The sequence below is a fragment of the Mesocricetus auratus genome, unplaced genomic scaffold (genome assembly GCF_017639785.1).
Source record: "Mesocricetus auratus isolate SY011 unplaced genomic scaffold, BCM_Maur_2.0 Super-Scaffold_100003, whole genome shotgun sequence".
Taxonomy (NCBI): Eukaryota; Metazoa; Chordata; class Mammalia; order Rodentia; family Cricetidae; genus Mesocricetus; species Mesocricetus auratus.
The window spans coordinates 7,144,703-7,383,290 of NW_024429188.1; the positions used below are offsets into that span (position 1 = coordinate 7,144,703).

The window sequence follows — 238,588 nt, forward strand, 5'->3', positions numbered from 1 at the left end:
GAAATTCTGCATTGAGACAATCACAGGAAAATGAAGCCCAAGGCTTTGGTACCATTGATTATCTCCCTTGAGGCACTTAACCTTATAAGATTTAAACACCACACATTTATTTCTCACAAATTAGACACTAGAACCGCATTTAGAGGGCCAGTCAAATTCTGTTGATCATATTTTCCTGGGTATGTCTTTTTTATATGTTTGTATTTAAATTAGAAACATGCTTGGTACACATGTTAATCCCAGCTCCCTTCTCCCACCTTCCTCCCTTTTCCCTCCACCAGCCCCCCTCCAGCCCTCCCAACCTCCCACCCAATCCCCACACCATTCCCCAGGGAGGGAAAGGCCCTCCATGGGGGGAATCTCCAGAGTCTGTCATTTCATCCAGGACAGGACCTAGGCCATCCCCCATGTGTCCAGGCTGAGAGAGCATCTCTCCATGTGAAATGGGCTCCCAAAGTTCATTCGTAAGCCTTGGTAATCCCTGGTCTATTATCCAAGGCCCCAGAGATTTGTGAGGCCTCCTCACTGACAGTACATTCATGGAGTCTAGGTCAGTCCCCTGTTGGCCTCTCAGCCATCATTCTGGGGTTCAAGAGCACCCCTTCTCTGGTCAGATGTCTTTGTGGGTTTCACCATCATGGTCTTGACCCCTTTTCTCATCATTCCTCCCGCTCTGCAAATTGGTTCCAGGAGTTCAGTTCAGTGTTTAGCTGTGGATGTCTTCATCTGCTTCCATCAGCCACTGGATAAAGGCTCTAGGATGGTATATAAGGTAGTCATCAATCTTATCATCAGGGAGGGGCTATTAAGGTAGTCTCTCTGATATTGCTTAGTTTGCCCATTGGCGTTATCCTTGTAGATCTCTGGAAATCTCCCGGTTATGTCTTTATGTGGTCCTTGGTTTGGGATCATCAACAACACAGAGAGGGAATTTTAACTTTATTAAAAAATTATACAGTCTATTTTGATCTTATTTCCCCTGCCCCAACTCCTCTCATATCTCCAAATCCCTACACACTCAGCTTCATAGTTCTTCTCTAGAGAGATTTTATATGAGGTGAAGGGAGGTGCTGTATCTGCCTGCTGTCAAGGAGGCAGGATGTGCCAGTGATAGGTTAGGTTGTAGTCCACTGTCCCCCTTCCTTTTTCCTGAATTCAGCTAATCCTAAGTGGGAAACAAGATAGCTCAGCAGGTGAAGACTCTTGCCACCAACCCAGAGGTCCTGAAATCTATGCCTGGGTCACACTTGGTGGAAAGACCAGACTCCCAAAATTCTCCTCTGACCTCCATACATGTGCCATGGCATGAGTGCCCACACATGCATAAACACACAATATAATATGTGATATATTCTTAAAAACAGCAAAAGTGTTGTTATTAATAATGGCAATTATCAACCTGAACTTTTAAAGGACGTGTTAAATGTGGTTATCAAAGGAAACAACAGACTTAAAACAGATGAAAGAGATCTCTTTAATTAAATGGAGAGAATGACACAAACAAGGATAATGACAGGGAAATGGAAAGATCCCACATTCCAATCAGCAGTGTCTCAGAGGAAATGAGACAAGTGATGAAAACAATATTCAGTGAAATTTCAGATAATATTACGTTGTTGTGTCAGATTTACTGATTGACCTGTATTCCTGAATCAGTTCCTTAAGAAGTTCTAGAAATTCTGATGACCAGTAGTTTGAAAAAGATATCCTGCTGGGCCATGTTAGTAAATTCTGGCTTAATCAAGAATCAACTTTCTTTCTTTTTCCAGAGCAATGAAGTGAAGAAAGAATTTAAAAGGCCGACACTCAGGGTGTGAATTTATCTGGGATCAGGAAGTTCAGTTCCACCTAAATGCCAAGACAGATGCTAGCCTAAGCTAAAACCCCGTGGCCATAAATTAGTTACAAGAGAACAATTTTAAAAGAAAATATGTTTATGTGCATAGTGAAATCTCTGCTTTCTGATCATATTTATTAATGACTTATTCTACACTATTACAAGAAGAAACCAACCACTAATCCCACATTAGGTAGAAGAGGAGGCCCTGAGACCCCACCTTAGCTGAGATCTATTGGCAGATGTTCTCTTTTAGGTCATCTGCACTTCAGTGGATAGTCTTACATCCATGGAAGAAATGACTAGACTCAGTGCACTAGAAATGAAAGAAAACCACTATCGCCTGGCCAGAAAATATTTTCAACAAAATCAAGGAAGATTTCTCCATCCTAAGGAGATCCCCCATGAAATTCTAAGAAACATACAGAAGAATATCAAATAGACTAGACCAGACTCATATATGGATTTTAGACATGGATCAGGAGAGTGCCAGTCTGCACTTCCAATGACAGAGAGTCTGGGAAACAGGAAAGAACAAAAAAAGATATGCATGGTACCCAAGAGAAGAGAAATGAGGCAAGATCTTCTGAACAGATGGGGAACAAGGCGAGGGGTAGGGGGAGAGGGAGCTAGGAAATAGAGAGGGGGGGAAGAGGAAGAGAGAGTAGGTCATGGGGGAACAGGAAGGTTGACTGGTGGGGTAGGATAGGGGGAAGAGAGAATCATAGGTTAGAAGACAGATCAGGCACCATTGTGACCTCTAGTGATCTAAAGGGATGACACCAATTGGCAAGCTAAGCATTAGTGTAGAGACCACCTCGAATGCCCATTCCTGATAATGAACTTGATGTCTATAACCATCCTGGAGACTTCATCCAGTGACTGATGGAAGCAGAGGCAAACACCCACAGTTAAACACTGAAGTGAACCCAAAGAACCCAGTGACAGAGAGAGAGGAGCGATGAGCAAATTGGCAAAGAATGGGCTGGCAAAACCAGCAAAGACAGCTGATCCAAACAGGGAGAGCTCTTGGACCCCAGACTGACAGTGGGGAGGCCAGCATGGGACTGATCCATACCCCCTGAATGTGAGAGTCAGTGAGGAGGCCTGAGCAACCTATGGGGTCCTGAGAAGTGGATTGGTGTTTATCCCTCGAATACTAACAGACATCTTGTGTCCATAACACAAAGAGGGATGCTCTCTCAGCCTGGACTCTTAGGGGAGTGCTTGGACCCTGCCCTGAGTGAAATGACAGACTCTAGATATCCTCTATGTGGAAGGAATTGGCAATAGGGTTGGAGGATGGGGGGGATGGTGGAGGGGCACGGGAGGAGAGGAGGGAGAGGGAACTGGGATTGACATGTAAAACAAGCTATTTAAAATTAAAATAAAAAATAAGAAAGCAAAAAAAAGAAAGAAATGAAAGAAAAAACAGCATATAAAGTCAGGAGGGAAATATGGAGACTTTGCAAGAAATTGGAGAGGGGGCAACGGAGAATGGATATGATCAAAATATATTGTATACTTACTTGAAATGTTTAAGGAATACCAAAGTGAATAAATTATTAAATAAATACATAACCATGAAAATCAAACGGCTTGATTTGTGACTACGTATGAAAGAACTACATGAGAACCTATGATCTTGCATCCAAAGTTAAATATTATAATGAGAGGGGAGATTGAAACGCATATGATACAGGAAAATGGGGCAGGGGGAAGATTAGAACCAAAATTTAAACAGGAATGCAAGTTGAAGGTGAGAGAAAATGAGTGCTAACGACTGAGTTAACTACAACTAAAGATACGGGATGAAACTGCATGAAATCCCACTGCTATGTTTTTTTAATTTCAAGACAGAGTTTCTCGTGTAGCTTTGGTGCCTGTCCTGGAACTATCCCTTGTGTTCCAGGCTGGACTTGAATTCACAGATTAAAGACAAGGGTCACCAACACCCGGCTTTTACTTTCTTCTTACTTCGTGTCTGTCTCTGTACGTAGGTGACAGGCCCCATTCTTTTTTTCTCCTTTACCTTTCCTCCTCGCTTTAAACCCTTCTGTTCATTCTCCCTGCCTACCAGCCCCACCTGTCCTTTCTCCAGATTAGCTATTGGCCATTCAGCTCTTTATTACATCAAGCAGGTGTTTTAGACAGGCAAACTAACACAGCTTCACAGAGTTGAACAAATGCAACATAAAACAATGCATCATGTCTTAACATGATTGAACAAGTGTTCCACAGCATAAACTAATATAACACATCTTAAAGGAATATTCTACAACACGGAGATACCTGCTTGGATGACCAGTGATGCTTCTTAAAGATAAAGGTTGATAAAAGAAAATTTCAGGTCATTACGAGGCTGGTGAGAGAGGCTATAAAGCAACCAAACTAACACAGCCTCTTGCCCTTGCTTTTGGCTACCTACCAAAACATAAATAGATAACAAGAAGTTAATGATGAAGACAACACAGACTTTGACTGCAAGATCCAAAAACCAATCAATAACTGACCTAAAACTTCCCTCCCTACTAAATAGCTTCCATAGTGCTGGAAGTCTGTGCAGGCTGCTGGGGGAGATAACACATTATATTTTCCATCACTGGACTCTGCAGGTTGCAATACTGAACTTCCAGGCAAGAAGTGCCCATTGGGGCAATCATAGTGGTAACCATCTGCTCTCTTGATAGGAACTGAGGTCTGATGTGGAGGAGTGTATACATGCCAGTTAGTAGACATATGATCAAAACCCATGGGTAAGGAAATCACAGGCTCCAGGGGAGAATCTTTTGGTGATGTTGACAAGTGGTCATGTTGTCAAACTGTCTTCCAGATATTTATATTTATTTCAATGCATTGCTTCTAATCCCAGTCTTGGATAGAGAATCTTCTTATTGCACTGTGTCACAGTTAATATAGATAATGTTCAAAATCTGAGAATAAAAACTGTGAATCCTCAACCACAGATAGGACCCACATAGCATCCTCCTCCTCAAAGTACAGGGGATACGGTAGAAGACAGGACAGAAATAATGGAGCCAGAAGATGGAGAAGAGTGATGTGAAAGAAAGTGCCCTGGGTATGACATGAGATGTTTGCACACAAGAGCTCAAGGCACACAAGAAAGACCTGCAAACGATCATGCAGGTTGAAACTTTCAGCATGAGGGTGCTCACAGGGCCCCAAAACCTGCTGAGGACCTATTAGCAGTTGATGGCTGCTGTGAGAGGGAGAGTCAGCTTTCTTTAGGAGTATGGATAATGATGTAGGAATACGTACAAAATGGTTGTCCTGTAAAGTGAAAAAGAACATCACTTGAGAATGCAAATCTGTTAGTTCTCGTATTTACCCTTATTGTTGACATTGTGTGTTCAAAACCTGCTCTTGGGAGGCTGGGATTTGTGTGAGAAAGGATTCAGGAAGACAGCCTGGCCAGAAGCAAAGCCCATACAATGCCAGATCCTTAGGAAAATACTTTCAATGGCAAAGTCCATTTGATGCCTAGCCCTAGTTATTCCCCCACAGAATAAGAAAGATGTTTTAATTGTTGTTGTAGTCGTTTTATAGGAGCCCCACAGTTGAAGGACTGGAAATCTGTTAGAGACATTCCCCTCAAATTCCCACTCCGTCATGTTTCCAATTTGTTAAGGAGCCCTTGTTCCTTTCCCCTTCTCTGGGGGATCATGTCTGTCATTCTTAGGGTACTGTTTGTTTCCTAGCCTCTCTGGATGTGTGTATTGTAGCCTGGTAATCCTTTGCCCTATGTCTAATATCCACATATGAGAGAGTACATGGCATGCTTTTCTTTTTGTGACTGGGTTACCTCACTCAGGATGGTTTCTTCTAGTGCCATTCATTTGCCTGCAAATTTCAGGATTCCATTGTTTTTTTCTGCTGAATAGTACTCCATTGTGTAGATGTACCACATTTCTCTATCCACTCTTCGGTTGAGGGGCATCTAGGTTGATTCCAAGTTCTGGCTATCACAAATAATGCTGCTATGAGCATAGTGGAACAGACAACCTCGTTGTACGAATGGGCATCTTTTGGATATATGCCTAAGATTGGAGTTGCTGGGTCTTGTGGTAGGTTTATTCCCATTTTTCTGAGGAATCTCCATACTGAGTTCCTAAGTGGCTGTACAATTTAACACTCCCACACGCAACCAAGGAAAGAAGCCCACATACCCACGTCACACTTCAAAAACACAAACATCATCAAAAAGCAAGGCAAGATGCTGTTCTTGCCAACCAACTACATCTATAGAAATATTCTCCAATGAGAATTACCTAGATGAACTCCATGACACAGACTTTAAACTCATAAACTTAATCAAAGATTTCAAGGAATTTAAAGAAAGCATGACCAAGCATCTCAGTGACTATAGAGAGAATAAATGAAGGTGGAACCCCCAAATAGTAATCAAATTAGAAAACTCTGGGGGAAGCCATGCCAGTAGAATGGGTCAAGTAGATGCTAGAATATCAAGACTTGAAGATAAAGTAGAGGAATTAGACCACTCAAGAAAAGGATATGAAAAAAGAAATTAAACACATAAACATGTAGAAACCATCGGATACCCTGAAAAGACGAAATCTTCAAATTGTATATGTGGAAGAAAAAGAATAATCCCGGGTTAATGGTATAGGCCAGATCTTCAACTGGTTCATAACAGAAAACTTCCCCAAATTAAGGAAAGACTCATCCGTACTGATACAAAAAGCACACAGAACATTAACCAAACAGGAACAGAAAAAGAAAATCCCCATATTACAGTTTGTGGTGATGCATTATGATAAAAATATCTCTTATATTCTAAGAGACTAGAACTTCTGCTGGACCTCACACCCAAAGTTAATAATACATCTTGAGGTCACCTAAGACTTAAGACTTCTGTTCTGTTGTGTACTCAAACTGTTTGTTTAACTTGCCTTTGAGACCAATGTAACAACCAACCTTATTTGCCTTGGATTTCCTATGTAATCATTTTTTACAATCTAAGGCAACGTATAGCTCCGATCTTTTATGTACTAACTTTTCTATGCACCTGAACTCGATAATTCATGTGTACCATTTACTGAAAGCAGCAAATACAAAAGTTGAAAACAACTTCCTAAAATCTACCACAAAGGTTGAAAGTCACCATTTGTGGATATTGGCTGGTAAACAATGATGTTTGTTATCTGGATCAGCTGGGATTAGTTGGAGCCAGTGACTTAATCCCTTGTTAAACTGTTAAAGATTTCTGTAAAGTATTCCATTCCTTCCTGCCCCTTCTGTGCTATTGAATATAGAGCGAAACCCCTTGTTAGGGACAGACACACATAAACAGAAGACACAGACAGAATTCACAAGACAGCCCTCTTCAATATTCTTTCCTTATTCTATACAACTATTTTGTGTTTTAACTATTGTAAGGATTGTACACATCCATGATTAATTCTGAGCTATCAAAAATGTATTGGTGTCAGATTAAGGAAAGCAATGAAAGCACTTCTCCCTGGAATCCTTAAGAGTGAGACCAGATTTGAATTCTCTACTTCATGTTCTTTGTCTTCCATCTCCTGTCTGTGAGTCTGCATCTGTGACATGTGAAGCAACCTTGTTTCTAATTTAAATTAAAAAAAAAAACAGAGCTGTTCTGGCGGCAGCATCAGGTACAACAGGCCAGCGTCTGGGCCTGTGTTCCAGTGCCTGGGGATCGCCTGGGAACTGAGCAGAGCTTCCAATCCCGGAGGGAGCCAAGCACCCCAGACTCCAGGACTTCTCTCCCACCAACCAGACCAGGAAACCAGAGGAGCCAGGGAGTTCAGGGAAGCAGCTGTTCCAGCAGCATCAGGTACAACAGGATCCAGCAAAGGGTCCAGGGGACCAGGTGGGAGGCTAAGCGCCCCAGATTCCTGTTCTTCTTCTCCACCCATGGGACCAGAGCCAGGACAAGGAATAGAAGAACCACCAGATTATTGGATTTGGTAGCACTCACCAAAAGGGAACTCTGGTCCCCTAACCACCAGACCAGTAAGGGGCTCTTTCTGCACCCACTAGAAGAAGAGATGGGAAAAAGACAATACAAAAACACAGTCAGCAACAGAAAAACAAATATGATACCACCAGATTCTAGAGACTCCACACCAGCAAGACTTCAACATTCCAATGCGAATGAAGCAGAATAGAACGACCCTAAAACCACTTTCATGAAAATGATAGAGGCCCTAAAATAGTATATAGGAAAATCCCTCAAAGAAATGGAAGAAAAAACAAACCAAAAAATGCAAGAAATGGAAGAAGAAACAAACCAAAAAAGGCAGGAAATGGAAGAAAAAACAAATCAAAAAATGCAAGAAATGAAAGAAAAAACAAACCAAAAAATACAAGAAATGGAAGAAAGAACAAACCAAAAAATTCATAAAAGGCAACAAATGGATGAAAAGATTAACTGAAAATTGCAAGAAACAATTCAAACACTGCAAGAGTTGAAAACTGAAATAGAGACAATAAAAAAACACAATCTGAAGAAAGGCAGGAAATAGAAAAGCTGGGCAAATGGTCAGGTACAAACGACACAAGCATTACCATCAGAATAGAAGAGAAGGAAGAGAGAATCTCAAGTGTTGAAGATATGGCAGAGTGTGAACATGCAAATTAACAAAATCAGAAATGAAAAGGGAGACATAACAACCCACAGTGAGGAAATCCAGAGAATCATCAGGTTGTATTTTGAAAAGCTATAGTCCACAAAATTTGAAAATTTAAAGGAAATGGGCAATTTTCTGGACAGATATCACTTACCAAAATTAAATCATGAACAGATAAGCAATTTAAATAGACCTATAACACCTAAGGAAATAGAAGCAGACATCAAAAGTCTCCCAACCAAAAAAAAAGCCCAGGGCCAGATTGCCTCAATGCGAAATTTTACCAGAAATTCAAAGAACAGCTTAACCCAATTCTTCTCAAAGTATTCCACACAATAGAAGCAGAAGGGTCTTTGCCAAATTCTTTTTATGAGGCTTCAATAACATTGATATCCATGACACACAAAGACACAACTAAGAAAGAGAACCTCAGACCATTATCCCTCATGAACATTGATGCAAGAATACTCGATAAAATACTGGCAAATAGGATCCAAGAACACATCAGAAAACTCATTGACCAAGATCATGTAGGCTCAATTCCAGGGATGCATGGATGTAATCCACCATATAAACAAGCTGAGGAACAGAAATCACATGATCATCTCACTAGATGCTGAAAAAGCCTTTGACAAAATCCGATATCCCTTCATGATAAAGCTCTTGGAGAGATCTGGGATAACAGGGACATATTTAAACATAATAAAAGCTATATACAGCAAACCAACAGCCAACATCAAACTAAATGGAGAGAAACTCAAGGCAATTCCTCTAAGATCAGGAACAAGGCAAAGCTGTCCCCTCTCCTCATACCTCTTCAATATAGTACTCAAAGTTCTAGCTAGAGCAATAAGACAACAAAAGTATATCAAGGGGATACAAATTGGAAAGCAATAGCGGAGAGACTACTTTAATAGCCCCTCCCTAATGATAAGGTTGATGATTGCCTTATATGCCATCCTAGAACCTTCATCCAGTGACCGATGGAAGCAGAGGCAGATACCCACAGCTAAACACTGAACTGAACTCCTGGAACCCAGTGACAGAGATGGAGGTATGATGAGAAAATGCATCAAGACCATGCTGGTGAAACCCACAAAGACAGCTGACTGGACAAGGGGAGCTCTTGAACACCAGACTGATGGCTGAGAGGCCAACAGGAGACTGATCCAGACTCCATGAATGTAGTGTCACTGAGGAGGCCTCAGAAGTCTCTGGGGTCTTGGGTAGTAGATCAGTGTTTACCATGGCATACGAATGAACTTTGGGAGCCCATTCCACATGGAGGGATGCTCTCTCAACCTGGACACATGGGGAAGGGCCTAGGTCCTGCCCTGGATGAAATGACAGACTCTGGAGATCCCCCCAAGGAGGGCCTCACCCTCCCTGGGGAATGATGTGGGGATTGGATGGGGGTTTGGGGGAGGGTGGTGGAGTGACAAGGGAGGAGGGGTGGGAGAGGGAGCTGGGACTGACATGTGAAGCATGCATTCATGTTTCGAAGACATCATTTATTTTAATAAAAATTAAAATAAATAAAAAGATTTGACTGCCTAATAAATGGAACTAGAAGAAATCATCATGAGTGAAGTAACCCAGTCACAAAAAGAAAAACATGGCATGTACTCACTCATATATGGAATTTAGACTATTAAAGAATTATCAGCCTATAATCCACACCACCATAGAATTTAGGAAACAAGGAGAACCTTAAGAGAGGCATGCATGGTTCCCCTAAGAAGGTGAAAGGGACAAGATCTCCTAAGCTAATTGGGATCATGGGGGAGAGGAAAGGGAGTTAGAAGAAAGAGAAGGGGAGAAGAGGAGGAGAGAGGAGGACATGAGAGAGCAGAAAGATAAAGTCAGGGAAAGAATAGAGGTGAACAAGAAAAGAGATATCATAATAGAGGGAGACATTTTAGGGTTAAAGAGAAATCTGGCACTAGGGAAATGTCCAGAGATCTACAAGGTAAACATGGATCGATCCACATTCTTCTACATGCCAGCCTCCAGTTATGGAAGCACCATTTGTTGAAGATGCTTTCTTTATTCCATTGTATATTTTTGGCTTCTTTGTCAAAGATCAGATGTTCATACGTGTATGGGTTAATATCCGGGTTTTCAATTCGATTCCATTGGTCTACCTGTCTATTTTTGTGCCAATACCAAGCTGTTTTCAGGACTATAGCTCTATAATAGAGCTTGAGGTCAGGGATTGTGATGCCTCCTGAAGTTCCTTTATTGTATAGGGTTGTTTTGGCTATCCTGGGCCTTTTGTTTTTCCATATAAAGTTGATTAATGTTCTTTCAAGGTCTGTGAAGAATTGTGCTGGGATTTTAATGGGGATAGCATTGAATCTGTAGATTGCTTTTGGCAGGATTGCCATTTTTACTACATTGACCCTACCTATCCAAGAGCATGGGAGATCTTTCCATTTTCTGAGGGCTTCTTTAATTTCTTTTTTTAAAGATTCAAAGTTCTTGCGATACAGGTCTTTCACTTGTTTGGTTAGCATTACCCCAAGGTATTTTATGTTGCTTGTGGCAATTGTAAAGGGTGATGTTTCTCTGATTTCTTTCTCAGCCCTTTTATCATCTGTATATAGTAGGGCTACTGATTTTCTTGAGTTGATCTTGTAGCCTGCCACTTTGCTGAAGGTGTTAATCAGCTGTAAGAGTTCCTGGTAGAGTTTTTTGGGTCATTGATGTAAACTATCATATCATCTGACCTCTTCCTTCCCAATTTGTATCCCCTTGATCCCCATTTGCTGTCATATGTCACTGGCTAGAACTTCAAGTACCATGTTGAAAAAGTTTGGAGAGAATGGACAGCCTTGTTTTGTTCCTGATTTTAGATGAATTGCATTTAGTTTCTGTCCATTTAGTTTGATGTTGGCTGTTGGTTTACTGTATATAGCTTTTATTATGTTTAAGTACGTCCCTGTTATCCCAGATCTCTCCAAGACCTTTATCATGAAAGGGTGTTGGATTTTGTCAAAGGCCTTTTCAGCATCTAGTGAGATGATCATGTGATTTTTGTTTTTCAGCTTGTTTATATGGTGGATTACGTTGATGGATTTTCGTATGTTGAACCATCCCTGCATCCCTGGGATGAAACCTACTTGATCGTGGTGAATGATTGTTTTGATGTGTTCTTGGATCCGATTTGCCAGTATTTTATTGAGTATTTTTGCATCAATGTTCATGAGGGATATTGTTCTGAAGTTCTCTTTCTTAGTTGTGTCTTTGTGTGGCTTGGGGATCAAGGTTATTGAAGCCTTATAGAAAGAGTTTGGCAAAGACCCTTCTGCTTCTATCGTGTGGAATACTTTGAGAAGAATTGGTATAAGCTGTTCTTTGAATTTCTGGTAGAGTTCTGCACTGAGGCCATCTGGACCTGGACTTTTTTTGGTTGGGAGAATTTTGATGACTGCTTCTATTTCCATAGGGGTTATAGATCTATTTAAATTGCTTATCTGTTCTTGATTTAGTTTTGTCAAGTGATAGTTATCCAGGAAGACGTCCATTTCCTTTAAATTTTCGAATTTTGTGGAGTACAGGTTTTCAAAGTATGACCTGATGATTCTCTGGATTTCCTCAGAGTATGTTATGTCCCCCTTTTCATTTATGATTTTGTTAATTTGCATGTTCACTCTCTGCTGTTTGGTAAGTTTGGATAAAGGTTTGTCTATCTTGTTGATTTTCTCAAAGAACCAACTCTTCGTTGCATTGATTCTTTGTATTGTTTTCCTGGTTTCTACTTTATTGATTTCAGCCCTCAATTTGATTATTTCCTGGCGTCTACTCCTCCTGGGGGAGTTTGCTTCTTTGTGTTCTAGAGCTTTCAGCTGTGCTGTTAATTCTCTAGTATAACTATTCTCCAGTTTCTTCATGTGGGCACTTAGTGCTATGAACTTCCCCCATAGCACTGCTTTCAAAGTGTCCCATAGGTTTGGGTATGTTGTGTCTTCATTCTCATTGAATTCTAGGAAGTCTTTAATTTCTTTTTTATTTCTTCTTTGACCCAGGAATGGTGCAGTTGTGCATTATTCAATTTCCACGAGTTTGTAGGTTTTCTGCAATTTGTGTTGTTGTTGAATTCTAATTTTAAAGCATGGTGGTCTGATAAGATGCATGGAGTTATTCCAATTTTTTGATGCTGCTGAGGTTGGATATGTTGCCAAGTATGTGGTCGATTTTTGAGAAGGTTCCATGTGGTGGTGAGAAGAAGGTATATTCTTTTTATGTGGATGAAATGTTCTATAGATGTCTGTTAATCCCAGTTGGTTCATTACTTCTATTAGACCCTTAGCTTCTTTGTTGAGTTTCTGTCTGGTATTCCTGTCTAGTGGTGAGAGTGGTGTGTTGAAATCTCCCACTATAACTATGTGGGGCTTTATATGTGATTTAAGTTTTAGTAATGTTGCTTTTACGAATGTGTATGCCTTTGTATTGGGGGCATAGATGTTCAGGATAGACACTTCATCTTGGTGGATTTCACCTGTGATGAGTATGTAATGACCTCCTTCATCTCTTTTGATTGATTTTATTTTAAAGTCTAGTTTGTTAGATATTAGGATTGCTACCCCTGCTTGTTTCTTGGATCCATTTGATTGGAAATTTTTCCCAACCTTTAACTCTCAGGTAATGTCTGTCTTTGAGGGTGAGGTGTGTTTCTTGTATGCAGCAGAAGGAAGGGTTCTGTCTTCGAATCCATTCTGCTAGCCTGTGTCTTTTTATGGGTGAGTTAAAGCCATTAATGTTGAGAGATATTTGACCATTGATTTCTCATCCTTCTTAGATTTGCAATGGTTGTTGGTGGTGGAATTATGTGTGGAATTTCACCCCTTTGTTCTTTTGGCTGTTGGTAGAGAAGGATTCTCTAATTCCTATGTTTTTCTGGTTGTAGTTAGCTTCCTTGGGTTGGAGTTTTCCTTCCAAAACTTTCTGGAGGGCTGGGTTAGTGGATACGTATTGCTTGAATCTAGTTTTGACATGGGATATCTTGTTTTCTCCATCTATAGTGATTGAGAGCTTTGCCAGTTATAGTAGTCTGGGCTGGCATCCATGGTCTATTAGTGTTGGTAGAATATCTATCCAGGACCTTCTGGCTTTCAGAGTTTCCATGGAGAAGTCAGGTGTAATTCTGATAGGTCTGCTTTATATGTTACTTGGCCTTTTTCCTTAGCTGCTCTTAATATTCTTTCTTCTGTATATTTGGAGTCTTTATTATTATGTGGCGAGGGGACTTTTTTGTGATCCACTCTATTTGGTGTTCTGTAAGCTTCTTGTACCTTCATTGGCATGTCTTTCTTAAGGTTGGGAAAGTTTTCTTCTATGATTTTGTTGAAGATGTTTTCTGCCCCTTTGAGGTGGTTTTCTTATACTTCTTCTATACCTATTATTCTTAGGTTTGGTCTATTCATGGTATCCCATATTTCCTGGATGTTTTGTGTTAAGGATTTGTTGGACTTAAGATTTTCTTTGGCTGATGAATCTATTTCTCCTAGCGTATCTTCAACACTTGAGATTCTCTCTTCCATCTCTTCTATTCTGTTGGTAATGCTTGTGTCGGTAGTACCTGACCATTTGCCCAGCTTTTCTATTTCCTGCCTTTCTTCAGATTGTGTTTTTTTATTTTCTCTATTTCAGTTTTCAACTCTTGCAGTGTTTGCATTGTTTCTTGCAATTTTTGGTTTATCTTTTCATCCATTTGTTGCCTTTTATGAATTTTTTGGTTTGTTCTTTCTTCCATTTCTTGCATTTTTTGGTTTGCTTTTTCTTTCATTTCTTGCATTTTTTGCTTTGTTTTTTTTCTTCCATTTCTTGCATTTCTTGCTTTGTTTCTTCTTCAATTTCCTGCCATTTTGGTATGTTTCTTCTTCAATTTCCTGCCTTTTTTGGTATGTTTCTTCTTACATTTCCTGCGTTTTTTGGTATGTTTCTTCTTCCATTTCCTGCCTTTTTTTTGGTTTGTTTTTTCTTTCATTTCTTGCATTTTTTGATTTGTTTTTTCTTCCATTTCTTGCATTTTTTGGTTTGTTTTTTCTTTCACTTCTTGCATTTTTTTGGATTGTTGTTTCTTCCATTTCTTTGAGGGATTTTCCTATATCCTATTTTAGAGCCTCTATCATTTTCATGAAAGTAGTTTTAAGGTCATTCTCTTCTGCTTCGTTTGCATGGGAATGTTGGAGTCTTGCTGGTGTGGAGTCTCTAGAATCTGGTGGTGTCATATTTGTTTTTCTGTTGCTGAGTGTGTTTTAGTATTGTCTCTTTCCCATCTCTTCTTCTAGTGGGTGCAGAAAGAGCCCCTTACTGGTCTGGTGGTTAGGGGACCAGAGTTCCCTTTTGGTGAGTGCTAGCAAGTCCAATAATCTGGTAGTTCTTCTATTCCTTGTCCTGGTTCTGGTCCCGTGGGTGGAGAAGAAAAACAGCAATCTGGGGTGCTTAGCCTCCCACCTGGTCCCCTGGACCCTTTGCTGGATCCTGTTGTACCTGATCCTGCTGCCGCCTGAACAGCTGCTCCCCTGGTCTCCCTGGCTCCTCTGCTTTCCTGGTCTCATTGGTAGGAGAGAAGTCCTGGTGTCTGGGGAGCTTGGCTCCCACCGGGATTGGAAGCTCTGTGCAGTTCCCAGGTGATCCCCAGGCACTGGAACACAGGCCCAGAAACAGGGCCTGTTTTACCTGATCCTGCCGGTACAGCTCTGTTTTCTGCCCCTTTGAGGTTGATTTCTTCACCTATTATTTTTAGTTTTGGTCTTTTCATGGTGTCCCATATTTCCTGGATATTTTGTGTTAGGGATTTGTTGAACTTCATATTTTCTTTTGTCACAAGAAGTCAAGATGTAACGCCATGGGGTAGGAAGCCCGGGAACCTCTCCGTATAAGGATATGTTACTTGGGAAAAGAGGTTTTGTTTATGTTTCTACAGAAAATGAAAAGCTGAGGATTCCTTCCTGGCTTCTGTGGTCTGATGAACCAAGACACCCGAAGCAGTGGACCAGGTGTTCCAACAACTGAAACAGCTTCTATTTCCAGCCTTCATTCAGATTGTGTTTTTTTAATTGTCTCTATTTCAGCTTTCAACACTTGTACTTTTTGAATTGTTTCTTGTAATTTTTGCTTTCTCTTTTCCTCTCTTATTTGTTGAAGTTTTTGGTTTATCTTTTCTTCCATTTTTTGAATTTTTTGGATTGTTTTTTCCTCCATTTCTTGCAATTCTTGCAGTTTTGGAATTGTTTTTTCCTCCTCCATTTCTCGTATTTTCTGGTCTGTTTTTTTCTTCCATGTATTTAAGGGATTTTTCTCATATCTTTTTTGAGGGTGTCTATCATTCTCATGAATTTGTTTTTAAGGTCTTTCTCATCAGCTTCTTTTGCAATGGACTGTTCAGGTCTTGTGGGTGGAGATTCTCTAGTTTCTGGTGGTGTCATATTGGTTTTTCTGTTGGTGGGTGTGTTATTGTATTGTTTCCTTCCCATCATTTCTTCCTGTGGGTGCAGAAGGAGTCTCTTCCTCCCCTGGTGTGTATGTGATCACGGTTCCTTTCCAGTGGGTGGGAGCAGGTCCACTACACTGGTAGCTTTCCTCTTGCATGAAGAGAGGCCATCCTAGCATCCGGACCTTAGCAAACTCTGGGTAGGCTGGACCCTCGCCTCACCTGTCCGGTGGGTGGAGACTGGGACTTGGAAGCTGGCAGTCTCTTGGCAGGCTGAATCCTGTCGGGCTGGGATCTGGATCCGCTTTGTGCAGTCATCAGGTCTCCGGTGTTTCTGCTCAGGCCACTGGAAGTTTATATGTTTGTTTTTTTAATGTGGGCTCTTGGGACCAAACTCAGGTCTTCTTGCTTACAAGTCAATCAGTCTACTAAGACACCACCCTAGCCCAAGCAAAATTTTCATGTTGTAGTGTTTAAGAACACTGGCTGCTCTTCTAAAGATCCTGACTTCAATTCCCAGCAAATACCTGATGGCTCACAGCCATCTATAACAAGGTCTGCTGCCCTCTTCTGGCCTGCACGGACACATGCAGGCAGAATATTTATTACTAATAAATAAATCTTTTTTTTAAGGGAAAAAAAGAGGTTGCCTGATGTTGTTCTTTTGATTCAGTTACTCGCAGGTAGAGTAGATGGAACAGGAAACCAGGCTTTAGTCACAGGTACATGAAAACACGAACTGCGAGACTCAACAAACCCATGTGGAGTTTATTGGAGGAAGGGGTGAAGGGACAAAGGGAGGAGAAGCAGAGAAGAGGGAGAGAGAGAGAGAGAGTGAGAGAGAGAGAGAGAGAGAGCCAGAGAGAGAGAGAGAGAGAGAGAGAGAGAGAGAGAACTTGTGGAGGTGTGGAGGTGCTCACTTAAAAGGGGAAGCTTGCAAGTGTGTACTAAGTCTGTACACAGCCCCATAACAGAAGACATAGCCACGAAACACAGGGCCCTTTGAGCTGCCTAAGTTTCTGCCTGAAAGCTGATATGTTTGTCCCACTCATTGTCAGGGGGCGGGACAACATAATGCTGGTTCCAATCCTGAGTCTTAGAGGAGGCTCTACACTTGCACTTTTGGACAGTCCTGAAACTCTTAATGACTATGGGGACTTCTGACGTTGGACTGGATGCATCTTGCATTTAGAGATGACTATGAGTATATGAGGAACAAAAGACAGGAGGTTGCCACCTAAAAACAACGTTTGGGTGTCAAATGAACAGATGATGACTTTGTGATGATTAATATTGTCAGCTTGGCAGTGTATAGAATTAGGAGACAGAACTTTTGGCAGGTCTATGAAGAATTTTCTAGAGCAGGTTAACTGAAGTAGAAGGACATGCCCTAGATGTGGGCAGCACCATTCCATGGGCTTGGGTTCCAAAATGAACAAAAAGAGAAAGATAAAAAAAAATTGAAATAGCAGTGATAGGAGGTCATGGCCTGTTGGTGTCCCCATAGAATAATCTGGGGAAAGCTGAAAAGTAGCTATCCTAAGAGTAACAGACACTCTGCAGCTGGACAAAAGGCCATTCCCAGGGCAGCAGCAGCATTAGAAGAAGGGTAGGGGAACTCCTCCCCTTGGCACTGAGTGCCTGGAACTAGGCAACTAACGAAGAAAAACAAGATGCCATTTCAAAAAGACTTTTGCTGTGTCGGCAGCTCGGCAGCCCAAGGCGTTCTGTGAAGGACACTCTTGAGATTCAGACCAAGAGTCATGGGACTGTGGAAAAGAAACATTGATTCAAACCCATACAGTATTCACTTGGTGGGAATTAGAGGCAATGGAAGTATTGCACAGAGTTCAATCAGTTCATGGAACACTGGGAAAATCTGCACGGGGTAATGTCACCATTTGCCACTAGGACCATGGTAGCACTTGTGGAGGTGTCACCATCATCTGAAATTTTGCCTGTAGAGCACTGCTCATAGGCCAGGACAGCATTTAATTCAGTCATCCAAAGCAAGCTTCAAAGAAGAAAATGGGACTGACCATTGCAAAGGAGCTCAGAACAGTAAGACAGGATTCCAGGGGCCAGGAAAGGAACACAAGAGAATACAGATAGAATCCAGTAATCAGGCCAATCAGTCCTGTGTGTCCACATAGCTCTCTGCCTGGCATATATCCAAAAGATGCCCATTCATACAACAAGGACGTCTGTTCCACTATGTTCATAGCAGAATTATTTGTAATAGCCAGAACTTGGAAGCAGACTAGATGCCCCTCAACCAAAGAGTGGATAGAGAAAATGTGGTACATTTACACAATGGAGTACTATTCAGCAGAAAAAACAATGGAATCCTGAGATTTGCAGGCAAATGGATGGCACTAGAAGAAATCCTCCTGAGTGAGGTAACCCGTTCACAAAAAGAGAAACATGGCATGTACTCTCTCATATATGGATTTTAGACACAGATCTGGGGAGTGGCAGCCTACAATCCAATGGCCAGAAAGTATGGGAAACAGAACCTTCATTCAGTGGCTGATGGAAGCTGAGGCAGAATCCCACAGCTAAGCACTGAGCTGAACTCAAGTAAGCCAGTGACAGAGAGGGAGGACTGATGAGCAAAGGGGTTAAGACTGGGCTGGTTTAACCGCCAGAAACAGCTGACCTGACAAGGGTTAGCTCTTGAATCCCAGACTGATGCCTGGGAATCCAGCATGGGACTGATCAAGACCCCCTGAATGTGGGTGTCAGTGAGGAGGCCTAGGTAATATATTGAGCCTTGGGTAGTAGAACAGTATTTATCCCGGGTATACAAATGGACTTTGGGCTCCCATCCAACAATGAGAGATGCACTCTCACCCTGAACTCTTGGGGGAGGGTCTAGGCCCTGCCCTGGATGAAATGACAGACTATGGACACCCCCATGGAGGGCCTCACCCTCCCTGGGGAAATGAGGGGATATGGGGGGGGTTGGTGGGAGGGCACGGGTGTAGAGGAGGGAAAGGGAGAGGGACCTGGAATTGACATGTGAAGCAACCTTGATTCTAATTTAAATTTAAAAATAAAATATGAAAAATAGTGTAGTAAAAGCTGCAAGAGAGAAATACCAGTGTGGGAGGGGGGCGAGGGGGTAAAATTCCAGGAGCCAGATGGGTCAAGGACATTATGAGAACAAGGGCAACAGAATCAACTAAGCAGTGCTCATAGAAGTTCACAGAAAACATAGACCCTATACAGGTCTGAGCCAGGTCCTCTGCATATACATTATGGTTGTGTAGCTTGGTGTTCTTGTGGGACTTCTAGCAGTGGGAGTAGAATGGATGCCTGTGCTTGGTATCCTTTTATTCCTCCTGGGTTGCCAATCCAGCCATGATATGAGGGTTTGTGTGCTGTTTATTGTGTCTTGTTAGGCTATGTTTGGTGGATATTCCTGGAAGGTTTGATACTTTTTAAGAGAAACAGGAGGAGTTGATCTGGGGGAGGCAGATGAGCGGGGACTTGGAATAGTGGAGGGAAGGGAAGCGAAACGGCTGTCCAGATGTAATGAGGAAGAGGAGAGAGAGAGAGAGAGAGAGAGAGAGAGAGAGAGAGAGAGAGAGAGAGAGAGAGAGAGAGAGAGAGAGAGAGAGAAATACCACATGATGCAGAGGCAGGCTCATAAGAGCAATGGCTGATTTCTCAATACAAATGTAAGAGCCAGTAGGAATTGGAATCAAGTAATGAAGAACCACAACTGCCAATCCTGACTACCATTCCCAGTAAAACTATCTGGCATAATTGAAGGTATGGGAAGGGGAAAGAAAGATTTACCAGGATAAAAATAGGCTTAAAGAATTTATGACCACTAAGCCATTTCTACAGAATATAGTGGAAACAATTATGTGAACTGAGAGGAATAATGACTCCAAGAGTCTACAGAGGAATAAACGAGGGCTGGTGAGGTGGTCTAGTCACTGAGTGCACTTGCTAAGCCTGATGACCTGAGTTTGATCTGCATAACCCCCACGGTAGAAGAAGATAACAGGCTGCAATAATCCTCTGACCTCCACATACTGGGCTGTGTACAAAAATAAAAGAGTAGCTAGAGAGATGACTCAGTGGTTGAGTACTTACTGTTCTTCCAGAGGACCTGAGTTCCCAGAACTGGTAGTTCATAATTACCAGAGAGCAGAGTGGATTTAAAAACAAATAAAAGAGCTGGGTGGTGGTAGTACACACCTTTAATCCCAGCACTCAGGAGACAGAGGCAGGCAAATCTCTGAGTTTGAGGACAGCCTGGTCTGCAGAGTGAGTTCCAGGACATCTAGGGATATGCAGAGAGAAACCCTGTCTCAAAAAAGACAATAATAGTAATAATAATAATAATAATAAATAAGTTAATTAGTTAACTAATCAATTACATAAAAGAAAGTAGACACATTTTGTTAGGTGTTGTGACACATACCTATCGTTCCAGCAATTTCAAGGCAGGGCAGGAGGATCACAAGTTGCTACTGGTCTGAGCTACTCAGACCTTGTCTCAGAAGACACAAAAAGCAAGAACAAATAGACACATTCTACTGAGAATTTCCTTATCCCATCACTCAGTCTTCTCTATTTCTTCCACCTAACTTCCTTTTGCTCTGACTTATCAGAAGAACTGTGCCCCCTCCAGTCAAAGACTACACCCTCTACTTGTGCATCTTTTAACTCCCAACCCTCTTGATTCTGCCTCTTAGATTCAGGGATTGTAAGTGTGTGCTGCTATGCTAAGTTTCCAGGTCTATTTCTTAACAGTCTTCTCTCATTTACATACCAATCCCAGTTCCCACTCCCTCCCCTCCTCCTGCTCTCCCCACCTTCTCCCAACCCCAACCTCTATGCACTCCTCAGAGAGGATAAGGCTTCCCATGGGGAGTCAGTGAAGTCTGGTACATCACTTTGAGGCAGGACCAAAGCCCTCCTCCTTATATCTAAGCTGAGTAAGGTATCTCTCCATAGCGAATGGGCTCCAAAAAGCCAATTCAAGCACTAGGGATTAATCCTTGTCTCACTGCTAGTGGTCCCAAAGACTGCCCAAGCCACACAACTGTTCACTCACATTCAGAGGACCTATTTGGTCCTATGCAGGTCCCCCACCTAACGACCCCCATCAGTCCAGAGTCAGTGAGTTCCCACTAGCTCAGGTCAGCTGTTTCTGTGGGTATCCGTGAACCCAGAGAAGCTAGGTAACAAGGAAAATCTTAAGAGAGACATACATGGATCCCTCTTGGGAGGGGAAATAGACAAGCTCTCCTGAGAAAATCGGGAGGGGGAGAAGGGAGAGCAGAAGGGGAGGGGGAGAAGAGGAGGGGGAGAAGAACACAAGGGAACTGGATGGTGGAGATGGGGGAGGAACAGAGAGGGAGAGTAAGAAAGCCATGTCTATTTGCTAACCATTGAAGGACTTAGTTCCTTCAGTACTCTAATGTTGCCAGTTTCTTGTCTCTAGGGTCACCAGCACATCCTCTATTATCTCCCACCTTGAAGATGCAACCTTTAATCCCAGCACTCAGGGGGCAGAGGCAGAACTGATCTCTGTGAGTTCTAGGCCAGCTTGGTTCACAGAGAGTTCCAGGACAGCCTCCAAAACTACACACACACACACACACACACACACACACACACACACACACACACACACACACACACACACACACACACACAAATCAATCAATCGATCAAGCAATCAAACAAACAAACAAGAAATAATAACCAAGTTGGGCTAATGGTGCAAACCTGTAATCCCAGTATTTGGGAGGTAGAGGCAGGAGGATCAGGAGTTCATCCTCCGCTACTTATCGAGTGTGAAACCGGTTTGGGCAACATGAACAACCCTGTCTCAAGAAATAAAATAAAATGAAGAACCTTCTCTGAACTGTGTGAGCCCTTGTCTCTACCGCCTACTTTCACAGTCAAACTCTTCCAACTACAAGGTACATTGTTTTTTGTTTTTCCAAGACAGGGTTTCTGTGTATAACAGTCCTGTCTGTCCTAGAACTCACTTCTATGCTGAAATCTGTTTTTCTTTTTAAGGTTTATTTATTTTGGATTTATTATATGTGAGTGGCTATCTGTGCAGTGACTACGTGGCTGGTGCTCTGGGAGGTCAGCAGAGTGCAGCAGATCCTCTGGAACTGGAGTTACAGGCAGTTGTTCTTGGGTCCTTTGCATGAGGAGCAAGTACTGAGCCATCCCTCCAGCCCTTTTGTCTGTTTTGTTTTGGTTTGAGACAGGGTTTATGAAGTCCTGGTTGGCCTGGAATTCACCGTGTACACCAGGCTGGCCTCAAACTCACAGATATCCACCATACATAGCCTCATCTTCTTTATTTTGGTTAGCCTTCCATTCTTTGCTTGTCTTCCCCTTTTTCCTTTATTCCTTTCTTTCTTTTCCACAGTGCCTCATGTGGATCAGGTTGCCCTGAAATCCACTCTATAGTAACGTAGCCTTAGCTGTCTTGCCTCTGCCTCTGCCATATGAGTGCTGAAATTCCAGGCACTCAGCTCACCTTTTAAAAATATTTTTACATTTTATTTATTTAGTGATGTGTGTGTCTGTACATGTGCACACACATACATGCCATAGCACGTGTGTGGCAGTGAGAGAATAGTTGGTGGTAGCTATTTTATTTTCCTTCATTGCATGGGACCCCAGGATTGAACTCAGGTAGTTAGTCTTGGCAGCAAGTGACTTAACTCACTGAGCTATCTGGTCAGGCCCATGTACGTATGTATGTAGTATGTATGTATGTATGCACGCATTATACTTGCATATATGTATATATGTGTGTATATATATAATTGAAAATTTTCATACAACACATTCTGATCACAGTCTCCCCTCCCCCAGCTCCACCACCCTTTCCTCCTCGCCCACCCAACTCTTCTTTCTTTCTTTCTCTCTGTATAGAAAACAAACAGGCAAAAAAAAACAGAATTAGAAAACAAAAAAACAACAAAGAAAGAACAAAGGAAACACATTCAGACACAACCCCAGACAAAAACAAAACTGATAAAACACAAAACAGAAACCATAATATACAAGCAAAAGGTCAGAAAGACAAAAAAAAAATGTCCAAACAAAGCAATATGAGAAAAAAGACTACAAAAATACCATTGAATTCAGTTTTTTGTTGGCTAACTACTGTTGGGTGTGGAGTCTGCCCTTAAGTGTGATTTATCTACTCAGTCATTTTTTAGCAGGTTTCAATTGGAGATACTGTGTCTATTTCTCCTCTAAGCACTGAAGCCCCATCTGCAGGCCCGGAGCATGTTGCCCCAGTTTCTGTCAATTCAGATGTGTATCAGTCCTGCTGTGTTTCGAAGGCCTTGTCTCTTTGATGTCCTCCATCTCTTCTACCTTTTTCAATCTTTTTTCCTCCTGTGGAGTTCTGAAGAGAGAGTATTGGTGAAGACATTCCACTTAAGACTGAGTATTCCAAGCTAGGTGTGGAGGCACACGCCTTTAATCCCAGCACTTGGGAGGCAGAGGCAGGCAGGTCTCTGTGAGTTTGAGGCCAGCCTGGTCTACAGAGTGAGTTCCAGGACTGCCAAGGCTACTCAGAGACTCACACGCCTACTTTAAGGGAGCCTTCCTGACTCAGCATAAGTGGCAAAATCTGCAAGGCTCTTTTAAGAGGCCCTGCTAGAAATCGAATGGTGTGTGTGAGCAGCTGGCAGTGGCAGCTGCCACATCTCCAAGCCAGAAGCATGCTGCTCGATGGAAGCATAAACCAAGGCAATCTCTGATTTCAAGGTCAGCCTGGTGTACAGTGTGAGCTCAAGGGCAGCCAAAGTTACACAGAGAAACGCTGTCTCAAAAAGTGAAAAATAAATAAATAAATAAATGAATAGGGTTGTTTTTTAATTGTTTGCCTGCTGAGGAAATAGCAACAACTTCTAAAAGAAATGCAGCTGGATTAATCCAATTTATATATTTTAAAAATGCCTTCATTTCAAAATTTAAATATAAGGACATGTTACTTTGGAAAAGAGATTTTTTTATCATTTTTTATTTTAATTTTAAATAGCTTGTTTTACATGTCAATCCCAGTTCCCTCTCCCTCCCCTCCTCCCACACTCCCCTTCCCCCCTCCCTCCCACCCTATTGCTAAATCCTTCCACATAGGGGATATCTAGTGTCTGTCATTTTACTCTTGGTAGGGTCCAGGCACTCGCCTAAGAGTCCAGGCTGAGAGAGCATCCCTCTTTGTGCTATAGGCACACGAAGACTGTTTGTATACCAGGGATAGACACTGATCCACAGCTCAGGGACCCATAGGTTGCCCAGGCCTTCTAGCTGACACTCACATTTGGGGGGTCCAGATCAGTCCCATGCTGGCCTCCCCGCTGTCGGTCTGGGGTCCAACAGCTCTCCCCTGTTCAGATCAGCTGTCTCTGCTGGTTTTGCCAGCCCATTCTTTGCCAATTTGCTCATCACTCCTCTCTCTCTGTCACTGGGTTCCTTGGGTACAGTTCAGTGATTAATTGTGTGTTTGCCTCTGCTTCCATCAGTCACAGGATGAAGGCTCCCGGATGGTTATAGACATCAAGTTCATTATCAGGAATGGGTATTTGAGGTGGTCCCTCCACTATTGCTTAGCTTGCCAATTGGTGTTATCCCTTTAGATCATTCAAGGTCACTCTGGTGCCTGATCTGTCTTCGATCCTATGATTCCCTCTTCCCCCTATCCTACCCCACCCCCTCAACTTCCTGTTTCCCCATGACCAACTCTCTTCCTCTTCACCCCCTCTCTTCTTCCCAGGTCCCACTCTCCCCCACCCCTCGCCATGTTCCCCATCCATTCAGAGGATCTTATCTCCATCCTATTCTCTTGGGTACTATGCATATATGCATATCTTTTAGGTTCTTTCCTGTTTCCCAGACTCTCTATCTGTGGAAGTGCAGACAGGCACTATCCTGATCCAGGTCTAAAATCCATATATGAGTGAGTACATACCATGTTTGTCTTTTTGCGACTGGGTTACATCACTCAGGATGGTTTCTTCCAGTGCTATCCATTTCCCTGCGAATTTCAAGATTCCATTGTTTTTTTTCTGCTGAGTAATACTCCATTGTGTAAATGTACCACATTTTCTCTATCCACTCTTCAGTTGAGGGGCATCTAGGTTGCTTCCAGGTTCTGACTATTACAAATAATGCTGCTATGAACATAGTGGAGCAGATGTCCTTGTTGTATGAACCTGCCTCATTTAGATAAATGCCTAAGAATGGAATTGCTAGGTCTAGTGGTAGATTAATTCCCATTTTCCTGAGGAATCTCCATACTGATTTCCAAAGAGGCTGTATGAGACAGCACTCCCACCAGCAGTGGAGGAGTGTTCCTCTCTCTCCACATCCTCTCCAGCATAAATTGTCTTCGGTGTTTTTGATTCTAGCCATTCTGACAGGAGTAAGATGGTATCTCAGAGTTGTTTTGATTTGCATTTCCCTGATGGCTAAGGATGTTGAGCACTTTCTTAAGTGTCTCTTGGCCATTTTAGCCTCCTCTACTGAGAATTCTCTATTTAGCTCTGTACCCCACCTTTTAAGTGGATCCTTTGGTGTTTTGGAGACTTGTTTCTTGAGTTCTTTGTAAATTTTGGAGATTAGCCCTCTGTCAGATGTAGGGTTAGTGAAAATCTTTTCCCATTCTGTGGCCTGCCTTTTTGTCTTTTTGTCTGTGTCCTTTGCCTTACAGAAGCTTTTTAGTTTCAGGAGGTCCCATTTGTTAATTGTCAATCTCAGTGCCTGTGCCACTGGTGTTATGTTTAGGAAGTGGTCTCCTGTACCAACTCGTTGAAGAGTATCTCCCACTTTCTCTTCTAAAAGTTTCAGTGTGGCTGGATTTATGTTAAGATCTTTGATCCATTTGGACTTAAGTTTTGTACAAGGCGATAAACATGGATCTATCTGCAGTCTTCTGCATACCAGTACCCAGTTATGCCAGCACCATTTGTTGAAGATGCTTTCTTTTTTCCATTGTATAGTTTTAGCTTCTTTGTCAAAAATCAAGTGTCCATAGGTGTGTGGGTTAAAATCAGGGTTTTCAGTTCAGTTCCATTGGTCTACCTGCCTATTTTTGTGCCAATACCAAGCTGTTTTCAGGACTATAGCTCTATAATAGAGCTTGAAGTCAGGTATGGTGATGCCTCCTGAAGTTCCTTTATTGTATAGGGAAGTTTTGGCTATCCTGGGCCTTTTGTTTTTCCATATAAAGTTGATTAATGTTCTTTCCAGGTCCTTGAAGAATTGTGATGGAATTTTGACAGGGATTGCATTGAATCTATAGACTGCTTTTGGCAAGATTGCCATTTATATTATGTTGATCCTACCAATCCAAGAGCATGGGCGATCTTTCCATTTTCTGGTATCTTCTTTGATTTCTTTCTTTAAAGACACAAAGTTCTTGATATACAGGTCTTTCACTTTCTGGTTTAACATTATCCCCAGATATTTCATGCTGTTTTTGGCTTTTGTAAAAGGTGATGTTTCTCTGATTTCTGGCCCTATTATATACAGATGGAAAAAAGATTTTATTATCTGTGTTTCCACAGATAATGAAAAGTTGTGGATTCCTTCCAGACTAACGTGAAGCAAGACCTCTTGAAGCAGTGACCCAGGAGTTCCAACATTCAAAGCAGCTGGGACAATACAGCCTTGCTGACCACTGTAAAGGGAGGCTTTTTCTTTGAGAGAAGCCTCCCCGCCAGCCTGGCTCTAGAGCCGCATCAGTCCCAAATAAACACACAGGAGGCTATATTAATTATGAAGTTGTTGGCCTTGCTTGTTTCTTACTGGCTAGCTCTGACTTAAGTAATTACCCCATAATTGTTCATCTAAGTATGTCTCTTACCGGAGAAGCTTCCGGGCTTCCTAACCCATGGCGTTACATCTCGACCCTCCTGTGTTTCTCCTTCCCAGAGTCCTCCTGGACTCCTAGTCCCACCTATCTAGATTCCTATTGGCCCAACAGTGCTTTATTGACAAATAACAGGACTTCCCACATCAGACCACTACAGCCAGGATTTCTGGGTCTTGTTAGGATTCCCAAGACAGCATCCCCAAACAGCAGAAAGCAGTTTGGAGAAAATGACACCCACATTCCCAAATATTGTTTATAAATGTTTGTTTCATTTAAATTTGGTTGGTTAGAAATGGTAATGATCACAGTCAATCTCTTTTTAAAGGAAAAAAAGGGGAATATGATATAGAAATGAATAGTTTGCATTGGTATGGATTTGGGTTTATTGATACAAATTTAAAATCAATTTTGTGATATGATATTTCTCCTCTTTAGGTATTGTGCTTATATAGCTCTTTTAAAAATGTAATGTATAATTAAATACAGATTATATAGTCACCTATAATAGTCAGAACTTACAATTAGGTTAGTTAGGTTTTCTGGATATACAGAGATGTATTTGAGATGGATAGATAGTCTTCAAACCTTTCAAAGACCTACAGAATATGGCAGGTAAAATGGTTTAAGGTTTTTCTTGGCAGTGAGACACAATTGCTCCTGGCAACACCAATTACATCTGACAGGAAGGTAGGCATTGAAGAAACTCATTATGGAGTTTGCTTTCATTATGGCGAGACAAGACTAGCCATTTGGGCAAGAAACTGCTCTTGCCTGAACTGTTTGACTGTTGCTGTATTAACTGGACATGCAGGACCCACAGGACCCACAGGACCCACAGGACCCACAGGAAAGTGACTGCAGAACACAGAGAAATGACTGACAAATTGCCAATGCAGGCAGGCAGTTTAAAATTTACTGCTTTGCTTAGAAGACTGCCAGACACATTGGGGCCTGTGGGCTGAAGCTGGATGACCCAATGTTACAGAGGAACTTTGAATGACTGTCTAGTCAGCAAGATGTCTCTGTCAGCTCTAGAGTTTATATATTATCCTTCTGAGGTCTTTGATTGAGTTGAAGACAGATAGCTATGGTTATAGTTTTCCTTAGGATAAAAGATAAGCTACATATGAGACTTTAGACTCACAAAGATAGGAGAGATGATGGAAAATATTGCTAAATGTTAATGGACTAAATATTGTAACTATAGTTCTTACTTGATAACTGTTTTGTTATATGTGTAATTTTACTATGTTAAAGTTAAAACCCTTCTTTTTATTTAGACAGAAAGGAGGAGATGATGGGGGATGTTCTTCTGTATATATGTCTGTCTTATTGGTTGATGAATAAAACACTGATTAGCCAGGGAGGATGACAGGTAGGACTAGGATATGAGGAGGATTCTTGGAAGTATAGGCAGAGAGGAGTCATCTTGAGATCCCAGGCAGTGATGTAGCTAGGCAGAAACTGCCACTATCTAACCATAGAGGTCTGGAGATCTGTACAGACAGGCAGGAAGTGATGTACCTGGGCAGAATCAGTATATAAACAGGGACAAACAGGAAATTGCTCTCTTCTCTTCTCTGTGGAGATTCTGAACGGACACCTTGTAGACTCCAATGGAGTAAGAGGCCCCAACCTTTTCTCTGGTAAGAGAAGACCACGTGGAAATACTTAGATTATTAGAAATGGGTTAACAATTTAGACAGAGCTAGCCAATAAGAAGCCATAACTAATGGCCAACAGTATTTATAATTAATATATGTCTCGTGTGTTTCCTTGGGGCAGAGAAATGCTGCCAGGACCTGCTAGGCCAGAAACATTCGCCTTACAAATATATGTTTAGACAGCATGGCTCTGATATAGATATCAGATATAAGTAAGCTAAAACATAACTGACACTGGAAATCCAGTGGCCTATGAGTCAGTACAAAATGGTTGATCCTGGTGACCCCAAAAGCTAACATTTATGTATTTTGCTATATAAATAGTTTTATCAGAGGATAATTATGTGTAATTTTAAACAAATATGGCATTGATGTCAAAAGCCTGAATCTTTGTCTTCACTGGCCAATCTGTGTGTTTGTAGGCCTGTGCACCTAACTTCATATGGTCTATGTGTTGGTCTCTCTCTGTTCTTCTAACCCAAATCCCAACGTGAAGTATAAATATCTAGTGCTTGATGGGTGACAATTATGTTTCCCTATTGTCATTTGTACCTGAAGGAGATGCCAGATAAAAAGAGATCATTTTCTGTTGTTACTCTTGGGTACTGGGGGGAAAGCATGCATGGTAGAGTAGAAAATATAAGCAAGCATGGGTGACAGGGACCCAAGGAGGGAAAGAGCATTTAGGTCATGGGCTTTTAAATATGGATGCACATGGGAATCCCCTGGGGAGATTTAAATAGTGCTCTTACTCAGCCTTCACTACCAGGGATTCCAGTTTATCCGGGCGTTGGACTTCAAGCTCTCCAGATGATTCTGATATTTAGCTAGCTCTGTGAAAAACTGAATGAGAAATACTAAACAAGTTATACAAAGTCCCAGGTGACTTGTCATTGTATTCATTGAAATCTCCACCAGGGTTACACCAGTTTTGTCCAGAGCCCTTGTAGAAAGCAGATCCTGAATAGGCAGTCATACATAGAGTGGGGCTTGTGATTTTACATTCACAGCAAGCATCAAAGGGATACTACTGCTGCTGGACTGCGTGTAATACTTTAAGTAAGGAGGATCCCCCAATCTAATTGATGGAGAGACCAAGGCCTAGGGAACGTGGATGATTTAGCAAATTTTTGTGGCTAATTTGGAATCAGGACCTAATTGTCTTCTTCCCAGTGAATATTTCATATCATATGCCTTTCATATATGAGAATTCAACTATGTAAACCATCTATAAAAGCAGAGCATTAACAGATTAGACAAAAGCAGTCAGGATCTAGTGACTTGAAAAATAGTATAAGAGACTCCCCCACTAAAAAGCTGTATAGGATATTGCCCAACAGAACTGATAGTGAGACCGTATTTCTGAGGACATTTTGATCACAGTACATAGAGAAATAAAGCATATATTGACTTGAAAACTTTTTCCTATTGACTAGCTTTCATAGTGTTGGAAGGTACTGTGTAGGCTGCTTAGGGAGAAAAATCAACAGTCTTACCCAGATAAGTAACTCTTGTACCTAAAATAATAACTGACCTGGCAAGGTATGCAACAACGACATGAATGTTGCAAGGCTTACCCCCACAATTTTCTGATTGGATTTGAGGCCTGATCCATAGGAAATTACTCATGCCTGGGACTGTAAATCTATTAATGAACCAACATCTGAGGAATTAAAAAACAGACAAATAAGAAATAACCTATGGCTATGATTTTGATAAACAGATCTGGTATCAGGCTTAGAACCTTCTAAATACTTGTCTGGATAATGATGAATTACTGCAGCTCTCAACCCTCAGCAGAGAAGCTTTTTTTTCAGTGAACAGTAGTTAATACAGAGCCTCACAACTGTTCAAATGCAGAGAGTAAACAACTGTGGAGTGCTCAGTCCTAAATGAGATATCTATATTACACTCTGTGATGGTTTGAGTGAAAAATGTCTCCCATAGGCTCAGGTGTTTGAATATCTAGTCTTCAGTTGGTGGCACTGTTTGGAGAGGTTATGATGGGGGTTATCCTTGTGGATGAAGTACATCTGTGTGTTGGCATTTGAGAGTTTTAAAGTCTTCCCCAACTTGCAATTTGCTCTCTGATTTGTGTTTGCTCTGAAAAATGTGATCTCTCCGCTAGCTTCCTGATCCTGTCACCATGTCTGCCACTTGCTACCATGCCCAACTGTTATTTTAGACTCATTCCTCTGATATCATAAGCCAAAATGAACTCCGTCTTCCTTAAGTTACCTTCAATCATGATGTTTTATCACAGCAACAGAAAAGTAACTAGACACCAGGAGTGAATTGTGGCTGTGAACCTGACCATGTTTTCTAGAGGCATTCAGAAGTCTTTGAAACTTTGGACTGGAAAAGTGGCTGAACTCTGCAATCAAGGCTTAATGGGCCATCCTTGTAGGAGCCTTTAGTACAGCAGTACTGGCAGCCCAGTGGACCATAGAAGCCCAGCTCAAGGTTTTAGAGACAGAATCAAGGACTTTACTAGCATCTATCCTTGTCTGAATAACTTGCCGGAAATTAGATTTAAAAATGTAACAGACTAATTTCTTTGGTGGGAAAAATTTCAAGACAACATGATATTGAATCGCTGGCATAGTTTTTTATTTAATTTTTATCATTTTTTAAATTTTGGAAACCATCTTTGGCATAGTTGTTGATGATAATACTTATACAGGTCTGAAATGAAGGGAAAGAAGGTGAGACAGAAAGAAATGTAAAATGCACAGTTTGGAGAGACAAAGTATTAATAATCTCAATGTTACAGCCAAGGCATCTGTTGAAAGAAAGGCTACAATTGCTATGGAGATTACAGCCACTAAAGAGAGGCCTGCTCTGCACTGGATCAAAGAAATGGTTGCTTTCAGGACAGGACCCATCCCAGCTAAGTCTGATGGCTAGGTTTATGTCTACTTGACACAACTAGAGTCATCTGAAAGGAGGGGATCTCAATTGAGAAATTGCCTCCATAAGAGTATAAGGCATTTTCTTAATTAGTGATTAGTGGGAGAGGGTCCAGCCCATTAGGAGAGTTGTGCCCAAGTTGCAAAGTCCCCAGAGACCACCAGGAAGACAGACCCACTAAATTGAAAAAGCAAGGTTTTAATTGTTCATCCACCCATGACAGGGTCTGGCTAACTGTCGCAGTAGCCTCAAGGGGGGAGTGAAGTTCCCTGTCTACTGTTAGGTTTTAAAGGCAGAAGTTACAGGATTACTTCAGTAGGTACAGGTTGGCTTCTGATTGGTTGACATTTGGGGACAATTAGGAGAATTTCTCAAAGTCATATTTTGGCATGAAATACCTGTGTACCAATTATTCTTAATGGTCAGTGCTGAGAGGGAACATTCTGTGGTTTCTATGGCATTGTCTTGTTACTTGCAGGTGGCCTGTTGTACATAGATACCAATAGTTTTCAGAACTATAGCCTGGAGACTACAGGGGAGTTTTGGTCTCCTCTGGAGTTTCTTTTGTGGCCAAATAGTTCCCAGGAACCAAGCATCTAAGAGCCTTGGGGGGTCAGTTTCTTTGTGTTAATTTTTGGCCCCTAGACTCCGGGAGGCAAGAGGATCTGGAGTTTCCTTGTGTCAGAGGACTATGTGTCTTATCTTTAGCCTGTCATGGTTACTACAGCAGGGGCTGAGGGAGGGTCTGGTGTGGGGACTGCTAATAATCTAGATAGTGATCCCAATTGACCTAGATAGTTAACTAAGGAGGGTAGACAAATCCTTCTGCTGTTATGGTCCAGCTTCAACAGTTCAAACAAACTTTAGAAAATAAAAAAGGGGAGTAATGTCCCCAGTCCCCACATGAATCATCAAATAATACAATCCTCATTAAAAAAATTTTTTTAAATGTGAATGCCAGTGAGCACTCTGCTTCAGACAGATTCTGTCATGATGGAACTTGAGCAACTATTGCTCAGGTCAAATGGAGACATCCATGCACTAGACAGTGGAGAAGACCCTAATTTGGGGTCGAGGGCATGTTTGTGTTTTCTTGCAGGAAAAGAATAAAGCTTTGGCAGCTGTCAGAAGATTTGGTGAGATGCATGGAGCAGAGAAAAACTTGACCTGAGACCGTGGGAGCCTACCTAAGCCAATTTGAGTGAGATCTCCTAAATCAGTGTTCCTGACTCTTGATGTCATCGAATCTACAGCCTGAGAAAGAAAGAAAACAGTTGGTTCGAGATTTCCAGTTTCTCAACAGGCCTGCTGCATCAACCTCCCGGACCCGTGACTTTTCATCGAGAAGCCAACAGAGAACTGGAAAGACTAACTGTCTGTGCTTGACACACCTTGAAACAACAGAATTCATTTTGACAGTTTTTCCCTTTGGGGGAAAAAGGACCCATTTAAAACATTTGGACATTGGTATTGACTGTGATGAGTGGCAAAAGCCCCTTTTCAGTATTTGAACAGGACATGGTCACTTGAAATATCAGCCTTGGTGGTTCCTGTTTCTGGAATCACGCCTATTGCCAGTGTATTTTTCTGGAGAAATGCAACTTGTCCTAATGCGACAAAAAGGAGACTGGCTCAAGCCGCATATTCAGCTGAGGCTGCTGACGTTAAATCAACAAACTGCATCACCACAGGAACAAATAGGTGCTCTGTGGATAGTGCAACAAGCCTCTTGTGCATATTTTTTATCATGCTACATGTGTAGCATCAATGACTGAACCTAATGTATCTGTGCAAATGCCTCTGGAACAAGGCACGTTTGAACTCGGCATAAAGCCAGAATGCCTACCGCCACTGCCACCATTTCCAGGACCCCCATTGACATAGCGCCTCTCCATCACCGTACCCATCACCAGATCTGGGCAATAACATTCTACCGGCCTTCCTCTGTTACAAGGGTAACCCGCATGTGATTTACATTTACAATTTGATGGTCAAAACAGTGATAAAGTTTGCAATCGTTCTAAGATCTGCTCAGGAAAGCATTTAGAAAGTGCACTTGCACAGATACATTGGGCACAATCATTGATGAGTCATGTGGGGACTGGGGACATTACTCCCCTTTTGTATTTTCTAAATTTTTTTGAACTGTTGAAGCTGGACCATAACAGTAGAAGGATATGTCTACCCTCCTTGGCTAACTATCTAGGTGAATTGGGATCACTACCTAGATTATTTGTAGATGCCCTTTAAAAAGGACATATCCATTAAATATTTCCCAAAAACTGAAAATCACTCAACGATTGTAAACTATACTGTGTCCCAAATAACTTTTGAAAATTATTTGAAGTCTGTGAGCAGTCTTTCCCAATCTAACCTGTAGAGCTCTCACTAGCTGACAAGGCCTCATTTGTATCTTAACTTTTCTGTTAAAACATTAACAGACTGGCTGGATGTTCCTTTTGGCTATATATAAAGCATTCTAGGTAGCTTTTTAACTATTTTTGAAGGGATTTAAGTATCCTTTTAATCATATAAGCAGTTCATACTCACGCATTCACAATCACATTTCATACATAACGGTGTGGCCACACCATACATTCAGAACATACATGCATCTTTAGGTCATCCTTTTTCCCTAGGTCATGATTAGTCTGTTGAAATGAAACTTCCTTAATTAAAATCTATGTAAAAGAACAACTCCAGCCAATCCTTGAACTAAAAAGGTTAAAAAGTCCTATATGCCCCCTCATAATTCCACCATTTGAGCTAAAGTCATGGGGTACAGCTGTATCTACTCCTTGTAACTCTGTAGATGCAAGGTGGAGAGGCCAGGCTTTTGGCCAAAAGGTTTTAGAGATGACTCACAAAATCGACCTTAAATGCAAACAAAATTTTCCATTCCATATACCTTTGTCTTTTTCATTTTCTTTACTTAATACCAGTACCTCTTTACTGTTACCAAATTTTTTTTGATTCACCCATTTTTTTTCCAGACAGGGTTTCTCTGTATTATTTGGAGGCTGTCCTAGAACTCGCTCTGTAGACCAGGCTGGCCTTGAACTCAAGAGATCTGCCTGCCTGTGTCTCCCAAGTACTGGGATTAAAGGCGTGTGCCGCCAACACCTGGCTATTCACCGAGACAAAAGTTATAATCCGATGTTAAAGACCTGTGTGACTAATTATGTTTCATTTACAACAAAGCCCAATGTATATTCTGAGTATAGCCATAAATGCAACTTAATCTTTCAGATGTACTATAAGTTGTATCATTTCATTCTGTTTTGTTAGCCCATGTCAGCATACTGAAAAGTGACAGTGTGGCAAAGGATCCTCCTCGGGGTGGTGTTTTAATTGTCATAAAAATGTCATGGATAAAGGGATCTGTTGAGCCCTTATGGTTTCTCAGAAACTAGGGACATCAAAAAGAGTTATTTTTGAAATAAAGTTTTGTCACAATTACCTCCATAATGTTCTTTTTAAAGTAAGCTGGCAAATACAAAGCTACAAATTATCCTCATTCTGAGAAATCATCTTCTGAAAGCTTTCACAGGGTAGGATCTCCTCCTGGTCGCTGTCTCAGGAAACAATAATGTCCTTCATAGCCATGTGTTTGTCTCTATACAGTTTGAATGGATACGGCTCTTTACTGGCTGCCCCATTTTTGGGTCCTGACATCACTATTACAATACTTTTTGTCTTCCAGGCTTGGGGAAGATGATAGCTTACTACTGAAGATCATTTCCAACATCTTCTTTATGGAGTATAATAATCTGAGATGACATCTGTGGTCTCAGAGTCTGCAGCACATTTGTCCAGGCCCTTCTGGTTTTTAGAGTCACCATTGAGAAGTCAGGTATAATTTTAATAGGTATGTCTTTATATGTTATTTGGTCTTTTCCCCTTACAACTTAGTATCCTTTCTTTGTTCTGTACGTTTAGTATTAGGTGGTGAGGGGATTTTCTTTAGTAGTACAATCTATTTGTTATTCTGTATACTTCTTGTAGCTTTATCAGCATCTCCTTCTATAGGTTAGGAAATCTTTGATTTTTTTAAAATATACTTTCTGGACCTTTGAGCTGGGTATCTTCTCCTTCCTCTATTCCTATTATTATTATGTTTGATCTTTTCATAGGGCCCTTTATTTCTTGGGCATTTTGTCAGGAAATTTTTAGATTTAATATTTTTGTTTTCTTCTATCGTATGGTCAATGCCTGAGATTCTCTCTTCCATTTCTTGTATTTTGTTGGCGAAGTTTGCCTCTGTAGTTTTGCTCTAATTCCTAAGATTTTCATTTCCACAATTCCAACAGGTTTTTTATAGGTCTATTTACAACTCCAGGTCTTTAACAGTTTTATTTATTGCCTAACACTGTATTTTCCTGAATTTCCTTAAGGATTTTATGCATTACCTCTTTAAGGACTTCTATCAAATTCATGAAGGCTGTTTTTAAAGTCTTTTTTCCTTTTTAAAAAATAATTTACTTATTTTTATTTTATTTTATTGGTGTTTTGCTTGCATGTGTGTCTGTGTGATGGTGTCAGAACCCAGCAACTGGAGTTACAGATAGATGTGAGCTACTGTGTGGTTGCTGGGAACTTAACCTTGATTCTCTGGAAGAGTAGCTAGTGCTCTTAACTGCTGAGTCATCTCTCCAGCCCCCAAGTCTTTTTCTTGCGTGTCAAGACTTATAGTGGTAGGATTCCTGGCTCTAGTGTAGACATATTGCCTTGGCTATTATTGATTGTGTTTTTATGCTGGCGTCTCAGCAGGTGGGTTTGAGAATATTGCAGTTCTAGGTTCTGATATCTGGTCGTGTCTTTATTGAGTGGGTGTTGGTTTTTCATTGGTTTCTGTCTCCTCTCTAGATTTTCAGAGAGTGTAGATGGCTGTGTGTTGCCTATTTTCCTGACCAGCTCAGCAGGTGTGTTCCCTGCTGGTGTTGGAGATGGGGCAACTTAGATGAGTTGAGAGAAAGAAGGTTGGAGGAGAATGTAGCAGGCTTTCTTTTGAGCCACCAACCAGCTCCCAAACCATGACATGGATACTTACTATTAGTTATGAATGCTCAGCCTCATCTTATGCTTGTTCCACTAGATCTTATATCTTAATTTAAACTGTTTCTCTTCATCTACATTTTGTCTTGGGGATTTTTACATTTCTTTCATTATGTATGTTTTACACTACGTGTATCTAGATCGACCAGGGCATCTCCCTCTCTTTTTCCTTAGTTCTCTCTTCTTCTCTATCAAGCCTAGATTCCTCCTCCTATTTATTCTCTTTGCCCACCAGCACCATATCTATGCCTCTACTGCCTAGCTATTGGTCATTCGGTTTTTTATTAGACAAAGCAGGTGCCTTCAGCAAGCATGGTGAAACAGCAACACATCTTTACATCTTTAAAAAATGCAACATAAAAATGTAACAGACCTTTACTTAGTTAAAGTAATGTTTCACAACCAGAGAAGGTCTTTGTGATTCCTTCGGGATAGGACAGAGAGAAAATGAAAACTACAGCAGGTTTCCTGCTACAGATATGGGTATGAGACTGAAGGACTAGATCTCAGGAACATAGGAGAGGTGTGTGTCTACATTGACACTACTTGTTGCCCCAGAATGATCAGCTTTTGGGTTAGCAGGCAGTGCCAGCTGGAGTTAGGGTCTGCAACAAAGCAACAAAGTTGGCAGAGGGATGTTACAAGGGCATGGTCTGTGGGATACAAGGAGATGTGGGCATGGGGGAGCAGAAGCTGCAGCTGGTGTCCTGTTGCACTGCTAAGGATGATACTCTGAACTCTGTTTCAAATCCTTCTTTCTAACTTGATTTTTTTTCAATAGTGTGAGGCTATGCTAGGTAATAAAGAGTGGGAAAGTATTTACCAAGTGCAAATGTAGGCTGATAAATAATCTAATTTGAAGCCTTCCCCCTTACTCAATCTACGAAACATGAAAATCTTAAAAACAAAATGTGGATTTCGGCTGCTTTTTCTTAGACACCAAACAGGTGAAAATGGAGTGAGCATAATGCCCACTTTTCGTGAACTCTAACAGGATGTCTGTTCTGATTCTGTGCTAAAGAATGAGAAACAAAACCACATTCCCCAAACTTCTCTTACTTACTTCTGATTGTATGGTTGGGGAATAGTTCACTGGGGAAAAATTGTATCAATAGTGAGATTTTTTTCACGGAGCAATTTTTGATGTTCTGTAGGTGATTCATTTGCCAATGAGTTTTAACTGTGATCAAACCACTTTTGGAAATATTTTCAGAATGATAATAGAATGCTCCCTAAGGGAAAAGGGAAAGACAAACCAGATTGATCCTCTAAGTATTGGTGACACAGGGAAGAGTTTGGAGAAGGGGGCTTCCTGCCACATCTTCCTCTGCAATGAGAATTGACTACAGGAAAGAAAAGTTGTTTGGGAAGTAACTCTTGAAGAAGCTCACCAAGAGCCTCCTGTCTCCTGACAGACTCTCTTCCTTTACAATTACAGTGTACAACCCCTCCCCCCCCCCCCCCCCCCGCCGCGCGAGGTATCAAGGTGGTGCATTCTGACTTCTCAAGTACATCCTGGTATCTCTGGAAGCCCACCCCTCAACCCTGTGCCCAGTGGCCAGAGACATCAGAGGTGGTGCTCTGTGATGCTGGAAAGGTTCATAATGGCTGGCGAGGTTGTGCTGACCACTCAGGGCTGAAGGGTGTGGCCCTGCATTGTTTGGCAGCCTAGATCAGTGGGGTGCAGAGAGCTGTGGGTCAGACCTCTCTCTGATGGTCTCCATTATGGATGTTAGTAAGGAGACAGTGGAGACTAATAAAGATTTAGAACCTTCAACATCACAAGAACAGCAAAGGAATGCGGTGATTTCCAGTCAGGCTTCTCCCTGCGCACCTGGCACAGCTGCAGATCAGCCGATTTCGGCAAGACGTGGAAATGTGAGACCACTAGAGCAAAGTATCCTTTCTTCTTCATTTAGCAGTTTCCCTTCCCTGGGACTCTTGTCTCTCTGTGGCCTGGCATGGATTTCCTCCTCAGCCCACAACTTTTCCTCACAGCGTCCGGTTCATCATTGTGCTGTCTTTGCAGGTTCAAAGGTTTTATAAGCGGCAAAGAAGACACCGGCGGCACTGGGTGCCAAAGAAAAGACTCATTGAGAGGTATTTGAAAAAAGTTGTGAAAGGTGGGCGAATGCCTTCTGAGGGAAACCATCAGCTTAACTTGGAGCTGAGCAAGAATGATCCTCAACAAGAAGGGTCCTCACCAAGCACCAGAGAATCTACTGGGGACATGACCAGCCCCGAGACTCAGCATGAGCAAGACCTCTCTTCTGAGAGATCTTGATGCTTGGTCACGGCCAGTCATGGACAGTGGCAAGTCCACTGACAGTTACCACAGAATCCTCCTGTGTTACCGCAAATAAAAGCAAACAAACGTGAGCAGATGAGTTTCCTGTGGTCTGTGGTGGGTTCTTGGGAGAAAGGGTGGTAGATGGACTGGTTAGAGAGGGGCATTGGTTTGTACAGGTCTGGAAGCCTGACAACTGGTCTACCTACAGCCTGGTGATGACGGATATGCACTGTTAGCAACCTTGCAGAAGTTCAATTTGTTCCTGATGCTTTATTTCATGAGACAGGATGTGGGGGTAGAAAGGGCTGGTGTGTCCTTGTGCATTTGGAAGGGGCACAGGTTGGTGGGAATGGTTTATAGTGTGCAGGTATGAGATGCTACATGGTGAGAGGTATGGGGACAGCAGTACCAGCCTCCACTGAACATCCTGGATGCCAGCCTCCTCAGTGTTTGTTACATCTCCCTTTGTGACATAATCTACTTACAGGATTCAAGAGAGTCCAAGATATCACCTTACTGAAAAAAGAAAGTAACACCCCAATAAAAAGGTGATTTCAAAACATAATAAATACAAAATTGATTAGCCTAATCCTTATCAGATTTGGTGTTTGGAAGGGCAGTGTATGTTGTCTGCTTGTAGTGCAGGTCATAAAGCTGGGGGCTTGGTCTACAGGGAGTTTTAAAAGTACTCACCTGCCCTAAAAAATCCTTACTTTGAGTGTTTCCCAAAGTTTCTTATCTTTGGTAGGCAGTCAAAAGCAAGGGCAAGAGGCTGTGTTAGTTTGGTTGCTTTAAGGTCTCTGTCACCAGCCTCACAAGGAAGTAGTTGGTGATTGGCACCTAAATTTTCTTTTATTAACCATTATATTTGAGAAGCAGCACTGATCATCCAGGCAGGGTATCTCTGTGTTGTGGATTTTTCCTTTATGCTGTGGAACATTTGTTTAATAATGCAAAGCTGTGATACATTTTTTTTTGGTTTTTCCCGAGATGGTTTCTCTGTGTAGTTTTGGCTGTCCTGGAACTCGCTCTTGTAGACCAGAGTGGTCTCAAACTCACAGAGATGTACTTGCCTCTATCTCTCTAGTGCTGGGATTAAAGGCATGCACCACCACTGCAGGATGTAATGCATTCTTTTATGTTGCATTTGCTCAACTCCGTGATGCTGTGTTACTTTACCTGTCTAAAATACATGATTGCTGTAATAAAGAGCTGAGTGGCCAATAGCAAATCAGGAGAAAGTCCAGGTGGGGCAGGTAGCCAGATAGAATAAACAGAAGGATTAAAAGAGAAAAGGAAAGGTAAAGAAGGGGGCCTACCACCTAGCTACACAGACAGACACGAAAAAGAAAAGTAAAGGCCAGGTGGTGGTGACCCTTATCTTTAATCACTGAATTTGGGAGGTAAAATCAAGTGAATTTCTGTGAGTTCGCATCCAGTCTGGTCTACAAGTGCTAGTTCCAGTACAGTCAGAACTACACAGAGAAACCCTGTCTTGAAAGAATAAAAGGGACAGGGTGTTCAAAACTCTCCCACTCTGTACACATCGTCCAGATGTGGGTCTCTGACCTTGTTCTCATTTACTGCAAGAGGAACCTTCTCTAGTGGTGACTGAGTGAGGCACCGATCTGTGAAAATAGCAGAATGTCATTAGGAGTCATTTTGTTGTTTCTTCAAAAGAACAAACTCTTCCTTTCCTAAGTGGTCCTCCCTCTAAATGCTTGTAGTTAAATAAGTACTAAGTTTGCTCATCATATATCATAATGACAATGTCATGACAATCATAGAACACAGGATGATCTTTTTGTAATGTTACATCACTCTTAAGCTCTATCTTTCTTGCAGTGTAGTCAGGGGTCTGACTTTACTTGAGGGGGATGGAACTGAGGTTTCTGGGAGCAGTTCTGGCACTTTTTAAATATTTACAGCTTGATCTTTCTTGTTTCCCCGGTAAAAATTCATCCCTAAGTACTTCAGCTTTATTACATAAATGTTGGTATTCTATGTTTTAAAAATTCATTTCAGTGTGTTTTCCAATTTCCTTTTGATTTTTTTCTTTGATTTTCATTTCCAAAAAATGGAGCACATAAGTTTACACAGACTCATGGATTTCACAAGTTTCTTTCTCTTACTAATTTCATTTTGCTTTGTATTCTTTCAAATTTATTCTTTTGCCATCTGGGGATGAAACTCCAGGAACCCAGCATGCTAGACAAGGTAGGTAGAACCATGGTCAGCCTTCAGTCCTCTAAAACCTATTGTGGTCTGCCATACGGACTACTATATGGCATATTTTTGAGACTGTTCTTGTGAACTTCAGGAAAAGGTCTAATATGTGCTAAGTGTGGTGTTGCATGATTACCCGAGGATTTAGGAGGGTGAGGTTAGGAGTGTCAGCATGCAATTCCAGTCATGGCTCCACAGTGTAAACTGAAGTTCCTAGAGAAAAGAAAAACTACATCTGTATAGAAGGTTCTAAGTCCAAATGACTGACCCTTGTGATTATGGAGACATACAATGTTACAGGGGAGAGACAAATCACCTTGAGATACTAACCACTCCTGTCTTCCCTTGTGTCTGAACCAAAAGTCTTGTGACTATCAAAATCTTTAAAATACATTCTTAGCAGACAGTGAGCATCCAAAAATCCAAAGGTAAGAATGTTGTCAGGCTGATCAGTGGTGACACACACCGTTAATCCCAGCACTTGGGAGGCAATGGTAGGCCAATCACTGTGAGTTCAAGGCCAGCCTGGTCTTCAGAGCGAGTTCCAGGACAGCCAATGCTGGTACACAGAGAAACCTTGTCTGAAAAACAACAACAACAAAAGAATATCATCAGATAGTATCTGAGACATATGCAGAGTTTCCTTCAACCCATTATCTGTGGTCCCTATCAAAGGATTTGACTTATCCTTTGTTCTATTTCACAAAATGTCACTTAAGCACTTCCACAAAAAATGTCTTTCTGGGCAACCTGAATCATGGTCGTGGTCATGCATATTTGATACAAGAATGAACTGTCTTTTGTTGCCTTTGAGGTGAGAGTTGTGTCTTTGTGTTGATAACAGCAAGCCCCTGGAAGAAGAAGAGGGGAGCAGCAGAGAAGAAGAAGAGAAGATGGAGAAAAACTCAGGAAGTACAACCATCTTCCACATGCCTGAGACGTGACCTGATTTCTATTGTGGAACTTACTTGATGAAAGGAGAGAATCACTCACACACACACACACACACACATACACACACACACACACCCCACAAATAGATAAATGAAAAATATGTTTGTGTAATGGAGAGGTGGCTCAGTGGTTAGGAACACTACCTGGTCTTCCAGAACTCCTGAGTTCAATTCCCAGCAACCACATGATGGCTCAAAACCATCTGTAATGAGCTCTGGCACCCTTTGCTGGTCTGCAGGCATACAGGCAGACAGAACACTATACATAATATGTAAATAAAATCGTTTTTAAAAAGAAAAATATGTGTATGTGTGTGTGTGTGTTGTGCTATTAAAATGTGCATTCTAGTTCTCTGACTGGGAGCAGCTCTATCACCTCAGCCTCTCTCCTCTGAAAACATGCCTGCTCCAAGTTAATCCCTACCAGCTTCGTAGTGAGCGGCACCTCTTAGCTACTGCACCCTCTGCTACCTTCAGTGGCACTGAACTGATCAGAGACCATGACAAATGAGAACCTTGGCAGCTTGGCAGTCCTGCATCCCTTGACCGCATTTGTCTGTAGCCGAGGCCTCCAAACCAAAGCAATCCCAAAGGACATCCATACAGCCAAGTCCAATGGGGCTGGGATATCGGTATAGCCAACTGGCAATGTGTCAGCCCCCAAAGGACTTGGCTCTGGGACTTGAAATGGTTCTGTGTTTGAGAGCTTTATCATTGGTTATGCTGGGACCCCTCTCCTGAAACAGCAGCTGTTGTGTTACCAACTGGGGTTTTGATTGGGTTTGTTTTCTCTGTCACTTAAAGAAGTAAAAAGAGGAAGAATCTCAAGCTCGATAGTCAAGAGCTGGGAAATTCTCAAACGCAGCAGGCCAAACCAGCCTGGTGAAGAAAAACCTTTATTAGGTGTGGCAAAGCACACACATCCAGCAAGCACACAGAGCAAAACAGATGGGGGGGGGGGGAAACAAAGCCCAGCTTCTCTTTGTTGGCTTGTGGTTCTTTACGTCTTTGAGGGGTCTTCCTCCCCTAATTTAGGGATGGCCAGCTTGAAGAAAGACATGATGGGTGATTGGCCCACAACTGTGGTGTAACAGGTCCTGATCTGGCCTTGACTTGGTTGAGCAGGCCATCAGCAGGGATCTTACTGGCAGGAGGAAAGCCTACAAGGCTTTTAAGTTGCCAGGCTTTTATCTCAGGTTAGGGGAGTGAGAAGGAAGCCAGTTCTGTTGGAAGGTGCAGAAGCAAGCTTCTATCTTGCTTACATCTTTATTACCTCTTCATGACATCTTTCCTTGTCTGTCTGCCTGCCAGGAAATCCATCTGACTCCTAGTTCCTCAGTTCTGTGATGCTGGGCTTTGCCCTCTCAGAAGCTATGGTGGCACTCTTCTGCCCTCTGGTTCCGTTTCTCATCTCTTTGCCTTGCAAAGCAAACGTAGCCATACCCTCTTCTACTTCCTACGTCAACCTTGCATGTCTCCGCTGTCCTGTGTGTTGTGAAGAACCAGCCTGCCTCAATCTTAGGCTTTTTTTTGCCTTTGGCTTTTAGAGATAGGATCTCTCTGTGTAGCTCTGGCTGTCCTGGAACTCACTCTGTAGACCACACTAGCTTTAAACTCATCAAGATCCGTGCCTCTGCCTCCTGAGTGCTGAGGTTAAAGGTGTGTGCCACCACCACCGGGCTCCATTTTAGGTTTAAAAGCCGTCTTATAGTAAAGGCAAACTAGGTTCATTCCTGTTTATGATTAAACCTGTTTCTCAAGGATTGGACTACCCCCCCATCTGTAACCTTAACTACACATAGCTCTGTACTGCCTGTTCCAGGAAGCCGCAACCATGCCTTTGTTTCAAAAAGTTGTTTATAACCATCTTGCAATCCTACCTTTGTTTCAAAAGGTGGTTATGATTACCTGTACTTATGACTACTTTATGACCACCCTGCAATCATGGATGTTTCAGGAGGTGGTTATGACTAACTTGTTATGCTTATGTTCTGCTCCTGTAATCCACCTACTTTTCCCCCTTTGGAAATACCCTACCCTCGAACTATAAAAACTTTTGTCTTCTTCACATCCAGTGCTGACCTCTTAAACCCCACTTTAGGGGGATTCAGCCCGTGTGCACGAATAGAAAAGCTTGTTTCAATTAATTTCTTGCTTTAATTAATTTGGCCATGATGATTTAGGCCAATGGTCTGTCTTCTCCCATCTTTGGGATTAACAGCTCCTTCGCCTGTACTTTCCCAGGAAGTCTGGGGAACGTAGTTGTTTCAGGATTTGAGAAAAAAGACAAAATTGTATTACTAAGACACAAATGTGTATTTTGCTGTAGTTGGCAGTAGTGTTCCATACAGGTGTTATGATGCTGTTTTAAATTTTAACAATTACATTTATTTATTGTGCGTGAGCACACGTGCCCGTTCATGCCAGAAGGACGTTGAGGTGAAAGGGGAAACTGCAGGAATTGGTTGTATGTTCCCATCATGTGGGGCTTAGGGATCGAACCCAGGCCATCAGGCATAGGGGCCTTTATCCATTGAGCCTCTTAGGGCCCCTCAGCTGTAGGTTCTTTCTCTCCCTCTCCTTCCTCTCCCCGTTTCTCCCTCCCTCTTTCTTTCAGCTCCGCTCCCTAAGTTCCCTGCTCCAGGTTGAACTTTAATTATTAGGATTTACTGCAGTAAGAGGCATCATCTACCACTGACACAATTTTCGACTCTTCTGGTCTTGCCACCAGGTCAGCAGACAACGAATCTGCATTCTGAGAATCGGTTTTTGGCTCATTTGGCCTGACGAAGTGGGCCATGCCATTAGGCTTCCTGGGAGCCAAGTGATCTGAAGGGATGATGGCGGGGCACAGCGGAAGACATGTGAACGCTCTTCGGAGCAGCTGTCCGCCAGAACTTGGAATCAACCTAGACGCCCCTCACCCAGAGTGGATAGAGAAAATGTGGTACATTTACACAATGGAGTACTATTCAGCAGAAAAAACAATGAAATCCTGAGATTTGCAGGCAAATGGATGGCACTAGAAGAAACCATCCTGATCAAGGTAACCCAGTCAGAAAAAGAGAAACATGGCATGTACTCTCTCATATATGGATTTTAGACATAGATCTGGGGAGTACCAGCCTACAATCCCATGGCCAGAGAGTCTGGGAAACAAAAACTTCATTCGGTGGCTGATGGAAGAAGAGGCAGACTCCCACGACTAAGCACTGAAGTGGACTCAAGAAATCCAGTGACAGAGAGGGAGGACTAATGACCAAAGGGATTAAGACTGGGCTGATTTAACCCCCAGAAACAGCTGAACTGATAAGGGTGAGCTCCTGAAACCCAGACTGATGCCTAGGAATCCAGCATGGGACTGATCAAGACCCCCTGAATGTGGGTGTCAGGAGGCCTAGTTAATATATTGAGCTTTGGGCAGTAGATCAGTATTTATCCCGGGTATATAAATGGACTTTGAACTCCCATCCAACAATGAGAGATGCACTCTCTTGGGGGAGGGTCTAGGCCCTTCCCTAGATGAAATGACAGACTATGGACACCCCAATTGATGGCCTCACCCTCCCTGGGGAAATGAGAATGCATTGGGATGTTTGCTGGGAGGGCGTGGAGGGGGGAGGGAAAGGGAGAGGGACCTAGGATTGACATGTGAAGCAACCTTGTTTCTAATTTAAATTGTAAAATAAAAATTAAAAAACAACTCTGAGATACCATCTTACTCCTGTCAGAATGGCTAAAATCAAAAACACCGAAGACAATTTATGCTGGAGAGGATGTGGAGAGAGGGGAACACTCCTTCACTGCTGGTGGGAGTGCCAACTCGTACAGCCACTTTGGAAATCAGTATGGAGATTCCTCATGAAAATGGGAATCAATCTACCACTAGACCCAGCAATTCCACTCTTAGGCATATATCCAAATGAGGCAAATTCATACAACAAGGGCATCTGCTCCATTATGTTCATAGCAGCATTATTTGTAATAGCCAGAACCTGGAAGCAACCTAGATGCCCCTCAACTGAAGAGTGGATAGAGAAAATGTGGTACATTTACACAATGGAGTATTACTCAGCAGAAAAAAGAAACAATGGAATCTTGAAATTCGAAGGTAAATGGATAGCACTGGAAGAAACCATCCTTAGTGAGATACCCCAGTCACAAAAAGATAAACATGGTATGTACTCACTCATATATGGATTTTAGACATGGATCAGGATAGTGCCAGTCTGCACTTCCACTGACAGAGAGTCTGGGAAACAGGAAAGAACCTAAAATATATGCATGGTACCCAAGAGAAGAGAAATTAGGCTTTGACAGGATATGGGATAATGAACCTATTGTAAACTAACATTTGAAGGAACATAATTTGTCATACTATTTGCTATTGGGAAATATATGGAGCCTTGGAGACAAAGCCATGTAAATAAAATGTTGGCAAGCCTAAGAACAGTGAAGACAGACAGGTACTTGATTCCTCCCCACTAGAAATCGACCTAGGTGAGAACTCCGTAAGAATGAAGAGAAGCCAGGGCTTAAAAGTTCCTGGTATTCCTAACTATTGGCTCTTATCCATAATGGTATCCATGATCCCAAGTTCTAGCTCTAAGAACTTTATATGAGGCTTGAATCAAAGATTAATGCTCATTGTGGTACGTCTGTTTTTTTAATTATTGGAAGAACTTTCTGGAATAATCATATCAATTGTAGCAATCTGTTACAGCCTGATATATGAAGTTAGAAGATCAAGTTTATGATGAGAGTTTGCGTCAAAAAATTCTGATCACATCTTAAATATATCCCACAAACCCTTAGTAAGCTACTGTATTTTTAATGTTTTGAACATGGCCTTCCAGTAACTTGGACAATAACAGCATTAGTAATACTTCACAGGGTCTTATGTAGCCCAGGCTGGTCTCAAACTTGCTATATACCCAAGGAAAACCTTGAATTCCTGATCTTTCTGCATCTACCAGCCAAGTGTTGGGAGAAATGTGCTATTAAGTATTTGTTTTGTTTGTTTTGGTTTCTGTTTCCCAAGTTCTGGGATTAAAAGCTTGTACCACCACACCTGACTCAAGTGTTTGTTTTTGAGACATGGTCTCATTCTGTAACCCAGGCTGGTCTGAAACTCAATACTTGACCAGGCAGGCCTTGAACATGCAACAATTTTGCCACCATCACCCATGTAGTTGGATGACAGGTGTGAGCCACTAAACATGGTTATTTGGTGTTTTTTTCAGAGAGACAGACAGACAGACAGACACACACACACACACACACACACACACACACACACACAAACAGAGGAAGTTTACAGAATGAAACAGAAGACTGAAGAACGTGGTTTTTTAGGTTGCCGTGGTTGGATCAAGGCACACTAGCTATTGTTCACTTCCTATGTACTCAAGAGATGATGTGTGTACCAGTAGCATTAGGATCACCTGGGAGCTTTAGCAGGACTAAAGGCTCTCAGGGCCCACTGACTCAGAAACTATGCTATAGTGAGATTCCAAGGTAATTTGTATGCTCATTAGAATTTGAAGATATACTTACTACCTTAATCTAAACTGGCTTGGAGGATGAGCCCATCTTTGGCTAGAGGGCAGGGTACCACAGCTGACAGTCCTGACAGATTATATCCAATAAGAAGAAATTATCATGTATATATCCTAAATAAGGTCTGGGTGTGTAGATCAGTGGTAAGGCAACCACCTATCATGCACAAGGCTCTGGATTCTATCCCCAGCACCTGAGAATAAGACAATCTTCCACCAGAGATGGTGGTTTGCATACAATCCTGGAACTTAAGGGGTAGAGGCAGGAGGATCTCAGTTTCAGGCTGGTCTGTGGTAGATAGTAGAAACTTTCTTAAAAACAAATTTCCCCAAACATGATTCTGTTGTCAAAAGAATAGTGAATGAATGCTGAGTGACCAAGAACCACATAAATGATCTCACCCTTGTTCTTCTTTGGGTGAATGCGGTTTGGGAGATATTTTTTTCTGAATGAAAAATTAAGAACAGCAACAACAATACCCCTGTGTATTCATCCAATATGGACTCTCCCCATATTGTTGGAGACAAGTCTTTTCCTCAAGACAAGGTATTTCAGGATTGAAAGATAATGCCGCTCTACTCTAGGAGTGTACCCTAGAGAATGGGAAGAGCGAGCGTTTATGGCAGGTAAACACCTTCCAGTGCTACAGAACCGATGAGAAAAGCGGTATACTAAGAAAGGTGGCCAGCTAGGCCAGCAGCAGTGGATGGAAGCTGACTAGTGGCCAATCGCGACACGCTGTGGCAATGGCATACAATGGCAGTCGTGGCAGTAGACTATCCCTCAGTCCCCAGCCCTTTGTATCTGGGCAGCCTCCTTTTGTGGAGTGTATAGATTACTGGATGCATTAGAGGAAGGAAAAATCCAAGAGCATGGTAATGGACAGCTGGTTAATCTGGTGAATAAAAGTCCAAACCTGTTTCTGGTTTCCATTTAACTGGAGAAATGTGAAACCATGAATACATCATCTTCAAAAGTTGAGGAACTGTTCCTCTGCCTACATATTCATGTAATTTTTAGTTCTCTTTCCCCAACCAGAATACATGAAGAGTATAGGAAACCAGTTCAACTAATTTCTGTCTGCCATCTCATAACCTAGCTCATGGTAGATGTTTAAAACAATGTTTTGATTTTGTTTGCTTGATTTTTTTTTTAATTTTATGTTATGTTGTATGGGTTTTTTGCCTGCGTGAGTGTAGCCCAGACCGGCCTGGAACTGGTGGCAATATTCTTCATGAGGCACCACCAGTTCAAAAATACATGTTAAATGAATGTGATAGGTGCTTCAATATTCTAAGAAATAACATAAGCCATCGGTAAACATGCAATCCAAAAGTAGCCAAAGCACAGTGTAATGTGTCCTTTCACTTCGTTAATGCAATAGCAGATCGTTTCCACTGGGGGCTTCCTTGAGCTGCCACCAACACAGCCCAGCGCTGTTTCCCTGCTTCTGCCCCTTTTCATGATCCTCTCCCTCATGCAACAATGTTTTCTTTTTTCAATGCCATTTTCCTAAACCCCATGGACTTCCTGTAATGCCACTATCACCATTCCTAACTCTCACTAACCGGATCCAGTGGTCCTGCAAGGGTAAGAGCCTCCAAAGTGACCTCTATTTTCCTTTTCTCTCCTTCCAACATTTAGTATACTGGTCTACTCAAGGCGTTATCTTCATTTTAGAAACACAGTATCCTATAGCTCAGGCTGGCCTGGAATTCTCTATGTAGCCCAGGCCGGCCTCAAACTCCTGCTGCTCTTGCTTCTGATTCCCCAAAGATGTGGTTAAAGGTGTGTGCCACTATACCTAGCAAGGGTTTATTTCTTTATTTTCATTCAGAGTACTGTTGGTTTCCCCATATCCACGAGTATTGAGAATTTGGTTAACTGTATATCTAAAACACCCATTTTGAGGTGGGAGAGATAAGAAAAGGGAAGGTGAGGGGTAAGCTGGGATATGCTCAGATGACACTTTGTCTCAAAGCACCAGAACCAAACGAAAAAGGAAAATCAGTGCTGGAGACACGTACAATGTAGTTAAGAGACCCAGTGATTGCTTTACTCCAGCCTTGGAAACAGGGAGGCTAACCGCAGATCTCTATCTCTCCCTCTGCTCCTCTAAATGCAACCCACCCCCAGTCTCTTCTCCTGCTCTGCTGCAGAACACCTGCTGCAGCCTCCCTTCCCCCCACCCTGTCTCCAGGGGATCACACATATTTTCCCTCTCCAAACTCCTCACCTCCAATAATTGCTTTGTCCCAGCCCCCAACTCCAGCAGGCACTGCCCCAGGCTATGTCAGGGTGGGAAGCAGATCTTCACCTTTCCCTCCATTCCTCCAAGTCCATCCCCCAGTCTCATCCCCAGCTCTCTAGCAGACCTTCTGCTGTGGCCTCTTCATTCTCCACCACCATTCCCAGGTGACGAAGCAGATCCTAGTGGAACATCCTGCTTTGCTCCCTCCTGTGAACCCCCAACCCCCTCCCCAGGACATCCCCATTCCTAAATGTCAGCTTCAAATACCCAGAAACATGTTTCACCTGGAACCACCAGTGGCCATACCTATTAGGACCCCAATGAATTGCTTGTTAGGCAACACACAGCAACCTACACTCTCCTAAGAGCCTCAGGGAAAAAAAACAGAAACCAGTGAACAAAACACCCATCCAACAAAGAAAGACCAGATATCAACACCTAAATTTGTATTCTGCCCAATCCTGGATTTCTAGACACCAGTGTAAAAACAATCAATCACAGCCAATATAATAACATGTCACCGTACCACAGCAGGCCCTGAATATTCCAACACAGCTGAAGCACAAGAAAAAAAACTTAAAACAGACTTTATGAATAGGATAGAGGTCCTTAAAGAGGAAATGAACAAATCCCTTAAAGAGATCTATGAAAACACAGACAGTGGAAGGAAATTAATAAAAATGTTCATGACCTAAAAATGGAAATAGAATCAATAAAGAAAAGCCAAACTGAGGGAAATCGGGAAATAAAAATTTAGGAACTTGATCAGGAATGGTAGAGGCAAGCTTCATCAACAGAATATAAGACATGGAAGAGAGAATCATAGGCATTGAAGACATTATAGAAGAAATGGATACTTTGGTCAAAGAAAATATTTTATGCCAAAAATTCCTGGCATAAAACACCCAGGAAATCTAGGACATGATGAAAAGACTAAATCTAAGAATAATAGAATAGAGGAAGGAGAAGAATCCCAGGTCAAAGGCCCAGAAAATAATTTCAATAAAATCATAGAAGAAAATTTTTGTAACCTAAAAAAGATGAAGGGGAGGGGAGAGGAGAACATGTGGTATCAGGAAGGTTGAGTTGGGGGAAGGACAGAAGAGAGCAAGGAAAGAGATAATTTGATAGAGGGAGCCATTATGGGGTAATGAGAAACCTGGCACTAGGGAAATTCCCAAGAATCCACAACAAGGATGATCCCAACTAAGAATCTATGCAATAGTGGAGAGGCTTCCTTAAATTCCCTTCCCCTATAATGAGATTGATGACTACATTAACTGCCATCCTAGAGTCTTCATCCAGTAACTGACAGAAACAGAAACGGAGATCCACAGCTAAGCACTGAGCCAAACTCCTGGACTCCAGTTGTAGAGAGGGAGGAGTGATGAGCAAAGGGGTCAAGACCATGTTGAGTCAAGACCTGAGCAAGTGGGAGCTCATAGACCCCAGACTGACAGCTGGGGAACCAGTATAGGACTGAACTAGGCTCCCTGAACATGGATACCAGTTGGGGGGCTTGGGCAGTCTATGGGCCACTGGCAGTGGAACCAGAATTTATCCCTGGTGCATGAACTGGCTTTTTGGAGCTCATTCCCTCTGGAGGGATACTCTCTCAGCCTAGATACAGGGTGGAGGGCCTTGGTTCTACCCCAAATGATGTGACAGACTTTGATGATCACCCATGAGAGCTCTCATCCTCTCTGAGGAGTGGATGGGGGTGGGATGGGTAGATGGTGGGGGTAATGGGAGGACAGGAGGTAGAGGGAACTGGGATTAGTATGTAAAATAAGATTGTTTTTAATTTAAATTTTTAAGAAATTTAAGAAGATGCCTGTCAATGTACAAGACGCATACAGTACACCAAATAAACTGAATGAGAAAAGAAAATCCCCACACGACATAACGATCAAAATACTAGCCAGGCAATGCTGGCTAATGCCTGTAAACTCAGAAACTGGGAGGCAGAGACAGGCAGATCTTTGTGAGTTCAAGGCCAACCTGGTCTACAGAGCAAGTTCCAGGACAGCCTCCAAAGCTACAGAGAAACCCTGTCTTGAAAAACCTTTTAAAAAAAACCCACTGCTCACTGATATTTCTCAACATCAAGGGTCTCGATTTTCCAATAAAAAGACAAAAATTACCAGAATGAATGGGGAAACAGGATCCATCCTTCTGCTTGATCCAAGAAACTCCTTAACTTTAAGGATGGATATCACCTCAGGATAAAAGGATGGAAAAAATATTCCAAGCAAATAGACCTGAGAAACAACATAGTGTAGTCATTCTCTTTCTTTCTTTCTTTCTTTCTTTCTTTCTTTCTTTCTTTCTTTCTTCCTTCCTTCCTTCCTTTCTTTCTTTCTTTTTGTGTTCAAGCCATTTTCATATCTGACAAAATAGACTTCAAATCAAAAGTATTTAGAAGAGATAGGGTAAAACAGTACATACTCAAAGGAAAAAAACCATCAAGATGACATTGCAATTCTTTTTGTTGTTGTTGTTGTTGTTTTTCAAGTCACGGTTTCTCTGTATTGCTTTGGAGCCTATCCTGGAACTTGTTCTGTGGACCAGGCTGGCCTCGAACTCACAGAGATCCACCTGCCTCTGCCTCCCGAGTGCTGGGATTAAAGGCATACACCACCAATGCCAGACTTGACATTTCAATTCTTAACATTGATGCCCTAGCTGGGCGGTAGTAGTATATGCCTTTAATCCCAGTATTTGGAAGGCAGAGGCAAGTGGATCTCTACGATCCAGGACAGCCTGTTCTACAGAGCTAGTTCTGGGACAGCCAGAGCTGTTACACAGAGAAACCCTGTCTTGAACAACCAAAATAAACAAATAAACAAATAAATAACATTGATGTCCCAAACACAAGGGCTCACAAGTTGTAAAAGAAACACAACTACAGCTTCAACCACACACTGACCTTCTTACAGTGATAGTGGGAGACTTCCATACTCCAGTCTCACTAATGGAAAGGTCATCCACGCAAGAAATAAACAGAGAAATGCTGGAGCTAACTGATGTTATAAATCAAATAGACCTAAGGGATATTTACAGAATATTCCACCCAAATACAAAAGAAAATACCTTCTTCCCAGAACCTCATGGAATGTTCTTCAAAAATGACAATATAATTAGACATAAAGCAAGACTCAACAGCTAGAACTTGGAAGCAACCTAGATGCCCCTCAACCGAAGAGTGAATAGAGAAAATGTGGTACATTTACACAATGGAGTACTATTCAGCAGAAAAAAAAAACAATGGAATCCTGAGATTTGCAGGCAAATGGATGACACTAGAAGAAACCATCCTGAGTGAGGTAACCCAGTCACAAAAAGAGAAACATGGCATGTACTCTCTCATATATGGATTTTAGACATAGATCTGGGGAGTGCCAGCCTACAATCCCATGGCCAGAGAGTCTGGGAAACAGAACCTTCACTCAGTGGTTGATGGAAGAAGAGGCAGACTCCCACGGCTAAGCACTGAGCTGAACTCAAGAAATCCAGTGACAGAGAGGGAGGACTGATGACCAAAGGGATTAAGACTGGGTTGGTTTAACCCTCAGAAACAGCTGACCTGACAAGGGTTAGCTCTTGAATCCCAGGCATCAGCCTGGGAATCCAGCATGGGACTGATCAAGACCCCCTGAATGTGGGTGTCAGTGAGGAGGCCTAGGTAATCTATTGAGCCTTGGGCAGTTGATCAGTATTTATCCCGAGTATACAAATGGACTTGGGACTCCCATCCAACAATGTGAGATGCACTCTCACCCTGAACTCTTGGGGGAGGGTCTAGGCCCTGCTCTGGATGAAATGACAGACTATGGACACCCCCATGGAGGACCTCACCCTCCCTGGGGAAATGAGGGGATATTGAGGGGGAGGGCACGGGAGAAGGGAAGGGAAAGGGAGAGGGACCTGGAACTGACTTGTGAAGCAACCTTGTTTCTAATTTAAATTTAAATTTAAAAATAAATAATAAAAAAGGAAAAAAATTAGACATAAAGCAAGACTCAACAGGTACAAGAAAATTGAAATAATACCTTGCATTCTATAATATGCATTAACAAAAATAACAAAAAGCTAACAATGGGGGAGAGCGAGGCCCATCTGGCCATCTCTTGTTATCAAATGGAGTCTCCAGTACTAGGATTGGTTACATCCGAATTGTTAGCCAAAGCAGTCCCATGGGTACCTCCAAACCACCCAGGCTGTCTCCAAGACAATAGCTTGCTCTTCACAAACTGACAGCAAGGCCCCATTGCTGGAGATAACACTTACACAACTCATTGAACATGGAGATATTCAGCTAGTGTCTACAAGGAGCCTTCACTGCTATATGCTAGAATCTTTGGTATGGGAAGGTACTCCACATGCTATCAAAAAAAATATAATCACTAAACCCACCACAAACATTTTTATCTGCAATGGGGGCACAAAGCTTGTGAGAGTAACCAACAAATACCTGATTTGACTTAAAGCCCGCTCCACAAGATGGAACCCATACCTGACACTGCTTGGGTGACCAAGAAGTGGAGACTAGTTAGCCCAGAGGCCTAGGGTCAAACCAAATAATACTGTTCTTTAAAACATGTAGTGATAAAATGACTCCTAATGATATTCTGCCATACTCATAGATCTGTGCCTTATTCAGTCATTATTAGAAAAGCTTCCTCCTGTAACAGATAAGAACAAATACAGAGACCCACAGTCAGATATTATGCAGAGAGTGACAGACCTTGGAACACTTAGTCCTAAATGATATATCGCCATCAAATCCCATCCCTCAGAACTCAGGTAACCCAGAGGAAGAGGAGGTAGAAAGAGTGGTGGTAGGCACATGACTCTAATCTCAGCGCTCAAGAAGAGTCAGGCAGATCTTTGTGAGATCCAGGCCAGCCTAGTCTACAAACTGAGTTCCAAGACAGCCAGAACAACACAAAGAAACCTCTTGTCTTGAAATACAAAAAAAAGTGTAAGAGCCAGAGGGGATGGATGACACTGTTAGGCGAAGTTCGTGAGACCCCCCAAAAAGGCCACTATGAAGTCAACACACTGATGCAAATGCATAACTTTTAATGTTAAGTTACGAGCCTCAGCAGGGACCCTGTCCAGCAAACTGGCACAGCAGCTGCAGGAAAAGGGTGCTTGGCCTCAATTTCAAGAGGTTTATAAAAGAAAAAAAATGCAGGCAGGTCGGCACATGCCTTTGCTGTTGAGGATTGGATAAGAGTAGGTGACCTTTGGATTCTTTGACATGGGGGCTAGGGGAATTTCAAAATTTTTGCCAACAGTTGCCCACAAGGATAGTTATGGCAAGAAGATGTTATTTACCAAAATTAGTCATTGCCTGACCACCTGGATGGAGTCACTTTATCCGGGGTGGACACAGTTTGGGTGCTCCTTGGAACTGTTTATGGCTCCTTGGCTGGAGCTGAATCAGCCTTGTGCCATGCAGGGAATTTCTCAAGGTGGCTTTTGCTCTTACAGACACCACGAGAACAAAGGCCTCAAAATCAACCCGAGCAAGACTAATGTAAACTCACAGAGACTGGAGCAAACACAGGGCCTGTACCAGGTCCTCTGTGTATTTATTGTGGTTTCTAGTTTAGTGTTTTTCTTGTTTGGTTTTTCGAGACAGGGTTTCTCTGTATTGCTTTGGAGGCTGTCCTGGAACTCGCTCTATATACCAGGCTGGCCTCAAACTCACAGTGATCTGCCTGCCTCTGCCTCCTGAGTACTGGCATTAAAGGCGTGTGTCACCAACACCTAGCCTTGGTTTGGTTTTTGAGTCAGGGTTTCTCTGTGTAACCTTTGCTGTCCCAAAACTGGCTTTGTAGACCACGCTAGCTTCAAACTCAGTGATCTGCCTCCGGAGTACAGAGATTAAAGCTGTATGACACCACTTCCTGACCCAGTTTAATATTTTTAATGGGACCACTGAGTTTGTGAACTAATGGGTAATGGATCTCTGATTCTTGTGCCTTCTCTAGGGCTCTTTTCCTTCTGTTAGTTTGGAATGCCCAAAGCTGATGTGATAATTTTGTCATGTATATATATATGGGTCACTTCATAAAATGGACCCATACCTGACACTGTCAATGAGGCCAATAAACTGAGAATAGATAGATAATTGGTTCTAGGGGAAAACTTACTACAATTATTCTACTAAATGAACATAGGAATGTTGCTAATGACATATTGCTATACCCATAGACCAGTCAACTCTTATCAAAGAAGATTTCTCTTGCAATATTTGATAATTAACACAAAGACCAGCCAGGTGGTGGTGATGCATGCCTTTAATCCCAGAACTCTGGTGGCAGAGGCAGGCCTGTGTCTACATAGTGAGTTCCAGTATAGCCAGGGCTACACAGAAAAATTGTCTCTTGAAAAACAAACAAAAAATCACAAAGACCAACAGCTAGACAACATAAAGAGTGAGACTGTATGAATGATACAGCTCTAAGTCTTTCTCAAAGTTCTCCCCTTAAGGTTTAGGGATCTATGCAGAAAAAAGAAGTGGAGGGGGTAATATGATTGAAATATATTTTATGAAAAAGGTTTTAATTGAAAATAAAATATTGCCATATATAATTTTTAAAAATACAACTAATTATTATATATATATATAACAGGCTACTAAGTCAACATTTAAAAATTTTTAGTTGTAAATTGCATGGGAAAGTTTACAAAATTAGAAAACTTTGTATTTAAAAATAGAATATGCCAGGGGATGGAGAGATGGCTCAGTAGATAAGAGCACTGGTAGTTGTTCCAGAGGACCTGGGTTCAATTCCCAGCACCTGCATGGCAGCTGACAACTGTCTATAACTCCAGTTCCTTAGGAACCTGATACATTCTCACCAATGCACATGAAACATTTAAGAAAATTATTTTTTTAAATATAGAATAACTTGGCTGGTGATGGCCCATGCATTTAATCCCAGCACTTGGGAGGTAGAGACAATTGAATCTCTGTGAATTCAAGGCCAGACTGGTCTATAGAGCAAGTTACAGGCTAGGCTCCAAAACTACAGAGAAACCATGTCTCAAAACTTTTTTTAAAAATTAAAAACAAATAAATAAAAATAGAATATATAAAATAATATCAGCCAGCCACAAACTTTTAATTCCTGCTCTTGAGAGGCAGAAGCTGGTGGATCTCTGTGAGTTCCTAAACAGCCAGGAGTATTACAAAGAGAAACCCTGTCTCAAAAACCAAAACAGATAAACAAATAGACAAATAAATAAATAATATCAAAATGACTCTTATGTAGAAAATGGGCTGGAGCTGAGCAGTGGTGGTATACACACATTTAATGCCAGCATTCTGGAGACAGAGGCAGGCAGATCTCTGTGAGTTCAAGGCCAGCATGGTCTACAAAGTGAGTTCCAAGAGAGGATCCAAGCTACACAGAGAAAACCGGTCTCAAAAAACCATAAAACAAAAAAGAAAAAAAGAAAATGGGCTGGAAATATATGCACCAAAATTGTACTATGACTTGTTTGTAGTAGTACTTTATGTTCCTTTTCTATTTATGTATATCAGTATTTTTCAAATTTTCTATAATAAAACATTGATTTTTTAAATATAAAAAATCTGTATATTGGTGATGTATACAGATGATAAATGGGTTGAGAAAGAAATCAGGGAAACATCAATCTTCACAAGAGCCACAAACAACATAAAATACCTTGGAATAACTCTAACCAAACAAACGAAATACCTGTACGACAAGAACTTTAAATCTTTGAAGACAGAAATTGAAGAAGGCATCAGAAAATGGAAGATCTCCCCTGCTCTTGGATAGGTAGGATTAACATAGTAAAAATGGAAATATTACCAAAAGCAATCTACAGATTCAATGCAACCCCCATCAAAATTCCAGTACAATTCTTCACAGACCTTGAAAGAGCAATACTCAACTTCATATGGAAAAACAAAAAACCAAGGATGACCAAAACAACCCAGTGCACTAAAGGAACTTTTGGAGGCATCACCATCCCTGACTTCAAGATCTACTATAGAGTTAAAATAATGAAAACAGCTTGGTGTTGGCACAAAAACAGACAGGTAGACCAATGGAATCAAATTGAAGACTCTGATATTAACCCACACACCTATGAACACCTGGGTTTTTGACAAAGAAGCCAAAACTATAAAATGAAAAAAAGAAAGCATCTTCAACAAATGGTGCTGGCATAACTGGATGCCGACATGTAGAAGACTGCAGATAGATCCACATCTATTGCCATGCACAAAACTCAAGTTCAAATGGATCAAAAACCTCAACATAAAACCAAACATACTGAACCTCATAGAAGAGAAACTGGAAGTAGCCTTGAATGCACTTGCACAAGAGATCACTTTCTAAATAGAACACCAGTAGTGCAGACACTGAGATCAACAATTAATAAATGGGACCTGAAACTGAGATGCTTCTGCAAAGCAAAGGACACAGTCAACAAGACAAAACAGCATCCTACAAAATGGGTAAAGATCTTCACCAGCCCCACATATGACAGAGGACTGATCTCCAAAATACACAAATAACTCAAGAAACTAGACACCAAAATACAAAATAATCCAATAAAAATGGGGTACAGATCTAAACAGAGAACTGTCAACAGAGGGATCAGAAATGGCAGAAAGACACTCAATGGAATGTTCAACATCCTTAGCCATCAGGGAAATACAAATCAAAACAACTCTGAGATTCCATCTTATATGTGTCAGAATGGCCAATATCAAACACACTGATGACAACTTACTTATGCTGGAGAAGATGTGAAGAAAGGGGAACACTCCTCCATTGCTGGTGGGAGTGCAAACTTGTCCAGCTGCTTTGGAAATCAGTATGGCAGTCTCTCAGAAAATTTGGAATCAATCTACCACAAGACCTAGCAATACCAATTTTGGGCATATACCCAAAGGATGCACACTCACACCACAAGGACATCTGTTCAACTATGTTCAAAGCAAATTTATTCTGACTAGCCAGAACATGAAAACAACCTAGATACCCCTCAACCAAAAATGGATGAAGAAAATGTGGTACGGGGCTGGAGAGATGGCTCAGTGGTTAAGAACACTAGTTGGTCTTCCAGAGCTCCTGAGTTCAATTGTCAGCAACCACATGGTGGCTCTACAACCATCTGTAATGAGATCTGGTGCCCTCTTCTGGCCTGTAGGGGTACATGCAGAAAGAATATTGTATACATAAAATAAATAAATAAATCTTAAAAAAAAGAAAAAAGTCAGCCAGGCGGTGGTGGCACACGCCTTTAATCCCAGCACTCGGGAGGCAGAGGCAGTCGGATCTCTGTGAGTTCAAGGCCAGGCTGGTCTACAGAGCAAGTTCCAGGATAGTCTCCAAAACTGATAGAGAGAAACCTGTCTCAAAAAACCAAAAAAAAAGAAGAAAGAAAGAAAGAAAAAGAAAAAGAAAATCTACATAATGGAGTACTACTCGGCCATATAAAACAATGACATCTTGAAATTTGCAGGCAAATGGACAGAACTAGAAAAAAAACATCCTGAGTGAGGTAACCCAGACCCATAAAGACAAATATAATATATACTCACTCATAAGTGGATATTAGACTTGAAGCAAAGGACAACCAGCTTATAGTTCACAACCCTGTCGAAGCTAGGTAACAAAGAGGAGCCTAAGACACATGGATCTGCCTAGGAAAGGGAAAAAGACAAAATCTCCTGAGTAAATTGGGAGCATGGGGGGCATGGGGAGGATTGAAGGGAAGAAGGGAGGAGGGATAGGGAGTGGGGAAAATGTAGAGCTCAATAAAAACAAGTTAACAAATGAATACAGCATCCACATTATATTAGTAATCTTAGAAATGGTTGACTGCGATTTTGTTTTGCTTTGTTTTCTACACAGGATCTCACTATGTAGCCCTGGCTGTTCTGGAGCTCACTCTGTAGAACAGGCTGTCCTTCAAATTTAGAGGTCATTTTGCCTGCCTCTGCTTCCTGAGTACTGGGATTAAAGGCATGGACCACCACTGCTTGGCAATTCATTGATATTTTTTAAATTAATTTTTTACATTCCAATCCCAGCTCTTCCTCCATCCTCTCTTCCCACTCTTCCCGCCTTCCCCCATCCTACCTCCCATCTGCTCCTCAGAGAGGGTAAAGCCTCCTCTAGGATGTCAACTAAGTGTGTCGCATCACCTCATTGAGTCAGGACTAAGGCGCTACTTCCTCCCACCCCCCACTCCCATTGCTAGATTGAGCAAGGTATCTCTCCATAGAAAATGAACTGTACAAAATCAGTTTATGCCTTATAATTAGATCTTGGTCCCACTGCCAGTGGCCTCATATATGGCCCAAGCCATACCATTGCCTCGTGTATTCACCAGGCCTAGTTCAGTCCTATGCCAGTTTCCCAGTTGGCAGTGTAGAGTCAGTGATCGCTCACTAGTTTGGGTCAGTTGATTCTGTGGCTTTCCCCATAATGGTCTTGACTCCTTTGTTCATATTTTTGCTCCTCCCTCATTTTGATTGTACTCCAGAAGCTTGGCCCAATAGTTAGTTGGGCATTTCTGCATCTGCTTCCATCTGTTTCTGGAAGAGGGGTCTAGCTTCTCTGGGGTTGATTGAGACTTTTTGAAACAAGGTTTCACATTGGCCTGGAACTCACTAAGTAGCCCAGTGTGATGTCAAACCGTTGGCAGTTCTCTTGGGATGACATATATAATCCACCACACTTGGCTCATCTAAAATTTTTGTTGTTGTTGTTGTTTTGTTTTGTTTTTCGAGACAGGGTTTCTCTGTGGCTTTGGAGGCTGTCCTGGAACTAGCTCTTGTAGACCAGGCTGGTCTCAAACTCACAGAGATCCTCCTGCCTCTCTGCCTCCCGAGTGATGGGATTAAAGGCGTGTGCCGCCACCACCTGGCTTCATCTAGATTTTTGAAAGTGAAGGAGATGGGGCCTGAGACTAAAACATAGCAGTAGAGTTCTTGTCTAACAGACTTAAGGTCCTGGATTTGATCCTCAGGGCCACAATACAGGCAAATTTTATGCTGTATGTATCTTGTCACGGTTAAAAAATGTGTTAAAAGCAGGTCTGGTCTACAGAGCCACTTCTTGTCCCTGCCATATGGGACCTCGTTTGCACTTCTCTTCCCTTTTTCCTGTTTTCCTAGCATATCATCTCTGGAGCTTGATAAGACACTGTTTTCTCTGCCTGGAATTTTCCTCCCACCATTTGCTTAATGTTCAATGTACCTTTCACGCGACCAACTTTCCCTGACACTAAAGAGCTGCTTGGAACCAGCTGTCCTTGCTGAAGCTTACCTTGCACTTTTTCTTTCCAATGTTTGTCACAGTTAAATACTTGTAGAATTGATTAAAGCTTGTATCTTCAACTAGAATGTCACTTCTACAAAGACAGATTCTCTGCTCTGTTTACGACTGCAGGCCTTATCCTAAAGCAGTTAGATAATAAATATTTGCTCATTGTCTGAATCAGTGACCTGCTTTGCTGATTCAAGGGTTTCAGGACTCCAGGGCTGGACATGCAGCTCAGTTAATGGACTGTTTATCTAGTATGAGCAAAGCTTTGGGTTCCATCTCTGGCACTGATGTAAAAAGGGTCTTCATGCCTAAGACCTATTAACCTCAGCCCAGAAAGTCAACTTTGAAAGCATGGTGAGAGCACGCTTGTAATCCTGAGGCTGGGGCAGGATTGCAAATTGCAAGTCAGCCTGAGACACATACTGAGACTGTCTAAAATTTAAACAAAACAACACACAAAACTAGTCTACCTCAGAGCTAGGTGATAAGCAAACTCTAAACTCAAATATACCACCAAACCAAAAAGTGCTGCTTAATTAATTTATAGAGTGGCTTTATGGTTGATTAAAGAAACAGTCAAGAGAGATGGAACATTTTAAGTGATATTTGATCATAAAATAAAACACAGAGCTTTTCTCCCTTCTCCCTCCTCCTTTCTCTTCTCCCCTTTGTTGTCCTCTACTTATTTCCCTTCTTCTCTCCCTCCCTTCTCTCCTTCCCTCCCTTCTTGTTTCTTTCTTTCAAAGAGACTAACCACGGAGGCCAGATCCTCCTTAGACTCATGGCCCTCCCTCAGCCTTCTGAGTGCTAGGCTTAGTCCTATGCAATTTCTCCAAGCTCTAGAGAACACTTCTTAGTAATCTGAATATTCCTGTTTCTGACCCTGCATTTGCTGATGCCCTTACTCTGAGTAGCAGGCAACTAGCTAGATAGCTACTGAATGACTTTCAAGTGCTTTGTAGCCCCCATATGTGAGGCCAGCAGAGGAAGTAATGGAGCTGTAAGAATAGAGTGGTCAACTTAAAACTCTTTCCTCCATTCTTGTATTTTTTTGTTGGCTTGTTTTTGAGACAGGGTCTCACTATGTATCCCTGGCTGACCTGGTGCTCCATATGTAGACCAGGATGGCCCCAAATTCATTGAGATCTGCCACCTCTGTTTCCAGAGTATTGGCATTAAAGGTGGTCACCACCCTTCCTGGCCCCATTCTTGTATCTTTGTTCCTGATTCAAAGATGCCTTCAGATTATAAACCGGTTTCTCTCAACACATCAGAGAAGAAAGCAGGTATTATCTTGTCTATTTAGAATTTTTTCCGACTGGGCTGGGACTCACTCAGTCATCTAAGGCTGATCTGAGACACATTTCTGCCTCAGCCTATCTAGTGCTGTCCAGAAATACATATACAATGGAATAGCAACTCATTAATTAGATAAGATGCAAGATATGTCCAAGTAGCTGGGCATGGTACAGCACATCTATCATTCCACTACTTGGGAGGCTGAGGCATTAGAATAACCATGAGGCTGAGCTACAAAATGAGATTCTTTCTCAAAAAATAAATAAAAGTAATTTCCAATGTCACTCTATTCAGGTAAATAATAGAAATGTAATATCTTACTCAAGAAGTCTTTAGTAATGGGACTTCAGAGTTTGTTTAATCTTTTCCACATCACTATCCATGAATCTTGGTGCTGTGACTTTGTGATGACAGCATCTTGACTTGTTTCTTTTTTTGGGACAATGTATCATACAGCCCAAGATGGCCTTAAAGTTGCTGTGCAGCTGAGGATGACCTTGAATTTCTGATCCTTCCACTTCTATCTCTTGAGGTCTGGGATTACAGCCATCACACCCGGCTAAAACCAACTATCAAGAGAACACAGGACATGGTGGCTCACACCAGTACTTGGGAGGCAGAGGTCAAGGCCAGCCTGATCTACAGAGTGTGTTCCAATAACGGCTGAGTCTGCACAGAGAAACACTGTCTCAAGAAAAGGAAAGAGAAACTCAGACAAATGTGGTAGTTTACCCTTTTAATCTCTGGACTACAGTTTTAAAAAAAGGAACGAGGGACTGGAGAGGTGACTCAGCAGTTAAGAACCTTTTTTCCCCCAGAAGACTTGGGTTCTGGGTGGCTCACAACCATCTGTGACTCCAATTCCAGAGGATCAGACACCCTCTTCTTACAACTGTAGGCCCAGGAATGTACATGGTGGACATACACACATGCAAACAAAACATTCATACAAATAAAACAAGTCGTCGTCCCCCCCCCGCCCCAGACAGTGTTTCTCTGTAGCTTTGGAGCCTGTCCTGGAGCTCACTCTGCTAGGAGCAAAGGCATGCACTGTCACTGCCCAGCTGCACATAAAATACATTTTTATAAAAGAAAAGGGAGAAGGAAAGAACAGAAACGGGGGGGGGAGCGTGTTTTGAGGTACAGGAGTTTTTTTTTTAAACTTCTCAAAAATGAAGAAAGTTCAACATCATAGTGGGGCGTTGGTGGTGGACGCCTTTAATCCCAGCACCTGGGAGGCAGAGGCAGGCAGATCTCTGTGAGTTCAAGGCCAGCCTGGTCTACAGAGTGAGTTCCAGGACAGACTCCAAAGCCACAGAGAAACCCTGTCTCAAAAAACAAAACGAACAAACAAAAAAGTTCAACATCATTAGCTATCAAAAAATGCAGGCTAAAACTACATTGATGAAGGAGGGCCTAGACCCTGCACTGGATGACATGACGGACTCTGGAGATCCACCATGGAGGGCCTCACTCTACCTGGGGATCAGAGTGGAGATTGGGTGGAGGACTTGGGGGCCTGGTAGGGAGGGATGGGGAGGAGAGGAGGGAGAGGGAGCTGATATTGACATGTGAAACTAACTTGTTTTTAATTTAAATTAAAAAAGGAAAAAAACTACATTGAGATTCCTTTTTATCCTACTCAGGATAGCTATCATCAAGAGAACAAATGCTGATGAGGCTGTGGAGAAACAGAAGACTTCATAGATTGTTGGTAGATAGTCCCTCAAAAAGTTACAGATGGAACTATCATATGAAAAATCCATGAAAACTCCAAGTCAACACACTCCATGGAGTTACTTGCACTTCAATGTTTCACAATAGCCGAGATATGGAGACAGCCTAGATGCCTGCCCACAGATGATAAAGAAAATGTGGACCGGGGAGATGCCCCAGCTTGTAAAAGCCCTGCTGTCAAGATTGGTGACCTAAACACTGCAAGGGGTGAAAACTGAAATGGAGACATTAAAAAAACACATCTGAAGAAAGGCAGAAAATAGAAAAGCTGGACAAACAGTCAGGCACTACCAATACAAGCATTACCAACAGAATAGAAGAGATGGAAGAGAGAATCTCAAGTGTTGAAGATACACTAGGAGAAATGGATTTATCAACCAAAGAAAACTTTAAATCCAAAAAATCCTTAACACAAAATATCCAGGAAATATGGGACACCATGAAAAGACCAAACCTAAGAATAATAGGTATAGAAGAAGGAGAAGAAATCCACCTCAAAGGGGCAGAAGGCATATTCAACAAAATCATAGAAGAAAACTTTCCCAACCTTAAGAAAGACATGCCAATGAAGGTACAAGAAGCCTACAGAACACCAAATAGAGTGGACCACAAAAAAAATTCCCTCGCCACATAATAAGCAAGACCCCAAACATACAGAATAAAGAAAGAATATTAAGAGCAGCTAAGGAAAAAGGTCAAGTAACATATAAAGGCAGACCTATCAGAATTACACCTGATTTCTCCATGGAAACTCTGAAAGCCAGAAGGTCCTGGATAGATATTCTACCTACACTAAGAGACCATGGATGCCAGCCCAGACTACTATACCCGGCAAAGCTCTCAATCACTATAGATGGAGAAAACAAGATATTCCATGACAAAACTAGATTCAAGCAATATGTGTCCACTAACCCAGCCCTACAGAAAATTTTGGAAGGAAAACTCCAACCCAAGGAAGCTAACTACAACCAGAAAAACATAAGCATTAGAGAATCCCTCTCTACCAACAGCCAAAAGAACAAAGGGGTGAAATCCCACACATAATTCCAACAACAACAACCACCGCAAATCGAAGAAGGATGAGCAATCAATGGTCATTAATATCCCTCAATATTAATGGCCTTAACTCACCCATAAAAAGACACAGACTAGCAGAATGGATTCGAAGACAGAACCCTTCCTTCTGCTGCATACAAGAAACACACCTCACCCTCAAAGACAGACATTACCTGAGAGTTAAAGGTTGGGAAAAATTTTTTCAATCAAATGGACCCAAGAAACAAGCAGGGGGTAGCAATCCTAATATCTAACAAACTAGACTTTAAAATAAAATCAATCAAAAGAAATGAAGGAGGTCATTACATACTCATCACAGGTGAAACCCACCAAGATGAAGTGTCTATCCTGAACATCTATGCCCCAAATACAAAGGCATCCACATTCGTTAAAGAAACATTATTAGAACTTAAATCTCATCTAAAGCCCCACACAGTTATAGCGGGAGATTTCAACACACCACTCTCACCACTAGACAGGAATACCAGACAGAAACTCAACAAAGAAGCAAAGGGTCTAATAGAAGTAATGACCCAACTGGGATTAACAGATATCTATACAACATTTCATCCACATAAAAAAGAATATACCTTCTTCTCACCACCACATGGAACCTTCTCAAAAATCGACCACATACTTGGCAACATATCAAACCTCAGCAGCTACAAAAAAATTGGAATAACTCCATGCATCTTATCAGACCACCATGCCTTAAAATTAGAATTCAACAACAACACAAATTGCAGAAAACCTACAAACTCATGGAAATTGAATAATGCTCAACTGCACCATCCTTGGGTCAAAGAGGAAATAAAAAAAGAAATTAAAGACTTCCTCGAATTCAATGAGAATGAAGAAACAACATACCCAAACCTATGGGACACTTTGAAAGCAGTGCTACGGGGGAAGTTCATAGCACTAAGTGCTCACATGAAGAAACAGGAGAAGAGTTATACCAGAGAACTAACATCACAGCTAAAAGCTCTAGAACACAAAGAAGCAAAGTCCCCCAGGAGGAGTAGACGCCAGGAAATAATCAAATTGAGGGCTGAAATCAACAAAGTAGAAACCAGGAAAACAATACAAAGAATCAATGCAACGAAGAGTTGGTTCTTTGAGAAAATCAACAAGATAGACAAACCTTTGTCCAAACTTACCAAACAGCAGAGAGTGAACACGCAAATTAACAAAATCAGAAATGAAAAGGGGGACATAACAACAGACTCTGAGGAAATCCAGAGAATCATTAGGTCATACTTTGAAAACCTGTACTCCACAAAATTCGAAAATTGAAAGGAAATGGATGACTTCCTGGACAGCTATCATTTGCCAAAACTAAATCAAGAAAAGATAAGCAATTTAAATAGACCTATAACCCCTATGGAAATAGAAGCTGTCATCAAAAGTCTCCCAACCAAAAAAAGTCCAGGTCCAGATGGCCTCAGTGCAGAATTCTACCACAAATTCAAAGAACAGCTTATACCAATTCTTCTCAAAGTGTTCCACACAATAGAAGCAGAAGGGTCTTTGCCAAACTCTTTCTATGAGGCTTCAATAACCTTGATCCCCAAGCCACACAAAGATACAACCATGAAAGAGAAATTCAGACCAATATCCCTCATGAACATTGATGCAAAAATACTCAATAAAATACTGGCAAATCGGATCCAAGAACACATCAAAACAATCATTCACCACGATCAAGTAGGTTTCATCCCAGGGATGCAGGGATGGTTCAACATACGAAAATCCATCAACGTAATCCACCATATAAACAAGCTGAAAAACAAAAATCACATGATCATCTCACTAGATGCTGAAAAAGCCTTTGACAAAATCGAACACCCCTTCATGATAAAGGTCTTGGAGACATCGGGGATAACAGGGACATACTTAAATATAATAAAAGCCATATACAGTAAACCAACAGCCAACATCAAACTAAATGGACAGAAACTCAACGCAATTCCTCTAAAATCAGGAACAAAACAAGGCTGTCCACTCTCTCCATACCTTTTCAACATGGTACTTGAAGTTCTAGCTATAGCCATACGACAACAAAGGGGGATCAAGGGGATACAAATTGGGAAGGAAGAGGTCAAACTTTCACTGTTTGCAGACGATATGATAGTTTACATCAATGACCCAAAGAACTCTACCAGGGAACTCTTTCAGCTGATTAACACCTTCAGCAAAGTGGCAGGTTACAAGATCAACTCAAGAAAGTCAGTAGCCCTACTATATACAGATGATAAAAGGGCTGAAAGAGAAATCAGAGAAACATCACCCTTTACAATTGCCACAAACAACATAAAATACCTTGGGGTAACGCTAACCAAACAAGGGAAAGACCTGTATCGTAAGAACTTTGAATCGTTAAGGAAAGAAAGAAATTAAAGAAGCCCTCAGAAAATGGAAAGATCTCCCATGCTCTTGGATAGGTAGGATCAATGTAGTAAAAATGGCAATCCTGCCAAAAGCAATCTACAGATTCAATGCAATCCCCATTAAAATCCCAGCACAATTCTTCACAGACCTTGAAAGAACAATAATCAATTTTGTATGGAAAAACAAAAGACCCAGGATAGCCAAAACAACCCTGTTCAACAAGGCAACGTCCGGAGGCATCACTATCCCTGACCTCAAGCTCTATTATAGAGCTATAGTCCTGAAAACAGCTTGGTATCGGCACAAAAATAGACAGGCAGACCAATGGAATCGAATTGAAAATCCGGGTATTAACCCACACACGTACAAACATCTGATCTTTGACAAAGAAGCTAAAAATATACAATGGAATAAAGAAAGCATCTTCAACAAATGGTGCTGGCATAATTGGAGACTGGCATGTAGAAAAATGCGGATCGATCCATGTTTATCGCCATGCACAAAACTTAAGTCCAAATGGATCAAAGACCTCAACATAAATCCAGCCACACTGAACCTCTTAGAAGAGAAAGTGGGTGGTACCCTTGAAAGAATTGGTACAGGAGACAGCTTCCTGACCATAACACCAGTAGCACAGACAGTGAGATCAACAATTAATAAATGGGACCTACTGAAACTGAGAAGCTTCTGTAAGGCAAAGGACACAGTCAGCAAGACAAAAAGGCAGCCCACAGAATGGGAAAAAATATTCACTAATCCCACATCTGACAGAGGGTTGATCTCCAAAATTTACAGAGAACTCAAGAAGCAAGTCTCCAAAACACCAAAGGACCCTATTAAAAAGTGGGCTGCAGAACTAAATAGAGAGCTTTCAATAGAGGAGTCTAAAATGGCTGAGAGGCACTTGAGAAAGTGCTCAACATCCTTATCCATCCGGGAAATGCAAATCAAAGCAATTCTGAGATACCATCTCACTCCTGTCAGAATGGCTAAAATCAAAAACACCAATGACAATTTATGCTGGAGAGGATGTGGTGAAAGGGGGACACTCCTCCATTGCTGGTGGGAGTGCCAACTGGTTCAGCCACTTTGGAAATCAGTGTGGAGATTCCTCAGAAAAATGGGAATAAACCTACCACAAGACCCAGCAACTCCACTCTTAGGCATATATCCAAAAGATACCCATTCATACAACAAAGATGTCTGTTCCACTATGTTCATAGCAGCTTTATTTGTAATAGCCAGAACTTGGAAGCAACCTAGATGTCCCTCACCCGAAGAGTGGATAGAGAAAATGTGGTACATCTACACAATGGAGTACTATTCAGCAGAAAAACATAATGGAATCATGAGATTCGCAGGCAAATGGATGACACTAGAAGAAACCATCCTGAGTGAGGTAACCCAGTCACAAAAAGAGAAACATGGCATGTACTCTCTCATATATGGATTTTAGACATAGATCTGGGGAGTGCCAGCCTACAATCCTATTGCCAGAGAGTCTGGGAAACAGAAACTTCATTTATTGGCTGGTTAAGTACTGAGCTGAACTCAAGAAAGCCAGTATCAGAGAGGGAGGACTGATGATCAAAGGGATTAAGACTGGGCTGGTTGAACCCCCAGAAACAGCTGACCAGACAAAGGTTAACTCTTGAATCCCAGGCATCAGCCTGGGAATCCAGCATGGGACTGATCAAGACCCCCTGAATCTGGATGTCAGTGAGGAGGCCTAGGTAATCTATTGAGCCTTGGACAGCAGATCAGTACCGATCCCAAGTATACACACGGTCTCTGGACTCCCATAGAACAATGTGAGGAAAAAAAAAAAAGAATATACCTTCTTCTCACCACCACATGGAACCTTCTCAAAAATCGACCACATACTTGGCAACATATCAAACCTCAGCAACTTCAAAAAAATTGGAATAACTCCATGCATCTCATCAGACCACCATGCTTTAAAATTAGAATTCAACAACAACACAAATTGCAGAAAACCTACAAACTCGTGGAAATTGAATAATGCACAACTGCACCATTCCTGGGTCAAAGAAGAAATAAAAAAGAAATTAAAGACTTCCTAGAATTCAATGAGAATGAAGACACAACATACCCAAACCTGTGGGACACTTTGAAAGCAGTGCTACGGGGGAAGTTCATAGCACTAAGTGCTCACATGAAGAAACAGGAGAAGAGTTATACCAGAGAACTAACATCACAGATGAAAACTCTAGAACACAAAGAAGCAAAGTCCCCCAGGAGGAGTAGACGCCAGGAAATAATCAAATTGAGGGCTGAAATCAATAAAGTAGAAACCAGGAGAACAATATAAAGAATCAATGCAACGAAGAGTTGGTTCTTTGAGAAAATCAACAAGATAGACAAACCTTTGTCCAAACTTACCAAACAGCAGAGAGTGAACACGCAAATTAACAAAATCAGAAATGAAAAGGGGGACATAACAACAGACTCTGAGGAAATCCAGAGAATCATTAGGTCATACTTTGAAAACCTGTACTCCACAAAATTCGAAAATTGAAAGGAAATGGATGACTTCCTGGACAGCTATCATTTGCCAAAACTAAATCAAGAACAGATAAGCTATTTAAATAGACCTATAACCCCTATGGAAATAGAAGCTGTCATCAAAAGTCTCCCAACCAAAAAAAGTCCAGGTCCAGATGGCCTCAGTGCAGAATTCTACCACAAATTCAAAGAACAGCTTATACCAATTCTTCTCAAAGTGTTCCACACAATAGAAGCAGAAGGGTCTTTGCCAAACTCTTTCTATGAGGCCTCAATAACCTTGATCCCCAAGCCACACAAAGATACAACTAAGAAAGAGAACTTCAGACCAATATCCCTCATGAACATTGATGCAAAAATACTCAATAAAATACTGGCAAATCGGATCCAAGAACACATCAAAACAATCATTCACCACGATCAAGTAGGTTTCATCCCAGGGATGCAGGGATGGTTCAACATACGAAAATCCATCAACGTAATCCACCATATAAACAAGCTGAAAAACAAAAATCACATGATCATCTCACTAGATGCTGAAAAAGCCTTTGACAAAATCCAACACCCCTTCATGATAAAGGTCTTGGAGACATCGGGGATAACAGGGACATACTTAAACATAATAAAAGCTATATACAGTAAACCAACAGCCAACATCAAACTAAATGGACAGAAACTCAACGCAATTCCTCTAAAATCAGGAACAAAACAAGGCTGTCCACTCTCTCCATACCTTTTCAACATGGTACTTGAAGTTCTAGCTATTGCCATACGACAACAAAGGGGGATCAAGGGGATACAAATTGGGAAGGAAGAGGTCAAACTTTCACTGTTTGCAGACGATATGATAGTTTACATCAATGACCCAAAGAACTCTACCAGGGAACTCTTACAGCTGATTAATACCTTCAGCAAAGTGGCAGGCTACAAGATCAACTCAAGAAAATCAGTAGCCCTACTATATACAGATGATAAAAGGGCTGAAAGAGAAATCAGAGAAACATCACCCTTTACAATTGCCACAAACAACATAAAATACCTTGGGGTAATGCTAACCAAACAAGGGAAAGACCTGTATCGTAAGAACTTTGAATCGTTAAGGAAAGAAAGAAATTAAAGAAGCCCTCAGAAAATGGAAAGATCTCCCATGCTCTTGGATAGGTAGGATCAATGTAGTAAAAATGGCAATCCTGCCAAAAGCAATCTACAGATTCAATGCAATCCCCATTAAAATCCCAGCACACTTCTTCACAGACCTTGAAAGAACAATAATCAATTTTGTATGGAAAAACAAAAGACCCAGGATAGCCAAAACAACCCTGTTCAACAAGGCAACGTCTGGAGTCATCACCATCCCTGACCTCAAGCTCTATTACAGAGCTATAGTCCTGAAAACAGCTTGGTACTGGCACAAAAATAGACAGGTAGACCAATGGAATCGAATTGAAAACCCGGGTATTAACCCACACACGTACAAACATCTGATCTTTGACAAAGAAGCTAAAAATATACAATGGAATAAAGAAAGCATCTTCAACAAATGGTGCTGGCATAATTGGATACTGGCATGTAGAAGAATGCGGATCGATCCATGTTTATCGCCATGCACAAAACTTAAGTCCAAATGGATCAAAGACCTCAACATAAATCCAGCCACACTGAACCTCTTAGAAGAGAAAGTGGGTGGTACCCTTGAACGAATTGGTACAGGAGACAGCTTCCTGACCATAACACCAGTAGCACAGACAGTGAGATCAACAATTAATAAATGGGACCTACTGAAACTGAGAAGCTTCTGTAAGGCAAAGGACACAGTCAGCAAGACAAAAAGGCAGCCCACAGAATGGGAAAAATATTCACTAATCCCACATCTGACAGAGGGTTGATCTCCAAAATTTACAGAGAACTCAAGAAGCAAGTCTCCAAAACACCAAAGGACCCTATTAAAAAGTGGGCTGCAGAACTAAATAGAGAGCTTTCAATAGAGGAGTCTAAAATGGCTGAGAGGCACTTGAGAAAGTGCTCAACATCCTTATCCATCCGGGAAATGCAAATCAAAGCAATTCTGAGATACCATCTCACTCCTGTCAGAATGGCTAAAATCAAAAACACCAATGACAATTTATGCTGGAGAGGATGTGGTGAAAGGGGGACACTCCTCCATTGCTGGTGGGAGTGCCAACTGGTTCAGCCACTTTGGAAATCAGTGTGGAGATTCCTCAGAAAAATGGGAATAAACCTACCACAAGACCCAGCAACTCCACTCTTAGGCATATATCCAAAAGATACCCATTCATACAACAAAGATGTCTGTTCCACTATGTTCATAGCAGCTTTATTTGTAATAGCCAGAACTTGGAAGCAACCTAGATGTCCCTCACCCGAAGAGTGGATAGAGAAAATGTGGTACATCTACACAATGGAGTACTATTCAGCAGAAAAACATAATGGAATCATGAGATTCGCAGGCAAATGGATGACACTAGAAGAAACCATCCTGAGTGAGGTAACCCAGTCACAAAAAGAGAAACATGGCATGTACTCTCTCATATATGGATTTTAGACATAGATCTGGGGAGTGCCAGCCTACAATCCTATTGCCAGAGAGTCTGGGAAACAGAAACTTCATTTATTGGCTGGTTAAGTACTGAGCTGAACTCAAGAAAGCCAGTATCAGAGAGGGAGGACTGATGATCAAAGGGATTAAGACTGGGCTGGTTGAACCCCCAGAAACAGCTGACCTGACAAAGGTTAACTCTTGAATCCCAGGCATCAGCCTGGGAATCCAGCATGGGACTGATCAAGACCCCCTGAATCTGGGTGTCAGTGAGGAGGCCTAGGGAATCTATTGAGCCTTGGGCAGCAGATCAGTACCCATCCCAAGTATACACACGGACTTTGGACTCCCATAGAACAATGTGAGGTGCACTCTGACCCTGAACTCTTGGGGAAGGGTCTAGGCCCTGCACTATATGAAATGACAGACTATGGACACCCCCATGGAGGGCCTCACCCTCCCTGGGGGAATGAGGGGATAACGGGGGGGAGTGGGTTGGGGGGAGGGTACGGGAGGAGGGGAGGGAAAGGGAGAGGGACCTGGAACTGACTTGTGAAGCAACCTTGTTTCTTACCTAAATTTAAACTGGAAAATAAAATATATAAAAAAAAAAAAGATTGGTGACCTGACATAGTTTCCCAGGAGCCACACAATGCAAAGAGGACTAACTTCTACAATGTGTGTCCTTTGACCTCTACATCTGTGCCTTGGGCTAGTGTTTAAGTGTGCACATCAGCTCACGAGAAAAAATAATTTAAAAAGATGAGGTCTATCTATCTCTATATACATGTGAGTTTTAGTTATCCATACAGAATAATAAAAGTATGAAATTAGCAAGAAATGGATGGTATCAGAAGTCATTATGTAAGCTAAATAAGACAGGCTCAGAACGACAAACTACATATTTCTGTCATATGCAGAGTCTGTATTCGTGTGTACATACATGTATACAAAGATGATGTGAAAATAGAAAGGGAACTATGAGGGAGAAAGGCTCTAAAGAGAAGGGTGAGGGGTAAACAAGAAAGTAATATGCCGGGCAGTGGTGTGGCACACCTTTAATCCTCGAATTCAGGAGGCAGAAGCAGGTGGATTTCTGTGAGTTCAAGGCCAGCCTGGTCTAAAGAGTGAGTTTCAGGACAGCCTCCAAACTTGTTACACAGAGAAACACTGTCTGGAAAATCCCCAAAAAACAAAAACAAAAACAAAGAAAGAAAGTAATGGAGGGAAGAAAGAAAAACACATTTTCTTTCATTTGAGGAACATTCGTAGGCTGGGTGGTGGTGGCACACGCCTTTAATCCCAGCACTCGGGAAGCAGAGGCAGGTAGATCTCTGTGAGTTCGAGGCCAGCTTGGTCTACAAGAGCTAGTTCCAGGACTGGCTCCAAAACAATACAGAGAAACCCTGTCTCGAAAACCCTAAAAAAAGAGCATGTGTGTCTGTGTGTGTTCATGTATATGCCATGAAGGATGTAGCAGGACTATCTGGAGGAAGATGAGGAGCAGTGAGAGGTGGGGAGGAAGGATAGGAGAGGGTAATTGCGGTGAACATGAACAGAGAATGGTGATACTCGCCTATGAGGATATTATAATGAAACTCATTATATTGTATTTGAACTAAAAAGCTAATTTGAAAAAGGAGAGAAAAGTCTTGGAAAAGAAAATGAGTAAAAAAATTAGTGTTTTTTGGAAGGGGTTATAGGTCTATATTAGGCATGAGAAAGGTTTAAAATATGACCACAAAACAAAATCAATGTACCGAATTCTGGCGTTTCCATATAGATGAAGCAAGACTTTGGAAAGTTAATGTGATGAGGTATTGCATGGTAACAACAGTGGGGAGTTTACAACAACTGGTAGTAGTGCAGCAGCACTGGCATAGACGCTAACTGAAATGGACATGATTACCCTTAGAAAACTCCAGAAAATATAGTATATAGACACTGTATTTACTGTCATGTAACCTCAGGACAACATCCTCAAATATTTCTTTCTCTTTTTCATGTGTGTGGGTGCATGTGTCGGAGTGCATGTAGAAGCCCAAGGTCAATGTTGGGAACCATCCTTATGGCCCTTCCACCTTAGCTATTGAGGAAGAGTCTCTCAGTCAAACCCAGAGCTCACCAATAAGGCTAGTAGTCTCTAGGCTGCTTGCTCTGGGAATTCCTTGTCTCTATCTTCCAAGGTTAGAATCACGTGGCAGCCCACCTGGTATTTATTTGGGTTTCTGGAGATCTGAACTCCAATTTTTTTATGTAGCGACCACTTTAACTACCAAGCCATCTCTGCAGCCCATCTCCATATACTTAATTTATTTTATTTGATTATATTATGTATATAAGGGCTTGCCTGTAAGTATGTATGTGTACCATATGCATGCCTGGAGCTCACAAAGGCCAGAAGATGGTGTCAGATTTCCTGGAGATGGAGTTTACAGAGGGCTATGAGCTGCCACGTGGGTGCTGAGAATCAAACCCAGGTCCTTTGGAAGAGCATTTAATGCTCTTAACTGCTAATGCATCTCTTCAGCCCCTCCAAATAGTTTTAGAAGAATGAGAGAGAGGAAGAGAAGTCACAGGCTAAAAAGAAGTTGATCTCATTGGCCCAAAGGGTATTAGGGTGTCCCTAGGGTTTCTAGACTACATATAGAGACCTACTGGCTTAACCAATTAAGACTGAGTTCTTGGTCACATAAGAAATGAGTAACCCTGAAACAAAAGCAGGGCCCCAAAAGTGTAGGGAAGAAGGAGAAACCTGACAAGGGCTGCTACAGTGTGGCCAGAGAAAATTTCCCCAAAGCAAACACTTCATGGTTAGTGTCTTAGTCAAGGTTTCTGTTGCTGTGACCAAAAAGTAAGTCGGGGAGGAAAGGGTTTATTTGGCCTACACTTTAGCATTGCTGTTCATCACGGAAGGAAGTCAGGACAGGAACTCAAACAGGGCAGGATCCCTGAGGCAGGAGCTGATGCAGAGGCCATGGAGGAGAGATGCTTACTGCCTTGCTTCCCTTGGCTTGCCAGCCTGCTTCCTCATAGGACTCAGGACCAGCAAATCAGGGATGTCACCAACCACCATTAGCTGGGCCCTCCCACATTGATTACTAATTGAGAAAATGCCTTACAGCTGGATCTCAAGGTGGTATCTCCTCAGCTGAGACTCCTTCCTCTAATGACTCTATAGCTTGTGTCAAGTTGACACACAAAACCAGCTAGGACAAGGAAGAGGGAGAAATAAGTCTGGAGAAGAAAAAAACAACAAACAACATAGCCACACTTCCCAGCTTCTGTTCCCTCCCCGCAAGGCTAAACACACCAGTCCCTTGGCACTATGCTTCCTTCAGATTTGTTCCTAGCCATGCTGAATCTGCAGGCATTTGTCCCCTTCCCATTATATATTGGTCTTATTCCATCAGTGTTTTCCTTACAATAGCCACAGAGAAACATCACTGAATATTTGTGAAGATCAAATACCCCCTTGGCTTTTATTTACTTACTTTCATCTTTAGATCAGTTGGATTTATTTCCAAAAGAACATATTAATCTCTACCCATTCCGCTAACTGAAAGTCTCTGCAAGATTCTCCAAGGAGTCATAGGAAAAATGATCCACTGCTATATTGATTATTCATTAGAATTACATTTGTTTGTGGAGTAAATTGGTTTTAAAAGCCTTTTCTGTTTTCATTTTCTTATCAGATGCTTGATTCAAGGCAAACCAAGGGCTTAATTGATGTGTGTTTTTTTACAAGAGTTTTAGTTCCTAGAAAGGCAGACCAAGCTCTCAGACAAACATTATTTGCATGTGGAGCCAGGAAAGAGAGCAAGTGTGGAGCCAGTGACGGGGCTTGGCAGTTAAAGGTGCTGCTTGTCAAGCCTGATGAGCTGAGTTTGATTCCCAGGAACAAACATGGTAGAAGGAGAGAAACAATCCCACAAGTTAATTAATCTCTGACCTCCACACATTTGCTATGGCATGTACATGCCTCTCCTGTGACACATAATAAAAAATAAGACAAGATCTGTTTGTGGTCCTTTTACTACGATCCCCACTATTTGAGAGGAAGAGGCAGGAAGATTGCTTCAAATTCAAGGCTAGTAAGGACTACAGAGTGAGAATGTCTCAAAAAAAACAATAAATAAGACTTGAAAGCAGATGAAGGGCGTTGGTGGCACACATCTTTAATCTGAGCATTCAGGAGGCAGAGACAGGGAGATCTCTGTGAGTTCAAGGCCAGCCTGGTCTACAGAGCAAGTTCCAGGACAGGCTCCAAAGCTGAACAGAGAAACACAAAAATAAAAATAAAAACACTTGAAAACAGAAAGAGAAGCACTTGGGAAGAGGAAGGTAGCTAGAGGGAATAACAACAGGGATGGAAAGAAGTAAAGGGAGGGCAGAAAATATCAAAATGCTGAGCCGGGTGTTGGTGGCGAACGCCTTTAATCCCAGCACTCGGGAGGCAGAGGCAGGTGGATCTCTGTAAGTTCGAGACCAGCCTGGACTACCAAGCGAGTTCCAGGACAGCCTCCAAAGCCACAGAGAAACCCTGTCTCGAAAAAAAACAAAACAAAACAAAAAAAAGATCAAAATGCTGCTGAGCAGTGGTGGTGCACACCTTTAATCCCAACACTTGGGAGGCAGAGGCAGTTGGATCTCTGTGAGTTCAAGGCCAGCCTGGTCTATAGAGTGAGTTCCAGCACATCCAGGGCAACACAGAGAAACCCTGTCTCAAAAAAAAAAAAAAAAAACAAAAGAAAGCAAAACAAAAAGCTCAAGATGCTTCTATATGTTTATGAGAATGTCATAATAAAACCCATCCTGTTAGCCAGGCGGTGGTGGTACACACCTTTAATCCCAGCACTTGGTAGGCAGAGGAAGGTGGATCTCTGTGAGTTCTAGGCCAGCCTGGTCTACAAAAGCTAATTTCAGGACAGCCTCCAAAGCCACAAACCAAAACCAAACCAAACAAAAACAAAAACAAAAAAACCCCCATCCTGTTATACAATGACTATTCACTAACAACGAAAAGTGTAGTGCTGCTAGCGCAAGGCCCCTGTTTCTGCTACTTCTTGACCCTGCCTGAGGGTCTAGAGGTGGGAGGCCTCAGCATCGACTGCATGCCTGTGAGAGTGTTCCACTCTTACTGTGTGGATGGACACAACACTTAAGAGAGTTATGTGGTAGAAAGATAGTGTAATGGTTAGGGTAAGAATGGCCGACACAGGTTCATAGATTTGAATACCTGGTCAATAGGGAGTGGCACTATTTGAAAGGATTAGGAGGTGTGGCCTTGCTGGAGGAAGCTGTCACTAGAAGGCGGCTTTGAGGTTAAAAAAAAAACAAGGCCATTCCAAGCCCAGAGGCTCTACCTTTCTGCTGCCTGTGGATCCAGATGTAGAACTCTCGGCTCTTTCTCTAGCACCATGGCTGACTGTGTACCACCATGCTTCCTGCCATGGTGATAATGAACTAAACCTTATGGTAGCTGTTTGCATCAATAGAACGCTAAGATAGGTAGATACACTCAATGCATTGAAGGGAAGAAAAATAGAAAATAAGGGAATCGGAAATCCAAATTACCAAATTGCTACAAAGAAGGCAACACGGGAAGACCAAGAAAGGAGAAAAAGAGAAAGACAAGGACAGTCCTAGGAAAAAAAGGAAAGAACAAAAAATTAGGGGAATCAGAAAACCAGAGGGACCATTTGATCTAAACTGCTGGGGGAAAATTACCTAAGTACAAATCAGCTAAACTTTTTGAGACAGTGTTTCCCTACCTAGCCTATGCTGACTTTTCATCCTCCTGTCTCCAACCTCCTCAACTCTGGAATTACAAGTGTGCTGTGATATTCACAGAAGCCTCTATTTCTCTCATACCAAAGTATTACTAGTGGGGCAGTGGTGGCACATACCTTTAGTCCCAGCACTCTGGAGGCAGAGGAAGGTGGATCTCTGTGAGTTCAGGGCCAGCTTGGTCTACAGAACAAGTTCCAGGACAGTCAAGGCTACACAGAGAAAGCCTGTCTCAAAACACACACACACACACACACACACACACACACACACACACACACACACACACACACACGGAGTACTAAGGTACTGCCCTGTTCCTTTTTTGTAAGACATGGCTTTGATTTGCAGGTTAGGCTGTAGCTCACTATGTAGCCCAAGGCAGCCTTAAACTATGATTCTCTTTCCTCTCAGTCTCCCAAGTGCTGAGATTGCAGTTGTGTGCTATCATGCCTGGATTTTATTACTTAAAGATTTGTTTATTTATTTTATGTGTCTGAGTGTTCTGCCTGTATGTATGTCTGTGTACCACTTGTGTGTCTGATCCTGTGGAGGCCAGACACAGGATCCATTTGATCCCCTGGAACTGGAGTTACTGATGGTTGTGAGCCACCATGTTGGTGCTGGGAATTAGACCTGGTTTCTCTGGAGGGGCACCAGCACTCTAAAGAGCTGAGCCATCTTCCCAAACTCCACATCCTTGTTTTATATTAGTATACATATTCTGTGTGGGCTTCTTTGTGTATGTATGTTCACATGCATGTGTGTGTGTGTGTGTGTGTGTGTGTGTGTGTGTGTGTGTGTGTGTGTTTAGGCCAGAATACAATCTTGGGTGCCATTCCTCAGTCACTGTCCACTTGTTTTTGAGAGTGTCCCTCATTAGCCTTGAATTTACCAAGTAGGCCGAACTGGCTGGCCTTGGAGTGTCAGGGATACAACTGGTTTTGCCTTCCCAGCACTGGAATTAAAGCACATGACACCACACTCAGCTTTAAAAATCCAATTCAGGTCCTCACACTTGCAAGACAAGTACTTTACTGACTAGCTTTCCCAGGTTTTCCTTTATATCCACGACTTCATTCTATTTTCTCCAGAAACTTCCCCCTTTCTCTTTGTAGGGTTTCACTCTGTAGTCCACACTAACCTACGACTAACCATGTAGCTAATGCAGGCCTAAAACATGTGGCAATTGACCTGCTTCATCATGCCAATGGCTAGGATTACAGGCACATCCCACCATGCCTGGTTCTGAAACTTTTCATTGAGGGGGATAAGTAAGTAGGCAGATGAAAGACAGACAGACAGACAGACAGACTGACAGGCAGGCAGGCAGGCAGGCAGACAGGCAGACAGCTGATGGGTGGATGAATAATTTTTTTCAGTGCTGAACACTGAACCTAGGACCTTGCACACCCTAGGCAAACATTTTACTCTTAAGTAATTCCAGTGCCTTTCTTTGCAGGGAATATTACTTCATACAAATCTCACAAACGGGAAATGATTCCCCTAAAACCCTTCAGTGAACTCAGGGAAGAACTATGCTTAGAGTGGAGGTCTGCTGAGGGCCAGATAAATGCCAGATCCACTCTAGGGATTAATATCTTCATTTTCACATTTCACAGAGAGCCACAGCTGCTCCCGTAATCCTTTGGGAGGGAAGCTGACATCTTCCCTGGGAGACAAAGGTGATGGCTTCTCTCTTCGAGGAGAAGGACCTCATCCTCTGATTTACAGAGTAATGTCCTCTCTTTGAGAGTTGTTGTTGGTTGGGATGAGTTGGAGTCCATGTATTTGGTGGGTGTTAGAGCTGCTTTTTAGATGAGCATTAATACCCCAGCCTCCCAGTGCAAACAATGCCTTCACCTTTCCCCTTTTCATGTTTACCTTTCCTCCATCCAGCTGGTACCCTGATGCTGCAACAGTCACCTGCAATCATTTTGATCAAGACTGTAGATAGCTCTGTAGTTTTCTCACTGAACAGGTACATCTGGCTAGAGGGCTAGCAGGTCCTGGAGCCAGGAGGGGCTGCAATCCAGCTTGTGCTCTGTTATTATGCTACGAGTCTGAGGGCTTGCGTCTATATGGAAAAGGGGCATTTTACCCTTAGGACAATGGCACCTTCTCCAGGACAACTGCTATAGGGCTATGTTCATTCTGGAGAGGTTTCAAAGTTTTTATTCTATTTATTTTCTTGTGGTTTTCTTTCTTTCTTTTTTTCTTTTTCTTTTTCTTTTCTTTTCTTTTCTTTTTTTTGAGCTAGGGTTTCTCTGTGTATCCCTGGCTGGCCTGGAACTCACTATGTAAATCAGTCTGGCCTCGAACTCACAGAGATCTGCCTGCCTCTGGGAAGTGCTGGGATTAAAGGCCTGCTGCTAGCACTATGCCTGATCTCCTTTTCAAGGCTGCACCATAACAGCTGAACAACAAGCAAGTAGCTGTCTTCTTTCTGTTCTTGTTTCTACCCTTGTCCTTTGTCTATTTTTGAAGTCCCCAAAGGAGTCTAGTAAACTAATTTTAATCACATCCCACCTTTAAGACGAGCTATGTGGCACACACCTATAATTCCAACATTCTGGGGCTAGGGTTGGAGAATGGTAAATTGGAGGCTAGCTCAAGGCCATCTTAGACTAAGTCGTGAAAACCTGACTCAAAAACAGTCGTCCTGTTCCAGGTATGGTGCCATATGCCTGTAATTCTAGTACTTGAAGTCTGGGAGAGACTTATGCAGAGTTTGAGGACAACCTGGGATGCCAGAGACTACCAAGGCAAAAGAAACTCTTACTATCAGTTCAATTGGTAGCCTAGTGGCAGTGTGCTTTGATGGATCAGTTTAGATGCCTTCAATGGGCACAAAAATAGTCCTGTGTCTCCCCACTCACCAAAATGCTGGTTAAGGCTATAGCTGGGTGTACAAGTGTTTACTTAGTTTATGTGAGGACCTGAGTTTAATCTCTACCCCCAAGAAAAATTCCTTCTACTTACTAGTTTACAAAGCCTTACCTCATTCTGGATTCCTAACCCCTATTATACTTATCTTCTACTTTTCATCCAATCTGCCTCAGTTAGTTTTGGGTTTGTTTGTTTGTTTGTTTGGTTGGTTGGTTGGTTGGTTGGTTTTGTTTTGTTTTATTTGTGACACTGGGTATAGAACTCCTTAGCTGCACCCTCAGTCTCAGATTTTGTTTTTTTCTGATTTTTTCCCTCTGTTTTGCTTCTTTCTGATTCTTAAACACACCAAACCCATTTCACCTCTAGCTGCTTGTACTTGTTTTCTCTTTTGCCCAGACTTGTTTTGCTCCAAATATCCACATATCTCTCAGATCTCGGCTCAAATACCACGTCTTTAAAGAGGTCTTGCCTAACCACTGCATTTAATGCTGTGTTCCACATTCCACCCCAAGCCCTACTCTATTACATTTTCATGTTTGATTTTCCTCTTATAACTTATTACTATCTGAAGTTGCTTATAATTTCTGTTTTGCCATATGGAATGGAAATTAATGAAAGTCAAGAGCATGTATGACCACTTTCTCATCAATGTATAACCAGCATCTAAAATATTGACTATTCCAAAAAGGAGTAAGCTTTTGTGAATGAATGTTGTTGAATGGATGAATCTGTGACTTTTGTCTGATAACTACAATTCAGTCTGAGTTAGAAGGTCCCACATAATGACATCACATCCCTTATAAAACAAAGCTGATACTAGGATTTGAAATAGCCTCCCTTCTATGACTCCCACATAAGAATCTAGAACATGAGTTCCTTTAATTGTTTCTCTCCTTTTTAATGACTTATTTACGTTACATGTGTGAATGCTTTGCCCTCATACGTATGTTGTCCATCACATGCACGTGCCTGTTGGACCTCTTGGAACTGGAGTTATGAGAATAGCTGTGAGCCACCATGTGAGTGCTAGAATTGAACTAGGGCCCTCTGCAAGAGCAACACATTTTCTTTTTTCTTTTTGGTTTTTCGAGACAGGGTTTCTCTGTATTGTTTTAGAGGCTGTCCTGGAACTCACTCTGTAGATCAGGCTGGTCTCGAACTCACAGAGATCCACCTGCCTCTGCCTCCCGAGTGCTGGCATTAAAGGCATGTGCAACCAACGCCCACCTGAGCAACCAGTTTTCTTGAGTGTTCAGCCATCTCTCCAGGGAATAGAAAAGGAAAAAAGATATATGGTGCCATGACAATTGCAGAATGAGTGCAGTCTTGCTTTTAAAGTCGCCTCCATCATTGCATTGCTCAGATGGGATTCAAGGTCCTAAATTGAGTCCAATACCACACAACAGTTGTAAAGCCAAAGCTCTGACCCCTTCAGCTTTTGTAATGGGATCCAGTAGTGGAAAGTTGGTATTAGGAATCCCCTTTCACCAAGACTGTACACAGTGGAAATTAAGTGCAGAAAACAGCTGTAATGTTTTTGGGTGATGAAGAGGGAGCCTTAGTCTGAAGCAGTCATTGAAAAATTTCATGAGAGTCGGGCGGTGGTGGCGCACGCCTTTAATCCCAGCACTCGGGAGGCAGAGGCAGGCAGATCTCTGTGAGTTCGAGGCTGGGCTGGACCAATAGCCTCCAAAACAATACAGAGAAACCCTGTCTCAAAAACACCCCCCCAAAAAAAAGAGAAAGGGAAAAACATACTTTATGGGAAAAAGAAGTATATTAAATAATATATCAATCAAAGTAGAGAACTGTTCTTGTTACAGTCTCTTGGTATCCAAACTCCTCCTTCTCTTGAATATAATAAAATAAATCTCCAAACAATAATTTGGACCCTTGTGGCCTTCTGTCAATCTTGACAATATAACTACCCCTCTCTAATCTGTAGTACCACTTGCTGTGAATAACAACCTTCCTTGTTTTGCAAAGCTGTGTGAGTGCTTACCTTCAACTCTTTGGAAAAGAGGCTAAGAACCTGGAAATACCAAGCGCAAATGACTAGTTACACCCAGATTAATTCTCATTCTCTTTCTCTCTTCCTTCTGCCTTCTCACTCTCTCCTCTTCTTCTTTCTTTTAAGATTTTCTTCTCTTATTGCAATACTGGGGATGGGACTCGGTACTAAGCAGGTGTTCTACCAGAGAGCTGTAATCCCAAAATTTCCCTAAGTAAAATAACTATTCATTTGTGTGTGTGTGTGTGTGCTGTTGTTGTTGCTGTGCCCAAGTTGAAAAGATCCTCAAAGACCACCAGTGAGACAGACACACTGAACTGTAAAAGCAAAGTTTATTATTTCACCCAACCATGACAGGAACCTCATCTAGCTGACTGACAAAGCAGTCACCAGAGGAAGCGAAGATCCCTGTCTAGTGCTAGGTTTTAAAGACAAAAGTTACAGGATTACATCAGTAGGTATAGGTTGGTTCCTGATTGGTTGACATTTGGGAACAATTAAGAGAATTTCTCAAAGTCATATTTTGGCATGAAATACCTGTGTACCAATTAGTCTCAATGGTCAATGCTGAGAGGGAACATTCTGTGGTTTCTATAACTTTGTCTTGTTACTCGGTGGTGGCCTGTTGTTCATAGATACCAATAGTTTTCAGAACTGTATCCTGGAGATTACAGGGGAGTTTTTGGTCTCCCCCTGGAGTTTCTTTTGTGGACAAACAGTTCCCAGGAACCAAGTATCTAGGAGGCTGGGGCAGTGTCTGGAATCTGCAGAGAATCTGCAGTTTCCTTGTGTCAGAGGCCTACGTGTCTGTTCTGTAGCCTGCCATGGCTGCTAAAGCAGGGGGCTGAGTGAGGGTTTGACCCCTTCGTGTGTGGGGGGGGGGGTGTGGGTGTATGAGAGAGAGAGAGAGAGAGAGAGAGAGAGAGAGAGAGAGAGAGAAATAATGTGTGCCATGGTGGGCATGTGGAGGTCAGATGACAACAGAACGGCTCTGTGGAGTTGGTTCTCTCCTTCCCCCTTTATGCATGGTATTTTGGGGACTGAACTCAGGTTGCCAGGCTTTTGTGACAAGTGGCTTCACCAACTGAGGCATCTTGTTGGCTCCCAAGATTTCTTAGTGTAGACAGCGAGAATGGCATATTTTGCAGAGGGAGCAAGGGGTTGAGAGAATTTGGTGATAGATTTGATGTAGAGTGTAAAGGAAACAGGGGTACTTTCTTGGTTTAAATATGAAATAGTCCCTTTAGGCTTGTAGACTAAGAGTTTGTTTGCCAGCTAATGGGTTTTGGGGAATTGATTTGGTACTGGGCGTCAATTAATATTAAGTAAAATAATGAATTGATGGTATTATGGAGATGGTGAGAAGTAGGAGGTGGGCTCTTGTGGGAGGAATTAGGTTATTAGGGCTACACCCTGTTCTCTACTCCATCTTCTGTCATGTTCCTGCCATCATAATGTTCTGTCTCACTGTGGGGCCAGAATCATCTGAGTCAAGGACTGTGAACTGGAAACTTTGAAATAATGAACTAAAATCACGTTTCTCACCTCAACACGATGGCTTACACCTGTAATCTTATCATGTAGGAACCTGAAACAAGAGGCCGCTCAAGAATTTAAAGCCAACCAGGGACACATAGTGAGTTCCGGGCCAGCCTGTGTTAGAGACCCTACCTCAAAGAGAAATAAATACCAGGTGCTGGAGAGATGGCTTAGTGGTTAGGAGCACTGACTGCTCTTCCAGAGGTCCTGAGTTCAATTCCCAGCAACCATGGTGGCTTACAACCATCTGTAATGAAATCTGGTTCCCTTTTCTGGTCTGATGGCAACATGCAGGTAGAACACTGTATGCATAGTAAATAAATACATCTTTAAAAAAAAAAAAGGTAAGCATTGCCAGGTGTTGGTGGCGCACACCTCTAATCCCAGCACTCAGGAGGCAGAGGCAGGTGGATTTCTGTGAGTTTGAGACCAACCTGGTCTATAGAGCAAGTTCTAGGACAACCTCCAAAGCCACAGAGAAACCCTGTCTCAAAAAATCAAAGTGAGACTAAGGCAGAATCTCAAGTTCCAGGTCGGCTTGGGCTACAGCATGAGTTTCAGGGACCAGCTTAGACTATGAAGTGAGACCTGACCTAAAAATATGGGGGAGGGGATTGGGATTGTAGCTCTAGAGTGCTTGTTTATCATGTTCATTCACCAGCGCTAAAGAAAAGAAAGGGAGAAATAAATGATAAACAAGCAAATAATTAAATAGAAAATTCAACAGAGGGTAGGAAGAAATTTTTGGAGATACGATATAGGTTTATGACATAGACTGTGGGGACCATTTTATGAGTATATACATAGTTCCTAACTCAGCAAGTTGCAAACATTAAATGCACACACTTTCTGGTATGTCTATAATATCTTCATGAATTAGTTTAGGTCAGCCCTGAAAACACACATATGAATCATATTATACAGTCAGTCTGACCAGATTATATTTAGGAATACACACACACACACACACACACACACATACACACACACACACACAACAATTAGTGAAAACAGAGGCCTTGAATTTGACTTCTTTCTTTTTGATTTTAGAGACAGTTTTTTTTTGCCTGTGTGTGTGTGTGTGTGTGTGTGTGTGTGTGTGTGTGTGTGTGTGTGTGTATAGCCCTGACTGTCCGGAAACTCCCTTTGTAGACTAGGCTGGTCTCGAACACACAAAGATCCTCCCGCCTCTGCCTTCCAAGTGCTGAGAGTAAAGGCGTGTGCCCTCACCACCCATTGAGGCCATGAATTTAAAAGAGGGCAAGGAAGAGTATGTGGGTGGTTTGAAGAGAGGAAAGGGAAAGGAGAAATATAATATAATTACATTAGAATCTCAAAAATAAAAAATAACTTAAAAATAAAAGAAAACATTCCTAGAAATTAGACTTTGTGGCACAAACCTGTAATTCCCACACTTGAGAGGTAGAGGCAGGAGAATCAAGAGTTCATGACCAGGTTTAGCTACATAGAAAGTTGAAGGCCGGCTCAGGCTACAGGAGACCTTGTTATTTGTTTTATTTTTCAATATAAGATTCCCAGGAATTGGCAATAGGGTGGGAGGATGAGGGGGATGGTGGGGAGAGTGCGGGAGGAGGGGAAGGAGAGGGAACTGGGATTGACATGTAAAACAAGCTATTTAAATTAAAACAAACAAACAAAAAAAAAAAGATTCCCAGAAATTCAAAGACTGAAACTGAATTTCAACCTATCTAAATGTCAGTTAGCAAATTCAGAATGGGCAAAACCATGAAATTTTATACATACACATTATATAATAGAGGCCACGGTGATTTAAAGGGCCAGAGACACGGCAACATTAGCTGCTAAAGTGTCCCTCTCCCCTTTTTTCTCTTTGTTTTTTGATTTGTTTGTATTTCTAGCTGTTAGGTTTAATGTGATATCAGGGGTTCAGTGAAAGGCGAATTTATCTGGAATACAGAGGGCAAAGAGACAAAATTAGAAACATTCTGATTCAAGTGTCTGCACAGACATGGCAAACAATTTTTTTGGTTATTGTTTTGAGAGGGTCTTCTGTAGTCCAGTCTGTCCTTGAACTTTTGAGGTAGCCCAGGATGACCTTGAATTCCTGACTCTCCTGACTCCACCTTCCAAGGGCTAGGATTACAGACATGGGCCACCATACTGGGCTAAGCCATGCATTTTCAGAGAAAAGCTCCAAGGTCCTTTCTGAGATGAGTGAACTGATGCCAAATAATTGATTCAAGGCAGTATAACCATTAAACAGAAGGACCAGAACTTGAATTCTTCTATTCTGATTTAACACCGCTGTGCTTTCCTAGCATTGAGGAAGCCGCAATAATCAATCTATGATTCAGGGGCTTTGTGTGGAGAATGCCTAGAGTTTACATCCTGAACCTTCCTGCTAAGGGATCTTGGAAAAATTGCTCCATCTCTCTGAGTCGTTCTTCCTTAGTAGAATAATGTTAATAACACGGTATCGACTCTTCATAGGACTGCAACGGCAATCAAACACAGTAGTACAAGGGAAATACTTTGCACTTGGTAATCCAACATAGCAGCTCATAATAGCATAGTATCATAATAAAGTCTGGGTTTAGCATCCTCAACCACTGTGCCCAGACAAGTTACAAAATCTATTCCTTGGGCCCTGAATTTTCACATCTCTAAGGTCTTTCTCAATTTTTTTTTTACCAACACCTACCTTCCAGTCTGTGTTTACCTATTGACTTTATTCACTCTTTAAACACTTCTGTGAACACTGATTTCCTATAGGCTGATTGAGGTCACAAAGATTTTCCTTCTAATTGACCCCACATCTACCTAAAGTTATTCTTTCTTTGCATTTTATTTGGATACAGGTCTTGGTAAATTGTCCAGGTTGTCCTTGAATTCTCTCAGTAGCCCAGGTAGGCCTTGAACTTGTCATCCTTTTGCCTCCACATTCTGAATAGTGTCATCAGGCTTGGCCTAGATTTATTTATTTATTTATTTATTTATTTATTTATTGTTTCTTACGACATTGTTTCACTCTGTAGCCCATATTGGCCTAGAATCAGCTGTGTAGCCCAGACTAGCTTTTAAAGTAAGACATAATTGGGTATAGTGGGACACACCTATAATCCTAGGACTCAGGAGCCTGAAGTAGAAGGATCTTGATTTCTGCAATGAATTAAAACAAAACAAAATGCTAACTTCTTCAGTCATATGAATGTTTTAGGTAGTCTTTGACTGGGAGGTATTGGCAACTTGAAAACCTCTGGAAGAAAATACAGGGACCAGTTCTGAAGGCACACACCTTTAATCCCAGCACTCCAGAGACAGGCAGATTTCTGAGTCTGATGCCTGCCTGGCCTACATAGTGAGTTCCAGGACAACTGGACATACATATATAATGAATGTAGTGGTCTACACGGGGTTTGTAATCTCAACACTAGGACAAACTTTTTGTTGTGGAAATTAGGAGCATTTTTGCATGTGAAGAAAGCAATAAAATTCATTGTCTTTTAATAGCAGGGAAAAATACAGGAAGAAGAAAAATTTGATGTATTCCTAAGAAGATCAAGACAAGGACTATAATTCAAGGAAAAAAGGGAGGGGACCCTCCATTTTAAACTGTGTTTTTATTTTAATCCTGGATCACTCAGGAAACTATGCCGGCTAAAACTGGAATTTATTAAGAAGATTATACTGTACCTGCAGTTCACATCAAGTAATTTTCATCATTTTGTGTCTATATACTTAATTAGTTTCTAATGTTGTCTTTTCTAATTCAGTCTAAAATCTCATGAACTTCTGCATAAAACAAACATAGTGGTGGGGGGTTTAATGGTAATGGTAAGGGGTTGATGATTGTGGGGGGTTGATGATTGTGGGGAGTTGGTGGTGGTGGGGGTTGATGGTGGTGGGGTTGATGATGGTGGTGGGGGTTGATGGTGGTGGGGGTTGATGGTAAGGGGTTGATGATGGTGGTAAGGGGTTGATGATGGTGGTAAGGGGTTGATGATGGTGGTGGGGGTTGATGGTGGTGGGTGTTGATGGTGGGGGTTGATGATGGTGGTGGGGGTTGATGATGGTGGGGGTTGATGCTGGTGGGGTTTGATGGTGGGGGTTGATGATGGTGGGGGTTGATGCTGGTGGGGTTTGATGGTGGGGGTTGATGGTGGTGGGGGTTGATGGTGGTGGGGATTGATGGTGGTGGGGGTTGATGGTGGTGGGGGTTGATGGTGGTGGGGGTTGATGGTGGTGGGGGTTGATGATGGTGGTGGTGCAGGTCTGTGGTCCCAGGCTCAGGAGGCTGAGAAAGGTAGATAGCTGTGAATTGTAGCCCAAGTTCTTCTCTCAAAAAATATTTAACAAATTAATTACAGGTGCTTCTGTAGGGTCTAAATCCAGGCCTAGACTCAGTTCTATTCTTGGGACTCTTAATTCTTTCTAGGATCTTATGCCATGCCAAACCTTGGGGGAAATGTTGAAGATAACCATTTGCTTCCACATTATCACTCAGGAACAGAGTTCATTTGGCATCTTTAGATTGGCAAGCTCTCTGTGGGTTCTGTGGCACACTTTGTACACAGAAATCTCTTCTAATATTTGTAGCCTTAGGCCTAACATTCTTGTCTGGCTGGTGAATTAAGTGCTGTCTCCCCTTTTAGGCTCTCACCAAGAGCCTACGGGAAGCAAGACTCAGGTCCCAGCTGACTGACTTCTCACTCACTTCATTCTACAACCCAAGGGATATTTTTTCCTTCAAGCCCAAGTCTCCTCAACGTGCTTGGAAAAGAGAAATTAAAATACTTTACGAGCCAATTTGTTTGTTTGTTTTGAGACAGTGTTTCTCTGTGTCACCCTGGCCTTCCTGGAACTTGCTCTGTAGACAGATTCATCTAGCTCTGCCTCCTGAGTGCTGGGATTAAAGGCATGCACCACCACTGCCCGGTGCTAATTTGTTTTTTATCTTGGCCATGTATTGCCTAGAAAGCAATGAAGCAAAACTTCTGGAAAGGAAAAAATCTTTTAGGATTTTATCATTTATTACTATCATTATTATATTTATGGTAATATAATATCTGGAGGGAGGCAAAGTTTTTTTTGAGGCACAGTTTTCCCTGTGTGTAGCTTTGGAGCCTGTCCTGGAACTAGCTCTTGTAGACCAGTCTGGTCTCGAACTCACAGAGATCTATCTGCCTGCCTCTGCTTCCCGAGTGCTGGGACTAAAGATATGTGCCACCGTTGCCCGAAAGGCAAAGATTTTCAAAATAGGGCCTAAGAAATGCTAAGGAAAAAAAGAAAAAACTGATGAACTGGGCTCCATTTAGATAAGGAACTTCTTTTTTTCAAAAGACATGATTAAGCAGTTGAGGGCCTCTGAGATGATTCAGTGGATAAAGGCACCTGCTGCCAAGCCTGTCCTACTGAGTCTGATCCTAATAACCCACATGGTAGAAGGAGGGAATTGACTCTCATAAAGTGTCCTCTGACCTCCACCCATACACTCACACATGCACGCATTTTTTTTTTTTTGGTTTTTTTTTTGAGACAGGGTTTCTCTGTATTGTGTTGGAGGCTGTCCTGGAACTCGCTCTGTAGACCAGACTGGCCTCGAACTCACAGAGATCTGCCTGCCTCTGCCTCCCGAGTGCTGGGATTAAAGGCGTGCACCACCACTGCCTGGCGCACACAAATTTTATTCAATAAAAATGTCATTTTAGACTGGGTGGTGGCACATGTCTTAAATCCAAGCATTAATAAGGCAGAGGCAGGCAGATCTCTATGAGTTCAAGGCCAGTCTGGTCTAAGAGTGAGTTCCAGAACAACCAGAGATACATAGTGAAACCCTGTCTTGAAACCTGCCCCCCCAAAAAAAGTCATTTTAAGGAAAGGATTTTAAGAAGTCAACAAGATGCTTCATACTTGTAGTCTTAGCACTCAGGGGGTAGACAGGAAGATCTCAAAACCATGTCAGTCTGGGCTATGTAGTGAGTTTGAAGGACCCTTGCCTGGGTTATAGAGCAAGATGTTATCACAAAGAAAAAATTGCCTACATTGCTATTTGAATATAATGCTTCAATAAAAAATATTCCTATTGGCTGGGCAGATGGCTCAGTGAATCTGATGTTTGCTTCATAAGTGTGGTGACAGGATTTCAGATCCTCAGAGTCTATATAAGTGCTTGATGAGCATGGCAGCATCCTAGCCCTTTGGAGATGGGAGCAGGAGGATCAGGAGTTCAAGATCATTCTTGGTTACATAGCAATCTGAGGGCAGTCTGGGACACATGAGTCCCTATGGTAAAAATACCCAAATTATTTTCATGGCAGCTAGAAGTGTAGCTCAGTAATAGAGTATTTGCCTACCATGTATATCGTCCTGAGTTTGAGCCCTAGAAATGCAACAAATCACATCCAGTAGCTTTTTTTTTTTTTGGTTTTTCGAGATAGGGTTTCTCTGTGTAGCTTTGGAGACTGTCCTGGAACTAGCTCTATAGACCAGGCTGGCTTTGAACTCACAGAGATCCGCCTGCCTCTGCCTCCCAAGTGTTGGGATTAAAGGCGCGCACCACCAAGGCCCGGCCACATCCAGTAACTTAAAACATTAAATATTTATTACAATAAAAATTTGGATAGGTCACTGTGCGTGGTGGCACATGCCTTTAATTCCAGCACTCTAGAGGCGGAGGCAGGTGGATCTCTGTGAGTTTGAGGCCAGCCTGGTCTACAAAGCGAATTCCAGGACAGCCAGGGTTGTTATACAGAGAAATTCTGTCTCAAAAAAAAAGATTTTTGGATAGGTCCAAACATGTCTTTGCTGGATATTTCTGTGTCAGGATACCTCCCAGGACTACAGTCAAGGAATCAGTCAAGGGAATGATGCCATGTGAAATCTCTGTGGAAGATGACACAATGTGCAACAGGTGACAGTGATGCTTTGTGAATGCTTTAGAAGGTGGATGCCTTCATTCATTAGCTTCATTCATTAGCAACCCCTAACCTGGAACAGCTTAAATGCCTTTCAATGGAGGGATAAACAAACTGTGGTATGTTCACACAGTAGACTAGAAAAGGATCGGATAAGGGGATTTTAACTGCACTCTGTGTGTTTCAACTTAATGAAGTTCTGTAACAGACAAAAGGAACTGCTACTCTATGGTGAAAAACAGTCCCAACAGTGGACAGTTGTAATGATAGAGAACAATCAACTGAGAGGAGGTTTGGAGGAGTTTTCTGACTGGAGTTAACTTTTTTACTTTTTATGTTTATTTATCTTGCATGTAGGAGTGTTTTTCCTGCATGCGCATCTATGCTGCACGTGTATTCCGGGTCCCTTCAGAGGTCAGAAGAGGACATCAGATGCCCTGGAACCAGAGTTATGGCTGACTGTCAATCACTATGTGGGTAACTAGAAGAGAACCCAGCATTCTTAACCACTGAGGCAGCTCTCTGGATATGGTACTGGTTTTGACACCATGTGTCCATAAGTAGTTCATCTTGAACTGTCAGAATGACAGTTACTTCAGAGGAGGAATGGAGGAAAAAGGGAAATGGACATAAGGCCATAAAACTGTAGTTTTACTACCCTCTTTGTTTCTTTTCTTTCGTCTTTTTTTTTTGCTCATCTTTTATTTATTCGTTTGTTTGTTTGCACATTTGTCTGTGTGAGGGTGTCAGTATCCTGGAACTGGAGTCACAGACAATTGTGAGTTGCCATGTGGGTGCTGGGAATTGATCCCAGGTCTTCTGGAAAAGCAGCCAGTGCTCTTAAGTGCTGAGCCATCTCTTCTCTTTATTGTCTATCTGTCTGTCCGTCCGTCTGTCCATCCATCCATCCATCCATCGTTCTATTAGGCTCTGGTTGTCCTGGCACTCATTGTGTAGTTCAAGTTGGCTTCAAACTAAAGACATCTGTCTTGCTTTGGCATCTTTATTTAATGTTTTTCTTTCCTTCATTTCTTTCTTTTTTTTTCAGTGCTACTGATTGAACCCAGGGCTTCAAGCGTGCTAGATGACACATTTACCACCAAGTTACATTCTGAACTCCATATTTTCACTAAAAAAGACACAAAAAATCTAAAAAGAAAGAAAATTTAAGAACAATTACTTGGACTAGGGTTTTACTTCAATGGTAGAGTGCTTTTCTAACTTATATAAGTTCCTAGATTTGATCCACAAGACTACAATAAATAAATAGAAATAATAAAAAGTAAATGGATGTAGCAATTATAGAACTATAGTAACATGCTTAATCTCAATTAGTGATCTTTTAAAAAAGTTTTTGTTGCTTATATTAATTATGCATAATAATAGGTTTCGTGATGACCTTAAAAAATTCATTTTATTGCCTACATGTATGTTTGTGTGAGGATGTTGTATCCTGGAGTTACAGATAGTTGTGAGCTGTCATATGGTTGCTGGGAATTGGACCCAGATCCTCTGGAAGAGGAGCCACTGCTCTTAAGCGCTGAGCCATATGACAATTTTGTTCTTGTTTTTGTATTTTTGAGACAGAGTTTCTGTGTAGTCCTAGCTATCCTGAGGTGTTGGTGGTGCATGCCTTTAATCCCAGCACTCAGGAGGCAGAGGCAGGTGGATCTCTGTGAATTTGAGACCAGCCTGGTCTACAAGAGCTAGTTCCAGGACAGCCTCCAAAGCCACAGAGAAACCCTGTCTTGGAAAATGGAAAAAAAGAAAAACCAAAAAAATATTTATTTACCTTTTATGTGTACATGTGTTTTGCCTGCATGCATGTGTGTAGGTCATACATGTATGTGATTCCTCTGAAAGCCTTCAGATCCCCCTGGAATTGAGTTAAAATGGCTGTGAGCCACTGGTATGTAGGTGCTAGAATTCCAGCCTAGGTCCTCTACAAGAGAATCAGCCAGTGCTCTCCTCTGTGCCATCTTCCCAGTCCGTGTATTCTCTCTGTCTCTCTCTCCTTTTTTGAGACAGTGTGTCCTGGAACTCGATTTGCAGACCAGGTTGGCCACAAACTCACAGAGATGCGCCTACCTTTGCCTCCCAAGTGCTGGGATCAAAGGAGTGCACCATCAACGCCCGGTTTATTATCTCTTTTTTGATGAACTCCAGGAACTAATGTCTGAACCTTATGGAGTAAGTAAGTGGTTTCAGACAGAATATGGGAGTTAATTTTATAAGGCACCCTATGAGACACAAGAAGACAAAAGGTGGTATTTAGAGTGTAGATAGAGCTTATATACATCTGTGTGTAGCGCACAGTATAACTTCAACATCTTAAAAGCTCACCTAAAGGGCGCAGCTGTTAAAGGCTAGGCTCACAACCAAAAACATTGGAAGGAGAGATTTAAGCCTTGACATAAATGTTGGTTATTGGTCTCTGTTTCAGGTAAATCGTATTCCCCTGAAGGCAAGATAATTTATTCTGAAGCCATCTTGAGTGACCACTGACCAGGAACACAGATTTAGGTTAGCCCAAATTCCATGCTCCAATATGGAAGCAGTTTCATGAAGTTTTAAAATCTTACAGTCCAAAGATAGTTATAATCCAAGGCAAGTTTAAAATACTTTGACAGGTACATCAGGGAAGTGGTTAGAACAAGATGGGAGAAGTTTTTCTATAGGTCCCTGTGACATTTTTACCTTTTGGGTTGGTGGAAGCTGGTGGTCTGGTAAGTTAATAGATTCCAAAGGGTTTTTATCTTTTAGTCACAAAATGTTAGTTTCAACACAGAGCTGGGCAAGAAAATGACTGTTCTGGGGCCTAAAGCTAACCTGAGATAAGGTAATTAGAGTCATTCTAATCTCTCCACAGTACCCCTGCTCTAATCAGTCAGGCCCTGCAGATACAGCTTCTTCTCAGGAATTTTTGGTCGCAGTTAGCATATTTGGGTATAAGGTCTGGGAAGATGTGATCAAGTTAGCATAGCCCTCACTCCCCTGCATGCTATGTTATTAAGCAATTCAGGGATAGTCAGAACCCTGATGACCCAAATACTTGACATGCTACCTCTGGTGATTCCTGAAAGGTATGTTGAAAGGTGCACACTCTTCAGAACTGCACCTTCCTTTGTTTGGTTTTTTTTTGTTTTGATTATTTTTTCTTTTCTTTCTTTTTTCTTTTCAAATACAACTTTATGTCTAGTAAAGTGGAATTTAAAAAATTGTCTTGATGCCTTTGAAGTCTAGAAATGCAGATTTTGAATCTGCTGTAGACTTTTTATCCAGAAAAATCATTTGGCTGGTTCCCTTAGTTATGTAAACAGAGGCCAGAAAAGCCCTCTTAGTCAAAAATTAGAAGATCTCTCCTCCTCTCCCCTCTCGATTTCATTGTTTTAGTGATTTTATTTAGGATTCTGGAGTTTGGAAGGAGTTTTAGAGCAATTTACAGGAGAAGACAAGGAGCTTTTCAGAATGAAGCAGCAAAAATAGCCACCTCAGTCTATAGATTTCATGCTTTGGAAATCTGCTGGCATAGAAGAATGAACACTGGTATGCCCCAAACAGAAACTACCCCGAGGGTAGCAAGAATCTGTACTACTCACATGATGGGCTCAACCCTTGAGCCTAAGGGTCAGGTCATTTCTAAGGCTCCAAAACCAGTGACTGGCCAGGCATTGGTGGCAAGGGTCATTTCTAAGGCTCAAAAACCAGAGACTGGACAGGCATTGGTGGCACACGCCTTTAATCTCAGCACTCAGGAGGCAGAGGCAGGTGGATCTCTGTAAGTTCGAGGCCAGCCTAGTATACAGAGTGAGTTCCAGGACAGGCTCCAAAACAATACAGAGAAACCCTGTTTTGAAAAACCAAACCAAACCAAAACCAAACAAAAATGACAGCAACAACAACAAAACCCAGAGACTGAACTTGCTAGAAACTGTGGTGTGTTGAGACTCTACAGCAGATGATAAATAACTGTTCACTTAAGTAACCTAGCCTCTTGTATTATGCAGGACCAGTGTCAGAGGGCAAAAGCAGGAGCTGTGTTACTGGACTGAATAGATTTTCTAGCCAGACTTTATAAACACCTCCTAGAGTTTACAGCTTGTAAGTAGGACTCACCACTTTGGACTGAGTACCTAACTAGAGTTTATCTTATGGAGAACAGAGACCTTCAAAGACAGACTGACTTCCCATTACCAAAATGCAATTTAAGGCTGAGATGTAGCTCGGTAAGTTGGTAGAGTGCCTGCATATCATGCATGGAGCTTTGGGTTCGGTCCCCAGCACCTCATAAACCCAATATAGTAGTGCTGACCTGTATTTCTAGCACTTAGAATGTGAGCAAAAGGATTGCCTCTACATTCAATGTCATCCTTGGCTACAATTGTGTGTTTGAGTCCTTGACTCAGAAAACAAAAAGCAGTTGGGGCATGGGAGTGGAGCTCAGTGCTACAGTTATCTGTTCTACACATTCTTTCCCATCCAAAATCTTGGGAATAAGAAACCAATTAACCCAGCTATCTACTCCAGTCCAATCAGTAGTGGCTTGAGAATAGTGCCTGTTGCCCACTGAATGGGTCTTGGGAACCCTGCGTGAGAAGCGAACATAGGAGGGGCAATTGGAAACAGTGGATTGTCTCTCTAACCCAGCTTTATACATTGGATTTCACAATGTAATATATTGCAATGTCTTATATATAATTAGTGTTTGATAAAATTTATAATGTTGATTGTTTAATATTAATAAGTGAGTCTTTTCCCCCCATGGGAAAATTAAAGCCCTGAATATATGCAAGCATGTATCTTTTTCACTTATCAACCAGAGGGGCATTTTCAAATCTGTTGCTACTGGAAGCGTCTTTTATACTGCTGTTTTGTTTGTCCTTGGGAAACAATTCTCAGGAAGCAAAGAGACTTAGTTTTATCCCCCACTGATGATAGGAATTGAGTTCAGGGCCTCGGTCATGCTGGGCTCTATTACTGACACGAAGCGGAAGGTTATTTCAATAGTTACATCTCTATCCTGAGATGTGTCAGATGGCAAGATCTACAAACTGGTAGATAATTCACTAACTAAAGGAGACATAATTAGGTCCCTTTCCATAATCTATGGCTCCCTCCAAACCATGGGATATTGGGAGGCATTCAGATAGTAAATAGAGTACTGGTTTTCATCACACTGTGCATGCATATACTTACCACAGACCACTCTACCACACTGATGGCTGTAATATCTGAGAAAAAAATACAGCAATGGAAGATAAGTAAAATTTCCAGATCTTACTCCAGTATGAGGAGTTAAGAGTATACTTGAGCCAAAATTAGTCTAAAATTGATGGTTCTATCCAGTTTAACCTCTCAACTGGAAGCTGGGTAGTGGTGGCTCACACCTTTAATCCCAGCATTTGGGAGGCAGAGGCAGGTGGATCTCTGTGAGTTCGAGAACAAATTCTCAGGTCACTTTCCATCCCTAAGAGGTTAGGGCAAGAACTCAAGAAAGGAACCTGGAGGACGGAACTAAGCAGAAGTCAAAGAGGAGTGCTGATTACTGGCTTGCTCCTCAAGGCTTGCTCAACCTGCTTTCTTATGCAGCCTAGGACAATCAGCCCAGAGAAGTCTTGGCCTACACACAGTTACCTGGACCCTCCCACATTAATCATCAATCAAGAAAATGTCTCATGAGCTTGCCTATATGTCAATCTGATAGAGGCATTGTCTCAATTGTAACACAGCTACTCACTCATTGATAGATCAATTCCATGTGTTGGCTATTGTGAATAGTGCCATAATAAACATATAGATATAGTGATTCAATTTACTTTGGCTATATACCCAGAATATTTTGGCCCTTCCAAGGCTCTGGATAATGCAATGTTTGTAGGGATATTCTTAGGTGCTATGTAGAAGGGATTTGAATTCTGCTTTCTGGAACCACCTCAGTGTAAAAGCAAAGCCTGGGGAACAAAGGCTATTATAGGCATTCTGTAAAAAAAAATATTACCACATCAATGACAAGCAGTAATGTCACACAGGGCCTGATACCATAAAAGAACAATGTGGGAATAGGTAATGGATTGCTGTATGGCTTTCTACCAAGGAATTATTACCTTTGCTTCTAGGTGTCAACAGTATATAGTGGTTCAATAATGTGGCTGGAGGCCTGGGGGTGGTGGCCCGTGCCTTTGATCCCAGCCCTCAGGAGGCAGAGACAGGCAGATCTCTGTGAGTTTGAGGCCAGGCTGGTCTACAGAGCAAGTTCCAGGGACAGCTCCAAAGCTACAGAGAAACCCTGTATCGAAAAACAATAAACAATCAAACAAAACCCCAAGCAACAAAAAATAATGTGACTGGACCTGGGATGGAGGATCATCAAGAGGAATTAAGAGGTTATTATCTTTCTTCAAGGAATGGGGAAGCTTATTAGAGCCCAAAGTTATTGGGAATGAGTGATAATAAAGAAAAATGCAACAGAGCTGGGAATGATGAACTATGTCTATTAACACCAGCACTGGGAGGTGGGAATTAGGAGGATTAAGAGTTCAAGGTAAAGGCTGGGCATTGGTGGCTCAAGCCTTTAATCCCAGCACTTGGAAGGCAGAGGCAGGCGGATCTCTGTGAGTTCGAGGCCAGTCTGGTCTACAGAGCAAGTCCCAGGACAACCTCCAAAGCAATACAGAGAAACCCTGTCTCGAGAAAAAAAAAAGAGTTCAAGGTTATTCTCAATTTACATAGTGACTTCAAAAAACCAGTCTGGACTATGTGAGACTCTGTCTCACTTCTCCTTCCCCTCAAAAGCAACAAAATGTCTAAAAGCACGGACCAAACTAACTGGGTTCAAATTCTATTTCTGCTACTTATTTGATGAGTTATCTTGGGAAAAGTATTTAGCCTTTTTGTGTCTTGGTTTACAAGTTTGAAAAATGGTGTTAAGACTGGCATTTATGATTCAGTGGATTCATCTGAAGCACACAGGAAATGCTATTTAATTGATAGCTGTTATTATTATACACCTGAGTGAGTAGACTGATTTATATCTGATATGCCAAAGACTTTTCCCAAGAATGCCCGTCTTGTGTGGTGCTGCGGATGGGAATGGACCCCAGGGCCTGATCTTTTGAAGAGAATGGTTACTTGTTTCAGTAACTATAGTTGAGACTTAGGAACTCTGCTCTATGGATACTTGGCAGAGGCATTTAGCTTTGTGACACTTAACAGTTACAGAGAAGCGAGGTGGGCTTGACGGTATTTATAGTTTCCAAGAATCAGGTGCCACAGCAGTGCCGTGACCTATGCCCTGGGCACATGTGGAAACACAGTATCTTTTTTTGTGTTGTTTTGTTCCTTGTTTTTCCGAGACAGCGTTTCTCTGTGTAACAGCCCTGGCTGTCCTAGAACTTGCTCTGTAGATCAGGCTGACATCGAACTCAAAGAGATCCTCATTCCTGTGCCTCCTGAGGGCTGGGATGAAAGAGCGCCATTACTGCCTGGCTGAAACACTGTATCTTTCAGGCTGAAACACTGTATCTTTAAAGAGAAGACCAGTCAATATAACAAGACTAGAGAGACTTCACTGTTAACATGTTTTAAAGTAAGTCATTAAGGCAAAAGGAGCTGCTCACCTGTGATGGGAGAGAGGCAGCTGTTAATAGTCCCTAGAGGATCTGAGTGAGAATCCTCCCAAGTTTTAGGCTTGCTTAGAGAAAAGGTCATCCAGAAACTCATTCCCTTGAGTTACTGTCTTAATTAGTGAGTGACTGGATAAGAAATACATTTTAGGCCTTTTTATCAGGGTACTAACATTTAATAGATAATATGTGTGGCTCACTATTTTATTTTGAGATATAGTTTTTCCCCATATTTTTCTCTACCTCTCCCATAGTCTATTCTGTGATATCTCAAGGAAGGAGGTGGCAAGACAGGAAAACAAATGATATAGAGATATGCCTTTGGATGCTGACCTATAAAACTGATTCCAGGTAAGTATAGTGGCACATTTTGTCATTCCAGCACTGGGATTAGGAATTTAAGGTCATTTTGGGCTACTTGGTGATCTCAAGGTCAGCCTGAGTACACAAGACCTTGTTTCAAACACACTCCTTAAAAAAAAACCCACCAAAAATAATTCCAGTGAAAATTTTTGTGGTTTCTCAGCAGCAGGGCTTCCAAAAATAACTGGGTTATTGGATGTTTTTATGGGATAATATAAAGTCAAATTAGAAGTAGTTAATAATTATTTAAATTTTATGATAGATGGATGGGTATATCACAGTTGCCACTTGACAGTGGAAATCAGTGGACAGAACGGGAATGTTTTCTAACATATATTGGTGATTAGCATAATTTCTTACTCTCATTTCTGCCTACAATGGCATTTGTGCTAAGCTCTGGACAGCCCAATAGTAGGTTTACAAGGGACTGGAGAGAAGGGTCAGCAGTTAAGAGCACTGGCTGCTCTCGTAGAGGACCTGGGTTTGGTTCTCAGTACCCATATGGCAGCTTAGAACTATCCATAACACCAGTTTCACGTAATCCAGTTCCCTCTTCTGATCTCTGTGGGTACCAGGCACACACGTGGTACACACACATACATGCAAGTAAAACACTCATACACATAAAAACATTCTTCAAAGTTACTTCTTAAAAAAAGAATTGAATAAAAATATTTTAAAAATTTAAAGCATTTCTACATTGAGAAGGACCTGTGCTTGGATGGGAACAGATTCATCTGATTTTCAAATTTCTAAAGCTGTATGTGTGTCACACTGCTTAATAATTACTTAGCAAGTAGTCCAAGACAGACTACTTGGAAGAGTTTGCATCAGTGCAGGTCGAAGGGTTAGCATTCCTAAGTATTGTTCTGTGTTGATTGTGTCATCAAGCTCAGGGAAGACTGAGAGAGAGGCAGGGCCATAAATGAGTCTGATTTTTGAAGACATTTGTGTGGCAGTAGTTGGACTAGTCAACACAGAGAAGTGAAAAAGTCACTACAGTTTCTAGTTATTGTCTCATGGGAGTCAGGACAGATTAAGGCTTGAAATAAATTGGTAATGTTTGAAACTGCTGCTTGGTGTTTGTTTGGCTAACCTTCAGCAAGTCATGTCTGTTTTCTTCTCCTTGAGTCTCAGTTTCCTCCTTTGTCAAGGCAAGATTGTTATGTACTACAGAAACAATTCCTCACTGTGCCTCCTACAGCATATGAAACACTTCTTAAAGCCACTGAGCTTAGGCTAACAAGCAATGACAGCTTGAAGAAGACAGCAGTCACTAATTCGAGGAACAGGGACCTTTTCAGCGAGGTGGATAATGGAAGATAGAGACAGCATCTTTTTTTTTAAAAAAGTTGCTTTTTCCCTTGCTAGCAGTCCAAGCCTGGAAGAGCAGCAAGGGGGCGGGGCCAGACTTCTGAAGGGGTTGCTATGATACCGAGGGGCCAGAGGAGGTTAACTGAACCCTTAAACCACTGCTCCCTCCCCCACCCGTCATCATCGGGGCCACTGGCCATTGTTCCCCACAAAATGGCGTCGGCAATCCCCCTCCCTGTCTGAGGCCTATGTATGGCTGAGGATGGGAGTGGGACTAGAGGTGGGAACAAAAACTACAATTCCCAGGGTACTCCGCACCCGCCTGTGAGGCACAGGCCACGTGCCTAGGCCTAGCAGTTACACGCCGTCAAAAATCGGTTAGCTCCCTTTCCCATCCCTGCTTTGGTTGTTGCCCCCCCTCCCCCGCGAGCACTAAGGTCCTGGGGGCGGGGGGGGGGCGGCGGTGGTATATGACATGACCGTTGCCCTCGCATCACAACCAGGTGACAGGTATTTGTAAATCTGTGCTTCGACTTCTAATCCCAAAGCCAGCAGGTATGGGTCTCGCGAGATAAACCGGGAACTGGAAAAAAGTGAGTAAGGGGTGGTGGGTGAAAAGGTACTGGTGGGTACCACTTATCTATACAGCCGGTTCATTTTAAGGTTTACAAAGAGCTGAGAGCGGTCTACGGGTGCTAGCAAGTGGCGTGTGATTGGACCTCTTTTTTGTTTGTTTGTGAGGGGCAAGGGGAAAGCAGAGGCGAGGACGAGTGCTTCAGAACACACAGGAGGTGTCATGCGTGGCTCCTCGCTGAGATTTTTTCTCTTTGCTAGAGGGAGAAGCCTGTCTCTTCGACGCATGCATCCACCTTGCTGCGCTGAGTGCGGGGGAAGGTGTGCGCAAGCGCCAGTTGGCCAGTCTCTGGGCACCTTGCTGTGATAGGGGCCGTTCCGAGTTTGGGCTGCTCAGTTGGCTTTCTCCGCCCCTCCCCCCTCTCTTTCCCTCCCTTCCCTTCCCTCCCTTCCCCGCCCCTCTCCAGTCCATCAGAATTCTCTGGCTTCAGTACGCGTGCGCCCGGTCAGCTGCGGGGCGAGCGCGAGCTTGGGCTCGCACCCTGCGCCCCTAACCCCGCCCGCTCTTTCCCTAACCGCGGTTGCTGGATCGGTGGGCTCGCGGGGAGACGCGCGCACGCGCACAGGACTCGGAGACGAGCTCGAGACACTGAGGAGGGGAGTAAGAAGCATCGGAGGAGGCGTTAGAGGAGGAGGTATATATGTGTATGTTTCTAGTGTATGGTGTAGCCGGTCGGGGGGTTGGAGGAGGCTTGAGAGACAGCGAGGGAGAAGTGAAGAGAGTCAGTCTCCGTCGGTCAGAGTCTCTAGTGAGGTGAGGGTCCTGGACTGGCCAGGACCCTGAGAGAGGGAGGAGGCCGGGGGGGCGTGTCCGGGATCGGGCTGAGAGATGAATGGGCCCAGGATGAATGGAAGGAGGCAGTAGCGGCCAACAGTCCGTTCAGAGTAAGCGCCCCAGTGTGTGTGCGTGCTCAGGGGGAGCTGCTTGACCAAGGCAGGGTGCGTGCGGTCACCCAACGGTACTGGACGAGGCCGGACTCAGGTCTTGGGGTTGTAAGAGCTTGAGTCCAAGTGACCGAGTACGGAGAGGAAAATTGAGAGGCGAGGAAAGTGGGGAAGGACAGATTTGAGGCTGAGGTGCGTTTTTTTTTCCGTTTCTGTCGGGGAGGGTGGCAACTTTGGCAGTTGATGGAAGACGAGAGACGGGGAAGGTGAGGATACAGGAGGTGGTTGACAAAGGGACTGAGAGATCATTTAAGTGAGATTGGTGCTACTAAAAAGAATCGCTTTGGAAGTGGGATGCTCAACAAGGTTTGGGTGTGTTATATTGATGGAAATGGAGTGGGGGAAAGAGTAGGCTTAATTTAGAGGTTCATTTGATGTACAAGGGTCGATAGGACTGAAGTATGGGTGAGGGACATAGCAGGCTGATTGTGTAAATTCTGTTAGGTGCAAGGGAATTGAGAGGTGTGGCTTGTGTTCTGTGACTGACCTGCTGGGAATGGGGAGGAGAGGGTATGACAGGGTTAGGATAAAAGTCATGAGGTGGTTTCCCTGTACTGAAAGAGGTTTTCTTTAGTTAAGAGCTGTGAAACATTTCTATTGTGGGATGTGGGCGGAAACCCCCAGAGTGTATGTCTCTCTGTATCTTGCCAGTCGATACACTGTTAAAACAAGACAGCCTTCAAAAGAGGTGCCAGTTTTGTGGCTCTTGCTTGCCTCCCTCCATCCCTTCTTCCTCTCTCTCTCCCTCCCACCCCCTCCCACAGACTGGGTCTCATCCTGTCGCCAAGGCTGGCCTGAAATTCACTTTGTAGCCACGGTTGGTCTTGAATTCCCTTCCATCGTCGTGCCTCAGCCTTCAGGTGTGATTCCTTAAGGGTTACTGCTGAGATAGTTGTATGAACCAATCAATAGTCTCGAGTTGTGAAAAATCCGTGTAGCAGTGATTGCACCCAATATTTGGAGGCGTTGTTAACCGTTTTTCATGAATTCGTTTGGTTTTGTTGGTTTTTGAGTTTGAGAAAAGGTCTCACTATGCAGGCCTGGCTGATGAGGAACTTGCTATGTAAACCAGGGTGGCCTGGAATTCAGAGAAATCTGGCTGCCTCTGCATCTAAGTTTTAATATGAAGAGAACTTTTCAGAGATCTTAGTGTATGACAGAACTGGAGGTGTTTTTAGACGGCAGCTTATAACTCTTTGGATTGTTGAATTTAAGATTTATTTAAACTGGTCAGCCTGAGGGAAAGATACCTTGTATTAGATGTTAGCCAAAATGTATTAAATGTTAGACAGTATGCACGAAATCCGATTTTGAGTGTTCAATAGTGATACCTGATGTTTTTCTTTATTCTTGAATTTAATTTATTTGAAAACTGGCACTTGCTCTCGCTGTTTTTGTTTCTTTGTATGATGAGGATCCAACCCAGGGTCTTGAGTATGCTAGGCAATCCCCTCTACCTCTGAGCTGGTCTGCAACTGGTGTAACTTTAAATTACAATAGCTTACTTGGACATTTTGTTTTATGAATATGTTACTTAGCTTCTGGTAAGGTCTTGTAATGTTTTCATTTTGTTCGGGTCAAGATTAGTGATTATGGATTCTTAGCTTTTCATGATTATTTTTACAAGTTTTGACATATATTGAGATCTTGGAAATGTAAATTTAAGAACATTTCTTGCATTCTGTTTTGAAATTGGAAGGAGTACAATCCTTTCTTTGACTGCTTTTAGTTTTTTAACACAAAGGTTAATATTGTATTTAGTTGAGATGAAGATTTTGTGTGCATATATGCCAGTATATGTATCAAGCACACATTAAGTAGAGTAGAAATATAAACATACAGTGGGGACTCAGAAATGTGCAAGTCTTCCAGGAAAGGTGATCTGCTAGTTTTTCACTAGATATTCCTGGAGTGGAAAGGCATACAAGTATACAAGTGGGGATTTAAGGAGTCGGCTGAGGTAAGGCTGGAATCAGATGCTGAGATTGAAGCTGAAGAGAAATACTTACTAGACTTATTCCCCTACAGCCTTTTCTGGCCCTCCTTTCTTCCAGTTGCTGCCTTCTCCACTGTGCCCTTCAGATTGTCTACATACTTTACACATACTTCCACACTATCCTTCTGTATCTTCCTCAAATTTGAAAGAGAGTATAAAGGTCAAAGATAAGGCTGCTGTGCTGGTACAGTGCCTTGAATCCCAGCACTTGGTTGTGAGGCAGATTTTTTTTTTTTTTTGGTTTTTCGAGACAGGGTTTCTCTGTATTGTTTTGGAGGCTGTCCTGGAACTCGCTCTGTAGACCAGGCTGGCCTCAAACTCACAGAGATCCACCTGCCTCTGCCTCCCGAGTGCTGGGACTAAAGGCGTGCGCCACCAACGCCCAGCTGTGCACCACCAACGCCCGGCCTGCCTGCTATCTTGATAGTGTGTTTTGAGGCACTAAACTTTTGAAGCATCATGACATGCAGTTATGCATTTTCTTTTGTTTCTTATGCCATTTGCTCATTCTTTTTTTCTCCTCCCCTCCTCAGGCTGGCCTCAGAGGTATGGAACCAAGGATGACCGTGAACAATTCTTTTAAAATAGTTATAATATTTATGTGTATAAATGTTTTTCTTGTATGTATTATATGTGTACTGCATGCATGCCTGGTGCCTATGGAGGCCAGAAAAGGGCTTTGATACCCTAGAATTGTATGTGAGCTGTCATGTGGGTGCTGGGAACCAAACCCATGTCCTCTGCAAGAGCAGTAAGCACTCCTACCTACCAGCTCTAAACTTATAAAATGATATTTTTATTAATTCTTTGATAATTTCATATTATATATTTTGATCGTATTTATTGGCCTCCCCCTCCAATTCTCCCATATCCACCTTCACCTTTGTCTCCATCTAATGAGTTTTCTTTTTTTCTTCATGGAGTCATTCTGCATTGCTCTACTTGTGTGGGATGTGTAACATGTCCTGGAGTGTGGTCAGCTTACCAGGGGTTACATCATTAAAAAGACTGACACTTTCTATCCCAGCAGTTATCAAATGGCAATAGCTTCTCAACTAGTGGTAAGATTTTATGTCATCCTCCCTTCTTTTACACGTGACTCGAATACAAGTTTTTATTTGTGAAGATTGTGCATTGACTTGGTTTCTGGGGATGTTCCAAAGCTCCATATTAGTTAGACTTTTCTATTTTTAAAAATATTTATTATTATTATTATTTTATTGTGTGTGTATTTAAGTCAGATGACAACGTTATGGAATTGGTTTCCTCCTTCCATATAAAGATATGGATTTCAGGGATTGAACTCAAATCATTAGGCTTCCACGGCAAACACTTATACTCATTGAGCCATCACACTATCCCCAGGGAAACTTTTATATGGTTAAACTTCATATACACTAAAAAATCCTTATGCTGAAATTATAGGGATGTTTTTTGCCTACTTATTTATATATGTCTTGTGTGGGATATTCATATGTGTGCAAATGTGTTCACTCATGCCAGTGTGTCTGGAGACTAGATGTTAATCCCAGGTATCTTCTGTTATAGTGCCCCACCTTAGTTTTTGAGACAGTGTCTCTTGCTGAACATAAAGCTCACCAAATACTAGACTAGCCAGTGAGCATATAGGATCTGCCTGTCTCTAACTCTCTGTGCTGGGGTTACAGGTAACTGCCATGCTCAGCTATTTTACATGGATGCTGGAGAATCTGAACTCAGGTCCTGATGGTGTACAGTAAGCATTTTACTCACTGAGCCATTTCTCTGGTGCCACTTTTGAACTAAGATTATTTGTTTTGCACAGTGGTACATTTCTGTAATCCTAGCACTCAGGAAACTGAGGCAGGAGTACGATCAAGACCTACCTGGTCTATAGTGTGTAAGGTGAAATATTCCTTTAAAATTGTAGAAAAACAGTTGGGCATGGTGGTGCATACCTGTAACTCTAGCACTATGGAGCAGAGACAGGAAGACTAGTTTGTGTCCAAGGGCAGCCAAGTTACATGGAGAGTTCCAGGCCAGTCTGTGCTTAAATAGCAATATCTTGTCTGAAACCAACCAATTAACCAACCTGTCAACCAAACAGACAGACAACCAAAATACACAACATTAGCTAAAGAAAAAAGAATAAAGGAATTTGACTCAAATTATTTGGATAGATTCCCAATTTGAACAATCATAAACTATATAACACATATAATTGCTGTTTTAGATATATACAATAACCAGTTTTGGGTTAAATGGTAGATAATTATGACTTACATCTATTTTCACTGTTTTTTTAAAATTTAATTTAGCCCCAGGTAGCCTGAAAGTTGTAATCCTCAGCCTACTATTGTGCTGGGATTGTAGGAATAATGTCAACATGTCTGACTTTCAGCTGACTTCTTCACTATATACATATAATCAATCCCTTGCAGAGACTTTATTTCCAAAGAATGTGATAAGGTTTTGCATTGTATATATCTGTGCACCTTAGTGTTATACGACCACATGTATTAGAAGAGGCCCCTTATTAGGAGCAGTCATAAGTGGGGTTGGGAGTGAGATACTGCTGTTGAACTCTAGCTTCTTTTTTGTGGGGCTAGAGATGGAAGTCAAGACCTGGCACAGTCTAAGCAAGTTCTCTGTCACTGAGTTGCCCCTTTCTCCCACTTCCTGGCTTTTTTCCCCTAGCTGTGCCATTTTAGTTCAATTTACTTGTTCTCAGTTTACTTTTAAATATTTTGGCCTTTTGAAATAATCTCTTGTAGCCCAGGCTGATCTCAAATTTGCAAGGATAATTTTGAACTTTGGATCCTCTTGTCTTCCACCTCCTGAGTGCTGAGATTATGGGTGTGCACCATCATGTTGGGCTTTCTGAGGTGCTGATCCAGCTCAGCAAGCATTCTGAATCACAGCCCTAGTGATCTTTATTAAAGGTTTTATTTATTTATTCATTTATTTATTTGGGGGGGTCCAGACAGGGTTTCTCTGTGGCTTTGGAGGCTGTCCTGGAACTAGCTCTGGTCTCGAAATCACAGAGATCCACCTACCTCTGCCTCCTGAGTGTTGGGATTGAAGGCGTGCACCACCACCACCTGGCTTAAAGGTTTTATTTTTTAAGTTAAGTGTATTATGTGTGTCTGAGTATTGGTATGTGAATTCAGGTACCACAAGAGGCCACTGGCATCAGCTTCCCCTACCTAGAGGTATAGGCAGTTGTGAACTGAGGAACATGGGTCCTGGGTACCAAAGTCAGATCCTATATAAGACCACTGTGCACTCTTAACCACTGAGTCATCTCTCCAGCCACAATCCCTCCCCATCAGTCATCTTTTTAATAAAGGGACTAGTAACTCAGGCCAGCCCCAAGTCTAGTGTTCAAAGAATCAATCCCCTTGTATCAGCTATCAGAATAGCTGGAGCTATAGACACCCACATATTTTTCTATGACAGGATCTCACTATATGTTGCCCAGACAGGCCACTGTTGGGATTGCAAGCATGGGTCACCATGACACTTAATTTTTTGAGTCTTTTTGGTTTGTAAGAGGAATAACAGTTTTATTGATTTCAAGATTCTTGTGATGATTTAATGGAAAAGTGTATAGAAGGATATAAAACATATGGTGTGTTTTTAAGAGACAGGATTTTATTAGATAACCCTGACTGGTCTAGAACTCACGCTGTAGACCAGACTGGCTTCAAACTCACAGAGAAATGCCTGTCTCTGCTTGAGCCATTACTGCTTGACCAAACTTGTCCTTCTTAAAACAGTGTTTTTGCCAAGTGGTAATGGTGCATGCCTTTAATCCCAGCACTTGGGAGGCAAAGGCAGGCAGATCTCTGGCCTACAAAGTGAGTTCCAGGACAGAGAAACCCTGTCTCAAAAAAAAAGATTTATTTTTATTTATGTGTATATGTATATTTGTATGCAGGTATATGCCATATGGAGTATTTTATAGCTTTGTTGCTCTTTTGAGCTAACAGGTGTTTTGTGGGGAGACAGGGTTGAGATTGGGTTTCACTATGTAGCCTAAGCCAGCTTTGAACTCATGGTCATCTTCCTGTCTCACTCAGCCTTCTGAATGTTGAGATTGCTGGTGTGCATCACCATACCAAGCTTCAGCTAGTTGTTTTAAAATTATGTTCTTTTAAGTTATTTTACTTTATGTATATGGGTGTTTCACCTGCATGTATATCTGTGCACCACGTGTGTGCCTGGTATCAGCAGAGAACAGAAGAGGATGTTAAGTTCCCTGGAACTGGGGTTACAGATAGTTGTAAGCTGCCATGTGGGTGGCTTAAATTATATTTTCTAATGACTATTACTGATGTCAGAGTATTGATTTTGGCTTTGGTGTTTCTGTTGAGTTCTTTGTTTCCTATTATTTTTTAGTTGATTTGCTGCCCCTTCTAGTTAGTCATGTAGTTAGTCTAGTCTGTACATTTTGCCATTATCTTCTCCTTTAGTTTTTTTCCCCTGCTTTGAGACAGGGGCTCATGTAGCTCTGGCTGGCCTTGATCCTGATCCTTATGCTTCTTACCTCCCCCCCCCCCCAGTGCTGGTATTAACAAGTATGTGTCACCATGCCCATCTTTTTTCCTCTTCTTTAAAAACAGCAGAATTGCCGGGCGTTGGTGGCACACTCCTTTAATCCAAGTACTTGGGAGGCAGAGGCAGGTGGATCTCTGTGAGTTCAAGGCCAGCCTGGTCTACAGAGTGATTTCCAGGACAACCTCCAAAACAATACAGATAAACCCTGTATCGAAAAAACAAAAATAAATAAATAAATAAAAATAGAATAAAAAATGGAAAGGCAGAATTTCAGTTCAGCATGAAGTCTCAGATCACCACAAGCTAGTAATTCTTCTGCCTTAGTTTCTGTCATGCTAAGATTGCTAGAGTGCATCATTATGCCCCATTTCCTTTAATATTTGTTCATCTTGCTTTATTTCCTTCATTGGTAGCAATGACAATAGGAATTTTGGAAGTCTTCTTCCTTTTTGGAGATTAAGTCTCATGTATCCTAGGCTGGCTTTGAACTTAACTGTTGTAGTCAGGGTTGAACTTGAATTCTCGACTTTTCTGCCTCTACCTTCTGAATATTGAGATAACAGTTGTGGGTCCCTTGCCTGGATTATGAGATGCTAGGGATCAAACCTAGGGCTATTTGCATTCTAGGCAAACACTCCATCAGCTGAGCTACATCCCTAACCCTGACTTATTCTTGACTTGTTAATCATTATTTATATGGAAGATGGCTTAGCCTCACTTGTAAGTTAAATGTTAACTGAAAACATACTGAGGGTTGAAGCTGTAGCTTGGTGATTACTTGCTAATGTGCAAGGCTCTGGGTTTGATCCTCTGTGCTGCATAAAAAGAAAACACACTGAGATTTTAAAATCACATTAGAGTGTTAAAAATCAAAATGTTTGAGAATTTTTTGTCGGGTGTAAGGGAAAAGATAGATATAGTATGTGGAAGTTTAAATTGGTATAATGGTCATGGGAAGCAATTTTTCAGTATTGTATAAAGATTGCATATGTTCATCTTGATATAATAGTGTATTTCAGTGAAAGTTAAAAATGTATAGGCATATACCTGTTACAAATGTATACATACACATATACATGTATCCATACATATATATTAAATATTTATAGTAGCAAAAATTTTAATGCTACAGAGTAAGAATAAGAGCCTTCTATGTGTTGAAAAAAATCCTCCCTTGCTCATATTATCTCTCATCTCTCTCTTCAACTGGATTCCTGGAGTTAGGTCTGGTTCGTGGAGAAATCTTCAGAGACAGCTGAACCAAGCTCCTGGAAACTCATCAACTATAGACCAAAAGTGGTGGATACTCCAGGGGACTAGGCCCTCTGTATGCGGGAAACAGTTTTGAAGCTTAGACTATCTGAGGGGCCCCTGGAAGGACCAGGATACAAACATGGAGCCCATTCTCTGTGGTGGGATGCCAAGCTCAGCCTTAATGTATGGGGAAGGGGCTTGGCCCTGCCCCACCTATTGTGTCAGACTTTGTTGACTCCTCATGGGAGCCCTTACCAATGAGGAGTAGTGGACTGGGAGTGGATTGGGGGGAGGCAGGGTGGGAAGGAATAACAGGAAAAGGGGTGGGATGGAGAATTGTGGTTGGAAGTAAAATGAAATTTAAAAGAGAAAATCCTAAGTCATGACTATAAAAAATGAGCAATCCTAGTATTCAGAATTCAAAGACAGCCTAGTGTACATAGGCAGATTTATTTCAAAATTCCGAAACAAGAAGAAAAAAGCTTAGTGATTTGGGCATGGTATTATTCACCTGTAGTCCCAGCTCTTGGGAGACTGGGACAAAAGGATGGCTTGAACCCAGAATTTTGTGCCGGCTTGAGTAATGTAGTGAGGTTTTGCCTCAAAAACAAAATACCCCCAATTTAGTGTAGGCTGGGCCAGATGGTGCAGTCCTATAATCCCAGCTATTAACGAGGCTGAGGTAGGAGGATTGCAAATTCAAGGTAGACAGTGGACTACAGACTGAATTCAAGGCCATCTTGGACAACTTCATGAGAGCCTGTCTCAAAATAAAAAAAAAAGGAACTCAGGGTAGAACACTTGTCTAGCATGTGGGAGGTCCAAGCTCTAGTACTACAAACAACAACAACAACAAAAACTTGTTGTATAGTATATGCTTTGGGGGGGTGCAAAGATAAGCATATTTTCTAAAGAGACTTTAAAGGTGCTTGAAGTATATAATAGCTCAGTGGTAGGGCACTCACCTAGTGTGTGTCCTGAGGCCCTAGATTCCATCCATAGAATTGCAAAACAAAAACATGAAGAAATATGGTTATCAGGTATTGTGGCACATGGCCCGTAGAACCAGTGTTTAGGAGGCTTAGGTAGGAGGATTGCTATGAATTTAAGATCGGACTGGATTACATAGTAAGTTACTGGGCCAGCCAGGACTACATAGCAATACAACTTTCAGAAAATGAAAACAAACTAAACCCCTAAAACACAGATAGTTCACACAAGATAAAAGCAAAAGAATAGAAATGAAAATGAAAAAAAATGTAAATGAAAATGTGACAAAAAATCATAATATAACTTTGGATAAAATGTTAAATCCTTGAGAACAAGGACTAAGTTTTGTTCTTTTATTCTTAGATATTGATTTAGTGAGCTGGGCGTTGGTGGCACACGCCTTTAGTCCCAGCACTCGGGAGCCAGAGGCAGGTGGATCTCTGTGAGTTTGAAGCTGGCCTGGTCTACAGATTGAGTTCCAGGACAGCCTCCAGAGCTATACAGAGAAACCCTGTCTTGAAAAAAAAAGACTTAGTGAGTGTACATTGGTACTTGGTGTTTATTGTTAAGAAAATGTATGTATGAGAAATGTATGTATGAGACATAATGGACACTTTTTACTATTTAAATATGCCTTCTTTTAGTTTCTATAAAAGTTAAAGCAATCTGATCCATTGGTTGACAAAGTACTACTTTTTATCTTGTTTTGAGGTGAGAGTTTTGTTAAATTTATTTTTTAAGTCCTAGACTCAAGTAATCTCTCTGTCTTAGTCTCCTAAGCAGTTGGGATTACTGGTGTGCAACAATGTACTGGATCCAAGTTGGATTTTCCATGTGTTGAGGGAATAGAGGTGGAATACAAATTTGTGACTCTCCCCCTATAATTTGAGTCTCTGTAGAAGTGTTTTTGTAGTTGCCTTTATATGTATTCCTAGACTTAGATTATGACATTACCATTTTATGAAAGAAAAATGATTATACTTAAGCTATACTATATGAACTCAATAGATGATTCCAGGCCTGAGGAAACTCCAGATTTGAAGCCTGATTTTTTTGTTTTGTTTTGTTTTTATGAGACAGGGTTTCTCTGTATTGTTTCAGAGGCTATCAGTCCAGCCAGGCCTCGAACTCACAGAGATCCGCCTGCCTTTGCCTCCCGAGTGCTGGGATTAAAGGTGTGCAGTACCACCACCCGGCTGAAGCCTGATTTTTTTGTAGACTTTTGTTGTACTGTATTTCTATATTGCTGAATATAGAATAGATAACTTTTTTAGTACAGAATATCTCTTTAATATTGCCAACATGGTTTATTACTGGAAAGTCTTTTTTGAGACAGTGTTTCTCTGTGTAACTTTGTAAATCAGGCTGGCCTTGAACTCACAGAAATCCTCCTGCCTCTGCCTCCTGATTGCTGGGATTAAAGGCGTGCTCAACCACTGCCTGGCTTACTGGAAATTATTTTAAAAATACATTATGTTTCTGCCTTCCTAAATTGAGTCCCTCTGAAAATCTACTTAGTGTTTTTGTTAGTATTATTGAGTAGTGCTTTATTTTTACTAACATTTTTACATTTATTTATTTATCTATTTATATGTGGAGGTAGGTGTACATTTATTATGAGATCAGAGGACAGCTTACACGAGTCAGTTCTTTCCTTCCCTAGGCCCTGGGAATTGAACTCAGGTTGTCCCACTTGGCAGCAGGCACCTTACCCATGGAGCCATTTCAATGGCTTTGAATAGCTCTTTAATACAATGCTGCCCTGGGATATTAAGAAGTGGAAAATAAAAGCTTTTATCTATTGATTGTTATATTGTGCCAGGCCTTGTGCTAAGTACTTTACATTTTCATATTAGTCCTGTGAGATTCACAAATGAAATAAAAGATGAGTGAGGTTAAATTATTTGCTGCAAGGCAAAACCAAGATTTGATTGCAGGTTTCTCTGACTCCATACCCTGCCTGTGTTTTGTTTTATGGTCAAGAAAAGTATTGGAAGCTAGGTTTATTTGTACTTGTCTGTAACTCCAGCTCCCTGGGAAGTTCAGGGCCTGTCCGTGCTACACAGTGAGATGGAGTCAAGTCTGAGCAGCTGACTGAGATCCTATTTTGAAAATAAAAAGAAAGCACAGGCATTTAGTTTCTTGGTAAATTGCTTACCTAGCATGCATAGGACCCTAAGTTCAGTCACCAGGAATAAGTGAGGAGGAAGAGGGAGAGCAACAGTAGTAGCTATTGGATTCATGAGGAAAATAATTGAAAAGGAGGAAAGAGGAAAAGGAGCTTCTATTGGAATGATGATGAAGAAATCAGAAAAAGGATGCTTAGTGAAGTCCTTTGCCTGGTTTAAATTATTATTGTTGTTGTTGTTGTTGTTGTTATTATTATTATTATTATTATTATTATTAATGCCACTGGGGACCAAACCCAAAGTCTTCTCTATTTTAGACAAATGCACCACTACAGAGCTATACCTCTATCCTAGAACTCATTTTTCTGACTCATCATTTGTCCTTAAGTTATTAGTTATTACCTCCTGTTATTATTGGGTCTTTTCCTTTTAAAACACTGGTTTCCAACCTTCCTAATGCTGTGACTCTTTAATACAGTTCCTCATGTCATAGCAATACCCAATATAAAATTATTTTGTTGCTACTTCCTATCTATAGTTTTGCTCCTGTTAAGAATCTTTTTTTCCCTAGACAGGGTTTCTCTGGGTAACAGCTCTAGCTGTCCTGAAACTAGTTCTGTAGACCAGGCTGGCCTCCAACTCACAGAGATCCACCTGCCTCTGCCTCTGCTGGGATTAAAGGAATGTGCTACCACTGTCTGGTACTGTTACAGGTCTTAATGTAGGGCTGGAGAGATGGCTCACAGGTTAAGAGCTCTGGCTGCTCTTCCAGAGGCCCTAGGTTCAATTCCCAGCACCCACATGGCAGCTTGCAACTGTTTATAACTCCAGTTCCAGGGGATCTGATACCCTCACGCAGGCATACAGGCAGACAAGACACTAATGCATTAAAATAAAAATAAATCTTAAAATGTAAATAAATAAAATATTAATATAAATATCTGCTATGAAAGATATCTGATATGCAAGCTGGGCAGTGGTGGCGTGTTCCTTTGGTCTCAGCACTCACGAGGCAGAGGCAGGCAGATCTCTGTGAGTTCGAGACCAGCCTGGTCTACAAGAGCTAGTTCCAGGACAGTCTCCGAAGCCACAGAGAAACCCTGTCTCAAACAAACAAACAAACAAACAAACAAAAATAAAAAAAGATACCTGATATGCAACCCACGTGAAAGGGTCTGTTGACCCCCAAAGGAGTCATGATCCATAGGTTCAGAACCACTGCTCTAAAACAAGAATGCTTTTATAAAATAAAGGAATACTTTATTGTAGACAAACATAGAAGGAAAAACCCATAAAAATGGGGATGAGAGGTCAATATAATTTTTTAAAAATTATAGTGACTGAGTTTAGTCAAAACATGTTAAGATTTCTTGTTTTTTTGCTTTGAGACATGTAGCCCAGGTTGTCCTTGAATGCCTGATCCCTCTGCTTCTACCTCCCAAGTGTTGAGATTACAGGTGTGTGTTACCACACTAAGCTCTAAATGTGGTAAGATTCTTTCCTTCCTTCCTTCCTTCCTTCCTTCCTTCCTTCCTTCCTTCCTTCCTTCCTTCCTTCCTTCCTTCCTTTCTTCCTTCCTTCCTTCCTTCCTTCCTTCCTTCCTTCCGTCCTTCCTTCCTAAATTGAGTTGTTTTTCGAGACAGGGTTTCTCTGTGGCTTTGGAGGCTGTCCTGGAACTTGCTCCTGTCTCTGTCTCCCAAGTGCTGGGATCACAGGAATGCACCAGCACTCTTGGTTTAAGATAAAATTACACAAAAGGTTCACTATTAGAAAGTCAGGCTTGGAGGAACTAGAGTCCTCTCTTCTCAGGGACTTGGGTACAGACAGCAGGATAGTGAGGTTCCATCTCAAAGGTGAAAAAGTTACCATTGTAAATGCCATAGTTAATTATTTCAGTACATTTATAAGGTTGTATAGCCTTGATTACAATCCAGTTTTACTATGTTTTTTATGATACTGAGGGTTTAAACAAAAACCTTGTATATATTAGACAACACACTATGGCTGTCTCTCTCTCTAGTTTTTAGTTTGAGATAAGATTTTGTTAAGTTTCCAAAGTGTACTTGAACTCACTCTGTAGCCCAGGTGACTGAAATACAGGCCTTTACCCTGGACCGAATCTACTTTTGTTTATTGAGACTAGAATTTTTTTTATACATATATTCCAGGTTGGCCTTTGTCTCTCAGTGCTAGGATTATAACCATTTCTACAACACTGGACTTGTTTGTATTCAAACATTAAAAACTGCTTTTTGCCAGGTGTGGTAGTGTACACCTTTAATCCCAGCACTAGGCAGGTAGATCTCTGTGAGTTCAAGTTCAGCCTGGTCTACAAAGGAAGATCCAGGACAGACATGGTTGACACACAGAAAAACCCTGTCTTGAAAAAACAACCAACCAAATAAAAAAGCTGCTTTTCATAATACTCAACATTGAACCCAGACTCTGGAGTGTGCTAAACCTATGTTCTACCTCCGAGCTATCCTTTTAGCTCTGCAATCTAGTTTTAAGTAGTTACTAAGTAATGCTTAATTTTGATTGTCAACCTGATTGGATTGTAAAGCATCTCCAAGAACAATGAAGTATATTGAGGGCATTTCCAGAGAGGGAGAAGCAAAAATCATACAGCACAGCTATTTTCTCTATTTCTTTTCTTTTTTATACAAGTTCTCACTGTATACCCCTTTATGTTCTGAAACTCACTTTGTAGACCAGGCTGGTGTTAGACTCACAGAAATCCTTCTGCCTCAGCCTCCTAAGTGCTGGAATTAAAGGCATGTGCCACCACACCCAGCTCTTAGAACTTCTTACCTGCCATGACAGACTAAAGCTTTTGGCGACTGTGAGCCAGAATAAATCTTTCTTCCCTTAAGTTGTAAGATATTTTATCACTGCAAGGCACAGTCTGACTAACGTATACCCTAACCCCAAAGATCTTATATGGTTATGAATCTTCATGTACAACTTTTTGTTATTATTGTATACGTATGTATGGGTGATGTGGAGGAAATGCATGCCACAGCACATGTGAGAAGGTCAGAGGACAACTTTGTGGAGTCTGGAGTCAGCCCTACCTTTATGTGGTTTCCAGGGATTGAACTCAGGTTTCCAAGTTTGGGTAGCAAGTGCCTTTACCCATTGAACCACCCCCTTGAAATAGGGTCGCATGTAACCTACACTGTTCTCAATTTGCTATGTGGTGGAGGATGATCTTGAACTTCTTGCTTCCCAAATGCTCATTTGTAATCTTTTACATATGTGCACACATAAGCATAATTTAAATTAATTTTAAAAATTATTTTATGTATATAGTTGTTTTACTAGCATGTATGTGTGCAATTAATGTATGTCTGATGCCTATGGAGGCCTGAAGGGAGCACTGGATCTCCTGGAACTAGAGTTGCTGATAGTTTCAAGTTACTTGTGAATGCTGGTCATTGAACCCAGATCCTCTGGAAGAGCAGCCAGTATTCTTAACCACCAAGCCAACTCTCTAACCCAGTCTTTTATTTATTTAATATAAAGATTTGTTTATTTATTCTGTGTGTTTATGTGCTTATGCCACAGCACTCATGTAGAGGGCAGAAGACAACCAATGTGCAGGAGTTGGTTCCCTACTTCCAGAAACTTTGTAAGCCCAAGGGCTTTAAGCTCAGGCTTGTCAAATTGAGCCATTTTGTTGGTCTACCATGTATGGCTTTATATGCTAGGGATCAAGCCCAGGGCTTCTCCAGTTTTGTGGACAAGTTTTGGTGTGATGTGGTAACTCTGTTTAACCATTTGTAGAACAATCACATAGTGTTTAGCTGCACCATTTTACATTTCCACCAGCAACGAATGAGAGATCTGTTTTCCCCACATCCCTGTTAATGATAGTTACTAATTTTTTATTGTTGTAGCCATCCTCTTGGGTATGAAGTATTATTTTGTTGTAGTTTGATTTGTATTTCCCAAATGAGTAATGTTGTTGAATATTGTTTCCTGTGTTTGTTGGTCAGTAATCCAATCCCTTCTTTATCTATACAGGACTTAAGTCCATCAATTAATGGCTAAAAGCATAGTGCTATATCCTATAAAAAACATTTTTTCCTATGTACACATATGTAGGATAAAGTTTGAATGGTAAGGTAAGCCAGTAATAAGATAGAACAATTATGGCCAGGCAGTAGAGGCGCATGCCTTTAATCCCAGCACTCGGGAGGCAGAGGCAGGCAGATCTCTGTGAGTTCGAGACCAGCCTGGTCTACAAAAGCAAGTTCCAGGACAGCCTCCAAAGCCACAGAGAAACCCTGTCTCGAAAAAAAAGATAGAACAATTATTTCAAAACACTTTAATTCTACTTTGCTATTATATTTAAAACTGACTGCAGATGGTAAGATAGATCAATGGAGAAAGGTGTTTGTTATACAAGCCTGATGGCCTGAGGTTGATGCCCAGAATCTATGTAAAATTAAAAGTAAAGAACTAATGCCACAAAATTCACTAAGCCTTTATTGTGTGAGAAAAAATACCCGAATTTTTGAAAACCCAAGTTGTAATTTGAATTCTGTGACAGTTTTATAAGAGTGAAATATTACCAGTACTTTTTTGTTCATTTGTTTGCTTTGAGATGGGGTCTATTTGGCTCAGAGTCTCCACCACTTCACAGTCCTTCTTTCTCAGCTTCCCAAGTCCTGAGATTACATGGACCCCTTGGAATCTGACTTACTACTGTTACTATCAAAATATGCTTGTGGTGGTTCAAATGACACATCTCCAGAAGTCTCAGACATTTGAATATTTGGACCAGCTGGAGACTATTTGGAGTGGAAGAAGAGGCCTTGCTGGAGGAAGTATGCCACTGGGGGTGGGCTTTGAGGGTTCAGAAGACTCACACCATTTCGAGTTTGTTCTCTATGCTTCCTGTTTGAGATGTGCCCTCAGCTGCTGCTCCAGCCAACATGCCTGCTACTTGCTGCCATGCTGCCTCGCCATGATGGACTCTTATGCCTCTGGAACAGTAAGCCCAAAATATATGCTTTCTTTTTTAAGTTGCCTTGGTCATGATCTTTTATCATCACAATAGAAAAGAAACTAAGACAGAAGTTGGTGCCAGGGAGTTGGCTATTGCTGTGACAGACCCGACCATGTAGTTTTTTGTTTGTTTTTGAGGACTGTGGAAGACTTTGGAACTTTGAACTAGAAAATTATTTGAATGCTATAAGCAGAGCTTAATGCTCAATCCATGTAGGACCTTGGAAACCATAGTGCTGAGAGCTATTTGGACTTCAGAAGCCCAGCTCAAAAAGTTTCAGAGGGGAACAATAATAGCAACTGGGATAGGAACCATTCTTGTGTCTCTTACAGAGAGCTGGCTTCAGTTCCCAGCACCCACATGGCAGTTTATAGCTGTCTCTAACTCTAGTTATAGGGGATCCAGAACCCTCTTCTGGCCTCTGCAGTTGCCAGGCACACCCATATTATGCATAAGATAAAGATATATAAGTCCTCAAAAAATAATAGACTAATTTCTTTGGTGGAGGAAATTTCAAGATAACCTAACATCAACTCTATTGTGTGGTTATTAGTAATCACTCTTATGGAGGCCTATAGTGAAAAAGAGCAAGTGGGTCAGAAATAACTATAAAATGTATGGTTTGAAGAGAAAATGGACACCACAGCCAAGGCTTGTGCTGAAAGACCTAATGTGATTAAAGGCATGATCTGCATTGTGGCAAAGGAAGTGGTGCCCTCAGAACAAGACTCTACCCAGCTAAACTTTCACCTTGTAAGAAGAAAGACCTAAGAAAATTTCTGATCCTAAAAAGTATCAACAAATCAAAGCTGCTACAAAGTGATTCACCCTAAATGACTGTATGGTTCTGGCTTTAGGTTCATGAAGGATACAGGAGTAAAGGGGCTGTGGAATCATCTTCTGTGATCTTTCTGCCTGTGTCCTAAGAATGTGCCTGAGGCTAAATAAAAAAGTAGTGAAGGAGCTGGAGAGATGGCTCAACAGTTAAGAGTACTTGCTGCTCTTGCAGAGAGCAGGGCTCAAAAAGCCACTGAGGCCAGGTGTGTGGCAGGTGAGTCCATTGTGTGGAGCTGCAATCGTGATACCTGTCTTGCATTGGAGACCCCAGGGTTTTGGAGATGCCAGAGTCCTGAGATATCTGCTAAGAAGATCTGCACACACAGAGAGAAGTTTTTGGAGTCAGTAAAACTGGAAGGGTAGAGCCATCTAAACCATTTGACATCGTAGAGCTACAGGGTTTGGAATTTGCTCTGCTGGGTTTTGGTCTTGCTTTGGTCCAGTATTATCTCCATATGCCTTCTTTCCTCCCTTTCAGAATGGTAATGTATATTCTTTGCCATTGTATATTGGAAGTATGTAATTTGCCTTTTGATTTTACAGGGGTTACAATTAAGAGAGTACCTTGAATCTAAGAAGAGACTTTTGACTTTTAAACTGTCGAGACTGTGAAAGAGTATGGTACTTTTGAAATACCACTAAGTGCATTTTGCACCACAATACTGTGGAGGCCAGGGAATGGAATGTTGTGGTTTGAATAAGTTGTCCTCCATAAATCTCTGCATTTGAATACTTGATCCCTAGTTGGTGACTGTTTAGGAAGATTAAGAGCTGTGGGCATGCCACTGGGGTGGAGGCTTTGAAGGCTCAAAAGACTCCACCATTTCAAGTTTTTCTCTGCTTCCTGTTTGAGATGTGATCTCTCAGTCTGCTGCTTGCTGCGCCACTGCCTCACCATAATAGTTTCTTATCTCTCTGGAGCTATAAGCCAAATAAACCCCTTTCCAAAGAAGCTGTCTTGGTTGTGGTACTTTATCACAGCAGTAGAAAAATAAGACAATGCTATAATAAATTTATATAAATGTACTGTTTTTCCTTCTTCCTGGATTCTTCCTTTTAATTTTTTTCATATTATTTACTTGTTTATTTATTTACATGTGTGTTCACTACTAGACCAGCACACATGTGGAGGCCAGAGGACAACCTTTGGGAGTCAGTTCTCTCCTTCCACCATGTGGGTCCTGGGGGTTGAACTCAGATTGTCAGGATTAGTGGCAAGTGCCTTTACCACTGACCTATCTCACCCATGCCTCCTCCCTTGTTTGCGTTTTTTTTTTTTGAGTTATCATCATGTAGCCCATGCTAGATTTGAACTTGCAATCCTCCTGCCTTAGCCTTCTACTAATTGCTGGGATTTAGGTGTGTGCCACCATGCCTGGCTTTATTCCCAGACTATTCTGTTACTTTTGGACTATAGTTTACTGAATGTGACTGAAACTGTGGAAAGTAAAACTACAGATAAGAGAGTCTTTGCTGCATGTTCTTTAGAAAAATGTTAATTCAAACCTTTTACCCATTTTGGGGGTATACAGTGCTGATGATTGAACCCAGAACTTTGAGCATGCTAAGCTGCATATTTTAAAATTGGTTTGCCTTTTCATTATTAAATTATAAGAGTTCTTCATGTATTCTTTGTTTCCTAGAGCTTCCTATGTAGACCAGGTTAGTTTCAAACTCACAGAGATCTGCCTGCATCTTGTATTTTTTCTCCTACCACATGGGTTTGTCCTTTCTACTTTCTTAATGATATTCTTTAAAGTGCAAAGGTATTCTCTTTTGGGTTTTTGAGACAGGGTTTCTCTGTGGCTTTGGAGGCTGTCCTGGAACTAGCTATTGTAGGCCAGGCTGGTCTTGAACTCACAGAGATCCACCTGCCTCTGCCTCCTGAGTGCTGCGACCAAAGGTGTGTACCACCACCACCCTGCAGGTTTAACATTTTTATGAGATAATTTCTTCCTCCCTTTCTTACTGACTTGTAGACTTGCTTAGTTGCTTAAAAATTATGTGTATGGGTATTTTATCTGCATGTATGTCTGTACCACATGCATGCCTAATGCCCCACGAGGCCAAAGAGGGAATTGGATTCCTAGGGACTGGGGTTTCAGACTCCTGTGAGCTGCCATATGGATGCTGGGTGTTGAATCTGTGTCCTCTGAATAGTAGGCAATGCTTTTAACCCTGAGCCCTCTCTTCAGCCCCCTGGTTTCCTTTCCAAGACACATTTCCCACTGTGTAACTCAGACTGGTCTTTATTTAGTTTTGACTGACTGTCAACTGATGGTTGGTTTGCTGTAGACTCCTGTTGGTTTTCTCTTTTATTGATTATGTTTGGTTGTTACAGCTGAGAAATTTTGCCTGGTCTAGGATAACCAAGATTTATTCTGGTGTTTTCTTCTAAGAGCTTTATAGTTTTATCTCTTACTCTTAGGTCTGTGGTCCACTTTGAACTAAATTCTGTGCATGATAAGGTGATAGGGATCCAATTTTACTCTTCTGCATATTTATTTGCATTGTCTAGAACCTTTAGCTGAAAAGACTGGCATTTACCCATTGAATAGTCTTAGTTTCTTTGTTGAAAATTACCAACAAGGAACATTAAGGCTTGCTTTTAGCCTTTCACTAATTTTCTATTGATCCCCAGTGTCATTCTGTTGCTAGTTTCTAATTTAATTATTTTCCTTAGCTAGTCTTTTTTCCTTCCTTCTTCCCTATGCTCACCCATCCCAGACTGGCTTTCAACTCTCTGTGTATCTGAAAATGACCTTGAATGCCTGGTCTTCTTACCTCCGTATGAGTTCTGAAATTATAGGCATGTATCACCATGCCCAATTTATGTGGTCCTGGGACTCAAACTCAGGGCTTTCTTCATGCCAGCTAAACACTCTACCGACTGAGCTACATCCCTTAATTGAATTGTTTTGTCGTATAAGAGAACATATTTTATTGATACTTGTTTTATTGCATAGCATATGATGTGTTATAGAGATGTCTCATCTGTGCTTGAAAAGAGTTTATATTTTGCTCTTACTGAAGAGAATGTTTTACGGATGTCAGCTAGGTCAGGTTGTTTAATAGTATTGTCTAAATATTTTGTAATTGAACTGTCTAGTCCTCTCTTCAGTCTGTTAGGTTTTATTTCATGTAATTGGGGGATTGATTATTAAATGTATGTGTGTATAGGCTTATAATTGTTTCCTCATATAATATCCCTCTTTATCTCTACTAAAACTATTATTTGCTATCAGGTAATTGGGCTATAAAAATATCTTAGAGTCTAAATAAGATTTCAGGGTTTTGGGGATTAATTAGAGAGATGGCTAAATGGTTACAAGTACTGACTGCTCTTGCAGAGGACCTGGTTCCACCATGTGACAACTTATAATCATCTATAATTTCAATTCCAGGGGATCTGATCTTTCTTCTGACTTCTGTGGATACAAGGCATGCACATTGTACACAGACATATATGGAGACAAAACACCCATACATATAAAATAATTATTTTTAAAATCATGATTTCAGGGTTTGTGGTCAGGAGAGATGGCTCAGCAGTTCAGAATACTTGTTTCTCTTGCAGAAGACCCAGGTTTGGTTCCAAATACCCACATAGTGGCTCTCAGCCATCCATAAATTTGGTTCCAGAGGATCTGATGCTGTCTTCTGACCTCTACTGGTACCAGGCATGCATGTGGTGCACATGCATACGTATACCAGGCAAAAATTCACACAATCAAAAAAATCAATTTTGAGGGTCGGGGATTTAGCTCAGTGGTAGAACGCTTGCCTAGCAAGTACAAGGCCCCGGGTTCAGTCCTCAGCTATGAAAAAAAATCTAAATTTTTAAGACAGTTTTGCTGAGTATTGAGAATTGAATTTAGGGCCTCCTATGTGCTAGGCTATTTCTCTATTTCAGAATTACATCCCTAACACTTTTCAATTTTTTGTTATCTTGAGACAGGGTCCTGCTATATTGTCCTGGCTAGTCTTGCAATTTTTATCCTTTTGCTTCAGCCTCTGGGTACCTGGGATTACAAGGCATGCAATAAGGATTTCATTTAGAAAATGTTTTTAAAGACAGGATCTCGGGCTGGAGAGATGGCTCAGCTGTTAAAGGCAAGGCTCATAACCAAAAATATAAGACAGGGTCTTGTTTGTATCCCAAGCTGACCTTGGACTCAGGATTATTTAGCAGCATCTTTCTGTACATGGGAATTACAGGTATGTATTACCATGTCCAGAAGAATTTCAGGGTTTTCTCACTTTTTTATTTGTTTGTTTTTATAGTCTCATATACCCCAGACTGGACTTGAACTCATGTATCTAAAGGTGTCTTAAATTCTTGATTCTCGCCAGGTGTTGGTGGTACATGCCTTTAATTCCAGGACTCGGGAGGCAGAGGCAGGTAGATCTCTGTGAGTTCGAGGCCAGCCTGATCTACAGAGTGAGTTCCAGGACAGCCTCCAAAACAATACAGAGAAACCCTGTCTCAAAACCCCGCCCCCCCCAAAAAATCTTGATTCTCCTGCCTTTGCCTCAGAGTGCTGGCATTATAGTCATGTACTATCATATTTATTTAGAATTTCAGTCTTTGAAAGAAGTGCTGCACTCCAAAATATATGAAGATTTTTGTAAAGAATCATATAACTTTACCTATTTCTGGCTGTTTAGAAGTCTGTCTTCTGGATTCCTTGTCTTGAGGTTTCTGCATAAGTGACCTTTAGTTAGGTGAAATGAATAAGTATCATTATTCTCAGTTTAAAAATACCTCACTTAAAATGCTAGCATTTGGGGAATGTGGGTGAAGGTTGTACTATATTCTTTGTAATTCTTGCAAGTTCTTTCTCAAGTTAAAAATTATTTCAAAATAAGTAGTTAAGCTAAAAAAATTCTCTGACCCTTGAGATGGCTTCCTGGGTAAAGGTGCTTGCTACCAATTCTGACAACTTGAGTTTGATCCTAGAACCCACATGGTAAAAGGAGAGAATAAACTCTTGAAAGCTGTCTCTGAACTCCATGTAAGTCCTATGGTAGGCCACTGCAAGTGTGCACACACAGAGAATGAATGAATGAATGAATATAAAAAGAAAAACCTCTACCTATTTTCACTTGCAGGAAATAATAATCTTGTAAGTGACATTGGAAGTGTATTGAATTGGCAATGAATTCTTAGTTTTATTCTTAAGTTCTCATATTAAATACCAATATGTCTTAGTGGTACAGTCTTGTTGGCTAATTTCTGAAAGTTCTCATTGAACTTTTTGTTTTTTAAGTTTTTCAAGACAGGGTTTCTCTTTATAGCCTTGGTTGTCCTGAAACTCACTTTGTAGACCATGGTGGCCTTGAACTTACAGTGATTTGCTTGCCTCTGCTTCCCAAGTGCTGGGATTAAAGTCATGTACCACCACCACTTGACCTTATTGAACTCTTAATTATCTGTCCATCAAATGAAAGCAATAAATGCTGAATTTATACTTCTATGATTTTTAAAAGAAAAAGTGAATTTATTTAGCATACTTAAAATAATACAATGGACATGGCAGTAATCTCCTACCCCGTAGTATATCTTGAATGTAGTCCTCCTGAACTTTATTTTTTTAGATATCCCAACCTCACCTTTGCACATGAATATTCAATTGTCATAACATCAATTGTTTATCTATTTACTTATTTATTGAGACTGGTCTCTGTATACAACCTTGCCTTGTCTGGAACTTGTTACATAGACCAGGATGGCAGAGGCAAATGGATCTCTATGAGTTTCACAAATAAACAAACAAACAAATAAATAAATAAATGGCACTGGGTGGTGGCGGCACATACCTTTGATCCCATTACTCAGGAGGCAGAGGTAGGTGGATTTCTGTGAGTCTGAGGCCAGCCTGGTCTACAGAGCTAGTTCTATGACAGCCAAAGCTACACAGAGAAACCCTTGTCTAGAAAAACAGCAATAAAAATAAAAAGAAAATTCTGGCAAGAATGTAGGTAATGGGAGACTGCTTGTAGGAATGTAACTTTAGCACGTTTTACATATTATGCTGTCATAATCTTTCACTTGCTTTTGCAAATATTTAATGCATTTCTTGTTTTGAGACATGCGTGTGTGCATACTTGTGTTTGTTGTATGCCTTTGTATGCATATGTATACAGGTGAGCCCATGAGTAAGCATGTGGAGACCAGAGGTCAATGTCAAATGTCTTCCTCCACTTCTAATTTATTAGATTGGGAATATAGTTCAGATGGTACAATGCTGTTCTAGCATGACAAAGCCCTGAGTACAATAAACCAGGCTTGGTAGTACACATCTATAATTTCAGCACTCTGAAGGTTGAGGCAGCAAAAACAATATTAAAAGTCATCAGACTACATAGTGAGTTTGAGGCCAGCCTGGACTGCATGAGAGACACTGTCTCAAAAAACAAAAGCTCCATTATTATGGCAGGATCTCCAGTATAATAAAAAACTTAAAAAGAAACAAAACAGTATAGTACTACCATAAGGGAAAATACACAGATAAATGAAATGAAGACAGTCTAAAAATAAACCCAAATATTGATGGTCAAATAATTTTAATAAGAATGCCAAGAAAACTCAATAGGGAGGGAATAATCTTTCCCTCTTGATACCAGGTGAATTGAATATTCATGTGCAAAAGATGAAGTTGGGCTATATAAAGAAAAAAACAAAACAAAAGTAAAGTTACAGGAGGACTTCATCCAAGATCTACTATGGGACAGGGGATTATTGTCCTGTCCATTGTACTCTTTTCAGTATACCAAATAAATTTTTAAAAAAATGATTGAAGTATACATTCAGCATGTATTGCTTTTATTTGATGGATTGCCTCTGCCTCTGCCTCTCAAGTGCTGGGCTTAAAGCATGGGACACCATGCCCAGCCCAACATTTAATTTCTTGATTCTAGCTGGAGTGACATGGTGTAGTTTTAGGTGATATTTCACTGATTGCTGTGGGTGCCAAGCTTTATTTTTTGTATATTTGCCATTCATATTTTTTGACAACTGTCTATCCACACTAGCCCATTTATTAATTGGATGATTTAGATTTTTGGTAGTGTTTTTGTAGTCTTTATATATTCTAGGTATTATTACTGTATGATGTACTATTGGCAAATTTTTTTTCCATTTTTGTGGGTTGTCTCTTTATTCTGGTGATTGTTTCCTTTGCTAGGCAGAAGCTTTTTAATTTCATACAGTATCATTTGTAAATTCTTGGGATTATTTCTTCTTTTATTAAATTTCTTTTCAGAAAGTACATGCCTACACCTGTGCCTGTATCTTTTTGTTTTTTGTTTTTCGAGACAGGGTTTCTCTATGTAGCTTTGTAGACCAGACTGGCTTGGAACTCACAGAGATCCGCCTGCCTCTGCCTCCTGAGTGCTGGGATTAAAGGTGTGTCACCACTGCCTGGCCCATGCCTATATCTTAACATGTTTTAACTACCGAAATTTCTTCTAGCAGTTTAAACCATACTTCAAGTCTTTAATCCATTTTTAAAGGACTTTTATGGAAGGTGAGAAGTATGGATCTCTGATAAAATTTTTTAAGTTGAATGTACTAGAATATTTGCCAAAATGCATTGTCATTTGTGGGAGTTATTTAGAGTGCATTTCCTAATGTCAAACTAAAGAAGATTCAGAATTAGTTGATATATGAGTGCTGTCATATGTAAAACCAAGATGCATTTATTAGAGCTATTCTTAAAACTAGTCCATGATACCTTTTGATATATTGATGTCAAGTAAGTGGTTCAATTAGCAAGAGACTCTTTACTTAAATTTTCTTGTTTAAAGCATGTGTAACTGGTATTCTGTAAATTTTCTTGGAAAGTATTTTATATTTATTAGTACGTTTTTTAAAAGCCCTTTTCCTTATGGTGATTAGTTTGTCAACTTGACACAGGCTGGAATCATCTGGGAAGAGGGAACCTCAATTGAAAAAGTGCAGTCACCAGATTGGCCTGTGAGCAAGCCTGTGTTGCATTTTCTTGATTGATGACATAGGTGGGAGGGCCCAGTTCACTGTTTGTGGTTTCATCTTTGGGCAGGTGGTCATGAATTGTTTCAGGAAGCAGGTTGAGCAAGCCATGGGGAGCAAGAGAGTAAGCAGCATTCTTTCATGGTTTCTGCCTCTAGGTTTCTGTCCTGACTTCACTCAGAGTATACCTGGAAGTTTAAGATGAATTAGACCCTTTCCTCCCCAAGTTGCTTTTGGTCATGATGGTTTATCTAGCAATAGAAATCTAAAGGTATTGAGCTTATGAAATATACATTTAGAAAAAATGTATACTTTATGCATATGGTTTTAAAGTTTTTATTTATATGGGTGTTTTTGCTGCACAAATGTCTGCCCGTGTACCACATATATGCCTAGTGCCCACAGAGGCCAGGAAGGGGTATTAGATTCCCTTAAACTACAGTTATAAATTGTTGTGAGCCACTATGTAGATGCTGGAAATTGAACCCAGTTCCTCTGGAAAAGTAGCCAGCTTTTTTTTAACCTCTGAGCCATCTCTTCAGCACTCAAGAATTTGTATGTACAACTCAATAAGTGATTATAAAAGCAAGTTCAGGGGGTGGTGAGATGGTTCAGTAGGTAAAAGTACCTGCTGACAAGCTTGACAACCCAAGTTCAGTCCCCAGCACTCACTTAGTGGAAGGAGAACACTGACTCCAACAAGTTGTTTTATCATCTGCACATGTGTGCAGATCCACTGAGCTATTTTACCAGCCCCTTTCTTTATTGTTTTAATAGTCATATTTGTATTTCTAAACAATATAAATTAGCTTTGTCTGATCATTTAATTCTTTTTATGTATATATAGATATATATGAGTAGTCATGTATATGTGCATGTGGAAAATAGAAGTTAATATGAATTTTCTTCTTTAATTGCTTGCCATCCTTGTTTTGAGGCAAGGTTTTAACTATGTAGTCATGGCTGCCTAGAACTTTGTAGACCAGGCTGGTCTTGAACCTATAGAGATCTGCCTGTCTCTGCCTCATGAGCTGTGGGACTAATGGAGTGTGCCACCACACCCAACCTTCCACCTTATATTTTGAGACACTGAACCCGAAGCTTACTGATTTGGCTAAGCTAGCTAGCCAGCACATCCTAAGGATTCTCCCTTCTCCAGCTCCCTGCCCTGGAAACACAAGCATGCATTTCTGCACCCGGCTTCTACAAGGGTGCTGAGGATCTAAACTTAGGTGTTCACACTTGTCAAGTAAGCACTTTACCAGCAGAGTCATTTCACCAGTCTCCTAAAATATTTTTATTTTGAGAAATCTCAAACATGTTTTTAAAGAAAGTAGCAAAGTAATGCAATTAAGCTTCGAGTGATGTTCACCTGGATTCTGTAGTTGCTTTCTTTACATCTCAGAAGATGGAGATAATGGTAAGTTTGAGGCTAGCCTGGTCTACACAGTTCTAATCAGACAGGACTAAGTATTAAGATCCTGATTCAAAAAACCATGCACATGTACATGAATACTCATAGGTGTGTTTCATTTGTTTAGCCATTTGAAAATGAATGATATATGTTATCTTTAATTGTGTCATTCAAGGCATATAATTTAGTAGCATACCACCAATGCATGATGCAGTAAGGAGGGAAGAAGTCCCTCCCTCCCACCCTTATTTATTTTACACAATCTCATTATGCAGCCAAGATCAGCCTCAAACTTTAGTTCCTCCATCTTAAGTACTGAGGTTACAAGTATACATCCCCATGCATTGTATAGAGTAAGCTGAATGTGATCTTTTTATATACTCAGAAGCTTTACAGTTGGATCATATGGCAGTTCTATTTTTAATTTTGTTTTGTTTTTTTGAGACAGGGTTCCCTGGCTGTCCTGGAACTCACTTTATAGAGCAGGCTGGTCTCAAACTCACAGAGATCTGCCTGTCTTTGCCTCCAGAGTGCTGGGATCAAAGGCATGCACCAACACCACCTGGATCTATTTTTATTTTTCGAGGAACTGTTATACTAAGTTCTATAGTGACTGAATTAATTTGAATTTCCCCATCTTTATAATTTTCTTTTTAAAAATGTATTTATTTTGTTTTATGTGTGTATCCCTGAGTGTATGTATGTGCATCACACAGGTGCAGGAGTCCAGAGAGATCAGAAGAGATTTTAAACCCCTGGGACTGGAGTTATAGACAGTTGTGAGCCACCATGTGGGTTCTGGAAACTGAACCTGGATCCTCTGTAAGAGCAGTAAATGCTCTTAGACACTGAGCCATTCCTCCAGACCTATTTTGCATTTTATTTATGATAGCCACTTTTACTTGGGTGGGATGGAATTTTTATGTAGTTTTGATTTTAATTTTCCTGGTGACTAGAGTTATTGGATATTTTTCATGTATTTATTAGCCAATCTAAAAAAGAAATGAGCACATTATGCCAAGTGAAATAAGATAGACATAATACTGTGTGTGTCCACTTACTTACCTAGAATAGGTAAATTCAGAAATAGAGAGTAGAATGTAGGTTTGGTAGGGTAGATGTGGGTAAGATATTTCTTTGGTAGTTCTGGCGATCAAACGTAGAACTTTGTACATGCTAAACATACATCTGCTAGTGAGCTATTCTCAGCCCCCTAAAAACTGCTTTTCTTTTGTTTTAGAAATTAGTTTTGCTGTTTGTCCAAACCAGCTTGGAACTCCCAGGTCTTAGGTGATTCTCCACCCTCAGCTTCCTAAGTAACCGGAACTATAGGTGCATTCCATAGCACTCATCTGGATAGGACAGTTTTCTATAATGAGAATAGATTTTCAGCTTAAGACGATGAAATCATTTTGGGAATGTTTTGAGGTGATAATAGGACCAGCAAGATGTCTCAGTGTATAAAGTGCTTGCTATGTAGACGGCTTGAGTTTGGTTCCTGGAATTCACATGAAGGTAGAAGAAGAGAACCAACTCACACAAATGATAAAAATGTCAAGAAGTGATGATAGCACAACATTGTGAATGCATTAATGTTATGGACTGTGCACTTAAAATAGTTAAAATAGGAAATTTGGAAACAAAAAAATAGGAAATTTGATTCTACATATATTTTACCAAAGCTAAAGAAACTACTATTAGATGGATTCCAGAATCTTAGACAAAAATCTTCTGGTTATGTGTTTTTACTTACTATGTATAGCTAAGTGAATTCAGGATTTAGGTACCTATATTGAATTTGGTGGATTGAGATGAGCTGAGAACTAGGTTCCTGCATATGAAGACACACTGAATGCTAAGTGCTGTATTAGTCACTGAAGTTGTATTAAATATGACAAGGCTTAGTCCCTGGAGTCTTAGTTGCTGAGTTGTACAGAAACAAGAATAAACTTATTAAGAAAAAAGCAATTAAAAATCAGATGATTTGTTTTCTGCTTAATGATTTCTGTTGTAGGGTGATATTAAAATTATCTTTTTTACATCCTTCAGGTTGCTATGGGGATATATGACCACATAAAAGGAAGCATGTTCTGATGATTTTGATACCTGAGATGTAAGTGGACCAAAGAGTGAAACAGGAAAAACGTTCAGTGTCAATCTTAGTTACAATGGCCACTGATTCTGGGGAGCCAGCTAACACAGAAGACTCTGAGAAACCTGATGGGGTTTCCTTGGAAAACAGAGTTGCTCAAATTGCTGTATCTCTGATGGTAGACACTAAAATGAAGGACAAACTAAGCACCTTCTCTGCTGCCGGGGAAACCATCGAAAGAAAGAGATTTTTCCGAAAGAGCGTTGAGATGACGGAAAATGAAAAAGCTGCTGAATCTGCCCCTAGAGATGAAAGAACAAAAGATGCAACAAATATCTCAAGAGTGGATAAGCTTCCTACAACTGTGCTAAGAGGTGGGCAAGAAGTTAAATATGAGCAACGTTCAAAGGCAACCTCAGAGTCCTCAAAAGATTGCGCCAAGGAGAAAAATGAAAAGGAAACGGAAGAAGAGGCAGAGATGAAGGCTGTAGCAACTTCTCCTAGTGGCAGGTTCCTGAAATTTGATATAGAGCTGGGAAGGGGAGCATTTAAGACAGTATATAAAGGACTGGACACTGAAACTTGGGTTGAAGTTGCTTGGTGTGAACTACAGGTGGGTCTATAATTTTCATGGCTTTATGAATTCCAGATTTAGCTGCCCTGTCTGCCAGAGTGATCCAGGATGAAGAAAGTGAAGAGCCCTTGTACCATTGTCTAGACATTATGTTCTTTTCTAATCTGTTAGGAGCCCATGGCAAGCTTTTTAAAAATTATCTTTTTATTTCCCTTTTTTTGGCAATACTGAGAATGGAATCTAGAGTACATGCTAGGCAAGTACTCTATCATTGAAATGTATTTCCAGTCAATTGCTTTTTATCTTAATTTTTGCACTGCTGGGAATAAACTCAGAGCTTTATACAATTATTCTGATATTGAGTTATACCCCCTCTTCTCCCTTCTGTTTATTTACTTCACTCATTTGTTTATTTATGTCATGATGCTAGGATCAGATTTTGGGTCTTGTACACGCTAGGCAAATACTCTACCTCTGAGCTATAAAAAACAGCACAGCCATTGGAAATAGGACTAAGTTTTGCTTTCCATTGATCATTTGTTATTTTGAGACAAGGTCTTCAATATAGCCCAAGCTGACCCTGAAGTTTTTTGTAACCTAGGTTGGGTTCAAACTCATGTTCTACTGTCTCAACCTCTTTAGTGCTAGGGTCATAGGCATATGCCCAACATGCTTGCTTTCCTTTTCTGTTTTAAAAAGAAAAAGGCAATGTTGTGACAGTCTTTGGGAAAATTATTAGCTTCAGGAAATTCCCCAAATTCTCATTAACATCTCATTTTTAGATCTGATTGTGTGTGTGTGTCTCATTGGTTAATTTTTTTCTTCATATTTAAGTGTATGATAGTAATGTGTTCAGTCTGATATCTACCTTCATATTTTTCTTGCAAAAACATGTGAAATTCATATATTTTTCCAAATAGGAAAGATTTTTCTTGACTCTTTGAAAACTTTATTGATATTCTATCCTCATACCTTTGAAATTTACAGCAAAGTGAAATCACCAAAATCTACAGAAGTTAATCAGCTCAAGTATGTTTAATGAGGAGAAATTAAAGAAAAAAATGGGGAGAATGACTACCAAATATTTCATTCTATGATAGATTTTTTTCTAGATAACATTTCTCTGTGTAGCTTTGGAGCCTGTCCTGGAACTTGCTCTGCATACAAGGCTGGCCTTGAAGTCATAGAGATCCACCTGCTTCTGCTTCCCAAGTGATGGGATTAAAGGTGTGTGCTGCCACCACCACCACCTAGCTTATGATAAATACTTTTATTTAGTACTATTAACAAATGAGGAACAAAGTAGCATAGAGGATACTATAATTAGAATAATTTCAGGCAGATGTAGGTCAAATAGAAGGAGAACAAGCCTTGATAACCTCAGTCAACTCATGAAAAATGGTCAGCATTCATATGGGATGCTTAAAATTAGGATTGGGACTAGCATTGTGGCTCAGTTTGGTACAGCAGTTGCCCTAACATGCATGAGCAAAGTTTTCAGTTCAGTCTCAACATCACATATACCAGGCATGATGGCACTGGGGTGGAGAGGGTTAGAGGTTCAGAAGTTCAAGGTCATTTTTGACTATAGCCTGGGTTACATGAGACCCTACCTCAAACAACAGCAACAATACCAACAACAGCAACAAAAAACAAACCACAAAATTAAGATTGAATAAAGACAGCCACGAAGTATAGGTCATTATTGTTTAAATTCTAATGGTGTCTTTGAGTGTGGGTATCTATAAAATATACATATTTCACCCATTATAAAGTGCTGTTGGTTGCCATTACATTAGACTTGGATTTAATCTAAGTGCCTAGCGTAGGAAGTTTATTATATTTTATTTGAGACATAGTCTGATATATTCCAGATTAGCCCCCAATTTGATATGTAGCTGAGAATGGTCTTGAACTTCTGAGCTTCCTGCCTCTACTTCCTAAGTGATGAAACTATAGGCATGTACCACCATGTCCAGTTTGTTTGATTTTTAGGGACTGGACTTCTCTGCTAACTGAAGTACATCTCTCTAGACCAGGCCTCCTTAAAATTGCACCTAGATATCTAGCACCTCCAGATAGAGTCTGAACAAAAGATGTCACTGAAAATCAAAACAGAGCAAAACCACCCAACAAGAAAAAATAGGTCCAGTAGACTACAGCAGGTTACCATTTTGAGTGAACATTCTGTGTATTTTTTATTATACTAGTGATTATAGCCAAGGTAATGTAGAAGTAGAAGAAACAGCTGAAAATTTATGTTTAAGAGTTAAGCATGATGCAGACCCCTATAATTCCAGAATTTAGGAGATTGAAGCAGAAAAAATATTGAGTAAAATGCCAGATCTTGTTTCTGAAAAAAGTATAGTGTTTTTTTAATATTCACTGTAGGGCTCTTAATTTTTCTCCTAAAATAGTTTTATTATCCTTTCAGAAATGTTTCTAGATTCTGTTTGAGCCACACAAGAAAATAAATGCTTAATTCCTTTAAAGCCCTCCCCCAATGCTGTTTAGTTCTATTTCCTTTGTTTTCATCAGATCTAGCCATAGATATTAAGTGTCGACCCAGGAGCAAAGAAATTATCTTGAATCTAAGGGTTATGAATTTGGCTTAAATATATATGTTCCAGTCTCTTTGTTTAATAGATCTTATAACCTGATTAAATCTAAAACAAAGACCAATGCTTTGCAAAAGGGCAAAGGATGAGGGTGGAAGGGGACAACTGTGGTCTTGGAAATATCACTAGTTCCTAAATATTTCTGTGAGTTATTTTTGGTTATTTGTTGGATAGACTTTAAAATAAAAAGCTGGGTGGTGGTGTCCCATACTTTTAATCTCAGCACAGACAGATCTCTTTTGAGTTCGAGGCCAGCCTCAAACTACAGAGCTAGTTCCAGGACTACACAGAGAAGCCCTGTCTCAGAAAATCGAGAGAGAGAGAGAGAGAGAGAGAGAGAGAGAGAGAGAGAGAGAGAGAGAGAGAGAGAGAGAGAGAGAGAGAGAGAGAGAGAGAGAGAGAGAGAGAGAGAGAGAGAGAGAGAGAGAGAGAGAGAGAGAGAGAGAGAGAGAGAGAGAGAGAGAGAGAGAGAGAGAGAGAGAGAGAGAGAGAGAGAGAGAGAGAGAGAGAAAGGAAGAAAGCAATTGATATGTATAAGAGGCTGAATAATGACATCTCAAAGATGTCTTCATCCTTAGAACCTTACATTGTTAAAAGTACCTTTGCAGATGGAACTATCAGACATTATCTTAGTTCATCTACTCAGCAGTCTTTTTTTGGAGGGAGACAAGCTGGCAATCATTCTAGCAAGATCTAAGAATAGAAACAGAGTTTGGAGTGGTTCTGTTGCAGGATTTGGTCACCAAGCCAGATAGCCTAGAAAGCTGGAAAAGGCAAGGAATTAAACAGTTGCCTTGGGCCCCCAGAAGAAACAGTGCTGCTGTCTGGATTCCACTCTAGTGTGATTCACTGTAGATTTCTGATTCCTGTTTTTTTTTTTTTTGGAAGATAATACGTCTGTGTTTTAATCCACCAAGTTTATGCTAATTTGTTACTATAGCAATAGGAAATGAATACATAAATCTAATACAGTTGTCATTTTTTGGTTTCTCAACAAATAAACATTTTGTGTAATGTGCCAGACTTATGCTAAGTGCTAGAGACACAAAAAGGGAGAAAAGGCAGACACAGCCAGATTTCATAAAGCTTATAGTAGGAGTTTATACTCAGTATATGTAGAAATCTTGGAGATTGGAATTAGCAAAAAGATGAAAGGGTTGTTAAATATGGGTTTGTTGAAAGGAAATGAGAGGGTTAGAAGTAGAAAGAAACACAGGTACCACTCCTTTGCTACCTCATTTTTCTTATTTTCAGGTGATTTTCTATTTACCAAAGAGTTACTATTAACTAAAATATTGACCTTAATCTAAATATACCAGTTTTCCGGCAAATATTCCTCTTTTCAGTTCTGTGATTATATTCATGTTTCTATACTGTGTTTTGTATGTTCCCCTTTCCTCTTTAACAGTTTTCCTTGAACTTTCAAAGGTTATTAAAATTTTCTTCCTCTCCTTCCTTCTCCTCCCTCCCTCCCTCCTTCCCTCCCTCCCTCCCTCTCTACCTTCCTTTCTTCCATTCACAGGGCTCCTCCTGCCTCTCCCTCCTGGGTGCTGAGATTAAAGGCATGTGCCCCCACAGCTGCAGCCACTACCACCACCACCACCACCCAGCTCTCTCTTTCTGAGATGAGGTCTCACTATATAGCCTACAAAGACCAAGGACTCATTAAGTAAACCATATTGACCACAAATATAAAATGCGTCTGCTTCTTAAATGCTAGTATTACAGCATGAACTTCTGTGGTTGGCTAGCTAAGCTCTACATTTTTGGCAAGATTACAACAATGTGAATTTGTTCCTCTACTCAGTCTGTGATAGAAGGTGATATATGATGTTGACACATATTACTGATAATATAAATTTGATCACTTGACTACAGTATTATATGTCAGATTGTTCCTACTATAAAGTTTTACTCTTTTCTCCTCTGTAGATTAATAAATATCTTAGGAATATATACTTTGACACTGTGAAATACTTCTCAGAACTTTACTAATTTTTGGTGCTCTTTGGTGTGTTTACACAGGCAATCTACACTGTAATTAGGGTGTTCTATTTTTTTTTTATAAGACTGATCTGCAACTTGCTGGCCCAAGCTGGCCTTGAACTTTTGATCCTCCTGCTACAAATGGCATCTTCCTATTTTCACCTTTTCATCTATATTTATCTATTGGCACTACCCTTTAGCTTTGTGTGATCTTTCCTCAATATGTCTGTTAAGTTTCTGAAAATTTAACAATAGAAGAATTTGTAGTTAAGATTTTAGTATAGTTAGTAACAATGGATATTATATACTTTGCGTTTATCATAAAATTCAAATTTAATTGAACACTTGTATAAATTCTTCCTAGTTGATTTAATTTTGGCAATAGTTATGTTAGGTAAAGATAGTTATTTTCAGGTTAACAGATCTGAGGTTTAGGCGCATTAAATAACATGGCTAAAGAGGGTACTCTATCATTTATAGTTTTATGTGCATGTGTCAAATTTATGATATTTTTAGCTGGGCAGTGGTGGTGCACGCCTTTAATTCCAGAATTAGGGAGCTAGAGGCAAGTGGATCTACAGAGCTAGTTCTTGGACAACAAGGGCTAGGCAGAGAAACTCTATCTTGAAAAACCAGAAAAAGAATCATTCTGCTGGTATAATGGCACACACCTTTAATCCCAGCACCAGGGAGACAAAGGCAGAGGATCTCTGAGTTCCAGGTTATCTTGGTCTACAAAGAGTTCCAGATCAGCCAGTGCTATATAGCGAGACCCTGTCTCAACAAAACAAAACAAAACAAAAAGGTTTCTTTTTCATTGTTTATTTGAACAGCATAATTTGGTTGTTATTCTTATTGTTTGGGTATAGAACCCACAACCATGAGCATGTTCTACCACTGAACTATATCCTGCCTTCCTCCCCTCCACTGGGTGGTGGTGATACATGCCTTTAATCCCAGAATTTAGGAGGGAGAGGCAGGAGGATCTTTTTGAATTCAAGGCCAGCCTGGTTTACAGAGTGAGTTCAGGACAGCCACGGCTATGCAAAGAAACCCTGTCTTGAAAAAAACAAAACAAAACAAAAATAATATCTTCTCTCCCCACTCCCTCCAACTCCTCCCACTTTCTCAGTCCTTTCAAATTCGTGCCCTCTTATTTTTTATTATTACATATACAAATATGTAAGTGCAACCTTCTAAGTCCATTTGTATTGTTTATATGCATGTATATATTAATATCTTTAAACTTAGCATGCCAATTTAGCATGGTATTATTATTGTTCAGGTCTTGTTTCAGAATCCATATTGTTGAAATTTCATGGGTATAGACTCTGTGTCATATGTACCACCTTCCTAGTTCTCTGGTGGTTACAATCTTCCTGCCCCTCTGTGATGTTTTCTAAGCCTTTGGTGTGAAGGTTATGTTATAGATGTATTAACTGGGGCTGGGCACCCCAAAATCAGTTGTTCTCTGTACTTTAGACTAGTTGTTGCTTTCTGTAATCATCTCCATCTGCTGCAAAAAGAACCTTATTTGGTGAGGGATAAGAGCTACATACCCTCTTAGGAAGGGCTTAGGTGTCTGGATGTGTCTCTATCTTCTTTTTAGGTGGTTTCTCACAAAGTTACCTAGGCTAGCCTCAAATTCCTGGGCTCAAGTGACTCCTACTCTAACATTCCAAGTAACTTAGACTTCAAGACCACTGGTACTCATCACCATATCAGTCTTCTCTGCCTTCATTATGTTAAGTATTTTAAAACAATAAAAATAAGTGTATTCTGTTTAAAATCAGATGTTTAAAATTGAACTGCTAAAATTCAAGGGATATCAGTTAGCATTGTCAGTGAAGGAAGGCTTCACCCTGATGTGTGTTGAGAATTAGTCTCTAAAGAACAGGTTAATGGTTAGCTTGTCATAGTTTAGTGTCCATGGGTAGTCAGGTCTATGAAAAGAAAGACTTCTTTCTTAGATTTCTAAATGTAGGGCACAAGCTTATTGCATGGGAAGCTAAATTATAATAGGAAGCTATATTGGTGAGTATAGGCAGAACAAAAGAATCAAATGTTTCTGCATGTCCTCCTACTAAGGCAATAGATTGACCAAAAGAAGTGAATGCCCAGATCCCTACAAAATGATGATGTATTTGTCCAGCTGATTTGCAAGATAGTGACTCTGGTTCTGTATGTTATTCCCCGGTTGACATACCTCTTTTGATAAAATCCATGGCTTCACAGCATGCTAGGCAATGGTACACCACAAAATTATGGTCCTAGTTCCTCAACATGTATCTTTACTACCATTGATAAAGCACCTTTCTTTATGCATCAACACCATTCTTGTCTTTAAAATTTAATGTGGTTATAAGTTTCTTGCATGATACTTTGTTTAGAACCTTTTTTTGTTTTTTGCTACCTTGGCATGTGTTTATTTATTTTATTTACCTTTAGTTATAGTTTACACCAGTTACCATTGGGAAGTGATTTGTGAGTGAGGTGGCTTCAGTCACTGCTGTGAATCCTGTTCTGAGAGGTAGATGATAAAATTCAGCTTTTAGTGTTGCCTTTGTAGTTTATATTGCTTCAGCAGGCCAAGAAACTTAACATTTTGGAGCATTTTTAAAACTTTCCTATTAAAAATAACTACAAATAATGTTTTGGATGTATGAAAATAAAAAATACTAGAGCTTTGAGTATAGCTCTAGTAGTAGATGACTTGTCTCATATATTCAAGTTTCCCAACACTGAAGGGAAAAAAAGAACTAGCAATATGATGGAAAGTGAGGATATACTACTCAGCTTAAGAAATGAAACATAGGGACCAGGGAGATGGCTCAGAGGTTAAGAGCACTGGCTGATCTTTCAGAGGTCCTGAGTTCAATTCCTAGAAACCAAATGGTGGTTCACAACCATCCATAATGAGATCTGATGCCCTCTTCTGTCCTGCAGGCAGACATACAGGCAGAACACTGTGCACACAATAAATTAAAAAGAAATGAACATAGAGATAATGCTTGTAAAGCTTGGGACATGTTTGAGCATTTAATAAGCAATAGTGGTAAAGCTGAAGAAGTTCATGTTCAGGAACATTCATTGAGCTGAACATGGTAGTAGTAGTGCCTTTAATCTTATTACATAAAGGGTTTGTGGCCAGCCTATGCTACAAATAAACTTTAAAAAAAATGATAGGATACATTGTAGGTAGGTACTATTTTGAAATCTTTGTACTATTTATGCTTACCTGAACAAGTTATTTCATATAGTTTTTATATCATTGTTCTTTCTTTTACATTTGTAAAGATAGATCCATGTCGCCTGATCTAGTTTTGTAGATCATTGTTGATGTTTACATTAAGAGTGAGATTATAAGACCATAGTTTACCTTTCAGAAAAGAAATGTACCTAATTTTGTATGTGACTCGTGGCATATAGTTCACTGGGATGAGGAAGGCATGGATGTGGGACCAGCTCCTGTGCTTAGTGCCTAAAGGCAGACTGGGAAGCAGAGAAAGGAGAAATGACTGATTCTCAGCTGGATTTCTCTTTTTTCCCCTTTTTATATGCTCTGCACTCCAGCCAATGGGATGGCATACCCACATCCAGGTTAGGTTTTAACCTGCTCAGCTAATTGTCCTTAAAAACACCCTTACAGGCCACAGAGAGGTGTGGCTTATTGATGCCTGAGTGTGTTTAATCTGATCAACCTTACAATCAAAATTAACCATTGTATTGATACCCAAACATGTCACTTTTAAAGCACAATACTTCAAATGTCTCATGTTTAATAATGCACAATATGTTTAATCACTTGTTAAGAATCTCAATTCTTAATGGATCTAACATTGTCCCCCCGCAAAAAACCCAAAGTACCAAGTCTCTTTAGAGACTCAGATTAGTCTCTTAACTGTGAACTCCTTTAAAGTAAAAAAAAAAAAAGTAAATTATTTTTGGTTGTGAGCCTAGCCTTTAACAGCTGAGCCATCTCCCCAGCCCAAAAATGTAAATTATACAGTTCCAGCGTAGAGTGTCACATGTCAAACATTCCAATTCTAAAAGAAATTCTAATTCTGAAAGGAATATAACAAGGAAAGCTCAGACCAAAATCTAGTAAGGCAAACACCAAACCCTGTAATTCTGTTTCTGGTTTGCAGCGCTAATGGCTGCTTCATCTGGGTTCTAACAGCCTTGGGTAGCTCTGACTCAACTCAGTAGCTTGCACCATTCATAGTCTCTTAGTGGACCTTGCATGCCTCTGGCATCTCTAATCCCTATTGAAATACAGGCTTCACCTTCACAGCTTTATAAACAGCCTGATCAGGTGCTCCAGGCAGAACACCTGACACTGCTATGAGTCTTCTGGCCTCAGCAGCTTTCTGGAGCTAAGGTTTCCCCAACATTGCAACTCTTGCATTTGCATGCCTACAAAACCAGCACCATGTAGATAATACCAAGATCCTACTGGAACAACAGCTTCAGTAAACTCTGTGTGCCTTCAGGCTGCACCTGCAAAAAACACTTCTGTAGCTCTGCTAGAGCAGGCTGCCCTGGAGGCAGTCTTTGTTTAGTCACTCTTAAAAATATGTTCCTTATCTTGAATAAAATACCTATGGGGATTAGTCATGTTGCTGTTATTCTATATCTCAGAAAAGGTTTTGTGTGTATTTTTACTGTTCTTCATATTAAAATTCATTAAATGTTTAGCCATCATTTATAAAAAGATAGTATTTCTTTTCAGTGTTCTATGGAGTAGTTGAATTCTATTTGTTTAATTTGAATTTTACATCAATTTACTATCCATATAAATTAGTAAGTATAACACTGAAATTTTATTCTTGCTGCTTTTTTATGATCTTACTTGGGAATAGTAATATTTATGTCAAACTGATTTATAATTACTAACACTATCCAGCCCTAGAACTTTTTCTTCATCTCAAATATAAACTTTATACCTATCAAAATGATAATTCTCTATTTATTACCCTCCCTAACTCCTGATAACCATGATTTTACATACTGGTTTTGTTTGTTTTTGAGACAGAGTCTTAGTATGTAGTACTTGCTGGTCTGAAACTCACAGGTAGACCAAACTGGCCTCAAACTCAACAGATCCATTTGTCTCTGTTTCTTGAGTTATGTGATTAAAAATGTGGGCCACCACACTTGGTTTTACTTTCTGTTTTGAATTTGCCCTTTTTAGGTATTACATAGAAGTAAAATCAGCAGTGTTTGCTCTTTTGTGTCTAGTTGTTTTTCACTTGGCATAATATTTTCAGGATTGATATTGTCACACATATCCTGGACAAGCAAGATGGTTCAACAATGTAGAAGTTCTTGCTGTGCAAGCCTGATGAGTTGAGTTCAGTATCCAAAGCTCACATGGTGGAAGGAGAGAACTGACTCCTCAGTTGTCAGGTTGAAGCTTCAACATATGAAGGGGAAACATAGACATTTAATCTACAATTCATAGGAAGAACTGCTGGCCTTGCTTAGTTCTGACCCCTCATGAGGGGAACTGCACGACTGGTAGGCTGGTGGATTTTTGGTTTACAGATTGGACAGATGTTTAGATCTTTAGATTTTGCAGTTTACGAGGAGAGAAAGTGAAGAATCTTTCTTGGTGTCTAATAACATCTTAGTACAAGCTAGCTCTTGTGGAAAGACTTCTGTACCTCCATCATTTATAATAGCACCACTAGATGTTAAGGCATCCAGTGCCCTTCTTAGTAAATTTAAGACCCATAAGAGGGCAATTGAATATGAGGAGGGGTAGTCACTTTTTTTCCTTTTTTTACGCCCAACGCCCCCCCCCCAGCCTGCCACCAGCTCCACCAGTCCCCCACCCAATCCCCACTCCATTCCCCAGGGAAGGTAAGGTCCTCCATGGGGGAATCTCTAGAAGAATCAAAGTAGACAATTCTCTCATTACCTTAGGGGTAGTCACTTTTTAACATGAATAAAACCCACATTTATTGCTTATTCAAAACTTAAAACAGTGATAGGAAAAATTAAGATATAAACAAGCAAAGAAAAGCCAAAGTTAAGGAAAGAGAAAATTAAGGTTAAAATATTGGACCATGATATTATGAAATTTTACTTAATAGTTTATAAAGATCAATTAAAACCCCATAGCTTCACATTTTGGTGGCACTTGGGAAGCTGAGGCAGGAAAATCATGAGTAGAGGCTAGCCTGTGTTATATAGTAGGATCCTGCCTGAAATAGTCAATAACAGCAACAACAAAAGTTTTGAAATGTGAACACATGCAATTTTTAAATATTTAAAAGCCTTCATGAACTGAAATATTTGTTTATTTCTGAGAAAGGGAAGAAAGTGGTAGGATCAAGGAAGAATACATGGGGATCTTCAACTATGTGAAATTTCAATCATTTAAAAGGTATAAGGAAATACATAGTAAGATGTTAAGGTTCAATAAAGATGATTATTAGTACTTAGTTCATTTGTTTGTTTTAAAAATTATCTCACTGTGTCTCAGGCTGGCTTGTGTCTCATTAGGCAGTTCAGGTTATCCTTGAACTTGCAAAATCTCCTACCTCAGCCTCCCAAGTTCTGGTATTACAGGTGTGAACCATCACACCTGGCAGTACATTAGTTTTCTAAGTTTAATTTTTATTCTTTTAAGTTATAAAATGATAAATTGCAGTAGTATATTTATGGAGTACAAAGTGGTCTTACGATTGATCAAAGTAATACACAGCAATTAAATCAAAGCAAACTTATCTTCAAATATTTATAGTGATAACACTTGAAATTTACTCTCATTGGATTTAAGATGTACAATGTATTATTATTTTCTATATTTACTATACTGTGCATAGAAAGCCTTAACTACTCCTGTGTAATTGAGGTTTTTGTATCCTTTGAATACAAAATCCCCAATCTTAGTCATTGTTTCCACTCTTGTTATAATTTTTAAAAAGAGAAACAAAATTCAAACCTCACACCAGGGACTTGAAACTTCAAAGCTTTAAATCATAGTAAAATTTAGATGACAAGAAATTTCAGTGTTTAACTGTTATTATCTCATTCATGAAGCCTGAGCTGGCTGTAGTGGTATGTGGTACATACCTATAATCCCAACAGTTGGGAGGCAGAGGCGGGGCATCATGAGTTTCAAGCCAACTTTGACTACATAGAAAGACTGTCTGAAAACACCCAACAATAATGACAATAATAATTTTATAACCCTAAGTAATCTTAATACTAAATCCTTATATTCTACAAGAAACAGAAAAATATAACAATTCATATGTGAATACAGTAGTTAAATTCTTTAGTAAAATTTTAATAGACTTCACCAATGAATCATAGTTTTTTGCTGTAAGTTTTAGGAATTTAAAAACAAGATACAACAATAACGTAGTGAATGTACTAGCTAGGTTTAATATCTCTAACAATACAAGAATAGGAGATAAAAGGAATTTAAGACTAATTCTATACTAGGAAACTTACCAATAAAACTCATGTTTATATTAGTAGGTGCAGAGAAGATATTAGGTAGGATTCTGCAGATACTCTTAATTAAAAAACAAAACTAATGCATGTGTATATTGAAGTCATTGAACTTTAAACAAATTCTTTATAACATAAGTCTTTTAAGCTCTAGGCCAATAAAGTGTTTTTATGAAAATCTAATTGGAGATAGTCATGACTGTTAGCACCTTTTTTTCAATATTGCTGCTATTTTAGCAAAATCAATAAGGTTAGAAAGTAGAACAGTATAAATATAAGAGATTGACTTATGACTTATCATTTCCTGTTGAAAATAAAATATCTTCCTGGAAAATTTGAGTCTCTGATCCTTCTATTATATAGGATGACTAGAGGCATAAGCCTTCATTATACTGAATATTTCAGAGCATTGATTGCCTCAAGACAGCAGAGCAAAAAGCAACTCATAGTTCATCTTGTGATGTCAAGAGCAGATTAAGATTTTATAGGAAAACTGTCGGCATTGGAGACATGACTCAAAGGGAGCTTATTGCCAAGCCTGAGTTTGATCCCCAGCACCCATGTAATGGAAGGAAAGATCAGGCTGCAGAGGGTTTTTCTCTGATCTCCAAATGAATTCTATGGCATCCCTTACACACACAGTCAAACACAAATAAATACATGTAAAAACAATTCTAACATTCCCCACAAATATAGCTGAAAAATGTCCAGTGTAGTATTAAAATATTAAACCCTCGGGGCTGGAGAGATGGCACTGGCTGCTCTACTAGAGGTCCTGAGTTCAATATCCAGCAACCACAAGATGGCTCACAATCATCTGTAATGATATTTGGTGCCCTCTTCTGACCTGCAGGCACGCATGCAGGCAGAACACTGTATACATAATAAAGAGATAATTTTTTTTTAAGTATTAAACCCTCTGACTTCTGTATATACTGTGGCAATTCAAGTATGTACACACAAAGTAAATGTAATTAAAAATGAATTGTTATTTTTGAAAAGAACAAAAACACCTCTAAGCAAATTTGCAATAGGAGACCTTAACAAAGTAGGTATCTGTTTAAAACTAAACCTGTAAAGTATTGGTGCATAGGCTGTAATCTTAGCTACTTGGAAGACTGAGACAGTAGGATCATGAATTTGAGGCCAACTTGGACAAGAGAGAGCAAACCCCATTCCAAAGGGTAAAAACAAAGCGCAGTATAGTGATACATGTTGTAATCTTAGCATGGAGGCAGGAAGCTCAGTTGTTCAGTGCCATTCTGGCTACATGAGGCCTTGTGTCATAAAAAGAAAGAAAAAAACAATACCCCTATTTCCAAGAGTTAAGCCTAAGGGTGATGTCATATGTTGTCAGATACGGTAGTGAATACTTTTAATCCCAGTACTCAGAGGCTGAGACAGGCAGATCTCTATGAGTTCCAACAGCCTGGCGCATGTAGTGAGAACATGTCCCAAAAATCAAACAAACAAAACCAACCAACAATGTTGACCCACATACATAACTTAAGTGGTGAAACGTGTTCAGTTGTTTTTGTCAATGCTGGGGATCAAACACAGGACCTCATTTCTCATTTCTTCAATACCTGAGCTATATTCCTCAAATCTCTCTTCAAATCTTCACTTGGTTTGTTGTAATTAAAATTAAATCTGTAATCTGATGTCTTCAATATATCTACTGTGATAGCTAAAAATACTGTGTCTGACTTTAGCTCATATAGTTGTGCATGCTGTCACAACTGCTGTGAGTTTACATATGCAGCTTTCCTGTTGTATCCCAGAAACATTGTTTTATTTATTTGTTTGTTTATTTATTTATTTATTTATTTATTTATTTGCTTTTCAAGACAGGGTTTCTCTGTGTAGCTTTGGTACCTATCCTGGCACTCGCTCTATAGACCAGGCTGGGCTCGAACTTACAGAGACCCACCTGCCTCTGCCTCCCTAGTGCTGGGATTAAAGACAGTACCACCACTACCCGGCTAGAAACACTGTTTTATTATAGTCATCCACCACCTCTTTACAATCTTTCTGGACATCGTCTGCAACAATCCCTGAGCTTTAAGAGGAACAGGGTATGATACAGATGTCCCATTTGGGACTTAACACTTTGCAATCTCTTGTTGTCTGCATATTGTTCAATTGTAGGTCTTTGTGTTAATCACCATCAACGGCTAAAAGAAGTTTCTCTGATGAGGGTTAAGAGATGTACTAATCTATGGGTATAACAGTAAGTCATTAGGAGTTGGTTTCATACTAAGTTCTTTTAGCAGGTTTTCCTCTAGGGCCTGTGACCTGTCAGAAGTTCTTAGCTCCAGTAACAGTTTGGCCTCTTTGTTCCTTTTTTTTTTTTTTTTTTTTTTTGAGACAGGATTTCTCTGTGTAACAGTTCTGGCTGTCTTAGAACTCACTCTGTAGACCAGGCTGGTCTTGAACTCGTAGAGCTCCGTCTACCTCTGCCTTCCAAGTGCTAGGATTAAAGGTGTGTGACACCATGCCTAGTAATTTACAGAACTTGTTTGTTTGTTTGTGTGTTTTGTTGGTTGGTTGGTTGGTTTTTCAAGACAGGATTTCTTTTGTGAAGCCCTGGCTGTCCTGGAACTTGCTCTGTAGACCAGACTCACGGAGACCCACCTGCCTCTGTCTCTCCCTAGTGCTGTGATTAAAGGCATGCACCACCACTGCCTGGCTTAGTTCATGTTTTAAACTGGAACTCTGATTAATATTTTCAGAAGATTTGTATGGGATAAATGTTTTTCTCTGTCCTTATTTCTAGAAATACAAGTATTTTTCCTTTCTTAACTTACTTGATAGTTTAGTTTGTTTAACTTCAGAATTTTAGGATTACAGTCCTTCAGGATTTTGTAAACATTGCACCTATGACTTGTAGCCTAGCAGATTAGTGGTCAAGTGCTTATTTGAAGGTCTTTCATTAGTTAGTAGCCCAATATCTGGAAGTTTAGAGCAGTTTTATTTTAGCAATCCAGAAATTAAACTGGAATAAATGTCTATTCTTGGTCTGATTTTTAGAGATCTTCTAGCTATGAAAACTTGGAGATTTCTTAGGGAAACATCACAATTATCTATTTTATTACTTTTTGTCAATTAGTTTTGAGATAATGTAAGCATTATACCACCAAACTGTAACCCAAAGCCCCGAAGATATTGATGTTATGTAGTTTTGTTTATAGCCTAGTTATAAAATGTAACAATAGTTGCATTACCCGTTCAAAAAACTAAATTAATTAAGAAAGGATACCAGTGATTCTATAGATATTGAGAAAAAATTGGTAGGTGTAAGATATATATGTGGACAGTAAAACACTCAATTGACATTTCTGTGTTATTAATTTGAAACTCATTCTTCCGCTTTAGGACCGCAAATTAACTAAAGCCGAGCAGCAACGATTCAAAGAAGAAGCAGAGATGTTGAAAGGCCTCCAGCATCCCAATATAGTTCGATTTTATGATTCCTGGGAGTCTATATTAAAAGGAAAGAAATGTATTGTGTTAGTGACTGAACTAATGACATCAGGAACCTTAAAGACGTAAGTTGAGTCTGATAGTACCAGTTGCGACGGAAATCACTCTAAGGGCTTGTAGAGGGGCTGGGGCTATAGCTCAGTGAAATAGCACTTACTTAGTATTTTAAAAAGATAATGATGAGCTGGGTGGTGGTTTTACATGCCTTTAATCCCAGCACTCAGGAGGCAGAGGCAGGCGGATCTCTATGAGTTTGAGGCCAGCCTGGTCTACAAATCGAGTACCAGGACAGCCAGGACTACACAGAAAAATCCTGTCTCAAAAAAACAAAATAAATAAATAAATAAGTAAATAAATAAATAAATGGTAATGAATGGCGAGGGTTTGGCCAAACTTATACATCTTGTAAGGAATAACTACTATATAATTATAGTTTGTTGTTTGTAACCAATTTTTCATTTGGTATGAATTGATTGTATAATCAGTTGTAAATAATTAAATGCAAAGTGTAAATTTCCCCTAATCTTTTACAGTAAAATTTTATGTAGCATGACCTCTAGTGACTTTAGAAGTAATTATTCAGACAGAGAGAAGGGTTTCCTTTTTAAAATGATGCTTCCATTCCAAAAACTCATTCTAGTATGGTTCTTATTTGAATTAAAACTGCTAGATTTTGTAGAATATCTTTTGTCATAGGTTATACCATTTTTTTGATGAACTGTGATGTGGGGTGATAAACTTAAATGACCTGTAAAGTGACTGAAGTCACTGAAAGTTTAGATGAGAATGATGGCTTAGATAGATTTCTTTTTTTGCTACAGCAGACAATAGAGAATACCTCAATCTGGAGAGATAGATAATTCAGTGGCTACGGGTACTTGCTGCTCTTGCAGAAATCAGAGTTCAGGTCATGGTATCCACATCGGGCAACTCACAACTATCTTTAACTCCAGATCCTGGGGGGGTGGGTCAATGCCCTCTTCTGACTCCCACAGGCATTTGCACATATGTGCACATTAACATATATAAGTAAAAATAAAAAGTAAACCTTAAAATTTATTCAGGGGTAGTATTCATAGTAAGTAAATAAGCAGAGCAGCTCACTGGGAATGTTTGTTTACATATGATCTTTGTTTCTTTGTATAGATACTTGAAACGATTTAAAGTCATGAAGCCAAAGGTCTTAAGAAGCTGGTGCAGGCAAATTTTGAAAGGACTGCAATTCTTGCACACAAGGACTCCTCCTATTATTCACCGGGATCTGAAATGTGACAACATTTTCATCACAGGACCCACTGGATCTGTGAAGATTGGTGATCTGGGGCTTGCAACCTTAATGCGCACATCATTTGCTAAGAGTGTCATTGGTGACTAGTATTTTATAGTTTATTGGCTGGGTGTTAGATTTGTCAGTTGTATAGGACTGGAACAGAGATGATGAGTCAACTATGGTCTTGGGAAAAATTTTGACCACTGCTTATTTTTTAACATTTTATTTTTGTTACACATAAACACTTGTTTTTATTGAGACAGGGTCTTGTGTAACCCAGGCAGGCCTTAAATTCACCATGTAGTAGAAGATGACCTTGAACTCCTAGTCCTCTTGGCTCTTGAGATTTTAGGACCCAGCTGGCACACTTAACTGTTAATGTGCTTTGAAATATTTGTTATAAGTGTGGTTTTAAATCCCAATTATATGAAAACTGACTTATTTCCAATATACCTAGCGTGTATATATTTTATAGAATTAAGTAAGAACTATTATTTTTTTAAATTTATCTTTATTTTACATGTATGGGTGTTTTGTCTACATGTATGTCTGTGCATATGCAGTGCCCACAGAGATCAGAAGAGGGCATTGGAGTCCTTACATCTGGAATTACAGACAGTTGTGAGCCACCATGTGGGTGCTAGGAGCAATGCCTGGGTCCTCTGCAAGAGCAGCAAGTGATCTTAACTGCTGAACTATATCTCTAGCCTCATCTTTTAAGGATTATTGAAAGATTCTGAGGACTTAAGGAATAAAATTTACTAAATTAATTTATCCAAACTTGAACTAAAAAGATATAAATAAAAATAAATCAGATTTTATCTATATCTACCTAGCTGGTTTTTTTTTTGAGATAGGATCTCTGTATTATATAGTTGTGGTTGACCTGGAACTTGCCATATATAGTAAGCTGGCCTCATACTTAAAGATCCTACTGCCACTGTCTCCTGAGTGCAGGCATCAAAGGCATGCATCATAGTACCCAACCTTTTATTTTCTGAGACAGAATTTCATTATAGACCAGGATGGCCTTGAACATACTATGTAGCAGAGAATCACCTTAAAATTCTGACCTTCTTTCTTGTTACTGTTAAAGTATTAGGAATCTAAGAGTTAGCCACCATGCCTGTCTAAAGTTAGATTTTTTTAACATGTTAACCTAGCCTTGAATTGTACTTTAAATGTACAAAATGTTAAATTTGCTTTTTTTTTTGAGGCAGAATCTCTCTAAATAGCCTTGGCTGTCCTGGAATTTACTATGTAGTCCAGGCTGGCCTTGAACTCAAAGAGGTCCTCCTATGTTTCCCAAGTGCCAGGACTAAAGGTGTATACCACCACACCCAGCATAATTTACAGATTTGCTTTGAAGGAGCAGAAATTAATAGATACTTTTTAGGGGAAAGAAAATCTTGATGAATATATTTCTCTTTAATAAAAATATGGTTGTGGTATTGTTTTGTAGGTACTCCTGAGTTTATGGCTCCAGAGATGTATGAAGAACATTATGATGAATCTGTAGATGTTTATGCTTTTGGAATGTGCATGTTGGAAATGGCTACTTCGGAGTATCCGTATTCCGAGTGCCAGAATGCAGCCCAAATATACCGTAAAGTAACCAGTGTAGGTATAATTTTATTCCTTTTACTTCACAAATTGCCATATTTTGTGTTGAAATTGATAAAGTTGACTTAGTGGAATTTAATTATGGGACAAGGTGTGGCTTAGTGGAAGAAAAGATACCCCCCCATTATATTTTTACTTTCATGATGTTACTTTAACAATTGCATGTAGAAAAGATTTAGGTTTGCAAAAACTTGTCTTTATGTACTTGAACTCTGTTAGAGTCATAAAATGCTCTATATTATTTCAGAGAAAATGTACAGGTATATCATCTTTAATTGTGGTACAATTTTAGATATTAGATTGTTCTTAATTTTCTGTTTTGTATTTTCTAAGACAGCATCTCTCTATGCACCTCTGGTTGTCCTGGAACCCACTACATAGATCAGTGTGGCCACAAACTCACAGAGATTCACCTAGCTCTGCCTCTGAAGTACTGGGATTGAAGGCATGCACCACCACCCTCTGGCTTGATTGGTTTTAATTTTTTAATCTTTATTTTTCCTTTTTTATTAATTTATTTTTTACATTCCAATCCCAGTTCCCCCTCCCTTCTCTCCTCCCTCTTCCCCCATTCCCATCCACCTCCCATCTGCTCCTCAGAGAGGGTAAGGCCTCCCCTAGGAAGTCTACTAAGTCTGTCTCATCATCTTGTTGAGGCAGGAGATTGGTGTTAATTTTTAAAGTTGGATAATAAAGATTGACTAAGAGAGTTTGAAGGACTATAATACATAAGTGCCCAATTATGAAAAATAGTTCAGTATGTAGTTTAACAGGTAAAACATGTGAATCCCTGATATGAATAAATTTTTATGTTAGAAATTGCAAAGACTGCAATGACAATAAGTGTTTGCTATCCTCAGAGAGCTTACATCTCTAGGAGGAGAATAATATCAATTAAGAAATAACTACTGCCGGGAAGTGGTGGTCCATGCCTTTAATCCCAGCTCTTGGGAGGCAGAGGTAGGCAGATCTCTATGAGTTCAAGGCCAGCCTGACCTACAAAGTGAGTTCCAGGACAGCCTCCAAAGCTACAGAGAAACCCTGTCTGGAAAAAGAAACAAAAGAACAAACTAGCAAGATGTGGTGGCACACACCTGTAATCCCAGAACTTGGGAGGCTGAAGAAGGTTGTAAATTAAAGGCCAGCCTGAGCTACATGATGAAACCTTAACCTGAAAATAAAAAAGAAGTATAAAATAAAGGATAGGAGTATAGTAAGGGATACAAGGTAGAATTGGAATGTTTTCATTGTTTAAAGTAGACTACTTCACATATGGCTGGCTGGCTAGATATAGACCATGAAAGAGTTTGTAGTGTTTCAGGATGTTAATAATAAGAGTTATTTTTAATCCTTTAAATTATTTTAAATAGACAAATGACAATTGCACACGTTTACGGAAAATAGTATGATGCATACAATGTAAAATCAAGGTAGTTTACCTGTAACTTCATTTTCATATCATTTTTGTGGTAAGATATTTAAAACTTGCTTTTTAAGTTACTTTATTGTTGATTATAGTCATTGTGATGTGGAGTATATTTCATAAGTTTGTTCCTGCTGTTTATTTACAACTTATATCCATTAAACAACAATTTCTGATTCCTTCCCAGCCTCTGATAAGAGCTCAGAAAAAGCTACAATGCCTTTTTGGTTTGTGCCCTTTATTTAAAGAGCCCTAAGCATAGAAGTATTTTGTGCTTGATTTATAAATTATAGTTCTATAACTGTCTTCAATTACATATAGAAAAAGACATAAATTGCCAAAGAAATCTGGAAAAGGTCAGTGGAGAGATCAGAAAGGACATTTTCTATGAATAGAATAACATTAACAGGGTCTCACTGTGTCACTGAGGCTGACCTGGAACTTATGACCCTTCTACCTTAGCCTACCAAGTGCTGTGCATAAATATGTCTTTTTTGTGTGATTCTGGCATCAAATTCAGGGCCTAATGAAAGCTATACAAGTGCTCTACCACTGATTCATACCCTAAGCATAACTGTAATTTTGAATGATTTTTTATATTAACATACAAAAATGTCATATGACAATTTGCATTTCCACCTCTCTCAGAGTTTCTGGAATTTTGGATCCAAAATACCTGGTAGTGCATGTCTATGGCCCCAGCTATTTGGGAATTTGAAACAGGATCATGAAACTTGGTATATAAGTGAGATTCTGTCTCAAAGGAAGCAAGCAGACAAACCTACTTTTTCTCTATTCAAAATTTGTTACTCTATTTGCTTTAAAAAAAACATTTTCTGATTTTACTTTAAAATGTATTTATTCATCATGTGTGTGTTTGCATGTACACTCATGCATACACATGTGTATGCACATACAAATTCTCACAGTCATTTTGAGTATGGAGTCTAAAAGACAACTCTTGAAAGTCAGTTCTCTTCTGACACATTGTTGGAGGGATGCTGGAAATCAGGTCAAACTTTCTCACTGTCATTTAATTTACATTTAATTTGTTGTGTATGTACGAGTGAATATGTGCCACGTGGTAAGTATGGCACATATCCAGAGATTGAAGTCAGATTGTCAGGTGTGGTGGCAAGCACCTTTTACCTGCAGAGGCATCTTGCAGGTTCATTATTGTTTTTGTTTTTGGTTTTTTTGTTTGTTTTTTTATGAGACAGGGTTTCTCTGTATTGTTTTGGAGGCTGTCGGTCCAGCCCAGCCTCGAACTCACAGAGATCTGCCTGCCTCAGCCTCCCGAGTGCTGGGATTAAAGGCGTGCGCCACCACCGCCCGGCTAAATTTTTAAAATTATGTGTGTGTTTGTGAATGAGTACTTGCATGCATGTTTATGAATACCTTTGGAGGTGAAAAGAGGGTATCAGAAACCCTGGAGCTGGAGTATATGGTTTTGATCCACTCAGTATGGGTTCTGGGAATCAAACTTGTGTCTTCTAAAAGAGTAGCAAGTGCTCTTAACCATTGAGCCATCTCTCTAGTCCTTATTATGTTTTCCTAATATTCCCCCCTACTATTTAATACTAAATTGTGAGAATTCTCCATATTAAGTGTAGTAGTATTTTTAGTGGTGGAAGGCAATTATCTACTCCTGCAAGCTATTATCTGACTTCCTCATGTGTACTAGATACTTCCTTACCAGCCAGTAAATAAAATGTAATTTTAAAAAGTTAAATTTGACAATGTGTGGTTATACAAGCCTATATTCTCAGAACTTGGGAAGCAGAGGCAGGCAGATTTCTATGAGTTTTTGGCTAGCCTGGTCTCCAGAGAGCAGTGGTTCTCAGCCTTCCCAATGATTCATCAACCCTTTAATATAGTTCCTCATGTTGTGGTAACCCTCATCCATAAAATGATTTTTGTTGCTATTTCATAACTGTAATTTTGCTACTGTTATGAATTGTAGTGTAAATACCTAATATTCAGGATATCTGATGATGCAACCTCTGGGAAAGGGTCATTTAACTGCTCCCCCCACCAAGGGATTTGACCCACAGGTTGAGAAACTGACATATAAAGTTTCAAACTAGCCAGGGCTATGTAGTGAGGCCCTGCTTAAAATTTTGGGAGTTAAATATATACGTATAATAATCTCATTGAATAATTGGATATTTTTATGAAAAAACAAATTTTAATAAATGCCATGTTGATTTGTACTTTCAATTATTTAATTTGTAACAAGAAACCAATTTCTTCTCCCAGGGCATAAAACCAGCCAGCTTCAATAAAGTCACAGATCCTGAAGTGAAAGAAATAATTGAAGGATGTATTCGACAAAACAAATCTGAAAGGTGGGTGAAATTGTAACAAAATTACATAAATGATGAATGCATCCTGGATATTGTAATGTATATCATGGAATGCCATCTGACAGTTTAGACATGCTGAATTTGATCTGACATTTGTGTTTGTTGTGACAAATTTTAATTACCATCAGCTTGATATTGAGGTGAAATAAATTTTTAAAGATGTAAAACAGGTAACATATTGCTTGTTTAAGTAGTTGAGAGTGAATAGATTTGGTTTTATACCTTTGTGTAAATAATAACAATGGTAAAAGTAATATGGATATTTTTGTTCACAGAGTATTCTATATTTCTATCAAAATTTTTATTTTTATATAGATAATTGCTTTAGCATTGGCTTTTACTTCCTTTTATTTTGAGCTATGTATAATTACTGATTTATATTGGTAATTTCATCTTTTTATTTTTTAAAGATTTTTTTATGTGCATGTGTTTGTGTGTCTAGGTGTGTGTACGTGTACCAGAAAGGTGTCAGATCCCCTTGATGTGGAGTCACATGCAATTGTGAGCTATTCAATGTGGGTACTACAAACCAAACCTGCATTCTCTAAAAGAGCAGCAAATGTTCTTGATTGCTGAACCATCTCTCCAGCCCCATTTTAGTTATTTTTAAGTGTGTCTTTCAGAAACATACTTTATATACATTCATATTTTGTACATCCATCACCACTATTAATCCTCCAAATACTTCTTCATTCTCAACTATAATGTAGCCACTAATAATTCTGAATTCTTCCTTCTAGACCCGATAACCTCTATTCTACTTTCTTTTTAGAAATATTTTTGATAATAATATATCATTTCCTCTTTTCCTTTCCTCCCTCCAAACCCTGTCTCCCATTCATGGCCTCTTTTTCTTTAATTGTTTTAGGTATGCACACACATGCACACACACAGTTCTAAATATATCGCTGCAACCTGCTTAGTGTGTATCATGTTACTTGTATGTACATGTTTTTATGGCTGATCATTTGGTATTGAATAATCAATTGTGTGGAAGGCCTTTTCCTTGGAGATGACTATTTCTCTCACCCTCAGCATTTCTTAGTTGCTTGTAGTTCTTTATATAGAGTTGAGGCATTATGAACTTTTCCCCTTCCATGTTAGCATGTCTATTGGTGTCATCCTTGTTTAGGTCATGTTTAGCCAGCCATGTTGGTTAAGATACTTCATGAGTAAAACTTTTCCTTTCATTCTAGGAGACACAGTCTCCCAGCGTACTTCTGTTCCTCTGGCTCTTACAATCTTTCCTCCCCTTTTTTGTAATGATTTTTGAGCTTTAGGTGCAAGTGCTGTGCTATATATGTATTCAGTTGGGACTGGGCTCTACAACTCTGCATTTTGATTGATTGTGTTTTCTGTAATGGTCTCCATCTGTTGCAAAGGAGGTGTCTATGATGAGGGATGAGAACTAGACCTCTCTGTAGGTGTAAGGGTAAGTGCTATGAAAGCTTCTGGCCATTGTGTTGTTGATTTTTGGTGTTGCTGTTTGTGTTCTCAGTGGTATTTTGTGTTTCAGTAATTATGTCTTTGTATTTCTTTGTAATCTCCTGGCTATGCTCGTTCTCGTTTTTTTTTTCAGATGGAAATATTACTTCCTGTGTGCTTTTTTAGGTTTGGGTTGTTGATTATAAACATTTTTAAACTGTTTATATCATGGAAAGCTTTCTTTCCTTTCAACTATGGCAGAGAGCTTTGCTGTGTATGAAGACCAATTGTGGTCTTTTAGGAGTTAGAGTACACTGCTCCAGGCTCTTCTTGCTTTCAGAGGTTCTATTGAGAAATTGCTGTTATTCTGATAGATTTCCTTAATGTGTGACCTTTATCTTGTAGCTTTCAGTATACTTTCTTTGTTATGTATAAGTAGTGTTTTACCTATGATATAATGTGGGAATTTTCTGGTCATGTCTATTTGATGTTGTATGTTCTCATTGTGCTTGAGTGGATGTGTCTTTCCTTAATTTGGGGAAGTTTTCTATGATCTTGTTGACAGTCTTGTTTTGACATTCACTTGGGATTCTTTGCTTTTGTCTGTGGCTATAATTCAAATGTTTGGTCTTCCCATATTTCCTGTATGTTCCTTTCCTGTGTGTTTTCTTTTGAATTTTTCATAGTCTTTTCTTATTTTACGTATATCTTCTACTCTGACTCCCATTATTAGCTTTCTGTTGTTTCTGTTGATGACATCCTGGTTTAATTCATGGTACTACAGGATGCAAGGCATTATTTCAGTTTTCTTGTATCTGTTGAGACTTGCTTTATGTTCATGTATATTATCGCATTTGAAGAAAATTTCACGAGGTACTGAGAAGGTATATTCTTTTGTGTTTTGGTGGAATATTCTGTAAATATCCTTTAGGCTCATTTGGTTTATTTTATAACATCATTTAGCTCTAGCATTTCTGTTTATTTTTTGTGTGGATGGCCTATCCATTGGTGAGAGTGTGGTATTGAAGTCTCCCACTATCACTGTGTGAGGGTCAATGTGTGATTTAAGCTGTAGTAGTGTTTCTTCTACAAACTAGTGCACTATTGTGTTTGGGGCATAGATGCTAAGAACTGCCATGTCCTCTTGGTGGATTTTGTTTCTTTGAGTATGTAGTGCCCTTCCCTATCTCTTCTGACTAGTTTTGACTTTATCAGGTATCAATGGCTTCACTAACTTGCCTTTTTAGTTCCATTTGTTTGCAATATCTTTTTCCATCCTTTTATCTTGAGGTAATGTCTCTTCTGGATGTTGAGGTATGTTTCTTGGATGCTGCAGAAGGATGGATTCTGTCTTTCCATCCATTCTGGTAGTCTGTATCTTTTTATTGGAGAATTGATACCCTTGATGTTGAGAAATATCAGTGAGCAGTGTTTGCTAATTCCTGGTTTGTTTAGGGTTTATGTGTGTGTATGTGGTCTGGGATTATTTCCTGTGTTTTCTTGGATGTAGTTAACCTCTTTAGGTTGGAGTTTTCCTTCTAGCGTCTATCTTAGTTTAGGATTTCTGTTGCTGTGAAGAAACTCTGAACATGGCAACTTTTATAAAGGAAAACATTTAATCGGGCCTGGTTTACAGTTCAGAGGTATAGTGCATTATCATGGTGGGAAGCATAGCAGCATGTAGGAAGACATGGTGCTAGGAAAAGAGCTCAGAGTTTTACATCTGGATCTGAAAGTAACAGAGACAGTTACAGTAGGCCTGACTTGAGTATCTTAGACCTCAAAGCTACCTCCAGTGACATACTTCCTCCAGCAATGCCACATCTACTTCAACAAGGCCATACCTCCTAATAGTGCCATTCATATGACCAAGTATTCAAACACATGAATCTGTAGGTTCTATTCCTATTCAAACCACCATATTAGCCATGTCTTTTATAGCTGTGGTTTTCTATATAGACATAATAGATTTAGAGAGATTACTTACTATGTGCATATATTAAAAGTTTGTGAAGGAAAAATTACTTGCCCGAGCTTGCAAAAGAATCCCTTGAAGCCATATCCTCTTGCTTCTCTTCAGAGATGGTTACTTTCTGATATTAAGCTATGGTTATATTCATTATGTGTATAGTATAACCTAAAATCAGAGTTTAGTACATTTAGAAAATCATTGGAGCTGAGTATGCTTGTGCATGCTTGGAATCCTGACACACAGGAGGCCATGGCAGAAGAATTGAGATATGGAGGCTAACTTGATCTGTATAGTGAGAATGGTAGCATACTCTTTTAATCCTAGCACTTGAGATGCTGAGGCAGGCTGATCTTTGTGTGTTCAAGGCCAGCCTGATCTATATAGCAAATTCCATGTCACCCAAAGCTACACAGTGAAACACTGTCTCAAATTAAAAACAAAAAAGCTACTGCCCTTCATTAACCACATTTGCTTCACCTATGACAGTCTTCTAAAGAATGGAGTACAAGCTTATTAAATAATTCTTTTTTTAAAGTTTTGGAAATAGAGTCATTCTGTAGCTCAAACTGCCCTGGAACTCACTATATAACACAGTCTAGCAAATGCCGTGGTATAGCAGTGAGCCATCACACACAGCTTCTGAGTAGGTAATTGTTAATTGAAGCAGTCTATTTAAAACATTTGTAAGAATCTGGATTTCCACTTCACCTTATAGTTTATTTATCTGGGAAATGTTTTTAGTTTCCTTTGATGAGGGTCTATTGCTTTATGCTTAGTAATAGAAGCCAGTGACTTAACGCAAACTAAAAAAATCTAACTAGCAAGTGTTTTAGGCATACTTTTATCAAGATATGTTATTGGTTATAAATCCTTAAATATGATCATTCTATATGCATGTAAGTTGACATCTTTGTGTCCCTAGTAATAAATTGAGTATAAGATGTAGTTTTACAGTAAAACAAATAACTAATTGTTAAACAGAAAATGTAAAGTAAGATTCTCACTTTGATGCAATTAATTTTTACTCTTGAAAGGATCGTATCTTTCTGATAACTGGAAGAACTGATAATAAGGTACATATTTTGTTTATTAGGTTATCTGTCAAGGACCTACTAAACCATGCATTCTTTGCTGAGGATACTGGTCTGAGGGTGGAGTTAGCAGAGGAAGATAATTGCTCAAATTCATCCCTGGCTCTAAGACTCTGGGTTGAAGATCCTAAAAAATTAAAAGGCAAACATAAGGACAATGAAGCTATTGAATTCAGTTTCAATTTGGAAACAGATACACCTGAGGAAGTAGCGTATGAAATGGTAAGTAAATCTTTGTGATGCTTTCCCTACATATTACAGGATCCTGATAGATTAATGATTATTTTCTACTTATCATTGCTTTCTTTCCTTTCAAATTCTTCTGTGTGCTTCCTCTCTTTCTGTTATGTTTTTATAGGTATGCTTGCACAAGCATGTATTTTTATCTCCCCAGTACAAGGAATATAGGTGTGTGCTTTTGTTGCTTTTGTTGGTTTTTCAAGATAGATTTTTCATTGTTTTAGTCCTGGTTGTTCTGGAAATCACTCTGTAGACCAGGGTCACCTTCAACTCACAGAGACCCACCTGCTCCTGCCTCTGGGGTTTAAGGTATGCGTAGCAATACTTTTTTGTTAGGACCACTATTTCACAAATAATGACTCGGAGACTTATTACTAATTATGATAGTTTGGCCTTTAGCTTAGGTTTGTCTCAACTGTCTCATAACTTAGATTAACCCATATTTTTAAATCTATGTTCTGCCTTGTGCATGGCACTACTCTTCTGTTAAGAGAAGCTTTTTCTTTGCTAGCTGCTTTGGTTTATCCCCCGCCAGCCGCCTGGGCTCTGCCACATTGTAGTCCCCAAATAAACACACAGGAGGCTATATGAATTATGAAGCTGTTGGCCTTGCTTGTCTCTTACTGGCTAGCTCTGCTTTAAGTAATTACCCCATAATTGTTAATCTAAGTATGTCTCTTACCGGAGAGGTTTCCGGGCTTCCTACCCCAATGGCGTTACATCTCGAACTCTCCTTGTGTTTCTCCTACCCAGAGTCCTCCTGGACGCCTAGTCCCTCCTATCTAGATTCCCCATTGGCCAGACAGTACTTTATTGACAAATGCACAGGACTTCCCCAACATCTCCTCTTTTCTGTTTAAACAAAAAGAAAGGTCTTAACTTTTGTTAAAGGAAGCTTTTTCTTTGCTAGCCGCTTTGGTTTATCTCCCGCCAGTTGCCTGGGCTCTGCCACATTGTAGTCCCCAAATAAACACACAGGAGGCTATATGAATTATGAAGCTGTTGGTCTTGCTTGTCTCTTACTAGCTAGCTCTGACTTAAGTAATTACCCCATAATTGTTAATCTAAGTATGTTTCTTACCGGAGAATAGTTCCAGGCTTCCTACCCCCATGGCGTTACATGTTGTGTCTCCTTCCCAGAATCCTCCTGGATTCCTAGCCCCACCTATCTAGATTCCTATTGGCCAGACAGTCTTTATTGACAAATGCACAGGACTTCCCCAACATCTCCTCTTTTCTGTTTAAACAAAAAGAAAGGTCTTAACTTTAACATAGTCAAATCATATATAACAGAACAGTTATCAAGTAAGAATACAGTTACAATATTTTAGCAAGATTTAAAGAAAATATCATCCATCCCATCCTTGTGAGTACAAAGTTCTATATGTAGCTTAACTTTTATCATAACTAAGGAAAACTATAATTATAACTATCCATCTTCAACTCCATCAAAGACCACAGAAGGATAATATATAAACACTAGGATTGACAGAGACATCTTACTGCCTGGACAGTCACCCGAAGTTCCTCTGTAACGTTGGGGCATCCATCTTCAGCCCATAGGCCACAATGTGTCTAGAAGATTTCTAAGCAAAGCAGGAAATTTCAAACTGTCCATCTGCATTGGCAGTCTGTTATTCACTTTTCTTTGTCCTGTAGAAAGTCTCTTAGACTCTTCCATGAAGCAGGAATCTTGTAAGACTGAGTTCAGCAGTCACTTTCCTGTGGGTCCTGCATGTTCAGTTTATACAGCAACAGTCAAACAGTCTAGGCAAGAGCAGTTTCTTGCCCAAATGGCTAACCTTGCCATGTTGAAAGCAAACTCCGTAACAAGTTTCTTCCATGCCCATCTTCCTCTCATACGTAATTGGTGCTGCCAGGAGCAGACATTTCTCATTGTCAAGAAAAACCCTAAACCATTTTAAATGCCATTTTCTGAATGTCTTTGAAAGTTTTGAAGACTATCTATCTCAAATATATTTCTGTATATCTAGAAAACATAACTTACCTAACTATAAGTTCTGACTATTATAAGTAACTATCTATAGTCTGTATTTAATTATGCATTACATTTTAAAAGATCAGTATAAGCACAATACTTAATCAAGAGGAGAAATATACATATCACAAAATTGACCTTGAATTCATATCAATAAAGGAAAAACAATACCCATAACATAATTCCCCTTTTTACCATTAACAAGAGATCGGCTGTGATCATTAGCCAATTATAAACAATCCCATTGAAATGAAAACAAAGATTTATAAACAAGATGGGAATTGGGACATCGCTCATTCCAAACTGCTTCCTGCTGGAAGGGGGCGCCGTTCATACCATGGGGATCATGACAAAACTCAGAAACCTGTATAAGTCCTTATTTTTAGGGTCTATAAAGCTCCATCATCTTAGTTGTTTCAGTTGTTGGAACACCTGGTCCACTGCTTCCGGGGGTCTTGGTTCGTCAAACCACAGAAGCCTGGAAGAAATCCTCAGCTTTTTATGTTCAGTGGAAATATAAATTAAAACTCCTTTTCCGAGTAACATATCCTTATACTTAAATTTTGAGGTCAAGGCATTTTCAAAAGATATAAGTTGGATTAATTTAGCAGCATTTACAATCAAGTGTACTTTAGTAGCAGTTCCTTCCTGAGCAATTATAAAACTGAAAAACACAATAGCGTACAGTATCCAGACTCTCTGCGTATTTTCCATCTTTACGTGGCTTATTTATTTCTATTATTACTTTATTTCTTTTACTTTTATTTCTTTTTCTCTGAGACAGGGTTTCTCTTTGGAAATCTGACTGCCTCTGCCTCTGGAGGAAATCCTACCAGCATGCGCAACCACAACGCCGGCTTTTGTATTTATATACCACTTTGCCATTTCATTTTCTCTCTCAATCTCACGTATATTTTTAAACACACTGTAAACCTTTAGAGGTTTTGTTCATCCAAGTCTGACTTTACTGTAAATCTTTATGTTTTTTCTGGCCACGTGTCTTATCTGTAAAACCGCAGCTGTTTTAAACTACTGGTTTTTCCGTCAAGATGGCGGGCTAAAGCGTGACTCCAGCTTACCGCCTCAGTCCATGCTGACATCCAGCAAAAGCTGCCACGTCCAGCTGTACGTACACACCTATCAATCGTTAGCAGAGTCTCTTAAAACAACCTTGCTGGGTTTTTTTTTGTTTTTGGTTTTTTTTTTTATGCCGAGTCAGGATGACTCCAGTAAGCGAGCCACGTGAATCTTGGCTTGTTGCTAGCAAAACAGAGCACACCTGAGAAAAATGCTGCTACCAAAATATCTGTGCTTCTCTCCGTTCTTCTGTTTCTAAAATTCCTATAAAGCTTTTGTTATTTTGCGTGGAAATTCATGGTCCCACTCCTGATCACCATTCTGTAAAGAGAAGCTTTTTCCTTTGAGAGAAGCCTTCCAGCCAGCCTGGTTCCAGAGCTGCTTTCCCGCCAGCCTGATTCTAGAGCCGCATCAGTCCCAAATAAACACACAGGAGGCTATATGAATTATGAAGCTGTTGGCCTTGCTTGTCTCTTACTGGCTAGCTCTGCTTTAAGTAATTACCCCATAATTGTTAATCTAAGTATGTCTCTTACCGGAGAGGTTTCCGGGCTTCCTACCCCAATGGCGTTACATCTCGAACTCTCCTTGTGTTTCTCCTACCCAGAGTCCTCCTGGACGCCTAGTCCCTCCTATCTAGATTCCCCATTGGCCAGACAGTACTTTATTGACAAATGCACAGGACTTCCCCAACACTCTTCCATCTTGTACCTCCTCTCCTTGTTTGGCTGGTGACCCTGCCTTTCATTTTCCAAGTCCTCTCTGTCTCTAGGAGTCTCAACTATACTTCCTGCCTAGTTATTGTCTGTTCAGTTTTTGTTACATCTGTCATAGCAATGTTCCTTCACACAGTGTACATATATCTCACAACAGGTGTGTACCACTACCACCCTGATCAGGTATGTGCTTTTATGTCCTGCTTTTTGCACAGGTGCTGGGGTTTCAAACTCAGGTGCGCATGCTTGGATGTCAAGCACTTTACTGACCAAGGCATCTCCTAGACTCCTGTTTTTGTTATTTATGTTGTCATGTAATTGTAAAGCATTTTTTACTAGCAGAATATTTTAATTTACATGCTCATTATAAAAAACACTGCCTTTGTCAAAATAGACTGGGAGGCTGAGGAAATGTTTCAGTTGATAAAGTACCTGTTGTACAAACCTGAGAACCTGAGTTTGGATCCCCAGTACCTGTGTAAGGTGTAACCCTAGCTCTGGGTAAATGACGACATTAGAATCCTTGGGGCCCGCTCAAAGAACCTGTTGCACAAAATGAGGTGAGAAAGAATTCTGATGTTGACCTCTGGCCTTCATGTGCACACACATATCTACAAAATAAATAAATAAATCTTTAGCCCCCAGGAGGATCAGATTGTTTGATGGTTTTTGTGGAACTTCTGTTTTTTGGATGTTGGACCTCTTGGATTGGTTCTCAAATAGTCTTATGTTTTTGGATTCATCCCCCCTATCTTGTTTTTTTTTTTTGAGACTAGGTCTCATGTAACCCAAACGGCTAGAATTCACTGTGTAGCTGAAGATGGCCTTGAAGTTCAAATCCTCCTTCCTTTGCCTCCCAGTGCCAGAATTTCAAGTGTGTGTGTTTCCATGTCTAACCTTGTTTTTATTGCTATGTAGCTTTAAAATTCATTTACTATGGGGTGGGTTTTTTGGGAGCTTTAGGGTGGACAAAGTTGAATATGTGTGCTTCAGCTGGCTTTGTTTTTTGTCATTGGTTTAGTTTGGTTTTAGACAGCCTGTGTTACATGAGACCCTGTCTCAAAAATAAAAAAGCAAATAAGCAGACCATAGGACTAAACATGGTATGTCCTGGTACTTCTTCAAATCATGTTCTCTGCTGCTCATCCCTATTCCTTAGAGACAAAACAGAGCCCTTTCCTATTCTCACACTATTTTAATGCCTAGTAAGATGTAGCAAGTATTCTTCTGTGAGCATCCATTCCTCTGCTTAGAGTATTGATCTCTGCTCCAAACTTCATCTATATTTTTTTCAATGGACTCCAGTTCAAAACTATGTCATTTTTCTGTTTCCTCCAGAGAAAATTTTAAAGTATTTTTTCCAGTAGATGATTTCTGATTCATTTTATGTTAAGCTTATTTCTATTTTACATCATCAGATAATGTACTCATATAAGGCAAAAGACCATTTTAGTTAGCTATATTTCTCTGGTGTCAGTACTGGGCATGCTGTTACTGGATTTTGAGATAGGCTTTGAAACTGGCATCACAAGATCCTCTTGCCTCATTCCCTGAAGTGTTATTTTTGTATCAATTAAAGACCTTCACATGTACACATGTCCAATTTAAAAAACATGTAGAGACAAGTTATTAATTATTAGTTATTTAATAGAATTTGAGTTTGTTGTATAAAATATTGATTTAAGTAAAGAAGTAGTTTATTTATTATGTTTTCTTTTTAGGTCAAATCTGGATTCTTCCATGAAAGTGATTCCAAAGCTGTCGCTAAGTCCATTAGGGACCGCGTAACACTGATAAAAAAGATAAGGGAAAAGAAGCCTGCTAGATGCTTGGAGGAACGCAGAGATTCTCAGAGCAAGTATGTGGGGAATGTAGTTCCTCAGCAGCAGACTACAACTTTACCACCTGCTCCTGGTACAAACACTGTAGCTGAATGTGAAGAAACAGAAGTTGATCAGCATGTTCGTCAGAGGCTTCTACATGGAAAACCAGAGCAGCAGTGCTCCTCTGTTAGAGGTACAACAACTGTAAAGACAAAGAAATGTCTACTCATAGTTCCTTGTCTTTAAAGATCATTTTTTGTGTTTTTCAGAGTATTCTGTTACCTATAATTTTATTAATCCTTTTGAAAACTTTTGAAATAGATAAAATTATTTCCACATCTTAAAATCAAGAAAACTGGGCCAGGAATTTGTTTTGGTTGGGAGTGGTGCCTAGTATACAAGAAGCCCTGAACTTGTTATATAAATTGGGCATGGTGGTATTTACTAGTTACCCTAGCATTTGGAGAGTGGAGACAGGAGAATTAGAAGTTAATGGTTATCCTCAGTTAGTTCAAGGCCACACTAGAATACACAATAGTCATCTTGAAATAAACTTAAGTTGCAGAATACTATAGCAACTATTCCAGTTCAGAGAAATGATATTAATAACATTTGTAATGGGTTGGAGAGATGGCTCAGAGGTTAAGAGCACTGATTGCTCTTCTAGAGGTGCTGAGTTCAATTCCTAGCAACCACATGGTGGCTCACAACCATCTGTAATGAGATCTGGGGCCCTCTTCTGGCTTGTAACTAGACATGCAAGCAGAACACTATACATAATACATACATAAATAAGTAAATCTTTTTTAAAATGGAGCTTGAGAGATGACTCAGTGGTTAAGAGTACTGGCTGCTCTTCCAGAGGTCCTAGGTTCAATTTCCAGCAACCACATGGTGGCTTGCAACCATCTATAATAGGATCTGATGCCCTCTTGTGGTCTGCAGGTATATATGCAGAGCACTCATACATAAAATATAAATAAGTAAAAACTTAAAAAAAGTAACATTTGTAACAATCTAGCATAAATCCATGAAGAAAATTTAGAACTAAAGATACAGTTTTTTCTATAGAAGAAGTTTTCTAGATGTTAAGTGTCTTAGTATTTTAGACTGGAATGAAAACATAAGTCCTCTAGTTGTTTTGCAACAATTTATCATCTTTTTTTTAAAAACACAGAGTAAGGGGTTTGGTGGCACTGGCCTTTAATCTCAGCACTTTTGGGACAGAGACAGTCAAATCTCTGTGGGTTAGAAGCCACCATGGTCTGCATAGTGAGTCCATCTTAAAACAACAGCAACAACCAATTAATTAATTAATCAATTATAAATGAAAAAGTAAAACCACAGTATTTATGTAGTTATAACCAATTGTTCTACAAAGGAGGTACTTTTTAAATTTTTTACTTTAATTTTAAATAGCTTGCTTCACATGTCAATCCCAGTTCCCTCTCCCTCCCCTCCTCCCGCATCCTCCCCACCATCCCACCCAGCCTCCCACCCTATCCCCACTTCTGTCATTTCACTCAGGGCAGGATCCAGGCACTCCCCTATCACTCCAGGCTGAGAGAGCTTCCCTCTTTGTGTTATGGACACACGAAGTCCATTTGTATGCCAGGGATAAACACTGATCCACTGTTCAGGGCCCCATAGGTTGCCCAGGCCTTCTCGCTGACACTCACATTCAGGGTATCTGGATCAGTCCCATGCTGGCCTCCCAGCTGTCGATCTGGGGTCCAAGAGCTCCCCCCTGTTCAGATCAGCTGTCTCTGCTGGTTTCGCCACCCATTCGTTGCCCATTTGCTCATCGCTCTTCTCTGTTACTGGGTTCCGTGGGTTCTGTTCAGTATTTAACTGTGGGTGTTTGCCTCTGCTTCCATCAGTCACTGGATGAAGGTTCTAGGCATATAAGGTAGATGTCAAGTTCATTATCAGGAACGGGCACTTAAGGTAGTCTCTCCACTATTGCTTAGCTTGCCTTTTAGATCGCTAGAGGTCTCACTGGTGCCTGATCTCTCTTCAAACCCATGACTCCCTCTATTATGGTATTTCTCATCCTGTTCTCCCCCTATTTTACCCCCCCACTCAATCTTGCTGTTCCCCCATGACTTACTCTCTCCTCCTCTTCTCCCCCTCTCTTCTTCCAGCTCCCACCCCCATCCCCGCCATACATTTTTAAAGTTTTTTTTAAATTTCATTTTGCATTCCATCCACAGTTCTCCCTCCCATCCCTCCTCCTTCCCCCTTCACCTCCCCCCTTCACCTCCCCCCGCATTCCACCCTCCATCCACTCCTTTCATCAGGCAAGGGCTCCCGTGGTGGGGTGTACAAAGCCTGTCCCATTAAGTTGAGGCAGTACCAAGCCCCTCCCCTTTGCATTAAGGCTGAGCATGGCATTCCACCATAGTGAATGGACTCCAGCAAGTTAGCTGTGGTCAGGGGCCCCTCAGATAGACCCAGTTACACAATTGTCCCTCACATACAGAGGGTCTAGTTTGATCTCCTGGAGGCTCCATGGCTATTGGTCTAGAGTTCATGAATTCCCATAAGTTTGGTTCAGCTCTCTCTGTAGGTTTCCCCTTCATGATCTTGTTAATGTATTCCTTCTTCCCTCTCTTCAACTGGATTCCCGGAGCTCGGCCTGGTGCTTGGTTGTGGATCTTTGCATCTGGTTCCATCAATTACTGCATAAGGACTCTATGTGGTATTCATCAATCTGATTACAAAGGGTAGGCCAATTTAGGCATCCTCCACTAGGAGTCTTAGCTGGGGTCATCCTTGTAGATTCCTGGGAGTTTCCCTAGCACTAGGTTTCCCCCTAACCCCTAGTGAGTCCCTCTATCAAGATACATCTTTCATTGCTCTCCCACTAAAGGAAGCACTTTTTTCCTACCCATTTTCTAGGAGAAATGGAACATGACTCTTATATTTTCCTGAAATCATAACAGCAATTATACATTAGTTAGGATACACATGAAATCCTGGTAAATGGGGTTAGTTGATTTTTCTTTTGTTATCTTTGTTTTTCTTGTTGATTTATTTGTGATCTTACATCATGATCTTCTTGACTATCCCTTCTGAGTGCTGGGATTCTGGGTATATGCTACTGTGTTTAGCTGCTGCTTCTTCCCTCTTTTCTCCCTCCCCCTTCCTTGCCTTGCCTTTCCCCTCCTACTCTCCTTTTCTTATCACCTTACTTCTAATTCCCCACCTCTTTCTCTTTTTTGCAGTGATTGGGATAGAACCCAATGTCTTGTGCACGCTTGGCAATTAATTTACCACAGAGCTATCTTCAGCTCGTAGAATTATTTTTATGTGATTTTTTTAGACAGGGTTTCTCTGTGTAGCCCTGGCTGTCCTGGAACTCACTCTGTAGACCAGACTGTCCTCAAACTCATCAAAATCTGCCTGCTACTGCCTTTAAGTGCCGGGACTAAGGGAGTATGCCACCACACCGGCTTTACATGATTATTTTAAGTTTGCTTTATAAAGAAAATTTTAAGACTCTGGGAAGTGAGCATGGTAACATCTGCCTATAATCTCAGCACTCTGAAGGCTGAGGTAGAAGGATCAAGACTTTGGTTTTTTGTTTTTTGTTTTTTTGGTTGTTGCAAGACAGGGTTTTTGTGTATTGTTTTGGAGGCTGTCGGACCAGCCCTGCCTCGAACTCACAGAGATCCACCTGCCTCTGCCTCCCGAGTGCTGGGACTAAAGGCGTGCCCTACCACCGCCTGGCTAGGATCAAGACTTTGGTGTCAGCCCTAGGAGATGACTCAGAACTTGCCTTGCACAAAGACATGGATTTTATAACCCAGAGCCCACCTAAAAAGCCAGATTTGATGGTATACACTTGTGATCCCAGTGCTATAGAAGTGGAGACAGACAGGTACTGTTTGCTGACTAGTCAGCCCAACCTATTTGATGAGCACTAAGCTAATAAGAGATCCTGTGTCAAAAAGGGTGGGTGGTTGCTAAGCACCAGTATACAGTGTTGTATACCTCTGCACAGACATGTGAGTATATTCTCTTCCTCTCCCCCATCTCTCTTCCTTCCGTCTCCTTCTCTCCCATAGTTTGAGGCTACTCTCACAAAACAGAAGAAACAAAACAAGAATAAGAGAAAAATTTAAGGATGGAAACACATAAAAACAGCAGAGTATGAATTCATCATGTCTAAGACCCTGTGTTTGATCCCTTGCATTCTAAGAAAAAGAAACTATTGCTTACACCACAGTGTCATCATCTTGTTGACCTATAAAGAGTTTTACCTGCTATTTGTTTGATTTTGAGACAGGCCACACTACCTTTGAATTTAACTTGTAACACAGGCTGACCTCTAAGTTGTGATCTTTTTGCTTTTCTCTCTCAAATGCTGATATTAGTTGTTTAAAAATGAATTATTAAGTATATATATTTATCTGAAACTATGATTTTCATAGTAGAAAATACATTAAAGAAACATTTAACTGTTATTTATATAATTTGAATATTGTTCTTCATGTGTTTTCTTCTACCTTTTGTTCATTTTCTTTGTTAAAGGTGACACTTCATCTGAGCCAGCAGCTGGACCAGTTCTACATTCAGATACGTCAAGTCTTACCACTGTAGCCTATTCTTCAAACCAGACAACTAACTCTCAGGTAGTTTCTAGTGTCCTACAGGCTGACATAAGTGTTCCAGGGCAAATATATTCTTCTCACCAACTAGTAGGATAATGTTGACAAATTTTAGGGATGAGGGAATTAATACTATATTTTATATATTGGAGAGTTTATCTGTTTTCTTCTATTTACCAGTTGCAGGAGCAGCCAAAGCTAACTCAGTCCCCAGTTTTGCCTGTGGTTCAAGGTCAGTCCTCTGTTATGCCCATATATGCCGTTGGACATGCAGGTGTTTCACAGTCCCAAATTTCTCCATTAACTATCCAGAAGGTCTCACAGATAAAGGTAAGATGGATTTTTGTTTGTTTGGTTGGTTTTTTTTTTTTTTTTTGAGACAGGGTTTTTCTGTACAGCCCTGGCTGTCCTGGAACTCACTTTATAGACCAGGCTGGCTTTAAACTCAGAGACTCATCTGCCTATGCCTCCCAGGTGCTGGAATTAAAGGCATGCATCACCAACGCCCAGCAAGTGAGACACATTTTTAAACTATTTTCAATTTAAGATGTAAAATTTTAATTTAGTTTTATTTGTATGAGTGTTTTCTCTATATGTATTTCTATGTACCACATGCATTCCTGGTACTTATAGGCCAGAAGAAGGTATCAGATCTGGAACAGGAGTTAAATACAGCTGTGAACTGCCAAGTGGATGCTGGGAATTGAACCCTGTCCACTGAAGAGCAGTCAGTGCTCTTAACTGCTGAACCATCTCTCCAGCCTCCATAAGTTATATATTTTAGAGGCTACTTATTAATTTATATATATTTCCTGTTGTCTATATTTTTCTGACAGGTAAAAATTCTCTTTCATCAGTTAACCATAGATTAGGTAAAATCCACTGAAAGTTTGAAGTTACTCATATCTACGCATAACCAATACATTTCTCTTGAGGATATACTTAATATTGTGCAAGTAAAATCTAGAAATAACTGTGTGCCTAACTACATGTATAACTTGAGAAGAATAGAGAACTTAGTGTAGTCAAAGATTTACTTAGGACTTCTCTCTCTCTTTCTCCCTCTCCCTCTCCCTCCTTCCCTCTCTCTCTCTCTCTCTCTCTCTCTCTCTCTCTCTCTCTCTCTCTCTCTCTCTCTCTCTCTCTCTTTCTCTCTCTCCCTCCTTCCCTCTCTCTCGCTCTCTCTCCCCCTCCCTCCCTCCCTCTCTCTCTCTGTCTCTCCCCCTCCCTCCCTCTCTCTGGGGTAATCAGTCCTTTCTTTGTACTGAAATTTTACAGATTGGTTATATGATGGAGAGAGATCTGTTTCAGTTAATTAAAGCATTAAGTATTTCATAGACATTTCTGATTTTTAACTGGAAATTCTAAATTCTTGGTTTGTTGTTAGATTTTTTTCTAGAAGAAATTTTGACTTTCAAACACACAAATCCATTATTCATTTCAGACAACAAACAAATAAACATCTTTGGGTAAATTCATGTATACACACGATATTCTGGTTGCCTGTGTCATGGACTCTGAACATAGTTGGGCTTTTTCTGTCATCCATTTTCTTTGATCTACTCTCCACTCCATATGCATGTACTTTCCCTTTTTGAGAGTAAGATGTTCTAAGTCTATGGGTATTCTCTAGTTAGCATGTGGAACATTGGTTTCTTTTGAGAAATTGGCCCCTAGGTAGTTCCAGTTTATCAATAGGCTTTTTGTTGTTGCTGTTTTTCGAGCCAGGGTTTCTCTATGTAGCCTTGGCTGTCCTGGAAGGAACACTGTAGACCAGGCTGGTCTCAAACTCACAGAGATCCACTGCCTCTGCCTCCCAAGTGCTGGGATTAAAGGCGTGCACCACCACCACCCAGCTATATCAATGACTTTTAATGACTCCTACCTACTGAGAACATTAAGTAAGATAAGATATTATTCTTACCCTTAAAGAGCTCATAGTCTTATAAGATATGCACTTGAAAAATGATAGAAACATTTAAAATATACTGGGGTAAACTTGGTCTCTAGATACACTTGAGAATGTGAACAGTGTTTTTAAGTTATATGTACATCTCTGCAATTGACCTCACAAAGTGGTTTAATTAATTTCTTCCTAAGCATATCCTGTATGCTGAACTTATGCTTAACTTTAAGTGCAATAAGTATAAGTGTTTAAAATTTATTTACATTTTTTGGAAGTTTTATTTGGACATTTAAAATTAATACTGAAGCTGAATATGGTGGCACATACCTGGAATCTCAACACTTGTGAGGCTACGGAGGGAGGATCACAAGTTAAGCTCAAGCCTGGGCTGCATGGAAATGTCCAGGCCAGTCTGAACTACATAGCAAGTTCATGTTCATAAAATTATAAAGAAGAAAGTAAAAATCATCTGTTAACCTGTTATCCTTCCAGCAAGAGATAACTATTTATGTTTGAGAGTATAGCTTCAAGATTTGTCATTTTAGTGTATACAATTTATATATAATTTAAATTGTAGGTACAGGGCTTAGACAGATGGCTCAGAGTGAAGAACAGGTCTAGCTCTTCCAGAAGAGACCTGCTCACAACTGCCTTATACAACTCCATCTCCATGGGATTAAATGTCATTTTCTGGCCTCTATGGGTGTACATACACACTGATACATACACATGAATAAAAACAAGTATTAGAAAAATCAATAACAGGAACAAATGCATATTGTATACTTACTATTTTTGTAGCCTATCCATTTCATTTACTACATAAAACACACCTAAGCAACTGTCTTAGTCACTGTTCTATTGCTGTAAAGAGACATCATGACCAAGGCAACTTATAAGAGAAAGCATTTAATTGGGGCTTGTTTGCGACCTCAGAGCATTTCTTCATTATCGTCATGGTGAGTGTAACAGCAGGCAGGTATGGTGCTGGAGCAGTAGCTGAGAGTTCTACATTCTGATCTGCAGGCAGGAGGCAGAGACAGAGTGAGACTGAACCTGGTATAGGCATATGAGAACCCAGAGCCCACTCCCAGTGACACACCTTCCTTAGTCCTTCCTAAACAGTACCAGCTGAGCACCAAACATTCAGACATATGAGCCAATGGGAACTATTCTCATTCAAACCACCATAGCAATCACTTGGGTCTTTTTAGAGCAAATGGTAAAACTCTAGGAATGACTACAACCAGCCTGTACTTATTTCACCTGTATTTTTGAGAGAATTCTTGTTTATTTTAGTTATTATATTGAAAAGCTTTGTATTTTCTCTTGGAGCATATTTCTATATTGTGTAAAAGTGTCTGATTTAGTTAAAAACTCTGTCTTTACCAGGTTTTGAATAATTTATGTGGTAAGTACAATAAATGAGAAGGCATGAGCAATATATTGCTAGGATAGTTTCTAGCTCTTCCATGTATTCAAATAGCATTTACTCATAAGTTTTGTTGAATGAATGCCTAATGATTGTACCTAGTGCCTATGGCATTATTTCTTTTGAGTCTGTTTGGAACAGTCCCATTAAAATGAGAAAAGTATGTGAATTTAAAATTTGAATTTTCCTTACTTAACACCAGGTCCTTATAGCAGATGGACAATCTTCAGCCCAATCCATGACTTTAGTTATTGGAGTTTCACAACCAACCCTTTCTACAGTTAACATCTCAGACATTGCCTGCTTCACGGATGACTTTGTAGCATCTAATATTTGGTCTTCAACTTGATCTTGGTCCCAGAAATGGGATTAAGGCATTAGTCAATCCACCATTTGCCAATCAGACTTCTTGTTTCGGTTTCTTTCCAATTAATTATTTCCAACTTGGTTAAATCATTCTTCTGCCCAAAATGTGAGCAGTACACAGAATACTGCTGACAAAGTTTGTTTCCCTTCTAATTCCACTGGGAGGCATTTTGGGGACTCATCAGCCATTGCAAAAACTGCAGTCAGTATCAGATCTCTATCCAGTGGTACATCAGGTGGTACATCAGGATTGTATGACTCCAGATTCTTCAGTGCCACAAAGCCAGGTGTATTTGAAGGATGCTTATTTTCAAGCCACTATTCAGCAGCAACCTTGATTTTCACAACTTAATATGGAAGCACCACAGGAGAATGTTCATCAAGATTGTATTCTGCAAGGGTCTAAAGCTCTTTCAAGTCAGCAACAGCCAAAGGGTGGTTCTGAAAGTATGATTTTGTCGTGGGAATGGCCATCTTACTCTATTTAAAACATTTATTCCGGGCCACCACTTTTCCCACTGAAGGTTCCTGTGCAGCTGCACTGTGTGATATATCCTCAGGAACAAATTACTTTCTTAACACAGCTAACCTACATAGGCTTTCGATACAGCCTGTTTATTCACTGCCAGCCTTGAGCATCTATTTTATATTGTGCAACTATTGGGGTCACAGCATATTCCATGTAAAATCCTTATCCAATTATATATGAGGCTGTGGGGGCCATTCTCATTCAAACCACCACAGTATATATGTGTGTATTACTAAATATATAAATACAACCTGCTCAGTCTATATGATGTTATGTAAATGTATGTTTTCAGGGCTGATCATTGATATTAGGAAAGCTCATCTTGAGTGGAGACAGTTTCCTCCATTCTCAGCATTCTGTAGTTACCTATGGTTCTTTGTCTAGTGTTGAAGCCTCATGAGCTTTTTCTCTGTTCACTTAGGCTTGACTTTTATTGTTGTCCTTGTTCAGGTCATGTTTAGGCAGTCATATTAGTGATACTTTATGAGTGTAACTTCTGACACTACTTAGAGACACAATCTCATAACAAGTACAGTTTTTCTTCCCCTCTTCCATTATGACTCCTGAGCCTATGTATGGCAGTTGTGTTATAGATTTATTAGTTTTGATTGGGCTCCACAACTCTGCATTTTGATTGGTAGTTGGCTAAGTTTCCAGTAACAGGCAGGATTTTCCTCTGGCTGAGTAGTCCTTAAGTCCAATTAGAGAGCTGTTGCTTATCACCAAATACACATGTCACTCCTGCATTCCTAAGACTATCATGCCTTGCTGGTTCTTATAGTTCACAGGTATTAACAAAGCCAGAACTGTTGGTTGCTTCCCTCTGTTAGCAGCTTGCATGGTGCCTCTACTAGGAAAGCTAGTCCTCAGCAAGGAGACTTTCATATTAGTTCCAACCCAGGGCACTCTGGGCCCTGTGCCTGAGGTGCCTGGTAATTTCAGCAATAGGGACTACCACCTCTGGGGCAACCAAGGGCAACAGCAATAGCCTGTAATGCTTTAGGAGTCTCTTAGACAACCCTGACCAACAACTCAAAAGAGGATTGTTCATATCTGTTGTTGGGAGTTTTGTTAGATAGTTTTGGCTCTTGTAGAGGAGCTTTGTGAGTACCCTTACATGTATTATAAATGTTTTTAGGTAGAGAATTGCTAGTATAATTCCTAATAACTTTTTCAGATATCTTTACTGTTATTTATCCTTCCTCCTTCCCATATTTATCTCTGTACTATTTACTAGTTAAAGCCCCACCTCATTTTCCCATTTCCCTCTTAAGATCACTTGTATTCTGTTACTCCCTTCTCTTATTCTTATTGCTCCTAACACACACACACACACACACACACACAGCAGTCTTTTTATTTTGCTGATTTCTGCAGTTGACTCCAGGTTATATTGTCACATCTAAGGGTTTGGAGCTGGGAACCACAGATAAGAAGACAATATGTGATGTTTGTCTTTCTGGGTCTGAGTTACTTTACTCTTTACTAGTTCCACCCATTTACTCATGATTTCATGTTTTGCTAAAGTTGAATAGTGTTCCATAGTGTATATGTACCACATTTTCATCATCCTTTCAACAAGTGAAGAACATCTAGGTTGTTTCTATTTTCTAGCTGTTGTCAATAGAGCATCAATGAACATGGATGAGAAAGTGTCTGTGGAGTAATATTGAGTCCTTTGGGCATATGCCAAGGAGTGTATAGCTGGATTATATAGTAGATTTAATTTTAGTTTTTTGAGGATTCCCCACATTTTCAGAGTGACTGGATCAGTTTACAATCCTATCAACAGTGAATAAGTGTTCCCTTGTCCCCATATCCTCTCTATCATTTGTTGTTGGTTGTTTTGTTGACGTTGGCTGGAGTTGGAATAAGATGAAATCTCAAAGTTGTTTTGATTTGCATTTCTGTAATTGCTAGAGTTAATAAGTATTTTAAAGATATTTCTTAGCCATTTTTATTTCTTCTTTTGAGAATTCTGTTCGTATTCCAAACCCATTCTTTGAATAGGTCACTTTTTCTTTTCTCCTTTTTTTTGTGGTGATGGGAATTGAACAGAGGGTCGCACATAGAGTTGGTGAGTGCTCTATCTCTGAGCTGCCTCTCCAGAACCCCCTCATTTCCCTTATATTTCACTCATATCAATCATAGGAGTCTTATTGTTATTCTCATTTCATAAGTAATGAAGGTAATGATCAGAGAGGTTAAATACCGACCCCTGTACCATAAAACATAACCTACATTTAAATCCAGACTACCTGACTTCAGAGAATATGAACACAATCATACTGCACAGTCCTTTTGTTAGATAGTTATCCTCCTTTACCAGAATTAGTAATATTAGTAAGTTCACACATAAAATTGATTTAATTAGTTAAAGGAAAGAATGGAGAATCTGGGTTTTGCTTGTTTTGTTGCTGTTTTTCTCTTCTGCTCTGCTTTAGAGGTATCTGGAAGTCTGAATTATATATTGAGTTAATTGAATGCTGTGCAGTCCTTTGGTAAAGAGTGGGTTATTCTATGAGAGTTATTTTCTAGTGATGATGTATGACTATTCCAAATAGCTATTACCTCAGATATCATGTTTTAAAAAATTCTATGTTCATTAAGGATATAAATGATAGTGAATTGCAGTGTATACACATTGAGTCCAAATAGGCCAAGCTGTATCTTTGCAATGCTAGTTTCTTTGTACAGGGCATACTGTTCCAGGATTGAGTTATTTGAAATAAGTGGGTTCATAAAGAATTTTGAATCAGAATATCTCTCTGTGGGCAGATTTCATGTGTTTTATTTTTCCCTTCCATAATTAAAATATTCCCCGGCAATTTATTTGAAAATCTTCAGAGATACAGAATAGGTGAAAATATTGCATTAACACCCTTATAGCTACCACTTAAAATTTATCATTAATTCTTGTTATATAAGCTGTATTACATACTTACTTTTATAATCAGGTTGAGCTTGAAGGCTGTAGCTTGACTACATGATACAGAATATTACTTCTTTGTTTATTGCCATCTTATTTTTCTGATGAATTTCAAAGTTATTTCATAATACTATAACACAAGTATCCTTAACTAGGACTCAGTATTTTTGTTTAATTTACATACAGTAAAAGGAACATATCATAATTTAGTAAGTTTTGACAAATGCTAAGGAAACAAAGCCATTGTCATGATGGATGTAGTTCACATATTGATAAACTTTCTGTAAAAATCTAGACAATGATTCAGGTCTTGTATACTATATAATCTCTGTTGCAACTATTGAGTTGTACTGCTATATGCATGAAAGCAATCAGATAAATTGTAAGTAAACAGACATGGTTCTGTCCCAAAAAAACGTAGTTTGCAAAAATAAATGTTTCACTAGATTTTTCCTATATGTCACAGCTTGCCTACCAATATAATTCTACATATTATTTAAGGAACTTCCCTCATGCCTCTTTGTTGTAAGTCCTCTACACATCATACCAATGTCAATCACCATTGATTTTTTTGTTTTATTTTTTATTCATTTTACATGCCAACCACAGTTCTCCCTCCGTCCGCTCCTCCTCTACCTCTCTTTAACCCAGCCCCATCCACTCCTCACCATAGATGAGTCTATTCTGTTTTAGACATTCATATAAGTGAGATAATACAATATATGCTTGGGTAAAGCTTCTTTTATTGAACATGTTTTTGAGATTGAGCCATTTTTGTATAAAAGTAGCTCACTGTTTTACTGTAAAATAATTCTAATTATGAATATACTAAATATGTTTATCCATCCACTATTTTTTAACACTTGAATGCTTTCTGAAGTTTTGGCCTGTATGAATAAAACTGCTTTGAACATTCTTTTTGTGCGCATATTTTGTCATGGATAACAGATAGGGATATGTTTCATTGGGGCATAGAGTAAGTGGTTATGTTATTTTACTTTTGTACTTTTAAAGAAATCTGCTAAATGTGATAGCCCATGCCTTTTAACACAGCACTCTGGAGACAGGAGCAGGCAGATGGATCTCTGTGAGTTTGAGGCCAGCATGGTCTATTTAACAATTCCAGACCAGTCAGGCCTGTGTAGAGAGACACTGTTAAGAGAAAAAGAAAGAAAGAGATGGAGGGAAGGAGGAAGAGAGTGGAGATGGGAGGAAGAAGTGGGAGAAGGATATGGGAAGGGAGGGATGGAGGGAAGCAAAGAAATTAGCAGTATTCTGAATTACCTGTACTATTTTACACTAGCATCAGCAATGTATTGAGAATTCCTCACCCTGACCAACATGTGGGGTGTTAAAAAATATTTTTAGACAGGGTCTTGAATTTGTTACATAGCTGAGACTGGTCTTGCATTTGTGATTCACAAGTTCTGGGATTACAGGCATGTGCCACTATGTCTAGTTTGGTGTTTTAAGTTTTAGTGACTCTGGTGGATGTTAGTGAGTCTCATTGTGCTTTTAAAAATATTTATTTTAAATTATGTATATAATTGTGTGCATGTGCAAGTATGTGTAGATGACCTTGGAGGCCAGAGGCATCAAATCCTGTGGAACTGGAGTCACAAACCTTAGTAAGAGCAGTATATGCTCTTAACAACTGAGCAATCTCTCCAGCCCCTCATTGTGGTTTTGTTTTCCTGATGTCTGTGATATTGAGCACATTTTCATGAGCACATTCTAACTTTTTTGTTAAGCATTAAGTTCATTTGTCCATTTTATTTTGCTCTTATCTTTTTATTGACTTATAGGAGTTCTTTATATATTCATCATGATACCAGTCCTTTCTCAGATACATGCTTTACAATTTATTCTCCAATCTGTGGTTTGCCCATTCATTTTTGTAATGTTCTCAGTTATGAGACAAAGTATTTAATTTGAGGAATCTAATTGATGAAAACTAACTGTTGTGGTTATTTCTTTGTATGACCTAAGAAACCTTTGTACCTATGTTTCAAGATACTCTGCAATGTTTTATGAGGTTTTTATGATGGCGTGTCTTATGTTAATATCTATATACATTTTCAGTTAGTTTTTATGAATGATGTGAAGTAGAGGGTGAATGTTCATTTTTTGATAACCCTTTATTTCAGCATGATTTATTGAAAATACATTGCCATCTCCACATTCTTAACAAACTTGTATGGTTATGGCCCACTTTTGTAGGTGTGAAAACAGTCTCCATGTGGTTTTGATTTGTATATCCTTAAAGGCCACTGATAGTGGACATCTTTTCATGTAATTTTAGGGCCTTTTTATAACTTAACTTCTTCAGAGGAATACCTACTGAAATATTTTGTCCATCTTTTAATTTTTTTTCAATTTTGTCACTTAAGCATAAGAATTATTTATATATTTTAATACTAGACTAGATAGTTTTCCCAGTCCTTGTGTTTTTTGTCTTTATAGATTATGTCTTTTGTGCCATAATTCCGTTTATATTTCTTTGATTGCTTTGTGCATTCCATGTCACACCTAAGAAGTTATTGCCTAATTCAAAATTATGAATATTAAAACCTAAATTTTCTTTTAGGAGTTTTGAGTTTTGGTTCTTAAATCCAGTTCTTTGATCTACTCTGGATTACTTTTTCTGTGTACTTGGAGGTGAGGCTCAGTTTCATGTGCATGTCCAGTTTTCCAAGGACCATTTACTCAGACTGGTTTTGGCAGTAGCATACTGGCTTTCTAGCCATGCTGTTTCATAAGCCTGCCTGTTTTATTAATTATTCAAAAAAGTGTAACTCCCCTTTTTCTTTTTCAAGACATAGTTTATTTGTGTAGCCACATCTCTCAGTCCTTTTAAATTTATTTCTTATTCATTTACTTATTGTGATAGTAGATATCCAACCTAGGGCTACACACATAATGGGGCTGCACTTTACCATTGAACTACATCCCCAGCCTTAACTTAAAACAGTATTTTGTCTGTTGTGTATGGGCAGGCATGTACCATGATGTACATGTGAAATTAAGAGGACACTCAGATTTCGATCTTCACCTGATAGGTCTTTTCTGTTGTTCACTGCTAGGTAAGGCACACTACCTAATCCAGGAGTTTCTGGAGATTCTCCTATATATACCTACCATCTTGCAGTAGGAGCACTGGGATTGCTGTTACTTTAACTGGGTTCTGCAGATTTTAACTCAGTTCCTCATACTCATGTAGCAAATACATTTCCCACCATCTTCTCACTGTGTGTTTTTACTTTTTGAGACTGAGATTCACTAAGTTGCCCAGGCTAGCTTTGAACTTACTCTTTAACGGAATCAGTTTTTGAACTTATGATCCTTCTGACTCTGCCTCCTGAATAACTAAGATTAAAAGACTATGCCACCATGTATTGTTTTTATTTTATTTTGAGATATGGTTTCTCAGGCTGACCTTAATTTCTTGATCCCTGCCTCCATCTCTCAATAAGCTAGTGAATGGAACATGCCCAGTTGGAATAATTTTCTTAATTTCTGTTTGAGATCGTATATTGCTTACATATGCAGAGACAACTGATTTTTCTTACATCACTGTTGCAATCAGTTGTGAGCTTCCTGGTGTGGGTTCTGGGAATTGAACTCAGGTCTTCTGGAAGAGCAGTGCATGCTATTTATCACTGAACTACCTCTCTAGTCCCGCTGATGATTATTTTAAATGGGGTCTCACCTTGTAATTTTGACTGGTCTGGAGTTCACTAAGTTGCCCAAACCATATTCAAATTTGTAGCAATCTTTGTACCTCAGCCTCCTGAGTACTAGGATTACAAACATAAGCCACCATACTGGCAATTGATTTCAAAAATTGAAATAGCCTTGTATCCTTGGCATAAACTTATTTGGGCATAGTATGTCATTTTTAATAGATTGTTGATTTTGATTTACTAATATTTTCTTGAGAATATTTGAATCTCAAGTTAACAAGAGATAGCAGTTCTGTTCTACATCTTTATTAATTATCTATCTAGACGGTCTGTCAATTGCTGAGAATAAAGTGTTGAAATATGCAAGTAAAGTAGACTCATGTATTTCTTCTTATAGCCCAGTTATTTACTTATTTATTTAATTTGGTTTTCCAAGACAGAGTTTCTTTGTGTAGCCCTGGCTGTCTTGGCACTTACTCTGTAGACCACGCTAGCCTCAAACTCAGTGATCTAACTGTCTCTGCCTCCTAAGTGCTGGGATTAAAGGTGTGCACCACCCCTACCCAGCTATTTGTTGTAAAAGGAAGATAATAGATTTATTGAAAACATTTCAAGTGCATTGAGATGGATGGTAGCAAGAATACCACAGCACCCTTTCCATCATTTTGAGGCTTTCTTGTTTGGTAGATCCACAAAATGGTGGATAGGTCTTTTTACTATGTCCTCTTTCATGCCTAGTAATTTTCTTTCTTTTGAAGTTTAGATATTCACTTTCTTTTGATAACATCAGCATGATACATTTTTCCTCATCCTTTCAACTTATCTGTCTTGTGTCTAAAGTAAAATTTTTAAGGATTTATTTATTTATTACATATACAGTGTTCTGTCTACATGCCAGAAGAGGACACCAGATTGAATTGTAGATGGTTGTGAGCCACCATGTGGTTGCTGGGAATTGAACTCAGGACCTCTGGAAGAGCAGTCAGTGCTCTTAACCTCTGAGCCATCTCTCTAGCCCTTAAAGTAAAATTTTTATAGAAAACATGTACTTGGTTTTCATTCCATGTTTTTTAAATCCATTCTGCCATGTTCTCTTAATTTCTTTCTTTTTTTTTTTTTTTTGGGTTTTTCGAGACAGGGTTTCTCTGTGGCTTTGGAGGCTGTCCTGGAACTCGCTTGGTAGTCCAGGCTGGTCTCGAACTCACAGAGATCCGCCTGCCTCTGCTTCCCGAGTGCTGGGATTAAAGGCGTGCGCCACCAACGCCCGGATCTTAATTTATTTCTTTAGACATTGGCACTTTAGTTATTGATATGTTAGTACGTAAGTTTTGCATTTCAAGCATTTGATTTTTTGTTTTATTGTTTCTCTTTTCCTGTGTTTATACTCTCTTGTCTGCCTGTGGATTCTTATATAATTATTTTAAAACTTGTTTTATTTATACTATTTTGGGTATAATGCTTTATAATTGGGTTTTTATTGATTGCTGTGATACTGATTGTATATATGTGTATATATGTAATCTTTTTTCTGTTTATTTGTGAGATTGTATTTTAATTACAACATTTCTCCCTTCCCTTTTCTCCCTCCAAACTCTCAAATATACTCCTCCCCATTCTCCTTCAAATTCATGGACTCTTTTTTCATTAATTGTTATCATGTACCTATATGTATTATATATACTGATATTGATATTTTAGCATTTCAAGTAGAACATTGAAAACTTGTATCTATTTAAGTCCTCCTATTACTTTTATTTTTTAAACTGGCATGATTATATGTGTATAAATGAATGTTTGTGAGTATTTGTGGCATGCCATGGCATGTGTTTTGAAGTTAGAAAACAGCCTCATTTATCCATCCTCACTTTCTATCTTGTTTGAGACAGACTCTGTTTTTTATTGCTGTACCCTGTACATTGGATTAGCTGGCCCATGAGTTTCTGGGGATTCTTCTGTCTCTTCCTCCTATCTCACTGTAGGAATGCTGGAGATACAGATATGCCCTACTGAATCCAACTTTTTATGGGTCCCAGGAAATTCTAACTCAACTCCTCATGAGTTACACTACAAGCATTTTACCCACTGAGCCATTCTCCCTAGCCCTCACTTGTACTTTGTAAATAGTTTTCTCAAACATCGCTCATTTTTTTACTTATAATAGATGCCATTATGAATTATAGCTCTTATGACAAGGATAGTGTATTTGTCCTTAATTTTTTACCCATTCTGTTTTTTCCCTTCTGAAATTCCAAGCATTTTTTTAAAATTATTTCTTCTGTGTTTGGAGAGTTTCATTTAGTCATTCTTTAATGTAGCTGATAGAAACAAATTCTTCTAGTTTTCTTTCAATCCTCTTTTTGGGTAGAGAGTCCACAGTTTTGTTTCTAATTGTTAGTAATTTTGGGGTTTTGTTTTGCTTTGTTTTTTGTTTGTTGCAGAAATGTAATTTTAATGCATGTTAGGATGTATTAGGGAGGTGCTGTTTTGAGAATTCCCTCAGTCTTATGGGTCTGTTATATGTATGTAGGCAAATGTTTAAAAATTAAATGTTTTTTTTGTTTCACACTCTTATGTCTTTCCAGTGCTTTGACTGGATTATTTACATGTTTACTTATTCAGTCAATCATTTTTAAGTTCTAGGAATCAAACTGGCCTGATGCATGCTAGACACATTCTCTTTCATTGAGCTATATATATCCTCAAGCAATATACATCTTATCTGTCTTTGTAATTTAATGCCCAAACTACCTCTCTAGTCTACAATACACATTTTAAAAAGATAAGTCTCATGTAACACAGGCTGGCCTTGGCAGAAGATTATCATGAACTCATGATCTGTCTACCTCTCAAGTGCTAGGATTATACAGGCACGTACTACCATGCCCCATTTATGTGCTGCTGGGGTCAAACCCAGGGAATTGTGCTTGCTAGGCAAGTACTCTACCAATTGAGTTCCATTCTCAGCTCCTTTGCCTGTTTTGATCTCTTTTTTAATTACGCTCTCACCTCATTTGGATGCCTTATTCATTTCTTTTAGTTCCTTTCTATTGTTTAAATTAATTAATTTTATTTTCTTGAAGCACCATCTCACTATTGTATACTCACTATATAGTTCAGGGCAGCTTCTGTCCTGTTTTAACCTCCCATGTGCTAGGTTTACAGGTTTGAGCCAGCTCTCACTGGGTCTCTGTTAGTGCTATCTATAAAGGAAAGTAATTCTCTATACTGCCAAATGTTGCTAGATGGAAGCAAAAGGGCACTGAGTTCCTTGATACTTTTTCTCTGCTACAGCTATAAGAATATGGAAAAACTTAACTGCCCAGTGCCTATTGGGTTATGTTATAGTCTTCCAGTGGATGTAGACATTTTTGTTTTAGTAGATAGTTTACTTGACTGAACTCCAAACTATTTTCCTCATGGGCATGTCTGCAGAGGATTATGTTAATTAGATTAAGTGATGTGAGAAGACTCAGCCCACTGTACCATTCCCTAGGCAAGAGATCCTGAACTGTATAAGAGTAGAGAAATTGAGCTAAGCACTGACAAGTAAGCATGTACACATTCATTTCTCTCTATTCTTGACTGTGGTTGTGATGCACTAGCTGCTTTAAATGCCTGCCACCACAATGGACTGTAACCTGAAATTTCAAGTTCAAATGTAGGACAACTACTAAATTTAAAAAACCCAACTAATATATAATATTTTACTAATTTCTGATGCATTTAAAACCTAAAATATGGCCAATCTTGTCAGTGCTTCTTTAAACAGTATCAAACTATCAATGCTAAATGTTTGAATAGCGAAAGTTACTGTTTGTCTTTATCTTATAACATCAATCTACTATATTCATGCAGTTAAAAATTATAAAAGACTAGACCAGTATAACAATGAACACATATCTTCTGTCAGTCACCTAGTACTCTTAAAAAGTAACAGCAACTGCCTTCTGAAATGAGAATAAATTCCCAATAGCCAATAAATACTAAAGAGTGCAACCTACAGTCCATAAATGTTGAAGAGCATGAAAGAATGGAAACTGATAGGTCACATTCAGTTGGAAAGAAAATCTATAAAACTTAAAGTTTTGGGCACATATACATAGGAGAAACTACTGGAAAGTTTGGAGTGACTTTTTGTAGAACTCATCGGGGAAAATAAATGGGATGTGAATTAGAAGCCCTAAGGCTTACAGTATTATTGTTTACAGTACTTTTTCTTGAGACTTTTGCCAAAGCATTCAGCTTCCTTAATTTTGGCTGCACTCTTCTTTTTTTTTTTTTTTTTTGGTTGTGTGTGTTTTTGTTTCTTTTCAAAAGTTTGAAAGCATTAGTTTCTTGTTGGTTTTGTTTCTCTTCTGACCATACAGTTTGCATTTGGAGTACCTTTGTGAATTAGTGTTTTCTGAGAGGCTTTTTATCTGCCATCACAACTTGTCCACTTGGAAAACCTTGTGAAGACTTTTCAGGGTTGTTGGATATACTTGTGTCAGAAAGCAGTGTGAAAACAAAGCACTGCTCCTCTAAGAGAGGGACTGGCTTTTTCACAATGCGTTTTCAGCCTGTGCATTTCAGAGACTGTCATTTAGTAGACCATGTAATAAAACACTCAATGGGTTAGCACAGGAGACACTGACCTCTGTGCTGGAGGCCAAGGTTGTTAGGGCTGCTTACTGGGACACTGATTTCCACAGCTAAATTGGCTGCACTAACTTTAATCCACATTTGGTGCATTGCTTGTTTGTATTGTATGTTTTTTTAATATTTTATTTACTTATCATGTTTTGCCTGCATGCATGTCTGCACGACAGAAGAGGGCACCAGATCTCATTACAGATGGTTGTGAGCCATCATGTGGTTGCTGGGAATTGAACTCAGGACCTGTAGAAGAGCAGTCAGTGCTCTTAACCTCCGAGCCATCTCTCCAGCCCTGTTTTGTTTTGTTTTGTTGTTTTTTTTCAAGATGGGATTTCTCTGTGTATCTCTGGCTGCCCTGAAACTCCCTCTGTAGACAAAAGATCTGCTTGCCCCTGCCACTGGGATTAAAGGCATGGTCCATATTTGGTACTTTGATTAACTTTTATGGTTGCTATGACAAAAATACCTGAAAAAAAACTTAAGGAAGGAAAGGTTTATTTGAGCATTTAGTTTGAGAGTACAAGCAACCATGACAGATGTTCTAGTTTAATTTCTGTTAACTGTTGTAGAAAACCCTGACAAAAATCAATTTATGGGAGGTGGGTTTTTTAAACTTACAATTCCAGGTTATAGTCTATCATTGTGAGGAAGTCAAGACAAGAACTTGCACATCCATAGTCAAGCCCAGAGAGAATAAATTCGTGTATAACTGCTTGCTTTTACTCAATTTAATTTCTCTATTTATTGAATTTGTGCTGAACAAAATATGCATATACCACAGAAGCAGATCAAACACTGTAAGCAGTTCACAAAGTAGTAACGGTATGGGTCAGATTTAGAAATGAGGGCTAGGCTAGAGAGATGGCTCAGCAGTTAAGAGCACTGGCTGTTCTTCTAGAGGGCCTGAGCTCAATTCCCAGCACCCACATGGCAGCTCACAGCTGTCTTTAACTCCTGTTCCAGGGGATCCAACACCCTCACACAGATAAACATGCAGGCAGAACACCAATATACACAAAATAAAAAAATCATTAGAAATGAGGGCTAGAAAAAACAAAAAGAAAAACAAAATAAGAATGTCTCTAAATTTATATTATCTAGAATTTTCTCATGATTTGATTTGCATCATTTTTTTAAAGATTTTATTTTATTTTTGTTTTTTTGAGGCAGGTTTCTTTGTATTGTTTTGGAGGCTGTCTTGTAACTCTCTCAGTAGACCAGGCTGGACTTGAACTCACACAGATCTGCCTGCCTCTGCCTCCCAAATGCTGGGATTAAAGGCATGGACCACCAACACTCGGTTACAAGTTTTGGTTTTTTTTTTATTGCAGATTTTTCCTTTTTTTGTTTTTTGTTTTGTTTTTGTTTTTGTTTTTTTTTTTTTGGTTTTTCAAGGCAGAGTTTCTCTGTGACTTTGGAGGCTGTTCTGGAACTAGCTCATACACATGTGTGTAATGTTTTTTTTTCATTGCTCCTCCATCCACAACCCTTTCTTGTCCCACTTTCATTCCTGAGAGTACCAGAATGCAATTACCTTTGTTGTCTGGAAGAAAGCATTCTGCAATACTTCAGTTCTTATTTCTTACATTCTTTCTGTCCCTTCTACAGTGTTCCCTGAGCCTTGAAGGAGTAACACAGATTTACTATTTAGGGCTCAGTTTTCAGTAGTCAGTTATTGTCAGCACTTTTACCAGTTATGAGTCTTTTTAGTAACTACCACCCACTGCAAAAACAAGCCTGTCTGACTGAATCTGACTACAGCAATGATTTGTGGGTATAAACATAAATATTTAGAAGGCAATGTGACAGGTATATCCATATCCAGTTAACAAAACAACAACAGTAGCTTCCCCACTGTGTGACTTCCCCAGCCAAGTTTCCAATACCAAATGTGATTTCCTTCTTGTGGTGTGGCCCTCAAATCAGACAGCTGTTGGTTACACCCCATAATAGACATGTCACTCTTCCACCAGTTGCCTTGTTTTTCATAGCTATTCATCAGTGTGACATGCAGGTTCAAAATGAAGATAGTCTACAAACTAAGACTGTTAATGACAATTCTCTCCCAGAAGGTGCATAGTTCCTCACAGCTCTATGAAAGAGCCAGCACTGAGAGAACTTCCAGTTCAGTTACACCTTTGATTTCCCTACCAGAGAATGTAGTATTTTCAGTGGCTCACCTGTAATTCCAGGATCCCTGGGGCAAGCTGCCTAGCTAGACTAGCCAAATCTGTAAGTTCTAGGTTCAGTTGAAATCCTGACTCAATGTAAGGAATATCAATGACATTGACGTTGGGCTTTCACACTTACACCCACATGTGTGCCCACACAGGTGAATATGCATACACATGCATGCCACAACCATATAATTACAGTTTCAACTATTATTGAGATGATGTATTTATTGGCAAATTCTCCCACCTTAATTAATGATCTAATTTACAAACATATATCACCTTTGTCTTAGTTCTATTGTTTACTTTAGACTAGATCCTCAAGCCTACATCTTCCATTGTTTTGATCTCTCTGAAGTGTGAATGAATGCTTGTTATTGCATAGAATATACTTTAATTTGATTCTGTGTAAATCCTCTTCCTCTTTAATTCAAGTTATAATTTTTTTTGGTCAGGAATACCATGTAAGTGTGGCTGTGTTGTTCTTTCTACATCATGTTGTCTCAACATCAGATGATTAAATTTGATTATGTGACTAAGATGGGACTTTCTACAATCTTGCCATTGTTGTCTTTGTAATTAAAAAACAATCTGTAAGGAAACATTTTGAAACTATGTAATTACATTGTTCTTCATCTAACTGTTGCTAGTTTTAGCATCCATTATGATTTTTCCACATTCCTTCTTATATTCATTAATTACCTTTTTGCAGTTAGAATTGCCTTTTTTTTGAGACATTTTCTCTGTGTATCTTTGGAGCCGGTTCTGGAATTAACTCTGTAGACCAGACTAGCTTTGAACCCACAGAGATCTGCCTGCTTATGCCTCCCGAGCTCTGCAATTAAAGGCATGTGCTGCCGCCACCTGGCTTTGTTTGTTTGTTAATATCAGTGTGAAGTCACTTATTTTATTGAATAGACTATATTCTTACTACTTATTTTGACACCAAATTATTCAAGAGTTGGCATTGGTGATCCTTTGATTTATTTTTGTGTGACCTGATCACTCTTTGAGTTCTTTTCTCTTTGCCACAGTAAAGTTTATCTTGTAAGTCCAGTGTTGGAAGTAGCAATTTCTCCAAAGTATCTCCAACCTTCGTAACTTAGAAACTAAGATATGAGCAATTTTACTGGTTTGTTTCTGGAACCCACTGTTAAAGAGCCTTTTACATAAACATTTTATGTGTATGTATGTATGTACTATAGATGTACATTTTGTGTATATTTTCTGTAGAAAATATGTTCAAATATGTTATAAATGGACAGGAACAAAGAGGGATTGAAAATAGGGTGGGAAAGTAGAGGAATGTAAGTGGAGTTATCATAGTGTATGGAAGAACTCAACTCATGGAAAGGAGCTCCAGTCTAGTGTGGCTTAAAGAAGAGATGCGAAACTAGAGAGCCAGGAATGGACCAGTTCACTGAGGAATTTATTTGCACTCTGAAGGAAATCAGTCTTTTAGAACATGAGGAGTCATCATAGAAAGTTTCATTGGGTAAGGAATAATTATTTTTGTTAGATTTACATTTTCATATTCTTCTCTGTTGCTAGTGGCAATTCATAAAGGATAGATTACATAAATGTTTAGAATTATTGTTTTAATGGGATTGGTATTTGCCTCCTTTAATTAAAGGACATTTAATTCTTTTATTTTCTTGTGGAATTTCAGTAACTCAGGACTCATCTGTTCTCTGTGATAGATAACACAAACAAGAATTAAAACAGTGTTAAGTGGTATTTTTATTCATTTATTATTTTTTAAGATAGGATCTCATTATATAGCTCTAGCTGGCCTGAAACTCACTTTATACACCAGGCTTGTCTCCAACTCAAAGAGATCCACCTTTGGAATGCTGAGATTAAAGAATTGTACCACTACGTCTGCCTAAACACTGTTAAATTTTAATGAAAATACCTTATGTAGAAATAATTGATCCACTGTTAGTAATAAGGCTGATACAGGCGTTGGATAATAAAGACATTCTACCTGGTTTACAAAGTTAAAGATATGAAATGTAACAATGATGATTTTTGAAGTAACAATGTGTATCTTAGCATGAATTTGGTTGTTATCATAATAGATGTTATTACTGCCCTCTTTACAGCCTGTTTCCCAACCAGTCGGAACTGAACAACAAGCAGCTCTTCAAAATCCAGGTTTTGTTCGAAGGTAAGTATCATCATCTTAGTACCTAGAAATCAGTGGTGGCATGCTAACACTTGTCATTGTATGCTTAAAGTCCTTTGAATAGAGTGATCTTTTATTCTTGTATTCATGTAATCTTAATAAAATTAAGATAAAGTTTATTCCTTAAATATTTATAGTAATTTCCGGGCGCTGTTGGCACATGCCTTTAATCCCATCACTTGGGAGGCAGAGGCAGGTGGATCTCTGTGAGTTCGAGGCCAGCCTGGTCTACAGAGTGAGTTCCATGACAGCAGGACTATTACACAAAGAAACCCTGTTTCAAAAAGTGAAAAAAAAATCATAGTAATCACATAGATTGTGAAATTATTGATCATATTTTATTTTGTTTATATTATTCTATTCTACAAAGTAAATAAAATCATGCAAAGTAGAATTCTAGCTTATCTCACAAAATAAATTATAACAAGATAAGTTATTGTATTATTGGTAGTTTTAAAATAGCTTTATATGTTATTCAGATTAGGTAATTTCTATTATTTTCTTCAAATTTATTGATTACTTTCTGTGTCCTGTTTATTATACTATTTTTTCTATTTAGTGAAGTTTTATTCTATGATTCTATGTTTAGTCCTATAATTTCCAATTGATTCTTTTTTATCTTCTGTTTCTCATTGACTTTATTTTTTCTCATTTGCTTCAAATGCAGTTGCAATTGCCTGTTGAAGTTTGCTTTGTTTTGTTTTTGTTCTTTCCATTTCTGGGGATGGAGCCCAGGGTCTTTGCACATTCTAGGTGAGCACTATACAATGCAGTCCTTTGCTGAAGTTGGCTTCCCTTTCCATTCCTTTTTTCCTTCTCCTTTGTGTTGGGAACCAAACCCAGAGCTATGTGAATACTAGACAAGTAGTCTATCACCAAGCTGTTGTTTGTTCGTTTGTGTTTTTCAAGTCTTTGGGGGTTCTTAGCCAGTCTTACTTTTTTTTCAGTCTTGGTTGCCCTCTTGTGATTGTCTAGTTTATTATTTCCAGAATTTTTAAAGTCATATTCAGGAAAATGGGCAAGAAAAGTTGAGATTCTGTTATCTTGTTCCAAAAGCTATTTTTAGATTTATTTTATTATGTTTATGAGTTTTCTGCATCTATGCATTTGTACCACATGTGTGACTGGTGCCTATAGGGGTCAGAAGAAGGCATTGAATCCAGTGGAACTAGTATTAAAGACAGTTGTGCTGTGAACTGTGCCTTCACATGTGGGTGCTAGGAATTGAACCCAGGTCCTCTGCAAGAGCAGTAAGTACTTCACTGAATTAACACTAACACTGATCTAGTGTTAATCTAGTATTTTGTTTGTTTTTTGTTGTTGTTTAAAATTTTTTATTTAAATTAGAAAGAAGCCTGCTTCATATGTCAATCCAAGCTCCCTCTCCTTCCCCTCTTCCCCCACCCGCCACCAACCCCCCATCTCTTCTTCCCTCTGCTCCTCAGGAAGGGTGAGTCAATCCATAGGGGATCCCCAAAGTTTGTCATATCATCCAGGGCAGGACCCAGGCCCTCCCCCATGTCTCCAGGCCAAGAGCACCTGCCTCCACATAGAATGGGCTCCCAAACTCCATCCGTATGCCAGGAATAAGTACTGATACATTACCAGAGGTCCCATAGATTGCTGAGACCTCTTCACTGACACCCACATTCAGGGGGTCTGGATCAGTCCCATGCTGGTCTCTCAGCCATCAGTGTGGGGTCCATGAGCTTCCCCTTGTTCAGGTCAGCTGTCTCTGTGGGTTTCACCAGCTTGGTCTTGACCCCTTTGCTCATCACTCCTCCCTCTCTGTCACTGGGTTTCAGGAGTTCAGTTCAGTGTTTAGCTGTGGATGTCTGCCTCTGCTGCCATCTGTCACTGGATGAAGACTCTAGAATGACATATAAAGTAGTCATCAAACTCATTATCAGGGAGGGGCATTTAAAGTAGTCTCTCCACTTTTGCTTAGATTGCCAACTGGTATCATCCTTGTAGATCTCTAGAAATATCACTAGTGCCAGATCTCAAACCTATAATGGCTCCCTCTATTATGGTTTCTCTCATCCTGCTCTCCTCTCTCTATTCTTCCCCCGACTCAAACTTCCTGCTCCCCCATGTCCTCCTTTCCCCTCCTCTTCTCCTCCTCTCCTTTTTCTAGCTCCCTACCCCCATGCTCCCAATCTGCTCAGGAGATTCTGTCCCCTTCCCCTTCTCCAGAGTACCATGCATGTCTCTCTTAAGGTCCAAAGTATTATTTCATGAGACAAATTGGGAGAGTTTCTAGGGATGGAACCCAGACCTTGTATATGCTGCACAAGCACTGTATCTCTGAGTTACATCCTTAGCCCATATGAGCATTAGTGTGTAATCTTCTACTACTTATATATATATATATGCTTTATCATGAAGACATAAAAAGAATTTAGTTTTTGTTTTTATCTTTTTGTATATATCTACAGAGATGGTTCATGAGGAGTTTTTAGAAGGACTCATCACCAAAAAATAACTTAAAAATATGTTTGGGGGGAAAAAAGGTCTGTTGGTACTTACTAATTTCAAATGTATTTGTTGAAATTTTTGTATTTAGTAATTCTCTTCAAGTTTATAAAAGAAAAGCCTAAAATATATTTTATTCAAATACAAAAGCTTACCCTTTCATATTTTTCCACTTGTTTCTTTTATTTTTGAGATTATAATATAGTTACATCATTTCTCCCTTCCCTTTCCTCTCACCAAACTCTCCCATATACCCCTCCTTGCTCTTTTTCAAATTGTGACCTCTTTTTTTAATAAATTGTTACATGTGTATATGCGTATGTATATACATATGTATTCCTAAATGTAACCTGTTCAGACTATATAATGTTACTTATATGTATGTTTTCTGAGCTGACCATTTGGTATTGGATATCCAGTTGAAATGCTCTTCCCTGATGACTATTTCTCCTACTCTCAGCATTTCTTAGGTACCTATAGTTCTTTGACTGGGGTTGATGCATCCTTAGTTTCTGTTATCCAGTTCCCACCCCACCCTCCACTCCAGTACATTTTGGCATATCTATTGTTGTTGTCCTTGTCCCGCTTGTGTTTAGGCAGTCATATTGGTAGACTTTATGTGTGTTTCTTCTGACATTACTAGGAGACAGAATCTCACATCAAACTCATGATCCTCTGGGTCTTACAATCTTTTCTTCCCCTAATCTACAATGTTCCCTGAGCTGTAGCTGTGGGAGTGTTCTATAGATGTATTAATTCAGACTGGGCTCCACAACTTTGTATTATAATTGGTTGTGGTTTTTCTATAGTAAGCTCTGCCTATTGCAAAGAGAATTTTCCTTAGTAAGGAGTGAAGACTATACTTATCTATGAGTTCAAGGACAAATGTCTATGATTGCTGTTAGTGGTTATGCTGGTTTATTAATTAGTGCTTATAGCTTCTCTTCTAAGATCCATTACTTCATTAGTACTCTCTTTTATATTTTCTTCTGATTTGAACTCATAAAATAGCTATAACTAGTCACAATTAATCATGTTGAACCACTTTTATATCATTCTTTTTCATTGCTTGTTTTACCCCCTGCATTATTCCTATCTCCTACGCTTACTCTGCTTATCCTTTGTTGAGGTTTATCACCTTTTTGGAGTGAGAATGTGTATTCATTTTAGAAAAATTGATCAAGAGTATCTTCTAAATAAAAAAAAGAACAGAACATCCTTTAGTAAAAGTTTTCATAGTGGCCTATGACTGCCAGTGTCTTTCTTTTATCCTTATTCCTGTGATAAAAATGTATGACATGCATATATGATATCTCATTTTTTATAACTTTCAAAACCAGTTTTATTGAAATATAAATTGTGGGACTGGAGAGACGGTACAGCAGTTAAAAGCAGTGACTGCTCTTTAAGAGGACCAAGGTTCAATTACCAACACCTGCATGGTGGCTCAAAACCATGTGTAACTCCAGTCCCAGAGGATCAGATAAACTTTTCTTGCCTCTGTGGGCACTATATGCACATGGTACACAAACATACATGCAGGCTTACCATCCACACACATAAAATAAAAATGAATAAATGTTTACGAAAAATCCGATTTATCTATCATACAATTCACCCATTTGTCTTGTATAATTCAGTGGTATTAGGTATATTCACAGAGTTAAACAACCAAAAGTTTTATAAAAATATTATGAAAGTTATATTGGTTGATTTTCCTTAAATGTACAATTTTATAATCTTAAATTTTCTTTAGATTTTTGATCAGGATTCGAATGAGTTACCTTTTTTTAAATCACTAGCTTGAATCAAGATGTGACAGCTATGAAAGAAAACACCAATAACTCTGATAACACATGTGGAAATGGCAAACCGGATCGGATCAAACAGAGAAGAGCCTCCTGTCCTCGGCCAGAGAAGGGGACTAAATTTCAGCTTATTGTCCTTCAGGTCAGTGTGTATGTATGGCTGGATTACAGTTTGTGAAGAAGACTTGGGACTCAGGGAAGTGTGCCGTGGAAGTCAATGCAGAATATTGTGAATCCTTCTGTAAACTAACCTCTCCTTCATTCAAAATTTCTGATGAGAATATTACATTGTAATTAATTAAACTTGGAGATTGTAGGATAAATGAAAGGATGAACATAAATTTCTTATAATCACAAATCAGAGCTCATCACTTCTATCTTTTTAGTTTGTTTTTGTATGTGTATGTGCAATGTTTCACATTTTAGCATTGTAGTTATGTGAGTAATATTAGCAAAAAAATTAATATTAACAAAATATATTGAATTATTTGTGGTAGGTGCCCCAAATATTATGTGCTTATTTTTATCATGACCCTCCAAAAACCCTATCTGATAAATAGTATACCCATCTTTACAAATACAGATGCTCATACCTAAAATCATTCAATCACCAAATGCTAGAGTCATATCTGAAGTGAGATAAAAATTTAAAGCCTGTGTCTCTAACCAATATGATATGTTTTAGATGGATTATAAAACTTTATACAGTTTTATATCCTTTCTTTTTGAAAGCTTGATATATTATGTACATGTATCTGATACCAGTAAATAATTTTAATAATATATTTTAAATGTCTGCAATACATAGTCCCTTGTACAGATATAATTTAATCATCCTTTTTCCCATTCTTCCTTTAGGTTCGTTCTGTAACTGTTGCTGAATATGTTGTATGTGAGCTCATCTAGTTACTCCGTGTAAAATGCTGTGATTTTATTTTCATTTTTATTGTTTTTTGACAGAGTCTGATAATAGCCTAGGCATGCTTCAGACTTACAATATAGTCAAAGATAACCTTGAATTTCTAATCCTCCTGCCTTTACTTCCCAAGTACTGAAATTAGAGATGTGAACCACCATCTTGGTTTATGTAGTGCTGGGGAAGGAATTCAGGGCTTTGTGCATGCTAGGCAAGCACTCTACCAACTGTTTTCTATCCCCAGCCAAGACAGCTTCTCTTAAACTGGTTAAATGTATGTTCTTAGGTATCAATCTCTGGAGACAACATGGTGGAGTGTCAGCTGGAAACACACAACAACAAGATGGTCACTTTCAAGTTCGATGTTGATGGAGATGCACCTGAGGATATTGCAGACTACATGGTAAGTATAGTAAGACAGGATTAGTTTTCCTTTAGTGTATTCATTCTCTCTAATTTTTCTCCTTTCTCTCACCCACTTGCTTTTTTCCCTCTCAGTTTTCTCTCCATTCATTCAATTAAGTCCTTCTCTTGATAGAATGTGTGTAGTTTTTTAAATTTTGCATAGAGAAAACAAGATTATCAGGAATAAGTTATTGCATTTCCTCTTGTTTTACTGTAGTTATTTGAGAAAAGATGAGGTTTTAGGAGATTTTGTTTGTTTTTTAGATCAGCGTTTTAATCTCCGGCTATATGTTAGAATAATATTATAATCTTTAAATGATAATCTCATTGCATGGGCCCATGATTAAATCAGAATCAAGCCACCTAGGTAATTTTAATGTATCAAACATTCTGCACAAAAGTATTCAAGTTATGTTTTTCTATGCATTTAGTTTTTTTCTTTAATATGCTATTATGTTATTGTATGTGGTATATGTACATGTTTGCATGAGTATGTTCATGGAGTACAGAGGACACTGGGTGGCCTCCTCAACCACTCTCTACTTCATTTCTTTATGATATGTATGAGTATGGTGTTTGCATATGTTATATATGTGCAAGTGTGTGTACATGCACTCATACCTACACCTGTAGAGGCTAGTGGAGGAGTTCAGGTGTCCTCCTTTGTCATTCCCTTACTTACTCTTTTAAGAATAATTCAGATGCTTGTGTTCAGGTTGGCTGTCATCCAGAAAGCCCCAGAAATCTTTCTGTCTACCCACATTATTGGGGTTACAGGCTTATATGAGGCCATACCATGTTTGTTACATGGATACTGGGATCTGAACTTAAATTCTCATGATTGCTTAACAAGCACTCTTTTTTGTTTTTTCATGATAGAATTTCTCTGTGGAGCTTTGGCTGTCCTGGAACTCACTCCGTAGATCAGGCTGTCCTTGAACTCACATAGATCTGCCAGCCTCTGCCTCTGCTGTACACCACCACTGCCCAGCATTAGCAATCACTTTTAACCACTGAGCAATCTACCTTATTCTTTGAGACATGGTCTCTTACTGAATCTGGAGCTCATTGATTCTGCTAGACTCACTAGCAGTGAGTTTTAGAAATCTTCCTGTTTCCATCACTCTTAACCCTACCACCAGTACTGGGATTACAGATGCAGACTACTATGCCTGGCTTTTTATATGGTTGCTAGCTAGTCAAACTCAGGTTCCTCATTCTTACACATCAGGCACTTTATCAACTGAGTCATTTACCCAGACTCACATTTATTTTTTTAATAGTTTTCAATAGTTAGATAATGGTTGTTTTCATGTCTTTAATCCCAGCACTTGGAAGCAGAAACAGACTGATCTCTACGTTTGAGATCAGCCTGATTTTCATAGTGAATCCTAGGATAGCTAGGATTATGTAGAAAGAGACTGTCTCAAGAACAAAACAAAACAAAAATGTCCAAACAAAGCAATGTGAACCAAAAAAGTCTATAAAACACCATTGTGTTCATCTTGGGTTGGCTGTCTACTGCTGAGTGTGGGACCTACCCTTAAGTGTGGTTTATATACCCAGTCCTCTCTGTTGGAGAAAACTAATCTTTACTTTGTCTGTGGATGTCAACTGGAAATAGCTTCTTAGTTGTGATGTGGGCTTGTGTTCACTTTTCCCTCTCAATGCTGCGACTCGTGTTGGACCTGTGCAGGTCCTGTGCATGCTGCCACCATCTCTTTGGTTCATATGTGTGTCAGTCCTATTGTATCTGGAAGACATTTTTCCTGGGTGCATCAATCTCTTTTTTTTTTTGGTATTTACAAGACAGGGTTTCTCTGTATTGTTTTGGAGGCTGTCGGTCCAGCCTGGCCTCGAACTCACAGAGATCCACCTGCCTCTGCCTCCCGAGTGCTGGGATTAAAGGCGTGCGCCACCACTGCCCGGCTGGTGCATCAATCTCTTATGGGTCTTATTTTTCTGATTCTTCTTCTGATTCTTGAGCACTGATGGGAGGGGCTTGATGTAGATATCCATTTAGGACTGAGTATTCCAAGGTGTCTCATTCTCTGCACATTGTTCCATTGAAATTATAGCCAATTTGTAAAATCCAAGATATTTCAAAGTATAATGGCTTTTTCTGACAAATGTCAGTCATCTCAGAATGCATTATGAACCATTTTATAACTGATCTTAATTATTTTGTGGCATATACTTATGTTGTTGTTTTCCTATGGAATTCGCCATTAAAATATTATAATTTAAAGAAAATAAATGTAATGTCATGAATACATTGGCTTTTACTTGATGGCAGGTTGAGGATAATTTTGTGCTGGAAAATGAGAAAGAAAAGTTTGTAGAGGAATTGAGAGCTGTTGTAGGCCAAGCCCAGGAGATCCTTCATGTCCACTCAGCTACAGAAAAATCTACTGTTGACTCTGTTGCTTTGGAATCCAACAGTAACCAGGTAAGAGCACTTTTTAGTAAGAAGATCATTTGGGAACTTTGTCAGGAACATCATCACTTACCTGTTTATTTTAATTTCAGACAGGATCATCTGAACAAGTACTGATAAATTCTGCATCCACACAAACCAGCAGTAAGTATATTTAATAAAATTTACAATTTGACTTTTGAAACAAAGCATTTTGGGACCTTGATATACTTTCATAGATAAAGAAAGATATTAACCAATAAATTAATTTGATGATAAATTTTCCACACTTGAAAGAAATTTATAGCCCAGAGATTTTTAAAAAATTGTTTATCTGAGTAATTTACTTCTGAGTTATTAAATGGTATGTTACCAGAAAAGGCAGTCACAATGCTGATGACTTTGATAGCCCGCTTGAAACTTAACTGATAATTAGTTTACTTTGACATGAGATGGACAAAATATTTCAAGTAAAATCACTATGTTCTGTTTGCCTCATATTTGAATAGTCATTCAGAACTTGACTGTTTCACTGATGATGATACTTCTACCAGCTCTGGTCACTGATAACTTTGTAAATCAGACACCAGATAAACTTCCAGAAACTAAAATTGGGCTTCTTCTGTTTTCTTTTCTGACAACTTTATCTCTTCATTCTTCTTAGCCCTGGTCATGGGTATATTAAGAGTGTCTGGGAGGGGGAGAAGAACCATAGCATCATGAAGACATCTGAAGGAATTAACACAACATGAAGAAGCAAAAGGTGGTGTGGGAATAATGGAAGCAGATACCATTATCCTGAAATTTTAGTTCAACTGTATTAGGATGCCAGAGTACATCTGTATCTTACTTTGTTGGTTAGCAGATATCTGAGCAAGTTTCTGACTGACAACGTAAGGTAAAGTTCCAAAGAAAATTACTTGAGAAAGTTACAGATGTAGTAGGGATTTGTTTTATTTTACTTTTATATTGCCATAAACTAGATTTACTTCTGTTTTTTTCATGTGTGTAGTTCTTTAAATTTTAATGCTTGTATCGATGTATACTACCATGATACCACTTAGGCACAGCCATAATTAGGTTGCAGAACAACAGCTGTAGATTTATATGGAGAAACTATGACCCAGTTATTTAAATAAAATGCTTTGATTCTGGTTACTATTAATACCTACCTTATATTTAGTTATGTAGACTAATTGTCAAGACTGGGATGTTACTCTTATGGCTTATAATTATCCTCGTATTGTTGGAAGTGGAAATGCAACACAAGCTAATTCTTAACTTGATTTTTTGTTTAATATGAACACACTGATAGTTGCTTAGTGTATAATTTGTTGACAGTTCTTTCTACAGATGAATCTGCTCTTCAGTCATCCCCAGTTGGTCGGTGGAGGTTTTGTATCAACCAAACAATAAAAAATCGTGAGGCGCAGTCTCCTCCTTCGCTTCAGCCTTCTGTGACTATGGTTCCTGGGTTACATCCATTTCCTAGTAAGCTTTCTATAGACTTGGATGATGTGGTTACAAATTACAGACTGTATCATTAATTTGCTTTCATGAATATTTTATGCTTATGACATTTTTCATGAGCATTTTAGAAGAAATTAATATTGTTATATAACAGGCCATTGTATGCAATTTTGCGCAAAGACTGTTGAATTCTGAGATGTTTTAGGTCTTATTTACAAGGCTACTCTTAAATAGGTTCTCATTTGTCCCGTGCTTTTCTTGTTCCTTTGGAGTTATGTGTTCGTACTTGTACTCTTCATAACTTAGCTATTCTTTTGTTATTGTTCCAGCTTCAAGAAACACAAGTAATCAAGAAATATCACAGGACACACTGTTCACTATAGAGAATAACCCAGGTCAACATGTCCTTTTCACCTCCAAACCAGAACACAAGGATGTGATTGAGGGTAAGATTTCTGAATGTGCTAGTGTAGAAACTGAGCAGCCAACTATTCTCTATCAAGTGGAAGATGATGGACAGATGATGGCACCAGCTACTGATAATTCCAGTTATTCTGCTACTTTGGTGTATCCAGTTCCAGCTGAATGTGAGGCTCTCACCAGTCAAGCAGGCATGTTCATACCTACACATCCATGTCAACAAGCTGCTGTTCTGGCTGATGTACTTATGACCCATCCTGGTGAATCGGTTCAGATTGTTGATAACGCTGTTCTAACTTCAGTATTTGTATCTGCTGATCAAAAGCCTCAATCCTTATTAGTACAGCAACCAACTGTAGATGCAGAGTTCATTTCCCAAGGAGAAACCTCAGTGACCACTGAGACAATTTCACCTAAAGCAGCTGTTGCCACTCAGACGCCTGGCTTTGAACCAGCTACGCTTCCACCTGCTACTGTCCTGGAATCAGATGGGGAACGACCTCCAAAAATGGAGTTTGCAGACAACCGAATTAAAACGCTGGATGAAAAATTAAGAAACCTGCTCTATCAAGAGCACAGCATTTCTAGCATCTATCCTGAGAGTCAGAAGGATACTCAAAGCATAGACTCTCCATTTTCTTCCTCTGCTGAAGATATACTATCCTACCCAATCCCAGAAGTTATAGCTGTAGGTCACTGTGGAATTCAAGATAGCCCTGCACAATCCCCGAATTTCCAACAGACAAGTTCTAAGATTCTGTCCAATGTGGCTGCAAGTCAGCCTGCTAATGTATCAGTGTTCAAAAGAGACTTGAATGTGATAACTTCTGTACCCAGCGAGTTATGTTTACATGTAAGTACATTTCTAATTCTTATTCTTTTGCTTATGAATTTTTTAAAAGTGCCCTCTCTCCAAAAGGTTCCAAAGTAACAAGACTATGACTTAGGCTGCAGCTACTCAGAACTTCTTAGAAATGGCAGCTCTGTCTTGAATCTATTTAAGAGAGCCTTCTGGCGAGTTAGCTTGAAATTTGCAAACACTGTGTATAAGTATAGATTGTTTTGTGGATAATAGTAACATACTTTTTATTTCAACTCAAGAGGAAACTGGAAAAACAAAACAAGAAAAATTTAAAACGAGAAAACTGTTGTCCATTTCCTTATAACAATTATATAATATTAATTTGATGAGTTTAACTTATTTAAAAGCAAAAATCATCCATAATCCTATGACTTTTTTATTTTTATTTTTATTTTTATTTTTAAATTTAAATTTAAATTAGAAACAAGTCCAGGGTGAGAATGTATCTCTCATTGTTGGATGGGAGCCCAAAGTCCATTTGTATACCCGGGATAAATACTGATCTACTACCCAAGGCTCAATAGATTACCTAGGCCTCCTCACTTTATTCTGTTTTTTTTTCTTTTTCAGCTTCAATTTTTTTTTTCATTTATTATGTATACAGTGTTCTGCCTGCATGTATCCCTGCAGGCCAGAAGAGGGCACCAAATCTCATTATGGATGATTATGAGCCATCAGGTGCTTGCTGGGAATTGAACTCAGGACCTCTGGAAGAGCAGCCAGTGCTCTTAACCTCTGAGTCATCTCTCCAGCCCCATGAATTTTTTTCTTAATCTTTAAAAGGATCATAAATATAGCTCAGTGATAGAGTGCTTGCCCCAGTAACTTAAACAGTACAACATTTAATTAAGTAAGCCTGGTAATCCTTACCCTAATCCTAGCACGAAGGAGGTCGTGGTGGTAGGATCAAAAGTCCAAAATCATTTTCAAATTCATATTGGATTTGAGGCAAGCCTAGACTACATGACACCTTGTTACAAAACAACAAATATTGATCCTGGCCATTCCCTGCTGAACTATTGGTTACTGATAAATTCTAGGAAAGAAACAGTCATTGTCTTCAGTTGTGTAATAAATGGTGAACCCACCAAACTCCAACAAAATTCTCAAGCAAACAGTCACACAAATGGTCCTGGTTAAACTCAGTGGATCACAAAATAAATGTAAAGACATGAAAGTGGGAAAGGAGCTTGTTGAAGGAGAGGAGCTGATAGGAATGGGAGGGAAATGAGAAAGTGGGGTGGGACAATCAGAATTCACTACAAACATGTCTGAAAGTACCAAAGAATAAATTCAGTTAGCAAAATAAGATAAAAATAAAATTTAAAAAAGAGGAAGCAGAACAAGAAGGAAAAGAGTTTTCTCAAGAAGGATTGAGATTGAAAGGTTACAAGTTTTCCAGGTTTTAGTGTCTCTGAATTTTGGAAGACTTGTAAATACCAAATGGGACATCTTGGGACTGGTACCCAAGTCTAAATAAAAAAATCATTTATGTTTCTTATATATTTGCACACTGAGACTATAGACAAGTTTATATAATATTATTAATGAACTTTCATTTTAATTGCAACTCATTAGATGAGGTTGGTCAGATGGGGAATTTTTCACTACTAGTGGGATTATGCTGAGACTCAGAATGTTTCCAATTTTGGATTTTAGATTTTTATTGAGATTGCTCACTTATATAATGTAGGAACTTTAATATCCTTCTTTTCATTATTTTCATGTCTTTTTATTTTTCAGTATTAGCTATTAAGTTCAGGGATATATTTATACCATGCAAGTGTTATACCCCTGAGCCATAACCCTAGCCCTATTTCCATTTTCTACCTGTTCAGTCACAGAGATAACCATTAGTAATTTTGCTGCTTTTCCTTCTTGACTTTTCTTAAGCCTACATGGATCTATTTACATTCATATTGCATATGTTTTCCAAATTAATACTGTACTACAAGCAAACTGAAATTTTTCATTTTACCATATGACCTAACTATCTTTCTAAATGTTTACTAGTGTAGTTTTTATCATCGTTGCTATACAAATAATATATACTTGTGTGCAAAATAAAATCTATCACATTCCAAATCTGTAAACATAGCTGTTAGCATTTCCAGATATGATTTTAGTTAATGTGTTGTACCAACATAATTCTGCATATGTATTATGCCTTTTATAGCCATAGATACAAGTAATACTTATCTACATATATTGCTTTATTATATATGCTGTTTTGAATTTTTAATTTTTGTAAACTATTTTAAGTTCTAGAATTAACATGTAAGCACAAAAGCATTTCAGAAGAATAGTAAATCTAAACAAGTTAACACTTCCTAAACAAGTTTCTTATTGTAGTTTCTTTGGTCATTATCACTAGTAGCTTGTAATAATAAATGTATTTGTTCCTCTCTTGATTTAGTAATTTTGTGTTCTTCTTTTTAAGGCTCTGTTTCATTATGTATCTTAAAGCTGGCATGGAACTCATTACCTTGCCATTCAATAGAATGGATCCCTTATAACTCTGTTACCTCTTTAAGGTTCTGCCTGTTTCTGCCTCTCAAAGCCTCACACTGGGGGTTAAATTGTAACATGATTTTGATGGGACATTCAAACATAACAAATTTCTCTTTGGATTCCTCATTGTTTAACATATAGAAATGCAACTGATTTTTTGAGACCAAGTCATCCACTCTGTAGTTCAGGTTAGTCTGGCTTCAAACTCATGGCAATCTTCCTATCTCAACCTTCATAGTGCTGGGATTATAGATGTGAGCCACTTCTAGCTACAACTGACTTTTCATGTGTTATGATTGTGTTCTTGAACTTTGCTGAGTATATTTATTGGCTCTAATAAATTTTAGTAGGTTTTTTTTAGATTTTCTTTTTCGTTTTATGGATGTGTTTGGTGTGTGTCATTGTGTGTGTTTGCTTGTATAAGTGCACATGGAGACTAGAGGTTGACAATAGGTATCCTTAATCATTCTTCACCATATTCTGTTGTGGCAGGATCACTGATTAATTAATGTAGCTAGACATTTTCCTCAGAGGATCTGAACTCAGTTCTGCATGCTTTCATAACAAGTGCTTTATCCACTGAGTCATCTCCATAACCCTGAATTTTCTCTTTTTTTCTTTGAGATGGGGGTCTCATTATGTAGACCAGGCTGGCCTCAAACTTACAGAGATTAACCTGTCTATGTCTCCTGAGTGCTGGGATTAAAAGTGTGTACAACAATGCCCAGCACTGGGTTTTCTATGTATAAAATTTATTTATTTATTATGTATACAGTATTCTGCCTGCAGGCCAGAAGAGGGAACCAGATCTCATTATAGATGGTTGTGAGTCACCATGTGGGAATTGAACTCAGGACCTCTTGAAGAGCTGGCAGTGCTCTTAACCTCTGAGTCATCTCTCCAGGCCCTGAATGACAATAATTTTGTTTGTTCATTTCCTATTTTTATCATGTTTACTTTTCATGTCATACTTTCCTCTCTTTTTCCTTTTGCTTTTTATAATGAGATAATTTCTCCATTTTAAAGATGATTATATTGTCTTACTTAGTCATTTTTGCATCAAGGATTGCATTTTTGAATTTCTAATAACAGTTATCCATTCTTTGTTAGTTTTTTGGTTTTTCTAGATAGGTTTTCTCTGTGTAACAGTACTAGTTGTCCTGGAACTCACTTTGTAGATCAAGCTGTCCGAACTCACTGAGATCCACCTACCTCTGCCTTCCAAGTGCTGGGATTAAAGGTGTGAGCCACCACTGGCTGGATAGACATACTTTTTTTTATTATGAAGCTGTTGGCCATTTGCTATTGTTTCTCATTGGCTAGCTCTGGCTTAATTATTGACCCATAATCACCAATATATACTTTTATAAGGATTCATCTTTCATAGAACACAGACTTGCGTCCCCTCTTCCCGGGAAATCACATGGCGACAGCTCCCTTTACTACATTTCCCAGAATCCTCCTAGACTCCTAGTCCCACCTATCCTGCTTCCTTATTGGCCAACAGTGCTTTATTTACATATACACAGAACTTTCCCATCATCTCCTCTTTTCTGTCTAAATAAAAGGAAAGGTTTTAACTTTAACATAGTCAAATTATATATAACAGAACAGTTATCAAGTAAGAACTATAGTTACAATATTTATTCCATTAACATTTAGTAAGATTCAAAGAAAGTATTTTATCATCTATCCTATCTGTCTGGGTCTAAAGTCTTATATATAACTTACCTTTAAACCTAACTAAGGAAAACTATAACTATCTGTCTTCAACTCCATCAAAGACCACAGAAGGATAATATATAAACACTAGAATTGACAGAGACATCTCGCTACGTGGACAGTCACCCGAAGTTCCTCTGTAACATTGGGGCATCCATCTTCAGCCCATAGGCCACAATGTGTCTGGAAGACTTCTCAGCAGAGGAGGAAACTTCAAACTGTCCATCTGCATTGGCAGTCTGTCAGTCATTTTTCTCCTGCAGAAAGTCTGGTAGACTCTTCTGTGAAGCAGGAACCCTGTGGGGCTAGCTGTCCAAGTTCAGCAGTGACTTTCCTGTGGGTCCTGCATGTCCAGTTTATACAGCAACAATCAAACAGTCCAGGCAAGAGCAGTTTCTTGCCCAAATGGCTAATCTTGCTATGTTGAAAGCAAACTCCATATCGAGTTTCTTCCATGTCCATCTTCCTCTGAGATGTAATTGATGTGCCAGGAGCAGATATTTCTCATTGTCAAGAAAAACCCTAAACCATTTTAAATGCCATTTTCTGAAGGTCTTTGAAAGGTTTGAAGACTATCTATTTCAAATATATCTCTGTATATCTAGAAAACGTAACTTACCTAACTATAAGTTTCAACTATTATAGGTAACTATTTATAATCTGATTTAATTATACATCACATTTTTAAAAGAGCAGTAGAAACACAAGAGGAGAAATATACATATCACAAAGTTGACCTTAAATTTGTATCAGTAAATGAAAATCCATTCCAAGACAAAGTATCCATTTCTATACAATATTCCCTTTTATCCCTTTAGAAAGAGATTGACTGTGACCATTATCATTTAATAAGCAACCCATTTAAATGAAAACAAAAACTAATGAACAATATTTGAGAAGTTGGACTTAGTTCATTCCAAACTGCTTCCTGCTAGATAGGAACTCTGTCCATACCATGGGAAACATGACAAGCCACAGAAACCTGGCCAAATCTTTGTTTTTGTAGTCCTTAAGGCTGTATCATCTCAGCTGTTTTAGATGTTGGATCACCTGGACCACTGCTTCTGGAAGTCTTGGTTTATCAAACCACGGAAGCCTGAAAGGAATCCAAAGCTTCCCATTTTCTGTGTAAACAGAAATAAAATACCTTTTCCAAAGAAAAGTATCCTTATCCTTAAATTTTGAAGTCAAGGCATTTTTAAAATATATAAGTTGGATTAATTCAGCAGCGTTTATAATCAAATATTTTTCAGCATTTGTTGTTCCTTCCTTAGCAAATGAACAACTGAAAAACACAATAGCATACAGTATCCAGACTCTGTATATTTTCCATCTTTACGTGGCTTATTTATTTATCTATTATTATTACTCTATTTCTGTTACTTTGACTTATTAATTAATTAATTTATTTATTTCTCTGAGACAGAGTTTCTCTGGAAATCCACCTGCCTCTGCCTCTGGAGCAAATCCTACCAGCGTGTGCCACCACAACTGGCTTGTCTATTTCTTTTACCACTATCCTGTTTCTTTTTCTATTTCAAGCCTACGTATATTTTTAGACACACTGTAAGCCTTTATAGGTTTTTCTTCATCTGAATCTGACTTTACTGTAAATCTTTATGTTTTTCTGGCCACGTGTCTTATCTGCTAAAAATCAAGGCTGTTTAAACTGCCCTTTCCAAGATGGCGGGCATAAGTTTACCGTCAGCACTGGCCGCACAGTCTCTGCTTGTGTCTAGCCAAACAGAGCCCACCTGAGAAAAATGCTGCTACCAAGAAGCCGTGCTTCTCTCTGTTCTTTTGTTTCTAAAATCCATTATAAGCTTTTGTCATTCTACGTGGAAATTCATGATCTCACTTCTGACAACCATATGTAACGTGTAGTTTTTTCCGTCAGCCACCTGGGCCCTGCTGAGCTGTCTGAACCCCCAAATAACACACAGGACACTATTTTCATTATGAAGCTGTTGGCTATTTGCTATTGATTCTCATTGGCTAGCTCTGACTTAATTATTGACCCACAATCACCAATATATGTTTTTATAATGACTCATCTTTTAGAGAATGCAGACTTGTGTCCCCTCTTCTCAGGAATTACATGGCGACAGCTCTCTTCACTACATTTCCCAGCTAGACATACTTTTTTGTGCTGTACATTTGGACTTGTTTTTAATGCTGCTTGGAAGGTAGCATTCATACCTAATAGCACTCATACCTAGTCAATAAAGGCAGCTGGGCTGTTAGATGTTGTCTTTGCTCCTTACTGACTTTTCTCATGGTCAAAATCTATTTCTTTGTACTCTTATTTTGGGAGCAGGTGTTCTGATGTTTTTTGCTTGGTGTGGAGAGAGAAGGTATGTGGAATTGCTGTTCAGTCTTTGGTACCTCAACCAGTGTATTCTTCCATTCTAAAATTGTCTATTAAGCCGTAAGTTAAAACCTCCTTTTATGAAGTTCACATTCTATTATTTAACAATCTGTCAACATAGTTAAAGGGCTATGATAAATTAAAAGATAGCCCATTTTGAGTGATCAGCGATAGACATATATAGTAGTGACATTTATAGGTAGAAAATTGTTCATGGAATCAAAAGAAGACCAGTTAAGTAGAAAGATGTTTAAAAATATAATACAGTGAAAATACAGATAGGAGAAAGATTGGGTGGAATTTTGTAAGCATCCTTTTGATTGGCCAGGTTTCTCTGTTGCTGCTCATATCTACCACTTGAGTGTGTAGTCTTTTGAGACAGTTCATACATATAGTACAGTCTGCCTTTTCTTCCTCCAGTCATAAATCCTTATGTCTATGTCTGGATTCCTGTTGTTGTTGTGTCTAAGTATTTCACTTGATCAGGGAAACTAAAATCTGTAGTACATATGCCATCTTCTTCTATTCACTACATGTAAATATATCTCATTTATACTTTCAATGGGACCAGTGTAGCACTTTCTGAAGTATAGTATTTTTACAAGTTTTTTCCTCTCCTAATTCAAGTAATATTGCTAGCCCAAAATGGGGCTCTGGAAACTTGCTTCCTGATTGTTCAAATTTCACTGTGTTTTTAGGTAACTTCTCATGTATCCTAGGCTGACCTCAAACTTACTGCATAACCAAGGATCATCTGCCTCTACCTAACACTCCTGCCTCCACCTTCTGAGTGCTATGATTATGAATATATGCACATGAATTATTCATGTGATTCTGGGAATCAAACCTAGGACCCTGTGCTTGCTAAGCAAGTCCTTTGTCAATAAAACATCTCTTACTGAAAGTTTCCCTTTCGATAACTCCTGATTTGTTCTAAGTATTAATAAAGCTTATTGTCTCTGTGTAATCTTGGCTGTCCTGGAACTTGCTCTGTAGACCAGGCTGGCTTCAAACTCACATAGATCCACCTGCCTCTGCCTCCAGAGTGTTGGGAGTAAAGGTGACCACCACCACCACTGGGCATTAATGACTATTCTTATGTCCCAAAGTATCCATGGTTCTATGCACTAAGTTTTTGTATTAATTACCACAGATGCTGTATTTTTAAAGCACTTATTTAGACACAACAAGAAATCATGGGTGTTTGTGGGAGGTAGGAGGACAAGAAGATGGTGGTTTTATAGCAAATATGGTCTGAAAATCCTTAGACCATGAATTCATAGTAATCTTTCATTTCTTTGTAAATTTCTAGGTGACTATATAAGCTAAGAAACTTGATTTCCTCATATTTCTTTGTTACTCCAACAGCTTTACTATCTTGTTTTATATTGTATCATATACCAAGCATCTTTATCTCTTAAATAATAGGAGAACAAACTAACATTTCATTTAATAGCATTTATAGCCAGGCTTGGTGCTACACACCCGAAATCCCACCAATTGGGAGGTAAAGACAGTAGGAGTTGGAGTTCAAGGACAGCCTGAGTTACATAATACCATGTATCTAATGAACCAAAAATGAGTATTTTTAGTCATTTGGCATATATAAAAGAAATAACTTATTTTAAATTGTAGTTTTCAAATTTGACATAATGATAACAAATAGTTTGGACTGGAAAATTGATATTCTCTTTTATTTCATCTGAAGACATAATATTTACAAAGAAATGTCAAGGCTTCAGTTTCAGTATGATATGGTACTGTTACTGAAACAGTGTATAGTGTACTGCTTTTTGTTAACTATTAAAATCCATATAAGAAACTCTAGCATAGTAAAAAGTTTACTCAGCTTACTTAAATCATTACCACTTTGTTTTTCTTTGGTTTTGTCTCCATTAGGAGATGTCCCCAGATGCTTCACTTCCAGGGGATCCAGAGGCCTATTCTGCTGCTGTGTCAAGCGATGGAACCATTCATCTGCAGACAGGAGGTGGATATTTTGGCCTAAGCTTTACTTGTCCTAGTCTCAAAAATCCCATTAGCAGGAAATCCTGGACTCGAAAATTAAAAAGCTGGGCGTACAGGCTACGGCAGTCAACCAGCTTTTTCAAGAAATCAAAAGTCCGTCAAGGTAGTGTGCTTACAGTCAGGGAAATAGACTAGGTAACATCATTTTTCATCTACTTTTTTTTAGTTGTTCATATTTGAAACTTGCCATGTTTTCCATGTAGCTCATGTATGTTAAATATCCCATTAATGTTGTTGCCATTTTATTTTTTTCCTTTTGCAACTAATTTGGTTTTTCAGTTATTCATTTCACATAGATACTAAGTATTGGGATAAATCTTGCAATGTCTGATTTAGAGTCAGGGACTTAAACAATGTTGATTATACATTAACACTTTTTAATTATCTAGCAAGGGTTAAGCTTTTTCTGCTTTTCTTCATTTTTGGTAATGTAAACAAATTATTCTTAAAAACGATTTTTCTCTTTTTTGCTTATAATTTGACAAACCTTACAGTGGAAACTGAAGATAAAAGATCATCAATTGCTCCTGATCCCATTCCACTGACACGGGAGTTCTCAGCTGATACTAGGGCTTTGAGTAGATGTAAATCGATGAGTGGATCATTTCAGCGGGGTCGGTTCCAGGTTTGTGTCTTTGGTTGACTCTTTATTGTTGAGTGAAAGGAAACAGTAGGCTGGGGACAGAGCTTCATGGGGAGTTTGTCCATCGTCTGTGAGACCCAGGGTTGTATCCCCAACACTATAAAAACGTGACACCATCCTTACTTTAGCTGTAAATCATTTCATACCTAGTTTTTTTATCTTGGTCATATCTTTTCATCTTATAAAGCTATCATTAAAGGTGAATCTAAAGAATATGAAGACGTTAGTAGTTGCAAAAGAGCACAAAAATAGATAATAATTTTGGGGTTATCAGTTCTGTCAATTTAATTTCCTGTTTATTATTTTTATTCATATGTATGTGTTTGTGTGGGCATATGTCTTGGGATGTGCCCATAGAGGCCAGAAGAGAGTATATCAGATACCCTGGAACTGAAGTTACAGATGGTTGTTAAGCTGCCATGTGGATGATGAAAACAAACTCAGGTCTTCTGCAAGAGCAGCAAATATTTTTAGCTTCTGAGCTGTCTCTAATGCCTCTTCCATTTAATCTCGTGTTCTTTAGAATGTCAGAAAATTGCACAGTGGAATTTTATTTGAATAATATGAAACCAGTCTGTTTATGGGCCCCAACTAAAAGACTGGCTGTGGACAGTATAAGTTTTGGTATTACTAAATATTACATATGTGAAATCACCTTCCACTTACCTGTGCTGTGTTTTGACACTGAATTTCTTCATGAGATTTACAGTTTGATTAGGTAGAACCAGACAAGTTTACCTTTTTTATATCTCAGGTGATCACAGTTCCTCAGCAGCAGTCAGTGAAAATGGTATCTTTTGGAGAAGAAGACAGACCTCCATTCAAGAAAACAACAGTTCAGTCTAGTGAACAAGCACTAGCCTTTGCTGAAACTGCAGTGTCTCAGTTGATTGAAGTGGAACCTGCTATGCCCACTCCTAAAGCTTCAGCAGCTTCACGAAAGTTACGGACTCTTTATGAAACACTTAAAGAAGATAAAGGAGACCCAGAACAAGGTGACATCTTATCTTTCAGCACAGCTTGTGAGACCAGTGTGTCTTCAGTGACTCCAGAAAAGAACTTGGAAGAAACTTCAACCACAGGAATCAGTGTGCATTCTGGGTCTGAACGGTTAGATAAAGAAAAGGAGAAATTGATTCCTGAGAAACAGCCATATGCTAACAAAATTTCAGCCACTCTTGCTGGTAATGGAAATTCAGTGGCAAAAACTGGTTCAAAAAGTGATCAGCATTTGCCACTCCATGAAGAGCAAGCCTATGTTCAAACACAGAGTTCACTCTTCTATTCTCCATCTTCCCCAATGAGCAGCGATGATGAATCAGAAATGGAGGATGAGGACTTGAAAGTGGAGCTTCAAAGATTACGAGAAAAGTAAGAATGTTCTCTTTTCTGTAACAAATCTAATTTTTTTATGAACTTACAGAACTTAATATTTGCTCAATAGCTAACTGAGGATTGGTGGTATTTTAAACTTCTATGATTAAAAACTATAATAAGTTCTATTGTAAAATGTTTTGGAATGATAAAATTATTGTGTATAAAATAATTTTAGTTTAATTTTTAAAATTGTTTTATGTGTTTGGATTTTGGCCTGCAGTGCCCATGGAGGCCAGTAGAGATTGTTGGATATCCCCTTTGAACGAGAGTTAACCCGCAGTTGTGAGCTGTTGTGTGGGTGCTAGGAATTGAACCCAGTTTCTCTGGAAGAGTATCCAGTACTCTTTAACTTCAAGCCATCTCTCCAACTCTTTTTTTCTTGGAGGGATGCTTGTTTTGTTTTGAGACAGGGTTTCTCTGTATAACAGCGCTGGCTATCCTGGAACTTGCTCTGTAGACCAGGCTGTCCTTGAACTCACAGAGATCTGCCTGCCTCTGCCTCCCAAGTGCTGGGATTAAAGGTGTGCCCAGAAGAGGGATGCTTTTTGAAACAGGGTTTCACTATATAGTTCTGCCTGGCCTAGAATATACTATGGAGCTAATCCACATCACAAAGTTGTGGTAATCACCCAGCTTCTGCCTCCTTCATGCTGTTACATGCTGTTACAGGCACATGCCAAGATATATTGACTTCTTTATGCTTATCAGTCCTTGTTATTTAGGACTCTTGAAGTAAGAATTTATAACTATTGTTACCTTTTATTAGTAGACAGCTAATTTTTATGTAAATATATTTATTCATACATCCAAAAATTTTAATATACATATGTTGTAGAATACTCCTGTATACTGTAAATATGTATTACTTTCATTTCTTTTTTATTTAAATTAGAAACAAGCTTGTTTCACATGTCAATCCCAGCTCCCTCTCCCTCCCCCACCTCCCCCCCAACCAAGTCTCCCAGGCCTCACCCAATCCCCACTCCATTCCCCAGGGAAGGTGCGGCCCTCCATGGGGCATCTCCAGAGTCTGTCAGTTCATTCAGGGCAGGGCCTAGGCCCTCCCCCAACAATCCAGGCTGAGAGAGCATCCCTCATCATGGGATGAGCACCCAAAGTCCATTTGTATGCCAGGGATAAATATTGATCTACTACCCAAGGTCCCATAGATTGCCTAGGCCTCCTCACTGACACCTACATTCAGGGGGTCTGGATCAGTCCCATACTGGCCTCCTAGCCATCAGTCTGGGGTCCAAGAGCTTCCCCCATCCAGGTTAGCTGTTTCTGTGGGTTAAACCAGCCCAGTCTTGACCGCTTTGATCATCAGTCCTCCCTCTCTGTCACTAGATTCCAGAAGTTCAATTCGGTGTTTAGCTGTAGGTGAGTAGATAGCTAATTTATATAGTCAATGAAAAATGTTCATCTTTAGGGAAATACAAGATCCTTCTACAATCAAGCTTGGTATTTAGTGAATGAGGTTGTAAAGTTTTACTAATGATACCATGGCAGTATGTTTATCATATAGAGTGTAGTTTTATGTGTTTTGTTTTGATTGGTATTTGGTTTCATATACCAGCCTAACCTTAAACTTTCTAAGGTAAGCTGGGGATGATGTTGAGATTCTGATCCTGTTGCCTGCACCTCCCAAGGGCTGGAATTACAGGCATGTGCCATCATAACAACAACAAAAGTACCACCAACAACAATAAAACAACTTAACACCACTATAAAACTCATGGTCTACTTTGAACAGTGCCATGCAAGCCTGGCAGCTAAAGTTTAACCCCCAGATTCCACAGTAGAAGAAGAGACTCAACTGCTGAAAAATTTCCTCTGACCTCCACAAACACATATATCATATGCATATATACATAATAATAATTCTAATAACAAAAGATTAAAAGTTAACTAAAATACACATTTATACATGTTTGATATTGCATATATTTCAATTTTTCTGTATATTCAGTACTATACAGTTTATATATACAGATATTTTTATGGTACAATGCTTATTTTTAAAGTGCTTTAATATTTGTGATGTTAGTATTCTATTTCTGTTTTATGAAGTATTGTTATTATTTGAAATATGGTCTTGCATATAGCCTAGGCTAGTCTCAACTCTGTAATCTTCCTACTGCCTTAGCCTCCTGATTACAGGAATTTCATACATCTTTTAAATCATTTTGAAATGACTGGTGGCTTTTATAGCTGTTTTGTTGGTTATGAGTCCTTGATTTTGGTTATGAAATATAGATTCTCAAAAAGGGTCTTTTTATTCTGGGATTGGAGAGATGGCTCAGTGGTTAAGAGTACTTCCTGTTCTTCAGTTCCCAGCATCCATATCAAATAGCTCACAACTATCCATAACCCCAATTCCAGGAGTTCTGATGGTCTTCATAGGTATGTACACACTTGTGCCATGTATTCATACACACACACACAAAAAAAATAAGAACAAAAATATTTTTTAAAAACCAACCCAAAGTGAGACCAGGTGTGTTGGCACAAACATGCCTTTAATCCCAGCACTTGGAATGCAGAGGCAGGTGGATCTCTTTGAGTTTGAGACCAGCCTTTCTACATAGCAAGTTCCAGGCCAGTTGCAGCTCTGGTGTAAACCTAGTAGCAACACCCTTAGCTCTGAAAGTGCTAGAATTCTTCCATAAGGCCAGGAATTTGTGATTGTTTAGTCCTTGGCAGCAGCTGGCATTACAATAAATAGGCAGCCCTAGGTATCCGTATTCCTCAGCCCCTGACAATGGCCAGTATTAGAGCTCCCAGAGTTGAATTTCTGAAATCCTCCATGCTTAAGTCTTGGCAGGTTTCTGGAATTCTTTGAGTGACCAGGACCAGCAGTTTCTTTTCTGTTTTTATAGCCTTAAATCCTTTCAACTTTCCTTCCAACTTCCACTATCCACTTAGTTCCTTCCTGGCCTTTCTCTCAAACCATTGAGCCGTCTTGAGCTGTCAAGCAGTTGAACCTTGCTGACTTTGAAGCTCAGCCTCTGGCAATCAAACTCTCTCTTCTTCAGTTGTCAAGTAGCCAGTTGCATTGCCACTTCCATAGCCCAGGACTGCAGACTGATCATCTCTCATTGCCTCTGCTGTCTTTGCTGTTTTCTTTGTATTTACTAGCTCAGCCTACACTACTAAAAGTAGGCAAGACAAGACCACCCTGGAGAAGCAGCTTTATATTGGGCCTAATGTTGTTACACCAGAGAAGACAGCACAGGACCTGCTTGCTTATAAAGCCAGAGGAGTATTTGGACCAATTACAGCATATCTTTCACAGTACTTTCCCTTTAGCAACAGCCACAGCAGTCCCTCTGGTAGGCTACTAAAAATTACTCCCCTATGGCCTTACAGTGGGGAGATGAAAATGTTTACAGTTCTGCAAGGCCTTTGATAACAAAGAGCTGAGTACACAATGTTTGGAACAGTCCTAGTTAAGGCTGCACCTCTAGGAGCTAGAGCAATCAGCTGAGTTCATTGTGTAGTTTTCTCAAGACATCTATGGAGTGTTCAAAACTGCTGGTGCTAGCTAGCATAGAACGAACAGTCCAGCTGGCTGACTGACAGTGTTTGTACTCAACGCACCAAGGAAGAGTCCAAGAGCTACTAGTTAGGGAGTCAAATTGCATAGTCCCTTAGTAACTGGGCTTTTTTTAAAATAGGAAAATGAACATCAGAAGGAGTGCTTAGAATAGAAATGTTAATTTATCATTAGCATTAATAATAGCTACTTTAACAGATTTTAATCATGTTTAAAACCTGCCCAGTGGCTAAGGGAATGAATGTCCATTCTCCCCTTCTGCCTCACTACCCCTGGACTACATTTCCAGCCCTTTAGTGTTCTTTATTCATTAAGGTTAGTCCATAGTATTTTACCTAAGGATTGGTAAATACTATAGACTGATAATAGTAAGCTGGGATTTTTTTACCTAAATTCATTTGAATAATCTATAGATATGGGGGTTCATATTTTTTAAGTTAAATTTAAAAAATTAAAGCCAGTCCTGGTAGCACACACTTGTAATCCCAGTACTCAGAAGGCAGAAGCAGGCAAATCTCTGTGTATTGAAGGCCAGTGTGGTCTCATAGTGAGCTTCAGGTCAACAAGGTTACATAGTAAGAACCTATCTCAAAAGAAGTGATACATAGGATAATATTCAAATAACATAATGAGAATGCAAACCAAAGACCACTTGCACTCCTCATACTCTTCCTCACTCCTCATACTTTTCCTCACTCCTCATACTCTTCCTCACTCCTCATACTCTACCTCACTCCTCATACTCTACCTCACTCCTCATACTCTACCTCACTCCTCATACTCTTCCTCACTCCTCATACTCTACCTCACTCCTCATACTCTTCCTCACTCCTCATACTCTACCTCACTCCTCATACTCTTCCTCACTCCTCATACTCTACCTCACTCCTCATACTCTTCCTCACTCCTCATACTCTACCTCACTCCTCATACTCTTCCTCACTCCTCATACTCTACCTCACTCCTCATACTCTTCCTCACTCCTCATACTCTACCTCACTCCTCATACTCTTCCTCACTCCTCATACTCTACTTCACTCCTCATACTCTACCTCACTCCTCAGAGCTACTCACTATGAACTGTTTGGAATATATATCGTGTTGATTCTTTTTATGTTCATATCCTTTTTTGTCCTTTACAGTAATTAAGTAAAAGTGATCATGTTTTCTATATTTTTTACTTTAAATTGTCTATAATGTTCATATCTGTATAAATCTACCTTCAAAAAATCAGTACATGCAATTCCAATGTATGAGTGTATCCAAGTTTATTTACTCCTTTCTTGAGAGAGTTCAGTTTTCTCCATGTTTAATTATATAAATGATGCTTATCTTTTTACTCATAGAGATATTTCTGTGGGATATGATTAAATGGTCTATATTCTTAAAGCTTATATATAATTGTTAAAATTGTGTTTGATGTCAGGCTTGGCTGCTTATGACTGTAATCCCAGCTCTTGGTAGTGGCTAACCTGGTGAGCTCCAAGCTAGCCAGTATTACATACATAGTGAGGTCTTGTGTCAAAAAAATTTTTGATCTGGGTGGTGGTGGCGCACTCCTTTAATCCCAGTACTTGGGAGGCAGAGGCAGGCTGATCTCTGGTTTACAGAGCTAGTTCCAGGACAGCCAAACCTACACAGAGAAACCTTGTCTTGAACCCCCCCCAATACTCTGCATTCCACCATTTCTAATATTAATGCTTTGTCAAGCTTTATTTATACTATTACAAAGTTTCTGAGTTAGTTTTTATGGCACCAAAGTTACTAAAATATTTTCTGTATAATTTTTATTCAGACACATTCAGGAGGTGGTCAATCTTCAAACACAGCAGAATAAAGAGCTGCAGGAGCTCTATGAACGCCTTAGAGCAACTAAAGACAGCAAAGTACAGTCTTCAGAGATTCCTTTGTCACCCGCATCACCACGTCGTCCAAGATCTTTGAAAAGTAAACTCCGAAGCCGCCCTCAATCATTGACACATTCAGACAATGTCAATGTTGTAAAAGGTAAACCAATCATAAACAAAATCATTTTCAAAAACTAATCAGATCTGGGCATAGTGTAGCATGCCTGTAGTTGAAGGACTCAGGAGACTGAGGCAAGAAGAAGGTGACTTCAAATCTAGTCTGCACTGAACAGTAAAAACTTGTTTCAAGAAAAATAAAATCTGGTCAAAGAACAGCAAAATTAAAGAAACAGTTGCTTTTTATTATGCTGAAATAATTTAATGATGTATACAATAATATAAAATACTCCTATCTTTTTGGTACTAAATGTTCTTTTAGTGAAATAATGAGTACTATTGACCAATTTTGGAGTATAACTACGTTTGTTGGTTTTATGTGTTTATTTAGAAAACAAACAGGTGAAATTCCAGTGTTTTCCCCTAAATAGTTTCTAAAATGTTCCAGTCAGTGAAAATTGCTCATCTTATGTTTAGAGTTGGTTTAGATGTTTGGTGATTCCACAGGTAAACTTTGAGATACTTCCATGTTTATCTGAAGCAAGAGGTTTTTATATATTACTTTCTAAATATTTATTTTCATTTATTTGTGGGGTGGGTGCAGAAAAAGGCATTGGTTCTCCTGGAGTTGACGTTCCATACACTGTGAGCCACCTGATATGGGTGCTGGGAACTGAACTCTGGTCTTCTGTAACATCAGTAAGTGCTGTCAACCACTGGGCCATCTCTCCAGCACCTTTATATATTATCTTTAAGAATATTAGAAATTTTTTTCCTTTTTTAAAGATGTATTTATTTATGTTTTATGTATGTGAATGTTGGCCTGCATGTATGCATATGTACCACATGGTGTGTCTGGTGCCTCTGGAGGTCAGAAGACAATGCCAAATCTTGTGGAACTAGAGTTAAGGTTGGTTATGAACCACCATGTGGGTGCTAGGAAGCAAACCCAGGTCCTCTGAAAGAGCAACAATTGTTCTTAATGCTAAGCCATGTCTCCTGCCCCAAAAATGCTTTTTCTTTAACCTTGGGAAATGAGTCCATAACTATTTTACTAATGAAGAGGTTACTCCTCAGGTTAGGCTTCTTTGGTTCCAGGTATATAATAGTGAAGGTCAACATACCACATCTATTTTTATTACTGCACGATTCAGAATAGTGAAGAAGTAGAACTAGCTAGATGTCCATCACCAGATAAACAAATAAGAAAAATGTAGAGCACCATTCAGTGAAATTTTATTGAGCTGTAAAGAAAAACAAAATGATGGAAAACTAGTCATGTATGGTGGTATATACCTATAGCCCCACACAGGGAGATTGAGGCAGGCAGTTCATTGAGTTAGGGGCCAGCCTATATTGAGCTATAGGATTATTCTGGTAAAAATAGAGTTGAAGGGTAGACTAGGATTGAAGGTAGCTTTGGAGATTCACCATCAGAAGTTGTAAGACCTTCAGTCTGATATTACTGCCTTTATAGCTAGACTTCATTTTGTTCCTAAATGACTCTCTTGTTTACATGCTTGTTTTGTTGGTCTGTGTAGAGATGAATTCTTCCTGTGGTCCCCAGTTTTGGCTGGGCTCAAATTATCCCTCTACCTCAGGCTCTGAAGTTGCTAGGACTATAGGAGAGGCACTCTATGATATTCTTTTTCTTATTCTGTGGTATGCTGAAGATTGAACCACAGGAGCCTTGTACATTCTAGACAAGTGATCTATCAGTGACCTAACCCCCCCTAGATTACCCAATTGGCTTATTTTTATTTATGCTTTTTTTGCTATGCCAAAACATGGCTTTCATGTGATTTTGCCTTATTATTTCAATTATTAAAGTGGATTATAGTAGTTTCCACCTGTTGCTGAACTTTCAATTCTATAAATTTTGCTTCATGTGTTTTGGAACACTGCTGCATGTGTTTGTAATTGTTGATACTAGTATATATAAGCAATCAGCTTTATTTAGTTTACTACTTACATGTTGTAATTCCCATTCTAAATTTTAATGTGTTTTTATTTTTTAATTAATTCATTTATTTTATGTGTCTGTATATGTGCATGTGTGTGTCTACGTATGTGCCACAGTATGCATTTGGATGTCAGAAGACAAGTTATGGGAGGTGGTTCTGGAAGTCAAATTCAAGTTGTCAGGCTTGGCAGCAAGTGCCTTCACCCACTGAGTCACCTTCCCAGCCCTTTTATACTTTTAATTTGAGCAGTGTTTATTATTGACATTATTATACAGTTAGATCACGTATTTTATGTACTCTGTCAATGTTTGTCTTTGTATTGTGTTATTTAAACATTTCTATATATTTTAATTATAAATAAAAATGCATTTCTTTTTGTTTTTTTAGACAGGGTTTCTCTGTAGCTTTGGAGCCTATCCTGGCATTCACTCTATAGACCAGGCTGGACTCAAACTCACTGAGATTCACCTGCCTCTGCCTCCCGGGTGCTGGGATTAAAGGCATGAGCCACCACCACACAACTCCAAAGAAGCTTTTCTACTTATCATTTTGCTATTTGTTTTTCATCTCTAATGACCATTTTGTTATTCTTTGATTCCTGTTATTTTGTTATTCTTTGATTTGTGTGTGTGTGTGTGTGTGTGCGTGTGTGTGTGTGTGTGTGTGTGTGTGTGTGTTTTCCTTACTCCGTTGAAGCACAGTCCCTCCCTGTGCCTTGGGCTCTTATTTCCTTAGGTAGACTGGAGCTAGAAAACCTCTCTAATGTTCCTATCTTGCCTCTCCTAACATCTATTTTCCTGTAGTGGCCATGGGGATCACAATTATCTTCTTAGTACAAGACAATATAGTTAAGAATAACACTATCTTAGTTTCAATAGTATATACATTTTCTTCTGTGTATGTGCCTTCTTTTCTTTGTACTATTATTGTATGTATTACATTTTACATATGATCAACAAATCAATACATTTGTATAATTATTACTTTTGTAGTCATCTTTGTAATCAGATGAGAATAAGATAGTTATAAACACAAAGTATACTTATACTGAATATTATATTTACCAAGGCAGTTCTTTGTTTATTGACATATACTTTCACTGCATTGCCAACTTTTTTCATCATAAAGGACTTCATCTCTTTTATCAAGGTTGCTGTGTTAGCAATTCATTTTAAGACATTTCTTCTAAGAATTTTTTCCATATTTTCAATTTATAGGATTTGTTTTACAAAGCAGGTTATATAAAAATGCTTTGGACTCAAAGGCTATTAAAAGAACCAATTATAATTCAACTTATAATTGCTTTTCTCTTTGCCCCAAAACATAACATAAAAAAACATGTTCATGTTTTTTGCTTGGGCAATCAAAAGGAAATTTTTTAGGTTTCCAATTTATGTATATCACTGCTTTGACAGCTTCCAGTTCCTAGAAACAGCTGTAACTCTGTTTTGTCTTTTGGCCCAGAGTTAAATGCCCTCAATTATTTACAACAATCAGAATTCTTTTATAATTAGAATTTTAAATTAATTAGCTATTAAAGTTCATTTGTAATAAAGATAGATAATTTTTTCTGACATAAAGTTGGTAAAAAAACTAATTAAACTTATGAAATTTAAATCAAAAGAAAAATATTTTATCCTGAAAATGTCTATTATTAAATTAATAAATAATATTATGTTGCAAGGATCCCAAAAATATAAAAAGATCATTTTTGGAAAAGAGATTTTATCATGTGGACTCAATTTTTCAAGGACTTTGGGAAATAATGTAAAACAATAGATTTCATTTTTATTAGGAGCAGAAATCAAAATCATGATGTACACTTATACCACCCCCTCTATACTTCAGGGAATGTTATGGAAGAGGAGCTGGAAAAAGAGCCAAAATATTGGGTAAAAGGTTACAAAACACTATTCCCTAGACTTAATACAACCATTGTAATCATTAGGTCACACAAACTGTAATTACTATCACTGGGACGATCTATGACCAGCCCTATCAACAGCCAGTCAAGGGAGAGGGCCTAATGAGGCCCTATGCTTTACCTCTGAACTACTGGTTATTGATATCATTTCTGAGAGAGGGTGAATCACCAACCTTTAGTTGTGTACCCTCTGCTGTGGACAACCAGGTTCCAAGAGGTAACTCCAAACTTCTGTTCACACAGATATTCTCCATTAAACTTGCTGAGTCACAAAACAAATAGACATGAATGTGAGAGATCTATAAAATTGTTGGAAATTTTAAATTAAAAAAATCTTATATTCAAGAAAGGCCTTACTCTACAAATGATTGGTTAAATGGAAATTTAGATTATGCAGTATTCAGTCATCAAGAATAACTAGTTACCCGGGGCTAGAGAAATGGCTCACCAAATTCATTTCCTAGCACCCATGTTAGGTGACTCATGACTGCCTTTAACTCCATCTTCTCAGGCATCTGCACTCATAGAGACACACAAATATACATAATTTAAAATAGTAAAAATAAATCTTGAAAAAAACTAGTTATCAAAATGAGCACTGAAAATATACATCTCTTTGAGTGTTTCCAAAAGATAACCATCTTCCTCCCTTTAATACCTTTTCACAACCAAGGTTTGGTTTTGATTCCACACTTTGTTAATGAACCCAAGTACGTTACTTATCACTTGAAAGGGACCCAGTGACTAGACGACAAGTTGCTGAGGGAAGAAAAATGACTTAATCTCTAGTGCCTGGGAAGAAAATCTTTCTTAACTCACTGTAAGTTTTAAGCTTCTTTTGTCCTTAAGCAAAAGGAAAAGGGAGGTGAGATAGGAAAAGATAGCTAAAGATTTCAAGGCTCTTCTCCATTGTTTTGGAATGGAGTGTGAAACTTAGTGGCTGTTGTGCATGTGATCACAAGGTCCAGTCCAGATGCCCCTTTTACCTTTTGAAATTCTCAGTTACTGTTATCTTGGGGTCTTCAGGCATGAAAGGGCAGGAGAGCTATTTGATTAGTTTAGGGCAAATCAACCTCGTACTACCAGTCTGGCACAGGCATTCCTTAAACAACTAACAGAAATCTGACCCAAAGGTTGAGGTAGAAAGACGACAAATACAAATATGAATGCTTCTCAATATTGATTGTTTTAATTTATTTTTCTCAGAATGCAAAAGTCCTGTTCAGTGTAGAATCATTTCTCCATATGAGAATATGTGATCCAGAGAAAAGTCAGTATTGCATAATAACTCGCAGAATGTCCGTTTTTAATTAAATATTGTTTGGTTAGCCGCACGTTGTTGGTACATACCTTTAATTCCAGCACTCGGGAGGCAGAGGCAGGCAGATCTCTGTGAGTTTGAGGCCACCCTGGTCTATAGAGCGAGTTCCAGGGCAGGCTCCAAAGCAATGCAGAGAAACCCTGTCTCGAAAAACCAAACAAAAATATTGTTTGGGTAATTTGAAATAAATTCAGTTTATTCACAAAAAAGAACAACAAAATATGAGCACTATTGAGCTTTGCAGACTCAAGTGTAAAGCTAGTCCTTTCAACAAAAGTGGGCTTCATATCCCTAAAAAGGAAGTTTAGGAAGCTATTGATCTGCATAATCCACATATCCAAGTTATCATCTGTAAAATCTAGTAATATATTGGTCAACTATGCCTTTTAAAACTACTTCTAGCCGGGCGGTGGTGGCACACGCCTTTAATCCCAGCACTCGGGAGGCAGAGGCAGGCGGATCTCTGTGAGTTCGAGGCTGGGCTGGACCGATAGCCTCCAAAACAATACAGAGAAACCCTGTCTCATAAAAACCAATAAAACCTACTTCTAAAGTCAACTAAAGCAAATATACTAAAGGGTTTATTTCAGGTTTCCCTCAATTATAACATTAGGTTTCTGAACTAAGAAAAGATAAACTACAGGGACTTGTTAGTTTTGTTTTTATAACTTTTTTTCAAATCTCAATCACATCTATGCTTTTTATTCATTTCTCATTACATACATAAACTTTTTCTGCCTTTGAACTCTTAAAACTAATTACGTAAGTCCTCCAGAAATGTCATACTAATTAGCTCTACTACATGCACACTCTTTATAAGACATCTTCCTTTTTCTTCATAAGTTAAAATTCATCTTCAGCAAACTGGTATTCATTTCTCTAAATCATCTCTGCCACTGTGAAAAAAGTCAATCTCCTTCAAGGAATTTGCAGCATAATGTTATCTTTGGGGCGTCCCCTTCCTTTTTGAAAATGTGGTCTTTCTTGCTTGATAGCTTTTCATAATTTTGATGCTGTTTCATTGTCTTCTTGCCATATATTTGCATGTTCGTTTTTCTTTATTTTTAATTTGTGAATTAATTTTTATATTATGTATATGTCTGGTGCCTGCAGAGGCCAGGAGAAGGCATGAGATCACCTGAAACTAGCATTATAGATAGTTGTGAATCACCAGTTATGAGTCACCATGTAGGCGCTTTTACATGAAACCTGGGTCCAATGCTATTCACTGAGTCTCCATTTTTATTTTATTTTAGAAAAGTTCACTATAGGGCTGGAGAGATGGCTCAGACGTTAAGAGCACTGGTTGGTGTTCCAGAAGTCCTGAGTTCAATTCTCAGCAACCACATGGTTGTCCACAACCATCTGTAAGGAGATCTGGTGCCCTCTTCTGGCCTGCAGGCATACATGCAGACAGAACACTGTATACATAATAAATACATCAATCTTCAAAAACCAAAACCAAACCGAGAGAGAGAGAGAGAGAGAGAGAGAAGCTTACTATATAGTTCAGGCTGGCTCTGAACTTGTTATATTCCTGCCTCAAATTTCCCAATACTGATAGTAGGAGAATCTACTACAGTGCCTAGTGCTTCTTAAATTTTAACCATGAACAGAAATATTAGTAAAAAACTAAATAAAATATAATTCTATATTTTTGAACCTTGTTTAAATACATTAGCATTCTAGACCTGCCTCCCAAACACTTAAATATAATTAATTTACTTAGTCTGGGTCTAGTTTCTCTCTTAAAAATACTTTTATGCTGGGCTGTGGTAGCACATGCCTTTTAATCCGAGTGCTCGGGAGGCAGAGGCAGGTGGATCTCTGTGAGTTCAAGGTCAGCCTGGGCTACAGAGCAAGTTCCAGGGCAGCCAGAGATATTACACAGAGAAAGCCTGTCTCAAAAAAAAAACCCAAAATTACTTTTACTGTATTACTAAGATTGTTTCTATTTTTTGTCATTCTATGATGATGGTGCCTCTTGCTCCTGTTCTGTTTCTCTTCCTACTGCATGGCTTGAGTCCATGAACATACATGCTACATAAGCTGTGTAGTACTAAGGCACATCTATAACCCTGTGGGTATTGTTAATGTTCTTATTAGTTTTTTGAGAATTTCATAAAGGTATACTATTTTTCCAATCATATTGACCCCCATTCCTTCCTCCCACTCTTCCTAGATCCCCTCACATTCCTTTCCCAACTTAATGTTCTCTTTTTAAATAACCCAAAAGTCCAATAGGTGCTACCCATGTGTGTGGGGCCATCCACTAAAAGTATTGTCAACCTTCCAAGAACCACACCCCTAAAAATAATCACTTCCCTAGAAACCACCAGTTGCCAATAGATCCTTAGCTAGGGGTGGGAGTTTGAGTGCCTGTCTTAGTCAAAGTTCTATTGCTGTGAAGAGACACAATGACCACAGTAACTCTTATAAAGGAAAACATTTAATTGGGGCTGCCTTACTGTTCAGAGTTTTAGTCCATTATCATCATGGTGGGAAGCATGGTGGAACATAGGCAGACATGGTGCTGGAGAAGGAGTTGAGAGTTGTACATCTGGAGCTATAGTCAGCAGAAAGAGAAAGACACTGGGCCTGGCTTGAGCATCTAAAACCCCAAAAGCCACCCCCAGTGCACACATACTCTAACAAAATCACACCTACTCTAACAAGTTCACAAAATCCTAATTCTTTCAAATTGTGCCACTGCCTATGAGCCTATTGGGGCCATTGTCATTCAAGCCACCACAGTACCCCACCCACATTTGTTCCAAAGTGTTGACTAGTTTGATATTTTGTAGGTCTTGTGCAGTCAGCCATAACCATCTTTGAGTTTGTGAATGCAGTGATCTTGTCTTGTCTAAGACAGCTTGACCCAGGTCTTCCCCAACCTCTGGATCTTAGAATCTTTCTTTAGCTTTTCCTGCAATGTTCTGAGTATTGAGGGGAGGTGTCTGATGTAGATGTACCATTTATGGTTGGGTACTCCACAGATACTTATTCTCTCAAGCTGACCAGTTGAGCATCTTTGTATTAATTGCCATCCACTACACAAAGGAGCTTCCCTGATGAGGACTGAGGGCTGCATTAACCTATGGGTACAGCAGTAAATTATTAGGAGTTGTTTTATTGCTATGTTCATTTGGCAAAATAATAGTAGGTTCACCCCTAGAACCCCTCTGAGTTCACCATCCAGATTTCTTGGCTAGATTTACAGTAGCAAGCCTGAGTTTCCTCTAGTGGAGAGGACCTTAAATCTGAGCAGAAAGTGGTTGGTTTTTCCCATAACACTCATGCCACTACTATACTTGCCAGGTCAATCCTTATGTACCTCATAAGGCTCACAGCTGGGTAAAATTCTTGATGACTTTTATCCCTCAGCAACCTGCTGTACTATGAAAACTAACCAATGGGAAATAAGTTTCCAAGTCAGTACCAGCTTGTTTTCTCCAAGTTCTGTGACCAAAGTGTGTGGTGTCTTCAGCAACAAGGTATCACCATCACATTCTATTGGGAAACTGAAAGCAATGGTAATAGGTTTTATTAATTTGGGGGTCTCTGGAGCCCCTCTGACCAAAAATTTGGGCCTTTTTATCTGATAGCCTATGACTTCTAAGAATAACATTAGCCCCTATTAAGGGTAACTTAATTTAAACTCTTCCATGTGTATGTGTGTTTGGAAGTTTTTAACATAGTAGTTTCCATACAACCTTTTCAAATATCCTTATTATAGTTATTCCCTCTGCCAACCCTTTCCTTTGCTCTATTCTCCCATCCCCCTCCTCTTTTCCCCTATAGCCATCTTCTTCCCATCTTCTATTAGGTCTTTCTTCTCCCCCAGTGGCCCCTTTTTAATTTCCTGGCTTCTATAGGTACATGAGTCTTCTTTTTTGACTCCTCCAAATATCTACTCAAGGAAGCTTATAAAAAGATTAAAGTTATACTAATTTTTTGGAGAGCCTTTTATCATACTTGACTGATACCTATGATATCAATCATTTAATTTGATGTCCAATCTCTAAGAAGCTTTTGAGTATTGAAGGGTTATTTAGGGATTACACTAGCATAACGGCTTTAAATTGGCAGTCTCCAGTCAACTATAAATTATAGTTACCCTTACCTCATATATGTTGTTAAAAGAAGAGTTACCTTGGACTAGGAAATAGCACATCATGCAGAAGAACTTGCCCCCCAGTCTGATAACCTGAGTTTGACTCCTGGGAACCCACATGGTGGAAGAAGCTAGCTCACTTTTGCCAGTTGTCCTGTGACCTACATACACACACACACACGCACACACACACACACACACACACACACACTAAAAAATTGTTAAAAATAGGAGCGTTATCAGTTGCAATTCCTTTAAATGCTTTTCCTGTTTTCTTTTGTTTTATTTTCTTGTAGATACCGTCTGTGTCAAAAGTAATACAGTGTCATGCCAGCAGTCTCCAGCCAGTAAAAAGGGGATGTTCACAGATGATTTACACAAGTTGGTGGATGATTGGACAAAAGAAACAGTGGGAAATTTTCCTAGTAAGCCAAGCTTAAACCAACTCAAGCAGAGCCAACAAAAGTTAGAGACAGAAAACCGGAACAAAGTATATGAAGTAAGTCATTTATTGTCTGTCCTCTTTATAAAAATTAAAAGCTATAAAAATTGATTTTGGCCTATGATTATAGTTACTGCTCAAAAATAGAATGGAATATGATATTGAGACCTTGAGCCTTATCTAGATTTATCGTGTCTTTGAACAAATTATCTTTTAGACCAGGAGTTGCCAAATTTAATAAAGGGACTAATTAGTAAACATGTTAGGCTTTCCAAGCCACAGGGTTACAAGAATCAACTTGTTAGCAAGTGGTTCTATTACCACTTGATTTTTTGTTTGTTTGTTTGTTTGGGTTTTTTGTTGTTGTTTTGTTTTTAGTTTTTGGTTTTTTTTTCTTTTTGGTTTTTCAAGACAGGGTTTCTCTGTAGCTTTGGAACCTGTCTTGGAACTCACTCTGTAGGCCAGTCCTGTAGACCAGACTGGCCTCAAACTCACTGAGATCCGCCTGTCTCTGCCTCCCAAGTGCTGGGATTAAAGGAGTGTGCCACCATCACTGGCTTTTGCTAGTACTATTTATGTAGTGTTCTTCCTTTGAAGCCCCTCCCATTCATAGGAGTTCTTATTTTTTCTTTATAAATCAGTTTGCTGTGCTTAAAAGACAAACAAACATGAGTTATAAAAAGAGGTGGTAGGCCAAAATTTGCTGATTCTAGTTTTATACTATTCTCTTTCTAAAAGTATAAAATACTCAAAATGAATTCATCTGGAGAGAGGGTTAATCAGATGGTACAAGATGAATTAGATGTTGAGGAAAACAAAATCCTATGCTATACATCAATGTTCTTAAACCCAATAAGGTATCTGAACTATCTTTGTTTAGTTTATAAAAAATAATTTTAAGGCTATGGAAGGTGAAATATTATGAGACCTATTGAGTTTTTAGAAAAGATGGCAGTTATTATACCTGGCCATACAAGTTAAGATGTACATATAAGTGATATGTGGGCGACCACAGTGTATTCTGAAGTAGGAAGAAGATATATTATCTAACGGAATGTATAAAATTGTGTAATTTAGGCAAAATTATATGTTAGGCATATGTTTATAAATATATAAATATGAAAATTTCTGGGCAATATGCTGGATGGTGGAATTTGAACCTTATTTTACCTTGTACATTTTGTGTTCAAAATTTTAAGAGTAGTAATATTTTTTTCAAAGTAAGCAATCCTGGTAAAAAATTAAGTGTTAGAATTTCAGTTCTTGTAATAGGAAAATATCTCTGAGTATATTATTCTTGTGTATATACTTGATAATAGATATAGTCTTTGAACATAGTTAAGTAAAGAACATATGGAAATAGTTTCATTGAGCTGATGTTGCAGCTTAGTGGTAGAGAGCATTTGCCTCTCAAGTAAAGAGCTCAGGATTTGCACTGTGAGAAAAAAGGGTAGAAAAATGTGCTGTTGTCCCAGCACTCAGGAGGCTGAGACAAGAGTATCATTCGCTGGTGCCTGAGACACACGCTAAAAAAATACATATGTGAAAACTTGGCTTCCTCAAGTAGTAAACAATGTATCTGCTTGGGAGATGTGTATGTTTGTCTTATTCCTGGCACCAGTTGATGTTCAGAAAATACCATTACTGTAAAATCTGAGATCCTTCAGAGGCATTTCAAGATATAAATGCATTTGTTTTGTCAGTAAGAGATTCTGAGTGCTGTATAAAGGAAGGTTTTGTTGACTAGTTGGATGGTGGTTTATTGAGTATAAAGGAGGGTGTTTACAAGAAGAGTGAGGAAAAAATTATGTGTAAATAAAAGTGGTAAAGATCTTTTAACAGAGTTGGGTCCCAGTGTCAGATAGTAACTTACTATGATTTCGTGACTTTTTTTGCCTCCAGAGTTCTTGTATTTCAAATGTGGATAGTCCTTGCAGGATTACTGTGAAGGTTAAGTTAGATAGCACCTATAACTTTATACCATCACAGGGATTACTTATATGTAGTATTTTTTATTTTAGTTTTGGTTGGTTATGTATTTGTGTCGAGGGTCAACTAATATTCTTGCATGATACTGTCCTGTAGTCCTACTTAGACATTTTTGTTCACATAATCATGTATCCCTTTATTGTGTACCAAGTGCTCTGCTAGCCACAAGTTTAGTGAATAAAAAAATAAAGCCATTAAATCAGTATTAAATTTCATTTATAACAAAATTACAAAGAAAAGTATAGGGAGATATCATACAGTAAGGGATATTTGATCTACTAAAAAGTGATTAATGAGGACAAGCCAAATGGCCCAGTAGGTAAAGGTACTTGTCACCAAGCCTGACGACCTGAGTTCAGTTCCCAGAGCCCAGATGGTAGAAGGAGCAAACTGACTCCCACAAGTTGCCCTCTTACCTCCACATGCAATTCACTGATAAAGTGGTAATTGACTGAGATCTAAAGGGTAGGAGTTAATTTGTTCTTAGTTCCTGCCCAGACAGAAAAAAAGCATATGCAAAAGCCTCATGTGAGGAAAGAAACCAGAAAGGACTGAAGGTAAGCCAGGCTGAAGTGAAGAGAGCAGAGTGGTAAACAGTGAATCTAAGGAGTAGGTGGGGGTCTTTAATGTGGTAGTGATAAGGAATGCTGTATTTATTTTAAGAAAGATAAATAGGGCCTGGCGGTGGTGGCGCACGCCTTTAATTCCAGCACTTGGGAGGCAGAGGCAGGCGGATCTCTGTGAGTTCGAGGCCAGGCTGGACCAACAGCTTCCAAAAACAATACAGAGAAACCCTGTCTCGTAAAACCAAAAGAAAGAAAGAAAGAGAGAGAGAGAGAGAGAGAGAGAGAGAGAGAGAGAGAGAGAGAGAGAGAGAGAGAGAAAGAAAGAAAGAAAGAAAGAAAGAAAGGAAGGAAGATAAGTAGTTATGGTGCCCCAGATCTTTAAAAGGATAACATTTTAATTATTGTTTCTTTTGAGAAGAGCACTGACTGAAGCAGGAAGACAGAATTTGGTGAGATCAGGGTCAGTGTTCTCTGACCAGTCAGGAGTTAGTCACACTAGTCTAGTTGATGGGAAGTTGAGTTGAACAGAGGGAATATTTAGGAGAGAAGATACAAGATTTGGTAATTGAATGACTGCATGACTTGGTTGGTAGTGACTGCTGTCTGTGTATTATTCCTGGGTACTGATCATGGAAATGGTGCACATGAACAGATAATGGGTTTTGGTAAGGGATGATTGCCTGTTTGTTTGGACATTTGAATCAGAGATATCTTAGGAATATTCAAAAGTAGACTTATAACTTCTCTAATTCAGTCTTTAAAAAACACACTATTTTTTTAAACAACACTACTCATTACATAATTTAACCAATGAAAAAAGTATGAAACTTAAAATACCACTTTCAAATCCCCCACCCAGAAATGGCTGCCATCAATTTCAGGTAAATTTCAGGTCATTTTCTATGTGAATACATAGATGCATAGGAATAAGTTTATTCAAATGTGATCGTATTACATTGCTGTTTTGAATCAGAAGCATTACATTTAATTTTACTTTAACAGAAAGAAAATTCTGATAAGAGGAAATTGCTGAACTTTAAATAAAAAATATTTTGTAACTCAACATATATTATCATTCATTTTCAGGTCAAACTAAAAACCTTTATCCTAATTTACATTGAAAGTTTCTAACAAAAGTGAAATCTAAAGTTTTAGCTTGGTGATTCAGTGTAGAAATAAGAATTTGAGGCTGCTAAGAGAATTATTTACATTCCTTGGAATTATTCCTCTGTGTATTATGAATATATTATAACCTCTATACATATTTTCAATCACAACATAATTTGGTAAGAATAGCCAGCCAGGGAGCCAGGCAGTGGTGGCTCACGCCTTTAGTCCCAGCACTCGGGAGGTAGAGGCAGGCTGATCTCTAAGTTTGAGACCAGCTTGGTCTACAAGAGCTAGTTCCAGGACACCCTGCAAAATCACAGAGAAACCCTGTCTCAAAAAAACAACAACAAAAAAAGAATAGCCAGCCAAGGCAGGACTATATCTTTTCAGTACTGCCCAAAATGCAATGGTCTGTTTTCAGTTTAAGTTTAGAAGAATGGGGGGGCTGGGAAGATAGAGTAACCAGAAACTACTTACCAGGTAAGTATGAGGGCCTGAAATTAGTCCTTAGAATCCATGTGAAAAAGCTGGGTAAGTGGTATATGTATAACTACCAGCACTGGGGAGGCAGAGACAGATGATCCTTGGGGATTGCTAGCTAGCCAACCTTGCCTACTTAGTGAGATTTAGGCAAATGAGAGAGCCTGTCTCAAAAAACAAGTTGTCTAGCACCTGAGAAATCACACCCAAAGTGGACCTCTCACCTCCATATGCACATAAGCCTACATGCATGTACACATGTAAGAATAAAAGTAAGTGTATAAGAATTTAGCAGAAGAGCTGGAGAGGTGATTCAGTAGTTAACAGCTTTGGCTGCTGTTTCAGAAGATGAATTTGATTCCCAACACCCTCATGGCTGCTCACTTCTGTCTGTAACTCCAGTCCCAGGCCCTCGTCTGGCCTCCATGGGTACTGCATGAGCATGTTACACATATGCACATGCAGGCAAAACACCCATACAAGCAAAATAAAATAAAAAAGAACCAAAGTGTCAGGTTTCAAGGTAGTGAATAGGGGACATGAAGGAGATATTTATTCAACATCTGCTGTTTGTCAGGTTCCCTTGTTACACTAACTGTATTCCTCTGTGTCCACAGGATCATGTAAGTAAGATGGGCTATTTCATGTCTACAGTATGAAAGCACATTCATGGTTGGAAAAATGAAATAAAAACAATAGTACCAACATGAGTAAAGTAGGTCCTAAAGTGTGAACGGTGAGTTAATATGAACCTGTTATCTGGAATAGTGTGGAAGTCCCTGCCTCACTGCTAACTTGCTTGTTGGCATTGTGCTACTTGCCAATTTTAGTTTCTGTTTCCTTATCTGAAAATGTCTATACTGGAAGGCAGGGTAGAAAGATAAGCTGAGGCAAAGAATGTTACCATTGCACAACTCACAGAAAGGTGCTCTACTCATTGTGCTAGTAGATGTAGTGAGCCTAAAAGAATAGGAATACAGACTGATAAAAGAATATGTCAAATAAACTGATCTTTTGTTCTTATGTTTGTTTTGTTTTTGTTAGAGTACTCCATCTACTATGGGCTACACATCAACATGGATTTCTTCTCTCTCCCAAATTCGTGGAGCTGTTCCAACTTCCTTGCCACAAGGACTCCCACTCCCTTCCTTTCCCGGGCCATTATCATCGTATGGAATGCCCCATGTTTGTCAGTATAATGCTGTAGGGGCCACGGGGTATCCAGTACAGTGGGTAGGAATTCCGGGAACAACACAGCAGTCTGTAGTGGTTCCTACCCAATCTGGGGGACTCTTCCAGCCTGGGATAAATTTGCAGGCATTTCCCGCTCCAACAATGCAGAATCCAGCATCAATGCCCCCTGGTCCTAAATGAATCCAAATAGATGCTGAAGTAAGGGGAGAGGACTTTAAGAACACCTACAATACTAAACTTGTTGAGTTCTGCCATATTCTCTCTCATTTGAGTCTCTTTTCAAGTGTGTTTTTTGTCGTTCCGACGTGATATTTGATACAGCTCATCATTCTGTAGTAATGTGTGGTTTGCACATAGAATACTGCACACAGAAATGTTTTTTCACTTCAAATCCTATCCTCTTTGATACTTGATTTTTAAAAAATACTGTTCAGAATGCTTTAATAAGCTCAGCTTGAGTGTTACCATTTCCAGGACAGTTTCATGTGTTGCTGAGACGCTCTCACCCCACTGTTTAATGCTGCTACCAGCAGTTGTATGCTACTTTTCTTTAAAGTGTGTAAAAACTATGTAGATTGCTTCTCCTCAAATGTGGAAGAGGTAAGACCCTCCAGTAGCCAGTCTTGTGGGATTTGTCACAAGTGTCTTCGGTTTACTTTTCACAGAAGGCAGTAACTGGCTGCAGGAAATGTTTTCATGTATAAATTTAGTATACTTTTGTCAAGCAGTACAGAACAGGAGCGTTTTTAATGTGATTTTCTTCCCGTCATCACAGCAGTAGGAGCGAGGGTTTGTTTAAGTGAGGCGGAGGGAAAGGACAAAACAGAACTGTAACAGTTCCTTGAACCTACAGCTACTAGAGCTGCTTTTGGGTTCCAGTAATAACCCATAGCAGCCATCTTTTCTCATGTGCACACTGCATTGGTTTTGAGCATCTGAGAGGCACTGGCTTGGCTTGCGTTCTTTTGCTAGGTATTGCAGCTAATGTGAATCTCATTTGGGGGAGTCCTTGTAATCCTAAACAAGGAGATTCAGGTTAACACTTATGTTAATCCATTCTTCTAAAGTGAAGTGTACTTGACACATTAGGGTTTGTAGCTTTTGAGATTTTTACATAAAACACTGGCTTTACAGGGTTCTAAGAAATGTAGGATACACTGTCCTGCAGTGAAATAGTACACCCTAGGATGATATTATTTAAATTGCCTTTAACCTTTTTTGATGACAGTGTTTTAGTTGTTATAATTTCTTACTAGTATCTATAGTCTTAGACCATTTTAGATCTTAGATGTGTTTGTCAGCCTCTTGAAAATTTGAGAGAAGTCACTGTCAGGTTGCACTTTACTGGGTTTTATCCAGTTTTAGGAGGAAGGGAGACAGTGTCAAAATGTATGCCTTTGGTTTTTAGGAATGTTAACTTCAGTAATCTTAAAGGCTAGTCACAGGGTTACCTAATATTCAGTCTGTGAAACACAAATAGAATTTTTACATGGTATACATCAACTCCTAAGTACACATGTTCAAATGACTTAGCATTCAGTGAAGCTTTGAAAGTCATTTCTAATACATGTTTTCCTATTTAGGAATTCTCTTGGTAACCATTCCAAATTGTGTTCATTCTTTCTGTTAACAGATTTTCCTCCATATTCCTCTAAAAACTTACCCCATGGGCTTGCCGGGAAGTTAGAAAAACTTTTCTTTTTTTATTTCATACAGTATACTTTGTGACAGTCAGTATCCTTTTTAAAAGTTCTCTTATATTACTTACCTAAAGATCACACCCACCATCACATTTTTGTCACTGTTACTGGGGGCTTTCTGTGGATTGCTATTCATAAGAGCCACAGTTTCTTTTCCTAAGACATCCTGTTTTGGATGAGTCCAGATCATATGCACAGATTCCTGAAATTCCTTCTATAGTATTGCTTTGCAAGTTGAAGTGAGTTTTAGGCTATTAATGTAGTGCAGTTGCTTGCATTGCAGTGTTGTCCACGTGTATAAAAACAATGCTCCTAAAACGCATAGTTCCTTAAAACTGTGCTTCATTATCAGTTGGTTTTGTATAATTATATTGAGATAACAACCTATAAGGTGAAATCTTACAGGTTTTAAGACTGGATATTCTCTAGTTGAAATCATTTTAAACAGTGTACCCCAGGATGAAAAAAGCTCCATGGATGACATGTACAATCCCATTTACTAGTGGCTGCTCTACGTAGTATGTTCTGTGTTTTGTTAAACATCTCAGTTTTACATATAATTCATAGTTCTTGTTTGCCTGCAGATGTTTGCAGTGCCTTGTAATATTTAGAATCTTTTCAGGTTTTGCTGGAAAGAAAAGTCATCTTCTAAAGTTTGAAGATGGGGAATAGTGTACTGCTGTCTCCATGCTGACTGCAGTATCTGGGTTAACATATATGTTACATATACATTATGTATGTGTAATGTGTAGAAGTTAAAGCATACAGAAACAAGGGAGTGTGCAGAAATGAAGAAAACAATGTTATTCACTTTGCTGTGGGGTTTTCTTTACTTTTTCTCATTACTTTTTTATTTGATTCAGATTATAGTCACTTTGATTGTAAATATTGGTTAGTTTTCTAGAAGAGGATTTTGTATTATTTCAAAATTTTGCTAAGTCATAGAATAGTGCTGTTTCCATCCTTGCCTGAAGTACTTTTTCTCTCCCATAAACAATGAATCAGATAATGTTCAGAAGTTCCCTTTTTCTTTAACAAAAAACCTAGTGCATATAATGGGCCTTCTGTTCATTTCTAGAAAGCATGCAAACCTACCTTTTTCATTTTCTTGTAATCAACATAAAGGTTGCGCTTAACCACTATGTTGTGAAGTTTCCTTGGGAGATAGTCTGTATATCTAGCCGCTCTGTTTACTTCTCCAAATGTACATCTGACGAGCAGCATTGTGTCTTCATGTATGGCAACATGAGCACTTCACCATGAAGCACTGCTGTTGTGTCTGTGAAGTTGGGTATAATATCATAAGACTGTGAAACCAATAATGGTGTATTCAGTGCAGATAACCTGGAGCAGGCTTGAATCTAAAGTAATTTACTAGAGTTTGACAAATATCCCTGCAGCCTTTCATCTCTTCCTTGCTTAATATCAAACATAAGTTCTAATAGTTTAACAGGAGATCTAACTGTGAAAGTTTAAAAAGCACTTCCGCTGTGATTTTTGGGTTGAGTGTAGAGTGTTTTCTAAGGTTATAATGGGATGATATCATCTGAAAACCCCAGATTTAATTGCAGTCCAGTTACTTTTGTTTATCTACCTCGTTTTTCAGTACTGTTTTAGGTGCACAAGTAAATGTTGCCTGTGATACTTGCTTTTTTGCCTTGATTCTTTATGTTGTTTAGAGTCTCAATCTGGCTTGCCTTTTTTGTCCTAGCACTCACCATGCATGTGAGATGAGAGGACTCATCATTCTGCCACCAATCTGTGTTTAAGCAATGAGAACCATTCACCAGTTTGTAATAAAGTTAGGGGGTTTGGGAATAGAAGCAAAGAGAGAAATCAAATTGGTGGCAATAGAAGATTTAGTGGTGGGAGTTAGTTTTCAAATAAACAAATGGTCCAAATGTACTGAAGTGAGATAGTCCCAGTGCCTGTAATTTCACAAGTACTGGCAATTCTTTATCATCTCAGATTCTAAAGGGCTATGGGTTGAAATTGCTTTAACTACTACAGTGAAATTTGACCTCCTAGGCAGTGACCCATCTTCAAAATATTGCCTGGTATTACAGTGACAGTTTGTTAACTGAAAATGGCAGAATGCATGTCATTTGAATCATAGTTGGTAGTAAGGGTTTAGATAATTGCTTATCTAATCTCTGTAGTTTATGGAATTGACTCTCTTTGCTGTATTTTCTAAGCATTGAAAATAATACGTTCCCCTTCCCCCTTAAAAAAACCCAGCAAATGTTTGTAACTGAATTTTCTTTGACATGTTTACCATATAACACTACATTTTAAATATTAGTAAATACTATATTTAAGTCATCATTTATAAATACATTCCTGAGGTATATTTACCATTGATTTGTGATTCTGTTACCTCTTGTTGTGTTTAATTAAGAAAAATCTGAGCCTTCTGAGGTGGTATGCAAGCCATTTTCTAGAATAGATTGTTTGGTTGCTTTTTTGATCTATAGTTTATCAGGGACTTTTTTCCCCTCCCTTTATTTAGATATAATAGAAAGGTCTGAATATATATAGAAAAGACTTTTGATTTGGTAAATATAATTCTAGGGTTAAAATTTAAAATCTAATCCAGATATTAAATGAAAACACTCGAACATAATAAAAAATTCTTTTAAGTAAAATTAGTGTGCAATTTGCTTGGAGCCATACTCTCAGACCACCCTGGAAATCATATCCTTTTTGTGTGTCTGAAGGATGAATTCAAATGTTGATCAGGGACCTTGACAACTAGCATGTGAATGGGCCCAAAGTAGTAACCAGGTTAAAGTTCTTTTCCACTTAGATGATGAAAGAGTGTACAGATCACCAGCTCACATTCCGGAAGGTTTTCTTCGAAGTAAAACAACACAGACTGCTATGAAGCTATGAAGTCAGGCAAGAGGGCAAGGGAAGGACTAAGCTCTGAAGGGACAATGCTCTAAAATGCGCACTTGTCACCCTTCTAGCTTTTTTACATTGTATTGCTTTCCACTCTAATTTAAGATTTAAGGTTGAGATTTGTAGTTGAGAACCCTCAGCAGATACAGTGGATATAGTGACTAATCAGAAAGTGCAGTTGAAGGTCTGTCATGCTCAGTCATTTAAAGCTATTATTTGTTTAATACGAATATTAAGCATGTAGACCTTAATGCAGCATGGGAGCCACTCAGGAAGTTTATGCAATTAAACTTTCATGCATAATTTACCATGAAGTATGTAGAATTTCAGCCAATTCTCAATATTTAACATTTAGTTATATATGTGAACTCTCCTTTTTGAATTCGGGAATGTAGCATTATACAGAATGCTGTTAAATTTAATTTTAACATTAACTTTTATTTTACGATTTTTTTTTGGTAAGCCAAGTGATCTACCTTTCAGCGGCTGTCTGGTTTTGATTCTTCGAAACTGTGATTTTTATTTTAATTACTACCCAACTGTTAAGTATTTTGTTTCCTGGAATTTTGTTTTGAAACAAAAATAAAGGCTGTGTTAAATGACTGTGTCACCTTATTAAAATTCTGTCAATTACTGCAGTTTTCTGGTTTAAAATGGTTCTTTATCAAATATAATTTAGCAGATTTACGAAAGTTAGTCTTACAGATTGTTTGGGCTTTGGGGTAGGAGGATCCTGTCTCAGCCATGTGTTACCTGTTGATTTACATGCAATTCTAACACTTTTCCAGTGGGCCACCCTTCTCCACATTTGCAAATGAGCCAAAGTTGTAACCTTTTGTGTTAGCTAGGGTTTCAATTGTGACTTTTTAATTCACACAATAGCCCTAACATAGGTCTCTACTTTTTATGGCCAATTTGAGGGGGAGAGACAAAAGAGTTTTTTAAGGGTCATATGGTAAGTGGTAAAGTTTAGATCTAAACCCAGGTCTGTCTGACTCCATAGCACACATATGTAATAATCCAAGTATATTGAGAGCATTTTAATTGGATTCATATGTGCATTCTTTATATGTATGTCATGAAAATGTCCAGTGCTTGTTCCTTAAAAAAGAGTATTTTCTTTCCTTCCAACAGTGTTGAGTCACCTTTAGAAAAATACATTTGGAAACCTCCCTCCTCGCTCACCAGTGTACAGTGACTTAAGATATTGTAAAACCATGTCATATCAATCACTTGTTCATTTATTTATGTAGAAGAAAGATGCATATGTAAAGAGCCCTGTAGGAAGAGTAGTAAGACCTATCAGAGATGTTAATGGTGAGGCACACTCACATGCACCTATGGTCCCAGGTAATTTGAAGGCAAAAGCAGGAGAATTAATGGACCCCTAGAATTATAGGCCAGTCTGGAGAAGATTAAAAAAAGAAAGAGAAGAGAAGAGGGACAGAGAGAAAGAGGAGAAAATGAAAAAGATGCTGGGGTGTGTTCAAGACAGGGTTTCTCTGTGTAACTGATCTGTCTGTTCCTGGAACTTGAGACCAGGCTGGCCTCACAGAAATCCACCTGCCTCTGTATCCCTAGTGCTGGGATTTAAGGCATATACCACCACCATCTAGCATCTTTTAAGTTTTTGAAATGCCTATTTTAGACATTTGTGTATACCTGTAATCTCAGCACTCAGAAAATTGAGGCAGGAGGATGGTGAGTTTAAAGCCAGTCCTCAAATGGGACATGTTTATCAAATAAAGTCTCATTGTGATTCATTAACTCATTAACTCAGAAGCCTAGTAGACTCATAGTAGAACAAGCATAGGCAATTTGATTCTGTGAAATGAGGTAGTTACATTAAGTGACATATAAGGGCAGTTACCCTTATTTCTCATTTCCTGAATGTGCTTATTGGATATTGCTAATGTCTTGCACACTCAACTTGCACTTGAGAAATCAAGCTGGTTGGAACAGACCTAATTTTTATTATAGTTAATGCAGATACTTTTTGGAGTCTCTTCGACCTGGTTTTGTGTTCCAGTTTATAAAGCTGGAGAAGTGCCTAATATGTAAGTTTCTCAACTAATGGTAACTACTATTTAAGGGACCCCACAAATCTCTCTTTTAAAAGAAAAACATGACTAAACACAACCCAATTGTGTTCTTCCATTTATATTGTTACAATAGTACTAATACTGGGTAGTTTGTAGACAAAACAGGTATATTTAGCTATGAGTTTTAGAGGCTCAGATACATCAATTCAGCCCTCTGAGAAACACATACAACACCCTCTGCATTACAGCATGGCAGGGAAGGGGAAAAGGAAATGGCTGGGTCATTGAAGAAGGGTCAAGTGTGTGTGGTGGCCTTGTTCTGAAAAAGCAAATATGTACACCTATGAGAAAAAACAATCTTTTCATGAGGGCAGTCCAACCCGGGTTGTAGTAAGTAAAAACTTGATTCAAAACAAAATTTCTTTGAAGGCTAGGCATGATGGCACACACCCCTTTAATCTCAGCACTTGGAAGGCAGATCTTTGAATTTCAGGCCAGCCAACACTATATAGTAAAATCCTGTCTCAAAAAAAAATTCTTTGAGGAATACAAGCCATGTCTAAACCATCAAATTCTACTCTTGAATTGCAAGATCCATGTCCTTGACACAATGCAAAATGTATTCAGTACTTTCCAGGGGGCCAACTAGAAAATCCCAAATTTAATCTAAGATTCAAGAGTGTGATATTGAACGAGTCCTGGTAGGTAATTCTAGTAATTCCAGCACTTTTGAGGCTGGGGCAGAAAAATTACAAGTTTGCTGCCAGCATAAACTACATTGTCTTCAGGCCAACCTGAGCTACAGAGAAAGACCCTGTCTTTGTGTTCTATTTCTGTGAAAAGACAATGACCACGGCAACTCTTATAAAGGAAAACATTTAATTGGGGCTTGCTTGTACTTTCACAGGTTTAGTTCATTGTTTTTGTGGTAGGAACCATGGTGACACACAGGCAGACATGGTGCTGGAGAAGTTGAAGTTCTACATACAGATCTGTAGGCAGCAAGAAGAGAGAGCAAGACACTGGGACTGGCTTGGGCTTTTGAGACCCCAAAATCCATTCCCAGTGGCATACTTCTCCACAAGGCCACACCTCCTACTCTCTATCAAGTAGTGCCACATCATAATGACCAAGAATGCAAACATATGAGCTTTTGGGGGCCATTCTTATTCATATTACCACAGACCCTCTCTCAAAAAAAAAGACCTGGGTTCACTAGCTCACATCTGTAATTCTACAAATCTGTAATTGAGAGGGAGAGGCAGGAGGATCAGGAATTCAAGGTTATCCTTAGCTATGTAGTAGATTCAAGACCAGCCTGGGATACATAAGACTCCTTGTCTCTACAAATAAATTAAAAATAAATCAAAAACTGAATTTGAGCAATTTGTTAGACAGGTCATTTGGTGGAGCCAGATATGGTGGCTCACACCCATAATCCC

The 238,588-nt window shown here is 39.5% G+C and overlaps 1 protein-coding gene across 1 annotated transcript; it reads left to right on the forward strand.

The window, feature by feature from the left end:
• The first annotated feature begins 101,379 nt into the window (after positions 1–101,379).
• Wnk3 (WNK lysine deficient protein kinase 3) lies at positions 101,380–235,707 on the forward strand. The gene is made up of 23 exons (XM_040744002.1): positions 101,380–101,607; positions 130,808–131,463; positions 146,871–147,043; positions 148,125–148,345; positions 149,711–149,868; positions 153,554–153,642; positions 158,151–158,370; positions 163,902–164,196; positions 168,540–168,640; positions 168,797–168,946; positions 188,376–188,440; positions 192,736–192,883; positions 193,944–194,060; positions 196,359–196,511; positions 196,592–196,643; positions 197,820–197,969; positions 198,278–199,221; positions 207,731–207,962; positions 208,354–208,484; positions 209,257–209,873; positions 215,231–215,442; positions 225,019–225,221; positions 230,354–235,707. The coding sequence occupies exons 2-23, from the start codon at positions 130,927–130,929 to the stop codon at positions 230,681–230,683; spliced, it is 5,298 nt and encodes a 1,765-aa protein (XP_040599936.1). The 5' UTR covers positions 101,380–101,607; positions 130,808–130,926; the 3' UTR covers positions 230,684–235,707.
• Positions 235,708–238,588: the final 2,881 nt, after the last annotated feature.

Excerpts from the sequence above, each read along its gene's own strand:
- Wnk3 (XM_040744002.1), top strand. The coding sequence starts at position 130,927 with ATGGCCACTGATTCTGGGGAGCCAGCTAACACAGAAGACTCTGAGAAA. Across the intron at positions 148,346-149,710 it reads ATTTGCTAAGAGTGTCATTG|GTACTCCTGAGTTTATGGCT; the intron begins GTGACTAGTATT and ends ATTGTTTTGTAG. Across the intron at positions 209,874-215,230 it reads CTTCAAAGATTACGAGAAAA|ACACATTCAGGAGGTGGTCA; the intron begins GTAAGAATGTTC and ends ATTTTTATTCAG.